Source organism: Equus przewalskii, chromosome 1, assembly GCF_037783145.1.
Source record: "Equus przewalskii isolate Varuska chromosome 1, EquPr2, whole genome shotgun sequence".
NCBI lineage: Eukaryota > Metazoa > Chordata > Mammalia > Perissodactyla > Equidae > Equus > Equus przewalskii.
Genome location: NC_091831.1, coordinates 78,816,032 through 79,104,389, shown reverse-complemented (window position 1 = coordinate 79,104,389; position 288,358 = coordinate 78,816,032). Strand labels below are relative to the sequence as shown.

The following is a 288,358-nucleotide window of genomic DNA, read 5'->3' as shown; positions in this document are numbered from 1 at the left end:
TCTTACACAGACTGTGAACACTGAAAGGACCAGCTTGAAGGAACACATATGTAAACACACACCCACACACACACTCAAAACCACAGCTACAACCCCTTTATAATCCTGACCTAGCAATGTGAGTTGTTCGGAGCTGCTCCAAGAGAGAAAGAGTGTAGAAGGTCCAAACAGGTCGATTGACTTAGCTGCTCTGGATTTCAAAGCAGCCTCTTAACCTCTGGCCTCATTCAGTGACCCAAGGACGCTGTGTGTGATTTCAGAACTACAACAGAGCTCTGTTCTTCTTCATTAGACTTAGGCCCTAGGGGCATTTCTGTCACCTCCCAGTCCCATAATCAATTTAATGGGTTGTCCAATTACCTTCACGTGCCTGGGGCCTCGGCAAGAGTCACTGTCTATCAACTGTGAAAAGATGAAATGCGGATGCTTTGGCCTTAACAAACTTCAGCTTCCTTTGTGATTGACACGGCAAAGCAATGAGGCACCAGATGAAGTAGTTGTTCTTGGAATTTTTTTCCCCTGAGAGCGCCATCTGATAGAAATCATCTTTGACCTCAAAAAGTTCAAGTTCCTCTCAAATTCCTCACCTAATCAACCCTTGGGTTTGGCAGCAGAATAAATGAGCAATAGCTGTGGCCCAGAACTGACCACCAATTCCCCTGCTGACAGCTCCTCCTTCTCTGCCACAATCGTCGCCCTCCATCTTTCCAGGTGGGATGCCAGTAGCTTTAGCTTCTGGATCTGGAAATTCACTTGGCAGCCCTCTCTGGGCCACGTCCCGGCTGCTGGCTGCCCTCCTTACCCACGTGCACACACATCCCTTCCCCAGAACCCAGCCCCCTCACCCCGACCTGCACCCCAACATCCTAAGCTGCTGGAGATTGCAGCTTTGGGACGTGAGTGGGGCTGGTTTCATGGAGCTGTTGGAGGGCCCCAAAGAGAAGGACTAGTGAAGCCTTTCTCAACCAATGGAGAGTTTTGAAGAAATCCGTATACTAAATGTTTTCGCAAGCCAATTTATCCTCCATTTGGGGATTCCTCAAGAAAAATAGTTTTTGTTATTCCTCTATTTAAAAAACCCTTGCTTGAGTGATAAGCTCATTGCATTCCAGGCACACTAAATCCTTTTATTGTTCAGAAAGCTTCGGAGATGGGGTCACATAGCTACTTTAATGATTCTCAAACTCTGAGGCATAGAGAATCACTGGGAATTTCTCTTACACAGATTTCTGCACCACGGCCTTAAAATTCTGATTCTGAAGGTCTAAGATTGGGAGCTGAAATCAGCTTTTTCACGAACACTCCAGGAGATTCCGACGCAGGTGGTCTAAGGAACGCTGCTTCAGTGAATAGTTGGCCATTGGCAGATAATCCATTTTCACAGAATTCTAATGTTTTAAAAGTAGACTCATGGCAGAAAACCTAACAGAAGCATAGTTTAAACAGACTTTGAGTGCAACCATCTGAGCATTCTGTTTTATTATCCTTCTTCCGGAAAAAAAATTTAACCATGAAAAGCCAATAGCTTTTCAATTTCACAGTATGCAATGCCGAGTGAGGTTTCCTGCAAAGCCTCAGGTGCCGTGGCCCCACCACACACGTGGCGTTCATGTGGAAGGCCCATGGGAGGCAGGCGGCAGGCCCCAGGGACGGGCCTGACACGACCCTGGCCCCTGTGTCAGCAGCAGGGCTCACACCTCAGCCTGCAACGCCATTCAGCCACATCTGTCCCAGAGCCTTTCTCCCTTCACCTGCCCATGCCTTGCAGACAGTCCTTGGCTCTCAGAGAAACTACTGGAGGGACCAGGCAGGTAAATTACAGAATGATCCTTTGCATAGTCTTTGTTGACTTAGAGAAGGCGGGAGATGGGTGATACAATGAGCAGAACCAGGCAGGCCATGCAAAGAACCGAGAAAGCCCATGGTTGTTTGGTCTAGTTGGTTCACTGCTTGCTGATAGTCTGTAAATAAGAGGGAGGTTGTATTAAATCACTGCTTAGTAGCGTCCCTTTTTGGCAAACACTGTGTTAAGGGTCTGTGCTCAACTGACAACGAACATGAAATCATCTTATAACTTTTCAGTGAAAATCTGGCCACAGCCAGTCAAAGAGAAAGCATACACAAGTTCCAATTTCTGTATGGATTATCTGATGCAGTAGGCCTGTTTTAGGATCTGTATGCATTGAAGGAATACGAACAATACAAATGGAAGGCAGATTTTCATGTCTTGCCCACACAACAGATCCCAAGAGTGACTAATGACTGTGAGTAGGCCGCCAAGGCCAGCAGACGGAACCTCAATGCTGAGGACATGGAGGGTTGTGCTGTGTCATTAACAACTCCAGTTAAAACCCCTTTGGCAGGTGACAGGGACTACAGGGTAGAGACTGGGTCCCTCCCCGCATTGAAGTAGGGACCTCAGAAGAGAGCCTTTCAAAGCTTTTCTGAGTTTTGCCCTCAGAAACTCAAAGCATGGGGTCTGAGTAGATACACAGAGAATAAGAGCTATAAGGAAGCTAAGAAATGATTTAGTTTAATTTTTCTATTTTGCAGGGGAGTGAACTGGCCCACAAAAATGAAGTGACTTATACAAAATGAGCTATATAATTAGTTATAAAACTGGTTGAATTGCATCTCCCCCAAAAGGATCCACATAAGCGAACTTATCTTTCAGAAATACTAAAATGCTTCCTTAGATCTTTGCTGAATGAAGATAGGCAAAGGGCGAAGAACAGAGATAAAGAGACCCCTGGAAAAATGTCATGGGTTAATTCATCTTCCTGGAGATGGTGAGCACTTGACAGTGTGGTATTTAAAGGGAAATTAATTCCAGACACTGAATCTTCATAACCTCAATTACTCTTGGGACCCTGATGTCTCCTTTCTTCTGTCCCTGTCTCTGGATGGCCGTTGGAATAGTCTTCTTTTTAACCGGAACAGTTGGGAACTCTCTTCATTACTGGAGCACAGCTTTTGGCTACTTATGCCAACTCTCTAACCACGAACTCCCAAGGAATTTGGTGACAAAGTCTCTGCAAAGGGCTCTAACCCGAGTAAACCAAGTCTTTGCTTGCATCCCAGGGGCAGTAAAAGCAGCCAGGTCCAGAGCATCCTCAAGTCAGTGGTCAGCAAGACCTGGCAAAACTGATGTTCATGCCTCACACCCACCCTAAAATCTCTATCTCATCTGGAAAATCCTGACACAAGGCCTTGGAGTTGGAAGAGATGCCCCAGTGGGCTCCTGGTGTAACTGTTAGGTAGCGTATTGTCGATTTTAAAACTTCGTATTTTTCTGCTGCCTCAACATCCCCACGTACAGGCTGTGAGCATCCCGCCCAGGTGACCAGATGCACCAGTGTCATAAGGCTGGTCCCTGCCACAAGTTCCCCTTCTTGCCCTCCCCAACAGTGACCTAGTGACATTCACATTCGCCAGTGAAATCCCCTCTTGCCTTTTGCTTGTGTCTGCCACCCTGACCCCCAAATAAGGCTCTTGTCCATGAGACCCCACTCTCTCTCTCACCTCCCCACCTGCTTGGTTGAGCCCACTCCCTGTGTGGCCCCCTCTTGGCATGCAGCGACTCTGTCTCTCTAGGACCTGGAGTATAATAAATGTCGTTCCCCGCACCTCTCCTGTGTCCCCTCTCGGCTGCCCCTGACTGACTATCTCATGAAAGAATACAAAACAGCGAGAGTGGGTGAGAGGCTCAGTAAGAGCCAGTAGAGTACAACGCTTCCCAAAGGCACACCGGTGACACTTCAGTCTGCACTGATGCCCGCACAGGGTCTACGCTGGGCTGGTCTGTCCACATCAGGAGCACAGTGCTCAACTCTGGGTTTAGTGTCATAAGAAAGACATTGGAAAATGTCCCTCCTAAGTGCCCAGTGTAGAAAATAATGCTCAGGATGGTGAAAAACACTCCAGATCCTGACAAAGGAGAAATGACTGAAAAGAGCCCAGTGCCTTGCCCAGAGCAGAGAAGACGGGACGGGACCCAAAGGCAGTGTTCCAACAGCAGAAGAGCCATCAGAACGAGCTGGGATTTTTCTTATTCTTTTGGATCCAAAGGGCAAAATTGGGTGCAGATTTCTTTTCCATATAAATACAAACTTTCTAACCAAGAAAAAATAAGCCTAAATATTTAATAAAACTCTTAAAACTGTAAGTCCCCATATGCAGGAGCCTTAGGGAGAGAGGAGGAAATTACACGCAAGGGAAGGTGCAGATGATCTTCATTCTTCTGCTTAGAGTGGAAGAGAGGATCGTTCAGGTGCCTAGCAGCCCAAAGACTCAGTAACTCCAGGCCTGAAGGTAAGAGGGAGACCGTCTCTGAGCCTCTGCAAGCTGTAGCTCTTCCCCGTGTCCTGGGCATTCCCAGTTGCTTTGCCAAGTGGATTCTCTCATCCTTTCCTTTGAGGTACAGAGCTGACTAGACTTCACAGGGACACATTCAACTGGATTTTGTGGGAGATAAAGGGAAATTCAGAAAGGTAAGCAGACTCTCGGAGAGGGTATTCCTCATGCTCCCTTGGCACACCTCTTCTTGGAGGTGACTCACCTGTGGGGTAATTCTTTCTGTTACAACTTTCCTTCATCTTCCCTCCTCCTAGTTGTCCATGAAAGCCTGCTCCTAGGAGTGGGAGGGCCTCCAAGCGTCACTGGGGGGGATAAAGACAGGGGCAAATAGCTGTCAGCATTCCACTCAGTCCATAGGAGAAAAAATGTCTTCTTATTGTATGCACTTTATTTTACCCTCTGTTTACAGGACTTTGAAATGTAACCTCAAAATAATTATACTTTTACCAAGCAACGCCTCCAGAAGAAGTTTAGCAGACAACATTTGGAGAAAGATGAGTCCCTCATAAGTGGAAATCTACTGAGCCTGAGGTTAAATGAATTCCCTCTTCGTTGAAAAAATTCACCAGAGCCATCCTGGGAGCCAGAATTCAAGGCCAGCTCCCTTAGGAAGATGGGCATTTGCAGTGGGACAAAGCAGGGTTTTGCTGCCCTGTCAGAGATAATGGTGTCCACGTCCACACTGAAGACTGGCTTGGAGATTAACCAAGGAAAATGGATTAAGAGGCTAAACTCCATCCCACGGTTTAGTAACCACCCAGCACGCAGATCCAGAGAAACCAAGCCTAAGTGTTGTTGGGAATTCCGGGGACCTAATACTCACAACGAGTTCCCCCAAAATGCAAAAAAACCCGTCTGCACTGTGGTCCCCAGACCAGCAGAATTAACATCTTCTGGGGACCTGTTAGAAGCTCAAATTCTTTGGCCATGGTCAGCACCTCCTGAATCAGAAACTCTGAGGATGGATCCAGCTTTCTGAGGTTTTAGCACGCCCTTCAGGGGATTGTGCTGCATGCTGAAATTTAAGATCCACGGGTGTAAGATGACTTCAAGATCAAGCGACTAAACGTAGGACAAATTAGGTAATGATTTATCCCATCCAAGGATTTGGGGACTGGGAATGAGTCAAGAGGGCCCAGGTGACAACAATGTAGGGAACCTGAGTATAGCACCACCCGGGGTGAGAGGGGAGAGCCTGGTACCTGTAACAGAAAAGACGATGGGGAGTATGGGAAGGAACTGAGAATTCAGAACGCTCAGCAGTCTGGCAGGTGGCAAGCTGCCTCGAGTTAGGGGCTGAGTCACTTGTCAGGACATCTACTCCAACACTTCACAGGAAGGAAACATCAAAGTCCTGAGCAGTCAAGCCAAACTCTCACCTTCAGTTATGGTAAGATGATGAGAAAACCACTTTACATTTACTTAGTACTTGATCATTTATGAAACATTTAAGTTTTCTAAGTCGAGGTTTTGGAATATTTTAGCTCTATTTTACGAAATTAAAAAAGTCAGAATTTGGAAACTCCAAATGACTTTCTCAAAGTCCCCTCCGAGGCAAGTGGCAGAACTGAGACTCGAACCTGTGCCTTCCCACTCTACAGCTGGCCATCTTCCTACTCCAGAGAGCCTGTTCTCTGTAACAATCGTTTATTTCTGTGCTCTAGCCTGTTCTTTCTTTCTTTGCTTATTTGCCTTTTTAATAATGTTCCTCCTGAAAATTATCAACTAGATTTCAACAATGCCTGGTTTTCACTGGAGAAACACGTCCTCTGCAAGCCATGGGGTGAGTAAGGCTTAGAAGTTGTGTTTTCTTGCTAGGACTGCTGTAACAAACTATCACAGGCTGGGAAGCTTAAACAATAGAAATTTATTTTCTCACGGTTCTGGAGGCCAGAAGCCCAAAATCATGGTATTGGCAGGGTTGGTTTCTTCCAAGGCCCGTGAGGGAGTCATCTGTCAAGAACCATTGGACCAAAGGATCTGTCAAGGCCTAGCTCCTTGGCTTGAAAATGGCAATCTTCATGTTCACATGGCATTTTCACTATGTGTGTATCTCTGTGTCCAACTTTCTCCTTTTATAAGAACACCAGTCCTATTAGCCTAGGGGCCCACCCTAATCCAGTCTGACTTCATCCTCACTAATTACATCTGCAACAACCCTATTTCCAAATCAGATGACATTCTGAGGTACTGGGGCTTAGAACATTAACATATCTTTTTCAGGAGACACAATTCAACCCATAGCAGAAGTTATCCTGGAAATCACTATAAAATGAACATCAATGAGTCTGCGCAGGTGCTGCTACCCTTTTTATTTTTAACCTGATACATTGGGTCACAAAACAAGAATGCACTTTAATGGCTTTTTTAGTGCATATGTTGTGAGTGAGTGTGTGCACTGGTACATGAAGATGGCACAGAGAAAAAAGGGAAGTGAGCTAGGGCAGCAACATAGAGTGACCTACCAAACTCATAGATTTGGTGGTGAGGTTAAAGAAGACCAGTGGCAATCCTCATTTTTCTAGTTTTGTTCCCCAGATGCCCTCTAAGAAAGAAGGATCTGAAGATAGTAATTCAGACAGAACTGTTCACTCTAAATGTGTAAATGTACTATGCCTCCCAGAAGCACTTGCGTATTAGAAAGGATCCCCCTCACACAGATGATGGTTAGCACAGACGAATGCATTATTAATGACGGAATTGTGGCTCCATTAAATAAATAGTTCAGGAAATGTTTGAGGGGTGGTGTTCCCAGCTCTCTGGCATGATGTAGTCTGCCAGGCCACAAAAGGCCCCCACCCCATCCATCATTCAAAGAAGACTTCTGCTTCTGGAGAGAGGTGCTCTCCTTACCCCGTTATGCTTCCAGTTACTGCCAGGCAAACATCGTCCAGGGGCGAGGGACGTCTGCCCTCCCAAATTTGTATGGGAAGAACACTTAACCGTCAGAAAGAGGACAGAACTCCTTAAAGTACATGAGCTCCACTCTGTAAATTGTGAACAATAAATCATAGTTCTCTTCGGTCTTGTTTTTTTTTTCTTTTTGACAATATAAAAAGCACAAATTTATCATCAAGAAGGAAAATACAAGACAGATAATGTGTGCTTTCCCCACCACCTACTCCGTCTGTATTGTTCCCCAAAATCTGCTCCGCGCAAAGCTGTAATGATGGCCAACCCATCCAAAGTGCCCAGATTCACTGCTTCTGGGTGAAGTATCTAGGAAGCTCAGTAATATATGACACAAAAAAATGAAAATAAGAATGCCTGTGACTGGCTGCTCCCATCACACCTGCCCTCTGGATTTCTGCACATTGTTACGGGAGTCGCCCTCAATCCTTGAAGAACAGTCTAGCTAAGGATCCTTACCACGTGGGGTCCATCTCTGGGGCTCAGTGGAGTGCAATGACCTACAGAAGTGTGCACTGGGGGCCTCCAACCAGATCCCCTCCTGCCTCAGAGCTGATCGTCCCATAGCCTAGAAACACGATGTAAATACCTGTTACAGGACACATTGGTGAGACACTCTCTCGGGAAGTGAGTGACAAGAGCTGCCTGCTCTGCCCACAGCTTTATCAGGCAAGGCCAGGGCCAGGGTCTAACAGTTTCTCTGGGCAAGTCCTGCATCTCCCATGAAGCATGAACATCTCACTGGTAAGCCGTGTCTCTCGGGCCACTTGCAGAAGATGGCTCAGTTAATAATTTCCAAACCCGCCTTGCCTAAGCATCACCATGAAGAAGATCTCCCATGGATAACATGAGGAGGAGATCCCTGAACTTGAATCTCAATAGGTGGCATGAACGTGAGGGCATTTTCTCCCCTTTTTTCTCTTCATTATACGCACTTCTGCAAATACACAGCCAGACCTTACTGGTGGGTCTTTCAAAAATCCTAAGCTATCAAATGAGATAAGGTTTAAGGCTCAGTTTTTAGCTTATGAATGTCAGCCAAATCAATCCAAAGCAGAAAATATCTCCAGTGTGTGTGAGAGCAGGCTGGAGCCCGGATTAGCAGGCCTCTCACAGCCTCCACGCCACAGGCATGGGAAATGCTCTGCTCCCTGGTCCTGGGGGACGTGACCTGCTCTTCATCCTGTGGTCACAAATAGACATAAGGCTATTAACCTTATTAGGTCTAGGACTGTGGCTAGCCCAGATGGAGGCTCTAAGCAACCCCACAGTGCTAGGATTTGCACAGTATCAGCTGGCCTGCAAATCCTAGGTTGGCGATTTTAAAGGGGTCTGTCCGTAGCCATTTGTGCAAAAGTCTAGGTCATTCCAAATAGCACTATAAGAGGATACTAAAATGCTTAATAGATACTAGAAGAAGAAGCGATTGTGAGCTCGAAGCTGAGCTCAGGTTGAAGGATAGTCCGAGTGAAGTCTCTATGTTGCATTAAGTGCCTCGGCCTGGTGCTGAGGAATTTGGTGAATGTCAACCACCTGCCATTTTCCTGGGAGCTCAGGGCCACCGTGGGTCTGCTTGGGAGTGGGCAGGCCCCCTGGATTAGGGCAGAGGGCCTAGTAGCCTCTCTCAGCCTTTCTCCACCTAGCAGGGTTCCAGCAGGGAACCCAGCTCCTACAGAAAATTATTTGAGTGACTATTTTCCCAAGAATAAAACATAGTTGGTACTACTCTAGATACCCAAGAGAAAAGTTAACACACTGGACACCTTAGGGCACCAGGGTTGCATGCTCTCAGGGAATGAACGCCAAGCGAGAAGAGCAGATAGAGTGACTCTGTTTGCCAGGTTATCCGGTGGCCCTGCTGACTCGGCTCCTTCAATGACAAGAAGCTGCACAGACAGTCCTCTGTCTTCCGTGTGCTCTCTGGAATACTAATACCCAGGTGGGGAGGGAAGCAGGTGCATGTGAAAAGATCTTTGGGCTGTATCTCGCTGTGAGCTCCTGTTTCCAGATAAACAACCCACTCCCATGAAGCCGGTGAGTGGTGTGCAGAAGGGGCAGGCCTGCACTTGACCCAGCTGTGTGTGGGCACCCTCTCACTGCAGGGTGTGCCCAGGTATTGACAGCTAATGCCAGGTGTGGTGTCTCCTCCTTCAGTCACATCTCTCGTCCCTGGAGACTTGTTCCAGTCGATGGCAGACTCTCACTGGCAAATCTGTGTCCAGGGAAGCTTGACCAGAAAATAACAATCCAGTCTGTTCCCAGGGCAAAGCTCCATGTGCTGGATGAAACTCTGACGCGAAATTTTGACCCAGTGAACTCGGATCTGTCGATCTCACTTCTTTCTGACAGTGAAGATCCGTTCTTGCTGAAGTTCACGTTTCATCTTTGAATACCTCTGGGTGGGGAAGAGTCAGCTTCCACACTGGTTCTATTCCCACTGGGCTTGGTTCTATTGCTAAACCAGGGAGACGTGGGTGGGAGGATGGGCCAAAACATACGTTCAGGGGTAAAACTGTCAAAGGGAAAATGTAGCACATCAGCATAAAGACTATATGGCTTTTCTTTCTTCAGTTTTAAAGGTCAATATCATTGCCCTACATTTCACTGGTTTCATAATGTGCAGAAGTAAAACCCAATGCAAGGCAGTGGTTTTATTAAGAGGAGATAGAATAAGACTTGACCTTGGCAGAAGGGTTGTCAGATGAAATACTACAGGATGCCCAATTAAATCCAAATTTCCGATAAACAACAAATAACCGTTTTAGTGTTAGTATAAGTCTATCCCACACAAAATTTGGGACAGACTTACACTAAAATTATTTGGTTTTTATCTGAAATTCAAATTTAACTGGATGTCCTGTTGTTTTTCTTTTTGCAAAGTCTGGCAGCTCTGCTTGGAAGACGGTCTATAGTGAGTGTCTGGGACACTTGTCCTGCCTTGGGTGTCTGTCACCAGTTTGCTCTCGTTGGCCTTTGCATGCGTTATTTAACATGGCCGTGCTTCCATTCACTCACGTGAGCAATGAAAGAGAGTGTTGCAGATGGCCATGTGCACAGATATGTCCAGAATTTGTTTTCAAAGCAGTTCAGAACAAATCACCCATTAAATATGAGACGTAAGGCCAGAAAGACCCATTTTTGGAGGAAGGGTAGTCAAAATGGGTCCACCGTGATTCTAACGTACTGATGATGGTGCATGATGAGGTCATGGGTGACTCTCGGCTAAGGAGCCCTCCTTGCCTCTAAATGCAGCAGACTATCTCGACAGCTGGGGGCAGGGCAAGGCTTTCAAAGAAGTTCTCACCATCAGAGAAACCTTGAAATCACTGAATTGGTGAACAGTGGGACAGGCCTGTCAGTTGTCTGTCTGTAAGGGAAAAAAATCTCATTTTAAGGGGAAAAGAAGCCAGACATGATGAGGTTGGCCCAGCAGAGAGCCCTTCTAGGAGGGGAGAGAGGGGCGTTTCTGAGAATAACATGGCATTGCCACTTGGATTTCCTTGCTAGATCAAGATCTGAGAGCTGGCAAGTTAATCACAGTAATAGGTGTGAATAAACACAGAAGTGCTGGGGCCGGCCCCGTGGCTGAGCAGTTAAGTTTACACGCTCTGCTTCGGCAGCCCAGGGTTCACCAGTTCAAATCCTGGGCATGGACCTACACAGCATTCATCAAGCCATGCTGTGGCGGCATGCCACCTGGAGGAACTAGAATGACTTGCAAGTAGGATACACAAAAATGTGCTGGGGTTTGGGGAGGGAAAGAAAAAAGAGGAAAGATTGGCAACAGATGTTAGCTCAGGGCCAATCTTCTGCCCCAAGAAAAACCCACAGAAGTGCTATTTCTCCTCCCCAATCCCATCCCCAGAAAAAACCTGACTGAGGCACAAGTATCAGCCTCAGGACCCTTCTTACAGAGAACAACTCAAAGCGGGCAAGGTGTTCTCCTTAATTTCACCACGGACTGATCAGCATCCAGTGTGGGCATCATGAGGGCTCCAGTCATTCATGGTGCAGGCATGGGTCAGCTGGGGCTGGCAGGAGCCAAGGTGCCTGACAGGGGAGCCCACAAAGTTGTCAGCTTCTGCGGAGGAGCTGGGTTTCCAGGGTGGGGTGGTGACACCGTCAGACATGGCAGTGCCGGCAGCCGGGAAAACCAATGGGGACCGGTGGGTGCTCCTGAGAGCAGTGTTGACACCAGGCAGGCCTGGCTTTGGCGCACATGGCCTCAGACACAGTGGACGCTCAGAGAGGGGATGAGTGAACGCGATACTTCAGTGATGTTCACACAACAAGCATAAAAATCTGACTGAAACCTGAGCGGAAGCACAGGTTTGTGTATGAGACAGGGTTTTTTTTCTCCCTGTAATTTCTAAACTGTGGCTAAAGATAATGTCAGTATTCGGTTCAGTTCCCATCTGGCACCTTTCTCAGTGGTAAATTGACTTCAGTATTTTTTCTTAAAGCCTCATCACGAAGCTTCTATAGTTAGGTATAATTCATCAAGGTTTAGAATTAGCCCAAATTTCTCTAAATCCTTCTTTAGTTTTTCACACAAGGCTTCGTGATTGTTGGTTTGGAACATTAAGATGCAAATGATAGAGGAAGCGTTGCACATTTAAATGTGCAGGGTTGGGGTGGCACCAAGCTGCTCTGGAAAAGAACCACCATCCGCCTCGGGTTTGTGAAGATGGAAGAGGGAGAGAAAAGGAGATGATGTCAGGTCTATTCAGACTCATGCTTTGTTGGTCAGGGTGATCCAGACTCAGCAGGGCCCAGCCAAAATGGCCAGGATGCTCTGTTTCCACCCAGAAGCTAAACTGAGGTTTGACTGGCTGATCCTGCGCTTCCCATTGGAGAGTCTGGGTGATCCTGGCTCTTCCTAAGAGAGTTTGTGTGTTTCCTCTGAGCAGAATTAAGTGACAAAGAGCATAAGGAGTGATGATATCAGGACACAGGTGAGACAGTCTCACATGTGAATTCTCCGGGAGTGTCCCGCCACCCCACCCCACTCCATCCCTCCACGCCCAATGCCCAGGAGTTCTCTCACGTCCCTGCTTCCTCCTCCCTTCTCCCTCCCCCAATTCTAACCCCCTTTCTCCTCCCCCTCCTCTATATCTTCCTTCTCTTCTCTCCTCCTCCTTCTCCTCCTCCTCCTCCCTCTCTTCCTCCTCCCCCTTCCCATCTCCCTCCTTTTCTCCCTCTCTCTCTTCCTCTTCCTGGATCCCAACCATCCGTTCATCCATCTGTCCACAGTGGCTGACCCCTCTCGCATGCCGCCCCGCCCTCCCAGCCTCATTCTCCCTGCTAGAGCCACACACGCATTTGCCCCCTGGGCTCCGTGCTGGCTTCTCCAAAATCCACCCACCCTGGGAAGGATGAGCAATGTGTCTCGGGCACCTGGCCCTTGAGGATGAGCTGTAAAGAAGGATGAGTGTTTCCGCTTGACTTTGAGCCAACCTTAATGGTGAGAAGCACTTCACCTCTAACGTGCTCGACTTGCCTGACAAAGGGGCAGCCCAAACCCTGCCCTGCTCTGCCCACCTGCTCGCGGGGAAAAGGGAAGGCAGGTCTGATCTTGTCTGGTCGCCTGGCGACGCTGCTTGTAGTCTTGTCAGCCGTAGGAGCTAAAAACAGATCCCGGTCCTGCTCTGTCTCATGGGCAGAGAGGAAGAGCCTAAGGCTGGTGCCTTGACTGCAGGAAGCCTTGGTAGAGGCAGAGGGCCAGGGTGAGTCAGGAAAAACCCAGGCCGGGCTCCAGTCCTAGGATCACTGCTGTGTGGCCGTGGACAAGACGCTTGATCTCTGACTACCAGCTCCTCCTTGTTGGGTGGGGTCATAAAGATCCCATGTCAGGGCAGTGCTGGGGTGAGTGAATCAGAGAGCTCTAAAGCACTGGCAGGCACTGCCTGTCCTCAACCACACTTGGTTCTCGCTCCTCCCTTCTGGGGACTTCTCAGAGAACTGATGTCTGTTCACCTGTTGACAAAGGGGATGGCCCCTAAGGACAGGCATGGCTGGGGACTTGGAGAGGGATAGATGTCCACACAACCATCCCTGGGGGCCGTTCCTCTTCTCATTTTCCTCCGTGAGCTTCCCTGAGTCAGGCCTCCTGCTGTCCTCTGTCGGCCCCGCTCCTCCTCTGTCCCCTGACAGGTACTTTCTGCTCCTGCACTATTGCAGAGCCCCATAAATGCCCGGCACACTGCTCCTCCTGGGCTCTCTGCTCCTCTCTCCATTTCAAAATGCCCAGCTTTTGCTCCCACAGCTGACAGGTCCCTCTCTTCCTTTGCTCTATGTTCCTTATTCATATTTCCAAGAGATTGCCTCTGCATGTCACCATGCCACATTGTAGGCCACCAGCCAGGGGCAGAGCCCTGGCCAAGGAAGCAGGGAGAGAAGGGAGGAGTCAGGAAGCAGGCTGTTGAGGCCCACTGTTCAGCAGATGCTGTGGGAGGATGCATCTCCCCAGCGGGCCTGGGGGTGGTCCGAGATTGACATCTTTACCTACAAGGGGCCCCTGCTTTACAGGGACTGGACCAGAACCACAGCAAAGGGAAGCAACTTGCTTAGAGACCACTTCTGTTGCCTCCTAAGATGCATCAGGACACATGGCTTCTCCAAGCCTCTCCTCCCTCTGAACCAGCAGAGGCTGAGTTCACCTCATGCTGCCCCTACATGAACAGGCTGTGGCAATTTGTGCTTCCTTATGTGGCAATAATATTCAACAAGGCAGTTAGAACATTCTAGAACTAATTAGAAGGGCTACGTTAGATTATAAATGCCTTAAAGGGTAGGCATGGTGCTGGAGTTTCTTTTGTGCATAAGGCTTCAAAGAAGGGAATCCTTTGTCCAACCAGGGAGCATACTGCGTACCCACCGCGAGCACAGCAAAATCATCAGGAGCCTAGGTGGTAGGAAGCATGAACGTAAAACACACTCTCGTCCTTCAGGGCCTTCTGATTCAAGAGAGGAGACGGGATAACAGGAGAATTCCTCGGAGGAAAACTCTGCATAATATAGCAAGAAGAAGGTGATGCTCCACGGATAACATGGGAGGAGGGGTGAGGAGTAGAGGTGGGAGAGAGAAATGGGCACGGTGTGTGCCAACAGGACGGCAGAGAGCTGAACACTGCGGGATGTGACCCGTCCCCAGCACCCCTAAGCCTTTGCACAGTCTGCCAGTCTAATGATCTTTTGTGTGATGGCTTTTGGTGGTTGTTGTGTGGTGGTTGGTGGTGGTGGTCATTGAAAATAAATGGTGTTCATCTGATGTGACATAGGAACAGCAAGAGGAAGTGGCTTCAAGAGGCAGAGGGAGTCAATTTCATCCCCACTTCCCTTCCCGCCCTACCCTGATCTCAGCAATTAGGGGAAATTGCTGAAAGAGTTTTGAGATTCAGCGAATGAGAAATTCGGGGCACTCCACAAGGATTGCAGAAGCTAGAAAAGACTACGGAGTCATGGACACAGATAACACAGTGCTGGCACCCTTCCTTTCTCTGGAACCTTGGGACTCACCAAGAGACCTCACTACGTAGCACATCAGCTGGCCCAAACAGTTGTGGAGGGCTTAGCACACATTCGGAAGCCGTTTCCATGATTCATCTCACTGAATCCTCACAGGAACAGCCAAGTAGTGTGTCCTGTTACTCACCCCCTTTTTCAGGTGTCGGGAGTAAAGTGAAGGGATGTTGGACGACTTGCCATAGGCTGTGTGGTTGGTCTCTGGTGGAGGCGAGTGTCAGCCTGGATGGGGTGGATCTAGAATGTCCGACGGCTCTTCACCCGCACAGCACGCTGCCTCCCCATAATGGCCCTCTCATCACATGGTATGGACCAAGCTGTGCTGCAGCACCCATCTCTGTCTTTCCCTCCAACTGTTGGCAGGGCTCCTGCCCAGTCATCACTGTGTCCCCAAGCCCAGAGCAGTGCCCTGTGCCCAAAGGAGCGCAGGAACTTGCTCAGGTGGGATGAGGTGAGCAGGCAGGTGTTAATTGCCCAAGGAAGAGTTTGCCACCAAGGGGCTTTATATCCCAGAGCATCCAGCCTTGGGACTAAGTCACGGAGCTCGCCTCTGTGTCTGAGCTCCTCCAGAGAAGGCGTCGGTCTCCTGGGTAATGCGTCAGGCTGTGGAAGGAAGATTTCTATTTTATCCTGATGTATTTTAAGATACTAAGTCTAGGAATGCACGTCTCGAGCCCTCTTTGGAAAGAGGCAAGACATAAATACATTTCAATAGAAAATAAAAGCCAGGAATAGTTATGGAGAAGCCTTGTATATGTTATGTCATATCTTTCGACTACTGCCCATGGTATTCATTTTGGAATTTAAAGCAGAAATTGATCCCAAGGATTTCTTCTTTTTAAGGGAACAAACTTTTACAGCCAGCATCTCACAGAGAGAAGCCTGGGGTTCTGGCAGCCTGCATGTGGGTCCTTGTCTTTGAGCCACGCCACGCCACGGCCCCCAGGGTTCACGCTTCCCGTGCAGCTGAAGGAGTTCATGCTGGCGTGGCAGTGAGTGTGAGGGGCAGCATCACCCACAGGATCTTGCCTTGTTTGTGATGAGGAAAGGGGAAACTGATAAAACTGGGCCCACAGCCCCAAATCCACAGCCAGTTAACTGATGTTCATTTGAGAACCAGCTCACCACCAGGAATAATTCACGCTGAACATCAGCATTCTGGTGCCCAAGCTCCTTATTGCCTTTCCCCAATGCTGAGAGGTGCTTCAGGGAGAGGAGAATGAGATGCTGGGAAGAGCCGGGATAGGGGCAAGGAGAGCCCTCCTAGTGTCAGCTCAGTTGACAGCGTGACCTCACTTTCAGATTATTCCAACATCCAGAAATAAGAGCTTCTCTGACTGGTAACTGAGGGGTAATACATATTTCAAGAAAATCATCTGTAAGCAGACAAATCTACTAGTCAATTGAAAATATGGTGCTATTTACAAAAGCTGGGCTTACACACAACCTTTAAGAAGATAGTTACACTTGAAATAAGGGCTTCCTACACACTACTTGTTCTCACCCACCGTCTGCATCATGAAATGATACACTTCTAACAAAAGGTGCAACTCTCAGGAAGAGCCACAAAATATATGCGTATGCAATCATCTGTGTTTGTATATATATGTATGTTCGTACTTATATATGAAAGAGAATGTTAAGGGATTGAAAACATGTAAAATAAAAATACTTGCCTAGACAATTGCAGTATACAGAGTGACAGAAAGTAGGAGCTTCTCCCCTTGATTTCTCACAAATTTGCTCTTAAATTCTTTAAGCCCCAGCATCTCTAACTAGGAAATTTGACTCAAAATACCAGCTTGGTGCAGATTTCTCTGACGCAAGTTGTGAATCATCCTATGAGACAATGTCTGTGAAGGCCTGCAAATTCCCCCAGAAGCAAATATACATATTTATTGATAATATTCCCAGGAAACTAAATTCTCCATGAAACCGAAAGTGATTGGTTTCCTGCGTACCCAGCTTTTGTACATCCAGTCTTCAGAGTGGTTTCGTGGGGCTTATAAAAAGAAACTGTCTCCAAACCCATCAGCTGTCTCCTAAATAACTATGCCTCCTGAGTTCCAGGATTTGAGGCAGGATACCATTTTGGTCATTTGCAAATGTAGCCAGTGTGCGCTGACTCCCTCTGCTCCTAGCCTCCGGCTGAAGCCAAAGGATGACCCTCTTTCTCCAGTGGAATGGCACACAGCCATCCCACTTGGCTTTCTGCCCCTCCACCTGCCATCCCTGCCCCCAGCCTCCTGACTGTCCAGGGCACACGAGATTTCCAGCAGTCCTGCCCTCCTGGAATGTGACCATAAGAGGTGCTGCTCTCATCTGGGAGGTGTCTTGAGCATCCAGCAGCTTCCATCAGCACATGTTGGTGGTAGGCACAGCAGTGAAGGGTCAGAGAAATGACCTGTGTGATTCAGACCGTTCATGCATATGGCTACTCCCTGTGCGGGTCCTCCTTCTTGAGTTCCAGATCAAGGTCTGCTTGATGCCAGGAAGCCTATAGCAGATCCAACGCGGGAAGGATGAATTAGATACTAAGCCATCAGTGAGACAGCCGGTGTGGGCAGGAGAAGGAATCATCAAAACCCGACATAACTAGGGAGCCTGCAATTTTATTTAAGAGTAGTTCAATGTTGAGAATTATTACGTGTGTGTTGATTGTTTGGGTTGCTTTGTTGCTTTGTTTTTCCAGACTCTTCCAATCATACCTTTCAGCCAAGTCTCCTTCCAAAAACCAAAAGACTTGGGACCAGTCTCTTTCAGGGATCAGATCTTTCTTGCTAAGATGGAGGGAGCTGGTATTGGTCTCCTCTGGCATGTATCACAGCCACAGCCTTGAAGGAAAGGTTCCAAGGACACAACATCAAGAGGCAGAGCCTGCCTGAGTGACTGCTCGCTGTTGACCAGCTGCCTCTCTTCTACAGGTTTGTTTCTAGAGGAATTTGGAAGCTGGGCTGCTGGGAAATGATGGAGTCAGTCCCTCCTCAGCCCCAGCTTCCCTGATTAACCCTGTCCCCAGCTCATCCCCCATCCTCTGCGTACTCCAGTCAGTTTCATTCCCACCTCCCAGCATCTCTGCATGATATTCCCACCTCCTTCTGCTGGCACTTCTGTTCTTCAGTTCCTGTCCATTTTTTCAGGGCCCAGTGCGAGCCCAACCTTCTCCTTCTTACCTTTCTAGGCTTCTCTGGTCTAGTCACACTGCTCTCAACTCCATGAATACTGAGGCGCCATATCGCTCATTTTAGCACTTAATTATGAGCTGCTATGAAGGCTTTGACTTATTTCGTGTCCCTTTTAACATCTATCACTGAGAAGGGGCACTGAGCAGGCCCTGAATAAATATCTATGTGAATTCTTTTCAAGTTAATGAAAATCATCACCAGAACTTGTCTATAAGAATTGCCTGCATATGAAGTTAGTCCCCAGAGTTGTACATTCCTGAGGGAAGAACTCCAGTCTATTCTGTCTTTGAAACTCCCAGGATATCTAGTCTTGACTCAAGATTAACTTGACTCTGCACATATTTTAATACCCACCATCATTGGTTCTCATACTGAACTGATGCTCAATTTTGGGAATTTCCTTTTCTATAGAATAAATCTCTTTTCAGAGACCTCAGCTAGTTCCTCATCTGAAATATGTGGATGATAAGGGTGCTTACCTCACAGAGTTACAGAGTGGATTACCTAAAGTCTACATGTAAGATACTTAGCACAATACAAGGCATGGCGCAAAGTAAGTACTCAATAAATTTCATTAGTATTATTCCTACTGCTTCTGACTCCTGCTAGCCTTCTTGTAACAAAAAACTTGCCTAATCTCCTTATTTCACATTTCCATGCAACTGAGGTTTGACAGAGCATCATCTAAGTCAAGGGCACCCCTATATTAGAAATGTGGGGTAGGATCACTCTTCCAGGAATGTTTACAAATGGAAGTTTTGAGGGGGGTGTCATATCGCTGAAGACTGGGAGCTCCGAGAGCTATAACAAAAGAGCTCAGAGGGCCCTTCGATGGTGCTCAGAACAGCAACTGTCCTTTGTTTACTTGGTTTATGAATGTGGGCCTTTGGTTCTTGGACTTCCCGTGGATCCTTTAGATTATGAATGACCTCTTTTCATCAAAAGTCATCGTGAGATAGCATGTGCTGTCTTCTGGACATCCTGTCTTGAGGCAGCATGGCTTTGTCACTTTAAGCCATATTTTGGCACCAGTTGGCCATTCTGTCCCTTTTGGGTAGAGCTAGAGAGGAAGACCCTAGCTCTCTGATGGACAATTATAATTTGTCCAGGCACATTAACGACACAACTATGAGAGAAAATTCGAGGTTGTGTTCAAAATGAGGACAATTATCTTGTTGCTGAACTGGACACATGGCCTGGACATAATCAACCCTGTGGGAGTCTCAGGTCCGAGTCATTCACCAGAGTGTTTTATATTTGAAGGCCATCAGACATCCATAGATGTGTCTAGGAATGGACGAAAGTCCTTGACTGAGGGACATGGTTTCTACTATTGCCTTTGCTGCTCACTTGCTCTGGATCTCTCTATGTCCTGAGGGACACACCTGTAAAACTGAGGTCAGACTGCTTGGGTGCTCCTCTTCACCAGTGTCCAGGTGTGGAGGGTCACTGGAGGACCAGGAGCTCCGTGGAGAAAGGAGAACTGAGAAGGTATGACTACACTGGAATTTTTGTTTTATTTTATTTCATTTATTTTATTTTTGCAAAATCATCTTTTTTGCTTGAATGTTCATGGTTAATCCTTGTTTTCCCCAACTGCAAGTTTAACAAAAAATAGAGAGGATGCATAAAAAATCCTGATTTCCATTTTCCTGGGCTGAGCCATACCAGTCCTAATTGCTGGCTATGAAGGTCAGAAATTGTGAGGCTGGCCAGGCCCTGCCTGGGTCTCAAGCCAGATTCCCAACTGGAAAGAAAGAGGAAAGAGGGAGGGGAGTGAAGGACAGGCCATTTCTAATGGGCTTGTTGCCTGCAGGTTTAGACCTTGCCCCTCAAAACCGCCTGTCCCAAGGTGTTTCTATTCAGTTACTGCGGAGCTGTGATGAGAGCAAAGCTGTGCTGCTCTGGGGCTGCTGACGCCACCACTGCTCCCTGGAGAGTGAGGAAGAGCAGAGAACAGGTGGGAGGGGCCGCAGGGCCAGCCTTTGAAAAGCCCTGCAGCATCTTTGGAATCGAAGACCACACTAACTTCTGGCTGAGTTGGAAACACCGGGTCAAGGTATGTGGACACAGGGAAGGCCTGTGTCTTCGGGGTCTCGGAAGGGATCTGGCCCAGGGAGGTGGTTCAGGGTCGACAGTGTATAATTCATTCAAAGTCTAAGTCAGCTGGAGCTCACTCCCGGGTGAGAATGCTGGGATAGTTAATAACCAGCGAACTCCCGGCGGATGACACCATCTGCAGCTGAGCTGATGAATTAAAGTCTAAGCGGCAGTGGCAGGAGCTGGGGAGAACATTCTGCAAATGAGGCTGATGGGGCAGCGTGCTAAGGGAATAGACTTGCCTTGTTATAATTGCGCCCCTCTCAAAGCCATTCCACTCCAAACCCGCACGGCTGTCACAGGCAAGAGAACCAAGGACAGTGCAATGCAAGCTGTCGTCACTGGGTCTTCTCAGGACACAGCTGGAAGTATGGAAAGAAACCCTGGTCAGAAACGTCAAGACCAGGGTCAAGTCCTGATTTCACCTTGTAAAGGCTACGCGACTTTTACATACCTGAGTAACCTCTCTGGACCTCATTTTTATTAGTTCCAAAATTAGGATAATAATACTTGCCTGGCAGGATTGTTGGGAGATTAAAAGGAGATAACGTGTGTGAAATAATCAGAGCTATTTTGGTTTAAAAAAGACTAGACTCCCACTTTAGGTAAAATGGGAAATTCTGCATAAGGATGCTTGAGGATCTCATATAAGCTAACTGGAGGAAGGGAGTACACCGTGCCCAGGAGCTCCTGGAAGCAGGGGCTTAAATGCTGCCAGAACATTCTCTTTATTTCTTACCCCTCTTTTTGGAGGTTTTATCTCTTTTCCCGGAGACTAATTTTCTGGACATATCAAAAGCAAAGCCAATGATAACTTCCACCTTTCACATCTATTGTTTTACCAGCAGAGGGAAGTGACTTTGTTCCTGCAAATTGCAGGAAAGGCCTCTGATTGACATATCCCTCACCCAATCGACTGTGGCCAGGGGGACAGGGTCTGTGAAATATGTGCTCTCTTACAGAAGCCACATGGTGGAGTTAGGGAGGAAAATATCCCAGAAGATGGAGTAGTGGTACCAGACAGTGATGTGTAGACAGACAGCAGATGTCCACCTAGGGTCTTGTAAATTACAAAGGGCACTTCAAATGGGAAGTCTTGGCAGTGGTTACTGACACACACACTCAGTGTGGCAGATAAGCATCAGTCTCCTTTCATTGGTCCTGAGAAAGCTATCTATTCCTTGCACTTTGGGCCTCCTGCCTTGAAGCAGTAGTTTCATACTTTCTGAGCTGTGGTTTGGCCCCAGTTTAGTGTCAATACCCCCAGGAAAGAACTAGGAAAATCTATACTCTGAAGGTCAATTAGCATTTGGACTGACTTACTGAACTGAGCAACAATCGGAAGAGATTAGAGATTTGTGCTTAAATGAGAGGAAAATTAACTTGTTGATAGAATGTACCCGTCTGCGGCCAGGGCAGATTATGAGAATCCTGAGTCTGAGTCATTGAGCACTGCGTGGTCTTTACTGTGTGGTCTATAATCCGGTCCCGCTGCTCCCCTTCCGGGAGCTTTGTCCACCATGACGTAAATGGTCTGCTTTGTACGTGGAGCAACACGGGGGTCAGGAGCACCCCCTGCAGTGGTGGGATTGTTGGGGAAAGACATCTTCCAACTTTACGACAGGCTTCAGGGAGCTGGAGCCACTCCTTCCACAGTACAAGAGAGGTTTCACGCTTCTCCCCTTTTAACTCTTCTCAGGGCAGAGATTGAGTTTCTCTGAGTTTTCAGCTTGTAAATTGCCTTCCAGGTCGGCAGCCCCTGGAGGCCAGCATGGGTGACACTGACCTGACCGCATAAATGTCTACATTTGTTTCCTCTAGTTTGTGCCTGGCATTCCCTAGCAATAAACCCTTCATAATTGAATAATGGGGGCGAGGAGGCGGTGTTTATAATGCTTATCCTGTGTTCATCGGCATCTGATAGTCTTGGACACTAGAACGGAGTAATTGCTTGCGAAGGCCAAAAGCAGCTGAATTAAAATCCATCATCGTGCCGATCCAGTCCCCATTTATACGTAGAAAAACACCACATGCAGCGTGCATTTTGAAGACCCTGGCTGAGAGGATAAATGACTGGGTTTCAACACCTCAATTCTGATGATTCAGACTATAGAGGAATTTGATGGAATTTGATAGAGTTTGGCTTCATAAAACGTCTGCCGTTGCTTTGCAAAGAGCAGCTCTGTCAGTATGCCCACCTAATTCCTGCTTTTCACCTTTGACAGACAACAGGAAGTGGGATCAGTGCCAAGGAGGGGCGAGGTGCAGTGAACAGACACCTGTGCCATAGGAAGTGGACTGAGGCGGGAATTGACAATTTCGGGCACTTGTGCTCACCACCCCGCCCACCTGGGCAAAAAGCTGTCCATAGGCGATTGTCTGGACTTCATGTGGTCCCTGGAAAATATGAGTGGCACGTGGGCACATGAGTCAAGGGGAAGTCTGGAGTGAGGCAGCCAGCAACATGTTGGAGGAAGGAGCAGGCCCTGCTTGGCTAAAATAAGAGATGGCTTGGGGCACGCAGCAAGGCACCAAGGCCTAAGAGCAAGACGTGCAGCTACCACAGCGCCAGGAGGGAAAAGGCCCCGTGGCCCCAGAAGGGCTCTTTCTTAGCTTGACAGTCCACGGGTGGGGCTGGGGGCTCCAACTCTGACGCTACCACAGATCTGACTCTCTTGCCACCCACATCCTTCCCAAATAGTCACTTTTGTGTTCTATGGCTAGGTTCTGCAACTTGCTCTGTTGACTACTCTGGACCTTGGTCTGAGGTTCCAAAGTTCTCCAGATGGAAGGCATCCCAGACGACACTACAGTTGTGACTTATCTGCATGTTTCCCTCCATGCATGCCTGTCTCAGTCTGTTCGGGCCACTATAGCAGAATCCCATAAACTAGGTGGCTTATAAACAATGGAAATTTATTTCTCAGGGTTCTAGAGGCTAGGAAGTCCGAGATCAAGGCTCCGGAAGATTCAGTGTTTGGTGAGGCCCTGCTTCCTGGGTCATAAATGGCTAACTTCTTGCTGCATGCTCGCACAGTGGAAGAGGTGGCGGAGCTCTCTGAGATCTCTTTTAGAAGCGCACAGTCCCATTCATGAGGGCTCCACCTTCATGACCTAGTCACCTCCCAAAGTCCCACCTCCCAACCGTCACCTTGGGGGTTAAGATTTTAACATATAAATTCTGGGGGGACACAAACATTCAAACCATAACAATGCCTAAAAGAATATATGTATCTAAAATAGAATCATTGAGTTAACCTCAAAATCAGGGCGATCCATGTTAAAATATAAATTGTGGGTGGGATTTAAGTACATTTTGTTCTTAAAATTCAAATAAATATTGTGAATTTAGAAGACATGATCATGGTTAGGGGAAGAAGGAGCTCTGGGCTCAGTGAGGAATTTCCTATCCAGGGAGCTCAAAGGCACACTGAATGAGAACTAGAGAGCCAGAAAGCAAAGTTAATGAGTCCATCACTTCACAACTTCATGGTCCTTTCTCTTCTTGGCATCACAATCCACTGACAATCTCTCAGGGCTTGGAACAAATAGGGGGCCATATACCACATGCTTTTAATTAAACTGAAAAACTAATTAAACTAACAAACTGATAAATAAAATAAGTTCTCTCCTTCTATCTTGACCATTATTCTTTCAAAATGACTTGGAGTTAGAAGAAAATATAGACATGACCTTAGATTAGGCAATGGTTTCTTTGATGTGGCACCAAAAGTACAAGCAACAAAAGAAAAAATAGATAAATTGGGCATCATCAAAATGAAAAACTTTTGTGCTTTGATGGACATCATTAAAAAGTTAAAAGACAACTCACAGAATGGGAGAATATATTTGCAAATCACTTATTTGGTAAGGGCCTAGTATTCAGACTTTATAAAAGACTTTTACAACTCAACAGTAGAAAGATAAATAACCCAATTTTTCAAATGGACAGAAGACTGGAATAGATATTTCTACAAAGAACATGTACAAACGGCCAAAAAGCACATTAAAAAAGCCTCAACATCATTAGTCATTAAGGAAATGCAAACAAAATGACAATGAGATACCATTTCACATCCGCTAGGATGGTTCTAATCAAAGTGACAGACAGTAACAAATGTTGGTGAGGATGCAGAGAAATTGGAACCCTCATACATTGCTGGTGGGAATGTAAAATGGTTCAGCTGCTTTGGAAAAAACAGTGGAAATTCTTCAAAAGTTAAACTTAGAATTATCATATGACTCAGCAATTCCACTCCAAGTTATATACCCAAGAGAATTAAAAACATATGTATAAATAAAAACTAATAAATATTTCTAGTAGAATTATTCATACTAGCCAAAAAAGTGGAAATAATCCAAATATCCATCAGTTGATGAGTGAATAAACAAAATGTGATACAATTTTATTCAGCCGCTATTAAAGTCTTGATACATGTTACAACATGGATAAACCTAGAAAACATTATGATAACAGAAAGAAGCCAGTCACAAAAGACAACCTATTATATGATTCCATTTATATGAAATGTCCAGAACAGGCAAATCCATTGAGACAGAAAGATTGAGTGACCACTAATAGGTATCAGGTTTCTTTTTGGGGTGATGAAATGTTCTAGAATTAGACAGTGATTGTGGTGGTACAACCTTGTGAATGTAGTAACAACTATTGAATGGTACACTTCGAAAGAATGAATTTTACAGTATGCGAATAAAGTCTCAATTTTAAAAATGGCCTAGCAGCCAGCCCCCTGGCATAGTGATTAAGTTCTGCATGCTCTGCTTTGGCAGCCCAGGTTCATGGGTTTGGATCCCAGGCACAGACCTACACTACTCGTCAGCCATGCTGTGGTGGTAACCCACATACAAAGTAGAGGAAGATTGGCACAGACATTAGCTCAAGGCGAATCTTTCTCAGGAAAAAAAATGACGTAGAAGGTTGGGTGCTAATTTTGAATTTGCACCACCACCCTCCCACATCACTGCTTCTCTTGGCTCTTCCTGCATCACAAGCATCCTCACATGCACCCATGCAAATACTGCTGCCTGTCTGTCCTGGCTCTGTCCACACCCCCAAAAGCAGCTACCTCTTGGCCACCCCTCAGACCTGGAGGTGAGCACACTGGCAGCAGAGCCTGACCCATGAGGATGGCCCTGGGCGTGAGGTCCAAGCAGGCCCTAAAAGTGGGCTCAGGGACATTTGAGGAAGGAATTCTGGTATTCGGGTACCTGGAGTGCAGTAGGTGATCATGGGGTCCAGGTAGGCAGTTTTCTCTGCCCTGCAGACGCTTTCCCTGTGCAAAGGGCACCTTTGGAGAAGGGTCCGCGAGAGTCTTTCTGGAATGTGTTAGGTGATCTCCCCTGTCCAACCAGTGGTACAGAAGTGAAGGGCAATTTTGAGACATTAGTTAATAACATGGCAGCAAGGGAAATGAGTGACAGATAGCTCTCAAAATACATGGAGCAAGGAGGGCAGCCATTCTCCAAGAGTCTTTGGTCTTGATGCCCAGGGGACAGAGCCAAACACACCCTGAGGAACTGCAAGAAAGAAGCAAGATCCCTCGCGAATAAAACACTGGGGAGGGCCGAAGAGCCCGGAAGGGCAGGTCCGGGGCAACAGCGGGAAGGTGGGAGATGGGAGGCCTAGAACTCAAAGGCCTGGGTTAGAACTTTGCAGAAAAATAGAGTGATGCGAAACTGAGCCTCCAGATTCAAAAATGTGGCGTTCGCCTCTGGCTCATACTGCTCCCTGGGGACGGCTCCTCTTGCTCCCATGTGATGCCCTCCTCGTGCTTTCACAGAGGTCTTACCTACCACCTGATAACAAGCCCAGACAAGCAATCAATTTCCCCAGGTGAGATAGGAACTTCTAGAAAGAATGAGACTGGGATCAGAGGCGAGCCACCTCACATCAGCACCACCCACGAGTCTGGAGCAGGCGCCATCACAGTCACCTTTGAGAGCCATCACAGACCTTTTATTTGAGCCATCACAGACTCTTCGGGAGGGATGAGATAAGAGCACTGTCCCGTCCGAGGTATCATTTTCTCCCCACTCGTGTAGAGTGTGAGGGTCACAAAGGTGATGCCATTGTAAACTTGAGCAGTACATCCCTCCAGAGTCATAGGAGATGCATTTGCTGTGCCTGGGAGGGGCAGATCCCGGGAACAGCCCTTCCTCTCAAAGGAGAAGTCCAGCCTTGCCCCAATGGAGAGGACAATTCAGTGCTTTCACTGTGGTTCTCTTCACTTTTGCAGCTGCACACTGGCCGAAGGGGGGACATCCGGGCTGTCATGGGATGTCATCAGTTCCACAGCCAAGAGGAGCAGCTGGAAATGCTCGAGACCATTGGGCTGTGTGGGCTGTTCCTCGGTTTGCTTGATGCCCCGATTGTCTTCCACTGAAGTTCACGGTACTGATGTGATGAACTAACCTGAGTTTGAATTCCCACCCAGTCACTTAGCCTCAATTTCTTCATTCTTAAAAAGACGAAAAGTAAGAGCTAACACGGATTTGCTGTGAGCTTTGAGTGGGATTCTGTTGGTAAATCTCTTAGCCCAATCTCTGGGACATGTTAAATACTGGAAAACTAATGATGAGTATGACTGCATTGGATGGGGGCATGGGCAGGGCTGGGGTCCATTGGCTGAGCCCTTGCTGGGCAGCCACAAGCAGAGGTGCAGGGGAGTGACAATGGGTTTCCCAAGTCTCATCCACTAGGGATGTGCTGGCCATCATTATTTATTGATGGGGAAGTTTACTTTTCAAAGGAAAAACCAATCCTTTCTTTAATTTATTGCAAATTAATCGTATAAATAGGATTCTGAGGGCAGGGGGTAGATTTTAAAGTATCTACTTTGGAGAATGGTTTCCAAGAATTCATTTCCAAATAAAAAGCTAGGCCTCTAATCACTCAATGAGTTCCTGAAAAGACTTGGGTATGAGGGAGGGCGGTGCTATATATATTCATTGCTTGCAAAAGCTTTCTTCTTGAAGTATTTTCTTTTCAATGCCTTGTCTACACCCACCCCCACAGTTATTACTTTTGGATGTGTCATAGCTCAGCTGTGGGCTGCCTACTGACACCATGTACTCTCTACCCACTGACTGCCTCCCCAACACACACACATACACACAGTACAACAAAGCGGGAAGCTGGTCTTGGCTATGGTGCCTTGCACAGGGAAGAAATTGAGGAATGTGAGACAGACACTAACTCACATTCAGCTTTCCCACCAAAGGTGCCCCTCTCCTCCAGCTCTGGGCAATACGCTTGAGGTGGGAGGCGGGAACACTACAGAAAATTCCGGAATGCAGATGGTTCGACATTTTGCTATTCTTTCTAAACTATCTCCTTTTCAAATTTTGGGCCAACTGCTATTTTTGTAGCACTTCACATGAAATGAGAATGATGAATTGTTTGGTGCCAGGGACATAAAATAAAGAAGGACAATGTAGGTAAAAATAATGCTGCTGTGATTTATGGAGCTTCTTCAGGCTTTTTCTCACTTCTTTCAAATAATTTTTCTCACTCCTGGTACTTAGTCTTACTTTTACTTTCCCAAAGTTTGTTTTATAATAAATAACTTTCCTTCCAAGAGCATGCTCTTAATGAGCTGATGACAACCCATTCAATAAAATTTCTCTAGCACCCACCATGTGTTAGGTAGTATGGAGGAACCGAGGGTGAGCCACCAACTGGTGGGAGTGACAATGTGCCATAGATCTGTCTTGGATCCGTGGCAGGTTGGAGGCCTTGAAACCCCAAACAGGAGACAAGCACAGCCCAAGTTTGGGTGGGCGTTGGGCAAGGCTTCTAGAGAACCAATGCCTCTGGGCAGCTGGGGTGAGTCATCCTTTCCTGGTAGGAGACCCTCAGCCCGGCACCTGATAAAGGGCATTCGAGAAGTAGGGAAGTGGCTTTTGAGGCAGGCTGCCTGGGTTTGAATCTGACCTCAGCCACATGTCATGTGGGTGACGTGGGACAATTTACTTAACCTTTCTAAACCCCAGATTTCTCCCCAATAAAATGCGAATGATAACAGAGCCTATCTCACAAGGTAATTGTGAAAATTGATTTGAAATACTATATGTAAAGTGCTTAACAAAAACAGCTGCAGTGATATTAATAATAATAAAATGCTGTTATGACAACAAGAGTAACCCCTCAGGCCTAGTTCAGGATGAGGTCAAGTACGATCCGTGGTCAAGGACGAGACTTTCCAGGAGGGCTTCCACTTAGCATAGACCTCAGCATCTGAAATAATGGAGCAAGTGTCAGCCCAGGGAGAAAAGGAGGCGACTGCGTCTGGACCAGGAAAGATGACCATTTGGCAGAGCAGCTGGCATGCACATATAGGCATTCTATCCCCGGAATGATTATGAGAGGGGCCCAGGCACTGAGGACGTGGGTAGAAGTTGAACACTCAAACCAGTGATCTGGCAGAAGGGCCAGACGCGTACACAAGCTGCTCACAGTGGCCTGGAGCAGCGTGGCCCCACTGGCAGGCTGCTCAGCGCTCCGAGGCCTTGGGGAGGAGCCCCTGGTGCTGCGGGTCAGGTCTGATGCTCTGCAGGGCCCTGGGCCAGGCTCTTGTCAGCCCAGGTCAGAGAGAAGCTGTATCTGCAGGCAACAAACAGCATCATGGTGGCTAGGGAGGGAGGAGCTGAGGCATTTAGTTGTATAGTCAACAAACATTCAGCGAGGTCCCTGCTCTTATGAAGTGTCATTCCATGGAGAAGATAGAAACTACACAAATGAGGTCACCATTGACAAGAATTCGCCAGGTTCTCTCCTCTGTGAGAATCCATGGCATGTAAAATCCAAAACCCAGTAACACTGGGAAAGCCTTATAGCATTGTGGATATGAACTTTGCCCCTGGAGTCAGCTTCCCTGGGATCAAAATCAGCCCTGCGAGGTGCTGGTCTGGTGGCACAGTGGTTAAGTTCACACGTTCCGTTTAGGTGGCCCAGGGTCCGCTGGTTTGGACCCCGGGTGCGGACATGGCACTGCTTATCAAGCCATGCTGTGGCAGGTGTCCCACATAAAATAGAGGAAGATGGGCATAGACGTTAGCTCAGGGCCAGTCTTCCTCAGCAAAAAGAGGAGGACTGGCAGCAGATGTTAGCTCAGGGCTAATCTTCCTCAAGAAAAAAATATATATAATAAAAAAAAAATAAAACAGCCCTACGATTTACCAGTCATGTGACCTTGGCAAGCTCCTCAGCCTCTGTGTATCCTCATTCCCTTGTCTGCAAAATGGAGATATCAGTGACCACCTTGTTTTTAGAAAGATTGAATATGAGGGTAAAGTGCTTGGTACACGATATTATCATCATCATTATTAAAACTACCTAAACAAATTCCAACCATGCGAGATTTGCTTCATGCCTTCAACCAGTCATTCATTTCTTCGGTGACTTATTATTGGGAAATATTTATTTTAGTAACCCTACATTATGCTTGTCTCTGTTCTAGGGTCTAATCAGCCAGAGGTGAACAAAACAGACAGAGCCTACATGGAGCAGGCAGGCAAACAGGAAAGACACAGATATAACGATAGGTAATAAGAACAAGTTGTCTGAGCAGAAGTACAGCCGTGTAAGGCAGTGGAGAGAGAAATAGTGACGGCCTCCACTAAATAAAACGCAAGCAGAGACCCAAGTGAAGTAAGCGAGTGAGCCTTACTGAGATGGGAGGGAAAAGCCTGCTGGCAGAGGGAACAGCAACAGCACAGACTCTGAGGTAGGGCTGTGGCCCAGGAGCAGCTAAGAGGTGCGGGGACTGGAGTGGGTGAGTGAGAATGTTAAGTGAAGGCTGGAGGAGGCCAGGTAGCGATTGTTTTTGTTCTCAAGGCAACGGAAGGCCGGAGAAGGTTTTGAACAGAGGGAGGCCACGAGCTGACTTTAAAAGATCCCTTCAGCTGCCGTGTGGGAAATAGACCACGGGGAGCAAGAGTGAGGCCGGGGGACCAGTTGGTCACGCGTGGCAGTAGCCAAACTTCAGATGACAGTGGCGCAATGCAGAAGTGGTCAAATTCAGAATATACTTAGTGTGTAGAGTCAGCAAGAAATGCTGATAGATTTAAGTGCAAAAGAAGAATCAAGGGAAGACTGACTCTCTAATTTATGGTGCAAACCAGGACCTTTGAGCCTGAAGGGGAAGCTTAAAGACTGTCGGGTAAGTGGGGAAACACAGTCACTCTAACCAGGGTTTTTTTCCCCAACTAGAAAGACACTACAGCGGTTTACTATGATGAAGAACATGAGAGGAAGGATAGGTTTGTTGGGGACCTGGGGGCTGAGAATCAAAGAACTTGGTGTAGGGCAGGTAAAGTGTAAGACCCTTGCGAGCCATGGCTTAAATATGTGTCCCAAGTTCACGAAGAGGTGATGTGATACGTTTGGGAATCATGGTTCTGATGAAAGTTTACACATGAATGGAGAAGAGGAGAGCCCCAAGACAGAACCTCGGGCCCTCCAACACCCAGGTCAGGAAAAGAAGAGGAATCCAGGAAAATGATACTGAGAAGGAACAGTCAGTGATGTGGGAGAAAAACCAAGGAGGCGGAATGTGCCAGAAACCAAGTAAAGAAAGTATTTCAGAAAGGAGAGGTGAATAAATTTGTCAGATGTGATTGGTTGATTAAGATGAAGACTGAGAAATGACCACAGGAAGAATGTTGGTGACATTGACCATGATTTCAGTACACTGGAGAAGACAAAAACCCCATAAGAGTGGGTTCCAAAGAGAATGGGAGGAGAGAAAATAGGGACAACCTTCCCAAGGAGTTTCAATGGGGGCAGTAGCAGGAAGGGAGTGGGTTTTAAAAATGGTAGAAATTGTAGCCTTTGTATGCTGATGAAAACGAAACGGGGGATCCTATTGGTGTGGGAGAGAGTAGAGTTGATTGCATAAACCAGCAATAGGTGAAAAGACCTGGAGTCCAGTGCACGGGTCCAGGATCTGGCTTTCAAGAGAGGCAGGCACAGTTCATACCCCAAAACAGCAGTACACAAGGCAGAGGGCATGGTGAGATGCAGGTAACCTACTGGATGTAACTGTACTGTGTAGGCGTTTTCTTCCAATCGCTTCCACTTTCTCAGCAATACAGGAAGCAAGGTCACTGGCTGAGAATAAAGATGGAGGAAAAGATGCTGGAGGTTTGAGGAGGGAGGAGAAGCGTGAAATAGCTGCCTCGCGGAGTGAAACAGTGAATCGACAGGGGCGATAGTAGGACTGCTGAGCAGTCCTGAGAACCCATTTAGATTTCTGATCATAAACTGAAGTTGATGCTAGCTAACCAAGTTGTTCCATGACTCTGGCCGTGGTCAGCTGCTCAGGTGTGGACACAATACACCTGAATTTAACTAGCGTTTGTTAAGGATTCTACGACAGAGAGACAGACAAGATCATAGAGGACGTATGTACAGGATTGATGCACACAATGGACTTTAAGCTGAGAAGAAAGGGAAGTGAAAAAACGAAGGGCATTCAATGTGGTAGAGGCTGTAGACTGACAGTCCTTTGGGGACATAGAATTGTTGGATTCAGGTTATGAGAGGGAGTGAGCTAGATAGCAGGTGGTGGTCAGAAATTGGGATGCCTGAAATTGGCATTTTGGTGGTGTTGTGGTTAATGGCAGTGGAGTGGGTGGCTGAGGTGGGCTGGAGTGTCCACAAGGTCATTGGCAGAGACAAGGATATAAGATGAAGTGTGTGTTTGGCATTGAAATAACCAGGAATGATGGCAGAAGTGCTGGTGGGGGAAAGACAGTGAGACACACTAGAGCCTTGGGTCCTCTGGCAAGGGCCAGGTCTGCTTTGAAATTAGAAGTTGGAGGCGATGTCCACTAGGAAGCTGAGGCTGGAGGAAGGGAGTGCTGATGACCGACCATGATTTCCAGGGTGCAGGGTTTAGGTGGCAGAAGCCCTGGGAGCTTGAGTCAGATTGGGGGACAGACTGAACCACAGTGGGACAGTGGTCCTGATGAGGAATGGCCAGAGGAGCTCAGACTCCTAGCAGCAACTGTGGCAAAGAGAGCTATAAGGCCAGTTGGCATTATCATCATGGTCCTTAGGAACAGACAGAAAATCAGCTCTAACTTTATCCTTCTCCTTGGCTCTGGTCTTTCTGCAGAGGTGAGGAAACGAAATTGGAGATGGGAGAGCTGCAGACAGGAGGGGGGCGGGTGCAGAGGCCTTAGCCGGGGCAGGAGAAGCAGAGTACACCTCCCTCAGTGCAGGGGTGTGGCCATCTTATCAGGACAACCTGAGCTCCAGGTTTAGCAGAAACTTGCCCAGGGGCAGGGAGGTCAAAGGCCCAGAGTGGGGACAAGCTGGGCTAGTGCAAGAAACAGCCAGAAGGATGCCCATGCCTAGGGAACACCCAGACCACCAGACATCTCAACAGGAAGCCATGAGACTGGCTTTTTTAGAACTTCAGGAGCTGGGGTGTCACCTGCTACCCACAGATGCTCCCATCCGTGCTAAAGGAGCAGCACTGGCAGCCTGCTTCCCTGTCTCATCAGCACGGCCGCTCGCCGTCTGTCTGCACTTTGGAAACAGCAATGAATTAAGAACAAAAGATTCCTGCCGTCGGCCTGGTGTATTTGTATAGTACTCAGCTTCCGTGGAAACCCAGCAGGTAGTAAATCAGCCAAAAACCATATTTAATAACTCCTAGTAAAACCCAATTTACTCACCTGCCAACCATGGAAAAGTTGATTGCTTTGACACAGAAACCCCATTCATTGCAGACCATTGTAACTGCCCTAGACGTAAGAAATGCCTTTCCCTTTTTTGGGTGAGGATGATGCATTGAAAATGAGCCATGAAATAGCCTAGGAGCAACATGCCTGCTGTTAATAATAGTGCTAGATTACTTTATTTGTTATATACTCCGGATCTGTCTACCTTGGTAGCTGGCATCATTCCTGAATTTTTAACAGGAGTCCTTATAAGGTAGAGAGAGGACGCAATAACCACGAACGTGTAAAGAAGACATGAAAAGCCACGCGCTTCCTTCTGGGCTGCTAAAAACAAGACATTTGGCCTTAGCCTGGGGGGAAGATATTAGCTTTCTGGATCACATCTTATTGTACAGTAATTGTACTATTAGGTTTCCTGGGGCCCTTTCTACTTATGACCTTCTAGTTCAGTGATGGGATTGATCAGATTGAAATGATGAGGAAGCTTTCATTTCTACCTCATTGATTTCAGCTCTCTATTGTCTGCCTAGCATTTTCTCCAACCTCGCCCTCTTTCATCAACAAGCTACTTGTTCTCACGAAAATTCCCGATGCCCTCCAGCTGCTTTCTAGATGTAAATGCACTTTGATACAAGAAGGATGAACCAGGAGGCTGAGCACAGGAGGGGAGGCAAATGACGCTGGATGCTGGATTATTTAGTGCCTACTTCCCTGCCTCTTGCATCTTTTGCTTTGATTTATAAACACCAATTGTTTCAAGGGGGTGAAATGCTGTCTGCTTCTGATCTGAGCAACACAGCTGGTATAACTTAAAATCTCCCCTCTCTCTTTGGTGACAAAGAACTTGAAAACTTGCATAGGGAGGAATACACAATGCAAGGAGAGGCAAGAAACTTGGGCTCTGCATCCAACTCCAGAACTGGTGAAGTGGCTCAGGATCCAGACCTTTCCCTCAGTCTGTGAATTATGTCAGCGCAGGTTTAAGCTCATGTCTGCAAATAGGCAACAACTCCCAATCGATTCACTAATTAGTGTTCTACACTTTTGTTTATGGACTAGACTCGTTTCTCTGACCTATGGCTCTTCATAATTCTTCACAGTCACAAACAAGAGGACGTGAATTGTACTGGCCTCACTTTCAAAAGTAGGAACCACGACTTACTCAGTATTTTAACAAATAACCGTTCTTTGTAGTATTTCTCAAAGTAGTCTGGGAGGATATATTGTCACAGATCAGAATGTTTGAATATGTGTGTTTTTTAAATTTCATATTTCCATTTTGCTAATACTATAAAAAAATCAACACCTGTACATTCTGAGATGCTCAGCTCGTTACTGCAGCCTAGCTTCTGTGTTTCCTTTGGTCACAGTTATATACAAGCACCACAGGCATTTGTTTCCCTAGCTGTACCCTAGGCACCATTCTTCATATTCTTTAATGTGTGTACTCATTGTATCTTCACAGCAACCCTATGAGATGGATTCTGTCATCATATGCATTTTACAGATGAGGAAACAGGCACAGAGATTTTCAGTGATCTGCCCCATTTTATGCAGCTGGAAAGTGCTGGAGCTGGGAGCCAGCTGGCAGGGTGGCCTCAGGGCTCCTAGCTCTGAACTGCTTTGCTATTTTGCCCCTCTAACTGGTAACAAATCACTTCTAATGTGGTGTTTCTCAAAATGGGCTCCAAAGAAACCAGGAGCCTTGTGGGTGTACATTCAAGAACTATGGAAAGTTATTTTTCTCAAAATAAATCTGTAAATTCCTTAAATTTGCAAAAGGATGAGCTTTGGAATAACCTCATTTGGGGTTTAAATCTAGACAAGGTTCTTAGTCATTATGTGATCTTAGGGGTGTTTCTTTATATCTCTGGCCTGTTCCCTTCTTTATTATAATGAGATATTGGTCTTCCTTGTGGGGTTATTCTGAGTTTAGATCAGAGTTTGATGAGACAACACATGTAAAGTACTAGGCATACCATGTTCAGCAAGCTTGTTCCCTCTTCTTCTCTGATCCCTATCCCCCATCTTTCTCTTGTCAGGCTGGGTGCAAAGTCTATGCCAACAAAGGTGTATCCTGAGCTGGTAGGACTGCAAAAGGAGCTCAGTTATTAGCTTCGCTAGTTACTGCTTTCAGTATGGTGGATGGACCGTTGACATGGAGGTGAGAGCATTCAGTGCACGGGTCAGATCATCCAAAAGAGACAGCTATTTTTAGACAGTTATAGAGATGCAGTGAGGCTAAAGACAAGAGGAAAGAGAAAATGTCATATTCTTGCAGGAGACAAGAGACAATAATTCTAATTTTGATTCTGCCATAAACTTGTGGTATGTTCTTGGATCAGTCTGAGCCTCCATTTCTATCTCCAAAATGAGAGAATTGCATTAGATTGGTGGTTTTAAATTTTTTTGGACACAGAGCCTTTTCATCAATAAAACTTATGACCCCCAAAGCACATTAGTTTCATGAAGCATGACAACTTCGACCAATTCACAGTGGCTGTCCAGGGCCTAATGGAGAAAAAGATTCTATGGCAAGAGAGAAATCTGTGATGAATTAGCAACGTCTACCGGGGGCACAAAGGGCAGGTGGGCCTCCCAGTGAATATCATCCTGTCTGAAAGACAAATATGATAAACAGATAAAGGGGAACACTTCAGGCTCAACCAGGCAGAGAGGCCTGACACCAGGTTACTTTCTTTGGCAAACCATCCTGCTATATGATCTTAGAATTCCTCCTAGCCTCTTTTAGTCTCTATGATTCTAAATCTCGGAGGTAAAATACTAGAAAACTGCATAGTAGTTAAGATTTTGAGAAGAATTTGACAGCTAATTACTAAGATTGTCCCAACCAAACTCAGCAGAAAAAATTGAGACTAATATCCTTTGCATTGGAACATTAAGCCCAGCCACTACAACATCGTTTTTGCTTAAACCCTCACTTTAATTGAGAGATGAGAAATAAATTAGGCTTTCAGGAAACAGAGGTTAGTACCAGATCATCATATTTGGCTGTGGAATGTTTAGTCTTCTCTTGCAGGCACCTGCTTCATGTAATTTACTGTCTTGTGGGATGTTTTAATAGCCTTTTTCTAAGAAATGAATAATGTCCCACTGTATTGCTCCAGGAGCAAAAAAAGGCCACATCTGGGCAAGATGCTTAGCAACTTTTACCGTGTTGAAGACATTTGCCAAACTCAGCAATTTGAAGCAGTAGAAATCCATCACTGGGTTCATGAGGTGCCTCAGCACCAACTAGGATGGGGACTGTCCTCCAGTAGGGAGGGAAATACCCTGCATTAAAGTCCAGGAAGACATCCGCCTAAATGCTTGCCAAGCCTCCAGCGCCTGGCACTCTCAGGATTTGGTACAAGCTCCTTGCCTTGGCTATAAAGTGTTGGTTTAAGAGAACCTGCAAAAGATGAAGGGTAAGTAACATTCAGTAGCCATCCTCTCAGACGGCTGCAAATTGTATTTTAACAGAAAAGAAGAAAAACAAAAGCTAGCAGATGAAGAACAGTCAACAAGGTAAATGCATAGTTTCTAAGTATAGCAGAAACTTAATTGTAGAGAATGCCACCTCTTTTATTAAGTTATTTCCAGTGTTTATCTGGAAAGGGTAGCTCCAAACCTATTAAACTACTCATCTGTGTTTCCTTTCCAAACCTCATCTGAGGTTTGCTGGACTGGACAAATGTAACGATCTTATGAGTTTGTTAGGACATTAAAGTGTAAAAAAAAAGGATTACTATATAAACTAAGGTACATTCTTACCATGGAATATTATGTAATTGTTAAAGCAATATATACTGACATGGAAACACCTCCAAAATGTGTTCTTAAGGAATGAAAAGCAAGTCTCAGAATAAGCGTGGAAAGATCCCATTTATATACAATGTATATGTAAATCTAGAAAATGATTGTAATGCTAACATGATCACTATGGAGCACGTGATACAAGGGGAAGGTTCCTCTGACTCTATACTTGTTTGTTTTCAACGAATAGATATTTGTGTATTATTTCATAAATTTCAATCGATGCTTAAAATAATGGAGGAGGTTTAGATTAATTCTGTTTCTTTCCAGCTTTCCACATCTATAAACCCGTGTAAGCATCAGTGGCTGCTGCTTCCATCTGCTTTCGTCTCTGCAGAGACAGACAACAGGACTCTGGTAGCATTAGACTTTCTGACTTGAGGCTACATCTGATCTGATAAAAATACACAGATGCTTAGCTCTCTTGCTTTAACCAATGGCTTCTAGAGTAAACCAGTTGTAGGTCAGATTGTAAGACAGTAAACTTACCCTGGCATAGATCAGGAGATAGCCCACAATGGGGTGCCTGCAGGCTGAAGAGAGTGTTGACTTTGGCTTTCCAGCTAGATTGGCTGTGCAAAACGTGGATCTGCCAAGAGGAAAACACGGGCAGGGGAGTGTAGAGTGCTTGGTGGCTCTCTCCACCTGTCCTTCAGCCCTTTAGTGCTTAGAGGACAGGTGAATTAGCAAGAGAATGCAGAGCAGCTATGTCTGTGTCTAAGGGAGGGTCTTAGATGGTGTCACTAGAAATCCAGGCGACACAGAAACACTGGACCCAAAATGTACACAGATCGTCTTGGTTAGGAAAGTTCAGTTGCAACAAACAGAAAACTTCTCAAGGAATCATTTCACACTCCCCAGTATAAAATGTGAGATTACATCTGGGCCACAGAGAGAACAAAACTGGAACATGAAAGTTAGGAATTGGGACTAGCTTCTGTCTCTTTCTCCTTCCTTTCCCCTCATTATCACACACACACACACACACACACACACACACACACACACACACACACTCTTCTCTCTTACTGCCTCTCAGGGGCCAAGTGTTCTTTCTCTCTCTCATCCTTACTCTTCCTCCCTTCTGTCTGTCCATCCTTCTGTCTGACTCTCTCTCTCTCTCACTCAGCTAACTTCCTCTGCTTTCAGAGTCCAAAATGACCTTTCATATCAGATATGCACCATTATCTAACCAACTCTGCCTTTGACATCCCAATTCTCCACCAGAAAGAGAAAGGTCTGGTTGTCTCAGACCAACCTAGGAATTGCGCCCCATGCCCAGACCCCAGGTTCGGATGATCACTCCTCACTTAAGTAGCAAGAAAATAAGAAGAAAAGCAAGACAGCAAGAGCTTCTGGCGGGTTGGGCACAGACTGTCTGGGAAGGAGACAAGAACAGGAGGATGGCCATCATTAGAAAAGGGCTGGATCTGGTGGCATGACTGAATCTCAAGTTGAAGGAGCCTTCTCCATGGGCATCCCCTACATGAACCTCCTTACGGTTGTAATTCAGCCTCTGCCAGAGCATTTCAGAGAGGGAAGGCTCCTTGCTGCAGCTAATCCCAGTTTTGAACAACTCAAACCAGGCCATGCTCTTGGTCCGGATTCTGAGCCCTGCCTCTCTACATCCGCTACCCTTCATTCCGGGCTCCCAGTTGGAGTGACAAGTCTTGGAAGACTCAGCAGGGGCATATTCCTGAAAGTTCTCTTTCTGCAAATCAGTGTGAAATCAGCAAAGAGCAATGCCCTCTCTGTCCAGGCAGGTCTTCTACCTCCATATTCTGACTTCATGTGTCACTTGGCGGGATGTTGGTTTAGTTGCTGAACTAGAATTCACTAACTCATACATTCATTCACAAGTATTTATTATGTCTACTATGTGACAAGTACCACATCAGGTACCGGGCATACAGTGCAACCAAGAGACATGTCTCTGCCTCAAGAACTTGTGGTTTAGCGTGGAGATGGGGGTTAGGAAAAGAAGTGCATGCATTCTCATCACTGTGATGAAAGTGTTGTGACAGAAAACCCAGGGAGCTATGAGGTTGTAGAAGAGGGAGACCAGCCCAGGCTGGGTGATCAGGGACATCTTATCTTAGGAAGTGACACTGAAGCTGAAGGACGGTAGCGTGAGGGAGACGTCAAAGTGGAAAGGGAGGCTATCGCAAGACAGGGAGGAGCATGCGCAGGGCCCAGAGACAGCAGAGGGGTTGACCAATTTGAAGAATGAAGAGGCCAGTCTGGCTGCAGGTAGGTGAGTGACAGGGAGAGGAGAAGGCAAGGAAGCCACAACCAAAGCATGCCGGGCATGGGGGGAAGAACAAGCGAGAAACAGTTACCTCAGGTGGCAAATGAAACGGCCGTAATTTTTATTTTAAAAGCTCAGTCTCTCTGCTCTGCGGAGAGTAAATCAGAGGGAAGGAAGAGCGGGTGGCGGAGAGCAGGTCAGAGGCACTGTGGAGCTCCGAAAGAGAGATGGTGGCAATGTGGACCGGGAGGGTGGGGCAGGAAGGGCAGGAGAGTTGGAAAGACGTCAAAGGAGTCGATAGATTTGAAGTCCATTTTGAAGGCACCATTAGAAGACTTGGCGATTATTTGAAAGGGTCGGGAGAGAGGTGATTCTCTGCAAGTCATATTTGTCAAGATGAAGGGCAATAACATGTTAGAAGTGTCATAAACTCAGTGTGGGACCCAATATGTAAGAGATGCTCAGGAGACAGCCAAACAGAGATGTCAGGACTGCAAACCACCGAAGCCAAAGTCTGGAGTAATTCTAACTAGAGTTCTGTGGGCAACCTTGATCAGATTGCTCACAAACAAACTCTATTCTAGTAAGACTCTCATAGATAGTACAATTCCTCACCCTTTTGTAACCATGGAACCATGACAATCAAAATGCAAGCAATTGTTTTGTGAATAAAGCATCTTGAATCAATATGTTTATCTTTGGCATTTGGGGAAATTAAAAGTGTCACAATTCAGCCATCATGTTATCATGGTGCTACAACTGAGTTCCGCTTTCCTCCTTGCTCACGTCTTTGCTTGTTGTACTCTGTCCACGTGAATGAGTTTGTGGTGGGCTCTCGGGCCTACTGGGGGAGTATGCGGTTGTTCTGTGGCAGCTTCAGCAGGACGGGTTTATAATTAGGACCCCGTCTAGGAATTATGATGTATGTCAGCCTTGCTCTGATCATGAATAGTGATACCTTCAAAAATAGTAGATCAAAACCCTTTTGCTTCCAGCAGCAGTGTAGGGCAAGGGGTGGTCCTCAAAGTCATGTGCCTGTAGGTCAAGCCCGAAGCCCTCAGAGGCAGAGCAGAGGGGACATACACGGTAAGGGACAGAGGTGGGCAGAGTTCAGGCCTTCTGCATTTCAGACCATTTATCTCACACCACACTGCACCTCCTTTCACGGCAGCCAAGTCCACAAAGAAGGGGAGTTCAACTACAGCCAGTGGTGAGAGTCTTAGAGCCTCCAAGAGCTACCCGCAGATTCCCACCTGGGGTGGGTCCAAGAATTTACATTTACAGTGACGAAAGGTGATTCCAATGCAGGGAATTCTCAGTCTTGTGATCTTGACTTGAGCATCTCTCCATTTTCCCTGGTGATGCTAGTTTTGACTGGCTGCCAAGGTTTAGGTGACCTGTCAAACTCTCACGTGTCTCACTGCCCCCTGTCCCCACTCACCTCGTTAAGTGATTTGGTCTCAAGGTCCTTGGCCCAAAGAAGCCTCTGACTCCTCCTTATCCAAGCTCTGACTGGCCTCACTGTGGGACAAGCAGCTTCTCCAGGGGTCTTATCTTTATTCATGCACACACACACTGCGGTTAACAGACTTGGAGTCCTGGGCCTCAGGGCTTTGCCACAACCCAGTTTCACAGAGGCCTATGTGACTAGATGGTGGATCCCAAGGCCACCTGCCAGCAAAGGGAAGAGTGAGGGTAGAAGGGTGGCTGCAGGTGGGTGCGATGGGAGGGCAGGAGGCAGGTTGGGGGGCCATTTGTATAGACGGCTCCCTCCCCCAAGACTTCCCTCAAGGGGCCGCCCTGTGCTTTGAGGCTCCATGATTCTACTCAGTGGCTCCACTACCACACCCCAGTGACAACCCCAGCAACAATGGCATCCACTCATCACAGACAGCAGCTTCTGTTCTGAGGCTCCAGTTTGGATGAATGTGCTAAACAGCCTCCGGGGAGGAGATTTCCAGTCAATGGAGGAAAGCACACTGCTTCTGGCGCTTGGATTGGCCTTGCCGCTGTTTTTAGACAAAAGGGCCTTCAGCTGGGGAGGGGAACAATGAAGAGGAGTGGTCAGCTTCTGTCCTGGCCCGGATTTCTAAGACCTCTCACTGTCCTTCTCTGGAATCATCACTCAGATGACGTCCACATGGCTGAGGTTTTCCCCACTAGTCAGACTCTCTTTCATTTGGAAATGTCATCCAAAGAACTTACAGATCCAAGAGGCGGGTTCACAGTCTGGCCTCTTATCAGGCACACACATTTCTGGATGTGTGCTAGGCTGATAGGAATGGTGCTGGCTTTTGTACATCAATCAGCTCAGAACTCTGGGTGTAGAGGAAAGGCCACATCCAGGCAGAGGGGACATTGTCTGGGAAGGCAGTCGCTATGCTGATTTGTTGCCGCAAAGAGGCACTGGGGTTGGTGAATTGACCACCATGCTCAGTCTATCCCCATCCCCCTCCAAGAACCATTTGGATGAGGGATGTTGACTCACCGTAACAAAACTCACTAGAAAATTAGGTATACAACCAGAGTGCCAGTTTTCAATTTTAGAATGAGAAATTTAAGTGTCTGGTGGACCAGATGTTCACATCGACCCAACTACTAACACTTTCTCTCCCTGTGGGCAAGTTATATGGGAAGTAAATATGAAGATGTTGTTTGGTGAGAAAGAGCTAAATCAGGATGGAGATATAGATATAGATATAGATATAGGTATAGATACAGATACAGATATAGATGTAGATATAGATACAGATACAGATACAGATACAGATACAGATATAGATATAGATATAGATATAGATGTAGACATAATTTAAGGATATTCAGGATTTGCTTTAGTCAGTATGGTAAGACACAGACCCAGAAATGACTGTGAAGGAAGGAAACTTCTTTTTATACTCACAGTTCCCTAGAAACAGGAGGCACAGCATGCCATGCAAGGCCACATGGGGAAGCAGCAGTGTTGGTCAGCAGGCAGAGGGAGGAGGGGAAATGTGGGGATGAGCCTTAACTGTGGCTTCCAGGGGAAGGAATGGACAAGGCAGGGTCAACAGGCTCAGGATTGGCTCGTTTGTGATTTCAGGGTCTGGGGCAGAGGGGCTGTCCCTGGTTGTCTGGTTCCTGCCCTGGGTGATTGGGGCAGGTGGATAGTGGCCCCAAGTGAGAGCCCCGTGTAGGAGGTGGTTGGAGTGTGGCCTCTGAACTTGCCGGTTTGTATTTTAAAGGTACACTTGCAAATGAATTGTTTGTTATCCTTAGGAACTGTCCAACCCAGGGAGGGGCATTCCCTCTAGGGTTCCCAAGGTGCCAAGATGTCAAAGCATAAGAAGACAACAGAAAAAGACGTGATTGCTACAATATATAATTTACATATGTGTGTATATGAGAGATTTGAATGCCTGTCCTACCCATGTTCTGAAGGACATGGTCCTTGTTTATAGAGCTGATACATCTAATTAGGACATAGACCACTCTCTTTGATCCGGTAGATTTTCAGTTTCTTGCAAGTGACTTTATGCAGCTCAGTTCCAATTGGTTCCGTGCTGATTTCATGATTTGAAGGACATTTTTCCCAGAAGCATCTTTTGGCTGCTTTCACACAGCCAAAAAAGAAAAACTGGGGAACTGATTGCAATACGTGATTTCTTAGGCAAAGATGTCCCAGACTTAAACCAGTTCCCTCTCTTCCAGGAAATATCCCTTATTACTCTCCCCAAGTGTCGTTCTCAGAGGGGAGTGGAGAGAAGGGTCGAAATGAAACCTCCTCCTTCAGCGCCTGTGGATTCTGAGAACATCCTAGGGAGGCCGTGTGTCTTCAAGGACCTCTGGCAGACACGTCTGTGGTGTACACAGTTCTAAAACCCTCAAGAGAAAGTCAGTGTGAATCACAGGGCAACGTGTGTATGATTCTAGCAATTTCCATCTCACAATTAGGTCCAGTTCTACAACACAGTTTTCAGGTCAGCATTTTGCAACTCAAAACACAATTTTTAATAGGAACAATGTTAGAAAAGTCATAGTCCATGTCTTTTCCCAAAACCTACTTCCCTTCCCCAAGAAGACCCAGCTCTGGAGATGAGCAGCTTATGCGGAAATTGTGCAATTATCTGATAGATGAAAATACAGGTGCAGAGCGAAGCAGCCATGGCAGTGAGACGATCAGCGCAGAAATATCCAGGGCGAGCCGGAAAAAGCTCTACTCACAAAGCAAGAAGAGGTTGCACTTGGCCACTTTGCACAAAATAGGCATGTGAAGATGTGAAAATGGGGGTACCTTTTGTGGGGCTTGCCCTCGCACAAGTAGGTAAGTCTTACGTTTATCATGCCACCTTCCACGTAACCTGTCAGCATCCACGTCCTGTCTTTCTAGGCTCGCCACTGCCCACTTCAGCACCAGTTATACATCAATTAGCATGAGTTTTGGCTCTACGTGACAAAAAAACATAAATAAGCTCAAACATACTTATTTCTCTCTCATATAAAAAGGAAATTCTGTGCTGGGCAGTGCAGACAGGGGTGGTTCCACCGAGTCCCCAGCACCCGGCCTCCTTCCAGCTCTTTGCTCTTCCAGCCCGAGCGCTGGCTCCTTGTTCCTTTTCCAAGCTGGTCTCTGTGACTCGGTCACAGCTGGGTGAGCTCAGCAGCAAGAGAGTGGGAAGAAAGGCATCTTATTCTCCCAGATTGTCGCCTCTTCCCTCTCCCATCTCATTGGCCAGAACTTAGTCACGTGGCCACAACCAACGACAGGAGAAATTAGGGAAGAGTCTTTGTCTGGGCACGTTGCTGCCAGGTGAAATCGGGGCTCTGCTCTAAGGAGGACGGGGGATGGTTGACGTGGGCACAGAGCAATCACTGCCACAGTGGGCAGGTGGCTATGAGTACTCAGGTGACCATCCCTGGCCACAGCCCTGGCAATAGTAATAAGTGCTTTGGTCAGATTGACTGTGTTTTTGCAAAGTACCAGGCTAAGTATTGAAAGTACATTCTCTTCATCCTCATGGGGACGCTTTGAATTAGGTGATTATCATCCCAGGTTAGTGAGGTGGAAACTGAGGCGGAGGGAATGCACCAGTAGACAGCAGAGCTGGGGTCTGAATCCCACGGATCTAACATCTTTGCCCCAAGACCAGCAAATGTCTGAGACTGTAGTGGGGATGGCCTGTGAGGGCTTGTGGCCGCCCAGCCCCTGGCCATAGATGAGTAAGCCTCCCATGCTGAGCTTGGACTTGTTAGCACTCACGACAGGGCCTGCCTCCTGTGGGGCGGCTGGGTGGAGGCCCCCACTTTCAAGTCTGCTTGCTGCAGCTTTGCTCCCATTAACTCACAGGGGCCCCTCTGTCAACCCCACTTCCTTTGAGTGTCAGCCATTGGTGGTTTCAATTACGCTGTTCTCATCGCGGGCACAGACAAGTCCACCAGGAGCAGCAGCACCTGCCAAGTTAGGAATGTGCTGCTTTGCCAGCAAGTGTCAGAGATCAGAGCTGGGCATGGAGAACAGGACACGGAGCTGGAGTGGAGACCAGGAAGGCAGGTGGGGGAAGGCTGACCCGGGCCCTCGGGCCCCCTGCCTTTTAGACAAGCTGATCGATAGGCTGGTGTCTGGGAGGTGGACAGACCCGCCGCCACATGCAGTGGTGCAGCTGGAACTGGAGTGCGTGGGCCCTGAAATCCAGTCTGGGTGCTGCTCGCTTCACTGTGGGAGTGGGCCAAAGAAGGGGGCTGTTCTAAACGGTCCAGGTGGAGGGGCATCTTTCCTTATTCATCCAACGATACCTCAGAGGCCAGCAGCAGCCTTGGAAACAGGTGTGGGTCAACCAGAGGCAGCTGCTTTCTCCCAGGCGTTGCCTCTGCTCCCTGACCCACCCCAACACACACACACAGATGTCTCCTGGGGGACGAGTCAGAAGCCCACATAGAGAAGGGGCCTCATGGGACCTGTGGGGGGCAGGGAGCCCCTTCCCAAATGCCATCTCCCGAACAGGGCCCTCTCTCAGGACTCATATCCCAAATTCCGCTCCCTCTGCTGGACCCCCAGCTCTTCACCTGCCCTCCGCGTGCTAACGGGTTCTAGTTACTCACGCATCAGCCTTAACTTCCAAGCAGGTTCGTGACCCCGTTTGCCTTTGCATCCTCCAGAATATCCAGCCCAGTCCTAGGCACTTAGTTGGAATACGACGAGTACTGAGGGGTCCCACTACCCTTTCTCTGGGACCTTGGCTTTTTTGGGCCTTCACGGATCTTCACTGCCAAATGGAAAAGGACTGTGCTGACTTTCCTTGTACCCCACAAGGATAACATGATGATAACACTCCTGAGCTTGCTGGGAAATTTTACTCAAAGACCTCTTATGACTAGTCACACATTTTTAAAGGCATTGTCTCATTTAATCTTCACCACAGTATCATGATTTTTATATTGTTATCGTCACTATACCAGTGAGGAACCAATAGATCAGAGAGATTAGGTGATTTGTCCAAAGACACACAGCAGAATTGGAACTCAAGTAGTTTTTACCCCAAAATTCACATATTTCCCTTTTTTTCTCTTTCCCACATAGTGTTATTATTTCAATTCACAGCAAAACTTTTATTGAATATCTAGCATATGTTAGACACTGTGGCAACACTGATAAAGTTTAAGAAAAAGAAAACTTTACTTTTCTTACAGTAATTTTGCTTCTGAATTTGAGCAAAGATCATCTGAATGAAATGATATAGTTCTATGAGGGCTGGCAAACACGTGATCAAGCACAATGGCCTCTAGAGGTTCTCTCACCAACAGTCCACAACCTATGATTAAAAACAAGCAGACTTCCAGCAGCCCTGCCAACGTCAGGGAGGCAGGTCCCCGTCCCTCCTGAAGGGCACAGAGCCGGTGTGCACAGGCTGGAGTTTGCAGGCAGGAGCTTGGTCTGAGATGAATGTGGCTTGCTGGGTGTTTGCACAGTTGCCTTGGAAAACTGCCCGGGGCGGCTGGCTCTACCCAGAGCTGACTGGTGGAGGGAAGATGGTGCCCAGGCTCCACCTTCCCTCCCACCGCCAGCTCCTGTCCCGCCAGAGCACACAGGCAGCGTGAAGGGAGGGGGAGGGGCCCCATCCAGGAAGTCGGAGTCTTCACCAAGGGCCTGCTGCTTCCTTGAACCTGAGTCAAGTACAGCCTCTGGGACCTGGGAGCTGTGACATCCAAGTAGCTCAAGTCAGGAAGATTTCTTCTTGCTTCTCAAAGGAACAGCCAGGCCACCTCTGGCTCCTCTGCTGGGCTCCAGGCCCAAGGATGGGGGCCAGCTCCTTCAGTGGCTCCCCAGGGGCCCCCATGGGTTTCCCAGGGCGGGCAGCACACTGGGAAAAGATGCACGGGCTCCCAGGGGCTGTCATGTACTCCAGGCTGGGCCTGGTCAGAGGTGACAGTATTTGTGTGGTTGTTGCTCCTTTGACATTTCCCATCATTCTAAACTTTACCCAGGGAGCTGTTTTCCAGAACAAATAGCAACCGGACTCCTGCGTTAGGTGGGGCAGGCAATGGAGATGGAAATCTGAGCCAGAACTGTAACTCACAAAATTGCACTGGAAGGAGCTGTCAGCCTGTTGTCAAGCTGTTTTATGGAGCCCGAGACTCTGTTGCTAAGTGGTCGGCCACACAGAGCTTTGCCCTCCTCCTCCCACCTCCCGTTCTCATGACCCCTGGCAGCTCTGTGGAGACCTTGACAGCCAGGAGTGAGCCCATCAGCCTGGGAATGAGCTCTGGGAGGGGCGTTGTGGCAGAGAGTGTCAGTCCAGGAGGGCGTGAACCAGTCTGAACCCAGGAGTTCCCTCTCCGGGAGGCCCAGGCTGGCTCTCCACCTGGGGAAGCTTGTGGGAGACAGCTGGCTTCTGCGGGGCCAGGAAGTGTAGAAGCTTGGCTAAGCTTTCCCTGCAAGCCCCGCTTTTGAAAGCTTGTTCTCTTACTCAGACGTGGCCACATCCGTCTGCCCCAGGGGTAGCCACGTGTTTTTCTGCCTTCAAGATCTTGAAGGGGAATTAGTTTGGAGGGAAGGAGAAATGCTTGAATGCAGTCTTGGGTCAAGCTGGCGCGAGCTTGCCATTGACCAGTAGCCAGGTGTCCAGGCTGTGAAACTGAGCACCGTGTCAAATGTCCTTGAACAGCAAAGATGCAGGATGAAATGGCGGCGAGATTTGTGGGAAGGGTTTGGCAGAGAAAGCGGGTGTGGAGAGCTGCAGAGGGAAGGGCTGAAGACCCACAGCAGACTCTGGGGGCCTTACCTGTGCAGGTGCCACCAGCTCCACAGGGTGGGGGGGAGCTCACTAAGTTGGCAGCTGACGATCAGTTTTCCTGGACATTTGAGGGCCCAAGAGTCCTCATTCAGGAGTGTGCGTGGGAGCTCCCTTCCGGGCTGCTGCTTTCCCACTCCCTGCGCTCGTGCGGGTGCACACACACACACACACAAGCACATATGGGTCACATTGGGATCTAGGTATCTGTAAGCTATAGACCAGGGCTCTGCAAGTCACCTATGTAATTTTAAATTTCCTAGTAGGCATATTAAAAAAGTGAAAGGAATAGGTAAAATTCATTTTAATAATATATGCTGTTAACCAAATATATCCACAATATTGTTTCAACATGTAATCAAAACAAAAATGATTAATGAGCTATTTTACGTGTCTTTACTTACAGTCAATCTTGGGAATCAGGTGCGTATTTTCCACTTATAGCACATGGCAATTTGAACTAGTCCCTTCTCTAGTGTCCCATAGCCAGGGTGGCTTGTGACCATTCCAGGGGACAGTGCGGCTGTAGAATGCAGCACAGTTTGCCCGCTTTCCACAAAAGCAGGCTCTGTGCGAGAAAAGACACAGTTAAGGAGGCAGGAAAGCTGGGTCCCCTCTGCCACTCAGTAGCTGTGTGACCGTGGGCAAGTCACTGTGGGGTGAATAAGCCAGACAGCCCCTATGTCCTAAAACATCTCCCACTGTCACCACAGGGTCACGGGTGGTCTTCCTGCCAGAATACGAGCCTCTCAGGCGGGGATCCTATTAACTGTGTGTGCGTGTGTATGTGTGTTTATGCACGCATGTTTCAGGGACAGTGTGGGAGGAGCCGCCTGGACCCTAGAAACGTGGTAGTGAGAAGATCAGAGTTGGTGGATCCAGGAAAGGATGGAAACATCATCCTCCCAAGAGGAAGAGACTTCATTTATAACATCTAAGAAAATTCAAGGTCAGTTAATGGAAACGACAAAGGAAAGGTCATTCCTGGTTGCAGTTTTGGCGTCAGCGGAAACTGCAGGTGCTGTGGGCTGGGGAGAAAGCCAGCCTCTGCCAACAGTTAGAAGGGGACTTCACTGACGCCTCCTGCAGTTGCTCCTTTTAAGTGCTCATTTTGAGCGCATGGAATAGGGCAAAAAGGAGAGAGGAAAATATATGCTATGATTCACCAAGAAATGGCACTAAGCTGTGACTCTGACACCTGCTGGGAGGACAAACGAGGGGCAGCCTGGCACGAGTAAACTACCTGGAGAAGAAGCCAGGAGAGCCGAGTCCTGATGCTCGCAGGAGGTCTCACCCAGACAGGTCACTCATTCATCGGCACCAGATTCCCGCCTGTAACGTGAAGGGATCAGACCCAGGAGACACCCTGGGCTGGACAAACTCGCACTAGAACCCAAGTGGCCAAGGCTTCAGGACTTCCCACCATTGGTGGTGGCCCCAGAACATCTCTTCTCTTGGGCTCAAAGAGGGAGACAGGGGCCGTATCTCAAGTTGTGGTCCCTCCAAGCCCATCGCTCTGTGTTTACTTGGGATGGTTGTGTGGAGGGAAGAAAATTATAGGGAACACTCAGGGGTGTGCTGGAAAACCAGCTTTCCTGAAAAACCAAAGCCCTGATTGGCAGCATGACGTAGACACTCCCACCATGGCCCATTTCAAGCTACCAATGGCACAAGAAACAACTCGCAAAATTCCCAAATGTTTGTCAGTTGGCTTGTAGCGGGAAAGGCAGGCACCCAGGGCAGTGTGGTGAGATTCAATTCCATCCTGGAGGTGGAAGCTGATCTGTCATGGTCAACATCAGGGTCAACTTCACAGGTGTGCAACCTGTGCAATGGCATAGGGGTTTAGTACTCTGTGGTCAGCGTCTTGAAATTCTTTAAGTTTTAAATTTATGTTTTGTAAGTGAAGTCTGATGGGACAATGGGGCATGTGCCGTGGCTGGCTTGGCTCTGCGTGGTCCTTCCATGCCAGCTCCCCTACCCACCGCACCCCTGATCCCACCTCGCCTTTCCCTCCACATTCCCACAGCAACCACTGCCATCTTCCCACCCAGTGGGGACCAGAGCATGGGCGCAGGAAGGCCCGGGAGTCGAAGCTGGCCTTCAAACAGTGACCATAGGAGACCCAGTGTGGGCCAGCCTGCTGCTCACCCCTGATCCAGGTACTGAGGGTGTCTTGGCCCAGAGGTTGCAATCTCTGGGGGTTGCCATGGGCTGGGCATGGTACCTCACTGTGGTTTCTGGAAGAAGGGGGTCCCTGATGAGTCCCAGAGTGGGCTCCCCAGGAGCCTATGAGGGTCTGCACTCACCCAGCGGACATCCTTGTGCCCACGAGGGCAATGTTAAATAGAAATAAAAAATACTATGGCAGGTAGTAAGAGAGAGAGAGAACGTGAAAGAAAGGAAAAGTTCTGAATTTTAATATCTTTAGCAGCACCTTCTCCCTGCTGTTTGAACAAGGAGACCTGCGTTTTCACTTTGCTCGGGGCCTGCAGATCCTGTGGCTGGCCTGGCGAGCACCCGCGGTGGGGCCCTGACCAATGAGGAAAGAACAGAATTCATTAGGCTGAGCTGCTTTCCTTCCCTTTTATAAGACCTCAGGTGCACAGAATTGAGTTGACCGCTCTCCCAAGTTCAAGGCAAACTTAGATCCATGTAAGGCCCCTCTTTTGCCTTTTTATTTAAAGTTACGTTTTTTTCCTTTAGCCCCCATCCTCAACCCCTCCCCATCCTCACTTAGCATCCACTTTCATGAAGTTCATAGAATCCATGCAATCCGTCCTCCATACGTTAATTCACGCATATTTATATTTACAGAGAATATACTTTGCTGGTTTGTGGTGTATTGTTTCAAATCACATCTAAATGTTACTGTGATAGAATTCTCCTCCTTTTTCCTGCGTTTGCACTCACCACTCCCCGGCTCTCTGCAGACCTAGTTCATACCTTCTGATTGCCACAGGCAGTCTCCGGCGTGGACCGCGCAGCATCTGACTTTCCTTCTTCCGGTGACAGACACCCAGTTGCCCAACACTGTATGATCATAAGCAGCACCACGATGAACAGCCTCGGACACGTTCTCTTGTCCACAAATGTGCACATTTCCTTTGATATATACGTATCATACACATATATGAGAAAAAATGTGCAGTGTGGTACTTCCCTCCCAAATTTCACTAAACACTGCCTGGCTGCTTTCTAAATGGCTGTACTTGTCCCTCTTCCAAGTAGCAATGCATGAGGGCTCCCATTTCTCCCACATCCTCGTCACCAATTGCTATTATCCAACTTTTGAGTTCTGGCCAATTGGTGCGGGTAATTTGTATTTCTCTGTGATTCTCATTTGCGTTGTTCTCATTGCTAGCGAGGCTGAGAATCTTTTCAGACACTGTTAGACGTGGAGTTTCTGCTTCTGTGACACACCCACTCATATATGACGCCTATTTTTCTATTTGATGTATCTTCTTTTCCAGGCTAGTTTGAAGAATTTTTTTTTACACATTCTAAATACTAATGTTTATCAGCTCTAGAAAGTGGATATAATTTATCCCAGAAAATATTTTCTCTCATCTCTTAACTTTGCCTCCGATGCCAGTTGTCGAGCAGAAATCTTGACTTTTGAATTAGTGAAGTCACTCCAGTGCATCCCTTTTGTATTCTGTTTAACAAGTCTTTCCCAGTCAAGGTTACAAGGATATTCTTCTACGTTTCTTTCTAGCTTTATAGTTTTCTATAGTTTTCGAGCTTTCTTCTAGTTTTGTAGCCCTACCTTTTATATTCAGGTTTGTAATGAATCTGGAGGGTTTTTAAAAATTTGTGCGAAGTAATGGATTGGCTTTCTACAATTCTACACATAAACAGAAAAAGTAGGAATGAGCATCAAGGAACCAGCAGAGGGTCTGGGATTAGGATAATACACCAGAGGGAATGACAGAGTGCTGAATGACTGTAACAGCCTGGAATTTGGCAATTGGACAATCCCACAACCATTGCTATCCAAGCTAAGAATTCCTAGAGAGGGATTACCTCTTATCCTAAGCTTGATTCGTACCCAGTTCTTTGTCCCGTTGGCCTATATTCTATTGTCCTTTGATGTATTTAGCTCTTGATGTGAAGCCAAGGAGGGGTGCCAGGCCTGCCAATCCCCTCTCCATGCACACATACACACACACGCACATGCACACACACACACACGCTGTGATCCCTGGAGGGCTGCCGTGTCCCTAGCACAGGCTGGATTGTCATTCTCCATTCTTCATCCTTTTGACTTTTGAGGACACAGTCATTGGGATCGGCTCGTCTGCAGCGGCACCGGACCATGCACTCAGTCATGTTCACATTGCCACTGCGAAAGGAGGCCTAGCAAGGAGCTGCTGCATTATTGACAGTCACACTGACAACAAAGATCTCCTTCTCCCGCTGTTCCACTTGTCCCCTTGAGTAGGCAATCATGAAAGCTGTCAGCAAAGAGAGCTGAACTCAGGTGGCCTCAGCTGTGTCCTGGTTGGGAAGCCGTGTACTTGCTGTGGCCTTTCTGAGCTGGACACTGAGTTCCTTCCTCCTCCTTCCAGACATCCACCAGCACCTATTACCTGGTGAGAGTGTGGTAAAGAGAAGCCAACCATTTGAATAAGGACGTGGTAAAGAAACTCCCATGCCAGTCGGAGTGATGGGGTTGTGAAAATGCAGTCTGATAAGCATGATCAGATATGCGGAACAATACATTGACCACGGACATTTATTGAGCCCTGGCATGTGCTGGGCAGCGTTTTAGGCTCTGGGCCACAGCCATGAACAGGATGGGGGCGGGCTCCCAATCTAGAAGGGGTGTATAATGATATCAACAGCAGTTACTTTTGTGCCAGCTACTTTTCCAAGCGTCTCACTTGTCTGTACTCTTTTAATCCTCACAAGAGCACTATGAACAGGCGCTACTACCATCCTTCTTTTATAAACGGGGAAACTGAGGCACCGTGAGGCTAAAGCACTAGTCCACAGTCACACAGCTCACAAGAGTCAGAGTCCTGGACTTGAACCCAGGCAATCTGGTGCCCGAAGCCCTAGGAGAGACCTCTCAGAAAAGACTTGTGCAGAAAGGAGGCCAGAGGGGAACATAGACTATTTTCTAGAATTCAAGTGTCCTTGTGGCATCAGTGCCAAGATAAAGGGCACCAGGACAAATTTTAGCAATTTGTTCCACATCAATGGGCACACCGTGATCTCAATTTTCAGTGCAAGAAACGTGACCTAGGCATTTCCTCTGTTTCAGACGATGTACTAGCTGTAAGGGATAGAAAATGTGCTGCCAAGTAAACAGGTGGCACTTAATAAGTATTTGTTGGATGAATGAATGATTAAGGGAGTAACTGATTAAATGAAGAAGAATACCTCTTTTTCAGGGAGGACGGGCAGGTGAATGATAACCTTGCCGTCTGGTTGACCCATAAAAGGCACTGAAGTCCTGCAGAAGGGCTGTGACTGTGATGTCTGGACAGGGACGAGTCAGGAGAGTTCATGTACCAAGTTGTTCCTGAGCATGGTTTGGAAGGAAGAAGGTGAGCGCGTCAGGTAGAGAAGGTGGGAGGCAACGTGCGAAGGCACCAGGGCTCAGACGGAGGGTGGGGTTTAGGAAGCCAGTGGGCGTTTGAGGAAGGAGGTGGCACAGAGGAGATGGAGCTGGTGAGAGATGTCAGGAGAAGGCTGCGCCTTATTCTAAGGCACAGGGTAGCCCCTGAAGCATTTCAATCAGAGGCTTGGCAAGGGAAGAAGGATGTTTCGCAGCACCCTGCTGCCTGCAGGGTGGTGCCTGGGGGGTACATGGGGGGCACAGGGTGCAGGGCAGAGCCCAGCAGACCACTCAGGAGTTGGGCACTAGATTCCAGGTAGGCACTGGTGAGGGCTGAGGAGAAAGGATGGAAATTGGAGGTATTTAGACCGTTAGAACAACCAGTACCACCAGAGAGTATCTTGGTGATGGATTAGCTGTAGCCAGCAAGGAGGAGCTGTGGCCTACACTGACTTCAGAATGCTGGCATAGGTACCAGGTGGATGGGCATCACTCACTGAGATGGAGACAAGGATGCAGGGCGTGAGCTGTCTGGAATGGCAGTAGAGGATGGTGTTGGGTTCCCTACCCGGCATTGATTCTCTCCTCCCCTTCAACACAGTCCTCTGAATTTGGCCTGGGCAGACCCCCTTCCCTATGCTCCATGTGCTTTGGGGGAAGCTGACCCCAGTCTCAAGTTTCAGGGGGAGCTCTGAAAGGCTTAACTCAATCCCTTGCCTGCTGTGATTGGCTCAGAGATGAGGATGCGGCCCAAGTCACCCAATCAGAGAAAACCTTAGGGCTTTGACTCTTGGGGCAGAGACACGCTCTCTTCCTCTCTCTCTCTCTCTGTCTCATTCTGGAGGTGAAGAAGAAGAAGGCAGGCCATCATGGGAAGCTGGGGCAGCCACGCTGGGCGAGGAGAAGAGTCAGCCTTACGATGAAGCTGAGCTGGCGAGACGGAGCAGAGAAATGGAAAGGAGCCAGGGCCCTGGGAGAGTCACTGTGCCACCAGTCGAAACCCATTCTGAAGCCTGCCCGACCTCGATTCCCTGTTCCATGAGCCAAAAATTCCCCTAGCATTCAAGTCTGTTTGAACTGGGTTTCTGTTAATTACAATTGAAAGCATAGTAATTGACACAGGAGAGCAGACTTCTGGTTTGGGAATCTCAAGCTTGAGGTGGGAATTGAAATAGAGATGGGGGTGCCATAAGCAAAGGTTCAGCCACAGGTAGAGAAGCCGTGCCAGCTCCTGTAACCCGGAGGCAGTTTCTATCAGCAGTTGCAAAACCACCAGAGGCTGCAGGAGCAGGCTCGAAGTGGGTGGCTCCAGAAGATCCGGCCAAAGGAGAAGTGAAGAGAACTTGGTGGGGAGCAGAGGTCAGAGAAGCAGCATGGCCAAGCATCCTGGGAAAAGCCTGGAAACCCAGTCAAGTTCATGAACTGTTCTGTGCCCGTGGGTGACACATAGGAAATTTATAATGAAAGGTGACTATTGTTATTAAAATTGAACTTTTTTTTGGCAGCTGGTAGGCCACTGGTGGCCTTCATGAGAGCCATCGGGTCAGGAGGAGTGGTGGAAATGGAAGCTGATTACTGGGCATCTCAGGTGGGCATGCAGAGTGCCAGTGGAGACAGTGGAGACAGCCAGTGGAGACAGCCAGTGGAGATAACTTTATCATAAAACATAGATCAGAAAGGGGAAGAAAAAGGCCAGTTGTTAGCAAAGGAGTTTGTCAAGACAAGAGAAGGTAAGCAACATTTACTAGCTGAATTGAAGGAGATAGAGAAAAAGAGGGTGAGGATACCAAAGGGAGGTGGGGATGGAGCTCTTAAAAGGGATGGTACAGCATGAGATCGAGAGCCTGGGAAAGGCATCGGCCTTGATTGAGAGGAGGAACCGCTCATCTTCTGAGATGGGAGAAAGGAGAAAGGTGGATGGAAGAGCTGGTTTAGCTAGCATAGGCTGATGGAGGGACGGGGGGAGGCAAAGGCTGGAAGTCGTGGTCAGAGTGGGACATCAGAGCACACAACTTCAAAGGTGGAGGATGTCAGGGGAAGACAAGACCAAAGGAGTGGCCTTGGCTGTGGGGAGCTGTGGTGGGGTGGAGGCGAACTTGACAGGAGACAGAGGTAAGGCCAGTCCGCCCTGCACCCTCCCCAATACCCAAATGCACACACACCTTCCTTCCACCCTCCCAGAACGCAGCCTCCCTCTCTCTCATCCTACCCCTTCCCACTCCTCACACAAATAGAAAAACGCATCCAATTAGCCTTTTAGTTTGAAAATGCATGGATTGGGGCTGGCCCCGTGGCTGAGTGGTTAAGTTCGCGCACTCTGCTGCAGGCGGCCCAGTGTTTCGTTGGTTCGAATCCTGGGCGAGGACATGGCACCGCTCATCAAACCATGCTGAGGCAGCGTCCCACATGCCACAACTAGGAGGACGCACAACTAAGAATATACTACTATGTACTGGGGGGCTTTGGGGAGAAAATGGAAAAAAATAAAAAATCTAAAAAAAAAAGAAAGAAAGAAAATGCATGGATGGAAAGGGAAGCACTGAGGACAATTGAGTGTGACGGCTTAGAGGACCTCCTGTGAGGGACAGCCGCATTGCTGAGATCAGGGACCCAGAAGTTTGACGTCCCGTGTATTCTGAGTCCCCAGTGTATAGACCAAGGCACAGTGTGCAGGGGTGGGGGGCCCCGGGAGTGAGCAGAGGGAAGTGGTCAAGGCCCGACCTTCCCATTCTGACTCAACTGGACTCCCTCTGGTCTCTTGAACCACAGGTGGCTTTCCACCTAGCCACACAGCACAGTCTCTGGGAAGGGGGAACGGTTAGCTATCTAATCAGCTGGGCCTGGTCAAGGCTCCACCCCCGCCAGACCACTGCTCTGTTCTCTTCTTCCAAAGTCTGGAGAACCAACCTCCAAGCCAAATGCACTTAGCACCCAGCCCAGCAGATGTGAGGACCCCACCTGCAGAGGGAAAAGAGCCAGGCGCTATCCCCCCGGAAGGGAACTGTCTCAGGTCCTCCCAAAGTCCACGTACCCCCTTGTACTGCTCCCCTGAGCATGGACTCTCATCGCGGGCTGGAAATTTCAGCCCCATCTAGCAGAAGCGATGCCATAGAAGCAGCTTGGAACCTTCGCTGCAGAAGAGCCGGCTGAGCTGCAGTGTGGGTATCAGGCTGACCCAGCTGGCCCAAGCCCCACGCACTGCAGATGTGATTGAGCTGCCTGGCGTGGAGCAGCACAAACAGAAAATCACCTGCCGCTTGTTTCTGCATCCCTGGAGGGGTGCGGGCACCAGGGAAACAGGTTCTAGACGCCTGCAGGAGCCAGGCGCAGGCCCCTAGATTGCTTTTGTTTTGCCATGTTTAAGAATTTAATACTTGCAGGGGAGGGAAATGCTTTCACTTGCAGGCTTTTACTTTGGCAAGGGAGATGGGCTGGGATCTTAAAGTGAGTTGGTCCTGGCTAGGAAAATGCATTGTTGGGTTTCCTCCTCCATTCGCGGCTCTGAGGATGCTCCAGCCCACTCTGCCCTGGCTTGGTCATCAGGGAGCCTGTAGCTGGGACTTCACTGATGCGCTGGATTTTCTAGCAGGAGAGGAGGACCTGCCATCCGGAGTCTCCCCTCTGCCTCCTTCCGCGCCCAGCCTCCCCGCCTTCCCCGCTGGCCCTGAGTGATCCAGGCAGGTCAGGGGCTTCGGGGCGCTCAGTGGCTGTTGAGGGGGTGGCCCAGGTTCGTCCCACCTGCCTGGGAGCAGTGACGTGGCTCCCTGCCGCTGCACACCTCAGCTGCCCTGGAGTTCCCAGTTAACCGTGTGTCCCGCCCGCCTGCCACAGTCAAATGAGTTTCTGCTGCTGCTGCTGCCCATCATGTCCCAGGAGACACATGCACAGGCTCATTTATGAGCATCTGCCCGAGGGTATGGTTCCCACCAGCACTGGGCAATTTGAAAGCAGCCATCTACGTAGGCATTTGTGGGTTTGAATAGTGAAGTATCAGTCCATCGTCTTGGTGCACTCTGGTAGGAAAATAAAAGTCTTTACAAAGATACTAATATTTTGTTTGATTCCCGGCACCCACAATGTGAGATGGTGTTAACTTCTCTTCTCTTTTTTTCCAGTCATGCCTGGAAAGAGGGCTTGCTCATTGTGCTGCTCTCAGCCACAAGGTGGGAGATGAAATGAAGACCAGCTGAATCGTGGAGTGAGGTTTGGCAAGTGGGTGTTCCTAGGATTCGTCTTTCCCAAAGCCTTCCTCTCGGCGGCCTCCTCTCCTTTCCCTCTCACAGCACTTGGGCTGCTACTTGTGTTATACACTCCATGGTGAATCGTGAGTCCTCTGTTGATAGAGTGTCTCTCCGACTGGCCACCGCCTCCTTAGAGACTCACTCAAGCTGTATTCCCAATACCAACGCAGTGTCTGCCCCAGGGCAGGTGTTCAGTACAGTCTCTGGGTGAGAAGGAGTTGAGGGCGATAGGGACAGGAAGGAGACGTTATCATCGGGGGCACCTGGGAGTGATGTTACAGTGGGGTATGACCAGTTCATGTCACTTATGGGACAAACCTCCTACAAGGACTAAAATCGTACTTGAGAATATTGTCCATGAATTATCTAGATCCAAGACTCTGCTGAGAAAAAAGTCTGGATAGGAGATTTTTCCTTCTAGAGTTTTCTGATATTTGACAATACATTCTAGGCCCAGCTGTCACCCTTAAAAGGCATAGGCTGTGGCCACCTGGCTCCTCACAGCTACCACCCAGGTGGAAAATGGGCAGAGAGCAACTTTAACAAGCACCCACCAAGAGTCCTTCTCAATCTTCTTGCTTCTCAGGCCCCTTCTGTCTGCCCTTTCTCCTAACCTCAACATGAGAACACTTGTGGTGAAGGACAGCAAGGATAAGCAATCTGTGGGGGTTAGATATCCTGTCCAGGCAACTATTTAAGATAATTTACCTCTTAACTTCAGACTGATTCATGCCCTAAGCAGCGAGGTCAGCCAAGATCATGCGAACACTCAGTCTACTTTCTCTTCCTGCCAAGTTTGGCGAGCTGAAAGGAAGCAGCATCTTAGGGAGTGCATGTGAAAACTCTGCCCTCTGTTCGCGTAGCACTCAAGGGTACAGAGGGACATCTCTCAGTTCCCTAATAGCGAGCAAGGCCTCACATGAGCCCACAGAAGTTCTGGGAAAACACAGAAAGATTACTTGATTGATAACTGCTAATGGCACCAGTTAACTATGACCTTTCCAGGTAAGGATGCTCATGAGTGAGTCAACATGACGTCCCCAGAGGCCCTGCGTGGAAGTGGGTGGGCCATGACCCAGCGTCCTCCATGAGCGTAAGTTCTGTCTGCCTCTCTCACTGGTCTCTGTCAGATTGTCTGCAGGGCTGGGCTGGACCTTTCTCCTTTTTGAAGAACATGAACTGGGCAACGCTCCTAGTACCTCCAAAATGGTGATGCAGGGTGATGGAGAGTCCTGAATCCGACCTGTTCTACACCTGCGCCTTGATTACGCTCAAGTGTTCCATGGTCAGGGTGGAAATTACCGTGGGAGCCAGGCTGTAAGCAGGTCCACTAGGGTTGAGTTTATCATGGAAGGCAGTATTGAAAAAATAGTTTCCCCAATAATTCATCTCAAAAGTGTCCAATGATGCTTGCATATTTTTACTTCTGTGTCGATTGTCCTAACTGGACCAAGATAATCAAATCTTGAGTACAGATGTCCTAACCCAAAATGCAGACAGTGCCATAATTCACAAGCTCACCACTTCCCTTGATATGGTTGACAAATAGCCTCATCGCAGGTTTATGTTAGAAGCTTGGTCTCGCCTGAGTCCCAGGCCTCAGCCCATCTATCTGGGCTTTAGTCTTCTTTTCTACCAAGTGAAAGGGTCGGTCCCTTCCAGCTCTGTGGTTCCTCTTCCTTCCAGTCAGTAGCAGCACCTTCTCACGACGGCCTTTGTTTTTCCCTCTTCTGAAGCGTTTTCTTGCTCAGGGTTTCCAGGCTTCCAAATCCTCAAGCACCGGAAGCTATTCATCTTTAATCCCGTCCCTGCCGCCCTGGGGTCTGATCTCACTCCTTAGCTCATCCAACCTCACGCTCCTGCCAGATGCTCCAATTGCAGAGCGAACTGTTAAAACTGAGGGCCTGGAGCAAATATTTCAGAGTCTTTCTTCCTCTTCTATGCATTAATTACCAAATTAATCACTCTTCAGAGAGCACTCTTCTTTTCCCCCGTTGCATCTCCTGCAGGCCTTCAGAGCAAAGCCTCTCGGAATGACATCTCTTCTCTCTGAATATATGGCAATGGATCAAAGTCTGGCTGCTCTGGAACATCCAAGGAGTACTTCAGTGATGTTTTATATTTTCCTGCACTTGTTCCAACAAGTCTTTATTTTTTGCGAGGTTAAGCTTCCTGGTTTCTCTGTGCTTATCTATCTCAAATCCCCACAAACGAACTCGTTCAGGTCCCCATCCCTATCCTTTTAAAAGAACTTAGTTTTTCATTGTGGTGAAATACACATAAAATTGACCATCTTAACCCTTAGTAAGTGTAAAGTGCAATGGGACTAAAAGCACATTCAGGCGTGTGCAGCCATTGCCATCAGCCATCTACAGAACTGTTCCATCCTCCCAAATTGAAACTCCACACCCATTAAACAACAGCTCCTCATCCCCCTCCCCCCAGGCCCCGGCAACCACCATTCTCCTTTGTCTCTGTGAATCTGACTACTTCAGGGACTTCATACAAACGGTATCATACAGTATTCGTTCTTTTGTGACGGGCTTACTTCACTCAGCATGACGTCTTCCAGGTTCATCCACGTGGTAGCATGTGCCGGGATTTCATTCCTTTCTCAGGTTGCATAAAATTCTACCATATGGATATAACACATTTTGTTTCTCTTTTCATCCATCAGTGGACACTTGGGCTGCTTCCCCCTTTTGACTACTGTGAATAGTGCTGCTGTGATCATGAGTGTGTAAATACCTGAGTCCCTGCTTTCAATTTTTTGGGTAATGACCAGAGGTGTAAGTGCTGAATCATACGGTAATTTTACATTTAATTTTTTGAGGAACCACCATTTTACATTCCCATCAACAACGCGCAAGGGTCCCGATTTCCACACATCGTCACCACACTTACCCCATCCCTATCCTTTTCACTTCTAATACAGTTCACCACAAGGCATAATTCAGGAGGGAACAAGGCCATGCACGATGAAGCCTCAGAGAAGAATAAAGGCAACAGGTTTCTATCAGAGCCAAGAGTTGTTGTAAGAGGGCCGGGTAAGTCAAATTTTCCACACAAGAATATTGAAAATGGTCATAGGGGCTGGCCCCGTGGCTGAGTGGTTAAGTTCGCACGCTCCGCTGCAGGTGGCCCAGTGTTTCGTTGGTTCAAATCGTGGGCGCGGACATGGCACTGCTCATCAAACCACGCTGAGGCAGCATCCCACATGCTACAACTAGAAGGACCCACAACCAAGAATATACAACTATGTACCGGGGGGGCTTTGGGGAGAAAAAGGAAAAAAATAAAAAAATCTTAAAAAAAAAAGAAAATGGTCATATATATTGGCAAATACTTTTATAAATAAAATGTGCACCTACAAGTTCCACATTCATATCCATTAATATAACATTATTATTATTTTTTTAAAGATTTTATTTTTTTCCTTTTTCTCCCCAAAGCACCCCCGGTACATAGTTGTATATTCCTAGTTGTGGGTCCCTCCAGCTGTGGCATGTGGGACGCCACCCCAGTGCGGCTCGACGAGCGGTGCCCTGTCCGTGCTCAGGATACGAACCACCGAAACACCGGTCCGCCTGCAGTGGAGTGCGCGAACTTAACCACTTGGCCACAGGGCCGGCCCCTATAATGTTATTTTTATGGTAGAACTAAGTTTACGCGCCCAAACTGGTTCTTTGGACAAGTGAACGCAGGCTTCTTGCAGACATCTTTCCATATATGGCTACATTGTTGGAAAAGAGTTAAATGATACAATTTCCCATTTGGAAATGAGTGTCACTGGCAGGAATAATCCTCAGACAAATAATGAGACAGCAGACAGTTAGGGTAGCCAAGTTTAGTGCAATTTTACATTTCAGGGCAAATCACTTCAGAGGCCCTTGCTCTGAAAGAACAGATCGGAGAACCTGTTAATTAGGGAGAAACACTGGATTTCAGAGCTCATTTCAACAATGGGATTAGTATAAGCCCTGGGGCCCGCCTCTGCCAGTCTCCATAACCAGGTCACTAGCAGGCCTCCCTGGACTCCCTCCTCTCCCCAGGGGCATTCAGAAAGGAAATGGGCTGAGGACGATGATGTTGGCTGAACAACAGCCTTCAGATAATTTAAGAGAAACAACAAAAAAGAATCGAGTAGGAGGTGAGGGATTAACCCTTGACCTCTGTGCCCTGTGGAGGAAAGGGCCCCTTCCTCCGAGAATAGCGTTGCGTCCTCAAGTGCTTAATTGAAAGCGCTGCAGAATGCCCGGTCTTGGAATTCCATATTCGTGCAAGTGGGGACTGTGGGTTTTAGCCTGCTGTTTGGCAAGCCCTCGGCCCAGATGGGGTTCCGTAATGACTTCTAGGAGGTGTTTAATCAGATCCTTGAAGAGCACATGACTGCCATGCTTAATTACTCCAATTTAATGGAGCATTCAGCTAGATCCCGCTTGGTTTGCTGTCAAGGATCATGGTCGTGGGGAGGAGGGGCAGGGCACCATTTATGCTGCGCACAGTGGTGGAGACTGCCAGGGTCTGCGCCCTCCATCTGCAGATGGGTATTATGGCTGTTCTCGCTGAGCCAGCCCCAATTTAGTTGAGGCAGACAGTTTACTGAAATGCTACGAGTCTGAATCCCTGTCTGCACACACCGCCTCCCTCACAATTTCACTGGGTGGAGAAAGGCTAGGAGAACAGCTGACAGAAAAACAACACTTCAGACCCCAGGGCCTAACAGCCTGATTGACGGGTACTGATGGTCAGGACATCAGTGGTCTAATCCTTACCTGTGTTCTTTAATAACTCAGCTATAGTTCAGGGCCAAGGGATATTGGCACGTCAAGGAGGCTGATTGTTTCTCATCCGTTCTTCTGAAAAACCAGGCTGCTCTGCAAATTTTAGGCAGATCTCTGATATTAGGGATGGAAAGCAGAGGTCAGTATTTTTCAGAGTCTGCAGATGTTAATAGTTATATCAAAACTTTGATTCTAAGGATTGAAGGAGACAATACATTTGCTGATATCAAGATGAAACTCAGGGGTGCTTGAAGATTTTTTTTTTGGTGAGTCAGATTGGCCCTGAGCCAACATTTGTGCCAGTCTTCCTCTATTTTCTATATGTGGGACACCACCACAGCACGGCTTGATGAGTGATGTGTAGGTCTGCATCCAGGATCCGAACCTATAAACCCCGGGCTGCCAAAGCAGAGCATGCAAACTTAACCACTACGCCACTGGGCTGGCCCCAGTTTTTAAAATTTAAACATTTTTTTTTAAGTAACTTAAAAGTCTCCAAATCTTCTATGTTAAAATTAAAGAATGTCACCTTTGGGGGTGATGCTCATTAAAACCTTTTATAAAATTCATGAGGAGACTTTTCTTGTGCCTAAATTTCTACCTAATTCCTATTATTCAAAGTCAGGAAGCTTGGTCTTTGGGTTAATTGGGAGGTCACAGGTCAGGAACCTAATGCATTCCTCTTATTTGGCAGGTTTCTTACCACTTTCCCTCCGTGGAGCATCCCAAACACACTCGCCTCCCACCGGCCTCTAACTACGTGTTGAATGGAGCCCCTTCAATGCTGTCCACGATCTTGTCTGCTTGCGAGTGGCACACCTGAACTGCATGCACTAGAACCATTAAATGGTTTTAAACGTGTAAGCACAAAACCCACAGACACTCCAGGGAACTGGAACTTCCTGTTTCTTACTAACCACTCACGCAAAGGAGCGAAGCGTCTGCATCTCCTCCTGCCCCCTGATCCTCCAACTTGGAAACTCTGAAGAATCAACACTGGCGTGATTTCAAAGGATCCCGGATTACTTAATAATCTCCAAAAGTTGGGACTAAAAGTGGTGGGCCTTCGTCTCTTAGAAATGTTCACACGAATGTGTTTCACGGTGACTGTCGTGGCAAAGGGTGGCTTTGTCACAGACGGCGGCTTGTTTCTAGTGACATACCTTCCTCGTTGGAAACAAAAGTAGGGCCAACTCTTCAAGAGCTTATATTCACAGATTCCCCACAACTAGAGAGTTCATGGGTTGGTCAGTCTAAATTCTAGTTTGTTCTCTGTCAGCTGCAGCTCCAGGTTTCTCGGTCCAATATTTTGCACAAGGAACAAGTGATCGCAATATTCAAGTTCTCCACTATTGACCAGAGTTACAGTTCTTTGTGAAGAAATCTATCAAGAGCATCATTCTCACTGTTTTTTATAGCTCTCTCTCTGGTCTTCGGCTCTGCGGACAAGAAGCTATGGTTTACACCCTCATGAGTTTGATGAAGACTCCAGGTCAATGACATACAGTCAAGTTCTGCCATTTAATGGACTTGCAAGACCGCAGCATCTTGGTGTTCCAAAGAGACTTGTGACATCAGCAAAGGCAGGGCTCTACGGTTATGCCTCCTCCCCCAAGGTAATGTTTTTTTTTTTTGAGGAAGATTAGCCCTGAGCTAACATCTGCTACCAATCCTCCTCTTTTTGCTGAGGAAGACTGGCCCTGAGCTAACATCCGTGCCCATCTTCCTCTACTTTATATGTGGGACATGTGCCACAACATGGCTTGCCAAACAGTGTGTAGGTCTGCACTCGGGATCTGAACTGCTGAACTCCAGGCCACCAAAGCAGAGCACACGAACTTAACCACTGAGCGACCAGGCCAGCCCTGTAATTTACATTTTTAATGATAAACCTGCTCCCTGATACTGAGAAGCGCAGGAATAAAAGCCTCTAACATACAAACTAACTTTGTCACATACTAGATTGGCCTAAATAGGAATAGATCACTCCATATAGTTAGGAAAAGACTGCCTGATGTTAATTATTCTTAATAAAACTAGTGATTTTTAGTGGATATACTCCAATATTTAATTAGTTTGCACCCAGTAAGTTCTTACAGAAAGTCAACGCGTTTAGTTGTTAAGGGCTACATTTTGTAATTAACAGTCTTCACCAGGATGCCAAGTGGCTCAAAACCACATGTGCTATGGCTTGGTTGTTGATGGAAACATCTGTTTGAAAAAGAGTTAAATGGGCCAAAATCATTTTGGCCACATTCTTTGGCTTGGCCCTTTGGAGGCAGACTGAGAGATTATTCATTCTTTTGCTAGTATAGACTGAGAAGTCTTTCTTGCAAAAAACACCTTCTGGTTTCCTCCACAGGGATGCCTTAGGAAGGTGGGATGGCTCTCCGGTCAGGTAGATTTCGGTCTGATTCCTTTATTTTCCCTACGCAGCATTACCCTTGCCACCCCCTTACTTGTCCTCTAAAGCAAATCCCTCCATCTCTGACCAACAGCGCAGAAGAGTTACATCCAGGCCCCCACCAGGGGACATGACGATCTGTCGTTAAGCTTTCATTAAAGGCAAGGAATATTTAGGGAAAACTGTCTGAAGAACATGCAGTTCACCCACTCCTCTGAAGTTTAGGGCTTCTTCCTGAATCAAACCTTGCCCTCACGTCTCCAACCTGAGGGCAGTTCAGTGGGTTCTATCTACAAATACGCTTTCAAGTGTGACCCACCTTCTTCTCCCATCTTCTCCGCCTCACTGTAGTCCGTGCCAGCACTGCCTCCCACATACACTGATCTTTCTTTTCTACTCTTTCTCTTATACCAGGGGTTGGTCAACGATGGTGGTGGGTGGCCTGCAAGCTATGAACGTCTCTTCCAGCTTTAAAGGGTAGTAAATTAGAATTTAAAAATAAGCAACAGAGACACTGTATGACTCCCAAAGCCTAAAATATTTACCATATGCCTGAGAAGAAGTTTGCAGATGCCTGTCTTCTGTGATTCCTTCTCTTTTAGAAGTCAGACTAATCCTTTTAAGATATAGGTCATATCACGCTGCTTTCCTGCTTCAACAGCTTCCTTTTGACTTAGAAGAAAAGCCAGACTCTCCCACAGGCTTCAGTTCTATAATGATCAGGCTTTTACTCATCTCTTCTAACGTGTCTCCTACCACTTTCCCCCTCACTATCTATCTTCTGTACATCCTGGCTTTCTACAGCCTCAGGGCCTTTGAACTCAGAGTTTCCCCACCTGGAATTTTCCTCCCCTGGGTTCTCATGACCAGCTTTTTCTCCACCTTCAAGTCTCCTAGCCACGAGGCCTCCCCTGAGCACACTGTCCACGTCTCAATTCTTCATCTTTAAAGAGGTAAGGATTATAGTAGCTGTCCTGTAGGTTTGCTCTATCGATAACGAGGCTCAGAACCGTGCCTGGCACATAGTAACTATTCAAACAACGTGAGTTATTATAATAATTATTTAAGGGAGCCCATCGCAGGCACTCTTCATTTCTGTCCTTCACATTTTGAAATAATCTTATGCCTATCTCTCCTTCTTAGACCGTACGGCCCATGAAGACAGGGCCCAGTTAGACTTGACGGCTGTTGGCTCTCCGGCTCCTGGTACAGCGCCTGGCACACAGTGATTGGAAAGACAGGGAGGGAGGGAGAAGGATGCACAACGGGCCCATGATGTCCCGACTCCTCGAGAAACTGCATTCACTGGGTGCCTTTCAGAGGTGGCGGCTTCAAGAAACAGCCTTACGAAGCCTAACGTTACATCTGACGTTAAGGATATTTGCCAACGTATCTCTCAGGTGAAGCCCATGTGGGAAATCCCTTTAAGGGTAAATTCTGGCAATTGCTTTGCTTCCTCTGAATTCTTGATACAGTTTCTGTTCTCAGATGGTTGAGAACCTTCTACCTTGCTCTGTTTCCCTTCCCACTTAGGCCCATGTTCTATGTCTTCCTTCTGTCTTACATTTAATTCAAATTTACAGTTTACTCGTTCCTGATTATTTTTCAAATTCCTACAATTTTATTGTATGTATTTCCTTGCAAGCCACATCAAATTCTTTGTTGAATAAAATGCTAATTAAGAACAAAAGGCAACCTCGGGTAAATCACTTAACTCGAGCCTCAGTTTACTGAGTTGTAAAATGGGAATCCCACCATCTATCTATTAAGGCTCCTGTTAGGATTGACGAGAAGGATGAAAAGTGCAGAGAACAGTGTCTGGAGGGATGTAGTAGCTATTAATAAACATCAGTCACTCTTTGCTTGAAATCAGTCTAGGATTCTATAGGAAGAAGGCTAAGCAGTGTTTAATACAGATCAAGATCCTAAATGACCCAAAGTAAATTCACATACACTTAGCTTGTTGACATATTAGATCATAAAAATCTATATTCGCCTGACAACACCGTTACTTATGTGGACTCTTTTAAACATTTATTAAAAAAGCAAAATGTACGTTCATCTCAAATAGAACAGTTAAAAATGGTAAAGCAATACAAACAAATTGTTACTAGCAGCATCCAGTTGTTAGAATTCCCCGCCCTGCTCCTGCGACTTTCCTGGGCAAGCCCAGCCTTTCCTGAGCCTGCTGCCCGCTACACCTCTCTCATCATAGTGCAGGTAAAACCAAGTTTATAAAATTAACAATTTCAGGTTAAATAAGCTTAAATAAGGGTGTTAAATACAAGACACTTCATCAAAGCTTCTGTACAAAGATAAACAAATTTGGCATTGTACACGTGATTCTGCTGGCTCACACACACGGCAGAGGCCTGGGAAGGAAGCGGATTTATTCTCTCTCGGCAGAGCGGTAACTATACAAAAGTGAACGAAGACTTGAAGTGACTACTTAGTGAGCCATTTACAAGGCATATGTATCTTTTTTTAAATCAGAACACTGTTAATATTCAGGCACCGTTTGCTCCTGCAAATAAATAAGTCTCTAAAGTAGTAACTGCATTCAAACTAGTGTTAAACGCATCAGTGCTTTTCCCGACACAGCTTTTCCCACTATTTACTATGCCTCTTTCTTATTGCTATGATAATGTGGCTGTGGAAATAAAACTACTGTACATCCAAAAAAATAGAGCACCTTTAACATTAAAGTATATGTCTGATTATTTGTTTTCATGTTTATTTTACAATACTAAAGCCCAAACTATGGTAAATTGCTTTAACATCTCTACCAGGTCACCTGATATATAGGGAATTAACCCAACTCTCTTCCCTCTTGAGGTAAGCCCACACCAGAGCACCATTGGAGTAGAGTCTGAAAGGAAAAGGTCTACACGACACCGGGGTTTACATTCATCTCAACACCGGGAGTTACATTCATCTTCATCTTCACGTCAGCCTTGCTCTCCGCTATCACAAGATGGTACCAAGAAAGAGTCGCGGCGGCCTATCCTGCCGGGGTGAGTGGTGCTGGACAGAGTGGAATAGCAAGGACAGCTACGATTGGCTGAAAGCATAACTAAAAACCACACGTTTGCAACTTTGCAGGGACTCTAGGTATTTCCCAATGGTCCCTTGGTGGGGCGGACTGGTTACGATTTTTTGTCGATGGTGTTGAAAAACCATTCCGTGAATTTCCGCAGCTGAGCGGTCGCCGTCTGGGACTCCTCCTGCAGCCGCATGTTGTCCTGTCGCAGATGCTGCACTTCAGCCTGGAGAACGGCCTTGTCCTGCTTCTCCTGCGAGAGGAGAAACAAACTGAGTCGTGGCGAGGACTGACGTGTTCTCTCCTCCTAAGCTGCAGCACAAGAACGCTTTATCCTTAGTTTTCCCTTTATTTTTCGAGGGGAGGGGGCCTGATTTCCTCGGAGGAGGTCTGCCTGATCCTGGTTTGTGCCAAAAACAAAGGGATACGGTGCACAGCTCAACATACTCTTTCCTTTCGTCCCAGTTTGCTCTCGACAGGAATCAAGACAGCTGCTATACAGGAAGGTGATTAATCACGGCTTAAATTATCCTCTCTCCAAAAAAAGGAGACTGCAGTGAGGGGTTAAAAGTAATAGCCACGGACAAATGCCCAGACTCTCTGAGGGCACTTCCTTACCCTACAAAATTGGGACCAACATAGCTGTAGACCCAACGTTTGTTTATAATGAAAAACGTCTTTAGGCTTTCCACTCCATCCTAATGCTTTCCCGCTACGGTCTATCTCCACAACGACCGTAAAAGTTTGTCATTAAAAATTATGTAAAAACAATCAAGATTCTTCAGAAGAATCACATCTGGAGTTTGCAAAATACAGCAATGAAAAACGGACAACACAAGTTTCAGCTCCCAAATGCTGAAAGGGATGTCTTGCCCCCTGGAGAGAGGAGGTCACTGTCAGATGATGACAAATGGTATTTGGTAACGGGATCTGACCTGACCGCTAAGTCCAGCAGATGCCACCAGCAGCACCGGGCCAGATGGCTGTGCGGGGTAAGCCGGTGGCTGCGGCCACTACAGGAGACTCTTTCCACCCTCGCATGCCTGGCACACCCTGGAGGTTTGCTTCTATTTCCTGGTCCCTTTTCAGGCCCTCCCCTATACTACCTGCCTCACCACTCGACTGAAGGACGCCGGTCCCAAGAGGGGCTTGAGTGAGAACTGATTATTGACGTCCCTGTAAGGACCGATCTCAGTCCCCACACATCCCGACTTTCCTCAGTCACTACAAGAGGTCCAAGCTGCTCTGTCACTCCCCATAACCTGGACTCTCATTCTCTAGTGGCTCAGAACTCCCCACATCCCTGCTGTGACTCAGTGGTCCACCTCTCTACGACCCCTCGACCCCTTTTACTGTGACCCATGGAACTCATACTCTGTCATTAAAATCTTCTACACTCTCAGCCTCTGCTCTGAAAACCCCCTTCGTCTTCACGCTCTCAATGAACCCTAGGTCGCTCCTGAAGACACTGCTTCCCCACGCTGCTCTCCCACAGCCTGAAGGACACAGGGCCTGGAGGTCAGGCAGCGAAACAACTGGTCTCTGGTTGTTCTGTGCAGATCACTGCTCCTCCCTAATCCTCGCTCCTTTGAGAAGCTTGACATTAGGTTGTAAGCCCTGCCACTCCTGCTCATTGCAATGAGCTACTATATCTCCAGTCTCTCCCATCACTGATGGAAGATTCTAGAATGTAGTTCACTTTACTTCTCTTCCCCCACCACCCGTCATATTTGTTGATGATTTCAAATCCACATAGATGTTCCACCCAATCCAGTCTCTCCATCACGTCTTCCCTATGATCTTGAAAGCCACCCCTCCTCAATCCCCACTCCTGTGGCCATATCCTGCATCTTGCTATTACCGATAACTGCATACCTTCCTAAATGTTTCGAGCCCCCACTTCCTGAGCACCACCACCTCTTGTCTTCTTAAAATTTTTCCAGTATCCACTTCTCCAATAACTATCCAACCCACCGGAAATTTATTTTCACTGTCTATCAACAGCCCCCTGCAATGACATTATTTCTTCTCACCCAGCTGAGACTCCGGGTCCCTCAGTTTAATAACATCCTAGATACACCCTAGGGTCCTTGTGTCTCTTCTCCTTGTCTTGATTTCCTGTCTACACTCTAATGTTTGTTAAATGCAACGCTCGAACTATTCTACACCAGCTGCTGGAGACAGGGTGACCAGCCACCCCAGCTTGCTGGGACTTTCCTGGTTTTCTCTCTGGAAGTTCTGTGTCCTGGGAAACCTCTCCCCCCAGGCAAACTGAGACAGCTGGCCATCCAAGTGGATAAGAACAGGTAACTCTGCTGAAAGACGTCACTAACTTATGCTGCAAATTCAACTGGACCTTTAGCCTTGCTTGGCAAACCTACCAAACACACCTGGTCAGTTTACCCTCTACTCTACACCTTATCCTCTGTCCTTGAACCTCTCAGACCCCTCCCCATCACTCATTGTCTGCAAAAAAGAAACAATCAGAGGAGAACTTTGTCAACCTATCTTTTGTGTGTGTGGAACACACACACCCATACACACACACACACACACACACACACGCTCTGCTTTGGTAACTATGTATGCACGGTCCCCACTCTGATCCGCAGCCGGCCCCCTCCTTGTGCACTAGATCAGGGAATTACCCTCTCACTTTTCACCCTCTGCATTATTTCCTTCCTGACTGGATCATTTCCATCAGTATTCACATCAGCTGTAATTTCTCCCTTCTTCAACCAGTAAAACGATGACAATAGGAAAACCTTTCCCATGACACCTCCCACCCCTGCCATCACCCTCCAGCAACTGCACTCCATGCCATCTCCTTGGATGGCAAAGTGGCTATCCAGCACAGTGCTGATGATACAACAAGAGCTCAACAAGTGTGTGTGGAATGAATTACTTAACTTCTTTTGAGGACCGACCACACACAGGTTGATGTGTAGAAGTTCTGAGGGTCGCGAAGCTGACTCACTGGGGGTACAGTGCTTGGGGAGGCCAGGCTGCAACTTGTAACTCACTGAACTGAAAAATGCTAGCTGGCTGTGTTTCCAACTCACTCTGAAGCCTGGTCATCCAGAGGGCTCACCCTCATTCACTCATGCTTACTGTGATCCTTGTGTTCCCCTAAAATGGAACAAACCAGTTGTAGGCCAGAAAACAATTAGCCCTCAAGATTCCCCGTTCCCATTTAGTGTTGGGTTTTCATAGGGCAGTTATGGCTCCTGAGTCTTTTCATTTCTGTTTCTTGTAGTTCAAAGGGGTTGATTGTGTAAGAGAAAGAGTTCTGATTAGGGACGTCCGACAGATTGCTTTACCTTCCTAAGGTCGGTCTGCAGCTGCCGAAGAATCAATTCCAGCTGATTGACTTTACCGGTCAGTGTTGATGGAGACCGCTCCCTAGCAAATGAGGACAGAATTAGAAAGACTCAAGAGCACTGAAGTCAAGACATTTCATTCAGCATTTTTGTTGGTAAAGATTCCACTCAAAGGAATTCTTCCTGGGTTCTCTATTGATTGAAAAAGGGATTCCGAATCTCTACAGGTTATAATCATTGGTCAAAAAACAAAAGATAGATTATCTAAATGAGTTTAGCCAAGTGAGACTAGCAGGACCAGAATGAAGTCGGGGAACCACATATAATTCAATTTCCCCAATTTGCCTGTCTCTGTCAAGAAAATATCATAAAGTTCATTCCCAAGGTGAATGTACATGTTAAATGAAACTCAAGTTTATGTAAAAGTTGGAATTAGGAAAGGATGACACAGGTAAAGAAGATATATTCCATGGGTGATAAACATGTCAAAAAGTAGGGGAAAGAGATGGCTTGTTCTCGACACACTTCACGGGGAGGTGGGAGGCAGGGTCAAGACCAGGGTTTGGGGAGGAAATGTGCCCTTGGCAGGTCAGCAAGCGTGGCCTGGAAGGCGGAAAGGTGATCAGAGAGGTGTCCCTGTCCGGTGCTGTCACAGTAATTAGGCGGCAGACGCTGACCCCAGGGCCCACACCCTCCCTCCCTGTCAGCGAGCCACATCACCGTGGGCATGGGGTGAGACGTCTTGGCAGGCAGGACCCGCCCACGGAGCAAAGCAGTTATGCTGCCAAGTGCCGTCCACTCCAGCAGGGCAGGGCGCTGAGTCAGTCCCACTCAGCCCCTTCTCTGGACTCTGAAGGACCAGGGGAAGGACCGGGTGGAAACGATCTCCTGGCTGGCCCAGGGTTAGCGGAATCACTGATAATCACGGGAGCCTGGGACAGCGGGACAGAGGGGTCCACAGGGGTGCACATACCCAGTTGCGTCCATGAAATCTTTGCCGCTGCCTGGATCTACACACAGAGGCAGCTCCTGGGCTGCCTCCAGGCCCTGCCCGTGCTGCATGTCTGTCAGAGTGCAGAAGGATGCCACTCTCTGGTCTGGGGAGGGGAGACACACACGCAGAAAGAAGGTTCAGCGATAGCTGCTAGGCAACATTTCTTTGAGAAAATGAACTTAGTAACTAAATAAAATCTCCCTCCCTCAAATCATTTATTGCCCAGTTCTAACCAAAACAAAGAAAAACAACTCAGGCAAGCTGCTGAGAATCAGAAAGCATTAAGATTGGCTGTCCTTCTGGGCTGTATGGCATACACACATCACAGCCACGGGGACAAGTAGCAGATACTGGATTTGCTAGAGCCAATTTGCTTTCTTCTTTCCACATCCCAAGAAATGCCACAGCCACTGGGTGTGCATGAAATAACAGTGTTGGATGCTGTTTTTGGCTGATGAACAGAACCATGGAGACGGACCTCTCCTCAAGCTCTCCCCAAACCCAGAGAGAACCCCTGAGCCACACCAACCAGGACACATCTCCCCTGTGCTTCCCCAACCCTCTGAGCTTGAATAACCATGCAGACGTGCAGACATAGGAAAAATAAAGAAAAGGTTACAGAGTATCAGGAGGCCATGGTCAGCCCCAGACAATCACCTAGATAGGACGTGTGGTGACAGAGCAGCCCAAGTTCTTCATCTGAGTCAAGACCTGAAATAAGATTTAGAATTCTCCTATGAACAGTAATATCTCTCTGTGCTAGAGAGCCTCTGGGGCCCACACAAGGCTCAAATAATGCGGTCCTGTAGAGCGTGTATGTGTGTGTACGCGTGTGTGTATGTGTCTGCAGGATTGTGTGCACGTGTTGCACTCAAACGGGAGCAGCCCTGGAGAGCCAATGTGATGCAATGCCAATGTGGCCACATCACACATTGTATGTGTAACAGTCCCGGCTGGATGCACGGCTGTCGTGTACAACAAAGATAAGCAGTACGCCACACAGGCAAAACCAGCTGAAGAATATGTGACCATTTTGGGTTTGCTTAAATGACGCACTCCGTGAACGTAAAGATGGTGGTGGTGAGAGATGAGCTACATAATCTTACTAGAAACCCTTAGAAGAAGATCTGAGGGGGCACAGTGTTTGCAGCAGTAGTAACCTTATCTTAGCACAGGGCCATTTTTATTCTTGGCACCGGTAACTTCACATTCAATGTTTGCAGAGCTAGGCGGGAAAGGGAATTTAATATTCTTCAGAATGGGCACCAGATTGGCCCAGCCCTGAGGCTGGACACTGACACAACAGCACTGGTCCAGAAAAGCTGAATGGCATGCAGAAAAAAGCCTTGCTTTAGGACAAGGTGGAAGTGAGAACCAGGAATCTATCTAATTATCCACGTGCCCCATTCGCTGGTGTCTCTTTCCTTTGTGCCTGAGCACACATACGCATCTACTGTTGGGATCTGACGGATACAGCAGGTGTATTAGAGCTGTGCTGTCTTTTTCAGACACTTTGATTAATGGCTGAGAAACTGTGCTCCGGTCTGAATCAGGGGTGCTCTGTTCTTAATTTATCCCACCGTCTCCCTCTGGCTGCTGGATGAGTCTCCTAATGAGGCTCCGCCTTGTCTGGTTTATCGACGGTCATGCACCGCCCGTTAATTAGAAAGCATGGCGAGGACTAAGGCTGCCAGGAGCACACGGAGGAAATGCACACTGAAACACTGTGAGCACTGTGCTGGAAGCACCCAGCAGAGGCCCGGGCCCTCCTGGAAGCTGTGCTGGGAGCACACCGAGTGGTCAATCGCACAGAAAGTTCTCTAGCCATGTAAGCCACTTTCCTACGTCATCATATCTCCACGCTCGTGACAGGACACAGATGTCCTTCAACTGACATTTCTGTAAAGCTTTAAAGATGTCCTTCTCCATGCTTCAAATCTTCTACAAGACAATAAGCATTCTGTAACTACACACTCCTAAGAGACAATCATGTCCCCAACTTGGTACTGACGAGTAGGGGTTTTGCATATGATGAAATAATTTGTAATTTAATTAAGATAAACAGCACCATTTCGGCATCGTCTTCTACAAGCTAGGATGCAACCAGCAGAGGTGGGGGCAGGAACAATGGGGCATGTGGGCCAGGGGTGAGCAGCTCTAGGGGTGGGGTGGGGAGGGTTTGGGCTGCCATGGTGTCTAAGATAACCCTCTGTTCTATGACGGCCCCAAATAAGGGAACACTTCACACTTAAAAAAAAATCAACAGCAGATGTATTTTTATTGCACAGTGAATTTAACTACTGACAAAGAGGAATGTCAAAAGAAAATAGACAGGGTTTATTTTTCTCACTTTTTAAAAGAATTCCATTGACTCATCCATATTTTATGCAACCCAGTGATAAACTTCGGTTAGTTTTTATCTTTCTTAACATATTTGGGTCTGATGGTCAAGTCTAGATATCTGATGAAAACATCTTAGCTTGCTTCATCTATTTTTACCTTAATTGATAAAATATCCACATATATGTCAGAAACAGAACTTGCTACTGGCAGCCATTCAAACATCCCTTGGGAAGAAACAAGGTCCTACTGGTCAGGAGGCAAGAAGCCAAAAACAGAGTTTCGCCAGCAATGTAATTTCACACAGAGAATTTCACTTGGAGCGGAAAGGCCTGGGAGGCTGAAACGCAAACAGAACGCTACTTGATTAAGTTCAGACATTAAACCGCTCTGCAAAATAGCTAATCTCAGTGACAGCTTCCAGCGGAAGACTTCTTCCTCCACAGCTTACTTCTGTGACGATAAATCTGCAGGAACCGAGTAATTACGGACACTGGACCAATTGGCACAGACAAAACCGTAAGAAGAGAGAGGGTGGCAGCAGGAACCTCGAGTAAACAGCCCAGCAGTGACACAATCACCCACGCTCCACACAGGCAGCCTGCTTCTTTCTTCCCTCCGATTCTTTCCTCAGCAAGTAAATCTGCTATGGTGGGACATTAGGCATGGCTTACACGTGAAACAACCAATCTCTTTAAATGATTTCTTCAAAAAACTTATTTCAATGTCAGTTTCTTATTTTACCGCATTTAGCACTAAAGAGGACGAACAGCCAACAGGCTGTTCCATATCAATCTGGAGCTGAGAAGGCAAAACAGCTGCCTGCAAGTAAACTCCCATGACCCCAGACAGACTGGGGGAGGACTGTAAGGCCAAGCCTGCATCCGTGAGGGATGACTGCTCTGATCAATTAGTCATGTCTGGCGAGGGCAGGGAATAGGAGAACGGTACACGTGCCGGATATGTGCCTACAGGATATGCAAGTATGAGGCTAGGTTATACTAAATGCATTTCCACAAAGCTGTTCAAATATGTCTTTGCTACAAGTACAAATTGCAGAAAAGCTGGGGCTTTGTAGCTACATGAAGGAAATTAAAAATTCTGATTCTGACAACTGTGCTTATCAGATTGCAGAAAGCTGACTTAAGTGACTACCAGGAAAGAAAGAAAATGGTTACATTGCAGTTTAAATATGAAACACTTTGGTTTGGGCCTTGTGCAGCCCACTGATGAACACAGACAATGATGTAGCATCTGCCTCTGAGTAAGGAACAAAGAAAGCTCTGGAATTATTCTTTAAGATAGAACTATTGTTGGCCTGAAACAATGTGCTTACTTTTGAGATGATAAGTCAATTTCCCCTACTAAATTAACTTTGCATTTTTTATTTAGGTAGCTGTCATTTTTCTTTTCTTTTTTTTTTTTAACTAATTATGTTACCTTAGGAGTTACACAGTGTCACATTTGTTGATGTTTACGTTTACACACACACACACACACAGACACACACACATGCATACACACACTCACATGGTGATCAAATATCGGTAACTTTAACAACTGAAAGCTGAAGCTTCAGAACTGGAAAAGTTCTCATCATAAAAATTGATGCTTATTATGCTTTGTTTAAGCAACCAAGGAAGGGCATATAGAAGATAATAAAAGTATAAACTTCTATTTTTTGGCAAATGCACCTATGTGGAATATTTCATTCCCACAGTGGCGCCTGATGAGGCAGTTGTTAACTCTGCACGTCTTGCATACAGATGTTCACTCATGAGCACACACACCATCACATGACAATGGGGAGATGACAGCTGTTACCACCAACGGAAGAGACAGCCAGGATCCAGAGTAGAGGAAAGGCCTTCCAAGGTGTGGGGGCCTGTTGACGCCGTGGGAGACACTAAAATCCACAGTCTCTCATTGCCAGTTTGTAATTTTACCTTTTAAGCCTGTTTTCATTTCAAAAACATTGTCCATTCAACAAATGCTCAAGAACACAGCAATTGCCTACTTCTGATATTTTGATAAACGAGAACTCCTTTAAATCCTAGAACTTTTAAAGAGACTCCACTTCCCTTCCCCAGCTTCACTGTGGACCCACAGCCGGCTTTTCCAGTTGGGGTCATTCACCTACCCATACTTGAGGGGGATGGAATCTATTATGTACATTATGCAGTACACCTAAACTTATATTATTCTACATAATAAAGGAAATTATGAGGACTGCAAGGGTGACAAATGATATTATTGTGTTACATAGATCACAAATTTTATTTAGCAGTTCTGATGCGCAAAGGGCCACATCTCACTCCTAAAACACAAAAGAACCGCACATGTGAAAACAAAGTCTGAGCTGTGACTGGGCCAGTTTCCCAAACTTGATGGTTACAGAGAGGGCAGCCGGGAGCTTGGGCTCTGTGGGGAGGGCACACTGCACCTGACTTGCCTTCTCCCTCAAAGACTTATCAAAAGGTTCTCAATTTTCTGACACAAATTTTTTGGGTAGAGTTTGGTTATCTATCATTCACTTATTAATTTTTAAAAATGCTGTACAGTATTTCTCTATTGGAAGCTTCTTTATTCTTTTGGATAACTTTCAGTAAGCAAGTTCTCAGGAATTAGATTTCTGGTCAAAGGGTGGGTACATTTTTTGGCTCTAGCTACATATTGTCATATTGCGTCAACAAAAAGACGGATCATTCCCTAATCTTGAAAATGATACCAGCTGTGCGTCTTCACAGCTTCTCAGAGCTGCCGCAACATTTTTCATATTCAAAGGTGGGGGCTCGTAGCTCACTGTCGTTTAGATTTACATGTGTGGTTGAACATTTTTCTAGTCCTTATTCACTGTGTGATGCTCCTCTTGTGGATCATGCATCTGTACGCCTTGATATGTCTATCAGGGGTTTGGTGTTTTTTGCTGGTTAAGCCCCTTCATGTGCTGGAGAATTCCTGGTTTTACCCATGAGATTTATTACAAATCTTTTCCCATATTCCTGTATTCCTCTTTTTCTTTTAATGTTCCCTTTAAGTTCATGAAAGATCTAGATATTTAAATACTTTTATCTGGTCATATTACATCTTGTATGGTCTCTCATTCCTCCATAATTAAAGCATTACCATACTTCCAAAACAGTAATCTTTCTGTCTTCACTTTTGTTAGAATTGACTTTTCTAATTCCTAAATCCAAATGGACTACATAAATTCCATCCCCATTTAACTCTTAAAATATATTCAGATTTTATTCTGGGCTCTTTGTTTTTCTTCAGAAGGACTCACTTCTATTTTTGAGTTATCATTATGCTGTTTTAATTATCTTTATTGATTTATAATAGCCTTTTTGGTGAACATTGTTTATCCATTTTCCAAATGAATGCAATTCAGTTCTTTAATATATCCTTTCGATATTTAAATTGAAGTTGTACTAAATCTATGAATTAATTCAGGAAGGCCTGTCATCTCTACTGTAAGCTTTCTATCCATTCCTATCCTCACATATATTAGGACTTTTCAGTTATTGAAGTGTCCAGTGCTTTCTCTCACTATAGTTCTAACGATGGCTTAATTCCCAAAGAATTTATAATTTGATCTTGCTGATATACCTAAGGTGTCCTTGATTACTGTCACAGTGGAAGACTGTCTGTAAAGATGGCTGTGTGCACATGCCACCTCTGCTGCTAAGAGACGACGTCTATCTCCCACTCCTGGAATCTGGGCTGGCCTGTGACTTTCTTTGTCCAATAGAATGTGGTGGATAAAATGTTCTGGGTCTTGAGAAATCATCTAGCTTGTGCTTCTGTTCTCCTGATTCCTTAAGCCACATGTGAAGAAGTACAATTACCCTGGGGGAGAAAGGGGTCCACCCAGACCCAGCTGTTCTAGACAAAGACATATGAGTGAAATCACCTTAATGCTCCAGTTCCATCTGAGCTCCAGCTGAATACAGCTGCATGAGTGACCTTGGCCGATACCACAGGGAACAAAAGAACCACCCAGCTCAGCCCAGTCAACCCACAGAATCATGAATCATAATAAATGATTCTTGTTTTCAGCCATAAATATTGGGTTTGTCATACAGAAATAGATAACTGAAGAAATTAACAATTGCTTTGAAATGATGCTTATAAAAATATATACTTTAAAATAGCTTACTTAGTTACTTTATTTTATAATCTCTAATAATATCTTTTCGGTCTTTCACATTTTCCAGATATAGAAGAATATCTACATTTTTACCTCCAAAATTTATTCCTTTTTAATTTACATTGCTTGTTTAAATATCAAGGATTTCAGTACAAAATTAAAGGACACAGTCTGAAAGAATACCCTTGTTTAGTTTCTGGAGTTACAGGATCTGCCTAAACATTTTTCCATTCAGTACTATGTAATTATTTAGGATTGAGTGGATATTCTTTACAGGCTTTGAAGGCATCTCTCAAATCTTAATTTTCATTAGAAATAGGTCTTAGGTCTACTGGATATACCCTTTTTTTGGGGAAATTGACATAACTTTTAATTACTTCATCAACTCTAACTTACTATAATTAAGTTTTCCTTTTATTAAACTAGCTAAATTCTTGCCAATAACAATGAATAGGCTTTTTAATTTACTACTGAATTTCCTTTAAGCTTTCTCACATCATCACTGAGACGGTCTTGTGATTTTCTTTTTCATGTGTGTTATCACAAAAGAATCCTATTATGCAATAAGGCTTCTTCTGAATTCCAAGAAAACCATACAAGGGCATCATGACCCTTTGAAACTTTCAAACACTTAGCTGTAAACGTATGAGTTTCAGGTGATAATTGGGATTGTGGGATACTCTTGGACAACTCTTTCAATGCCCTCTGTCCTCTGGCCTTCTACTCTTCTTTACGCCCGTCCCCCCGAATTCCTTACAAGAAGTATCTAATTATCTTAGTCATCAGATCTATTCCTAAATAAATAAAAATAATGTGGAATAAAAAAATTACTTTATTTCTTTCTTTTTTGTTTTCTTTCATAGCTTTTGCAGAATTTTTTGAAGTACAGCTAATTTTCATGGTTTTTTTCCAATAAACATTTCTGAAACAATGCATTCTTGTTCAATGTCTACTCTCTGAGTGCAGTCCAAACATTCTAATAGGTAGCATCTTTTTCATCATTGCTTACTAAAAAAGACAAAAAATGCTCTTATTATATTCCTTAATTCTTCCTAGCACAATTATTATTAGAGTAACATTTAGAATTTTCCAAATGGTTAGAGTGTTTTGTTTGTGTTTTGCTTCTATTTTTGTTACTTAATTCTATTTTCATTGCCTTGTGGTTAGAAATGCGGTATGGAAATGCTCCTCCACTTTGAAGGAGCATCCTGAATGCTTGTGCACAGGACGCCTGGAGGATTCTGATCCCCAGCAACACCATATACCTTAGGTTCTGTGTACCTACAGTTTAAATATATTTAAGCAACCATGATTGAAATAGATAAATTTGGTGCCTCTGCTCTCTTCTTGAATGGTATTGTAAAATCTAAATTTTTAAACTCATGTGTCCAGTGTCAATTTTAGCTCCTAAGCCAAGGGGAAGGCATCATAGACCAAAGCACGGAACATAAATGAGGTAGATCGACAGGGGAGCGGCACTTCTGCTTGGGAGGAATTACACTATCGGATGCTGTGAGGGTCACGGTATCTCAACCCAAGAGGCAGATACAGTCTCTGTTTTTCTAAAGCCTGTTTTCAGATGTGCTGGCTGCTTATGTCAAAACATGGGCACAGCATTAATCCAGAGGGGTCTGAGCTCATAAGGCATCTCGAACTGCCTTATTAGTGTGTAACAATTAAACAGGCACTTGGAGATTCTTTGGACCATCTTTTCTTTATGATGTCACTCTAGCTCAGAAACAAGTTTGAGAACTGCTACAAAAAGATCAAGTCACAAGCAGGGGCAACTGGGTTAGCTAGGTGAAGACAGTTCTCTTCGAAGTGCTAAGGTGATTGATGGCACCCAGTCACTCATGCCAACTCTGTCGGAGTGGAGCTGACACTGATACAGGAGCCTGATTAGCAAAAGTCTGGAGTTGCAAATTCTTGCATTTTCCTGAGCTGACTATGGCCCCAAGGTGTTATGCTACCCTACAGAGCAGCACTGAAAATTACTGAAATTTTTAACACGACCATCCACTCTTTTCATATTTCCTATAAATGTTGCTTGGAAACTTCAGAAAGGTGAGATAACCACAGTCTCCCCTGGCAGAAAGAGTCCCACGTTCTTTCTGCCGAACTTAGGTACCCAGGCACCTGACGCACTGGCTAGCTGGAATTTCCCCATCATGCTTTTTGCTCCTTTGCCTGAGGGTGCCACCTCCCACCTAGACTCCAACTTCAGCTCAGAAATACTCTCTAATGAACAGAACTGTAGAACTGGAGCTTTAGGATGAGAAGAAGCCTTACAGACTCGCTGGCAAAGGTCTTCATTTCATAGACGAAGACTGAAGCCCAAGACAATTAAGCACGTACCTCAGAGGATTACTGTCGAACATTCAGTGTTGGCACAAAGGGCGTAGGTCATGTGATTTATGTGAGTGGTCCAGGGGCCCACAGCCCAGCAGCAGAGCTGTGCTTATGACCAGAACTCCTGGACTGATTATTCAGCCACTCTGCCTATGCCAGTGTGCCTTCTACTTCAGAGGTCAAAAACTCCACTGTGAGTTGGGACTGCTCAGGGCTGCAGAGCATCATGTCTGTTTAATACCTACTCACTCCTCTGTACTCTCTTCTCATCTGGTTATCTTGCTATGTGCTCGATAAATACAGATAAATAAAACAAGCAGCTTTCTCTTGAGAAACTCACCACCCAATAAGAAGAGACAGACATGTAAATAAAGCAGAATTCAGCCTGGTAAGGACTATGCAAATATTTATGCAGCAGGAGAACATTGCAGAGGACAGAATAGATGTTCTTAGCTTCTCCTGGGGCAGTAAGAGAAGACAGTGTGCAAAGAACACGCCAGAGAAAATGCGGTTACCTCCTGCCTGGGCTGCTCTGGACAGAAGCAAAAACAGCATTCCTGCCCTTTGGTGCTGCTGGCTCCCATGAAGGCCAGTGTCGGGAGTATAGGCAAGAACTGGGCTGTGGGCCTGGGGTTTTTACATATATAACCCACTTCTGGTAACGTCAGAGAAGGACGGCTGCACTGCAGAGCAGACAGGGCATCCTGACGTTTCCACAAGGAACAAGTACTTTGTGATGAGCAGCAAATCCAAGAGCAGTGTCGCTCCCTCTATTAAGGCAGCAGGAAGAGCCGTTCACTTTGCAGAAATTTTCTCTCAACAGAGGTTCCCTCTCCTACCTATGGGAGCTAACCGTCCCCAGGGGCTGAACTAGCTTGAGAGTAGCGTTCACCCCCCACCTCCCAGGCTCAGGAGCAGAGGCTCCCACCCCAAAGACTGGAGCAGATCCCCCAAGGCCTCGCTCACTCGCAGGGGAGCTTGTTCGACTGAGCGGCTGTGAAGGCAGCAGACCTCCACCTTCTGCAGCAGCCCGACTTCAAAGTGCACCTGCCACGCCTGGGACAAGACTCTAACTTCCTTTCCTGAGGCCAGGATGTCACAGGTGACAGGGCTGAGCCACTAGACTCAGAAGGTGAGTAAAAGGGGGAGTGAGAGAGAAGAGAAGGCTGCTCAGGTGTCTGTGGCCCCTCCCTGTGGGGAGTGCAGTGACCATGGAACTCCCCGGGGATGCTGTGGCCCAGACGCACAGGAGATTCTCAAACAGGATCGCCACTCAAACGACCCCACCTCCTCTGTCAGCTCTGCCCGTCACCCCAGGAGCAGAAGACGCAATCGTGGAAAATATGCAGCAGCAAGTGGCAGAAAGTCATACTCCTGGGTCACAGGGTGCCCCTACACCCACACGTAAGGTCCTGAGGATGCACGGGAAGCAAGTGTCTCCCCTGTTTGTGTCCACCTTTACCCGCAAGTGGAAAAAACGTGTTTCCTACGGAGCAGCTTCACTCTCCCACAGCCACAAGGCCACAAACGGGAGAAGAGGCATGGGAGAAGACGGCATGGAGCAGGAAGGGCCTTTGAGGTCAGGCAGCCCAGCCATCCCCACCGACCCACATGGTTAGGGGAGGAAGCTGAGGCCCGGACAGGGAGCGACTAGCTCGCGTCAAGCAGATCATGCCAGAGTCTGCATTTACACCAAGCCACCAGACTCCCGGCTCCGTGCTCGTCCCGTCAAACCAGGCAGCTTCGACCTCTGAAGGGTCTTCCTCTCCTATCTTGCCTCATCATGTTGGGAGAAACATACAGTTTGTGTCCTACATGTTCACCTCTACATTTCAGCCTAAGAAAACAGAGGTCACAAAGGAAAAGTCACTTGCCCCAGGTCATAGCTGGGGCCTGAACCGGAATTCAGGTTTGGGATCCTTTCCCCATTGCTCATTTCAATAAATGATACAATCTCCCCAAGGAAATGTCCTTAGTCACAGCTCAAGCCTTCTCCTGCTCGTTTTCATCCTCAAAGTGATGCAAAGCATCCAAAACTTTAACCCAGATGATCAGACAGGCAAACACATTCCCTACGTTGTCGCCCCAGGCCCTGGAGGCTGCGCGTCTTTACCTTCAAATGCCCGAGCAGCGTCCACGAGGTGGGACCAATCTAACCCCGTGGCCGTGTCCGGGAGGGGCATCAGGCCAGGATCTGCGCACTTGGACTTATCCGATAAGGACCCATCGGAGAACCAGAACTCATCTAAACAGAAACAAAACCAGAGCGTCAGTCAGATCACAGCGCGGGGCACAGGCTGGCCCCTCACAGGGGCCCAGGGAACTGATTGTGAAAGATCTCCTGTTCCCAGCAAAAACAGGAGACATTATGCCGCAGTTACCCAAAGCACACACAGCTGGAAGAACGGAGGTTTGTGAAAAAGCCACGACCTACAGATTCACTCAGAGGTCAGCCAGCAACAAAGTCCCCATGGAAGGAGCCTAGGACTGAGTCTTGGCACATATGGGAATCTCACAGAAGTTCTCCTCCGGGGCAGGCTTCTCTTGAGTACACTTGAGTCAGACTAACTGTGGGATCAACCCCTGGTTTCCTCAGGGGCGATCTCTCCTGTTCAGGGAGTGGCGCAAACTTCAACTGTAAAGACAGTCTTGCACGATCTTTCTATCCTGATGGTGTGAAAAGCTTCTTGGAAAACACAGTTACCCAGGCTGAGCACCACAAATTCATGATGCCCTGAGAGGCAGGTTCTTGTAAAAAGGCAGGAAGACTTCCTGTTAGTTATTCACAGCCAAGAAAGAGAGGCGACAACGTTTTACATGCTATGCACAAAAATGGTGGCTGGACTGCTTTTTTGACTTTGAAATGGCTCGATCACTGGCTGACCCAGAATCCTCTCACCATCCTGCACCGAATGTCTGCCCGTGTCTGTCTGTCTGTCCAAATGGACTGCTCACCTTTCTTTTTCTCGTTAAACTCTCATCACAGGACTGACTTGAAGTGTCTATGTCATTAATAACACTAGTTGTTAGGAAATCATTACGCACCTGAGGACAAATTTTCAAAAGGCTTCAGCTGGACTTCCTCTGACCGTGTCTTTTCTCAGCCTGCCCCAGCGCTGCATGCAGCGGCGTGCGAACACATCTGACTAATTAGACCAATCAAAATAATGACCACCTGGCTGTCTGAGCCTGCAATTAAGTTAAGTAAGGGACATAATTAAGCAAATGCACCTGTAATTTTTGTTCCCACATCCCTCGCGGTAGCCAAGAAATGCTGGCATCTGGACTAAGATGGAGCGTTTGTGATTTGGGCCTTGAAGGACACGAACAGTCTTTCACTCTCCTGACACCTTCGCACGCAGCTCTCAGCTGACCTCTAACAGCTGCAGCTAAACCAATCAAACTTTCTATTTTTAATACTTGCATGTTTACATGTAGCCATATTCCATCAACTATTCCCAACCCCCATTCTGAAGGGAACCCAGTAATGGATGTTTTGTCACCACCATTCCCACCGCCCTCCTTCTCCACGTGCTCATGTTCTTTGAAGTAACAGCCATTCCAGCTTGCTCTAAGTGTGACGTACTCTGTCCTTGCCAAGGGATAAGCTGAACAAGGAGCAGACGGAAGCAGTCAGGCTGGAGCGGGCTGGGAGGAGGGAACAGTGAGCACCCCGGGTCTCCCTCCTCTCCTGAACCTCCTCTGGAGCCCAGTTACTCAGGTCACTGATTCCCACGTGAGCGGTTCTTCAGGAAAAGGGAGAAAGTGTCTCAGCTCTGTGAAGGTGGCCCAGGCTGGCCAGAACCCTGTGTACACGGCACTCCTCTAGCCCGCTGCCTCTCCTGCCCCAGTGGGAGGGGAAAACATCAGGGAGTAGAAAATTCTTCAGGTGCATGAACATTTCTACAGAGAGTACACTCTGTTAGTCATGTTTTGCTAAGAGATGCCATCTTGAGGACTTCTTTGGCCTTTATAAAGAAATAATCCTTCACCCGAGCCTCTGGCATCGTAAAGCCTAGAGTCAAAGCTAACACATTCTGTGTGCTGTCTACTCCTCCCTGACACCAGCAGACCACATCCTCCTCACTGGCTCTCAAAGGAGCCAAGTAGAGAGAAAAAGCAATAGAGGGGACAGGGGGACAAATGCGAGAGAATGGAGGGGACAGGGTCAACCTACGTGGTGGACAGTGCTGATTCAGAGGATGAGGTGCTAGGCTAATGTCCCTGCTACCCCCAACCCCCCTTGTCCTTCCTGCAGCTGTGTGCTCAAAGGGCCGTCTTCCCCAAACACCCAATGGAGTATTGACAATGGAGACTTGACAGTTTCTGGTTAAAATTAACGTTTTGACTATTCCTGAGCACCCTGAAGTTCCATGATATGTGGCCATTTATAACTGAGCTAAGGCACAAACCTGAATCTTGGTGGCCGGGAAGCTGATGCCTAGAGTGAGCAAGTGAGTAGGCCCAGCGATCTACACAGGAGGGCAGGTCAGCCTGCTCCCCAGGTCACCCTGCTGGCTGCCCTCTAAACAACTCACGCGGAGACCACAGCAAAGTGGCGCAGAGGCTTTGGGATATGGGAAGATCTCAGGGTGTAAGTTTTCCCACTAAAGGGAAGCCCAGGGCATCCTCCGTACCTCCTCCAACTGTTATGGAGAACCACGGGGCAAAAGGAAGAAATAGAGTTTGTGACGTTTCTCCTTTATTACAACTCTTACCCTCTCTTCCCCAGTTGTGAAGGGGCCTTTTGTCTGTTCACCTGATACTACAGAACTGGCAAAGATGATCAGAAGATTAGAAGAAGATTCCTTTGCTCTAGAGTTCGTTTGGAGTGCCATCCACTGAACCGTCTATCGATGATCTATTCATTAAGTGACTACTGTCTGCATAGTGATGGGGTACGGCAGTGGATAAGACAGACACGACCATGCTCTCACGAAGCTTACATGACAAGTGACAAGGAAAGAGACAATAAACAAATAAACAAGAACATACAAGTAGTGACATGCCTTTCAAAGAAAATAAAACAGGGTGATGTGGCTGAGGAGCCTGACAGCATGTTTGGGGGAGGCCTGTCTGAGGAGGCAACACTTGCCGGGACAAAGGACGAGAAGGAGCTGCTGGATGAAGAGCAGAGTTCTGGTGGAAAAGCTCTGAGAAAGCACATATTAAAATCTAAACCCATCCCCCTTCAGAAACAGGAAGACCCTAGCGCCACTGACAGTCACCATAAACGAAGTAAAAGCTGCCTAAATTCCTCTCTGAATTATCAAAATGAAAAGCACCTACATATTTTTCCATTGCTTGGACAAATCACGTAGCTGGAAAAAAAAATTACCATCATTTTTTTTTCCCTGAGACTCCAAATCACGCAAACTCCTTTATCATTCTTTTAACTGACATTAGGTATCACTACTGCCATCAGCCAGGTGACATTTACTGAGCATCCACTATAGTCCAGGGACCACCAGGACTGTATTAGCATCTAGGGATGGAAGGACCAGTAAGACACAGGCTCTGCCCCTGAGGACGCCAGTCCACAAGCAGATGCATCCTGCTGGTGCTGGTCTTGTGGGGTCTGGAGAAGGTACACGCAGTGGGCAGTCGGCTGCCCTTGGCCAAACCACAGCAGCTGTAATTGGATTGTTCCCTGAGTTTCACAGATGGGGAAGAAAAGGCATCACTTGTCTTAGGGATCAAAGCCTGTTATTTCAGATCCAGCTCCTCCAAGCCTGTGTTACCTCGGGAGCACACACTGCTCTTCTGGCCAACTCAGAAAAGAAAGTGACTCATGGATGCTGAAAGATGGCTCACATCCAGGCAGTGAGGCCCGTGCCCCTGCTCTCTGGCCTGGACATTGATCTTGTGGCTTCCTGTTCGTTTATCCAAAACCTGAAATCACAGGGACCCTCTTTACTGAGTCTGACTTTATCGTTGTTATAAATGCCAAGTACTTCCTGGTGGTCAGTTACCTGAGGTTTCACAATTACTCTCCAGAAACCAATGGATGTTTGTTTATTATAGCGGAGACTGAAAACATTTGAAAAAATAGAAAGAAGTGCCACACGGAATCAGTCAAAACCCTGCCTCTGACGGCCCACAGACACCTTCTCCAAATGCCAACTGAAGCAAGGACTGCTCTTCTGCTGGCTGCCAGCTCCTATCACCCATGCCACACACCACTGAGTCTACACCTAGAGTCTGTAGCATCTCCTGTGAGTACTAAATTATAAGGAAAATACTAATTTCTTTTCTTAGTACTCTAAAACTCAACCCCCTCACCCCCCCTTTTTTTTTTAACTTCAAGGGGCAACCTTTGTGAGGTGTCTAGGTCAAAGTTATACGACTTAGGAGAACACACATAAGCTAATACTCTGCTTTTATTTTTCAAAACTTAAGCACTTTTGCTTGTCTATCCTCATAGGAAGATTTCCACAATTCCTTGGAAAGTTTTGATTCCCTTCCATAAAAAATCAGGAATTCTCTTTAAACATGTGGACCTGCCAATGCTTGAGACTGCAATGAATGGAACCAGGTGCCCAACTGGTCAAGGAGGAAAAGGATGCTATGAACGCTACACAGTATCATTGGTTATTTGGCCTGTGGACTGTGTGTTCAAATGGCCACTCCCATTTTTTTTTTCTGCCTGGGATGCTAAAGAAAGTTTATTCTGAAATCCATCAATTCTGAGAAAAAAAAAAAAAACAGGCCCTAAATGCCATGCAGAAACATTTCATAAATATTTTCAATTGCTTGATCAGGTCATATTTTTACACGTCCAAGTTGAAGACATAATGATACCGCACATTCCAGTGACTTCACAGGAAATAGATACGCATCATGACATGAATCACACCCAAAATGTGTTTGCTAAGTATCTGTCTCACAAGAGTGGATTAAGATCTTGTTCTCAAGAGAAGAAAGACTGTGAGACAGGTTCACATTTGGGACACATAAGGCTAAAAATATCTGAGCAAGAAGCCTGTGCCTGTAATAATTACATGTAGAAAAGGAGCAGTGATGAAGTCTTCCAATTGTCTGTGAAGGGATGGGCTGGCTGATCCTTTCTCTGTGCTACCTTTACTCCAAATCAGGAACAAGACCTGAAGGAGTCTCTCCGAGTGAGAGATTCTCTCTCTAAAAATCAGATACTTCTAGCAATACTCAAGTTCTGAAGTTTAAACGAAGAATACATGTGTCTTCTGAGGGTTTTGCCAAGCTCTGTCTCCGTAGCTATTTAACCATCCAGGGCCACAAGATTCGGCAGAACTAAGCAACCTCCACTCCCAGTTTTAACGTGAAGCTATGTCTCTGAGAAACTACGAGAAACAACTGGGCAACCTCCAATAGGCCTCAGTTCTCACTCACAAGACAGCTGCTAGGCATTAGCACTCACACTTCAAATTTCTGGGTTGTTCCAGTTTCAGAATGTCGAAATACCCTCAAAGAGTGGTATCTTCTCATAGAGGCTCTGCTGAATGAGCAGAAATCACAGACAGTGAAGGATGGCCAAAACCTGTCTTGAGTAGACACAAAAGTAAGAACCACTCAGGTGAGTGTGGGAGTCAGGGGTCCCAGGAACTAGTGTCCCCCAAGGGGGACTAGATCCTTGAGGCAGAACCTCCCCATGGGTAGGCTGGAAGGAATCGGAATTCTTCGGGGAAAGACACATCAATGCAAATTACTTCCAGCTCCCTTATTTACATTCTGTCATTTCACCCATCAAACCTAGAGAACTTTTTCGGAGTAGTTTCTAAAGTATAGAAATTGGAGAAGACACATTGCCAACAAGGTTGCACTGGAGAATAGCAAATAGCAAGGACCACTCATTGCTTCTCCTACAGAAGTGAACAATGAAGACAAGTAAGGCAAGTTTAAGCTGGAGAGTGAATAGTGTACCCTGCCTGTTTCTAACTGTGCCTTTATACTTTGAACATGCTAATAACGGACGCAGTCCTTCAGTAGGTGAATGGATACACTGTGGTCCATCCAGACAACGGAATATTATTCAGTGCTAAAAAGAAATAAGATATCAAGCCATAAAAAGACATGGAGGAAGCTTAAATGCGTTTTATTAAGTGAAAAAAGTCAATCTGAAAGGCTACATACTATATGATTCCAACTATATGACATTCTGGAAAAGGCAAAACTATGGAGACAGCGAAAATGTCAGAGGTTACCAGGAGTTAGGGGGAGAGACGGTTGAACAGGCAGAGCAAAGAGGATTTTAGGGCAGTGAAACTATTCTGGATGATACTATAATGATGGATACAGGTCATCACATATGTGTCCAGACCCACAGAACGTACAACACTAGACTAAGCTCTGATGTAAACCCGAGACTGTGAGTGACAATGATGTCTCAGTGGCGGCTGGTGGATTCTATCTAACAAATGCACCACTTCGGCGAGGGATGTTGACAATGGCTGAGGTTGTCCATGTGTGGCGACAGGGGGTTTATGGGAACTCTCTGTGCCTTCTGTTAAATTTTTCTCTAAAAAAAATATATATACTAAAAAAAAAGAGGATAAAAAATGTGTATCTTTCATATGAAAGCAAATGAAGGGTGGAATGTAAGAATTACATTAATACACAGATTTCACAGTCACACTTCAAGCATTTTAAATGAAAGAAATAACATTTGTAAAAAAATAGAGTTTTACTGGTTTTACAAAAGCTTTTAAGAGGACATCAAAGTTACATATTTTCAAGAAGGGAAAAACATTTGGAGAAATATTAGGGTGTTAGAATATGTCTGTCTGACCTTTCATACAATTATCAAGGCGTTTAAAGGTTTCTTCAATTTAGACAAATGGATCCTTTAAAACAGGCAGGATATTATGTTACATAAAGAAATAGATTAAGAATTTTACGAGACAAGGTTCATTTCCAATTATGTTAAACATTAGAAACATTATTAGAACTTTTATTTCATTTAGCCTGGAACTTCTGTGTGCATTACGAAGTTCAAATTGGTTTTAAAGATAATGCTTTCCGTGATAAAAAAAAAAAAAAAACCCTGACGATGAATATATTTCTGATTAAATCCCCATTCTTCCTGTACAATAGAAATTAACTACAGAAAAAGGAAATAAAGCTAATGTAAAAAAAATAACCACTCTTAAACACTGACACGTTAATGAGGAACTGACACTATATAAAAATCAGATTTTAGGATTTGAAGGAAAATAATCTAGAAATTATCTATTCAGCCTACGACCAGTAAACTGGACTAAACTGGATACAGAGAATATAAGTGACGAGCACAAGGACATGCCACCACCCATGAGGAAAGCCAGTCTCAGACCCAGGTCTTCTCATGCCACTGCCACCTTGCGAGTCACCAGGTCTCGGATGTCAAGCAGAAACAGAAATGGAAGGCGAGAAAACCACATTCCTCCTTGCGTACTGCCCACTGGAACATCCACCCCTGCACCACAGTTTTTTCTTTACAAAATTAGGTTTTAGACATTTTTCTTTATGGATGTAATAGCTGAGATATAGTAAGAGGTCACCATTTTACTTGATAAAAATGTTTAATATAGATGTTTCATTTTCTTCAAAATTGGTAATATGGCTTAACTTGTAAAAAATGTCCACTCTGGGGTTTTCATCATATTTAAAAATTACTAAAAAACATCCCACACCACCCAATGATAATATTTTTAAAAATAAACACCTCCCCCCCGCCGGCCCCTTCGTAGGAAACAGTCTAAAAAGCCCACCGAGGCAGGAGCTAGTCAATCAGCCGCCAGCTCCCGAAGCTCCCAGGAGAGTGCCCACCCCCCGTACTTACTTCTCAGGCTCCCCATGCTGGGCGCAGGGTGAGTCCGGGGAGGCAGGGTGCTGTGGTAGGGCGGCGTGGTGCTGAACAGAATGTCATTGGGCAGGGCCTGGTCAAGTATGGAACTCCGGGAACTGCCAAAGGAAGAGCCCCTCCTATTGCTGCAGATGCTCTCATCAGAGAGGGTGCGGTACAGTGACCGTCGCGGAGACAGGTTCCCATAGAACGAAAACTAGAGGTTTAAACAGGGGGGATGGAGAAAACAGACATGAGAGAGCTGAAAGCGTGGACTTTACCTGACTAAATCCGGGGGCTCACATGCCACCGTGAGAGCTTTTCTGAGCATCCCCTAGGCAGGCACAGAGGGTTAGCTCAGGAGCGCGAAGCCTGGCACGTGGGCAGCCAGGCAAATGCACCAGGGCTTTGCAGTTACCGGATTTGAGTGTTTTCCTCCTCTGACATTCTGTGAAACATGATCGTGAATTAGACGTGTACAGCTTTATTAATTCTGAAATGTTAAATGGAACCTCCATAACCTCACAGCAGTGACAGCTCCTGGAAATCTATAAGGTTCTCATTTCGAGCAAGGGTTATTCAAAACCACACATAGTGCTGGCTTGATTTTAATTTGAAATGACTACATTTTAATATTAGGCAATTTTTGTAGCTATCAACTGCATGTGAAGTTCAATTTAATCTAAATAATAATAAAACTAATTGAGAATACTGTAGCTTTCTAGGCCATACAAACACGTTCAAGAAAAATGGTATCAGTACAGGAAAATCTTACTGTCCACTTAAAAGTATCAGTCACAAAAGCCTATTACAATTGTTGAAAATTGAGTTAGAGTAATCAATCATAACCAGATTTAAAGGAACCATTAAAATTATAGTGTGTTAAATTGAAGATAGGGTAAGGGAAACTCTTACTAAAGAAACAAGGAGTCAAATATTCAAGAAAAATTAAGTCCAATATGAATCTCTAACTACTACTTCTGCATACTGAACCACACTCCTTTTACACAAACAAGAGTAAAAGCCAGAATGTTCACATCAAACAAATATAGAAATGGCTATTTACATTTGTGAATGCAGCAAGAAGGCTAAAAATATTTCTATTGTACGTGTTCCTTCCATTCTGTCGAGTCTGTCCAACTGATGAATGGTGAGTGGAATGTGTGCGGACTACAGAGTTAAATTTACACTATCAAAAGAAGGTGATTTGTCTTAGAAGAAAAAAAGAAACATGTCAAGGAGAAGTTCATTCCTATTAAAAGAAAAGCTATTTGCACTTTTTGTTCAATAGTCTGCGCCCAGCTTATACAGTTACCATATCATGATTTGATACAAGTTAACAAGAAAAGACTCATTATGATTGAGTTCTTCTGGGATTCCGTCTTCACACACGACCGGCAGGTTCTTCAGAACATGATTACAGGCACATTAGATTAAAGCGGCTTTGAGGTAGTATCTAATTAGAGTGTTATTCTAAGAACACAATTAGGTTAATTGCAGTATTGTTTTATTAGAGGGAAGACAGAAGCAAAAAGCCTTCCTGTTTACCCCGATCACAGTCAATATGGCACTGCCCGATTTTTTTCTTTTCATTTGGACAAGAGGGCGTGCTGGATTGGAAAGCAGAAGATCTAGATTTCATTTCTGACTCTGCCACCAAATATTTATACGAACTTCACATTTCACCATTTGGGGCCTCTAAAGTTACTTGTAAAGAGAGGAGATGGGGCTAAATTACCTGTAAGTCCCTTTTCATACTTTCCATTATTTAACAAAGCGGTTTAAGAGACTGTAATAATAATGAAATTAAAACTACTAAGAATGACAAGTAATCTAACCTTATACCACGCACATCAAAGCCCAGTGTGAATGAAGGTATGCCCCTCGGCCTGAAGTTGGCTCATAAGATTGATGCGTGGCCTTCCCTTGTGATCACTGCAGAGGTTTATACGGCAAGATGCAAGTACCACTCATTTTATAATGCCTGGCAGGCAGTATACTATCTAACTCCAGCCCATTTCTGGAACAGGATTACATCTAAGGACAGCTTGGAGCAGAGAGTAGAGTTCTGGAGCAAAAGGCAGGTAGTGTGAATTTTAACAGCTACTGTTTCTGATCACCCTTTATGTCCAGGTGCTGTGTGAGGCTCCACCCATGTTATTTCTTATCTTTGCTATAACTCTGTGGTACACTTAATATTATCTCCTTGTTTCAGAGGAGGACACTAGGCCAAGAGGTCAAGTCACTTGCACAAAGTCATGCAGCTGATCATTGCTGGAGCTGGGACCTGAGGCCAGGCCTGCCTGATTCTAGCTCTCTCTATCCATGCTGGAAAGTTGCCCTTCCTCACCCCTCCTGGGCTCGTTCTGCTTACTGACAGAATAAACACTGCAAACGGCCAGCCACATACAGAGCGGTCGGCAGGGTCACAAGAGAGAATGCATGCAGGAGAGCTCTGGAAACCTTTAGTCTCTTTAGACTTCTCTCGAGTGTTTCTGGGAACTTCAAAGCCCCACGAAAGTCACTAACCTTTCTTCTCCCCTCCTCTACCAAGGGGCTGTCAGGGAGCATCAATTTCAGAAAGTCTTCTTTTGACAGAACGTGTTGAGCTTCTGAAACAGCATCTCCCACCACAGTCTGATGCTGAGTGGCCGTGGCCATGAGATCCATTTCACCGTACAGCCTGTTGAAACGAATCAGAAGGAAAATTAAGAGGAGCAGTCAGCCTGTTTGTAAAGTGTCTGCAGCCTTAAGAGCGAAAATCCAGTGACCTCGCCCACGTACACACGATTCTTATTATTCAGTTAGTTCGCTGCTGCTGCATTTGCTCCAGATTCCCACGTCGTTTTACATCTGTGAAATGAGCTCAATCGCAAAGTTGGATTTCTGAATAATTCAGAAACAAAATCAGATCCCCAAAGTCCTGGATGAGAAAAATATAGCCAACTTTTAATATATGGCTGTGCTTTTCTTTTCCCAATCTATGTGTAAGAAAACACAGTTTCAGTGATTTGTCAGAGATTATGAAATGTCCTTTGAAGGAACTCTTGTGTTTCTCTGAAACCTGAGAGCCTTTTTCTCGCGGCTGGACATCCACACCCCTCATCTCACCCAGGCAATGCAGAGGCACCCAGGGGAGCCTGAAGTTTAAGAGTAATCAATTCAGGCGTGGGCCAAGCACGTTTTATTATCAGCAATTTCACAAAGCTGTTTGGATAAAGAAAGCAGCTGTCTTCCTTAATTGTCAGTAAATGAAAATGTCTTTATGGACAACAAAAGACTGTCTAGCTGAATTACTGTGTTCAGCTCTTCGCCAGGGAGAAAACTGGGGAGCCATTTGTAAAAGGTGTGCTCTGGAAATGCCATCTGAGCAAAGGAACATTCCGGAAGACAGTGAACAATCGGCGGCCGTGTGGTCAATGGAAGAGAAAGGCTTATGCCACGTGACCTGAAGTGTAACATCCTAGGAACCCACGGCCCAGGGCAGCAGGCAACGGAGGGCAACCTGTATGTCACTGTCACGCGCCACTGGGATGACTCTATTTCAAAAGCAAGGCTATCTTGTCACAGTGTGACAGCTCACTGGGAAATTATCAGAATAAACTCACAGAGACATGCTCAAAATTAACTATGATAGATTTGGAATCTCTAGGGCTCCTGCTTTGCTTCTGACACAGGTCAGGTTTCCCTGCACTTCTCACTTCTTGAAGCACCAGCAAGACTGAGAACGTGAGCCAACAGTGGCTGGGAAGAGGAGCTTTCCAAAACGTTTAAAACACAACTGAAGATTTGCTTGGCTTGTGGGATGGCATGACGTGAAAACGGGGGAAGAATCTAAGACCCTGGGGGGCTTTTGCACAAATGCCACATGGAGAAAACAACAATGGACATTTTACAAGAAAGCACCCAAGAAGCGCCAACTTGTGACCCTGAGGCTTGGAGCTGGGGGTGCTCCAGAGCTCCAGGCTCCCTTTGCTTTGGGAGAGATGTAGGGGAAAAAAGTCCAGGTCTCATGAATAACTGCTTGGATAAAAATCTAATGCCTATTATTACTACTAAAACGTGCTATTCCAGTTTCCCTAGGTTTTTGAATAAAAACCACTAGCCTTTCTGCTAAATTAGTTTTATTAAAACTGCCATATGATGTATCAATAAATATGCTGTGGGGGTCTACTTGTGCCAGTCACTAGGAGAGCAGGACCTGGTGCTCCTGGAGGACCCTGCTCTGGGGTGTGGGTGTGCGTGTGTGTAGGGGCAGGGATGAACAAGTGAGTGGGAAGTCACATTGCTGGGAGAGAGGTGCAGCGAAGGGCCCAGCTTGGGAGGGGGCTGGCCTCAGAAACTTGGCTCAGAAACTCAGGAAGGGCATTTAGGCAGAGGGAACCACATGAACGGAAGCACAGAGGCCAGAGACAGAACTGCTCAACTGAGAAAGTGAAAGTAGAGCTACCAGGAAGTGCAGGGTTAGGGGGATGGAGATGGGCATGCAAGTAAGTGCAGGACAAATGAGGAAGGATTGCACATGCTGTGCTGAGCTGTTACCCTGAAGATACTAGAGTTTAGAAAGATCACAGATAGAGAAGAAAACAAGCTTTGAATATAAGAAAAAAAAATTCTGGGTACGATGTGGACCACGGCTGGATGAGGTGGGGTGGGGACGGAGAGCAGGCGGAGTGGCATACAGCAGCCGGGCTGAGAGGCTGAGGACCCAGGACGGCAGCTGAGGCCGCAGACACAGAGGGAGGTGATCACAGTAAAGGGAGGACCAGTGAGACCTGGGGACGGCAATGTGACAGGTCAGGTAGGAGACAGGAACAGAGCCTGTTTCTGACTTGGTGACAGGAACACAGGTAAATAGAGAATACGGAAGGAAGATCAGACCTCAGGAGGACAAATCAAGAAAGACACAGCTAAAGACGGGCATTGTTCTCTTACAATATAATTGATACCAATGTAATATATGAAATAACATATCTGGGAACTGCTATGGAGTACTGCAATTAGTAATTTCTATGCTGTTTCTCCTCCCTCAGACTGGGTATTCCTGAAAACGGGCCTAGGACTGACTTGGCTCTGTATCTCTAATGCCCAGGATAGTTTCTCCCATGGGTAAACAGCACAGTGCTGACCACTACTGAGGGATGTATCTAGACTCCCCACTATTTCTGGAACAGTGAGCCGAAGGGCTTCCCGGAGGGTGTGAACCACTGAGGAGAGAAACAGACCAAAGCTGCAGGACACCCAAGGCACACAGTCCACTCACTACATAAAACGAACGAGCAACTAGTTAGCTGCATTTTAGAACATAAGATGGTATTATTAACAAAAATAATCAATGACGGTTCTGCAAAGTGATTTTAAAGAATAACCAGCAGTTTCAGAGTTATGTGAAACTTCTAGAGGGCACAAGTGATTTCAAATTTTGTGTACAATGAGACACTAGTATTCTCTAATTCTCAGTGGTACAAACACTGTACTTGGCTGATCTTTTTCTATGTGTAACTTTCAGTGATTTGGTAAAAACACTGTTGTGACAAAATTTCAAATATGGTTGGTGCAGCCTGTATGACTGCCATTGGTATGTATTCATCATTTCCACATTAAATAGAGTGCTTTCTTGTTTTAGATGCACTTGACTTAGCTAGGCAAGGCCTGGGGTGCCCGTCACACCTGACAGGATGGGCACGGCTCACCATGGAGAGACCTGGCCAAGGCCTGGGTTTCGAATCCCAGCCCTGACCTCATGTGATGAGGGAATAATTGCTCTCCCACCCAGAGAGGCAAACCCCTTTCTCACAATATTCCTCATGTTGCCTCTCTTTTACTGAGAGTCGGTGTCATCAAGCCAATGTGTCCAAATGCGCAAACTCTGGGGGCTCCTGAGTGAAAAATGTCTACATGGGCTCCTTTCCCTCTTCCCGACTCTTCGAGAGAGTCCTTCACCGAAACAGAGTGCTGACACCGAGGTGCAAACGCTTCTACAAAGATTTCACAGAACCTAAATGATGAGGCACACAGAAGACTATGAGAATTACCGACATCATCATTACAACATTTGCATTCATGATAAAAAAAAAGTGTAGTTACCATAAAATTCCCTTCTAAATAACTTGTATGTAATCATTGACATGATGGGGTTTTTTTTAACAAAAAAGATTCCACGTTCAATTGTAGCAGCAAAATGATTTTTAATTTAGAAGGAATATCAATGCTAGCCGTACTTAAGAAGTGGGATTATTTTCTAAGGGAAAAAAGTGATGCTAGTTCATTGATCAAACTTAAGGTCTAGGAGAGCTCCCTGAAAGTCACTGCAGCCGCGAGCTCTCCCACGGGACGATGCTACCAACGCATGCAGACGCAGCACATCACCAGGACATCATCACTTACTGCACGAGACTTTTTTTAAGGCTGTCCTTTAAAAAATAAGCAAACCAACAGCTAAAGAGCTCTGACCAGACTTGCTCTGCATTCCTGAAATGTGATTTCTTTACTTGTCTCTTCAAAGAGCTAGCACTATAGCTTTCACACGTGTTAAAAATTGGGTTATCAGTACTTTTTCTCTTTTCCTTTTTCTAACAGATACAAAACATCCCTCCCTTGCTGCCCCCATAAAACCTAACAACTGAAAGAGAATCAAAATCATGGTAAAATTAGGTCAAATGTTTTTTCTTTTATGATGTCACTTACACAGCAACTTTAAGAAACACACATGGAACTGTGGGAACTCAAATTGTCCTTGAACTTGTTTCTTTACAGACCCTCTACTCACACCATCACTAGCACATTATTATGATTTTTCTATTGCAGGCAGCTTTTGGAACATAAGAACAAAGAGCAGAGTTTTTTAAAATTTTATATGCAAAAATCAAGGAAAGAGAAGCCTTTTAAAGAGAAATTTAAATGCCAAGATGTAAAGAGTTTTACAAAGATGTTTCCAGATTATTCTTTTTTAGAAAATACATTTCTGCTGGAGGAAAAAGACATTTGCTTAGTCAATGCCCAAAACGCGTAAGTCGCCCAGAGGAGAAGCGCCAGCCTCCTTACCCCTGACATTCAGTTCCTTCGGACTCCTCAGGTGGTGGGCTGCCTTCTGATTTCTTCCAGCCGATGATGTATTTGTTCACTGCCCCTTGTCTGTGGTAGGGCTTGGACATGGACCCTGGGACCTGCTGACCACTGCTGTGAGACACGATATAGACTTTGGACGTATCCAGAGAGCCGGAATTTTTGGAACAGTGAGCCGAAGGGCTTCCTGAGTGGTGTGAACCACTGAAGAGAGAAATAGACGAAAGCTGTCATACAATCGGATTTCCGCAGTGCTGGCATATTGCCAAACCCCGAGCCACCCAGCTTTACTCCTGTCCTTCTCTGTGGGCAAAATTGGGCAAAGTGAGCCCGTTAGAATGCACCTTGTCAGAAGGTCTCACTTTCCATAGGCTAAGGATGCTTACATGCAAGCTGTAGGCCTGGGGCCGGAAGGATGTTAAAAATACGGTAGGGGAAATCTAAGAGAAGAATGGGCAACATACTGAAACTGATGCTTCAAAGGAGAGAATGCTCAAAGAGTGAATAAACATAAGAGAAGGTGCTCAACTTCAGCGCTCACCAGGGAAACGGCAATGCAAACATAACAGAGTTATCACAACCCACTCACCAGACCGGCAAAAATGGGAATGCCTGATACTAAGTGCCCACCGTTGGCCAGAACTGGAGCAATGGGCAACCTCCTACTGCTGGTGGGAGTGAAAAGTGTGTAAAACAGTTTGGAAAGTGGTCCAGGCACTATCTGCAGAGATGTGCACCTGCCGAGCGTATGACCCAGCAATTCTGCTCCTCAGCTGACATACCCTGGATAAACCACTGCACATGGGATAACAGTGTTGACAGGAGCACTGATCTGAACAGCTCCCCAACGGTGGCAACCTGAATCATCATTAGTGGAATGGATGGTCAATTAATAAACACGAAACAATACACAGAATACACCATGAATGAAGGAACCGAGGCTGCAGGCAAAAGCTTGGGTCAATCTCACAAACATAATGGAGAAAAAGAGGCAAGTCACAAAGAATATGTTGAGCATGATTCTCTTTTTTAAGAAAGTTCATCAACAGGCAAAACTGAACAATACATTGTTCAGGAACATAAATGTCAGTAGCAAAGCTATAAAGAAAAGTGACGGGATAGCTATCACGAGGGCCAGCCAGGTTAGTGGTTACCACAGGAGAGAAGAGAAGGGAGGTGATTGGGTAGGACGCGGGGATCCTCAGACACAGCACGGCTAATTCGTTAACCTGGTGTAGTTACACGGATGTTCTGATTGTCATGTGATACGACAGCAACAAAATAATATTTAAAGAACAGAATCCCTAACAACAACAAAATTTTTTTTAAGTCAGTGGTTAATTTAAGGCCAGAAGGACTCCCGTACCGACTGTATGACCACAGCCAGAAAGACAAAAGCCTAAAGATCTTTTTTAATTCGGGAAGATCAACAATATAATGTTTTATGAAAAATGAATAAAATAGAGATCAGGGATTACTGTACTAATATGAAAAAGCAGCAGTCCTGGCTATTGAGAAAGTTTACAACAGGGTTCCTTGGCAAGCTCCCTGGTACGATGAAATAACATCTTACTCTGAAACCTGTGATTAGCACCTACCTTTACTGAGAAACCTACGTATAAAGTGAGCATAAAATGAAGGAAGTAAACAAAAAAGTCTAAAGTTAAGAATGATATTAAAGTGGATATTAAAATGATAGAGGTTCAACAGAAAATAAGGAAACAAAATAAATGAACCCATTTTGGGATCTTCACATGTTGGAGACTGTGGTATCTGAGAAATTAAAAAACAAAACTAAACAAATACATCGAACACCTCACTAGGAAGTGACTTGGTTGCTGGTGGTAAGTCTGTGCTCCTCCGTGTGACCGGAGGCTCCCTCAGTGTGGACTCTAAGTTGTGAGCTCTAGTGGATGAGGTTTTACTGCCTTCCCACGTCCAAAGCTACCCAAGGAATAAGCCAGGAATAACCAGGCACAGAGAAAGGGAGCTAATGAACTCTTTCCGTGCACTGGGGTGCACGCCAGTTAGAAAACTCTTAACACAAAAACTCCACGTCTAGGCAATGGGTTCTGGAGGCCGGTGTATTTTCCCCTAAGCTACTTATTTTGGAAAACTTCAGAGCTACAGAAAAGGTATAAAAATAGTAGAATAATATGCATAGCCTCTTTAGGTTCATTAATTGTTACTATCTTGCTACTTCGGCATTATTCCTCTCTGAACCATTTGAGAATCAGTTGCAAACTTTATGACATCATACTATATTTCAGTATACATTTCCTAAGAATAAGGATATTCTCCCTCATAGTGACAATGTAATTACCACAATCAGGAAATCAGGCGATTAATGCAATACTATTATCTAACATACAGTCCATATTCTAATTTCTCAATGGTCCCAATAATGCTTATGACTTTAGTTTCCCCATTCAGAGCCCAATCAAGGATTGTGCATTGCTTTTAGCTACCATGGGCATTGTGCATTTTAAAGTCTTTGATTATCCTTAAGATTTTCTTTTTTTGCTGGTAAAGATCCACCCTGAGCTAACATTTGTTACCAATCCTCCTCTCTTTCGTCTTTCTTCCCAAGGCCCCAGGACATAGTTGCATATTCTAGTTGTTAACTCCTTTTAGTTCTCCTATGTGAGCTGCTGCCACAGCATGGCTATTGACAGACGAGTGGTATGGCTCTGCACCGAACTTTAACCACTAGGCCATCAGGGCTGGCTCCCCGAGATATTTTATAATGCCTAGGGCACCCAAAGTCTGCTGTAATTAATATGCTGCATATTAATTACACATAAGCTACTCACATTGCTCCCCTGGAACTACCAAACTGAACACTTTTTGAGAATGTGTCATGAATAATGATAGCACAGTCACAAACCCCATGTGGTTTTCCATTTGTTTTATAAAAGATATTTTTCTAATTTTAGACTTGCTTAAAAATGTTTTTTACCCCAATAGCAAAATATTTTAAAGTTAAACTCTAAGAACAAATTCACTGAATCCATTTGATAAGCAATATGGTAAAACTCTGTGTTTAGCATCAGTAACGTCACTATAAAAGTTTTCTCGGAAGCTGGTAAACATCCTAGAATGCTGGCGATAAGCTTTTCAAGAATCCTTTCCTTCTAGACCACAGTTCTTATTTTAGAGTTTCACTACAAAGCTCCAATCATTTGTACTAGGAGAAGGGTAGGATGACATGAATAATGGCCAACAACAGATAATCTCAGGAGCCATTTACAGAAGAATCCAGAACACAGATTGTATTTTTTTCAGTTGATTTATTTCACTTTGCAAAATCTTGGTTAGGCTAATATGAATACTGCTTTGCATTCTGAGCTCTTATCGAAGTGCCCTGACCTTGCAGGAAGGAAAAATGAGTGTGCTGAATTAAGAACTGAGCAGCAGGAGAAAGAAGGCTAGATATATGCTTGTCCTGCTTAAAGGATCATCCCTGCTCACGCCCCTCCAGCCACCTCCAGTCTTCTCCTTGCACCGTCTTAGCTTGTCTTAAAGAGGTTTAAGTCTTCCTTTCCCCCTCCTCAATACAATCCTGGAATTGCACCATATACACAGTCCTGTACTTGCTTTATTCCTGGATGGCTGTTGGGAAAGAAGTGTGTGTGTGTTGGGGCTGGTAGCGGTTTTGCTTGTGGGAAACCAGTAACAGAGTCTGAAGAGTATGCCATCTATCAATCTGGGCTCCTGAAGCTAGGAACTGGGAATGGTTGACCCCATGTGCCTTCTACTTCTCTAAGCTGTCCAGTTACTAGTTTATTAACTCAATCAATAAGCATTTATCAAGCACTCTTCTTATAGTTCCTTCCTTCATTCAACAAACATTTGAATGCCTACCATGTGCAAGGAACTGTACCTAAGCACTATGGATAGAAAGTGGACAAGACAGGCCAGGTCCCTTTCAGCCTGGAAATGCACACATTCCATGAAGGGAAGCCAGCAATAAGCCACATTCTTGTGGGGGGAGATACACAAACACAAATGATTTTAGATGGGGGTGAGTTCTAAGAAGAAATTAAAACACGGGATGAGGACACAGAGTGTGTGGGGGTGGGTGTGACTTTAGCCAAGGTGGTCAGCACTGACGTCAGCTCCTAAAAGAGTTTATTTTGCTCTTCTGCTACTTGGGCTACAATCAGTTACACCTAGACCTTTGGGTGGTGGGCCTCAGCTACGAGGTGACCGCATGCCAGCTTGAACTGAATCACAAGAGGCCGGTCTGAGGCTGAGGAGCCATCATCACAGATACGCTGGCTGGTCTGGGCCCTGGCATCTCAGTGTCTGCACAATCTACCTGATAGGTTGGTCCCTCATCTCATAAGCACAGTTCCTTTTACCTCAACACACAGACACTTTAAATATAAAATAGGAATATATTTAATACTTAAAAATATTTAAATATCTAAAAACTTAAGTTCAAAAATTTTTAAATCTTGTTTTCTTTAGCCCTCCTGCACAGGTCAAGGGACAGACAGGAAGAAGCATTCAAAAGATTTAATTTAATGAATTTCATACTGAGCAACATAAGGTGAAATGCAGCTTCAAAGTCACCACCAACAAAAAATAGCAAGAAAAAGACAGCCATGTGGTAAAGGACTCCACTCACTCAACACACACCATTTCCACAACAGCTGTGCACACACTCAATTTGAAGTGGTAAAAAAAAGTAAAATCAATCAGAAATTCAACCTAGCACTTCTATATACTTTCTAACAGTCTAAATTAAATTAATGAATGGTTAAGGTATTCAAGAAAATCTACTTCAAATCCCTGTAAATATCTCACCTCTGTTTATAAATGACTGCACTGTGAAAGCAGTTCCCACAGAAACGTTCCTTCTTAGTAACATAAAACTCTATTTGTGACGCCAACTACATTTGTCCAACAGGGATCATGAAATCAGCTTTTTTACAAATCTTTTAAACTGTGGACGTTAGAAGGTTATAAAATAGCAGGATGGTTTTTATAGTATGGCCAATTTTCAACTATCCCTGAAATTAAGGTAGGAATAATTCAGGTAACCAAAGTCACTGATAATACTTAAAGATTACAGGCATACCCTGGAGATACTGTGGGTTTGGTTCCAGACCACTGCAATAAAGCGAATATTGCAATAAAGCGAGTCACGCAAATTTTTTGGTTTCCCAGTGCATATAAAAGTTATGTTTATACTATACTGTAGTCTATTATTAAGTGTGCAATAGCATTATGTCTAAAACAACCAATGTACATACCTTAATTAAAAAACACTTTGTTACTAAAAACTACTAACCATCATCTGAGCCTTTAGGGAGTTGTAATCTTTTTGCTGGTGGAGGGTCTTGTGAAAAAACGCAATATCTGCAAAGTGCAATAAAGCGAGGTGCAATAAAACGAGGTATGCCTGTATTTTAGGTGTTAATCACTAAACATATTTTAAGTCAAATTATTAAAGAGAATTGGTAAAAAATAGTAGGAACATCTATTTTGAAAATAATCTCCATATCCAAGGCTCCTTTGGCCCCAGTGGAAGAAAAGTATGTGTGGACACTTAGGATTTCCCAGTCTGGCATCTGCTCCCTCTTCTCCTGGTAAAACAATACCTTGATTTTCTTCTGGGGAAACTGCCTGGTGGCACTGACCCCAGGCCCCAGTGGAGGGCCCTGCCTGCCTTAGGCAATGGTACCCCCCTAATCACAATGATTAAAGCCAAGGAGACATGAGGACATATTTTGGGGCTGGGGGAGGAACATCTGCAGAAACTAGGGGAGAGCCACACTTCCTTCCTGTGGCTAGAGGGGCATGAGCACCGGGGGCCTGAAGGTGACACTGCCATTTTCAACAAAGAGGGGACACGGTCTTGGGTGATATCATTTGAGCTGCTGGGTCAAGAAGAACCTTAATAGTTCTGGACTTTTGATTACATGAGCCAAAATACTGTCTTTGCTGTGTGAATATCAAATCACATCAATAATGAGAGTAATGATGCCACTGATAACGTTTTTGCCTTGATCAAGAGGAGAGAGCCGAAATGACCTGCACGGCTGCTTTGAGTAGGTGAGCATAGCTGCTCTTGTTTCCGCCCACTGGCTTAATATTGGTTGTCAATCACGGCTACAAGCCGAGATTCTGTGAAGTCCCTATGTCTTAGTGGGGGGCTGTGTGAGGAAGGGGGGCAGGTCCGAGGGGAGGGGGCCCTTGGCTTGTGTGAAAGGGGAGAGGTGAGGAGCACAGAAGGCCTGTCACTGTGAACTCTACAGACCTGCCTTACGCTCCATCATCTGGAGAAATGCTCCCACCACGGCCCGAGGTATCTGGGAGGATGTTCCCATTATGAGTTCATCTGACTCTGTCCTCAGCATTTGGAAGAGTTCTGGGGAAAAGTCAGACAGTAACTAAGAGCTGAATTAGGAAGGCCCTGGAGATGAAGGAAAATGACAGTGGTAGTTGGTGTGCAGTAGTTAAATTCTGTGCACAGCCAAACCTGAATAAACCTATTTCTTTGCCTAGTCTCTGAAGGCAGGAATCACAAATGATGAGTTTTAAAACCATTGTACAGACAAGTGTCAAACAGGAGTTGAAAACTACTTGTAACTATATATTAAACATCTATACTTAGAATATAATTCCTTTAAATTTAGCTCGTCTTTATTAAAAAAAAATTGAACCGCCAATCTGAACACACCTTCACTGTTATACAGACGACCCAAGGTCTCCCCCCTCTTGTAAGGAGACCTTGGGAACAGAGAAGAAGCGAGCATGAGCCTTGATCTCAGGGAACTCTGCCCAGACAATGCAGAAGCTGTCCCTAATTACCGCTCACTATGACCTGAGGACTGTCTAGCTTGCCACTGCTTCCCCTAAAGATTTGAGAACAGACTGAATTGGGAGAGATAGATAGGTGGTCTGACTAGAGCAATTAATATCTGTGTAGTTTTCTCTCAAATTTAAAGAGAAAGGAAAATAAAATCACAAACATGTGACTTATGAACGTGCAAATTTCACAACTAGACTGGAAACAAGCATTTCATCTAAGTCAGACAGTCTGGCAAACAGGTGACCACCTATCTCACGTGCATACCATTTCTATTTCAGGCCCCTGCCCCCAACCCAGCAGGCGACAGCGCCCAGGGTGCCCAGGTGGCATAAGCAGGTGCTGGTCAGCAGTGCAGGGAGGCACTTACCTGGAATGAGAAGAGATTTCGCTGAGGTCACCCATGCTGCCGTCAGCAGCACTGCCGGCAGAGATGGCGGGCGCATAGCTGTGGACCGCGTACATCTTCGCCTGCTCGTCATCAGGCCCTGAGATGTCGGCAGAGTCAGCCCACTGTTCCGCCCGACTGTGGAGCATGGACCTACTGCCCGCCAGGTGCACGGGGCCGAGGACTGTGGTAGGCATGCACGGGGTCGTGTCAATGCCGCTGTCAGTGGAGGCCCCTTTGATGTAGGTCAACCCCAGCAATTCTGGGTCCATCAGGTCCCCGGACCCAAAGTGTTTGTCGTCACTGTTGCTGGAGGTGTTGCTGGAGAGTGTGTTGCTGCTGGAGTGACTGGAGCAACTTTTATCTCCAATCTTGGGAAGAAAGAGAAACAGAAAGGCTTCAAAGGAATCCTATACTTGGCTTCTCTATGAAGACGTTTCTTCTCACCCAGCCTCACAAAGTTACACAGCAGATGCTCACACCTGAACCCTTTCTCCTCACTGTTCAATGTGAGGCAGAGATAGAATTTACTTTCAAAAAATATCCTGGTTTTAGGCAAAAGTTCCTGATTCATAATTCCTGCCATAAGTCATCTTAAATGGGTATCTTTTCAAGTCTTTGTTCAATTATTTGTGCTCGAAACACAAAAGTATTGCCACAGTGTCGCTAACCAGAAAATAATCAACAAAGGCTACATAAACTGGGAAAGCACATGGAAAATTAATAAAAGGAGGAAAGCAGCCTTTTATCAAGAAACTTCTTCTATGACAAATTACAGTGCCAGCCCTGGGTTTGGGGCAGAAGACCCAGGTTTGAATCACAGTGGTAGGACTTTGGCCAGTCACTTAGCCCCTCTCTGTGTTTATAATACTGAGCTCAGATGATTAATGTGTGGACCCAATGAGATAACAGATGCAGAAGCGCTCTGCAGCCGCAAAGCACAAGGGAAGACTAAGCCATCCCTCCGAGAGAGCCCAAGTCAGAGTGTGCCCAGGTGCTAACAAGACGGGGCTCTCCTAGAGTCCACAGGAGTGCTTTGGGGTCCCCGCAAGACAAAGAGCAAAGAGAACAGAATAATGTCCCCGTCTGACTGATGTGCTCATACAGACACGGCCCCTCTTCCTAGCCCAGGAAAACTAACAGGACCCACAGCAGCAGCAAAGGGCTGTGGCACCATGAGAACAAGTCACGCCTTCATCTATTTTAAAGTGCTTTGGGCTTTTCCTCTTTCATTCCATCCTATCAGATCCTTAGGCTAATCCCTTTGACCTTTTTATCACACGTTGAGTTGATATTCTCAAATCTACTCCCACCACTGCCCCCCCCCCCACCCCGCCCCCCGCATCCCTTCGCTGAAACCGCTGTTAGCAGTTTGGAAAGGTGGAATCAGGTGGATACTCTAAGGCCAACTCAAGACAAGGTCCAGACACAGCTAAGAGAAGGAATGTACATGTAACTCGCCAACGACACTTGAAGGAAGAGGAGAGAAACAACTCAAGTCAGGAACTTGCAAAATTTCTTTACCTGCAAATTTTCAAAGTTACGCTACTTTAAAATGTTGGTTTTATTCGGCAGCAACCAACAATTGATGTTTTCACGTTTAACTGAATGTCTTGTTTCACGGAGCCAGTCGCCCATAAGGCTCACTTCTAGGGTTTTTGCAGAGAGTGAACAAAACGACATGTGCAAATAACCAAAGAACATGGTGCCGGGCGGGCGGACATTGGAACAGCACATGCATGTTCGCTGCTGCTGCTCTGACGATGAGTCATTGGTAACTGTACATACGAGTGGCCGGCGATGGGCAGAGTGACCATCGCTGACCACACAGACCACTTCCCAGCTTCCGCTTCTGTGTTACGCCCACAAGTGGATAAATGGTTAACAGATTAAAAATAGGAACATGACTCAGTAACTATCAAGCTGGATATGGAGGATCAGAAGGCTAAGGATACAATCTTGGTTTTGCCAGTAATTTGCTGTGTGACCTTTCTTTGAGGTTCTTTATAAATCAAACAGGAAAAAAAACCCTTAACTTTTTATTTACTTATTTTTTTTTACCTCACCTCTAACAGACCTGTGAGGTAAATGAGGTACCACTGAAAATCCCTGGCAACAATACTAATAAGTGATGTGTGCTGAGATGCATCAGAATGGCTGAATGAGCGGCTGGTTTACGAACAAGGACTTACATGAGAAAGCTTATTGGGGGAATCTTTGCAGCTTCCATCTTTCTGCAAGGCTCGCTCTTTATAGGAACTCAGGACTTTGGAAGGTGGGCCATGCCATTTGGTTTCTGTCATATAAAGAGAGAAGAGTTGAATATCTAATTTCTAGTGTTGACAAAAGAGCACAGAAATACAGGAGCCCAACAAATGGTTTGGTAAAAATGAACAGGATTGTGGTTCTAGAACTTTCTAGTCTTACCAATGGAATGCGGTAAGAGTAGACAGAACAACCACTATGAAGTTAATGCTCCATTTCCACAGGTATCACAACCACAACCAACCACGGTCCCTATGTCATCGGGAGACTTGGCCCACCACCTCAGCATATTGTAGATGGTGCTCACCAAACACGCATGTTGAAGAAACAAATAAATACAGAAGTGATGGGAGAAGAGGGGGAGCAGGAGGGAAGGAGCAAGGAGGAAGGTCAAGTCTACCGGCAGAGTTGCTTATTACCTGGGTGTCTGCTCCCTTCCATGGTGTCCTCCCGCTCCCGGGCTCCTTCACATTCCAAAGGGCCTGAGCCCTGGTGCTCGAGCAGTAGGGGAGACTGGCACCTGCAAAGAACACAGAGCTGAGCCCTGGCCTGTTTGCCAGGGCATGCCACCAGCATGTCCCAGCGTGTCCTCTCTGTGTGCTGGCTCCTAAATGGGCAATCGAAGGGACACCCCTAATCAGAAGTTGCTTCTGGCAAATGGAAATGCAGTATCTCTTGGCCCAATGCTGCCAGAGAAGCTTCAAGCCTCTGGAACTGGAGCTCTAGTTTCACCACTGGGTCAATAAAGGCATTTGGATGACGGCCACTTACAGACAGAGGAGGGCCGCTGACGCCAGGAGGGTAAAGACCGTCCAGGGTGAGATAAGTGGTCCGTGACAAGCTAAGGAGACCTCACCGCTTCCGTTTTGTTTTATGTGTCTAGAATCCATGGCACTGACACGTCTTTATATCAAACTTTTTAAGGAAAAGAAAAGAAGACTGACTGGCTCTAGACGACATCTAGGTGGACTTTATTTTACGAGAACCAAAAGTATGACAATATAATCTCACAAAAGAAATAAATCACAGGATACTTATTCATATTACAAAGTGATCCTTTCTTACAGAACCCCAGTTACAGATCCTGGTTTGCAGAAAAAGCCAGGAATGGTTTTTCCGTTGATACAAAAAACTCCCCTTTACTTTTAAAATGCCACTCAATTAAGAAAAGTTTCATTATATACAACTTTTAAGAACTCCATCCATTATCTAAGGTAAGGACCACAGGTATCCCAAACTCCAAACCGCAAATATCTACTTCTACGCCCAAACTGGAAGGAAACAGGATTCCAGGAAGAGCATTTCCCTCCGTCCACGTGACAGCAGTAACAGAAAGCTGCTCTTTTCCGGCTGAAATGCTGAAAAACAGCAGAGGCAGGACGTGGTTGCAACGCAGGGGAACACTGCTGGCGGGAGCAGCCCCACCTGCCGCCTCCTGGGGAGAACATGACTGCATCAGCTTTGGTCTCTTCCTCCCCAAAGGATGTGAACGTTTTCCCTGAGTTATTTTATCAGTCGATTCACCGTCTCGGTGCTCCCAGTTGTCCCCGGGCTCCACCTGACCCCCGGCTCCTGGACACCCCGCACACACTCACTACACGGGACGGTCCTCGGCCCAGACTGTGAGGCCACCTTCTGCTGTTCTCCAACAGGAGGCAGAAAAAGCAGTGCCAAACGCTAACCCTGCCTTCAATGATTCTGCGCTGTGTTTTGGAGAAAAAGCACTTTCAAGAGAGGCTGTGAATTGATTCCTCATCGGCTATTTAAGTGAGGGAGAAACTCCCAAGGCTCATCGCCCATAGAGTCCCCAAATCCTTAATTTTCACATATTCTGAAAGACTTTCCTTACAAAAAAGAAAAAATAGACAAGCTCAGAATTTAGACAAATAAGCACTACCTCCAGAGAAATGATGAGCTTTCTGGCCAGGGCAAGAGACTTATTAAAAGCCTGTCCAGCCTTTATATATCCCCCAAAAGGCCGTGTGTACGGCAGGCGCACACTCAATGCTTCTGAATGAGTCACGGCAACAAGTCCCTCCCAGGGGCCAGCAGTAAGGCAAAAATGAGCGATACCCATCGTATCCCACTGGCGGTCTCCAGGGTCCGCTGCCTCCGGGTCCGGGGTCACTGGAGGATGACTGGTTGCTGGGTGAACTTCTGAAATGTTGACTAGAGTCATTAACAGGGCACTGAGGTATCTGCGGAGTGTCAACATCTTGACCTGGCCTGTTTCGTTTTACAAGTGAATTCATTTTTACAATGACAAAGAAAATGAAGAAATACACATTGCAATGTGAAACAGCATAAATCGTGGACAAATAAACTAAGAATTGGTGATGCTATGAGACATAGGTGGTTATGGTTGGTAATTTATCGTAGAAACAGATGTGGCAGGAACAAGACTACCACCTAAAGATTTAAAGCACAAATAATGATTCCAGTGTAATACGGAAGAAGAGGAACAGAACCCCCAAGAATACAGAATTATAAAAACGTTACCAATACTTGTTCTATGAAACTTAATGCAAGTCCCATTTTGGTTCTATATTTAAAACCTATGCAGAGAGAAACTCTAAATTTGGCAAAACCATTTATTTTCACACATCTATTGAATGCAATCCGATTTATTTCAGACACACAAAAATGAGTAAATTCTCATGAGAACTCACTTGATGAAGACGTGCTTGCTACGTTTCCATTTTGCCACCAGAACCCTGTTTTTCCCCCTACAATTTACTAAATTTTACTTTATTAAGGGAGGCTCTGCAGACGCTTCCTGAGGTCACCCCATTCACCTGGGCTTCCTACATGCATTTCTTTGAATATGAGGAGTTCATAAACTCAGCAGACTATTGAGTAAGGAAACCCAGAGTCAAGATGATTTAACGTCAACTTAAAGTTAACACCATTCCTGCATTCACTCTGGAAAGAAAAACTGGAGAAAGCAGAGGAAGACCACATGTTTTGATCTTATTAACTAATTATTAATACTTATATAGGCTTACTACGTGCCAGGAATGGTTCTAAGATGTTTACATATACTGATTGATTCAATCCTCATAAGGCCCCAAAGAGGTCTCTATTATTACTAAGTTTATTTCTTAGATGAGGGAATTGGAGGCTGGGAGAGGACGAGTGACAGGCTCCAGGAAATACTACATCAGTGAGCAGCGGGTGCAGCATCCATGCCGACAACTCGCTATGAGGCCAGCGGAGCCTGACAAGCTGTTCTGGGGAAACTCATGGTGCCTCCACGGCCCATAAGTTACGTGAAAGCTAAAACAAAAGGGTGGAATGAATAACACCACTAACAAAAATTTACTGTTGTGTTCACTTAGAACTACCTAGGTGAATTATGCATCCCCAAATTCTCACCAGCTTCTGATGCCATTGAATTTAACTTTTAAACAAGTGCATTCTCTCACTGAAAAATTAATTTTAAACTCAACTCACTTTGCTTAAAATGAGAGAGAAAAGCAAAGAAATGCTAATGACCTCAGGACCTCTTAAAATACCATGTGCATCAGGGTGACGGGATTTAATCACTGATTTTGCAGTTCTGTTTTATTTATACTCAAAACTGTTCACTTATCCAGAGGCTCAAGCAATACAGTCTCTCGGGTACCCTTCCCAAGATGGTTTAAAGAGCCAGTTGACCATGAGGATCACGGATGGAGAGGGAAAGCCATGGCCCTGGCAGGCGGGACCCATGGGCAGGACCTGCGTATCATCAGCCCCGGGGCTGGGCTGGAAGCAGGCCACATCCAAGCTCCACTGCGTCTGGGGCCTGCCCTGCGTGCCAACCTGTTCAGAACAAGCTAACTCAGAAAAGCTCAAGCCCAATAAGTAGTCCCTCCCCTACAATCTGGAGCTGTAACCCCAGGGCTTTACAAGGGCCGTCCTTGAGGAAGCGGCGCCAGCATTACCTCGTGCCATCGGGCAGCTTGCGGTCGAAGGAGGTGCTGCGGGGAATGGCAGCCTGGGCCTGCTGGAGCAGCTGCTGGCACTGCAGCCGGTCGGGCGTGCCGGGGACGGGGGAGGCCCTGGACAGTGGCTGCAGGGCAGGCGTGGGCACCCGGTGCCACGTGGTGTTCCTCCGGAAGGGGGTTTTGTACTCGCAGGGGGTGCCTTCGCTGTCGAGTTTATATTCCACCATGGGGATCCGGCAGAGCTCTGAACACCCTCTGTGGGGCCAAGAAGAGATGGTGAGAAGGGAGGCTCGGCGCTGGGCCATCAGCGAGGCTTACTTGAGGCCTGCCTGTGCTCCTCAGGTCTCACGGACAAGGACAGAGCCATCGACCCTAAGGAGTGTCCCTGGCTTATGGCAACCTTGTCTATTTACTACCTAGCCTGGAGCATTAGGATCCAGCACCATGCTGTGGCTCTGCTTAATTGACAGATACACTGTTAGGTATTTCATGCATATATCTTCCCTCTCCAGGGAGTTTGCAAACTTCTTAGACAGACCTGAATATATCTGTAACGAATTTGTACACATGGAATCATGCACATTGAACATGGGTGATAAATACACTTTAATAGATTAAAAATGCCTCATATAGGGGCTGGCCCCGTGGCTGAGTGGTTAAGTTCCCGTGCTCTGCTGCAGGCGGCCCAGTGTTTTGTTGGTTTGAATCCTGGGCGCAGATATGGCACTGCTCATCAAACCACGCTGAGGGAGCGTCCCACATGCCACAAATAGAAGGACCCACAACGAAGAATATATTATATAACTATGTACTGGGGGGCTTTGGGGAGAAAAAGGAAAAAATAAAATCTTTAAAAAAAAAATGCCTCATATATAACCTGAACAGGTATTTTCAAGTACAGTTATAAAATTAGGAATGAAAGTCACATGTTGCTTTTTCTATCAAGTCTGAGAAACGTCAAAAACAAAATTAGTTAACAGCTGTCACAGTGAAGGGAAAACCTGAGTGTCCATCTTGTCAAAGTCAAGTAGGGTTTTTAGTTATTATAGTTCTCTCTTAAACTAGCATTACAGCTCCCCAAAAGGTCATCGAGTGTGCTCTCCCATGTGCTCTAATGATCAGTCAGGGATGTAAGACCCTTCGGCCTGAAAAAGGTGACTTGAGTCAGACATCCCTCCAGTTTCCCACTAATTCACAGGGCAAATAGTGCTATTAGCTTGACCAAAGTTGGCGTGCGAGGCCACCTGGTGCAGTTGGGCGAGGACACAGGAAGGCTGGGTAAGTTTCAAATTTGAGTGTCAGGACAAATCACCCCCATCTACCACGTTGATAAAGCCAGCGCGCCTCTCCCCAGACGTTCCAGAGTCAACACAAACACTTTCCAATGCTCACCCCATGAGAAACCTACGACTGGAGGGTATCACTCTTTAAAAAGCAGACTTGCATTCTCGAGACAGTAAAGTAAAACTTTTCAGCCTCTTTTCAATATCATAACAAAAGAACACAGAGAACAAGAAACAGAAAATCAACCATCAACGAAACTTGGAGGCACCTGAAACTCTAACACACAGCATATTAAGCTAGAAGAATGCCAGAGGTTTAGCCCAGCAGAGGAAGGCAGGAGCCAAGGATGTCCCGAGGGGAAGACAAAGAGGAGTAAGATGAGTCCCCTTGAACCCCGGGTGCGGGAATAGGAAGCACCAGGCCCTGCAGAAGCCAAAAGGGAGGGAGAAGGCATGAGAGAGGGGGGTTATCAGAAAGGAGGGAACAAAGAAAAGTGCCACCCTCGGCACTGGGCCCAGTCAGGCTATAACCCCTCCTTACCTCTAGGGGTTGGGAGCAATGGTCCAGGGAAGTCAATGGGAATGAGTCTAGACTCAAGGCCAAGAGGCAGAGGAGAGCTGGCTGAAAACCAAAGGCTCAGGCAAAGTCTCACTGGAAATGAGACTCAGAGTCACTCCTCCTTCCTGCAAACCCAGCTTCAGAACGCTGTACCCCCTTCTCTAGAGAAAAGACGAGCAGACGGAAGCCATCCACTCACTCTTTAGTGAGCCTCACCAACCAACCGTATCCTCAGAGAAGGAGGAACTTTGAAATTTAAAAACAGGATAGCTAAAGTTGAAAATAAAAAATCCAGCGAGACAGGTGGCAGCTAAACTCAGGAACTCTCCCAAAATGTTATATGAGAGCAGACATAAGAAAATGAGAGTCCAATCAAAGGTCTAACATCCACCCAACAGAGGTACCAGAAAGAAAAGACAGAGAACAAGGTGGGGAGGAAATGATTACAAAATAATACAAGAAAACTTCCAGCACTAAAGGATATGTAAAACCAGATGAAAAGGTCCACAGCGTGCCCGGTACAATGCTTGAAAACAGGTCCACATCAAGATAGTCACTGTGCAACTCAGACTCCTGGGTTAAGGAAGTGATCTTAAATTTCTGATGGGGAGGAGGAGTCGGGGCAAAGGACACACAAAGGACTGGGACACAGAGAGCTCCAATCTTCTCAACAGCAATACTGGCGGAAAGTTATTTCTCATCCGTCAAATCAAGAGTATTTAGAGCTTGGGGCCAGCCTGGTGGCTCAGCGTTACGTGTGCACGTTCTGCTTCGGTAGCCTGGGGTTCGCCCGTTTGGATCCTGGGTGCAGACATGGCACTGCTTGGCAAGCCATGCTGTGGCTGGCGTCCCACATAGAAAGTAGAGGAAGATGGGCACAGATGTTAGCTCAGGGCCAGTCTTCCTCAGCAAAAACAGGAGGATTGGCAGCAGATGTTAGCTCAGGGCTAATCTTCCTCAAAAAAAAAAAAAAAAAAAGAGTACTTGGAGCTTGGGATGGAGACAGAGGCAGAAACCAAAACCACGTCCCCTTTTAGGCTTGGGAAACCAAGTGGATGGAGGCGCTGCCATTTTGAGAACAGAGGAGGAATGACTGAATAAACCATCCTAAAGAGATACTCCTGTTTACAGAGAATGAAGTAGTGATGATCTGTTTGTTAGTAAACTTTACTTCCTACCTTTTGTTTTAACTCTCCTTCCCCCAAAGCAAAATTCATCTCTCTTATCTAGGCAAATTTAGATTACTCTGGATTTATTGAATGCGCTAGTCAATTATTGGCCAAATTTACTAAGTCCAGATTTACACTGGACTGCACTGTTTTTTTTGTGTAAAATGCCAAGGCTCTTGATACTTACTCATGGACTTAAATTGTTTCCAAGTGTTTTCCTATTTAACTAGATACCACCTCCCCTAGAACAACTGATTCAACCATATGGCCAACGTCCTAATTAGAAATCATAATGGTGGGATATTACCTTAGCAGATACCAAAACATCAAGAAAATCTACTCTGTCTTCTACCCTAACTGAGGCTCTCAGCAGGTTACTGGAGGTTGAGATGAAACCCAGGCTTGCTGTCTCAAAGGCTGCAGCTGCCTAACAGTGCAAGCCAGGGGACCTTTCATGGAGACCCGCCAAAGTCAAAGGTCCCGGAGTTAGATTTTGAATGAAAGGAACATGAACATTGAATCTTGTGCACCAAAGGGCAATGTGCATTTCCAGCGCTTGTGTGGGTTTCAAGTTTACTGGGTTTGATTGAAAAGGAAGAATAAGGTAAGAGAAGACAGACGCCGGAGCAGTGTGGTGTATTCAGCTCACGCTCATAGACTATAGCCTTTAAAGGATGTGTAATTTAGCTTGAATCTTCCAAAAAATTACATAAATGGGTAATCACGCCTAATATTTGAGAGAGTGTTGACAAAATCTTGTGCAATGCATTAGGTTGAGGAGAGAACCAGGGTGGAATTATTTCATTTCCAACCTCCTACACAGTCACATGTAAACGATCTTTTAATACTAAAAATTGGCATTCTTTTGCCCTAATAAAAATCAGCTATTCTCAAAAGAATGGTTTTATTTTAAAACCAAAACTAATTTTGTTATTATGGGACACTTTTACAGCAACTACTCTTATAAACTAGATTTTTGCTTTTTGACTTCTACGACTGAGACCTCAAATAAATACCACTAATTATAACACATCATCAAACCGCCTCAATCTTAGTTCTGCTCCATCTGTATGAGGAATTCCTTGAAGGATACATATAGAAAATTCAGCCAATTTTCAGGGGAATGGGAAGAGGTATAAACTAAAAATTAAAAACTGGCCTACGGAGGTCCTCCTCCTGCTGCAGTACCAGAAACGGACCTGCACCTGCCCTTGAACATCCCTTCCCCTCCTTGGGTGGTTCTAGCACAGATGCTGGGCAAGAGATCCCAGCTCTTCTGGAGCGTCAAAAGTGGTGCTGCTGTGAAGGGGCGCACAGCAAACACTGCTGACCACCAAGTAAAGGCCAACTGAAACCCACACCGAGCGAATGCAGAAAGACAAAGCACAAAAGGACATTTCCGAAAAAGGGAGCTGCTAATGTTGCGTGAACTGAAACATTTTTGAAGAAAAGACTCAAGTCTTTTGCTTTCCAGCATTACAGACTCAGACCTCACTGATAAACTTGCTTGGCTTCCTTCCGACACACCGAATCCAGTGAATGGATGTGAACTGCACTTCTAGCTCCTGGCACACTTTTCACAGCTTGCTTGCCAAAAGGAGATCCTCAAAGACATTAGATAAGGCTGCGGGATCACCTACATGTACGCGTTATCGATTTCCTCTTTGCTCAATAACGAATGTACATGTCATTTACTTATGCTACTAATTAACATGCTAGGTAGAGATCAATAAAAACTCAGCTTCAGGGTTACAAATAAATACAATTTTTTAACACTGCTTGTCTAGCCAGTAACTTTCCTGAATGCAATCTCTCACAGTAGTATATGCTTGAAGGCAAAACATTTTGTACAACAAGAAGGTCATAAAAAATGTGCTAGTTAAAATGTGACACTACGAAACTCTAAGAATGACAAGCAGTTTTATTAGTTGGGTGCCTCAGAGAATCTTCCATTTTATTGCTTTATTCTAAAACAATGCTACTTGTCCTTCTGAACTTAGCATCGTGAACTCCCTGGGATGGCTTATTCATGGACAAGGGACCCTCATTAACTTACTCATATCCACATTCATCAGCACTCTCCCTGCTTCCTGCTGTCTAAAGCAGGCTTTCCCACAGGAGATTTCTAGGTCAACAGCTCCTATCACTTCCAGGCTTCTGGGCAGGGCCAGCAGAGAGGTGGCATCCACTCTGGTTCACAGGTGACAGGCACCCACACTCACTGCCAAGCACTGTACCTATGCACCCCTAACTTCAGAGACGCCCAGGAAGGACCCCAAAGTGACATCTACCCACACAGGCCCATTCCTTTCAAATGATACCTCTAATTTCCCAGAAGAACCCTCCATTTACCATCAATAATTTAGGTCCTTGAAAGTGGAATCTCTGCTGGCCAGGCTCGAGACTCGGTTCTAAAGGCTCGCTTCAGCCTTCGCAGCCTGACCATCAGGACCACCACTGGTGGAGCTCAGCCAAGTGACACAGTTTTCTCTATTCATTCCCAGCAGGAACCCTCTACCTCAATCAAACTATTCTCCATTAAAGGGAGAGTTTGGGCTCTGGTCTCAAAACCCACACCTGCCAATGCGTAGCTTAGAAACGGGACAATCTCTTTGGACCAATGTTTCTCCTCTTATAAATGGAATAGGAAGAGCAAGGGTATGTCAAGATAGAATTATATGAAATACGTAAGCTTCCTGAAGTGATAGCTTCACAAGAAAGAAGTTAGTTACAAACAGATAATATTACCGTTTGCTTCTATGAAATAGAGGAAACCAATATTAGACAGCAAAAGGCACTACAGTTTCATGAAAGTTCTTTCTAGATAATATTTATAAAGCTATGGAATTATAAAGCTTAACTTTATGTAACAATCAGAATTGCAGAAAACTTTAAAACTATAAAATTCCCCTCGTGTACATCTACCTATGGAACAATACATCATTATTCTGTTACTTTATTCTTTTCACTGTACATAAAAGTAGGACACACGAATTTATGCTACTTCAAAAACAAAGGGGAAGAGTCCTAGGGGATGATAAAGAGGGATGGTATTTTTGAGGAGCAGCAAAACAAAACCAAAAACCCAGAGAATGGAGAAAGTTTAAAGGAATAAGGTATATTCTTACCAAAAAAACAAAAGGCAGTTGAACAAATTAGCTGGACCTGGATGGCGGAAACCATGGACCGTGCAGCCACAGCTTAATCATGTAATTACAACTTGCATTTACTGTAGCCTGAAATTGCCTATTGGTTTTACTGTACTGGACTGCATCATAGAAAACCTTTAACTGAACCCAATAACCTAACGAAAAGCCTCACAACGTACTGCAATGCTATCCTTTACGTCCAATCCTCCAGTTACCTTGTATGGCGCTTTACAGTTTTCCACACACACTACACTACTTCAGTTCACACAAATGTTTGAGGTAGCACCAAGGAAATCTCCAGTTCTCAGAAGGAGGCTCAGAGAGGTTGGAAAGGTGACACAGCTACTCAGGGACAGGTTCGCGCTGGAAACCGGAGCCCCTGACTCCCAGCTCAGCGCTCTTTCCAAGACACTTGGGCTATCTCCTTCAAAAGCTATCAAAGCAGAGTTAATGTGGCCCACATCATATCATATTTTCCATTAGCAGCAAAAAGAATCTTTGGAAACAAAGGCAGAGAGATTTCGTCAAAGGAACGCCCTGTTTCTTTTATATTATGTGCTTTGAAAAGAAGCCTTTTGTAGGCCCAGGAATTGAAGTAATCACTGATATTTTAATCATTTTAATGTCTGTTATGCTAATAGCCTGCTAATAGCTCAAAGACTCTTTCCAAATCACCCAACAAGGTGACAGGGGTAATTGATGCTCATTCAGTTGAATCACAAACTCTTTCTTTCTGTTGCTTGAAAAATCAAAAGCTTCCAACAGGAATAACCACATAGTATAAGTTACTGTACAGGTCAGGGCACCGTCACACAGGAAATAGCGACGAAATGAAATATTCATTCACTTTTCTACATATTTCCTTCATTTACAGATAGAAATAGAGACACACCTAGACTACAAATAGAAAAAGAGACATCTAGACCATAACCCCACTTGACCAAGCCCTTTGAATCAAAGTCTGGAATTGAAAAGGTGTGTGTCATACCGAATACCAATACGAAGGGAGGCCATCTGGGACTGAATGATTCATCAGCCGCCGTCCTTTCCTTCCTCACCAGACACAGGGGTGGACCCTGTTTCCACCCACTGTACCCCCAGGACCTAGCACCACATTTGACTTAAAACAGAGGCTCAGAAAGCTCTTCATGAAGCCAGTCGCTTCCCTCTTTTTCTCAGAAAGCTTGAGACCAAGAATAACGTTTTACTGCATTACAGACTTTAAAGTTAAACATAGAAGATTTTCAATAGCTATCTGAGGCCTGAGTTTTGATCAACGTATTTCCATGAGGGAGAAAATCCACTGGCTGTCCGTCACCATCGCCTGGTGTAACCTGTCAAGTACGAGACAGTTATTTGCCTAACGAACACAACACTCGTGCTTTACTGTCACTCTTTGCATTCCTGTCACGGTGTCAATGCCCCTACAAAGTTCCAAACTACAAAAAGGTGTGGACACTAAAATACAGATTATTACCTGGAGAGGGTGAAAGCATTTTCTGCCTGGAGATACTTATTAGCAAGTGATAAGTTGTTGCTATAGTTTGAGAAAACTATTTTTAAATAACAAAAATACGAATGGGAAGTACTGTATTTTAGAATGCCAGGTGGACAAAAAGGAGCCCATCAAAGTAAAGATCATGTCTGTCCTAAGCTTTTAATAGTCCTAGTGCCTGGCACAGTTTCTGGCACAAGCTGGCTAAGAGTGAATGAATGAATGAGTAAACGTAAGGCAACCCATTTTACATTTGTTCTGTAATCCAATGTTCTTACTTGAAGGAGTGAGGCAATAATCCAAGCATTATTTTGGAGGAACTGGGCAGTTTTCATAGTTCACATTAAAATTCACTACTGGAGGACCCATAGGACAATACCAGATATAATTAATTTTTCTTATCCATACAAATAAATTGGAACTCTAAAACCTCACTTTAGTCCAGATTTCAGTTCACCAACTATCTATACATATAAATTTATATATAAACTGCTAATCTGACATAATTGAGTTTTCCTTCCTATTTCTATTTCCACGTCCTCCTCCGTGTACTTCAGGGAGTTGAATGGTCAGGCAACAGGAAGCAAACAGAAGACAAGAACATAAAGCTTCAATTTTATAGAATGATGAGAGGACAACAATTTAGATTCATGACAAATGAGATAATTTCCACTGTTTTGCATTACATAGAAAAATTTGTCTTGGATAGTATGTCAACAAAGTATGAAAAATCACACAAAACAGATGCACCACAGCAAGGGATTTCATTTCCATTTTTATTGGACATATTTACTAAATCACTCACATTGTATAACAACTCATGCATAATTCTGATGAGTTGTTATTTCCTTTCTATCACCCTTTTAAGTTGATGTGTTTTCCTTCAAATGACATTGATAGAATGTCAGTCACCTTTGAAGGCTAGGGGCCGGGGCCGGATTCCCCCCTTGCAGAACAAGGGAGAGCTTAATTAAGTGTCTTCCACAACTCTTCTTCATCTTTGCCACTGAGACTGTCTGCTTGGGAAACACCCTTGCTCCCTTTAAAACCTTATTTCCATTTGAAGAGGGCTATTCCCAAACCAATGCTCGCCACTCATTCCCCAATCTATATGCATTCACTCCTGGATCCGATCTCAGCGCCAGATCAGTTAATAAGCATTCCCAGAGGAAACCCTCCCAGCCTGGTGTTCTCTGGAACTCTACAAGGAAAAGGAAAAAGGGCTCTGCCTTCCTTTCAAGCTGAGGGACAGCTGAATTATCATCACCCTTAGGCTTGAGAATGGGCCTTCAAAACGGCAGTGGTGCTTTTGATTCAACATAAATACTCTCCCAGTTAAAGACTTCATTTAATCCAGTGGCTTCTGAGTCATAAGCAAACACCTTCTGACCTGCGGAAAACCAGGAGTGAGTCCATCAAATGACAGGCCTCTCCCACTGCTGACGGGAGCAGATGGGCTCCGAGGAGAATTATTGCTAACTGATATCCTGTAGGACAAAAATCACGCTGATAAATGGCAAAAATGAACTGAACTATCTTTCACTCATCATTCACAATGTTTATGAAGACTGAAATGTCTTGCAATTCGTTCATTGTGCCATTTTTGTAGTCCTTATGGCTTTTACATAAAGACAACTTAAAAGAAAAAAATTACACATGCACACACTCACACACACATCCATTTAAATGAATGTTTTCTTTTTGCTCCCTCCCTGACAAGCACTAGGAGCCACTTTGTGAAAGAAGACAGGGGTCATTTTCCACGCCACAAATCAAATGCGTGGTTTCAGCTTGAGGCACATCTCTGTGTATTTTGCTATAGCCGTATGGGTACCAAGCGATGTTTTGTTTAAAAGGTTTGTACTTTAATTTTCAAAATGAGTCAGGTGCTACCCATTTCCCCTTCAGGCCCTCCTCTACAGTTTCTTAAAAAATCTAATAATGCAGAAGGCTACACTTGTTTAGAGCATGGATGAAATTTAAAATAATGTTTCACGCTTGCATTGCAGTTGAAAGCGAAGAACCCTTATTCTAAGGATAACTTCTCGTGAGGCAGCAGGTAGTTTTACCAGGGCACCCAGACAGTCACAGACAGAACACGAATCCCAAACTCATAAAAATACGGATTCAAAAATCTATAAATTCAAATTCACAGAATATTAGAAGACTGAATTGAAAGAATTTTGAATGATACCTTCTAGGTTTAAAACCTTCATGACTTACAGAAATGTGGGTGATAGGCATGCCAATTTTGGAGTGTAGTTACCAGGCAAAAAGCTAATTCTAACCCTGGTTAAGGTTAAAATATAAAAGACAGTTATTCCAGATTAATCAGGAGAAAAATCTGTATCTTCAGGGAGTGGTGTTAATGAGAATTGAGGAAACAAAAGCAAAATCTCTAAATATCTTGAATAGCTTCAATAAGAGAATTTGCATTTAAAACAAGGAAAGAATTAATTATGTGCAGACCACAGCAGATTATGTGTCCTTGGACAAAAAAATAAATAACAGCCAGAACTTTTAAAGGGCAGTTTTTGTTTGTTTATTTCTTTTAGCTGGAAAACAATTCAATATTTCTTAGGAAATCCTACTCTTCTAAATCATATGTTCTAAATACCAAACATAATGATAACTTTAACATTTTTATTAAACAGATCTCTTGAAAGCTTAAAAATGCTTTACTGAGCAACAGTAGGCCAAAACTAAAAATAGGCGGAGAAATATTTTTTAACCCAGAGAGAGAACGTGGTAACATTTTCCTCTAATTCTATAGTAGTAATCAACCTCTAAGACAGATAAACAGACCTCATTGTCTCCATAAGATCTGCAAATCTATATTTCTACCAAAGCAAGAAAGAAATTTTACTATATGGAAAAACTTCTAGTAACTGGCTTAAAATTTACTTTAAAAGACTTTCACTTACACGATATTTTAGCTTCAAAGGTCTAAAGGATTTCCCTTCTATTATTTCCAAGTCTCATTTTTAATAAAATAGTCTTTGTTTTTGATTTCTTTGTACTCATACCATGATGTGTGATTCATGGGATTCTTGGGGAGCAAACGGATGGAAGGGGACAGAGTCTGGCAAAGCAACAAGAAACATCTTGGATATTTCCCATGACATGTGGCTGGTGCTCTCAAGAGGAATTTCAGCTCGTTAAACCTTTATTTTGTAAACCTGTTGTGCAGATATAGGAAACAAGGCTACGGAAAGTCAGGTAGGGAGCAAATGTTAAGATAACTTCTAGAGAAAGACCTTTACAAAATGTGCACATTAACCAGGGAGGAAGGTGGTATAGCACTGGTTTTTTTTCTAAAAAAAGATCACCGGTGGTGGTGTCGGGGGGTCGGCCGGTGATGCAACAGTTAAGTTCGCATGTTCTGCTTCGGCGGCCCAGCGTTCGCTGGTTTGGATCCTGGGTGCGGACATGGCACTGCTTGGCAAGCCATGCTGTGGCAGGCGTCCCACATACAAAGTAGAAGAAGATGGGCACGGATGTTAGCTCCAGGTCAGTCTTCCTCAGCTAAAAGAGGAGGATTGGCAGTGGATGTTAGCTCAGGGCTAATCTTGCTCAAAAAAGAAAAAAAAAAAGTCATGGTTTTGAGCTTATCTATCCAATATGGCAGCCACATGTGCTAATTACATCTTAATTAAAATGAAAATTCACTTCCTCACTCGCACTAACCACATTTCAAGTGTGTGAGAGTCATGCGTGGCTTGTGGCTACCATGCTGGATGGTACAGATATAGAACATACTGCAGAAAGTGCTACTGGACAGCGCCGGTTTTAGAGGTCAAGGAAAGGAGATGGAGAAAGTAGAAAAGAATGTCCTAAGTTATCACAGAAATAAGTCTAGAGAGTAGGCGCAGGAATCGTGCTATCCCTGAATGATAAGAATTTCTTTTAGAGCATGAAAATATTCAAATGAATATCCTAAAGTTTTGTTTGTTTTTTTTAAATTAAAAGTGTGGGGCGTTGATTATGGCTGAAGGTGCTGAGCGCTTTAAGTATATCATCATACTTAATCTTCAGAGAAACAGTAGGAGGGAGGCGACGGTTTAATCCCCATCTTACAGACAGTTAGTGAGGCTTAGAGAGCATGTGAATCACCCAAGATCACACAGCTAATGCCTGGATTCCAAGCACACTGGGTCTCTCCAAAGCCCGAGCTCCTGAGGCAGCCTGAGGGACTCCTTCTGAGATGGAGATGTGCTCTAGATAGGAGCACCGGACACCACAGCACAAGCAGGGCCACAGCCAGATGGACGGCTGGTTCTCAGCATTCTTTTCTCCCTTTGGCCTAATATTTTCTTGAGGTTGGACATGATTATTTTCTATTAACAACGGAACAGTATCTTTTTCTAATTCCATTCCTGTTCCTTCCCTCCGCCCATCTATTCTGAGCTTTCCAAGTCTAGCCACCTCTTTTCATACCTAAACCGTGACAGCTTATGAGGATGCCCTGAACCAGTTCAGCTCGAATGGAGTAGTCACCACACAGAGTATGTCTGATGTCCCAACGTTCCTTCAGACACACAAGTATTGATCTCTTAAACATCCTGTTAATAACCAATAACTTCACATTAGGATAAGGGATTCTAGTAGTGCAGAGAAAGTATTTAACTTGCTAAAGGCTGAGCTGGGATAAAGAACATTTCCTCTTAGATGTTAAGTCTCACTGGTCCAGTGAACCGAGCAGGTGCTCTGCTCCTTAGTTTCTAATATCTCAGCTTTTACATGGTCAATGTCCCATTAAATTGCTTGGAAATTACAATTTATCGAAGATGCACCTGACTACATTTTCTGAGGACCCTGAGGGACCAGTTAGGACAGTACCTGCTACAGAGGCCAAGGAGGAGCCAGCATTGCTGAGGAGCCCCCCACGCCTTACCTCCGGGGCGAGCCGTCGTCGTGTGGCTGGATGATGACCACCTTCACGGTCACGGAAGTCCGGAGCAGGTCGATCATCTGTTCGTGGGTCAGAGTGGCCACGGCCACTTTGCAGATCTCCACAAGGCGGCTCCCTTGGCGAAGGCCGGCCTTCCAGGCAAAGCCGAAAGGTTCCACATCTGCAACGATTCCTTCAAAATTCACGTGGAAGCCAAGCTGGCCCAGCCCGTTCCTCCTCAGGGTCATTTCCACAGTCTCGCAGCCTCTCGTCACTATCTAAGGGGATAGGAGGCGGTTAGTGGCAATGCTGTGGAGCCCCCACGTCCGAGGGGTGCACACAGGCTCTGGGCTCGCTCCTCTGCCCTCAGCCCTCACAGCCCTTCCTTCAAACAGTCCCAGTGACAAGGACACATTTCAATCAGAGTTCACCTAATTAACTGTGGCATCCAGTACAAAGAATATAACAGTAAAACAACAGTTTCATTTTTCAAAAGCAAACCTATTCCTGATACAGGTGTCCTGCTTTTTCTTAGAAGCCACTGGCCTAGAGCTTGTGAGCTTAAGATGGGCTCTCATAATTCCCTCCTCTCCTTTCTCATGTCAACTGACTTGGCTCTTAAACATATAAATTCCATTGTTCCAGATGGACTATAGTGAGGGAAAAAATGTCAAGACTTTCGAAACTAGTACAGGTTTCGCCCATCAAGCCTTAAAACCTATGAGACAATTTCATTCAACTTAAAAATGGCCGCAAACCCTTCCAAGCTAACACTTAGGGACCTGCCCCCAGGATGGGCAGCAGCAGAAGTCAGAGCGTTAGGAAAACTCTAAGTGCTCTCTGTGTACCCGCCCTGTGGACATCCTGTTCTGTCCTTTAGGACCCCTCTCCTGGGGAGTGACTGCCCTTGCTTGCCTGGGTGTTGAGGACTGTTTAAATTAAATGTGAGCCAGCCAGCCAGGCTCCTTGGCATCTGCTGACAAGGGCAGTATGCAGGATGGTGCTCTCTCTTGCAGGCGGCAGAAACCTGGAGGCACTGGGCCACCCCTTAGGGCCAAGGACAACCTCAGGCTGTAGCAGCTCCAGTGCATTTACCTTCCCCAAGAGCAGGAGTCTACACAGTATCCCAAAAAGGAATATGAAGGAAGAAAGCGGTTTGCATCCCACTCAGTGCACCGAAGCACCAATAATTAGTTAACACCACCCTCAGAAGTGCTTACTGAGACAGCTTCCATGCATTGAAAGAAAAACACGGGCTCATTAACTATCCTTTGATGACCACGGCATCACTTATTTGTGGGAAATTTAAAGTCAGGAAGTATCATACCCATATCCGCCAAACCACAGAGCTCATGCATGAAGTTTCAGTTTAATAAATGCTCCGTTTCCATGCAACACGCTCTGAATACACAGATCCTATTTAATAAGACCTATGACTGTAAGCGCAGCTGTAGGGACTGGGGCTGGTTCCGTGTATCACCACTGTGTCTCAGGTTTCCATGGTTACCGCCACGGGTGCTCGCGCTGCCAATCAGTGTCTCACAGGCACACATGACAGTTTGGGGCTTAGGAAAATGGGGAATGGATTGCTGGTCTTAGTGGCGAAGTTTTGAAAGACTGAAGTTTCTAAAGTTATGAAGTGAACTAATTTAAAATTGTTTAAAAATAGTACTTTTGTGATATGTACAACCGGAATAAATTTTTCCTTCACTTCTTTTTCAAGGAAGCTCTGCTACCAAAGATGACCTATGACATGCCTTCTTTCAAACCTTGATGCGATTTTCAGTTGAAACTGAACATCCATACAGCAGACTAAACAGTGAACGGCCAGGCTTTTCCAGACCCCTACGTGTTCTGTCTCTTGTGCTTATTTCCTCCAACCACACGCTACTTCCTCTACTTTTGCTTTTCGTATTTCTTTATCCCTTCTGTTCCTTGCTTCTTAACACTCACAAAGGATGAAGACCATGTTCTCCATTTATTTGGAGCTCCTCACATACTTACATGGATTCAATTCTCACATGACATGGTGGCCTCCTATCCACGTACACAGGACTGGCTACCTAATTCATGGGGCCCAGTGAAAAATAAAAATGTAGGGCCCTGGTCAAAAATTATTCAGAATTTCAAGATGGCAATAAGAGATCTTTCAACCAAGCCTGGGCTCTTCTGAGAGTGGGTCCCTGTGCAACGCACAGGTTGCACACCCATAAAGCTGGCCCTGCCTGTCCCTCTGGGTGTAAGTTCATTCCTGTCTTGTATCTTTACCTGCATGACAGACACGTTTAATTTCACTTTCCACCATCATAGGATGCACACTGAGTGTACCATCTGCTAAACAGCACTCATTCCTAGTATTTCTATGATGACTGCATCATCCTCTTTTTTTCCATTTCTGTTGATACTGCTCTGTACTAACCTTATGCTCTATTCCTTCAATAGTCTTTGGGTTGGTTCATTTCCAGCATCTTCTGTTACAAGTCATCCTAGACAGAACACACCTCCTCAAATATATTCCAGACATTAGGCACCTCAGTCACATTAGCAATACAGTCACTGTTCTAGGAAAACGGTAGGAGGGGTCCATGGAACAGCGAATGTGCAAGAACCTACGTGTAAATACCTACGTAGTGTGCATTCTGGACACTGGTGAAGTGGCACTTATTTGTGTTGTATTTTCAGGAGCACAGATTATGATGACTCAGTGGATCTCCCCAAAAGAAGTATTTGCAATATTATGGAAAGCACAATGTGTCCTGAGACTCCCAAGGATCACTCAAATCTCCAGCTACATAAACCACTCACATACTTAATCATCCCAACATCACATCTACACTTTCGCACATATACCCAACGATACTGCTGAACACACGAGACTCCTTTCCGTAAACAGTGTCCGCAAAGAAGGAAATTATTTCTCCAGGGCTAGCAGGACTGACTTGATTGTATTGTCTCTCAGACATGGTCTCAAATAACAAAAAGGGAGATTGATATTTGGTGGGAGGAAAGGGTGCAAGAAGTGGGTATAACTTGTCCTTTTTCCATGATCCATAATTGACCAAGTCTTTTCTAATTAATAAAATATGCATCCCCCTGGAGGAAGATTTACACATGAGAAATTCTTTTGTCAAGGCATGCTTTGTTCTTGTATTATATTTGATTTATTCTTATAACTCTATTGTATATACTCAAACTAAAAAGTCTAATGCCCTTTGTTAAAAGTAGGAGCAGAAATACAACTGATAATCCCATCATGGACATCACTTAGGGGTTTGTCCTAAAGATAACCTTTAAAAAAATCTCTTTTATGAGTGATTTTTTTTTTAGTCTAACTGAACGGGTAATTCTATAAAACCTCCTCAAGAAACTCTGGCTAGAAGATTAATAACATATTTAACCCAGCAGAGTAAACAAAAATACCTGCCATATACACATGCAAAGAACTGAAGCTGCAAAGAGGACTTACTCATATGGTCAAGAGCAATTTTGTGCCTATTAATTTCCTCTGGGACGGTACCGTCATGTCAGTCTCTACAAACAGCCATAATATCTAGATAGTTCTTCCGTTTTTCCTTCAAATACTATAAAAATATATACTGATGTTAGAAAGTTGGCTTAATTTTCCCTTTCTAATTAATTTCTAACAGGCGCTTCTCCACCCTTCTTGTATTCAGCGAGTACTCAAAGGGACACAGCATTTAAAATTAAGCTCTGTAGCCATAAGAGATAGTAATTCGTTCCCTAGGTGCCATAATCATGGTGGAATTTCCCAGTGGAAGCTACTGTGAATCTGGGATTGAAGACCTAAGGATGGTGGGAAATACAAACCCTGTACTTACTCCTAATCGCTGAACAATTTCCCTTACGTCTTCGGCACAGTTATCCACGGAGGACAGAAGGATACATTCTCCTCTTTCGTAAAACACTTTGATGCTCATTAATCCAGAGGTCCACCCAATGACATCCCGGCAGGAACAGTTAAATACAACGTTCTTGGAATCCTTTTCAATCAACATTATGAACTCATTGGAGATCCCAAGAAGACATTCAATGTCAGCAGACTGGCCAAAGTCCCGAGCTATCACATGCCACATGATTGCGCCGACGCTAAACAGATGGGCGTCCTTCCTTGGCTTTACTTTCTCCTTTTTCTTTGCACCCAGTGTAATGAAGCTGAATTTCACAGAGGTATCCACGGTGGCGGTTGTGACAAAGTTCTCTGCCAGATCTTTCAAGTACTCTTGCCTTGTTCGAGTGGCCATCGCTCGAAACTTTTCTGACTTATGGGCTGCGTTTTCTGCATTGATTACTTTGGCTAAAAGGAAGTCCCGAAATACTGCTGACTTTGGAAAAGTTACGCCTTTGGGAATTGGTGGACCAAACGGTGGCACATCTTTTGATCTAGAAACTCCAACACTGAGGAAGAATAAAGAGAAATGAGATGAGCTGTGATAGCACAATATTTATCTTCAGAAATCTGACATATACCCACATTTTCAACTTAAGCCATATTTTGCAGCTTCTTGTTATCCTAATTTCTGGGTACCAAGTTATTGTTTGTTTAAGTAAAACTTTTCAAACTTAGCAGATGGGAGGGTGTTCTGGGCTGAGTTACGTACCTTAAAAAAATTGTATGTTGAGTCCTAAACCCCAGTAGCTGAGAATGTGACTCCATTTGGAGATGGGATCTTTAAAGAGACAATTAAGTCAAAATGAAGCCATTAGGGTGGGTCTTAATCCAATATGACTGGACCCCTTATAAAAGCAGATCAGGACACACAGAGAGACACCAGGGACCCAAGTGTGGAGAGGAAAGACCATGCGAGGACACAGCGAGAAGGCACGACCTACATGCCAAGGAGAGAGTCCTCAGAAGAAACCAAAGCTGACAATACCTTGATCTTGGACCTCTAGGCTCCAGAACTGTGAGACATAAATGCCTGCTGTTTAAACCACTCCATCTGTGGTACTTTGTCATGGCTCGCTGAGCTAAGATAGAGGGCAATGGATCCATCATGGGACGGGATACACACAGTTTCAGACAGCGCCAGGCTGGTACTCAGTAACTGCCGCTGGTCATCACTGAGAAAGACAGTGACTCTTCCAACAGAAGTGAGGTTAGCCCCACTTGGCTGCTTGGGATCTCACTGGTACTGGGCACAATGATCATGCTCACAGGGCCAAAATTTTTAAGTGTCACTTTTAAGGAAATGCTCACTTGTTCACATTCTGAAAATCTAAATGAAGGTTTTATGACAGTTAAGTTTTAAGAGATTCCAGGGACTGAAAAGATCAAATGTATATGGTAGTAACAACCATCTTAATGTATCACCGCCAATAATGCTGCCCTATAACAGACAGAAATTTTAGTTGTCTCAAATTCTTTTTGGATTAAGACCCAATATAAAGAGTGAATTAATGAATTAATGAGTGAAGAATTGGAGTGAGTGAATGAATGAATCCCACAGCATCTACAGCATCTACTCCTTAATTGCTGTGTAGCTACTGCAGACCAAGAATTCGTACTAACCCCACATCTACCCAGGTTGATAATTTTTTCTGTGTTGGGATAAACAAAGGAGGCAATCTATGCTTCATTTTCATCATTGTAGAAAATCCTGAAAGAGGTGAATTGAGGAACGGAAACATTCTGTCCAAATTTGTTCTGTCAGGTATGAATTCCTCTTCTGGAATGTGGTTGGTTAGACTCTAAAAAGATCACAGTCCCCAGGTATCTCTCACCTTTGCTTTAATCTGCACCCTTTACAGGAGAATTAATCACTTCCGGGGACCTGAGCAGCAAGATGGCAGACTGTCTGGATGGGGCCTTAGCGGGTACGAAAGGGGAAGGAAGAAGGACTGTTTCCCTGTGGGACAGATACACCCCACTCATTCACGTATGGTGGCCTATGACTAAACCAGAGGGTGATGCGGGGCACCTGACTCATGTTCTCAAAGGAAGGTCCTAAAACACAGCGGAGACTGAAGTGGCTTATGGGCCAACATCACACCTGACCCATCTCCCCTGGCTACCATCCTTAGAGGACATTCTAGACTGAGTAGGAATTAACTTGTCCTCACATGTTAACTCCCGGAGAGCTGTCCCAAAGTTACCTGTCCAGACTTGTGATGAGTCTAACCACACCTTGTTGCTTCTCCGCTATACTGATCAATGAGCTCAAACAGCCTCTCTTGCACTGGCACCTGCCCTCCCGATACCTGGCATAACAAACTCAAGTAATCACCTCTCCTGAATTTGGGTTTCTCCTCCAGGAATGAGCACGGATTCCTGGAAGGATTTTATCCACAGAATGCTGAGGAGGCCAAGTCCCATTTGACACCCTGCGGGATTACTTTTTGTACTTAGCTCCGTGGATCTCAAGCTACCTCTGACTGCAGCTTGTATGCACTTGAGTCGAAGTGGCAAGGAAAACTTTTCATGTCTAAAGATGTTCCAAGGTGGCTCCTACTGTGGCGCTCCATTGTGGGTAGAGGGAGGGGCCTCTTACAAGGGCAATTCTTTTTGTCCCAAATTACCGACCCTAATAACTAATTGGACAACCCCTCTACAATGCACAGTATGTTCCTCCTCTATAAACTGCAATCCTGTGCATCTCAGTCAAAGTTGCACTAAAATGGCACAATTTAGGCACAGCTATTCCATGATTACTATGATATTCTGGAGATGGGGATCAATTAGATATCGCTGGTTACAAAAGTTTATAGAATCCTTAATTCTTTCAAGCAGAGTTGAGTCAGAAGGAATATTCTTTTGCCAGATTTAGATAACTTCCCAATGGGTTGAAAAAAGAATGTGTTTCAAAACTTCTCCTTATTTTACCCAAATAACTTGATAGCATTTATTGATGATTTCGATATAAGACCCCTCCACCAAAAGCAACAATACAAAGATGAGCTTCCTTAATATGCAAATTAAAGGGTTTTCGGAAAGCAAAGTGGTGAAGAGTAGAGTCCAGAGTCGGGCCCCTCATTGGGATTCCAGCTCCACCACTTTCTGAGACACTCTGAGCTGGTTACTTCATCCCTCAGTGCCTCAGTTTCCTCATCGGTAAAATGGAGGTCAAAATAGGGCCATCCTCAAAAGCCCACTGTGAGGATTAAACAAAAGAATGCATGTAGAGCTATTCTTATCCAAACTGTTAATATTTTTGTCAGAATCCATCATCATTTTAATCATCAATTTAACATAATTTTTGTCAAGAGAGGCTATATATTAAATTTCCTAAAATGGAAGTCATCACTTTCTATAGCTCTCTCTTCACTTTTAATGGGCAGTTAGCAAGTAAGCCTATAGGGCAAGCAGTTTATTTATTCAGTTACTAAGAGATACATCTCGGGAAGTATACCAACTCATAAATCCTTCAAAGTCAACTCTGCAATGGCTCCAACTATTAACATTAAGAATCTTGTATGAAGAAACAGGCAATTAGTTAAGTTTGCTTTTTGAAAGTTTCAGGCTAAAGTTACATTACGTGGAGCTTTGGGGATGTTGCCCCATCCTTCCCCTCCAGATTCAAGTGGACCCAGCACTACTTCTTGAGAATCCTGCCGCACGCCTGGGGGATGCCTCAGACTACCTCTGTAAGGTGGGAGCATGCTCTTCTACTCTTCTAGACTTGTTGGGCAGCACAGTGTTCATTAGAGGAGGCATCTCGACCCAACGGGCTGCCTGGACCATGATCTGTACTAAGTGGGACTATGGGTCCTCATCGGCCAGAACTAACTGCCACTTAACACCTGTACAAAGCGCAGGAGAGAAATGGTACTCATGGGGCTTCACCTGAGCTGTGTGAGATCCATACAGTCTTCTTTAAAATGCATCTGTAGATTAAGACACAGCAACTTAGAAAACAACAGACCTAGACTATATCTCACCATTTGCTTGGAAATTATTTTAATGAATTTATTTTGTCACTGGTATGTTTTGAGGAATATCATATGAAACACACCTATGTTTTGGGGAAACTTAGGCATTGCAGCCTTATTCCATGTCACTGAGTACATATAGTTTCATAAAATGTTATGGAATTGATTTGACTACAGTATTCCAGAAGATTATTATTGATTCTTTGAAGAATACTCATGAAGTTGTAAGCATGATCAATATGAATGTTTACGAGGCACTTCCAAAAATCTGAGGCACTCTATTGACTTTCCATTTGAATCTCATTAGTAAATGATAATTTAGTGATAACAATGTGGTTTCTTAAAAACCAATGACTCCATCTCCAAATGATTTGCACATACTATCTTCCATCATAGAAAACATAACACAATCTACTTTGTCTACAGATAAGATCTATAGCAACACTGGTTTCAAAAACATCCCTCCCCAGTCATTTAATTCAAACCAGAAAACTTGAAAGAAACCAAAATAAATAGATACTATTTACCTTTAAATTTTTCTGTGTACAAGTGAACCACCTTATGATTTAAGCATAAACTAAAGATAGAAAGCATTTAAAAATACTTGATTGACTTAAAAATAGCAGTCGATAAAATAACACCAAATACAATGAAGCCCCAGGCTTAAGTTTCCAACCCATTAGGAAGGTTCTTGTAAGATTATTTTTCATAATGATCATTCATCAGGGGAGGTTTCAGAAGAATAAACCAATTTACCATGCCTGCACCAATATTATCTATATTAAGCATATCATTTATACAGAATAGATATACTTTTTTCAAATACCTTTTTTTTTTACGTAGTTCTGAGCATTTAGGCCACTGGTCTTTAGCCCAGATGTACGTAAAAATCACTAGGAGGAAAACACGCAGATGCTCTGGTCAATTCCAGGTCTACCACATTAGAATACTATACAGTGGGGCGCTATGTTTAACAAGCTGACTATGAAAATAAAACTCGGACTAAGAATTACCAATTTATAGACAGTGCGTTCTTTTAAGATGGGTCGGGCGTGGGGTGGGGATGTAAACCGGCAACATTTAACAGACAAACTAGTTTCTCTGCCTTTAGGAGGCCAAGCTCTACAGTGGTCATGGTTCCACCACTCTCCCACAACTCACACTCATGTACCCCGCCTAGGCCCAGTAGGCAGCTCAACTGGAAACCACGGTTTTAAGATGACAAAGGGAAATAAACTTTGATGAATGCCAGGAACTCGAATAGGTGTTTTGCATAATTTATGCTATTTATTCTTCCTAACTACACATTGAAGTAGGTATTAATGTCAGACGCCACATAATGACATTTCAGTCAACAGTGGACTGCATATACGATGGCAGTCCCATAAGATTCGTACCACATAGCCTACGTGTGTAGTAGGGTATACCATCTAGGTCTGTGTAAGTATACTCTATGATGTTTGCACAATGACAAAATCACTTAATGACAAATTTCTGATAATGGATCCCCATCATTAAATGACGTATGACTGTATCATTCTCAATTTTAAGAGAGGGAATTGAAGGCTCAGAAAAATTAAATACCTCGTACAAAGCACCACGATGAGCAGCAGAGCTGGATTCTAACCCAGGTCAAAAACCCACTCTTTTACCAATTCCTCCCATGGCATAGTCTTTGGCAGTTATTTCCTAAGAAAGAATCCGAGGGCAGGGATGACGAAGAAAAGCAGGCCCGGTCAGAAACGTCTCAGGACTCTGAGCCCTGTGGATGGCCTTTTGAAATCACCAAAGCAAGGGTCAACTTTTTGTCTCAGCAGCCCTGTGGTAGCGAATGTTTCTGAGATCTTAGATGGGAGGAAACGTTTTACCACCACAATAATTCCTTCTGCTGGAGAAGAACTGAGACAGCCATATCGCCCACCTCCAAGGCTGGTACCAATTAAGCCATGGTTCCAGCAGGGGCTGGATGCAATTTTTAAGGGGAAAATGGAAGAAATGTGTAATCTATGATTTTTGCACTGCTAGACATTTCACTTTTTCAAAACGGGAAGAAGGCAATTATTTCTTACAGAAAGTACCTTAGTGAAGACAGTGGGAAATAAAATTAGGAAAAAAAGGACAATTATGAAGTTAGAAATAAGAACTAGAAAACAAAGATATTTTGGGAAAAATTGTTCTGTTGACATAAACCTGTGAGAATGAAAAACCAGGAATTGCTGACTCACCTATAACACACATTTTCAGTACATGGATTATGCACTTGGACTATGACAAAGACGTGTTGAAAGTGGGACCGGATGCTTTTTGGAGTGAAAGGAAGTGCTCCAGGCTCTTGGAAGACAATGGTCACGATGTCATTTCCTATATGCCTTTTCCTCAGAAGCTGTGGTCAGGAAAGTGAACACACATAAAGTTACAAACAAGGTTTTCTGCGAACACAAAATATGTAATTATACACAATTCACTCATCTTTCAATTCAAAGGTCTTAGTTAGAAGAGCAGAGTCATTCTTTGGAAGCTAGTCTTCCTAAATATAGCATAGGAAAAGCAAAATGGGCTACATCCAAAAGACCTGTGGAAAGTCTAAATATTTAAGTTCATCTCTTTTACTTTAAAATTCAACTTATGCTGTCTCTCCTTTTCATCTTTATCTTTTTTACCCTAAAATAATAGCCCACTAGAGCTCAAAACACTTTAAGGAATTTTATGGTTTAAGCTCTTCAACTTAAAGGGAGGAGACAGAGTCCAAGTTAGGATATAGGTTTACTAAAGTCCTACACCAGTGCACCAGGGGGCCCGAACTTGTGTCTTGCACTCCCCTAGTAACATGCATTTCCGTAACAAAAATAGAGAAGACTGCTATTTTGGTGGCTAATATATTCAAACTAATTAACTGAAATATGGTCTTTTAAATGTAATTCAGAAATACAGAACTCTACCAGATTAACAACTGGAAACCCAATTGTATGTAATCTCATAATTTACAAATGTGGCAGGAGAGAAGGAACTTCAGAATAGTAACATTTCACTATTAACACCTTCACCTCTGATGTTCCTCCTGCCAAGAATGCCCCCTTTGCCCCAAGTTTCTCCTAGACAACTCAGGTGTCTGCTTAGACCTCACCTCACCTGGAAGGAAATTCTTGGTCCTCCACTCACACACCTAGGCCTATTTCTATGCATCAGTTATTGTATTCTACACTATTTGTTGGTTTACTTCTCCTGCATCAGGTCATAATCTTCATGAGGGCTGGGGATGTGTCTTACGGACTTCTGATATCCTAGTTTCTCACGGCCTGCCCAAGACAGAGCAGACACCCAATATATGCTTGCTAAATGAATAAACAAATGATGCAAATATATAATCACAGTCCCAGAACACTGCACATTAAAACTGTGGCCACCTCTGAATACCTGTCGATAAACCCACATACAAGGCACTCTGTAAGTTTATGCAGTAAAGCCATAGTATCTGTGCTCCCAAAGTTTGTGATCTTCAGTTTTAACAGATACAATAATCCTTAGAGGAGTTGGTGATGTCATCGCAGGAAGGGGATAATCTCAGGTAGTAAATCTTTCTTTACTAGCAGTAACAAAGGCAACAAACTTGCTCTTAAATTTATTTGGCAAGTACAGAACATGCTTCACTGTACAGAGCATTAAGTTCAACTCTTAAAACCTTTTACACCCAGATACAAAAAGGACTTCATTGTCAGGCCCCTGACTTGTGATTTAGCATGATAAAAGGCCTGGAAAAGTGGGAATGAAATGTTCATTCTTTCAGAGTTCTCTACATGCCAGTTAAATTGCTGATTCATACGCTGGAAAATTCCTATTTAAATCTGCATGGTCAAAGTTCTAAAGACACAAAAATCATCTTAGGGCCTGAGTGAAGTTTTGAAAATATATTAATATACATTAATACAGATGCAGTGAATTATCTGTACTTTTGAAGACGTTTGCTAGACATTTAAGCAATGTGTGCCATTTCAGATGCAGGTAAAAAAAGTTCAGCAGCAAACTAGGTCATAGTCACTGTGTTATTATTTGCCCACACTATAGTGGACACAGATTTCAACCACAATAAATATTTTATACAAAGAAAAGAAAACAGAAGCAAGGATAAGTATCCAAAACAAACATTAACAGACAAGTTGGAAATCCTACTAGGCTAAGATAGTCTTCCCTTGTTTCTCCAAAAACTGAAATACATGACTCAAAGGTACCGTAACAGGACAAGGGAAATTCAGGAACAAATGAAGAGTTAAAAAAAATACCGAAAATATCTAATATTGTGTTTAACATATTTGTTGAATGTGGAACACAACAGCTCGCACTGTACTTTATTCAATATCCTCGAAACACAGGAATTCTCAGATTGATGATCAGAAGATGGAGCTCACGATGGCCAAGGCCATAGAGTGAAGGCTGCAGCTCCTCCTCCCTGAGTGATCCTGTGTGACATGGCACAGTGGCCAGCCCTCTTGATTACAGCGCAGGATGGACTCATTAGTCAGTGCTTCGCTGCTGCTGCCACTGCAACAGCAAATGGGACAGCTCATCTCATCCATTCTCTCTTCTTCCTGAAGGAAGACGTTGGGTCCAATTCTATACTCCACCACAGGAATATTTAAGGCGCAAGTTAGAGGAAACTTTAAAGCCAGTTTCCTTGACAACATGCCAAACTGCTTCTGTCCCTTTCTAAGCATACATTCTTGCTTTGTAAAACAGGCCAAAAATGTTTTTAAAAGTCTGGTCAATTTAACCACAGTGACAAAACGCACTTGGTAGAGGAAAAAAAGTGTGTGTGCAGGGAGAGAGGTATAGAGGGGAGCAAGGGGATTTATTAAGAGTAAGATCTAAAGCTCTTTGTAGGAGAATAAAACAAGAAAATTTAACACCTGTCCATTAACAGGATGCTTGAATTGCGTAGAGACTAAACATCTGGAAAGTTAACAGAAACATTATTCACAGTTTCTCAGGATTCTATCAAACATTAAGCAACCTAAGTCATTTCTTGGGCTTCTTAAACAGAGACAAATGCTTTCTTTAGTAGTTAGTTACATCTTTTTCTAACTGGTCAGTGAAGTTCTGTATAACCGGAGTCTGGAACAAGTACATCAGGAAAACATGGAGGCAGGCCTGGGATCCCGGGAGCCGCTGGTGCCGCTGTTTCAGGCAGCAAAGGAGCACATCTCCTGGGCCTGCCCCGCCTCTCCTTTCTGGACACGCGACGCTCCTAATACTTCCCCAGCGCCAAGAGCGCCAGTTCGGTGTCTTCAACCACAGGAGTGAGTTAATAAAGACTGTATTCGACAGATTTAGATTCTAAGTTTCCCAAACTTCATTCAAGCTGTGAAACAGGAATACGTTCTTGTTGTGACAAGGAAGGTGAAAACGTGCTTCTTCACCCAATTCCAAGCCAAAAGCCTGCAGATACGGCAGAAATAGCAACCTTTGGGTTCACTCTGCATTCCTTAAACAAACTCCCGAGTTTCACAGGACCAGGCTGAACTCAGCGCAATAATCAAAAGTGAGCAAAAACAACGGTCAGGCAGCCACATGGGATCAAAAGTGGCATTAAGGTGAACAGGTTAGATCCACTCGCCTCTATGCAAATAGGTTCATTTATTAACTTCTTTCTTTTTTAACCTAGCAAGGGAGAAACACAGCATTTTGCACCCAGCTCTGGAGGGGAGAGGGGAAGTGGGCTGCACAGGATGAAAGACAAGCAGCTGGGATGCGGTTCAGAAGTTTCTAAGAGTCAAGAGTCAGTGGAAAGCAAGCTTAATTTGAAACTGGAGAAGGCAGATCTCCAGAGAGAGTCTCTTGTCTTAAAAAGCAAATATGTGAAAATTAGCAAGATTTCAAAGAGAAAACTGCATCATTTAATGATTATCTTACAAGTTCTGAAATTCAAAGGGATGAGCTCAGCACTGAGCAAAAAATTAAATGTATCCCCATCAAAAAAAACAATCACAAGTTCTGGATCTCGGTCCTTAGGATGGAATCTACAAGTCCTGTCAGCAGGAGCAGGGCAGACAAAGACTCCTTCGACCTGATCCTTCCCACCTCTGTGACCTTCTCACTCCTCTTTCCTTCTAGACTTCCAGATAGCCCCCCTGTTTCTGCTGCAGGCAGGCACCTGGCACCTGCTAACCCCTTGCTTGGGAAGCTTCTCCTCTTTCCAGAGGGCGAGCTTCTCTTTCAGAGACCTTCCTAATTTTGCATGTGCACACACACATAAATACACACAACACTTCCCCTCAGACACTCCATATTCAAGAGTGTGCACCAGTGATCAGAATTTTGCTTTGATTTTTAAGAGATATCTAGAGTTTCCTGTGGAGAGACATGGAAAAAATGAACATGGAAGAGCAGTCTGAATAATAAGAAAGGGAGGGAAACCTATACATGTTACCACATAAATACAAAACCTCTATACTGAAAAAAGGAAAGCCTTGCTCACCCACCCTCCACCAAAGCAGCAAAGGCTAGTTGACCATTCTTAGATCAGCAAGAAGATCACATCAAGTTTAATTACTGCTTCAAGGATTCAAGGCTGATTTATCACTGTATATAATCAATATGAAAATATTACATATTTAATATTTTACAGAAAATACTTAATATAAAATAGTACATAAAATCTTTGACCAATAACAAGAGTAAAGGTAGAAACAAGTTAAGCAACACTGGGAATATTTTGCAAATGGAGAAACCAAAATAAACCAAGAAAATGGATTTTTAATGATTTAATAAAAAGGGAGGATAAGAATGGGATTATGAAGATATAAGTATTTCTCTTCTGACACTGGGCTATACCAATCCTGATTCTAAGCAATGATTCTTATTATCTGGTATAGGTATATACTCCTATTTAGGGTCTGGGAATAAAGCTCATCATGGAAAGCTGAGTAAACAGTTTATTCTTCCAAAATATTCCATATTATTACTTATGGGTGAACCCATGCGCAGTCAGGACCTGCTCGAACAGCACTTACTGTGGCAGATTCTTCCAGTATTTGAATGGTTCCTCAGCAGCACCAGTTAGGGACTCAGGGGAGGAGCCTAACCCTTTAAGGCAGAGTCAACCATCTACCTAAATTACAGGGAGAAGGGGTTGCAGCCTGCCTCATATCTAATACGGTGTGTCTCCGTTACCTCTGCAGATGTCAAGCCCGTCAGCAGGCCGAGACCAGCATTCTTTAAACGGAATCTCAGAACCCTAGGGTCTCGGTCTTATTCCTTAGGGCACTAACTCCAGGGGGCTTGGATACCCCTTCCAAGCAGAGCAGCTCTAACTTTACGCATGCATTAAAAAAAAAAAAAAAAAAGCTTACTAAGTACCAGGCAACATGCTCCCTTTATCTGTTTTATTCTTAGTTTGAAGAAAAGGTTTCTCTGCCAAAGTGAAGTCTGAAGCTAATTTGTGGAGTTCTGTCCACTGATAACATCCCCTGATAGCTTAGCTATGATTCGCTCCCAGGACAATCAGAAGGGAAGCTCGTGGGGAGACAGCCCTGGGAAAAGTGCACTGATTGCCAAACAGGCCCCAAGAGACCGCCGGGACTTCGCTGAAGACGGAAAACCCTCCAGGAACAAGGTTTCTTATCATTCCCTGGGTCTGGCTACGTTTTCTTTGTAAGAGTCAGACATTCCAAAGATTGAACTCTTTTGCAACTGTGGTGAACTCTCTAAAGACTTTTAAAACATCTTGGAATCAGCTTTCAGCTTGATTTATTACAAGAACAAACACAAGAAATTAGATCTGATGTGGACAAGTCTGGACCAGTTAAATAGTCACAAATACCATGGTGCTAATGAGACCAAGGTTATAGGCACAATTTATGTATAGGCCACCTAACTTTGCTAAGTTCTGTGGCCTCAACCTGCAGTCATGAACTCAGCTGGTCATCCCAGACATTTATGCCCTTGGTATCAACATAATTTGTGGGCATGCGTGGGGTACGTGAGAGAGATGGCAAGAGTCAGTACGACCCATAAAAAATTTGGAAAATACATGCTCCAAGATTGCAGTGGCATCATTTATCTATGAACAAAATACTCTGATGACTACTCATGATTAGCAAAATATTAAATGTCAAAGTAAAAATAGTTTTAAAAAATTATTGATAAATTAGTCCCTTACTTTCTTAACTATTCAGGTCTTAGCTTTTCATAATAGATCTATAACAGATCTTTAGGATTGGGAACAGGAACATAAAATGCAAGTTAAGTCATCTAAAATACTCCTGTTCTATGGGTAATAAATTAGAAAATAAAGTAACAACTAAAATTTACTGAGCACACACTGTGCCAGGCACTATTTTAAGTGCTTTCTTTCTACATATTAACTCATTTAATTCTAACTATTATCTAAGAAACATTCATTAAGTCATTCAAAAAATGTTTATTGACCGCTTACTATATTCTGGGTATGGTTCTAAGCGCACAAGGACACCTCGGTGAGGAAAAGAGATATAAGTCCCTGCCTTCAGGGATAAAGAAAACCAAAGCTAGAAAATTTTGCCCAAGGGCACAAAGCTAGTAGCTGGGACTTAATGCCATGGGTTGTCACTCAAGTTAAAAAAAACCCAAAAGGTAACCAAATTGATTCTTTAGGCTACAGAATTTGTAATGTTTAGTTTCAATTTACAGGGATTTTTTTTTTAATCTCCAGTTTGGGAAGTTTGAAACACCCTATCTATCCCACTCCCCATCCCCCACCCCTCCATCCACATTTTTGTGTGTAGGACTTTTCAACAATAGTTTCAGTGAAAAAAAAATCAGGCACAGAGAACTCATAAACCCACAAGTTTTAATTACCATACAGCTAAAAGGGAACGAGGGAAGCCAGTTTTGAGTTCTGGTAGCAGTCAAGTCAAGCAGACTTCCAAATTCCAGAGGATGCCATATGAGAAAGGAGAGGGCCAATTCAGTTGGAGTCCAACGAGTCAAGTAATTAGGCAGCTGGAGGGCCTTGTGGGGTGAACATTGATGACTGGGGTCAAAAGGCCCTGGCTCTACCTCTGCCAACGTCCTGACAGATTTTCTTGGCCTGACTAAGAAGCCCGATCAGTTCTCTGAGCAACAACTCAACGGAGTTTAATTACTGCCTGATTTACAAGTATCTGCCAGACAACTGCACAGGTCTAAATCAAGCTTCTTAATACCTACTGAATCTAGATGGCGTTATTTCAGATAAATTTTTTAAGAGCTAGAAATCCTTTAGCTTAAAAGATACATCAATACATACATGAGATTAGTGATTGTAACTCCATCTCATGAAAAACATACAGATACGTGACCTGTGGGCACATATGAGAGATCTGCTGAAGAACTGTGGTTACTAGAAACACTGTCGAAAATTCAGGAAGGACAAAGGATTAAGGTTAAGTATTAAATAGAAAATGGCAAGAATATCCAGCTGGCAACTTATTATGAGAAGAAAAACAAAAAGAGAGCTGCTGCCCTGAATGTGAAGAGCCAGGCTGGGCATCAGGAGCCTGCTTCCTCATTCTGGCTGTAGGATCTAAGGTGGTTCTTGTAACTGGTGACATGGAGAGGGCAAGTGGCTTCTTTTTTGGAAAAATGCGTATTTTGACTACCTTCACTGAACTTCATGAGCAGGAAAAAAAATTCTTTTCAACATGTAAGTTTCATTCATTCGACAAATACTTATTGAGCAAAGGAGGGCAGTTAAGTTACATCAGGAGAACTAAGCTTCCTAAGCATGGAAACAAACTTTGTTTTAACTCCTTATTTAACCCAAATATAATCAAACCCCTAAAATTAAAGTATGTGATGAATGAGGTATAATATCCTTTCTTATAGCATTTTCTATAAATAAGTTATCAACTCACATGTAGACACCTGAGTTCAGGTACACAGTTGGCTTATTTATAATTAACACATTTGATACCATCTTCCCTTAAGATTTTGCCTAGCAAGCAATAAAGGTGACCATAGAAGAGTTTCTGAGTTTTATAAGGAAAAAGGACAAAAACCCTTGTGCAATACTCCCATTTAAAGCCCAAATACTTCCAAACGAGAAAAGAGTCAAAGGTTATTAATGCCATTCAAGAATAAAACTCAATGATTCTTTGCAAATTCTCACTGCACCAACAGCATCAGTGGGCTGACGTCAGACGTGGCACTGGCTGCAAAGGAGAGAGGCGGAGGACGTACCTGCTGTCTATTGTTGGGCATGTGGGGAAGCATGGTGGACACATGGAACATGAGTTCGTAATCTTTGTACGTGGTGTAGAGGGAGTGAGTTCCCGTAGAATCAGCTAAACACAAAGATGGACAACAAAAACAAGTTAGGCAACGGCAAAATTAGCAATTTAACACTTAGAAGGTCCTTATTACAAAAAGCAATTCAATTGAAAATAACAAACCAGCCCACTATAAATGACCAGCGTCTTGGAGGTCACCCTGCTCTCTCTGTACAGTTTCCGCACTTCCCGACCCACATCTGCCGTCAGAGTGTTCTGTTTTCTCCGTATCTGCTCTCACCCACGTGCTTTCTACTGAACTCGTGGCTTCCCTCTTTTCTTCTACGTTCTTGCCTTCGCAATACTGCTTTAGAGGACCCACCGTGGGCAAGGTGCTCCTGCCATGAGGAGTACAGGCCAGCAGAGGAGGAAGGAAGATGAATGGACGGCCTGGTGCAGGTCTAGGTGCAATGGCTGGAGGGGTATGAGCTAATCAGCAGTTATCCTTGCCCCGTCCTTGTGCCTGGGTGTGTGTTTATAGTTAATTCTTAGTTATTCTTGGGCACTTAATCATCCAGAACTCAGCAAAATGAAACAGGATTGACTTAACATGGAATGGGAACAAAAAATGTTAAAGATTTCTTCCCCTGAATGATGTAATTAATTTTCTTCTCTTTTCAATAGGCAATGTGACCATACGGTCATATGATTCAGACTACGGAGAACGAACATGATCTCACTGTATATTATGCAGTGACACGTGTTAAGAACCACGACATCTGAACCCTGTTAATCATACAGTATTCATCTTTTGAAAAGCAGAGTGATTCTTCGCAAATCCAAAATCCATCTGTATTACCAACAGATAACCTCAGAGTGAGAGTTTCAGACACCCAAACCAACACGGTGACCATACGACATTTACAGAACAATTTGGAGGTAGAGTTTTGAACCACTCTGCATATGAATAAACAAAAAAAAAGATAAATAGAAAGTAGGATATACACAGAATTCAGGACTGCCTTTATCAATCCTGGACTTACATATAGGTTTATTTTTCTACCTTTTAAGCAACAAGAAAAAAGACCATCCAATATCATTTAAAACAAAGTTTATTTCATTTTGCTTGTTGGGGAAACTCTAAGTAGCTCTCCTGGGTTAACCTTTTTTAATCTAAAGATTTTAATTTTTACTTTAAAAACATTAAAACATTTAACCTTGAAGGACCTTTATTATTTCCTTTCTGAATCCTGCAGTATGTTTTTCTTTCCAATATTCACATCTGATTCAAAAATAGTTCTGAATATTCTCTAGAAAAGGTATCATATCCAGTCTTGCAGACTCTAAAAAGGTCCGCATAGAAGGGAATTTCATGAATAAGGGGAGTATGTAAAATGTTTATATGTAGATATGGACAACCAACCTGCAGATGGTCAGAGAGGACATTCACCTAACCAGCTATATATTAACTGGTCCCAAAATAAAGGCATTTTCTCTTTTAACTATTCATTAAATGCATATTTGCTATTTTGCATAGGACTTCTGAGAAAGTAATGTTCCATTTCAATTGCCTTGGCTCAGGACCTCAACAGTGAATGTGGCTTCGGAATTGAGCAAGCTCAGTCATAAGGAAATGATGAACATTGTTCTCTTCAATGAAGAACTACCCCACTGATAACAATACTGAAGGTCAGAGGATGAAATAACCCAGCACGTTCAATGACTCCCATCAGGACACTCTGTCATTAGGCCAGTTAAGATTCAGTAAGAGAAATGCTGACAGATATTCAATAGTCTAGTCAACAGGTTTCAGATTCAGGAACTTGCAATGTAAAAACAAAAATGCACATTGGGGAGAAAAAACACTTTTAAAACTGTGATCATAGTTTGTCTGTTCCACGCAGTACTAAAAGGTGAACTTCTGAAATTAAATATTCTGAAAGATTTCATCTCAAACATCAGTATGGTAATGGAGAAGGTGAACTGACAAGCTTGTCCCAGGGTTTGCTGCAAATAGTTTTGTTGGACAAGAGATGTAGGGCAGTTTTATCACTCCCTGTACCCAGACCCAAGACAGGCAGTCCATGGCCTGGGGTCTATGCTCTACTCTGATTCACAGAGCATCTCAGCAGGACATCCGCTCTGCTCCATTTCGTTTTGTATTAAGAGAGAAAAGACCCATTTTAAAGCTGGAAGGGACACCCCAGATATTCTAGCCCAACAATCTGAATTTTTCAGTGAAGAAAATGAGGCCCAGATGTGACCAAGGTCCTATGGGCAGACAGAGTTAAAACCAGATAGAATACAATCCTCCTGAATTTAAGAAGGAGGATTTGTTTTTGTCTGTTCCATGAAAGACATAATTTTTACTTGACAATTCCACGAAACATAATTCTTAGAAACCTCCACTCTATTAAAGGAATGTCTTAGATTTCTTTGCATCTCACAGAATGCCTTGCTCATAAAAATAAAGATTTGTTGATTATTAGAATCAACATGTCAAAATCTCGTTCTTATGTTATCATTTCCTTAAGCTAAGGTGCTTAGTACTACGTCTGTAATGTATCAAGGACATCTCCAAGGTCATAAAAATTCAAAGCCGATGTCAATTCTATACATAGAAAAACATCTGCATTATCTGTGTTGTAGCTTTATGGAATGTACAGATCAGAAGTTCTTAAAATGTTTCCTCAATCCACCCCACTGAAAAGAGATGACAGGCATGCACAGTAAGGAGTCCAGGTCAGGGGCGGTTTTCCAGGAAGGGCATCCTGAGGGCAGCAGGCCAGCAGCTCTGGGGGGTCGGGGTGGTTTGCAGGTAAGAGGAGTTTTCAAAGAAAATCTAAAAACTCTCACTGACTTTTCTTAAAATACGTGGATATTCACAGTGGATGTCATGAATGATTTCCTAATCTTTACATATCTGAGGCATGAGCAATATGCATTCAATATAGTAATCAAATGCTAACACTGGCATGTATGGAGGACACACAGGGGCCCACATGTGAGCTAACACCATCTCCGGGTCTTGTGATCTATCCTTTAAGTGTAACTTTCAAAAACAGATCAAAAGCCAGAACTGATGACAGGCTCAGAAAGACCTGGTCCCACCCTGATCTAAGGGAGTATCAGTGATGGTCCAAGGTACTGGATGTTGGGGGCAGGGAGTCTCAGGAACTCAGGCTGCATCAGTTCCAATCCCAGCTCGGCCAGATGGTGATGCTCCCACAGGGAAAAAGCTCCCACTTCATCACTCCTACTAGGAGTGGGCTACATGGTCTCCCAGATCCTCCCACTTTAGAATTGACCTGCTCATCTCTTTTCATTAAAAGAGCAGGCAATTAACTGCTTAATAATAAGCAGAATTTTCCAAAATACAAAAATTACTCTGCCTGGTATTTTAGGTGCTGATAGCAACGAAATACCAGTGCAAAAACGAAAGATAAAATATTTAGAATATATGAGGACCGTAAGGAATACGGTTATCTAAACGAAGACACGAGACAAATTCGCACATCATACGATGGCGTAAAGTCTGTGTTTTAAATCGGCCAGTCAATCTGCACCTTAGAGCTAATACGTGCCCCACTCAAAGGGACCTGGCTAAGGTCCTTCAAGAATAGGATGCATCAGGGGCCAGCCTGGTGGTGCAGTGGTTAAGTTCGCACATTCCGCTTCTTGGCAGCCTGGGGTTTGCTGGTCCAGATCCCGGGTGCGGACATGGCACCACTTGGCAAACGTCATGCTGGGGTAGGCATCCCACGTATAAAGTAGAGGAAGATGGGCATGGATGTTAGCTCAGGGCCAGTCTTCCTCAGCAAAAAGGGGAGGATTGGCAGTAGTTAGCTCAGGGCTAATCTTCCTCAAAAAAAAAAAAAAAGGATGCATTAACTTCTAATCAGTGCTTCACCTGCCTTAACATCATAAAACCGGAAATGAACGAAATAAGCCCAGGAGCTTGGCAGGAGGGAATGTGTTAATATATTTTGTCTTTTAGAAACAGAGGCAGAGCTCGTCCTTGGTACAATGGAACAAGGGTGTAACAGAAGAGGTTAGGCTAAAAGAAAGAACAAAATATTCAAAGATTCTTCAGGAAACAGTGGGGAATCTCTCTGCTGGTGTTACAAAGGAAAAAGAATTGACCTTTGGAGCTTATGTGAAACACACACCTCTTGAGAAATGTGCTTCCTTTGCCTATCTGAGGAAATCTAAACTCTATCCCAAATAAGCTTGCTAGGCCGCTTCCGGGGTCAAAAACAGGAGGGCACGTGATCGCTTGCTTAGATTTATGCAGTATGCCTACCTTTGGAGAATTAAATTTGTGCACACACACAAATACGAAGCTTACTTTTATTGTCTAGCTGAGCTCGATATTTACTGAATCCTTTCAGCCGTACTCTCTGGCCCAGAAGATCAAGGAATTCCTCAAAAGCTGGTCCCGCCGTCTCATTGTTATACATCTCCTCCTCCGTGCTCTGGCCCGCTTTGCAATAAAGGATCCCAATCTTGTGCTGAAAGCTCAGCTGAAATGGGGGAGAAATGCAATTACTTGGCAAAGAGTATCAGCCAAGCTAACTTCCAGTAAAATAAAAACTACAGAAGCTTTGAATTCTGTTCTCAGGCAAGCATGCCAGGACAATTCCCATCAGCAAATAAGCAAAAGAGTGAGCAACTGTCATTGCAGAAAAATCTACAAATACATCAACCCAGAAACCCCAAAATACAGCTGGAAAAAATGTCAGAAAGCCTAATATAATGTACGGCCATGGCCATGCGGGATTTGTCAGGTTCTCAAAATGGACAGACAGGTTCAAGCATCTACTGACAAAACACAACTGTGGAAATAGTCTTATACCCTCCACATAGTAATGAGTCAGAAAGAAAAAAAGGCCACAAACTTTTAAAAGTTTTCCCTCTCTGGCTCTTAATGCCTTTTTTGTTGTTGTTATTTGAGCATTCGTGAAAATATGAAAGACTGTAATGAAAAGACAAATCAAATTAAGGTCTGGTAAGGAGAGAATCCCAATGGAAATTGTGATATATTATAAATAATGTTTTGTTTTCATAAAAGTAACTTTGGCTGCACAGTTACAGTCATTCCTCCATTTTTGACTATCTTGAAAAGGAAATATCTGCTAAATATACAATAGACCATAAAGCATTTTAAGAGCTGTTGAGGAGTTCCTGCCGTAACTCCATCTCACAGCTAGTCCCCCATCACGCTGGAGGCCTCAGGGCTGCTCTCTCCCTGGGCCAGGAGAAACGGGATCCATTTTTATAGCTCTCTTATTTTCCCCAAAGAGGAGCTGCTTCTCACTCACGAATCAGAGCACTTAATCTTACTACCAGCAATCTGAGCCTCACAGACTGACAGATTATCAGACATCACCAATTCCCGAAAGGCATCAATCCATAACGCTGTTCACATTTATGATCAAGCTGTAAAATAGAGCCTTTAATCAAAATTCACAGCTGACTATCGCGGTAAAATAAGGCAAAATGGTACTCATTTCCCTCGAGCGGCAGTGATAAAAGCAGTCTCAGCCAAAATTACCTGATGACAACATGCAATCCCAGAGAGGTGGGGAGCCACCTGCTCGGGGAAGCTGAGCAGGCAGCAGGAAACCCCTCACTGCAGCTCGGATCTACTGAGAGCAGACACTCAATCCCAATGCTCTCTGAGTGCATCTGACCTTGACTCAGTGCTACGGGGGATGTAAAAGGAAACATCCTCTGCTCAGAGTCTGACTGAAGGAGCTACCAACACTGATGGATCCCACGGAGGGGGGACAGTGCACAGGCTGGGGCTCCTGTCACAGCCACATGCTCCTTGACGGCACAGTGAAGACGATGATCGATGCCCTGACTGCGGGGACATCAGATGCCGTGTGTAAACTCTTTTATACTGTGGCATTTTGAATTGTATTAAACTGCTTCTTAGGTGGAGTCAAGAAAAAATATATTTTCCTTTCATCCACGGATTGAGGAGTAAATGTTTCTGATCAACTCAACTATCCAAATAAAGGAGACACCACATTGACTGCAAATGGACCATCATCTTCAAAAACAATTCAGTATAATAAAAACACCTAATATTGTTTCATTATAAACACTAACGGCTCCTGAGTGACTCAGAAGACATTTCAGGATCTTAAAGTACATTTGGCAAACAGGTATTTGGCCCCGACCAGAAGGAGAGTCGACCGGAAATCCTGTGGAATGATTGGTCCTGGCCCACGTCCCACGGGCCTGAATGCCCATGCAGCCCAGCATCCACTGCTTCCTCTGCACCCAGTGGAGACTGTCATCCTGTCATCCTATCCTGGGAGCTCACACAGGGCTGCCGTCCCTGTTTACCCGTCATCTGCTCCTCTGCCCGCTGCTCGCACCTCAGAGCACCACCAGGTACCTACCATCTGGCCACTTCCTCTTGTGCCATCCTGCCTCCAATGCCCCCGGCCACATCTGCAGCTTGTCCCAGACTGCCCTGGCCTCTCCAGCAGGAATCTCCTTCCTCTTTTCACGCCCACCTCTTTGGGGGACGAGCCCAGAGTGGAGCTGTCTGGGGCCCCAGAGTTTGGCCTGGTGTGGCCTCATGCTGGCTAAGCAGGGCCCTCCTTGGACTGGACAGTTTCTCTCTGTGACTCCTGAGTCTTGTGGACTTGATATTCCTTGTGGACTCTTGTTCAGGGAAAGAGAACTGAAATTCCCTGGGACTTCTTTGCTCAGTGCGGTGCTGTCCACTTCACACCACTTTCCTCTCAGGCAGCAGACAAACCAGCCTGGGTCTAGATCCTAACCATGAACAAGGTTTGTGTTTCTATCCAAGAAGCCCCCGGGACCAGGGGAATTAGGGAATGCGGCTAAAATAGATTTCAAAGCCCCCAGCTGTCTCATGACGGCCACCAGAGCTCTGGCTCCAGTACGAACACTTTATTAGGGACACACACACACACACACGGTATGGCACAGCCCTATACAAGTTCACCACTCCCAGGCATTCACCAGCTCTGTCTCTTTGATGAGTCTGCTAGTGGAGAGGAGGTGGCTTTTTACTACAAAGGCTGTAATGGTAACAGAATGAAACATTCAGTGAAGAGATCTCTCTCACTTGAGTCTCTTACACACCTCGTGAAAACAATGGAAACGTACCACCAGCCACGCCTCCTGTGGAATATCAGAAAGCTACAACACACTCTTCAGCCTGAGCCTGACACAGGGCAGAGGAGAGACTCCAGCTCCCCCTGGGCTCAAATTTCCAATTCTCTCAGAACAAGGGATTTGTTCCTAAGTCCTCTAAACACCAGGCTGAGCCTAACCACTCACCCATTCCACTGACCTTTATTTAACTGTTCTGCTGTGAATGACAGCCAGTGCCACGGTCCTGGGGTGGAACCAGCATCAGTGCTGTTGCAAACTAAAAAAAGTCACTTGTCAGAACTCCCTAGCGCATCAGCGCTGAGAACTGGACGTACAAACAGGCGTCATAGACAGGCAGACCATCCAGCACACATCTCCTGTGCTTCCTGAGACAGCATAAAAACTGACTGCTCTACTCCCCAGGCCAGAAGGCTTGTCATTATTGACAAGAAAATTTAAATTTAAATGAAGGTGACAAAACACAAACCCTCAGAATTGCCTTGAAAATAAATTCCAGCATGCAGGAAAACCCTTCCACCGCCTTCTGCCAACTCAAACGACCTGTTCTAAGCAAGCAGTCTCCTTTCTGCAGACCTGCCTGACTTCGTTTGAAGCAAACCTGGTGTGTAAGTAAACACAGACAATAGTGAGGGGACAAGAGTAGGGGGCCGTCGGCCTTAAGAACAAATTAATCATTCTGCCAAAGATGCCATATATTCTAAGACAGTGAACTGTCATAATTTATCTCAGTTGTTTTTTTGAAAATGTCAATCTATATCATTTTATACATTTGCCTTTTATATAAATTAGGATAGGTTTTGCAAAAAGGAAAATTGGAATTTTATAGGTTAAGAAGTGAATTTATATAGATAAATTAAGAAAACTTTCAAAGTGTGGCTAAATAATTACTTTCCTTATAACTCTCCATAGGATGGAGTCTTCCTCCTCAAAACATCTCACCAGACTCAAAGACTGCCACCTCCTGAGTCTCCCACTAAAACGTGTCTTGTACTGAGCAGATATACTCAGGGACTGTGTCAAGCCAGGATGGACTACAAACTCCGAGAAAGCAGAAACTGACAATAAATCCTCTAAATATTTTTTCAAGATTAAGAACAGTAACACAAAATTGGCCCATCCCCTCTCTGGGCAGAGAGTAAAAACAGCATGACCTGGAATAAACTTTCAAACCCCTACAGGTTAGGGAGGATGTTTAAGCATCCTTTAGAAACTGGGATGTTAAAAAAGCTGTCCAATATCTTTTAGAGATGAAAAGAAATAGTATCTCTTCTTCATGTAATATGGGAATTAGATACCACTAAGAATTACGGGAAGGGGGCGAGCCTGGTGGGGCAGCAGTTAACTTCACACATTCTGCTTTGGCGGCACGGGGTTCGCCGGTTCAGATCCTGGGTGCAGCCCTACGCACTGCTTATCAAGCCACACTGTGCCAGGCGTCCCCCATATAAAGTAGAGGAAGATGGGCACAGATGTTAGCTCAGGGCCAGTCTTCCTGAGCAAAAAGGAAGAGGATTGGTGGTAGATGTTAGCTTAGGGCTAACCTTCCTCAAAAAAGGAGTTATGGGAAGTTAAAAATGCCATATTGTACACCATTAGAAAGTATACTAAAGTCAAGCAAATATAATCTCAAAGTAAAAATGCATGAAATATATCTGGGGCTATACAATGCATTGGTTTTCTTAAAAGCAGAACCCAATATTCAAAATTAATTCCTTGACATCAGATAGTAAATGGGTGTTCAATAAAAGTACCTACAATGCTTAATTTTAAAAGTTCTATGGTCTAGCTTCTGGACTTATTCTGCTACACAGACATTCCAAGTATCTGCTTCAGTTTGTGAGGAGAAGTCAACAGTAGTTGCCGCAATGTCTCTCAGGGCCTCGAGGACTTTAGAATTCAGGCATGGGGAAAATGGGCTATCTATGGAATTTTCTACAGCAGCAGAGAGGACCAAATACCTCGTCCACTAGGCACCTGCTATGCAGCAAGTACAGTGATGTACTTTAAAAGGAGAGCCAACATATACTAGAAACATAAAGGGACAAAGAACTACCACACAGGTGGCAAGTTCTCTTCACAGACTCTCCCGCGACATGAAAACAAATGCTGCTCCTCTCATCAAGCTTGCTTGAACTCAGAGGAACTGAACCAGCACAGACACCTCCTCTCTAACCCTCCATGATAACATGGTTTCCTCAACTGTTTCATGGACATTTTGTGCATTCCACATACTTCACCAGTTAAAGGTCATGGTAAAACCATTCTGCATTATCACACAATTTTAGAAGTCAATTGCTCAAGTCTAGAGTTTTGGTTTGATTTAGTTGTTGTTTTTAATATGTCAGCCTTCATTCCTGAGACAGAGAGATCTCAGGATTATTCATTCTGAATGTTACAGTGTCTGCTTCCCTTAACTAATAATGCAGTGTTGACTTGTTAGACAGACCAATTCCAATTGCACCACTTTGTGAGAATTCCAGCCATGTCAGTATCAAATAGTCCACTCATATCCCACAGTGAGAATTACTGGGTCAACCAAAAAATAACTTATATTCCCTCAAAAATATGCAAAACAATTTTCCTTGGGAAATTCTGGAAATATACATCACTACTGTCTTTTACTTTTTTAAGCATTCATTTAAATAGAAATTTAATCATTTAAAATAAGTTGCAGACATTTGGGCACCTACCTCTCAGTTCCCCCTCCAAGTTATCTTGCATATGAAACTTAAAAGACTTCTTCCCATCTTATGGGCCACTATCCCAGTCCTGTCCATCATTAATTCTCTCCCGGATGATGTCAGCAACCACATAATTGAGCTCCAGGCGACCATCAGTCTCCATCTTCAACAACCTGTCCAATTCCCTTCTACCAGAATAACCTTCCTAAAATAGAGCTCTGATAATGTCACATCCTACCGGAAAAGCTTCCATGGCTCCCTACTGCCTTCTGAACCAAGCTCATGCTCCTCAGCTAGCATTCAAGGTCTTATATGCTCTAAGACTCAATACGCTTTGTTTCCTTTTAAGCTCCCAACCTCCCTATGTGTACCTTTTTATTGCAAAGGAAGAAGTGATAGTTTCTAAAACAGCAACTGCTTACATCACCCTCTTGGAATTCTACCCAAGTCTAAAGGCCCAGTTACAACACGACCTCTTTCGGGGGATTTGTCCCATCTTCCCTGAGCACTCACTGCACTGATGCCTCTCCAAGGCCCATGATCAGATTCTGCCTTGCAGAGGCCTCTGTGCTCCCGGTCTCACTGTCCTCACGGGCTAGGGACTAGGTCTTAGTCAGCTTCAACCGTCCCAACGCTGTTCACTCCCATCTGTTAGCATGATGCCTTAACACATAGTAGACAAGAATAAACGTCAGCTCAGGGAAAGGGTCAACAGGAGTTTTTAAATCCTGGAAAAAAATATCAACGGCCTCCAACAATCATGACTCAGATGTGCTCTTGCCTGCTGGGATGTACTGAAACCTCGGTAAAAACAATACGAGGTACAGCTCAGCAGCAGGTGAATTACGCTATAAAGGCATCACGTTTCTTAAGTAGTACAGAAGCAGATTTGGGAAAAACCAGAGGGAAAATGCTTCAAGGCATTAAAAATAAATGATTTTAAAAGAAAGGCGGATGGGGAAAAAAACAGCCTATTTAGAAATACAGGCAGAAAGTCACCCACGAACTTCAAGTCTCACGCATCATACACACCCCTTGTTCATCCAGCTTGAGCAGTTGCTCCGAGACCTTGGGTGAGTTCAAAGCCTGTCTCAGGCACGGAATGCTCAGCTCTGGAATGACATATTCCAGAACTTCTTTGAGAGGTAGTCCTCGTGCGGTACCATGCCTGGCTGTAGAGGGTATTGCATCTTCCAAAATTGCTCCTCTCAGGGTGGTAAGCTGCAGGGGCAAAACAGAAGACTTCAGTTATTAGTTATAAAAAGAGGAAGAAAGTTAAGACTCTTTTCTGAGTGGGGAAAGAGAGACTAAAGTTCTCAACCTGAAGAAGCAAAACCAATCCTCAAATTGTCTTTAAACAACAAAAGTATACAGGGATCAGGAACAAGCCAGGAGCGGGTGAAAGAATCAGATGCCTGCCTAAAGAAGGAGGAGTAGCAAGGCAGAACAATGTCGCAGGAAATAAAGACATTCCTACAACTCTGGAAAGCAACCTGAGAAGGACATTATGGAGAAATTTGGGATCATGAGGCTGGACCTGGCCATAATCACTTTCCTCCTGTCCTTTCCTTTTCTTTTTCCTATTTCCCTATTTCTCTGCATCTCTTCTTTTCTCCCACTTCCTTCTATTTTTCTACTTAACTTTCCATTGCTGACAATTCCTGAGGCTGAATAGGGATATCCAGTGACACCCACGGGCAGGGTGATTCAGGGCTGAGAAGACTACCACCTGATTTTGCCTTAGGATTTGTGATATGTCCTCAAATATGTGATGAAAGCATGGCATCACTATTCTGACACATGGCTCAGATCTAACATGATGACAGAGGAAACCCCTAGCACCGGAAATCGAGAGACCTGGTTCTAATTCTGCCCCTCTGACTCTGGGAAGGGAGTTGTTAGCGTAATAACAAAGCAGCTGCGGTGAAGGTGGTAACAACCAGGCCTGATGTCTGCATGATGCTCTGTAACACCACTGCCCAATAGAACTTTCTGCAATGATGAGATTGTCCTCCATGTGCAGTAACAGGACCTACTAGCCACATGTGGCTACTGAGCACCTGACATGTGACTCACGTGACTGAGGAACTACATTTTTAATTTTACTTAATTAATTTAAATTTAAATGGCCACATGTGGCTGATGGCTACTGAATTGGACAGTGTGGGTCTATAACTTAAAACACGTCACTTCAAGAGAGGGACTTAATCTCATATTTACCCAGCACCACATTTAGCAGAGCACCGGGGTACCTGAGTACCAGGTAAGATGCACAGCGGTGCACATGCTCACACAGACTGCACGTGATGACTACTGAAGGGCTCTCCTTCCTCTGTCTGATCTGGAAGTAGTCAACCAAACTACACATTCTGGAACAGTTGACAAATATATTCCCCCCAAATTAAAATGGGTCAAGAGAAGAAAACCTAAAGTGCGGGCCAGATCTAATTCTTTATATAAGTCAACATCTCTGTGTATTGGGCTATACACATCATGTCATTTGTATAACAATCTCACTTTTCACTTGAAGCAAGACATGCAAGGAACTAACCTAGGTCCTTGATGTAATGAAGTGTGGGAAGGCAGAGTTATTACCCTGGCAAAAACATTAAGAACCAGTCACCTAACTGCAGGCTGCCTGATTTTCTGCATTAGATTTTAGAGTTATTTTTAAGTTTTGACATAAATTGTATAGTCTAGCCCCAAAACCTTGCATTCTTATCATTTTATCCTATCACGTGAGGTAGCAGTAAAATCACTACCACTTAACATCCATGCTAGGTTTTCACATTTTTTATTTGGAATAAAATACTGTCGGCCCTTTCAATGATCTTAAATATTGCAATCATTAACATTACAAAATACACACGCTACCTTATCTGAAGCAACCTAGAGTAGTACTATGTCAAAGGCTTCAGCCCAGGGACAATGATGACACATTACCTCACTCGTCCTGAAAGCCACTCGGTAGTTGAACTGAGACCCTTCTTTCTCCTTGGCATCTTCCACCTTCTCTCTCCGGATGCTGACAGCCACAGGGCCAAGGTTTTCATCTATCCCAAAGTAGTTCTGGTGCTCTGTAATGGAAGAGAGTGGCAGCATCACAGAAAGAACAAAGCACAGAGTGGCCATCTTTTAGCTGCATATCACGTCTCTGAAGACACACCACACGGCTCTGCACACATGAGTCTCCCAACTGTGTTTGATCAAAATCTCTTGTTTCCACATCAGATGTACTTTTACATCTCATTTTCTATTACTTCCTCCTCCCTTTCTTCTTTCTACTAGTTCATGAGCAGCCAAGAGCCCTCCTTCCCCCCGCCTGCCCCAAAGCCATGATTTTGGTATTACACGAATAGCATCGTTGGGAAGAGCATGTTGTCATTCTTAGCAACTGTCAAAAAAGGAACCTAGCTACTTGAAGAACCATTACTGAACAGTTTTCCTCCATCTGGGAAGGTCACCTTCTTTGACTGAATGCAGGCACTAGAGGTGACCTAACCAGCCACTCAGACAAGCCAGATTAATCTTGGCAACCAGTGGAGTGGCAAAGATCACCCCTTTCATTACAACATCACTTAAGCACCTGACAGTCTAAAGCAAAATTTGGCACAACAGAAAATACATAAAAGGCCATTAAGTTGTTGAAGTTAAATTATATCTACTAATACTATAACAATTTGCTATGTTATCAGCTAATCATTTCTTTCACATAAAATTACTAGTTCCGAGGGATCTAAATTCACACAAGCTCATGGGAGGAATGAACCTCCGAGGCCCTCCTGTCCATCTAGCACATGAGTCCCCAAGGACACGCTTCCTGAGAGTCACTTCCTCATACATTCAATAGTTACGTGCCAGGCACTGTCACAGTGGGGTCAAGTTTAGAAACAATCCCCATGTATGAAAAATATTCTAGTCTGAACTCTGCCAATGATGGAAAGCTCGCTACTTCGTGAGCAATCCCTCTTGTCTGTGGGATGAGGTTTCCTGGGAGTGAGCTCTGCTAAAAGAAGTCAACATGCCTCATTGAAATCAAAGTGTTGTCTTCTGAAAGAACTCAAACTTACAACACTCAGATGTGGTCCCACCCGCACAAAACAGAGGGAGCAATTACCCCAATGTCTGTTGGTGCAGCTTGTCTATTTTTGGCAGCCCCATAACACCAAGTGTCCAGGCAGAGCAGGTGGTACATGCAATCGCCCAGGTGTTAGTCATTTATTTCTTAATGAATTGCCAGGTCAGTTCTCCAGGGTGACTGATTTTTTTATAAAATTGATTTTTTTCACCCTATATGCAAAACCACATTTATCCCTTTTGAATGTCACCTTATCGGTTCTGGCCAATCTTTCCTGACTCGTAGTTTTTAGTTAAAAGGAAACATAATATATCGAATATTTCTAAGTTTGAAGAAAACCACAGGTATTCCAAAGGCTTTGGGTTATGTGGACATTTTCTGCTACAATAATTTTTGAAGGGATAAGAAATGTTATTCAGAAAGTAGGAAACAAGCTGAGTTCAACAAAGGAAAGCAGCACCTGCACCACTCAGAGCCACTCTAAGCCACTAACGAACACTGGCTGGTCCTGAAGCGGAAGATCATTGACTTCTTTCCTTCCTGCAACCAAAGGAGATTAACACTGGCATTATTTCCCTTTGGAGCGGGAAGCAGCAAGTCAACTATTTTAGAGGCTGAAAGATGAATTATTGACTTAGTCCTGGACTTAGACACAACAGGAAACAAGCCTTTGTTTTTCATGGGTAACTCGTTTCTTGGGTAAATTATGTGGTAACAGCCAGGTAAACTGTTACACACATGAACAACATTAGTGAAATTAAACATACTTTGAAAAAAAGGTATGGGATCGAGGAGAGCTGACCCAGAAGCTGTTGTTTGTGGCTTGAATCAACAGTTCAAAAATATTCAATGAAAACAGACTCAAAGTTAATTGTCTACTTCAGACCACTAGGTACATTATTATTTTATTATTTCTTTAAGTTGGCATTAGTGACTATTTGACCCATGGCATTATACTAGATTTTGTGGAAAATGCATCTTTGAACTTAAAACTAAATCAGGTTAGAATTTTCTTATTTGCAGTTAGTAAGTGTCCTGACAAGAACTTTCAGTTTTATCTCAGTTAGTTCCTCATCATAAGCCAGATGCATTAAGAAAAATATGCAGAAAGTGCATCAGGGGCTGGCCCCATGGCCAAGTAGTTAAGTTTACGTGCTCGGCTTCAGCGGCCCAGGGTTTCTCCGGTTCAGATCCTGGGCGCCGACATGGCACTGCTCATCAGGCCATGCTGAGGCAGCATCCCACATGCCACAACTGGAAGGACCCACAACTAAAAAATATATATATACACACAACTGGGGGATGTGGGGAGACAAAGCAGGAAAAAAAGAAAGGAGATTGGCAACAGTTGTTAGCGCAGGTGCCAATGTTTAAAAAAAAAAGTTACTTGCAAAAAAGCTCAAATCAATTCTCTGTTAGGCGTTTGATGAACCCTGAGACATGAATCAAAAGAACTTCAAATTAGTTTAGGGAGAAAAAGAATGAACAAGGAAACAAAACCCCTTTTTACGGTAAAATTGAGAGCCCAGATTAAGTGAACCCAATCATTAATTCTAACACCTGACAACTAAAAATCTTAACCTGTGTGCTGCTCTCACACTTGGCAGGTGCTCCAGGGACAAACAACGGATCTGTGGCGGCCAGGGAGTGGTGGCAGGGGCAGGCACCGACTACAGGGGACTTTCCTCGGGTGATGGAGCTATCCCGCATCTTGATCGTGGTGGTGGTGACACGCCACATCCATTTGTCAAAACTCAGAACTCGACACTAAAAGGGGTGAATTCTGCTTTATGCAAAGTATACCTTCACTTTTAAAAAACGGAGAGGAAAAAGAAGGCCAGTGGGAGTAGAGCTAGTGGTTCGCACGAATGGATGGGTCTTTGGTACAGATACAAGGCACGACCATTTCACTCACCCCAGCAGAGGTAAAACTCTATTCCTCAAGTAATCACTATCTTCCTGTTTTCTCAGCTAGTAGCTAGTCTTCCACCCACCTCACACATTCTTCCACACCACTGCTCTGCTCAACATCTCCATGGCATCTTGGCGCCAAATCCAACAACCACCTTTCACCTTTTCTCTTAGCAGACCTGTCTGCCATATTTGGCACTGCTAGCCACTCACTTTGAGTTGGGACCCTCCACTTCCTAGACATCTGTGACATGTCCTTTCAGGGGGAGCTACCCAACTCCTAGGTCTTTCCTTCTGGGTCTCCTGTGTGGCTCCTCCTCTGGCCTCTCCTTATAACATGAGTGTTTCCCAAAGCTCCACCATCAGCACATGGCTGTCCTTGCTGACTGCCTCCGTCTCTACACTTATCTGTCTGAAAGTCTATCCATCTGTCTATTCTTCCATCCTTCCATCCATCCATCCATCTTCTCCTTTAAATTCCTCAATGATACCCACCCAAACTCTCTCCAGGCTCTTCTCTCATACATCTCCTAACTCACAAGCATCCACCCCCTCTGCTTGCCACATCTTTCACTTTTCTTCACTTGACATTCTTACTTATCATTCGAGCCTCAATCTAAACATCTTTTCCCCTGGAAATATTCGCCGCACCTCCAGATGGGGCTAACTACTTCAACATTTATATCCCCATGGCCTAGTACTATAGTGCCTAATACATGGTAGGTGCTTAATAAATTGTTCTTGAATTATGAACTGTAATTGGTATTGCTCAAAAGTCACGATCTCATCTAACCTCAACCGGAAACATCAAAATAAAAACAAGAGGTGGCTCATCTCCTGATGGGAAATGGACAAGACAGTGTCAAAGGTCTTGGGTCCCAGAAAGGTAGCAGGCATTGCCCTCAGTGAGAGGGACAATGTGGTTTCTTGAAATATTTACACAACTGAGAACATACAGGCTCATTAGAACTCGCATACTATATCAGTTTCCTATTGCTGGTGTAACAAATTACCACAAGCTTAGGAGCTTATAACAATACCCATTTATTGTCTCACAGCTCTGGAGGTTGGAAGTCCAAAGTCAGTTTCACTGGGCCAAAATCAAGGTTCCTGGCAGGGCTGTGCCCCCTTGGGAGGCTCAGCGGGAGAATGTTTCCTTGCCTTTTCCACCTTCTAGAGCTGCATGCCTTGAATTCCTTGCCTCATGGGGCCCCTTCCTATATCTGTAAAGCCAGCTTACTTCAGTGGTCACATTACATTCTTCATGTCAAATCTCCCTGTCTGCCTCTGACACGGACACTTATGATTGCATTTAGGTCCATCCAGACAATCCAGCATAATCTCCCCACCTCAAGATCCTCAACTTAACCACATCTGCAAAGTCGCTTTTGCCATATAAGGTAACATACACAGGTTCCAGCAATTAGGAAGGATCTCGGTATCTTTGGGGGGCAGCATTCAGCCTACCGCACATACTTTACTCATTTCAATTCATTCATTCACACACTGAGAATGGGACACGTTTCAGCCACGTGCTAGAAAGTGATAAATATGGGAGATACAATATCGAGCAAGATACAGCGCTTGCTTCAAAAGGTCTTAGCCCTGTGGGGGTAATAACACAGGAACAGGCAAGAATTACACATGCTAAGTTCTGTGATAGGAATAAGCAGGAGGTACCATGGAAGCACCACAAATATCCAGTATAGAATCAAGAATCTGGAAGAAAAATGCCACAAACACAGTCACAAAGGTCACAGAGCCCACCTATCCTATTTTAACAGAGGAATGTATGTACACCGTTTTAAAAAGCCAAATTCTTCTTATTGGTTTAAAAAAAAAGCATTCCCCTGCTCTACCTTTCCTCATTCTATTCAGTTTCTACAAAATAATTCCATGAATTCTTCTACGTATAAGGACTCTAGCCCATGACCACGTTGCCCTTTCCATTTACTTAGGGTTTTAATTGCTCTTCATGCTGTTTCGTAGTTTTCTCTCATGGTCATTTGTATCTTCCTTTAGATTTAGTCCTAGGTACTAGATGTTTTATGATAACATAAGTGGTATCTTTTTGAAAATTTCCATTTCTATTTGTAAGTTTCTAGTATATACATAACTAAGATTGCAGATTTGATTATTTCTCTATTTAGTTTACTCAGTTTGTGCTTTACATATTTTGAAGCTGTTTTTTGGTGCCATACATTTAGGGAATTGATCCTTTCATCATTAGGAAATGTTTCTCTTTATCTATAATGATCCATCTTGCTTTAACGTTACTTCATATTGGAGTGACCAGGCAGACACTCCAGGGTTTTATGGGGGTGGTAGAGCTTATCAGTACAGGTAGGTCTTTTTCGCTTGGGCTCGTCAGCATCCCTGGGGAAGGTTCCTTCATTCTCTTGTCTGGAGGTATTTAGCCAAAATAAGGAAACAAGGCTGGGGGTCTCACTGTGTTGACTTTCACTTAATCCCCCAGTCTTTAGTGAAGTGCCCTAGTCCTGCCGTCAGCTGTGCTGTTGTTCAACTTCTCCAGCATAAATCTTCAGTTTCCACCTGGGTGAAGGGCAAGTAGTAAGCAGGCTATAAGGGACAAGAGAGACAATCTGGCTTTCTAAACTCCTTTAACTAGTCCCCTGTTCTCACCCCTCAGCCCTTATTCAGAGGTACCTGGGTCTGTGGCATGGACTGCCTAGCTTCTTTTTTTTTAAAATTAATTTATTTTTTTAAAGATTGGCACCTGAGCTAACATCTGTTGCCAATCTTCTTTGTTTCTTCTTCTTCTCCCCAAAGTTCCCCAGTACACAGGTGCATATTCTAGTTGTAGGTCCTTCTAGTCCTGGCATGTGGGACGCCGCCTCAGCGTGGCCTGATGAGTGGTGCCAGGTCTGCACCCAGGATCCAAACTGGCGAAACCTCAGGCTGTCAAAGCGGAGCGCGCGAACTTAACCACTCGGCCACGGGGCCAGCCTCCTGCCTAGCTTCTTGATGGCCTGACCCCACTATACAACACTGGCCAACACTGGGTAGGTGGTGGTGGTCTCCATTCTGCAAAACTGGTCCTTGCTCTTCCATCTACTTTGGCATTCCTTGCCTTCCATGCTTCTCCCTAGTTCTCTTCCCGTTGATGGTTTTTTGCTCTTTTTTTATTCTTTTACTGTCATTTTTAGTGGTGTTTTGGAAGCAGGAGAGAGAACATGTGTCTTCAATTTGCCACATTCAACTAGCAGCCCCAAACTTATTTACTCTTAAATACCTATCATTCTAATAAGCCTGATTATTGGTTTCTGAATCTAGGCTTTGCTACTTATCATCTGCTTAACTTTGGGTTAGTCACATAACCTAGGCACCCCCTCCCAACTGCCCCCAAAAATATAATATACATATTCATGATCATTAACCTGAGAGAGACACTATAGTTGAAGGCAGGCATGTTACCGACAAAACACTAAATCAAAAACATAAAAGGAGTGAACACAAAATAAACAGCATTACGGGGCATTTCAACGTGGAGCCCAACAGCACCGCACAGTTCAAGAGTGAGCCTGAAGGAGAGCCATACTTGTAATCTCAAAACGCTGACCTATAATCACCTAGAGACGTTACATCACATTCATGGTGTCACAGACTAGTTACCCCAACTACTTCTGGTGGAGAGTCTGATTTAACTCACCAGGAGGGAACCCACTTCAGTTTCGGTAACAATGGTAGTCTTTTTAAGAACGCAATGGCATGCATATTTTACTGAATAATTTCTATCAGGAACTATAATTTAAAAAAAAAAAACTGGGGGAACCCAAAATTTGTATCTTACCCTTATCACCAAAGATGGCAGGCAAATTGGTGAAAAAATTTTTTCGTTTATGCCTCCCTCTCTAACCCATGCCCCACGCTCATTTTCAATTCATCTCTCTCTGTCTCACACAGACACACACTTTCTGAACCCAAGTAGACAGATAACGTTTCTGCTACTTATAAGCACCACACCTTTGGATCTGCCAGCTCTGAGGCCTCGTAACTGTGTTCTAAGGGATCTTTCCAAGCCTTCAGTTTCACCAAGGAATACAGTAGGCTAACTGGATGTGTTTCTAAAGCAATCACAGTCTTCTGCTGCATAACAAAATACGCTGTCTGGCTTTTATAAAGGGCACTCAGCCCACCACAAAGATAAGAACAAGGATGGTGCCCCTTCCAAAGCCCTCAGGAGGGAGCCGAGCGCACTCCTTCAAATGACATACCCCATCCCTCCAGAACAGCTCCGCTTGTTCATCTGCATCTTGAGAGCCCTCCCATCTGTGGACAAAGGACAATGAGCACCCTGCATCACCCACCGGACCCTGTCCTTATCCCAAACACGAGATTTCCACAAAACCGCTTCAAGGGTGAATCAAATAACATCCTTCCCTGGCAGAATGGAAGCTGTGAAAAGACTCTAGTCTAGCTGAATGAAAATCCACATAGCATGCAAACATAACAGGGCAAGATTTAAAACAACTGGTTAACAAGATTGCAGTGGAAGAAATGAGATTCAGTGCATCTTGGTGGCACATTCTGGCTGTTCAGTAAAAGAAACAATTCGAACTCCGAAGAAGGAAAAAAAGGGTTACATGGTACCTTAACCCAAAGGCTGTTTCTAGGCCCAATGTCTTGGAAGGGAAATTTATTAAGCTCATCACAAATGAACGGAACAGGCGAGGGTCACAGCTCGCCAGGGCCTCCCGAGGTCAGGAACGTAAGAGAGGCACTCCAGCTCTGCCTTACGTGATTTCTCAAAGGTTAGCGCCATGCAGGCCACAGTGCCATTTACAAGCCGCCCACCAGCGCCACAAGGCACCGTGCCCAGAGTCCCTCACTTGGTTAATATGCACAGCAGAAACTCTCTTGCTCTTTTTCCATAAACTGCAGTTTAAAGACTCTTTGTTCTTTCAACAAGGAGTTGATCATTTCCTCATCGGCTCACCGCCTATCTGGGTTACATCCATGGCTGCAGATGGCTGCTGTCTAAAGTCCTACCGATGATGTATCTTCTTTCACTTTTCCCTCCAGACAATTGTGTGTCTGCACTTTATATCACCTCCCCTGTTCATAGTTCTCTAGGAGTTATAAAGAAAAAGCAAATAAGGGACAACCAATAAATGAATGAATCAATGAATAAAACAGGATCTACTTTTTCAGAAAATAAGGTTAAGAGTCATGAGACAACAACTTCAAGAAACCAAAACTCCCTGCTAATCCTTCATGGATTAATTACTGAATTTACCATGGGAGAGGGGAGATGGGAAAAGTGGTGCATTTTTGCTATGTGAAGGCTCCTTTGACCAAACTTTAACCAAAGTATTAGCTAAGCCTGAAAACCTGAGGCATTACAATGAGACAACAATATTAAACATACCTCACATAAATTAACTCAGTTTGTCCTCCCTACTCATGAGGAGGGGCTACTGCTTCTGTCCCCATTTTACAGACAAGAATACCGAAGCCCAGAGGTTAAACGACCTGCTCAAGCTCACAGTCTGGCGTGATGGGCAGGACGCACACCTGGGCCGCCTGGCTCCAGGCTCTGATTACAGCAACTCAACGGGGATGAGGTTCACGTAGAGGTAAATTATAAAAATCAGCTAATGCACAGTAAAATGAACGTCAAGTGAAAGATGAGACAGTGAGTCTGTCCTGAACATACGGATAGTATCTTGAAACATAATTTTAAGAGAACTTTGAACAAAAAGTGACAGACTGGAGAGGGGAGGCAGCTACCGAAGGCTTCCTTTAATAACCCATGATTTTTAATATTATTTGCTCAAGAATGGGAAGGAGGAAGAAAAGATTAAGAGAGCAAGCGCTCACTGAATAAACGTCGAGAGGAGGGGTCCTTACTATGGGTGGTAGTTGTCCAGCTTTCATTTTCTCTCTTAAGCGGGACAAATAGTGAAATAAACTTAGTATCTAACAAATACAAGGCAGGTAGGTTTCATTAAAGCTTTGAGGTATCTGAGACCTTGACTTCTATCCTACTGTGCCAGCAGCAAAATGCAAAGAAGTTTTCTCATTTAACTGCCACTCAAGCTGCTCTCAAATATTACAGTGTTAATTTCTCTTCCTAGGGTAATAATAGAGCATTAGTTCCTCTTCCTCAACAACCGGCTGAAAAGACTTCTGGGGCCACAGGGTCAATAGGATGCAATAGCATGCAGTCCTCTGCAAGTTCCTTAATGCTGCGACAATGGGAACTGTGGCCTCCCCAGGCGGCACGCATGCAAGAGAGAAAGACACCCGTTTCCCACTGTCAGCCACATGGAACCGATCCGACGATGCCCCATGAGGCTGGATCTCGTGTGCAGCTGGGCAATTCCTCCCCAGTGGGAGAGCCTGGGCCTCAAAGGGAGCTCTGTCTGTGGAGGCGATACTGGCCAGGCGGAGAGGTTAAGAACTGAGTCGATTATGTCCGCTGGGCGAGGAATCTGTCTCTGAGAATAGCACTATTGTTAGGTGGTACTCAGTTCACCCGTATGAATTTAATAGTGTCCAGCTCCCTATTAATTTTCTTCAGCGACTGTATAAAACCAGAAGAAAAATAAAGAAGCCACCAGGCATGAAATTCGAAGCAAAAGCAGTCATGCATCACTCAGCTGTGGGGTTCATTTGATATGTAAAGGTATACACCCGCCACAACTGTCACATTAGTGAAACTTAAGTGGATGTGTTTGCAATGGGGTGGTAGACTTCCCCAGACACCTTTCCCCAGGGTTTACCCTGCCATATGGTTCTCTCTCCTTCTTTCTCTCTTCATCTTTTAACCATTAAAATAAATTACTACCCTTTAAATGCTGTACCAGTTGTGTGGACAAGAGTTTCTTTCTAGAGAGAAAAGTCATAAATTTATTTAAGAACCACTTGGTTGGCAGGAGGATGCATGCCATGTGACAGGCCCTGTTCTAAGCCCTTTACAGGAGATAGTTTTTATTATGAGCCCATTTTATAGATGATTAAGTGAGGCACAAAGAAGTTCAAGGACGTGCCCCAAACTGAGATGAACTGTAAACCCAGAAGCCTGACTTCAGAACAGTCTGTGCTCCTCTCCTCAAGTTATGCCACCTCACCCGTAAGTCACAGCCCCCAACTACAACTAGAAAGGATGGACACGTCTGTCTACCGGCCAAAAGATAATTCCCCAGCTGCAAAACAGTAAGTTGGTATCAAGAGGGGTGAGAGGACTATTACACAAATACTAGAAGAATTCTTTCTTTTTCTTTGTTCATTTAGCAGATCTACGTGCAAATATTACCCTTCAGTTAAAATACTAATGACAAAGATAGCCATTGGAGAAAATGAGAGTTTAAACAGAACTAAGAGAGTGGTTAATAAAAATAGTGAAGTTGAAGATTTTTACAGAAAGAGAGGCTCTAGAAAGGAGTCCTGGAGGTGCTGTGGATCCCACAGAGGAATTCATTCTCAGGGGGTACAGATGGTGCAGCCAGGCCGGGGCACAGACACAGGGAGGGACCTTCAAAGCTTAAGGGCTGGCATCTTGGGGCAGAAACGGACCTTAGAAAGGCCAGTCTCGCACCCTACGCTGTGGTGTGGATGTGGCTTTTGTTGCAGACCCAGTCCACTCAGAAGCAGCTAAAAACTTTTTTCTTGGAAAGTTCCCATCTTTAAAAAAAAGAATTCCAACCTGCCCGCACCCCAGAAGTCTTTTGAAACTAAGAAGGGAAGGAGAAATCAAAGTTCTCTGGCGTATTCTTTTTATAAGAAACAGAGAACAAAGAAAATCCCAGGAGCGTGACAGGACCGTGACACCGGGACCCCACAGCACCAGGCCAGAGGGGGGAGAACTGGTCAGACTGTCTTTCCATACACACGACAAAACCCGCTCTGTAAAACCAGTTCAGCTCCTCTACGGTGGATTTCTAAAAGACACATATTTCTTCTCTTGGACTTGTTCTAGAAATTCCCAGAAAAAATGAGTTTGGCATAAACATCTTCTTCAGGGAGTCTGGTGGAAATTTGGGAGCCAGAGAACCAAGGACATCCCACAGCATCTCACAGCCACCTCACCTTAAAGAGCAGATTTCAGGGGAAATTCACAGGGACCGTCTTTGAGCATTTCAACAGAGACAGAAGAAAGAGTGAATTCTAAAGCTTAACAATCCCCTGGCTCCTCAAGGTAAGTGGGAGAAAAATATTCATGGCATACCAGCTGTGTACAGGAAGGGCTGCGCGAAACTGACATTTTGTCAATTTTACTCCATTTGAAACACACAGCGCAGTCAGCTGCTCAAAGGAATCCCAGGACAGTTTAACGAGGTAACCTCAACCTGCAAATCTGCTTTTAAGAAGTGCGTATGAAGTTCTTCCTATTTTAAAGATTCTCATTTTAAATACATCATGAGACTTTACGACTTAAATTTTTTAAAAAATGAATGAACTATTTGAAAATTGTTTTTGATTTATAGAAAAGCTGCAAAGATAGTAGAGTTCTCTTATACCCCTCACCCAGTTTCCTAAATGTTAACATCTTATGTTACACTTTGGTACGTCGGTTCAATTAGTGAACCAATACTGATATGTTATTATTAACTAAAGTCCATACTTTATTCTGATTTCCTTAAGTGTTTACCTAATGTCCCTTTTCTCTTCCAGGATCCCGTCCAGGATACCACAATACATTCAGTCCTCAGGTCTCCTTAGGCCCCTCTAGACCGTGACAGTTTCTCGGACTTTCCCTGTTTTTGATGACCTTGGTGGTTTTGAGGAGTACTGCTCAGGGATTTTGCAGAATGTCCCTCACTTGGGACTTTTCTAACACTTTCCCTCATCAGACTGAGGTTATGGGTTTGGAGAGGAAGAACACAGAAATGTCATTCCCATCATATCAAGGCACAAACTATCCACCTCACTTATCACTGTTGTTGTTGACCTTGGTCACCTGGCTGGGGTGGTGTTTATGCCAGACTTCCCCACCGCAGTCTCATGCTCCTTCTGTCCATACTCCATCCTTTGGAAGTGAGTTACCAGCATGGCACACATTCAAGTGGAGAAGGGGGAGGCTATGACTTAAATTTTTATAATTTTTCAAATGTTATGAAATTTTAAAAACTTTTATAATACTTTACTTTTCAAGGAAAGCTCTACTTCTTGAAATGAACATTCAAGGATGTATCTGGTATGAGTCATTTTATAGGTGCACTGCTTCTAAGAGAGTAAGAAATACATGTCCCTTTTGTCTGACATAAAGCAAACACAGTTCTTAACTCTTCTGCCCAGATGATGGTTGGCAAATACCTGGCATCTCCCCATGCACCCATGGCAGATAAGGATAAGTGACAATGGCTCTTAAAATGCTGATGCGGCTCAATACATAATGACAGGGAAGGATGATCAGCCAAAGCAAATTCCCCAGCAATAGCAATAGAAGGCTCCATTTACATAAATTTTGCATCAGAAAAAGCCCATGAGGCTAAAGGGAAAACTCTTCATGGTGATTGTCTCTTACAGATTGGGGTGATTTTATTTATTTTCCTTTTGCTTCTCTATCTTTTCTTATTTTCCTATAAATGATCATATAACACTTATACGCTGTTTAAAAATTCTAAACAAAAAAAAGGTATATACTGTCAATCAGTATTTTTCCCCCACCTTCAGAGGAACACACGTCCCTGCATCAGCAGAGCGGCTCTCGTAAAAGAAAACTCTCAAAGGCTCAGACAGCAATTCAGCCACTTTTCACTTCGCTTGTGAGTTGCCAGAGGCCCAGCTCTAACCTGCTCTCTGGTTTGACCTCTCTTTCCCCAAATGACTTATTCTAGAGCCATTCTCATCTGTGTGACCTGAAGTGAGGCACAGCACAGTTTAGGAACTCCCGAGTTCTCTGTAGGGACACAACTTCCTAAAAAGCACAAGACCTGTCACCAAGCAGGAGCCCACATCATACCTTTGCCATCCCGTGTAGCTCCGGGTCTCGTCATACTGGGGACAGCCCTTTGCGGGCCAGCAGCTCTAAGTGTCTCTAAGTGCCAACGAGGTCCAGAAGAAGGCAAACCCTGCCGCTGTGCTACCGTGGAAACCAGAGCATTCAAAGAAACAGGCAGAGCTGGAATCCCTGTCTCTGGGGCCTTCTTCACAGCCTGTACCACAAATGGAAAACTCAGGAGAGGGAAACTGGGCTTTCACTAGCAGTTCCATCAGCGAAACAGCAGTGACATAAATAATAATAAACAGCATCAGCTTTTCTTCATGGACATCGCCAGCAAAAGTAAGGAGCATTAGGGACATCACTGTGCTTGCTCCAGTCCTCACTCTCTTTTAGAAAGCTGTGTCACTGAAGGCTACAGATGGATTTGCCTGGACAAGAGACAGTGCTCCACAGTCTATGGGGACAAGCCACTACCCTGCATAATTCCTTGTTTAAAGTTGTTAAAACGCCTTTCCGTGACTTTGTGTCACAAGAATATACCTCAGCATAAAGAGCGCCATTTCTCATTCACCACCTAATAAAGAGCAAACCACGTTATTAAAGCTCTCTACTTTACACTTCTCCCAGTGACTGGGAGCTATTTAATTCTTTTGAAAACGAAGTTTCACACAAAACAATGAAGAATCGTGAAAAATAAAAGGCATTCTGGAAAGTATCAAAAGATTCCTGAAAGCCTGCTCCCAAAGAGAAAAACTGAGTGAAGGGAAGAGAGAAAAAGGGAAAGAAAAAAGCTGCCTGTAAACCGCCCCCCCCAGTCTGTGCCAGTCTGCCCAAGGCCTCTGTGTTTAAACACAACAACGTTCCTGCAACTTGTGATGTTTGCAAAGAAAAGGTCCAGTGGTGGAGGCCAGGGTGTGAGTCGGCTGCCCATCTCCCTTCCCACACCACAAGGGGCCACGGTCCACCTGCCCAGGGGGACTCCACTGCCTCTGCCTTTCATCCTTAATGGCTCTACAGAGACACCAGCAGAGCCGCAGTGATGCTATTGTAGCCAACTGCATTCTGAAGTCACACAGGCCCACAGGGGAAGAGCTAAATATAGGAGAAAGGAGGCACAGTTCATGGCTGCACGGCGAAAGAGCAGAAGGGCTGGGCTCGGTCATTTTCTCTCTCTTCGCAGCTGCTCTGTCCTTGTCCAGACCCCATTAGCTGGCACAACAGCACCTTCCACATCACAGAATCACAGAACACTGATGACAAAGCGACCTCAGGGATCGCTGTCCCATGCCCTCATTTTGCAGGCTTTGCAAAGGAGTCTGGGATTCAATTGTCTGGCTCATTCACAGATCCACAGCAAAGCCTAGAACCAGAGTGAGCCCAGTGAGCCCAGCGCCCCTGAACTGCCAAACTACATGTCTATATCCAGGCACAACTCACCCGCAGGGCCTCTACTCTCAGATTCTTCTTTGGAGTTTATTTATGTTTTATCTCACATTCAAATCTAACAAGTTTGGTGATGTTAGCTCCAGTGCTCTGGAAAATTCTAAGTAGCAAATCAGAAAAAGAGGAGGAAATAAACCACTCACAGACAACTCTTTAAAACTATCAGGAAGCGACAGTTGAGAGTTCAACAGAAAACTCCAAAAAGCAGTCAAGAGAACAGAACCTAGTAACCCAAAATCATCTCACGCAACAGACCCTAAGGACATTAATGGATCAAATGGTAATGACTCTGGGTGCAGAAAACATCAGCTTTTTGTTCCATATACACTGAAGTGTATACTTAATACATTAAGATATGCAATCAAGTATGAATGAGATGCTGGTGCTAAGTATCTGCATATACAAGCACATATACAAATGTATGTAATTCTTATGTTCTGATATTTTAAAGGGTGAATCACAAACTGTTTATAAAACTCAGCTAGACAGAATGACTCACTGCCTGAGGATTTCAGGGCATTATAATTCTAAGAGACTATTTTACTGCTAGCATTGACAGCCATGACTTCATCAATAAAAAAGAAAATCTTAATTAGGAAGTCTATTTCTCCATGGTCTCCCTTTCCAAAAATAACTGACTTCCACCTAGAGAACATTCTTGAGCAGTGTCTTATAACGTGCTGCCCCTGGCTGAACACGGGCATGAGGGCTATGAGTTTTTTCAGAGCACAGACTAAAAAGAAGGCCCAAGAATCTTTGAGTTCACTGGCTGGAAGGCTGTTTCTCACAACGGTAATGCTGATGCACACCAGAAGCCAGGACTGAGATGGGGATGGGGGACACAACTGGGAAACCAAGACCTGTGGACAGAATTATTTCAGTCTGTTATGTCATCAGTGCAAGAGCAGAGAGACAACTCGAACTGTGTGACCAGTCCCAATGCAAGTGTCCACTTATTTAGCTATATGCAACATCAAAATCATTCCACTAGTTTATATTATTTCATAATATAACTATGGCTGACCTGTTAAATCTGGATTGATACAAACATGGGGGGAAAAAACCAAATTATTAATTTAATAATTGCAATTTATCTGGCAAACAAGTTCTTTTAAACCTGTAGTCCATGGGGAAAAGCATTAAAAAAGACTCAGGGACTGAAGTGGATGCAGTGACCTCTGGAGGTCTGAGTCACACCCCAGCTCCCCCTAAAAAGGAAACGACTGGAGTGAAAGATTACACAGAAGCATTCTGAAGATAGACACCAACACTAAATAAATTCAAAGTACAGTCAGCTCACAATTATCCACACCAGTGGCAGAATAGCCTATTCATGAAGAGACAAGAGAAGAAGCGCCCCGAGACTGGCTGGGTGCACCCCCGCCTCCCAAGGTGCTCCTAGGGAATGTAGGAGGGGTAGGAGGTGGAACTGAAAATAGAAAATAGACTGAAAAGTATGCTGTCCTATAAAGAAGGGGCAGAGGAAGCGAGCCACACCCAGTAAGAAGGCAATGAGAGATACCCTGAGTGTTGTCACGTGGCGTGTTACTGACACAAGCACGGAACCTGTTTCTCTGGAGGTCTCTCAAACATAGCTGACTCTCATGTCCCTGGAATAACTGGGGACACTTATTTAAAGGCTGAGGATTCAACTACATGACTTCCAAGGAACGTATCTTTTGAGCCTGAAGATATAAATAAAAGTAAACAATTTGTTTTACATGTGATTAAAGAATTTCTAAAATCACAACACCAAAGAATTATTGATAACTTGACTGTTACGCCCATTTGTAGAAGTGTAAGAAAACTAAATTTGTCTATCATGCTAATTCATACATCTCTTCAACAAAGATTTTATTTATTACCTTCAATACATACAGCAATGCAGTAGGAGATGTGAAGACGTAAAATTGAAAAGGTGCACCAAAGATGTAGGAGAAAAGTACAGAAAAGACTAGAGGGGAAAAACCCCCACAGAATTAGCCATTGCAAAGAGTATAAGAGACGATTCAGAGGAATAAGAGAGGGATAGAGTTAATTGGGGAAGGCGTATTAAAAGGGGTAAATCTAAATGAAGCCTGATATTGGTGATGTTCACAAATTGGCAGAGAAAAGAAAGAAGGCAGGCATTTCCACATTGGGGATTACAAATCAGCAAAGGCAGGAACTTGGGGATTTCTAAAGAAGGGATCAGTCTGGCAGTGATGGAGGATCCATGACAGAGAAGAAGTCCAAGCCCAGTGACCCGTGTGGCCTTGGACACTCCAGCGAGGGCGCTCCAACACAGAGCAACACCTTATAACTGGCCCTAAAGAACTTCCCCCTGAGACACGCGCACACATTCAGGGCTCTTCCTTACCTTTTCCGTAGAAGAATTTGCGGTAATAGTAGGCCCCAAGGTCAATGTGCTCTATGATGTAGCGTTTCACTTTCTCCCTGTGAATCGGCTGGTTCTCTCTGGGCACTTCCAAGACGGAGACGCCTGCATTTGTGCAGTGAGAGCTGAGAGAGGATTCAAAGGAACAACTTTCTGCAGAGCTGAAGGATGATGAGTTGGCCCTGGAGAGCGCGATCCTCCTGTCACCTTCACCCCCTGTCTCATTTCTAAAGTAAGGACAACTCAGGACGAGGTCATTACTTTTCCCGTCCCCCTCATCAGCATCCAGGTTCTCTTTTGAGTTGAGATCCTCCTTGCTGCCCAAAGGGGATTCACAGTTGCCCGGTTGGCCGGCTGGCATCTGAGTCTGGGAGGCTGCAGACGCTCCGGTGGTTATGTTTTTCCTTTTCCCCACATTAGCCCTCGTAGCCATGGCTTCGTTGATATTAAACAAAATGCTCTGGACATCATAATGTGCAAAACACCGCTGGCAATTCCAAGGGCGGACGCCCCTCTCAAGACGACTGTCTTCCAGATCAGACGTGAACTTGAAAGTTTCATGTTCACTTTTAACAGCTCGCAGCTTTCGGAAGAGGGACGTTTCCACGGACTCCGGCTTTAACCTCCGTTTGAAAGGCTTGTCCCTGTCTCTCCCCATGAGGAGGGCACTGTCCACGTAGTCTAATCCTGAGATGCGGACAAATTCTCCTCTAGAAATCTGTGCCGCTGCATGAAGGCTGGGAGAGACGGCAGGGTCACAGGGGCAAAACTCAGGGAACCCAAAAGGGGCCATCGCTTTGTGGTCATAATTCTCTACTCGGTAGCCTCTGAGCATAGCAAAAAAGTTCTCGCCAGATAAGCCTTGCCGGTCTATGGAAGACGTGCTTCCGTACTCCCGGTGGAGGGCGGCCCCCGTATTGGGGTTCACTGCGTTTTGGTCTAAGACGTCTTCGGCGTCGATGTCGCTGATGGTGACATCACTATTGCTTCTCTGTCTTATGGGGTGAAGTCCTCTTTGAGGAGAGTGCACAAAGATGTCTCCGATTGTGTACTTTGCCTCCACAAAGTCTAGGTCAAGCTGCTCCTCTTGCTGACCATCGCTCTGGTCGTTTTGCCCATTGTGCATGATGGATACGACACTTTCGTAACTGGTCTGAGACCTGCTTTCCCACAGTGCCTTGCAGGCTAGGTCCTTGGAGCAGTCCTTTTTGGGAGGCCACTCAGACACTCTTGCTCTCACACCCATCTTGGGCACAGCTGGGGTACCATTGGCCGGACCACCACTCTCGCTGGAATTTGAGGCATTTAAAGAAGTGGCATGTCCCATGTTGCCATTAATGGCTTTAAATTTTCGAACAAAATAGTCATCGGACTGCATGATTCTGGGAGGATCTTTGAACTTTGAAGAGGCTCTGCCAAGCTTGTGCTTCTCTTCTTGTGACTGCCTTGGGTCACTCATGTCTACCCAGGCAAAAAGCTCCGATCCCACCAGAAGACTGATGGAAATCTAATTACATTGTTATTGACAATGCAATATCAAATGCAGACATAAGGCTTCTTCTACAGTGTATTTTCTGTTTTTAACCAAAAGCAAACAACATCCTCAGAGTATGGTTTCTCCGAAACCAACTTGCTTCTCAGTTGTTGTAATAATTTTGTATACCTCCGTCCTTTTCAAGAGCATTCCTTAAGTCATCTGGCCGTGAGCGTTTCCTTCACCTGAAGTAGAAGAGAGAAAATAGCCATTAACAATTATTAGAGCTCAAGTTCAATACATTCTACATACGGTTTCTTATCTGTCCTTCCTTTCTAGTTCTGCCCATCTCTGATTCCCCCAAATCGTCATGAAGGTTCAGATCTCTATTGTTCATACTGCTCCTTCTTTCCGGAACATTCTACCGTCCTGCTCTACCTGGCTGGCGAGAATTTACACCACACGATCAAGCAGTACCCTCTCCAAGAAACCTGCCCAGCACATCACCCACCCTCACCCACATCTGAGCAAGAATGGCTTCCTCTGTGTCCCCACAGCATCTGCATCTACACCTGTCATTGCAGTTTTCCTCTTTCTCTTAATTGCTGACTTACTGATCAGTTTCCTCCACTAACTTCAAGCTCCACTAAGCCAGGAACTACGCCTATTATGTGTGTATCAACATTATCTATTAGTGCAGCCTGGCTTAAATTAGGTAATTAAGCAACACTTCAATTAGTTACAAGAGCAACTCAATGGTCCTCTCATTGTTGCAGTATTACTATACTTTCTTTCAAAATAATTAAACTCAAAATGTCCAGCAGCAAAAGGGTCAATACCAGGCAGCAGGAAATGAGTTTTCAGAACGGTCTCTTGCAATCAAATAGGAAGTCACAAAAATCCCCCTTAAAGTGGCAAGGAGTCTTCAAGCATTTGGTGTCTGAAGGAGGACAACTTTCTAGTTCATTATGCCACTTGCAACTTGATAAATGTGCAGGGTAAAATAAAAGCGCAGAGATACAAACATCACAATTTACCTTTGGGGTTGGTAGAAAATGGACCTAATCAACTCTTCTCCTTAATTACAAGTATTTCTTTCAATTTACTCTATCATGAGTTAGACAAAAATATTTTCCAGGTATTATATACCTTCCAACTCATGGCAGGCTGGGAATCTTACTTGTTGGCATAAGAATAAAAGAAAAACTCCACTTCTTCTGAAAATAACGATGGTCGTCATAAAGGTATAATATAGCTGATTTCCCTCAGCCTTCACCAAAGCGTAAAAAATAACTGCAAGAAAATGTTAAAATTCCAGCTAGCCAAACAGTATAAGAATGGGCTCTTTCCAATGGGCTCTTAAGGGCTTTGAGATGAACATGTGTGGTATCTTGGAATAGCAGGTATTTTCTTATGATGGCAGCTTGCTTTTCCCCCTTTGGAAAAAAATCAGTCTGGGCATGACAACAAGCTGTCTGCTCCCAGGGCAGCTTCATAATTGAGGAAATATAATGATATTTTAGGATGTGGCAAACCAAGAGGGAACAAGTAATCAGATGCTTCTGTGCACAGAACAGACCAGTATCTGCCCGTGGTTGTCAGAAAGAGAAGAGAGACGACTGCATCTTATCCATTTCACTTAGAATCACTGTGTGTAAAAGGATCACAGATGATTCTGAATTACCGTTATTTCCTTTACAATTTGGGCTATTATCAAATCTTTTCCTGGAAACTAAAAAAATGACAACTGAGATAGGAAAGAAAACAACTCCTTGCCTAATACCTCTCTGCTGAAATGGTATTTGACTTACTGTACTAGCTTCTACATAATCTACAAATTCCATTGACAATTCTGCTGTTTACAGAACGCTCAACAAAATTTGAAAGCTTAAGAATCACTTCTAATGGTTGATACAGAGCTACGTGAATTCTCAACAGGCATTAATATGACATTCTTTTTCAGTTATAGACTATTAATTTGTAAGAATCCTGTTACAGAAGGAAGAACCATGTTCTACCCAGTACCCAGTTCCAAACCACTGAACTGTGTAGTTTCTGGAAATGTAATCGAGAACTAAGTACTCACCACTTTAAGAAATTAGAAAAAGAACAACCAAATGTACCAAAAGAAACCAGGAAAAAAGGAATGAATAAAGAGAAAAGCTGAAATTAATGGAATGGGGGAAAAAAGTAGAAAGGACAGACAAATCCAAAGGGTAGTTTTTTTAAAAGGAGTAAGAAAACAGATATACTCCTTTCCAAATCTGAAAAAGGAAAAGAAAGAAGAATAACATTATACAAGTTTGAAAATGAGAAAGGAGACATGACCGCTTATACAGGAGAGATTAATATAAGTATGAAACAATTACACCACAAGCAACTCTATGGCAACAAATTTGAAAACAGAGAGGAAACTAGGGATTTCCTAGCAAAACACAAATGCCCACACTGATCCAAGAAGGATTATCGTTGAAGAGAACAGAAATATAACCAATCCCTGACGAAAAATATGACCAATGTACACATGAAATGCAAAGGGCCACCTTAACCACGACTGTGTAACTCCTTTATCCTATTTACGAGGCCAAATTCCATCTAAAAAGTTTAGGATGTACCCTATCTTGCTTCCTTTTGATTGCCGTGACACACACTGAAAGCAACAATATTCACACAGCCCATGGCAGTCAGAGCAGGAACGTGCTCAAGGCTTGGGGCACACCCAACCCCACCACTCACAGAGCTGAGCAAACTGTCACACCAGTAACCCATTCGCTACACCACAGAGAGGAGCTCTGGGGTCAAGCCACCTGCCAGCAGATGTGTAAAACAGAAACCTTAACAGTAGGATTAGTAAGAACAACACATACACTGAATTATTAGTTCTCGAAAAACTAACCATAAAAGTATCAGAGGTCACTGGGCTCAGACTTATATTTGAAAATCAATCTTCTGAGCTTTCACATCCCTCAACATTTCTAACTTTATTATTGTTTGTAACAGACAATATTAAAAATACAAAATCTTGATTCCATAGATCTCTTATAGAAAAGGAAGACACCAATATATTGTCAAAAAGAATTATTTTAAAACATAAATAATAGAAGCAATTAAAAATAGATGAGTTTGTGCTGAATTTTATTATTAGGCATGCCAAAAAGGGACAAAAACTATAGCAAACTCAGACCACACAAAACTGTTTCCCACAGAAATCTGAGAATATTCTTTCAGTTATGATTTTTAAATTTTTTGTTTGTGATAAGAACACGAGCTGTAGTCAACAGCTACTGATTCTTCCTGTCTAGAATCTATTCCCCTTTATTCTGGTAACGGTATCCTGAATTCCCCTCAGGACCATGACTCGAAAACCATTTAATTTGTGTGGGGCTAACTCCACCCCCTAACATGTGACCCAGGTTTGACCAATCAAAGAGCTGTATCTTCTGGTCCAGTGATGGGTCCAGAGATTAGCCCAGGAGCGAAGCAAATGACAGCCCTGCCAGCAAGGGTTACCCAACCCTGGTGCTCCGATCTGTGCCTGTGCTCAAGTGGTGGAACATAAACATGGAGCTGCTGTGGCTCACCGTGCAGGTGTGACTGAGAAGGGGGACAGCAACATGGAAGCAGAGCCAGGTGAGGGAAAGAAGGACTGTGAAGGACAGAGCTCTTGACTCCAGCTGGGCCTGGAACTAGTTCTACCCATGGAATTTTTCAGTTTCATGAGTCTGCTGATTACCTTTATTGGTTAATTCACTTTGAGTTAGATTTCTGTGTAGTCAAGACCAATTGCGAATGTTCTAAGAGACCATACTTACATTTCATTAAAGACCAAAGATAGTGAATTCAATGTTCACAACTACTTTGTACTGTGTGGCACAGACTGCCTGGTCCATGAATGAATAAATGAAAAATTATAGTTCTGGCACTTGAATCCAGTGTCAAAACCAGCGCCTCCTGGGCAAGATGCCTGCTCTAATACCATAATTATACCTCCTTTAACACATTTGACGTGTGCCACTAACAATTCAAAGTGTTCAAAGCCAAAAAAGCTTGACAGAGTAGCTGATTAAAAAACTTAAAGTTGTGGCAGATCCTTTCCTGCCACGTTATACTCTCAGCCACATCTTCCAGCTTGCCATAGCTCCCCAAGGTGAATCTCTCTAATGACAGAATTATAGATAGCATCTTCCTTTTAAAAGTACTACTAAGTATTAGTAAATACAAAGTATTGTGGACAGCACCTTCCTTTTAAAAATATTACTAAAATACATATTTTTAGTAATGTGATAAAAATAAAACACCTCAAAACAATTACAGCCTCTGTTTTTAAGTAAGAAAAATTAGAAATATTAACATCATGCAATTTCTAAAGTACTGTAGTAAATGGGGAAGAATTAAAATCAATGCTTTGAAATGCAGATATGAAGAAGGAATGGTACAGGCTATAAATAGGGTGAAATGCAGGAAGAAAAACAATGGAGGGAATGAAAATCTAAAGCCTGAGCTAGAATGACCTCTGAATAATCAGGTCTTGGAGGTGACAATGGATGAGAGGGAGAGAGAGACAGACACGCATGCACACACGACACCCCTACACCAGTGAATCACGCCTGTCCTGTGAGGCTTCTGGTGAAAAGCTGGGATCTGGGGCAACAAGCTGGACTACAGGCACCTGGAAGGTAAGACTCCCCTGTATCTCTCACCATCTTTCGTTCGTCCACAAGGTCTAACCTTCCTACTTTGCCTGTTTGCACGCAGCATTCAGCTGAGAAGTTTCCGAAAGACAGGGATTTTCAGTCTTAGTAGCATGAACATGAATGTAAAGAAGGTAGAATCTAGGAGGCGTCCTGCAAACACCTGCCCCTTATTTATTCTTTGTACTAATCAGGTATTTACACGTCCTCTGTGCTCAAATCCACTATGAATCTCAAGTGCAGGGTAGCGTGCCATGCTGCCTGACGGGTGTTGATGAAGACCAAACTGATGGAAGAGACAGAAAGAGGAGGACATCTCAGAGAAGAGCCTTGAAACAGCAGCCTGCAGAAATTAGGGGACTGTGATTGGCCCCCAAACAAAGCACAACGCACACAATAATTACAGGTGAGCATCATTACAAAACAGGGAAAAATGGAATCCCCAAAGCACACAGATACCTTTAAACAAAGTTTCTTAGGGTTTTAGGTGAGTCTGTGAGGCTAAGATGAAAAAGCCTCGGCCCATTATCCAGATTAGTCGTGTTCTCTCACCTCCTCTTCCATTCTCCACAGCAGCCACTTGAAAGACCTTCCTGCCCTAGCATCTCAGCAAATATTGCAGCTTCTAACTTTTCAGAGGAAAAATAAGTCAACAAAATTTCACTCAAATTTTGCCATCACTTAACAAACTTACCCATTTCTGAACCTGTCCTGCTATGGTACCCCTTGGTTGACAATCATTGAAGACTAGTCATCTTTCTTAAGATAAAAATCCAAACTATGGCTTACAAGACTCTTCCCACTCCTGCTCCATCTTAAGCCTCATCTCCCAGAGTCCTCCTCCTTGTTCTCTATCCTATGCCCCAGACATACTGAGTATCTTTCAGGTCTTCAGACAGCCCACTCCCCAAGCCCTGCTCTGAGCTGCTTCCTCTGAAGGAGCATCAACTGCCTTGGCTGAGCTGACAACCACTCGTCCCCATCACGCTCATCAATTGCCTTGGTTGAGCAGACAACCACTTGTCCCCATCATGCTCATGCGCAACTGGGTGTCCCTGCGACATCCTCCTGTGCTGGCCTCTACTTCCCAAACACCCTTTCTCTATGTCTCACAATGACTTCCTGTTTCTCTCTGTGTGACTCTCTCTGAAGCTCCAGGGCCGTGTCTGCTTGCTTCCCCACTTTATCTGCCAGGCCTGCCATAGTTTGTGGTAGATGTTCAACAAATATTACTAAATAAATTAATAAATTACTAAACAAATATGTTAGGCAGTAACCTTTTATAATATAAAACATTTAATATTTAAATGGCAACATATATCATGAAAGAATATGTTATAATCACAAAAGTTCAACAATTCTGCAGAAACGTGTATTATAGAAAGTCAGATAAATATGGATAGTTGTTAACTCTTTGCATGACAGTATTTGCCCCATGGCATACTCAAATCCTTATAAGAGGTCAACTTAAACATAAAATTCAACAATTACTCTGCTCTGAAAAGAGAGCTTCTCACTCTCATTTCTGTACCAGCCAAATGAGCTGATTATAGACATGTCTCCTAACCTTACCAAAAGAAAAGAAGGCCATGCTTCATCTTCTAATCCTCTCAGTAGTGACACCTATTAGGCGAAAGGCCCATTCCCAAACATGATGAGAAATAAGGAGGCCTACATGGCCAATCCTGCCATCAGTCTCTGCCCCCTTCTGAGCCAGGCAAAGCAGCCGACTCCCACAGGGCTCCATTTTTCTTTAGGTGGCATGGCGCCAGCTTCCTGGGGATCTGGATATATGCCCACAAATAGTACCGCTCGAAAACAGGATGGCAAGTGGAAACTGTATAATAAGAGGACCTGGTCAAAAGGGCACCCGGGCCTCATGTCCAAGTTAGAGATGAAGCGACAGGAACCTAAGAGCTCCCACACATCATGCTAATGAACAGCTGTGAGTCTGCTCCTGTCCTTCCTCCCTGTGATTTGACATCTTTTTGTCATTTCTAACAGATTGTGAAAAACTGGTTACAATGGTTTTAAACAGACAAATGCAGAGTTCTAAAACAAAAAGGCCATGGTATTTTCCCACAAAAAGCAGAAGTGCTATTTCATGAAATATTAAGAAGGCATAAAATAAAACGGACCCCCATATGTGCACATCATGGGTACCCCCCCTAACCACTGGCTCCCTCCTGCCTTAATTCTAATTAAGAGCATCTTAAATGTACTATTTTCCTAACTTCATGGCTAAACGAACTCACACCGCTAACCTGGTGTGGTTAAAAAAATTAAACATTAAAGAATATAGAAGAGTCATTTAATTCTTTCCCAAGGACTTTCTAAGGAGACAGACTAAATCTGCATGAACATCCTCCTGTCTAGGTAATTCCCATATCCGAGATATTGACTACTTGCCAGGATGGGAGAAGATAAAGAGTTCATCTTAGAATGATCGTTAATTAAAATGGATCTCTAACATGTTTCTAGACAGTGTTTTCCTCCTTTCTCTGAGTTCATTTTTAATGTCAAGGACATTGACCCCCCTCCCCAGTTTCTAATTATTCTTACATTTCATCAAATTGCTCTTGCTCCCCAGTAAAAATTGAAAACTGTCCCCAGTACTCTGTGAGCACTTTGAAAATCTACATGCGCACCTGTGTGACCTCACAGGTAGTGGGGTGGCCATGAGTGAGGAAGGGCAACGGAAGGCAGCAGCTAGTGAGGCAAAGAGAAATTCAAGAATTTTCGAGCTTGAAGGAATAGTCTGTTCTCATGCTAATGGTCTTCATATAATTTTTAAAGGATAGAACAGAAATGGAGAAAATGTGATATTTAAGCATAATTGTCTTTAAATAGAATGTTTTTCAAAGTTTTCCATGAGACATCAGCGAGTCTTTAAGACCCATATTATAGTTGTAATTGAGCCACTTATCAGGATTGCAGCTGTAGCAAATGGATTGAAAACCACAAAATGCAGAAATTATGAGCCTCATTCAAGGAAAAAAATGGTTAAAATTATATGGCAGATTTATAATAAAAGTTATAACTACTGTAAAAATGCTTATTTTTCATACTCATATTCCATCAGATCTAATGCTAACACATATAATTGCCCAAGGGATAAAAAGGAGGGACAAACTGTCCCCAGTGTTACCCCCTCTGTGGCCAGGAAGACAATAAAGGAGCTGAAGTGTGTCACGCTCAAGGTCCAACCACCTGAAATGCATTCACCATAAAATTACTAAGTTCAGGTGCATTCAGGCTGGCATTAAGTGAAGTTATGACTAGACAGCTATAAAACAATCCATTAACTCAAATTCTTATCGTGTAGATCACTAAAATCAAGGATATGAGATAACGATAAATGGGCTATTATTAAATAATAAGGGTCATAAATGGATATAGAAGTTCAATAATGATCATAGCTTTGACGGCTAGAAAATTAGTTCTTAGACACTTATCTTGAATTATCTTGAATTTATCATGAATTAAATGTTGTCAGGTGCAGCTCTCACGTGACTTTCTGTGGCGCAGCTGTGAGCTTCCATCAGAGTGGGTCCTGGTCTGTCCTATTCACTGCCTATACCCTCAGCCCCTAGAGTAGTGTCTGGCACGTAGCTGGCACTCAGGATGAACTCAGACCCATCCATCTAAATTGAAATGGTTGCAAACCAAAGTACCCGAAAGTACTGAGTTGACATGTTATCAGGACACATGCATGGAACACAGTGTTTCTTGACTCCTCTTTAAATGCTGATGCTCCTCAGGGCTTACTTTAGGCTACCTTCTCTTTTAATTCCATACATTTCCTTGTGCAATTCTAGTAGTTTCGTATACTATCTCTATGCAGATGACTCTGAAATATACCCACAAGCCCAAAGGATGTCTCCTACACAATGCTGCCAGGTTGATCTATGATAGCTTAGGTCCTCCTGTCCACTCTCTTTGCACCTGCTCCTCCTCTGCCCAGGTCAGGAGCAGCATCACCATCCACCTGCCACCCAAACCCAGCACCTAGTGCTCATCCTGCCTTCCTCTCATCATCCACATCCAATCGGAGGCCTATCAACTTCACCTTCTGAATGTTCTCAGATCCATGCAGACCTTGCTACCTCAACTCCCCCCACCATAGTTAGAACCATTGTCTTATTTTTCCTAGATTATCATAAAACCCTGCAATAGTTGTCCATGTCTCTCAGAATACAGCCTGATTGCTTGAAGGTTGCACAGGTCACTCATGATTTGGTCCACAGATAGCTGCTCAGCCCTTTAGGTCACTTTGGGAACTCTGCCCACCATGTCTGCACATGCTGCCCTTCATTTTCTCATGCGAGGGGCCTCTGCTCAGCAGTCCTCCTGCCTGAATACTCTCCAAGACTCCCTTCCCCGTCCTTGCCAGCCAACAGGTGCTACAGATAGACCTCAGCTTCTAAGTGGATTCTCAGGAAGTCTTCTCAGATTTTAATGTTGGTTCTAAGTTATCTTAATTTGGGCTCCCATAGGATCCTGCACCTTTTTTCCCCACCAGATGTTACACCCACTATTTTACAGCAGTCTAATTGCTTGTGGCTCCCATCCTGTAACCTCTCAGTGCTTAGAAGGCATAGACATGTCTCTGCACACGGGCGCTCAGCAAATATCCGGCTCCACCACAGGCTAGCTGAGACTATGGCAAGTTCGTCCTCCTTGCTGGGCCTCCAATTCCTATTTCTAACACAGGAATAACTATACCTCTCTCATAGGATTATTCTAAAGACTTAATGAGATCTAGATGTCAAGTGCTTACCTCCATGCTTCCTATATCAAAGTTCTAAGGATATTAGCTGAAAAAATTGATTTATATAGGAATAAATATTTATTGATAAACTAACTGATTTAAAATTGAGTAATTAAAATGAGTAAACTACATAACTATCCCCAAGGAGCATAGTCATGTTGACAAGATATAATGTGATACCTGCTCACTGATTTATGTACACAGAATAATAGGAACCTACATCAGTGGCTGACTTGCAACAGTTAAGCTGATTCTCCAAGAGGCAAACAAGTTTTCAGAAGGTGAGGAAAATGCCCCAATCTCCTGCCAGGTGCTACTCTCTTCTACGTAAAAGCAGAATAAACAAAGAGCTATTTTGTTAAATGGAATATTTTGATCACAGAATTTTTTCAAGGAGACAAAAGAACAGCTGTGGATATTGACTGTTTCCCACTAAATCTTTTAAATCAGAAAGAGATAAAAAGAGATAGCCCTGCACCCCTTCCCTCAGGAGGTTATTAGTTAATCCAGTTTTTCAGCAATGGGGCCCCTGAATGACAAATGCCACAGTAGGAAATCAGAAGTTCCAATTAATAATTTAAGCTGAGGCACTTGTGTCTTAGGAAAACACAGGGAAAGAAGAAAAGAATTTCAATTTAGTGCCAACCGCTTTAGGCTGTACTTGTTATTTTCATTCAAAAATCATAAAAAATAATCTGTTCTATTCTTTAAATAAAGGGTTAGCGACATTGGGTGGCAAAGAAGAGAACTTGAGCATTTTATAATAAAAAGCTGGTAGGCTGGACACAAAAAAATATGATTAGGGATCCTTCCTGTGGTTGATCTCCAAGAGAAGCGCATCTCTCACTCACGTTATTTTCCGTTGAATCCACAGTGAAGACTCCTGCACAGCAAAGACCCTGTCTCACCTTGCTCAACAGAACTAAAATCAATCAATGCTACTGAAAACTGAACTAGACATATAAGGCAGCCCCCTTCAACGTGCTCTTTGTCAAAATGCAACCAGTGAACCAGGAAGCCATTAAACTTGAAGACACTTCCTTTCAACCGAGATAAAGGGCAGGAAAAGAAAACCCCGCCAATCCATACGATAGTTTTACATTTGACTTTTTTTAAATAGTAATTTTAGCAGCAAATATACAACAAACTCCATTCACTCATCACACACACTCAAAGCCATCTTCGCATTGTTCTCATGTTTACTTGAATTACAGGATACTGGGTTTTGTGGAACAGCTTTATGAGGTTTATTATGTGATACAAAAAACCTTTTGTTACTCCAGTAAATAACCGTTTTCAGTTCTATTAGGCACTGCACTGGATGCTGGGGGCCTGGGGGAGCATTAAAGACAAAAGACAAGCTTGCTAATCCTCAAGAAGCTTAGCTGGGAAAGATATGCACATGCAGAACAAGTAATAGGAAAAATGAAGTTAAAAGAATAGGATACCACTTCTGACTAGCACTTTATAAAAGTTATCCACATGTGTGTGCACACACGTACACACTATGATGGTGAGGGTCTGGGGAATACACACCCTCGTGTGTGGCAGACGGCACTTCCCTCTGAACACCAACAAAGACAACTGTGGAAGGTCATTTGACTCAACACTTCTGCATCAGAAAAACCTATCTAAAAAATAAGAATGTGGGGGAAAATTTATATAGAAAGATATTCATTCGAGAACTAACAAGAATGAAAAATCTGAAATGGTCTTCACAGTCAGCGGCCAAGGGTAAATACAGTACACTGGAAGATTACACAGTCCAAAAAGCTCTTTGAAGAATATGCATGACGTCGGGGCTTTACAATATAATATCATGTGAAAGGAGCTAAATACAAAACTTTAAGTTAAAAGCCTATACACATAGAAATACAGCAAAGAAACACCCCCATATTATGACAGCAGTTCCCTATTACAGCTAGGCTTCTGCATGCTTTTGGCTTTCTTCTTTATATTTTTCCAAAGTGTCCAAATTAGATAACTATATATGAACATATAAAACCACATATAGCGGCCGGCCCCGTGGCCGAGTGGTTAAGTTCGTGCGCGCTGTACTGCAGCGGCCCGGGGTTTCGCCAGTTCAAATCCTGGGCACAGACATGGCACCACTCGTCAGGCCACGCTGACGTGACATCCCACATGCCACAACTAGAAGGACCGGCAACTAAGAATACACAACTGTGTACTGGGGGACTTTGCGGAGAGAAAGGAAAAGTAAAAAGAATAAAAATAAATAAATAAAAAATCTTAAAACCACATATACATAAACTTTAAATTCAATAAATAGAAAAAATATTTTTAAAATAATCCTCTATAAAACCAAGGAATGTTTAAATTATACAGAGCATATTATTCTTATTTACATAAAATGAGATGACTATTAGCTTCTTCTCCTTCCTTTTAAGTCCCACAGTAAGATATTTAAAAATGGAAGTAGATGTTAATGTTAGATGAGCAATGCCTATTGTTGATTAAAACAGTATATGGATTTTTTTATAGCAGATATTCACAAAACTATTGCCCTCCATTCCCACACACTGGAAATAACCTTGGTTGGAATAATAACGTCTTACATTTGCATGTATTTTCACCCTCCTTACACCTCATGTGACCCTGGGTACACCGTGAGGAAGCAGTGTGGTAGGCAGCATAAAGGATTCAGAATTAAGAGATCTGTGTCCACCTCTGAGGACATGGTTAACTGTGGGCCTTCAGCAATCCACGTACTCCCCGAGACTCCGTTCCATCCGTACCATGGGGACCATGTCTGCGAGCACACCTCCAACAGGTGCTGTGGGACCATATGGGAAAGCGTTCGTAAGTGCTCCCAAGATATTAAACACCACACCAATGCAAAACAGGAGTATTATTCCCATTTGGTAAGAAAGCCCGAGAAAGCCAAATGGGTTAGGTGGTTTGTTCCCATCTATCTCTCGAGCCCTTTGCTAACATTCTTTCTACCTCACCAAGGAGCGACACTTGTTCCCATGTCAAAACAGGAATGAGAAGCCCAGAGAGAGCAAGGGGAATCAGGAAGTAAAAGAGACCAAACACCAACTGGGAACGTGAATGTAACCAGATAATATCTACGTAAAATGTAGCTATTGAATTCTAGACTGACCTTCCACTTCTAAGCACTTTGAGAAGTGTTCACAGCTCCCCTACTCCCTGTAGGACCAATACTGAAAGCCAGTTAGCGTGGACTGTGCTACAGGAAAAAAAGAGACCTGGTTCCCCAGGCTTGTCCCTGCACTCGCCGTCCTCACCTGGGACCCGAGACCCAGCAGGAGTCTACAACCCTAGACAGCAGGACATATGTAAGTGCACTGCCTTTGGGATTCCGTGACCCACTTTTTGGGAGTTCTTCCAATTCCAGAATCTACATATAGGCACCTGAAACATGCCCTACCCTGAAGTGACACTCCTAAAGTTAGATTGATTCTTAAAAGATGGACCTGGACAGCAAGTCACCCGCCTGAGACTGCAGGCCCCTCACAGTGCCATCTGATGGAGAGAAGCCACGAGTGGACATTAACATCCTCCGGCTAAGACTGCAGCTGTGACCCCAACAGCAGGAGTGGGCCGCAGACCCATGCCCGGCTGGGAGGCCAGGGTCCCCTCCGAGGAGCCCCCAGTGGCTGCTTGCTCTATTCTACCGCGGGGCTGACAGAGGGAGGACCAGGGAGGCAGCCCAACGACTGGGGACTGTCAGTGACAGACCACCTAGCTGCCCAGAGGGCCGGGCCCCCAATAAACCAGGGATGTAATGGGTGAGGAAAACATGATAAATACTTGATTTAATAGCTGCCACTGTGTCCAATCTGAATTCTCCATCCCTATCTGAAAATAAACCTGTCCTAAGAGAAAATGAGAAACTACACACAAATGCTGAGGTCAGCAAATCAGAGAAGGGGAAAGACACAGAGCGGCTCTTTTCATGCTCTTCCCTGTCTGACTGTGCCCATTTTGTCCTAGTTTTGTTGGCTAGCTGGAAGACAAGCTCATTCAGCAGTCCAGAATACAAAGGTTCCTGGAAAGTCCAACCGAGGAGTAATGCTAGAATGAATCCTTGACCCTTTTCCCCATAACGTACCTCTTTAATAAGGCATTTGCTTCCAGGGGGATACACTTTCATTTCACTAGTTTCGAGAATGAATTCCAGCGCACTGAGGTGGAAACTCTCGCTCAACATAATTCACTTGGAATTTTAGAAATATGAACTGAATGCTAACTACGAAAGGAAAGTTGAACCACTTTCACTTACAGGTGCATGCTAGTTAATTTGGCTTGATTACTTTGTAAAAAGTTCCTAACACCACGAAGATCTTTACCTAAAGAAAAAAAGTGAAAGAATAACCACCTAATACGACATATAATATTTTATTAAAAAGAACACTAAGAACCCTATTTCCTTGTAAAAATTATGGTCACGGGAAAGCATTACTTTCTTTGAATTTCCGGGTTAATGAATAAGAGAGATGGCGAAACTGCAGTTATGGCGACTTCTGTCCTGAGACACAAACAGAACATCAACCGAGGAAAACTGACCCCACGTCAGCAACTAAATAAATCATCTGTATCACGATGAACGTCCTAAAAATCATAGGCAGAGCCCAAAGAACTTGTCTGACTAATAATGTGTCCTTTATCATAAAATATCATAAAATATCACTGTATTCCATTTATTTAGCGATTTACCATTTCCAAAACCCTTTTATGTTAATCTGATCCTAGGAAAAACTCTGTCTGCTCTCCCACATATCAGATGAATAAAAGGAGTCTCAGGGCAGTGAAGTCAGTCATATGCCTACAGTCAAATGACTGAATCAAGAGAATCAGACCCAGACCCCAGCTTGCTTCCTTCTTTCCAGTATAACTGGTAGCTTCTCCAATTTACATATGGCCTTTAAAAATTAGGAAATGAAGACAAAACAAAATTGCTGACTTCATCTGTCCAAAAGAAGCCAACCTAATCCAAATTTGCTAACTTCAAGCGAAAAGAAAAATACGTATCTCCATTTCTTTGAGGGCTCAGGAGAGAACAGTTTTGGAGGAACGCAGAAGGTAAGCCCACACATGAGAGAGGGAAGAGGGACTGCAGAAGAGAGGATGCTCCAAGGCCTGCCCTGCCCTCCAGAGGGAGGCTAGTCTGACAGGTCACTGTTGGCAGTGACCAGGGTCACTGAGTGTGAAAGAGCTGGAATCCACGTGTGGCACATCTTTCTGGGCCCTCTCCACCGCTACTCCTTTATATCACGGATGGCTCATCTCTTTGCCCATCTTAGAACCATTCTGAGGGTAAATCTGAACGTGGGCCTTGAGGAAGCCAGCAGCTCCTCCAGCCTAGCATCACCAGAGAGATCTATGCATGGGCCCAGCTCATACTCAAGTGGTACTTTGATGCCAGTTGGCTCTTGCTAGTTACCCAAATACCCTAAGGGAATCTCAAGCATTTGATTGGCAGAGCAGATTGGACATAATGCCACCAAATAATAACGTCAAAACTTCCACACCACCACTAACAACAGCATTTTTACTGATCCCTTTGGTTTTGTGTTGAAGAAACATTCTTTCCCTTGTGCCAGAGAGCCTTGTCTAGTGCTTTGAGTATTAATCACCCACTCAGACTCACAATCATAACATCAGATCTTAAGGGACATAGATAATCTATTCTGACACCCTCACTTTATAAACTCGCAAGTTAAGTGATTTGCCTAAGGTCACATGACTAGTTAGGAGCAAAATGGATTGCCTACTAGGGTCCCAAAATGCGCACTGTTAGTCAGCGTCCTTTTTCCTTTTTAATTGAATGTAGTATTATTGAAAATGACCGATTCTGGTTCATACATGTCTCACTACAGCTGGAAAGATCTGCATAACCACCCCATGCAGCCTCCCACACCTAAGCTTTTGCTTGAAATGTCCTTCCTCTTCCCTTAGAAGTGACAAAATTGAATGCACTCAAAGCTATTATTTATGACTCTTTCCCCCTCCAGCTCACTCTTGTTTACTCCGAAACTTTACCCTGAAAGTCCTTTCTGTTTCATTACATCATAGTCAACATCATATTCATCCATGCAACAAACACTTCTTTACCTATTTACCTACTAAGTGCCCAACTGGGCACAGAAGGATGGACAAGACGTGGCTCTTAGCTTGGAGTAGACAATGAAAGCTTCCTGGTAAGGCAAACCTGTTGAGCAAGGCCTCAGGGTGCCAAATGCAGCTCAGCCCAAAGAAGGTCCCATTAAGGATTTCCTGCTGTTGCTCTTGACTCATATCAGCGAAAATAATGTTCAGAGTTGTGCACCTTCACTTCCATATTCTAATTGCTAAGATTAAAAACCTAGACATCTATAAAACTGGAGAGTGGTGAGGGCCATTACTACAGAATGGTGAATAAGACATCACAAGTCCCTTCTCTGTTTCTTCAGCTACAAGGAGTAGAGAGTTGCAAATTTTACTTTTTGTCTCATGGGGAGAAAAACAGGTGCTGCCAATTTCGGCCAACAGAAGGCAAGAGCAAGCCATGAGAGGTCCGTTTTATACTCCCGAGGGCTGCCTTGCCTGTTGCAGGGCAGTGTGTCATAAGCAACATAAAGCCTCATTGCGCCACCAACCTAGGCCATTTGGGAGCGAAGTGCTGGTTCCCAGACTTCAGTATGAGTCTCACTGGTGATTAAGCGGAACTCCTTCTGACCCTTTGGTCACTGAAGGTGAACCAGCCTGTTTTTCCTGCATCCTCTCCTGTTTAACCGGAAGTCTCATCATGTCTGGGGGAAGGAAAACTCACCATCTGTTCTCCTTGCATTTACAGTTCCCTTCATATTGTAGTCACAGATCTTTTCTTTAAGCACAGCCCTAATTCCCTCCAAAAAGGGGCAGTACAACTAGAAAGGTTTCTTAAAAGCTAAGACCCTGTTTCTGAGCAAAAAGGTTAATATTCCTTCTCTCTGAGAAAAGTTAACAAGTCGCGGTAGTTTTGACCAGTAGTTTCCAATTTTCAAAATTACATAGGAGACATTTATACCTTGATTCCTGGCCTCTAGCACCAAGAGTCTGATTCAGAGGCCTGGAATGAGTCTGGAATCTATACCTCTAGAAAATGATTCTCATGTACACCCAGGATTAGACGCTACTAGTTCAAACACAATTCTAAAAGCTGAAAAATAAAGTGAAATGCAAGATTCTAAGATCTTCCTATTTTCCCCTTTCTCAAGTACTGAAATATCTTCAACCCAGATTTAACAGCCACATGCCAGACAATTTATTTACCCCCAATGTTTCTTACTTAGTTTTAAAGAAAATGAAATCTGAAATTGGGAATGCTCTAGAAACCATTTACATGAGTCCAAAACACTGCCCGGGACAGTAGCCCAGGTTTGCTCTGCTGTCAAGACAGATATACTCTAAACTGTAAAGTTTATTAAGCACTTTCTAAGTATCAGGCACCTTCTAAGTACTTTCCAAGTATAAACTCCAGTAACCTTATGTTGTAGGAATTACTGTCATCCCCAATTTAAAGTAAAGCTTTTCAAGCTCCCTGTAGCCATTTAAGGCCCTGTACAAACTTAGTTCCATTCTGCCAAGACCACCCTAAAAATCTCCTCATTGTCTCCCAAAGATACCAGACCTGTTCCCACCCCCTGGATTCGCTCCCTGGAACGCCATTTCTGTTCCATAATCACACAACCAAATCCTGGCACAGTCATTTACTCACAGTGCTTCCCCTGGGCAAACTTCTTAAACCCTAGAATCTGCATTTCATCACCTGTAAAGAGGTCGCAATGTATGCATCTGACAGAGCCTCACTCACAGTGTGCCTATTAGGTGTCATGCACTGTTCCCGGATTGAGGACACAGTAATGAATAAACAAGAAAAGTCCTGCTTTCACAGAACTTATGTTCTGACAGAAGAAGTCATATAAGAAAGAGGAACAAATAAACACATAACCTGTCAAGTGTGAGTGCCATACAGGCACAGGATAAAAAAGGCGGGGATGTTTAGGCATGGGTGTGGATGCTAACAGAAGGGTAAGGCGGCTAACGGGAAGACCTGGAGGAAGGGATGAGCGCATGAGCCATGCAGAGAGACAGGAAGAGGGAGGGGAGAGGAGCTTCTGCAAGGGAAAAGAAGACTGGATTTGGGAGCAAGCCTGACATAACCAAAGAACAGCATGGATACCGGGAAACAGGGTGGTAAGATGGCAGGGGCCAGATGATGGAGGGCTTTTATTCTGGAAGGTTCTGAGCAGAGGAGTGCCAAGATCTGACTCAGGTTTTAATAGTCACATTATCTGCTGCAGTGAGAATAGGCTCTAGCGGGCAAAGGTGGAGAGAGGGATAAAGGGAAGGCGATGCACACATCCAGGCAGGGGAGGGTGAGGAGGGCGTGACCTCGGGGGCAGCAGCTAAGAGGGTGAGAACGGACAGACTCTGGACGGGAGAATCTGGGTTCAGATGAGAAGGCAGAACTGGCAGCATCAGCTGATAAATGGCCTGCACAGAATGAGAGAGCAAGAAAAGGCAAGGAAGGCGCTAGGATTTGGGGGCTAATTAACAACAAGGATGCAGCTGACCCTTATTAAGATGGAGAAGACTAGGAGGAGTTGGGGTTTCACAGTCTAATACAATCATGTATGCAAAATGCTTAGCACGTGCCTGAAACACAGTAAGAACTTGATAAATACTAATAGCTTTCTTTGTCATTGTCATCATTCCAGGTTGAACCTCAAATCCTTCAGCTCACGCTAATCACTCCTTACTGTGAACTCAGTTATGTGTTCAGTTCATTCGGGCACATGACAAATACAGTCACTCGCCGCATAACAACATGTCAGTCAATGACAGACCACATATATGACGGTGGTCCCATAAGATTAGTACCATATGGCCTAGGGGTGCAGTGGGCTATACCATCTAGGCTTGTGTTAGTACACTCTACGATGTTTGCATGATGACGAAATCACCTACAGATGCATTTCTCAGAAGGTACCCCAAGCATTAACCAACGCATGAGTGTACTGACCTGCCTTGCATTTCTGTGCAGTTTTTATAGGGGTGGAAGATGAAAAGCAAATTCAGCTTCCAAAATTGTTTACACGCTTCTTGAGGGCAATAAAGCACACCCCATAATAACTTGTTAAAGTGAGCTGCAATATTTAGGGAACTGAAATTTACGTTTCGGAAAAAGATGCTGAGGCTTAGCTGCTACATAAACCAATCTGAACAAAGACCCAGACTCATACAGGAAACACAAAGCAAAAGCGAGCCCGGACTCCACACCCACGTTAAGCGCTCTGAGGCAGAGCAGGGCAAGGGGACTGCTATTTTCACTGTAGGAGAAACGCTGAGGAGGACTGGGAAGCAAGGTCCCCAGAAGAGAGACAGGACGTGCGATGGGACAAACCCTGCCTATTGGGATGAGGTGCTCTCATCTCCCATTAGCTGTGTCCAGGGATGGCCTGGCGGATTGTGAATACGACATTCCAGAACTGGCAGGGGGGATGGGTCAGGGGTTTCTGTGGACCAGTGCCAGGCCAGTTGCTGGAAAATCGGCTGAGGGAGTTTGTGAAAAACATCAATTCCTTCTGCACTCGCCTGGGAACTCTGACTCACGAGACTGGGCGTGGGGTCCCCAGACTGTTTTCAACAAGTTCCTCAGGTGTTTCTGCTGTTGATTCATCTTCAAGATCCATGAGGTAGGAAAGTACTTTGGAAAACATCAAACATTACACAAGCGTATGGTGTAATTAAACCACTAAATCAAAAGCAGTGCTGGGTTGGCCCTGTGGCCAAGTGGTTAAGTTCGTGTGCTCCACTTCAGCGGCCCAGGGTTTTGCCAGTTTGGATCCTGGGCGTGGACATGGCACCACTCATCAGGCCATGCTGAGGCAATGTCCCATACAGCACAGCCAGAGGCACTCACAACTAGAATATACAACTATGTACTGGGGGGCTTTGGGGAAAAGAAGAAGAAAAAAAGGGAAAAAAAAAGAGATTGGCAATAGTTGTTAGCTGAGGTGCCAATCTTTAAAAAAAAAAGCAGTGCTATGGGCTGCCCTCTAGAGACCCCGCCTTCTTCCTTCCCTACTACATCCATCTAAGTACACACTGGACCAAGTGCTGGATCCCTGGTGGCCCAGGCACACAGACTGAAGAGCTCGGCAGGGCAGTGATCCCTACAGAGAAGGCTGGCATGCGGTTAGCACTGGCCTCAAGCTACAGTCAGAGTCTGACACAGGTAACCTGACTGGGAAAGAGGAGAGAAGACTTTAGGTCAGAGTAGCTCTCCCGGGGTCAGTGCTCAGTCTAAACACATGAGAGGTACCAGGCAGAGCATTGGGTAGATCACAGAAGACAAAGTTGGTGCACATACAGACATCCAAGGTAGGCAGAAAGGCACAAAGGGAAGAAAAAGATGCCACGCACACTCTGCTAGACCCTTAATATACAATATATCACATTCACACAACTTGCATTTAAAGAAGAGGAAATCACAGCTCGGAGACACCCAAGAGATTCATCTAAAGTTGAACAACGTGTTAAGTGGCAGAGCAAGAATCCAACAGCACGTCTGCCTGGCGGCTACACTCCAGTGTGTACTCTTGCCATCAAGGAATAGATATTAAAATGTATTAGACTCAAAGAAATATAAAGACGTCTCAAGCTCATGGATTGGAAGACAATATTGTTAAGATGTCAATTCTACCCCAGGTGATCTAAAGATACAACGCAATCCCAACCAAAATCCCAAAGATGTGTTTTTCGGAAATAGAAAAATCCACCCTAAAATTTATGGAATCTCAAGGGACTTCAAATATCCAAAACAATCTTGAAATAGAACAACAAAGGTGAAGGGCTCTCATGTTTCGAGTTCAAAACTCACTACAAAGCTACAGTAATCAAAACAGTGTGGTATTGGCATAAAGACAGACATATAGACCAATAGACTAGAAAAGAGCACCCAGAAATGAACCCTGGTGTAAGTAGGCAAATGATCTTCAACAAGAATGCCAAGACTAGTCAAGAGGAAAAGGGGAGTCTTCTCAACAACTGGTGCTGGGACAACTGGAAATCCACACGCAAAAGAATGAAGATGGACCCTTACCTTACAACATATACAAAAATCCACTCAAATGGATCAAAGACCTAAACGTAAGAGCTAAAACTGTAAAATTCATAGAGGAAAACATAGGGCAAAGATTCTCGACCCTGGATTGGCAATGATTTCTTGGATATGACACCAAAAGCACAGGCAATAAAAGCAAAAATAAGTAAGTTAGACTGCATCAAAATCAAAACCTTTTGTATATCAAAGGACACTATCAACAGAGCAAAGTGAAAAGGCAACCCACAGAATGGGAGAAAGTATTTGCAAATCAAATATCTGATAAGGGGCAGCTCCCACAGCAACAGCATTGTCACTGACCCTAGATGCCTCCATTAGGCTCAGACATCACCACCATGGAAAGGTCCTGCTAGTCCCCACCAGGCAGGGGCCTATGGTGCTGGATGTTTGAGCAGACACATCATTCCAGCATTTGCATCCAGCCACTCAATGAATCCTCCCATTAGCATGCTCCCTCAACTCATCCGTTCCAGTTTTTCACAACTTCAAGCACTCTCCCCTCCTTCTATCTGAACAGTATATGAAAATAAATTAGGTGTACAGAGTGTCTGTTAAGCTTTGACAAATGGAATAAATCAGTTGTAACTGGTAGCTTTATACTCACAATCTAAAATGGCAATTTATGCTCATAAATATAATATGGTATGACAGGACAGAATTACTTCCACCGACATCAGGTTTTGATCCTATAGTAATGTACAAGATACAGTTTCCAACGACCAGACTCCAAGCTATACATTCTGCGTCCACTAGTCCAAAGAAGGATAAAAGAGAATTTAATAAATGGCTGAAACATCAAGGAGCAACATCCCAAGTCTGCCAGACACAGCACGCTCAAAGCCTGGGGAACAGCCACGACATATGTTTTTTTTAAAGCTGTCATAATTTAAAGTCCCTCTAAACATCTACTGTTTAATCTAATTTTCCCTCATGAATGTTTGGCTTCAACTCAAATTGAATCAACATTTCCATTATAAATCTCTATTTTCACATTTTCCTGGTTTGATTGTAAAATGTCTTTCATCTGAAATATGACACGAGCCCAAGCCTGAATTTTAATGCTCTTCGCTGACAAAACGGTTCTACTACAAAACCAAAATCACAGTATTCTGCAAGCCAAATGCCTAGAAATTAGTTTAAGCAAAATGAAAAATAAAATTCTGTAGAAAATTCTCCCGCTACAAATTTTTTCCCAGGTTTAAAAAAAACAAAACTTCTGCTGGATTTTTATTAATATTAATTGCTGCCCATCTGAAGATATGACATTTAACTTTGCCTCTTGAATATGGATATGCACCATGAAATTGTGTCCAAGTGCTGCTGAATGCCAATCATTATGTTCGCATCAAACACAGACCTGGTAGTAAGGAACTCTGTACCCTGTCATCATGGCGTTTCTTTGTGTGTGCATTATCAATGTTGAAATGCAACAACAAAAATTCGATTAGTCATTTTTATCAGGGCTACTGACTTTACACATATTAAAACAGAAAAATAAGTGAGACATTTTCCCCATGAAAGATTTAATGTTCAGTTAAAATTACAAATGTTGGAGTCTCAAGTGACTTTCTCCTTAGGGACACACTCTATAGCTAAAGCAGAAGATAATTCTCGGACACTCACAGCCCAGGATCTGACAGCAGCCAGGGCCCAAGGGCACACACTTACTGCCTGGACAGAGCAGTGAGGACCTGCGGAGGAACCTGGTGAAAAGAGCTCGGTCAGAGTCAAAGGACATGCCTGAGATCTGAGCGACAGGAGCTGGAAGAGGGAGAAAACAACGCAGTGTTACCTAAGAATCATGTGACACCATTCCAGCTTCTGCCTGCGATGCTTCCCTCCATTCGTCTAGATCCTTCCTTCCACTGGCAACCTAGCTTGGCTGGTGAAGTAGACTATCCTCGCCAACGTCTTATGGGACGGGATGGTTTTCACGTACAAAAGACTCTTTAAGGAGAACTAATTTAACATCCAGGCATTCAGAGACGCTCAAGTCCACGTTCTGGTTCTATAAGACCAAAGCAAATGCTCTCTTTGCCTCTTCCACCACCACTTGTGAAGAACCACTTTCCTCCCACTCTGCTTCAAACAGTATTTGACACCAGTCATGAAATCCCAGGGACTGAAAGAAAAAAAACAAACCTGAGAGGAACCAGGCTACAAAATAAATAAGCCATTTAACTGAATTGATGACAGTCTACAACACTAATCAAAATCTGTAAGCAGACTGGTGAAAAAGAGTTCTCAAAAAATACCCAAAGAAATAACTAGAAGTTCTAGGTCTGTGAGTTCCAGAACTTCTCTCATAACTACAATGTTTCTGTGAATGATTTTACTTCAAAATAAATAAATAGCCCTTCTGCCTAAAAAACTTGAGATGACTGACCGGGGAATAGGTGGGGTGACGCAGATTGAAATATTAACCCCCACTTCTAACCATTCTTTCCTTGGGGTGGTGTGCTGTCCAGCGAGCACACGGGGAGGGTAGTACTGCGAACATCACACACCACACTCACATCAACCAGCTCTGCTTCACCTTGGTGCAATTTTTAGGAAAAAAAGAAAAAACACCCCAATTTCTCTCGTGTCCAAATATTTGGGAAGTCAAATGGCTTAAGATATTTATATTTCAAAGAATGTGCTTTAATCTAATTAACTGTGTGTTAATCGGGTGGTACCAAGCAATCTGTAATTTTACCACGTCCTATTTCATTAAAAAGAACAAAAGCAACTCCTCTCTCTTTTCAGTTCTCACGTTAAATATACACTAAAATTCAGATCCAAAACATGAAGCAACCAGGGATCCTTCACGAAGTAGAATTTTAAATTTTCCTAACTCAAAAATTCCTAAAAGTTGAATCTTGTGTCCCCCAACTTTGGGTGGCAGAAGATACGGACAAATGGTGGCAAACAGCACAGGGCAGCTGTGGAGCCAGACACGGAGGTGAGCACTGAGGCTGCACACTCACTCACCGTGTGACTCGGGCAAGGAGCCTGAGTTGCTGGACTCAGTTTCCTCATCTGTAAAAAGGACATACTGACAGGACCCACCTCACAGGATTGCTGTGAGGAGGGACTGTGGTCACACAGGGAAAGCCTAAGACAGTGCTTCCCCTATGCAATGAGTTCAACAGCTCTTACTATTATTTCTTGATCCTTACACCTGCCTACCATGTAACATTTCTACCTCTAATTAAAATATTTAAAGTTTATCTACAACTTATTCTTTAAAGTCATTCTGAATGACAAAAATATTCCCGGTGTAACCCTTTTTGTAATAAGCGCCATTAAACTTATCTGTATTGTCTCCCAGAAGAGTTCCATGGCCCTGTCAGTGACTTAATGTGGGTTCCAACCCTCATTACCATTTGTTAAATATAAACAACAAACAAGTCCTGGCGGTTTCAAGGGCAGCAGTGCAAAGCTCACTTATCCTCATGGAAGCGTTGGCCAACCACTGGTCAGGAGGACGGGGGGCTTCTGTAGACACTGCTCTGCCGAGGGTGTGAACGTGTCAGGCAGGAGAGGAGGGGCCTGGAGGAAGCACTGGGGTGTTTCCCACACAGCCAGGCTAGGCCGGCCCAGGGAGCTCCCTTAACCCTACAGAGACCCACTTCCCTCCTCAAACATGGCAGAGGGCAGTGACTGACCCCCAGTCAGGGGTCATACCTCGAGAACGACTCAGTAAAAGAATGCTGGTGTCACAGCCGTATCTGAGTCTTTCAGAGCATCTTTCTACTCGAGAGCATTCCTCTGCAATGCACCGACTCCCATTCCAGAACCAACAGCCACTTTCCACTAAAACCTTCTCACCATCGGTACTCAGTGAGCACAACCTAAATTTGAGTATCCAGTCTCGCTGGTCTCAAGCTGTCCAGACAAAGAGAATCACTAGGGAGTACAGTGCCATTTTTAAGAGCTTTTATTTTGCTAATTTCTACTTTGTATAATCTTGCTGTCTCCTATGTTTACTGTTTTGTTACTACACATACTCAAAAAAGTATACATACACACACATACTCTCTCTCTCTCTCTCTCACACACACACACACACACACACACACACACAACTGAGAAGATAAGAAAAAACTATTTCCAGACTTTGTGGCCATAGGAAGGGGCACAGGGGCTGCCTCAATAGTGAGCAGAGAGCTCAGACGACCCCCCGACTTACAGGCCCAGCAGTAGCAGGTGGGCTGACTCACCAGCCATGAGAGAAACAGAATTTGACCCTGGCATCTAAATCTGCAAGTTTATATAATATCATGTTCTTTTTCCTATTTTTGTTCCCTACTCAGACCAGCTGACAGATAGTCCAGAGATACAAGTTTTATCTACCTTACTTTCAATGCATCCTGAGACTGTTTTGATGGCTGACGCAGGTACTGGTTACATGGTTCTGTCTATGGCACGCAGAATGAGACTGCCTCTCCTTCAGGTCACCCCTGTCAAGCGATCAGGAAATCCATTTATTTGCATCTTCAATTTGCAATCTCCAGCCCTCTACCACGTTAACCAAAAATGTCACTGTAAGTAAAGCAGCTGAACTCCTCAGGTCAAGCTGACAAATGAAGCCCGTGCACTAGGGTCCTATCTGTGAGCCTTATCTACGGTTCTTGGGGACTAGCTGACTCCTTAGACAAGGCCCTGAGGGGCTCAAAGGAATCAAAGGTCAGACCAGAACATTCAAAGTCACTTAGTTTAACTTCCTCCTTTTATATATGAGGTAAAAGACCAACAGAAATTAAGTAGTTTTCCGAGAGTGAAACTGAGCCTGGAAAGGCATTTTTACAATGATGGGTGAAGATTTCAGAAGAGATTTCTTTCCCCTTCTGCATCTTTTAGGAAGGAACTTTTCAGTTGACTCTGTAGTCAATGGTCCTGCCCTTAAACCCTAACCTCAGAAATTCTGTGCACAGTATCACCACGCTCATTCTGCATGGGCAGCAAGCAGAACATCAGGGTGACCGTGCTTCATTTGCACAAGCTGAGCTGTAAGAACTGGGGTGGGGGAGCTCTCCTCTTGCTCTGCACCCCCCTCCGCTGGCCTTCCAGAGCAGAGCCTGGTGGGTTCAGGAGCCTGAGGCTGGTGCTCTTGCATCAGAAGGCCCCAACAACCTGGCAACCCAAACTGGCTTGATTCTACCGGTTTCTGTTAGGAATTCTCCCTTTTGTGCAGACTGGAAGGCCCAAACAGAAATGGGAGGCCCATGTCTAACGTGGATTTGCACATCTGCTGGGTGCATGCTGTCGGAGGAAGCCACCCAGCGCCCCAACGCTGAGGCCCGCACTGCACCTTGCATAGTGTCAGGTTCTTTGCTCTCCGTAAGTTACAAGGTCAAATCAAAAGCACCAATGATGGCAGCCAGGCAGCAATAAAACGGCACCTTCAGACTGGAGTCTAATCCAGAGCCTCTTCCCACCCCTCCCTTTGTGCAGCTTCAACACTGTGCTGCCTGCTTCCTACACCACCTACTCCCCACCAAGACAGAAACCCACAGCAAAAAGGTGCTAAAGTGAGTTAGGAAAGAAGGATGAGGACAAAAGCCAGCCAGGGTGTCTCTGGTAATTTACACAAGTGTTCCAAGAAAACAGCTCTAGAGACCACTAGATATACTTAACAAAAATGCATTTGAAAACAAAAAAGAGAACTGCTGCGCCACCGGGCCAGCCTCAAGCGCGCACGTTCTGCTTTGGCGGCCCAGGGTTCGCTGGTTCGGATCCCGGGTGCAGACATGGCACCGTTTGGCAAGCCATGATGTGGCAGGCGTCCCACATATAAAGTACAGGAAGATGGGCACGGATGCTAGCTCAGGGCCAGGCTTCCTCAGCAAAAAGAAGAGGATTGGTGGCAGATGTCAGCTCAGAGCTAATCTTCCTCAAAAAAAATAAAAATTTTAAAAAATAAAAATAAAATAAAAAGATGTAAAACCCTTAACAGCAAGTTCTATGGGTTTCCTGCATTCTAAGGTCCAAGTGTCAGTAAGATTTTCTTTAACAAATGAGATCAAATATTGATTTTTTTTCTCCTAAAACTTCAGGTTTAATGACACTGGACAAGTCCTAAATTATTTTCTTGCCAATATCTGCATCTACGTGTTAAGATAAGTCAACACAATCTAATAACTCAACACAATAAAAGCGTTCAGCCAAATCTGGACATTACCCCATCAACTGTACCTGCTCATCTGATGCTTTTATTGATATTTTAATAAAAAAAAAGAAAATGTGGAAGAAAATCATATTAACACCTTTAGAAACTCAGTTTTCAGTACACCCTCACAAACAAGCTGTCTCCAGGAGCATTTCTATAAAAGTGGAGCCGTCAGCATGGCCTCAAGGCCAGGAAAACCCTGATCCTAGAGAGAGATAAAAAGCAAATTGAATAGAGAAAGAATGTTAAGTTGTCAGCTGACCCTCAAAGCTCTCACTCTTTCTCTGTACATTATCTACAAATACCAACCCAGGGGCCAGCCCGGTAGCACACTGGTTAAGTTCCTGTCCTCCACTTTGGCAGCCTGGAGTTCATGGGTTCAGATCCTGGGCATGGACCTACACATCACCCATCAAGCCATGCTGTGGTGGCGTCCCACATACAAAATAGAGGGAGATTGGCACAGATGTTAGCTCAGTGACAATCTTCCTCAAGCAAGCAAAAAGAAGAAGGTTGGCAACAGATGTTAGCTTGGGGCCAATCTTCCTCACCAAAAAAAGAAAAAAAAAAATCCAACCCAAACCTGTAACAGAAGATACAAGATTTTTTCATTCCTTTTTTTTAAAAATTACACTGCATCTGATATATAAAAATGTCCGCTGAATATTTAGCATTTGTACTTAAAGATGTAATAAAGTCATCATTATGGTAAATATAAATAGCACTGAACTGCTATCACCTACTTATGTAACCTAGGGAAAATCTCTCTGGCCTATATAGTAATTTCTCCACTGCCTGAAAAAGGCAAATTTCACTTTATACTTAGTAATCCACAATAAAATCATTTCACAGATATTCAACACAAAAAGAGACACCACAATTATCTAATTCGACCTCCTGCCACAGGCAGAGGTACATCTAGGCTGTGCTTGAAAATGTGCACATTTCACGGATCAGGAATTACTCACTTCCAGGAGGTCCAATCATGTGATGGTTCATCACATGCAAAGTGCACCTTTAAAGAAGTTCTCTTATATACGGGGCATAATTATTTTGTCAGAAGTTCTAAAACGCACCCACTCTCATCTGAAACACACTGCACAACGGCCGTCAAGAAGCACACATCTGATCTTATCCAGTCCCTCAATACCTTCAGAACCTTCCATCATTTCCTTCCACCACAGAATAAAATCCAAATGTCTCGGCCTAGCAGCCAGGGCCCCCCCACAACCTGACCCCAGCCCACCCCATCTCTCACTGTCCAAGAAGCCAGAGACCAAGTTAAAGGCACTTGGGCCAGACCCCACAAAGGGATGGAAAAAGAAAAGAGCCACCTCAGGTCCACTGTGGGCTAGGCACTGGCAAAGCGCCTGCATTTACATGATCTATTTAATTTTCACAATAATCTAGTACGATAAGAATTAACATCGTTTGTACAGATGAAGAAACAGACTTTAACCGGCTGAAAAAAATGCAGCTAAGATCATGTGACTAGTAAATGATCAAGCAAGTGTCAGGCAGTCTGGGCAGGCCCACCTCACCTCGAGGAAGCCAATGGGCCTGGGCCGCAGGAGGAACTCCCTTTCCTTGTGCTCATCCACATTCCTCCCTAAGTGTATGCAAACAGCCTGGGGCCGTGAGTGGAACATGCCTTGTTTGCACACACTGGCATTTGCACATGACAAAAATCAGGCTTTGCCACCTACTAATTCCCTCAGCTACAGCAAAATAGCTACGTTTTCCAAGAATCTTCAAGAAGCTATTTTAGGGCAAGTTTATAAATCTGTGCTCCTCCAGGAGGCTTACTCTGTACTAGCAGCGTCTCCCGGCGCAGAATCTCTGTCCAGCACAGGCTGACGGCCGCTGTCTCCCAGAGCAAGGCTGTGTCAGGCCGCCGTGACACTGGACAGAGCAGAGCCTTCCTCTGTGTTCCCCTGACGTCTGGAGCAACAGACAAACACATCCTACACAAACAGGATTTCAATGATTTCCTGAAAGATTCTTTTTGTCACAATGTTAAAGAATCAATACTTCAGAAGACCGGAATTTCTAACATTGCTGTTAATGCTTTCATAACAAATGTTTTGAATAGGGGAACATACTTATGGGCATATGGAAAAGCACAGGTATGCATTTATGTAACCTCTTCAACACAAACCCTCCTTGTCTCTGATAGAAAAATTAAATTTTTATCCTCCTGTACATGGAATAGGCAGAGAATCACTTCCACGTCTGGGACCTCTCGGGGCATAGGGGACGTTTTACACTATTTAATGGTTGTGAAGACTTTCTAATATGAAAGTGCTTAAATGGCAATAATGGCCTTAACTTCTCAAAAAGCTTATCTACCCTCAGTGACAAGTTTGTTATGACACAAGTTTGGTTAAAGCAGTTAAGGAATGTGACGTGGAAAGGAAGAAAATAACAAGTCTGTGGGGAAATCTCCGCCTCCTCCGTCACCTACTTCACCATCAAATAAAAGGAACCTAGTGCCCAGAGTAACAGCACCAAGTCTCCTCACAGGAAAAGAGAAATAAGCACCAGAGAGCCTGAAATAGTCTCATTATGCTCGTATCTTAACCAGAAAGCTCTTAAAGCAGAGCCCCCTTCTCTGAGGCAGGAACCCTGTATGTAGGTGTGAAGACCCACACTCTGAACACAGCACATGAATCCTTTTTAAAGCAGCTATCAGGATTTACCCATTCCTAGCAGGACAGGCCCAGCAACAAGACTGTTTGCTCCTTTTCATACCTTTCCTTCCCGAGAAAAACTTAGCCAAGGTAAGTAGATGGTTACAGAAGCACCAAAGCAGCCGACCGCACAGTAAAACAAGTATTTCCATTTGCAAGAATACATTAAAATTACAAGAAGCCAGACAGCAACTTTGAAGCCCAATGATTTTGACCAGAAGACTCCCAGCTCATGAAGCATGGTCTGTTACAAAGTTCCCTTCAGTGAAACACTGAAAAGATAAAACGCAACTTTCAGGTGGACTTAAATTTGGTCCGCAAACAGTGTACGTTTGATGACTATCTTATTTCTAACTCCTTACCATACACATTTCTTATCTGTCTTTGGTATGTGATTTAACATTTTAAATTAAAGCATTTGACTCAAATATCTGATAGGCTCTGTGAGGGACCTACGTGCCCTCGAAGAACCATGGCTGCCTTGGTTTTTAATTATACAAATAATCTACTTACCTTAAAAAATATAGGAAAAGAGAGAAAAATAAGTAATCATACATAATATTACCACCCTTACAGAAGATATGATTTGGGTCTATTTCTCTTAACCTCTTGTCCTTGGATTGTTTTCCCTGGTAAAAAAAACTGAAAAGTCATTAATGACTTTTTACTCTGATAAAGCACGGTAACTGTCTAAAAAAAAATTTAAACTCTCCAGAAAAAGGAAAAACTTTTCTTAACCATTATTAAGAGTCTGAAATATATATATATATTTATATATCCATCCTTCCAGTTTCCTAATTCACATATAATTATTTAAATGTTTACAAGTTAACACTAATGAAATTATACCACACTATAGATAAAGTGTTCTACAAGCTATTTTTTTCAATTAACATGTCAATGACTTCTTTCTACATCAATAAATAAAGATCTATAATACTCATCTAATAAGTCACTCTTGGCTTCCTTCAAGAGCTGAAGTTATAATGCAAAATGCCAGACAGCATCACAGAATGTAAATTATTTGCAGATCGAGCAGAAGTTTCATTCTTCCCTTCTTCTTCTGGTGTCACTGTTATATATAAGCACCATCAGCAACCATGCTGTCATTATACTGAAAACTGTAACTCTGCTAGGAATACTCAGATCATAAAATTACAAATGCCATTTTCATCTTCCAGCAGACACAGAGCCCTGGCTAAATCTTCAAGTTACTGTAAGCTAGACTGATTTAGATACATAAAACACAGGAGACTGATCCGGAGGCTAGAAAAGTGCATTTTGCATTTCCCAGGCTATCAGCAGCCAGCTGGATACCCAACATGACCTTCCTTTTGCATATAAAGATGTCCCTTTGGCCTCAAAAAAAATCTCAGCTCTTGATAAAAGGCCTTTCTACTGCCCTGAGGAAAGAAGGGAAAGAAAACTCTAAAAGACCACTATTATTCTGAGATTTCCACTCTCACTGACTTATCATTTTTCATCTACTTTTACAACAGGGTTTTATGGCCCACTCCTCCTTTGTAAGAGTCAATACACTTTATGAACCTCCCATTTCGTCTAGTAAAAGATTTAACAGAAAACTCTGCCCAGCCAGCAATCAACGACACTGACAGATAACACACAGCACCCAACACAGCGCTCAGCTCTCAGAGGAGGTGCCAGGTGTGGTCACAGACGTGCTCCAACTACTCTGTGTGGGAAAACGGAACACAGCCCCACCAATTACACAAAGTGGTGCACTAATGAACACAGTTGACTCCACTCGGTTATGATGTCAACTCTGTGTTAGGAACTGTGCGAGCCCGTGGGCATTCTGCATTCAGTTCCCTCAAACAGTATGTGGTCTAGGAAACGAAAGAGACATGCAAATAACTAAAAATGTTGATGTAGATATTACGACAGGGAGAACTGCCTAGTGCAATGGAAGCATCAAGAAGAAGAAAACCAACTGTTGGAAGTGGGGCTGCTCAGGAAGGTTTCTCAGAAGGAATGGAACCTAATCGGATCCTAAAGGACAGGCAGGAGATTTGCCAGGTGGAGAGGCAGAGGAAGGCATTCCGGGGAGCAGCAGCAGGTGATAAGATGAAGGCATGTAAAGCACAGGGAGATGGGGTGGGTGGGGGGCTATAGCACAGAGAACCAGGCTTCTCAAGAGAGAAGCAAATGAGATGGAGAGGGAGGTTAAAGCCAGATGGCTCAGGAGTCTCTTTCAGGTTAGTGCTGTGAGCTTTCACAGGCAGGGGAAGTCAACAGAGCCTGTCAACCAGGGAAAAAGCAAGATTGGATATTTCCTAAAACCCTGTCTCTAGCGACCAGAGGAACAGAAGCAGCAGTATGTCTGGGGGTTTGGGGGGGAGGGGGGGAGGAGAAGGGGGAGGGAGAGGGAAGGAACTGGCTTACACAACTGTGGGGCTGGCAAGTCTGAAATCCAGAGGACAGGCCAGAAACTCGCAGACAGAAACTGAGGCTGCAGTCTACAGACAGAATTTCTTCTTCCTCAGGCAAACCTCCTTTCGCTCTTAAAGGCTTTCAACTGACTGGATGAGGCCCATCCAGATTATCTTCTCTACTTAAAGTCAACCGATTGCAGAAATTAGTCGCATCTACAAAATACCTACTCAGCAAGACCTAGATTAGTGTGCTTGACTGGATAACTGGGCATTACAGCCTAGCCAAGTCGACACACAAAACTGGCCATCACAAGGGGCCTGCACTATTACTGATCAAATGTATGAATGTGCAGCTGAGGGAAGGGCAGAAGGAGACAAGAGACCACAGACAAGGAAACAGGAAGAATAAGCGACCTGGCACCTCAGGAGAAACACATGCCACTGGTTAGCGGGATGATGGAAGGAGGGGCTTGGATGTGTTAAACACGGTGCCTGAGGACTATCCAGGAAGAGTCATCTCTGGGGAGTCAGAAATAGGAGGTGAGAATTCAAATACCTGTCATTCAATAAAGGTTTAGTGATGAACCACTATGTACCCTAAAATTTCCGACCTTAAAATGTGGGAAATACAAAAGCGTAAGATGGGGTGTCTGCCCTCAAGCTCACAGCCTAGTTGTGAAGAGTTAGATAACAATAAAAGACTATATGAAATTAAATGGTAAGTTTTGCCAACAGGCTGTTGAAGGCTGGCATGGTCAGAGGATGAGTGAGCACCAGCACGGAGACAAGGACACGTTAGGTGGCAGGCGCTCTTCAATGCCCCAAGAAGCAGGGGAAAGAGAAAAAATGGTCTGACACTGTGTCAGTTTGCCAGAGAACCATACAATTTCTGAGGATAAGAACTGGGATTAGTCAGGTTTTCCGGATTTGACGGGGTTTTTTTGGTTTTTTGTTGCAGTATCAGGTACAAGATGATCTCACCCTTCTGAAGGGTTCAGGGTACTCTGCCAAGCCAGAAGCCACCCTGCTCTCCTCTGACCTCCCCCAACTATGTAAGTACAAAGTCGACAAATGCCATTTTCCAAATCAAGTTACTTTCCACGCAAAGCCAACGAATGTAAGAAACATGCACAGCACACTTAGAGATACAAAGTATCGTATATGCGACCATTTTAGGACCAGGCTAAAGAATGTCAGTATCTGCTTGAACACGCATAGCACATCCCTAGAAGGACACACAAGAAGCTGCCGACACCAGACACAGCATGGAGAGGAGTGGATGGCGGGGCGGAGAGTAGGGGGAACGCCTTTCCCCGAATATGCTTTTGGACCATGTGAATAAAATTTCTCCAAATAAATAAAATTTTAAATAAATAATAAGTAAAACAAACTCTTGCCACCCCCCCCACCCCCCCCCCCCCCCGCCGCAAGAACACAGATTGTTAGACGCAGGACACACAGCTGGGATAAGTAACAGACAGGAGATTAGTATCCAAGGTGAGCGAGAGGCCAGCTTCCCCAAGTCTACGTGGCCACGGATACGGGAACACAGCCCTGACTAGATGAAAAGCCCTTTCGGGAGAGGCGGTCACTGAGTGACAATCAGGTAATCCTTAGGGACAGAGTCATGAGTCGCATTCCAGTCACGAGTGTTTCCATCATTTTCATGGCTCCCATAATGTGTTCTGAGATCACTTTAGCTGGGAGGGGGCAAAGCAAAGTGATAACAAATAAAAACTGTGAAAATGCCCAATCTAGGAAAGAGCACCAGCGTCGCCATCCTCCAAATCCCACATTATTCACAGAGACTTTCTCTCAGGCCTTCCACGGCATTCCTATTGATACATAATGAACCAAAGGTAGCTGGCCCAGTATATTTTGTTTCCAAATTCCTCGGTCTTCATGCAGTTTTCTCCAAAATGCTGAAGATCTGGAGGAGACCCCCTCACCTCCAGAGCCAAGGCTGATTCTCAGCGCCGTGACAAAGGCACAATTCTGCTCACAGTGGCTGATGGAACGTCTGTGATGTGCAAAGCCCACACAGAACAGCCCAGACAGAGCCTGGCGCACTCCTGGTGGGTCCCACAATGCAATTCCCGTTCTTCTCAAACACTAATCTGAAGAGGAAGTTGAAAGCCAATTTTCTAGAGAAGTAATTACATAATCCACTTTTTACAGACAAGCTTTTCTACAGAGTAATTACTTGAGCAAAAGAAAAATAAATATTCGTATGAATATTACTACAGTCATCATGCATACGCTGAAGGCTGAGCCCAAATCACAAGGGTTCTAATAGATTCTGTAAACCACAGATTGGAAAACTGGATGGTTTCCTCCCGCAGCTCTGAGGCTGCCTTAATAGCAGGCTCACAAGATTAAGGTTTGTTATGATAAGCAAACACAGCTGAAGAGCCACCCTTCTCCAGAGGGAATATTCTCAGAGACTGCAAACAACCTCATTCACCACCCCAAGCTGCTTCCTACCCCACGTGCCCTTGCCTCAGTTCATCATTAGTGTGAAACCCAGGATATCTGAATTGTTCGGGGTTTACCTTCCCACAATATTAAGACTCACAGAAGACAAAACATTTGTTTTATAATCCCAAACAATGATCAGCTCATAAACATACTTCATTCATTTATTATTTCAACACACATTTACTATGCGCCTACTGTAAGGCAAGTACATTCTTGGCCGCAGGAGTGCCCCAGGAGAGGGACACAGACAGGCCTCCCACGGTCTGGTGACAATGTAAATGCACACAATCCCACAGGGTCCCAGCTCCCCGGAACAGAGGCAGTGCAAACTCACTCTCTGTATGAAACGCATCACAAAGGATGGCATTCCAGCCAAGTCCTGGGGGGGGGGGGGTGTCAGGTCACATCACCAGGCCAGGTGAGAAGAAAGGGCACTGACTACAGGCAGAAGCAGCAGTGTGTGCAAAGGCACAGAGGAGAGAAGGCCTGGTCCATGGGGGGTCTGGGCTGGGAAGGAACCGTGCGGCAGATGAGGCAGAGGAGGGGAAAGATGGTCCATATCAAGCAGCACAGACCTCTGGAGACACCAAGGGGCCAGTATATGGCAAGGGAGACAAATGACAGAATTTGAAGATGCTTGAATAAAACTGACCAAAGGGGGTTCTTCAAGAAAGAATACGAGAAAGAAAAGTTTTCTCTCACTAGCCAGGATTTGCACGCCACATGGAAACACCTGGATGTCTCTAAGCCTATGCTGCCAGCACCTTTCCCTCCACACAGCTCATGGCCCCTGCCCCAGAGAATGCTGCAGCCACACCGCCTGGCCTCCAAGCAGAGGTAACAAGAGCAGCCAGTAAAATCCCCAGCTGCTGCCCCCATTCCCAGCTCACATCACACATGTCCTGTCTCCCTCCCTTCTACCTCACCAACAGACCCCCCTCGATTCCCCTTCTTTCTCTTAAGGGTCCACTGCAAATATTACTGGTCTTACACTGCCATCCTCTTTAACCTACTTTTCATTCCTCCAAACGTCTTTTCCTAATTAGTCCCAAATGGAGAGATTTGAAAGCAAAGTCCTCACGGTTGTGGAAAAGTAAACAGAATTAAAGCCGACCACATCGGAGCATAAGCAGTTAGGGGGTTACAGGTTGGCAGGAGAGAAGGCTTAGAAATAATTAAAAATCTATGCTAAATGATCAAGACAGGCATGGTATTCAATGAGAGCTTCCATTATCTAGGAAATTCACTTAAGTGGCACACTTTTTTCCTACTGATTACAAATCACTGAGGTACTCTACTTACCTAAAATTCAGCAGGGGTAGGACACGGGCATGAGCCACAAATATGGGAGGAAAAACTAAGTCTTTTTTTTAAACTGAAAATCTGCTAAGGCAACTTACATCTTAAGGTTAAATATACAAAAATAAAGGTCAACATTATTTCTCCTCGATCACTTCTGTTTTGTCGCCTTAGATTATAATAACCAGCAGGGAGGAGGCAGGACTCTCAGGCAAAGGGACGCTTAGTAAATACAGTTTGATTACAGTACCTGTGACAATGATTCTCTTTTTCATTCCTGTGCAGAAATAGAGAATAGCTGTTGAAATGCTGAAATGCCTGAAAACTCCCTAAGACGGAGTTGAGGATTTTCTAATCTGCAGCTGCCCACTCTCGCTCTGGATGTTTCTGTTGCATAAAATATTTATCAATAACGCTACTTCATCAGTTTACCAAACGGCATCTTTCTGTATTCAAAGGAGTGTTCATTACTCAAAAGACCATCTGTCTAAGAGCTCGATAGAAGGTTTAAATAATCAGGATCCAGTGAAGAATGCATGGCCACATTATATCAAGTCAAATATTTACATTTCTCAGAATTTTAAATATGAATGTTCTCATCCAACCAGCCACCAGAAGTCAGACTTAATTACTCCGCCATCTTTTTCAGTATTCTTATCTATTTTCAAACCAATATAGAAACTACAATACAAGGATAGCTTTAATTTAAGCAAACAGCGCTGCCAATCACAAGAGTTTATGCAGCACCTTCATTTAGACAAGAAATAATCCTAACAGCAGCAGTATTTTCAACCAGAGAAGCAGTTAAACAGTATTACACAAATCGGAAAAATATTTGGAAAAACAGCTGATTCTGCCTTTCTGAGTATTAATAATCATGGCAGTTCTCGCGGCTGCTACGATCAGCAGCAGCAGGAGCAGCAGCTATGCCAGTCCCACTTCAAGGCCATCTCCATCATGCAGACACCGAACCCAGGATGGGCAAACTCTTCTCCACGGGGGAAGTGATGGAGCAAGGAAACTCGAGAGAGACACTAACAAAAAAAACTGTTTTCAAAATGTTATTTAAAAGATTGGAAGGAACACTGGGTGTGGCTGCCAGCCTTGTTGACTGCTCCATGCTGCACTGGGGGCGGATAACAAACTAACGGAGGATGAGCTGCGATCGGAAAAGTAAATAAAAATGAAAGGCAGTATGCCAAAACTGATCAACAAGGGGTCCTCACAGCAAGAGCTTTAGGATTTAGAGGGAGGAGAAAAAGGCCCCCGTGGCAGAGAGTGAGCTGTGCGCAGCGCCCCAAAGAATGGTTCCACTCCATCCTCACAGAGAGAAAAAGGGCAGAGCACTCCAGGCTATGAAAACCCTGAGGGAGGGTGATGGATAAATGGGTTTGGCTGGAGCCAAGGATCCCTACTGAAGTTAACAGTAAAAGCGAAGGCTGGAAAGACTACTTATTTTGCTGAAGTGTTACGCATTAAAAGCCAGACCAAGAAAGTTTAACTTTATCTTGAAAATAACAGGTTTTTATGTCAGAGAGAGGTTTAGTTTATATAAAGTATTTAGCCCAGTGGGCAGGCAGCCAGGGAGAAAGGAGCCAACGCTGGATTCAGACAGGGCTTGCTTGCTCCCCCATCTGCTATATTTATACTCTTCCCCCTGTGGGCAGCTATTTAATGTTTTCCTCCCTTTATAAAACATCTATGTCTAAATCCTCTTCTATGATAAAACTCATTTTAAAAATTGACCTTTTCTGTTATTTGTATTTCCAATCTCTGTTATCAGACTATAAATTCCTAGAGTTCCACTGCACGTTTATATTCGCTATGGAGCTGGAGCCACCAAGGAGCGACCAATACAAATTTTCTAATTAAGAACAGATAAGGCATCGACAAAATCAAACTTCTGCTAACCCGTGTTCATTCTTTCATTCAAGCCTTCATTAAGCGTGTACTACTTGGCAAGGCCCCAGGGTACGTGATGAAAGATACATAATGCATAAACTCTGACTTCAGGAAGTTTATAAGCTACCCAAGGAGGCAAGATGAACAAACAAATCTTCCCACAACATTGCTTTCAGTTTCAGCTCAAAGAAAATATTTATTTTTTCAAAAGAATGACTAGGAAGGACCAAAATGGATACATTTTATTTTAAATTTCTACCTTGATCTCCTGTCTGCGCCTCTGAGAGACAGATGTTAACAAGTGCTAAAATTATTTAAATGCAGTCACCAAAGGAAACCAGAAAAGAAGGAAAAAGGAGGAAAGATCTGTAAGTTAGATATAAGATACAGCACATCAGTGGCAAGGCAGTCTGGAACGTCAATAACAGGACCAAGATGTCCACAATACAAAGGAGAGTGGCCCACACAGGAAAAGATATGGGCAAGTGGCTGTGCCAAGAGAAGGGGTTATGAAATAAAATATTTACATTTAAAGTTCTATTTTTAACAAACTTTAAGTCAACCTCTCCAATACCAAAAGCTTCAAGAGGAAAACTCATTCCACAATGCTTCCCTAAAAATAGTGCCCTTTATTCCTTCTCAGGATACCGCTTAGATTTCCCTGCAGTTCGCTTTTGCAAGAACACTGGTCTGATGAAGAATGAAACAGTTACTTATTTTAACTAGAGTGCACTATTTGCACTATTTATGTGATGCATGCGTATCTTGACACTGTGGCCCACATGAGGATGTTTTCCTTCTAGAAATGTGATCTGCATCTAGGCCATGTTTGGTGCGCCGTGGCCTTGCAGCTGCTGCTGGAGAGCTGGATGTTGTTCCCAGGCATTCCACAGAGTTTGTCAGTTTAATTTTATCTAACAGGCTAAAAAAGGTACAATTATTTTTATTAAAATAACAATAAGGAAATAATTTCCAATGAGGAATGTCTAAGCGAGAGGTTCTGCACACCAGGCATTTGTGTCTGTAATTAGCAAAATCAGATGCCCCTCTTTTCTCTCTCTAGTAAGTATTTGGCTTGCTTCCTTGTAATAACTTCCTATGGAATAAAAGCAAATAAGCTAAACCAGAAATTGAGTTTACAAATTTATGTACATTAATTAGTCAACTCTGGCAGAGGCTTTTACTTTAAAATCAGATACAACACAAGCATCTGAAAAATGTCTAGGCTCCAAATCACACCCTAATCTCAGCAGGACTGAGAAAACAAGACACACTTACATCAAACGAGTGAAATCACCCAGCGGAACAGATTTATCTTGTACTTTTGTTACCCCCACCCCGGACCTAAAATCAAATAGAAAGTGTTTCAGACTCAACAATTCGCCTCCAGGATAATTTAGGCCAGAGTGGGAAGGCAGGTATTTCTGGAGGAAAGTCTGAAGGTAAGTGGACCCACAAGGACATGCTTCGTCTAGCTACAGCTAACCTGGAGCAACAGATGAACCTCCGGGTGGGTGAGCAAGGACAGGCCGACCGCTCATCACAACTGCTGAAGACAGACTCTAACCAAAGGCCACAGACCGCAGAACCTCAAATTGCTCTGCCACATACGAGCTGTCACCGAAATATTACTAAGTGCAAGACAAAGCAGACGGCTGATACACAATCCACCTTTTTCAACTCCCTCTGACAAAACCCCATTTCTGCCAAATGTAATCTAATAATTTGCATATGTAAGGGCAAAGGTCTAGACCATGACATCAGCTTTACAGAAAATCCGCAGACTCAAAAAAGAACCAACTAGCCCACTCAGTCTTCGGAAATTCCAAATAAATGAAAAGATGAAAAGCACATAACAGCAGGAGATATCGGACTCTACATTCCCAGTCCTAGAAAGCACAAAAAATATTTCTAAACAAAACCATTCTGTGAATTCCCCACTATAGAGATGTATGGGGAGGAGGGGTGGGGTGGCGGAGGGGATCCATCCATCACAAGGGTATTAACTAAAAAGTTGCTTCCTTGGCAACCTGGATACTGCGACAATGCCCTTGAACAGCATTATCAAGTCAAGACAAGCCAAAGTTAACCCAGAAGACTGTCAACAGTTCAGGGATCACCTACCTTGGTGATAGCCCCCAAGAGCTAACACAGGATTCCTTAGACATGACATTACAGCCAGAGATAGCAGGAGTGTTCACAGTCTGAAATATCTGCCTCAAGAATTCAGGATCCACTGAGCTGTCCAAAGTTCAATGTGCAGACTGTTATTAAAGCTGATAACTCTGCCTGTTCTGGACACTAATAGGAGTATACTGAACTAATCTAAGTCTCTATCATCAAGGGTTTTGCTGGTGGCCCCAGGCCCTCCAATTTCCCCAACATCTATTTCACTGGTTGGAGCCCCAGGCTTTTGGTGGTGGTGGTGCCAGTGCTGTTGCTTAAGCAAAGATGCCCAAATAAGTGATCTCATTTACATTTTTAAAAGGAAGATCCAACTCCAAAACTTCTCTTCTTCCCTCCCTTGAGTGACAGGGCAGGGCCAGAGTGCCGTTTAACACATCAGGTGAAAATGAACTCTATAAATGTGCTCTAATGCTGCAGACACCGAGCAGAATGGACTCCTCGCAACCCAGGAGGCTGCTGTTAATGGCATGTAAACTACGTTCAGATAGGGAGAAACCAGACAGGGAAGTCTGTGGTCCAGGAAAAACTAACAACGGAGACAGCAACAAGGTAAAGTCAAAAGAAATGATGTTGTCATTGGGAGTTGTTTTCAATTGCATTTGAGAATCTTTGAACTTTCGCTTTGTACAACTGGGCATCTTAGCCTTTCTTCTACAAACAGTTAAAAAACACCCAAAACTGAAGGCTCCAAGTTAATGAACACTGGGGTGAGACCCAAGTCTGCAAAAAAAAGCTAAGACGATTTACCCATAAAAAGTTAAAAGTACACTTTTTAAAAAAGTTCATTTCACTCAATTATTCAGACCCAGATACCAAAATCTCAGCAAATATAGGATACAGGAAATCAAAATGGCCAAGACAGATGCAAGCCAGCACTTGTAACAGCTCTGGGACAGCAGTCAAGAATGGAGAGAAACTCCTATATCCCACAAAGGCGAACTTTCGCCTGTGCTCCATGAGAAAAGATGAACAAATACTAGAGAGAGCAGCTCAATAAAATAATGGGCTAGAGGGAGGTAAGAGCCTGGCACAGAGCCTGATGAATCCATGGAGGTGGTGGGGGAAATGTCTGCTGAACCGGTCTCGTCTCTATCACAGAGAACCAGGAGGCATACAGGATGAATGGGAGGATGTAACATCCTTAATGGATCTCAGTGGATCCTTAACAGGCGCAGGCATTCTACTTTCCATAAGACACCCTATAATGTACTTCTCCGTATCACTAATAAAGGTGAGATAAGGGACTCCAGTTGTTTAGCTAGCTTATCAGTGGCGGAAGCCACATACAGCAGCGGTGGGTGTTTAATTTTAGCCAAGATCTCCCCAAATTTCCTTGTGTGTTTCCTCATAGGCATGTCGGTTATTCTCCTAACCCCACAGCACACTAGGCCCTACCAAATGATGAACCCAAACGGTCTTTCCATTCCCTATAGCTGAGCCCCTGTTAACTCCCAGGCACGATGGACTTCCCAATATTCCCCAAGAATATTTTCCTTCCAGCTGCTGTCTTCCATGTGCTCTTCTGCCTCGGGGAAGCCATAGCTCTGGCCTCTTCTGTATTCTTGCAGACATGATCCAACATTACCAATGTTTATTGACATGCTTGTCTCGCCCACGAGACTGAGAATCAAGAAATCAGAGAAATCTATTCAATTTTGTATTCTCTCACCTTGCCTAACAAGCTACCTGGCACAGGGAAGATATAAAAAATATACATATATATATCAGCTAAATGAAATATTGCCAGCCAGCCCATAACTGAAGAGCGTCAGCTGGGCAAAGACCCCGTGCCAGCATGACATCAACTGTTATGCAACCAGTCGAGAGATAAATCATACCTTTAAAACAAAAAGGTGAAATATTTTTATATCTACATCAACAAAGCAATGCTGGTGTGGAGAGTAAGCCAAAACAAACAGCCTTACTGGAAAAGGCTATAAGTCCTAAAGGCATTGTTCTAACAGAACCCTACCTGGAAAGCCAGCTGCCACGGGCTTTAGTCTTGCACAGTGAAACTTCCCCAGAGAGCTCAGAAATAAGGCGGAAATATCACTCTCTGAGATTTAAACTTTAAAGAGCATGAAGCCTCAAGGCCTGCAAGTTTTGACTGTATCCTAATTAATGGCAAAATATAATTAAAGAAAGAGTTTAGGTCAGGGATTGGGGACATGGTAAAAGGAGAATTTCGGAGCAAATTCTGGAGAGAATTCTCTGGGGAGAAGGAACCTCAGCCATAGACAGGAAGTTTTCCCTTATGTGGTCCTCGCCTGAATCCAGTGATTGCCCAGTTCGCCCATCTCCCTTGTTCCAAAGGCAAATGAGCCAAGCAACCTGCAGCCCTCTGCTACCTTCAGGCAGAGAACGTGGGGAAGAGAACAGGTCGGTTTTCAGCTTCCCATGATGGCTATATTTAATTCTGTAAATTACTAAGCAGGCATGCTTTTACATACTCAGGTTAGTGAGCTTAGTTAACATGATTATGGTCTGAGAGATGGATCCACTCTCAGTGAGCTGAAAACACAAATCATTTTTTTTCTGAGTGCCAAATAATGAATATCGCCCATAAAATTCTTTTGGAAGAGTTGGCTGGCGTTTCTGCTGGCTTATGCGTCATCCTTTGTATTCACGCATGTTTTCTTCAGACTTCTACACTGTGTGAATCAAGTTTTTACTGAGGGTAATCACTTTTGGTCATTACTAGTTTTTACCCAACAGACAACAATTTACTTAGCACAACTCACCGTCGTGGAAATGTCACAGAAACAGTTTTGCTTCGCCAAAACTAAATTAATACTGCTTTGGCAAGACTGAGGCTAATTTCAACAAAATTTAATTTGCAAAAACCAGCCCAAGGCTACCAGGATATAAATTCACTTGATGTGTTAATTTCACACTCTAGAGTCCTCATCCCACGGGTGGATGGGTGATCTCAAGTATGTAAAGTAGGGGAGTGTCTGAACTTACCCAAGCAACCCCAGATGGCAGGGCTCCAAGCCCCGCAGGGAGCCACAGCCCCCAGCTTCCCTCCTGCCAGTCATTGGGAAAGCAAGGATTCTGCTAGAAATCAGCCAGGCTGAGTAAATTATTTTCATTATGCAGAGCTCTATCACTGGGCACCAGGGTCTCATTTAATAAACTCTTTCTTCCACATCTTCATACAGAAGGGACACTTTCAATACGGGCAAATAATAATATAAACTCGATCAGCTCCAGCTAGATCTAAATGTGTACAGAGTGCTTTGGGCTCCACAACCAAAGCCACCGAAACTGGGAACCGCATGGGCAAGCCAGCCCCTCTCTGCCCAGGTCTGTGTTCTTGAGAAGATTACTGTGCCAGCTTCTGTACAGTAAATGCATTAAATGTTCTAGCACAAAAATCTTGTCTGTAAAGACCATGAGATAATGAGATGTGCAATGTCAGAATGCTTTAATAAAAATATACCAAAATATACACAATGTTCACAACTATATAACTACACATGGACGCACCTATTCATAGAAAAAAGATGGAGAAAATTCTCCAGAAATGTCATCAATTTTTTATCTTTGGGCTTTGGCACTTGTGGTGATTTTATTTCCTTCTTTCTATCCAAATATCATATATGGGGTACATATCACTGTTAATGGGCAAACCCCAATAAATCAAAAAAGCTTTTGGATACAAATATAAATATCCTTTAATTTATCAGTAAATGAAGATCTGTGTATATTACTTTAAAACAGGAAACTGCTGTATTGTGAGAGTGAGCCATGATGCTTCTACTAAAGGCGACTTTGATCCATCTGTTCACCAGGGGCATGAAACTTCTGTGATTCAGGGAGGGTAATACCTACATGTCAGCAACTCAAGTCCTGAAACACATTTTCCTCCTGTTGGTTCCCCTCAATTTGTTCCTGACTTTTTCTCCCTGCCTACTCTGTTATCTCTGTTACACACAGAATCGTTGGATCTTCAGGGCCCCAAAAGAATTAGCTCAGAACAGACTTATTCCTTGGCCAGTCCTACATTGCCAGCAAAGAAATTTAGTCTGAGTTAGTTCTCCCTGTCACAATGGTGGCAGCACTGTGGCCAGCAATTCCGTTTTCCTGTCCATCAGACAATTAGGATAGAATTGCTTAACCGCCTCCGACCAGAAAGCACATCCCCAAACCAAGCAGCTAACAGGAAATCAGTGATCTGGTCATTAGTAATATATAACCAAATAGCAACATTCCAAAGAAGCTGCTATTCCCTGTCAATCATGTTCCCCACTGGTCTTTAGTAAAACCTCTGGGAATACAAAATTTAATTCAGAGTCTTCTTTTTCAGATCATCCACCTATCAAGTTAATGAGTACTCACAGATCCCTTTAAAAGGGCATAATTTCCTCAGACACAGGAAAGTTTTCCAGTGATGGCTTGGTCCTCAAGGACAGGAGCTCGCTGCTTAGTGCTCAGTTTGCTCAGTAGGAAAACCTCTAGCTCTCAGCTGCCTGTGCACCTGACAGACGTGGGCAGGAGGGGTAGCAGCGAGGAGGAAGAAGGCCCAGGCCTGGGGCAGGGCAAGGCCTCCAGCCTTCAGGAGGCTCACTGATGCGTCCAGGAGCCTTGATGCAAAGCCTCTCCCACAGCAGCCCCCGGGCCCAGGCTGCATTGGTGATGAGTTCTAAAATCAGCCAGAATATAAGCTTTCAACCGGATAGAACTTCTCAAAGGGAACAGAATCATGAGAGGTACCATTACTGGAAAAATACCAAAATATAAAGTTTGAATAATAAGAAATGTAAATTATCCCACTAAAAATACTAGATTTTAGAGCCCAGATATTCATGAGGAGGAAAAAGTAAACAAAAACACTCTAGAATTCTGTATCCTGAGCTAGAATTCTAATAGATATAAAAGGAGCCTTTCTTAAAGCATTTAACTTTCATTCATCAAATATTTATTAAGCACCTACCATGTGCCAGACAAACATATTGTGACTCTAACACACTTGTTCACACATATAAAAAGAGTCATTTGGTACAGACGTTCCCTACATGTGCCAGTTCCCTGGGAGGTATACCACAATCTCTCCACGTCAATAAAAGTCAGTCAAATAATATGAAACCCTGGACCTTCCTGATAATGACATAAATGACCACCCCAGCCTAGATTCTCTTCCCAATTCTATAGCATTTTTTATCAGGGTAAAAGAGAGTGGGGTTTCAGATAAATTTCAGGAAGCCAGCTTTGCTTATTTTAAATGAACTTGCAAATATGTGTCAGTCACTAAGTGATCATAATAAAGACATTTTAGGCATTTACTTGCCAGACTCTGAACGGCCCCTGATCCGTACCTGCTTTGTCAAATGAAACTTGCTAATTAATCCATCAGCATGGGAAACTAACCAGAGCACTCACGCAACACAAACATGAGGCCGAGACAATGGCAAAATAATACACTTAACAATACTTCTTTCACTATACAAGAATTCAAACTGGATCTCAGACTCAGTATCTTGAGCTTGGTCCTGCACAGGGTGAGTACATAGATGACAGGTTCATCCTATGTCTCTCTCTGTCACAGGGACACACACACAGAGTCTCTAGCAACAGGAAATGGAAAACTAACGAGCAAAGCAGCAATTTGCCTGTGTCCAGGATAAAGAGCCCAATTAACTTTCTGGTCATTTCTGCAACATCTACATACACAATACAAAAGTGAAGGAAATACAGTCTTTTACCTTTGACTGGCAAGTCTTAGGTGTGACCCTGGGCAAGATACTTACCATTGCTGGGCTTTGAATGTCTCATCTAGACAATGAAGTTTTGAATTACATGGCTGCTTCCCATTCAATGGTCCACACAGACAACTGCATCAGAAAGATCTGGATGAAAATTCCATTTACTACCTCCACCTTCACCTACTGAATCAAAATTCCAGGGGCAGGAGAGGAGGGGACAGAGGGCAGTGTGTGGAGTGCTCCTGGGAACAGACAGTTCAAGCAGATCTAAGGTAACTCTTGACATGAAGGTTAGGAAATTACTAAGCCCCTTTGGGGCTAGAGGTGAAGGGAAGGCCAAAAAGCCAACCCCTTGAAGGGTCCCCACCGCTCCAGCTGCTCTAAGAGGCCCTGAGAGAAGGACCATGGCATTAACGTGGATTAGCTCCTTAGATCAGCAACAAATCCCCAAAGAGGTCTGGAGGGTATGGGGCCCCAGAGAAATACTGATGAGCAGAAATGGGGGGCATGGTCCAAAAGTAGTTGGGAAACCAAAACACTCCTTGACAAGAGCGGTTAGGCCTGTCCTTACAGAGAGACACAGATCCCAACAGCACATCTCAAATGCTAAGGAAAATCACAAACCTGTAACACCAACAGAAACAAGGAGTTAAAAATCGTCAGTATTAATCAGGAAAGTCATCAAAGCTAACTTAAGATTCTATCCTCTCACTAAGCATTGCCGCAGAAAGTCTTTACTTGGCTAATTGCCTGGTGGAAAATTATTTTGGGAATGATCTTTATGAAGATATGTACTCTAAAAAGTCAAAGCTACATAGCCATAATTCTAATACACTGCCTATTATAGCGTTTTAATGGAGGGAGATACAATAAAGGAAGAAAAAAATCAGAAATAACACCCAGTCTGTTATGTAGACACAGAAAGGGCATCACGTGATTTTACAATGAGAGATTGTTTTTCCATCGAAACTACTAGTAACCTCATGTTTCTGCCTGCTAGTGGACGGACGCATATTTCTGAGAATGGATCAGAACACAGCAGGGTCTGATTGCCATTTTAGAAACGAATTTAAAATAACATTTAGTATTGGGTTTATCTGTTTCATCCATTTAATGAGCAGACTCAGGCGAGGGCACCCCCTCAGTGGAGGAAACACATCTTCTTAGACAGAGGGCAGAGATTCAAGAACAAGAAAATGCCTCACATGCTCACTTTTCTCCCCCAGCACTTACTAACTCTGCATATTTTAGCACATTTTAAAAGGAAACGGAGAATAAAAATTAGCAACATAACAAACACCTGCGAAGCTGTGTCTGGTGAGCCAGGCCATCGGAGGAGAGCTGTGTAGACACCTGGCGTCACCTGTCAGACTGCCAAACCACTGTATTTTTAAGCTATTCACACTCTTTCTAAAGAAGAAACAAAAAAATCCTACATGCCTGAACTGTGAGGCGGGAGAGCCTACTCGTAACTCAGCCCTTGTCAGACAAAATCCAGCAGCCTCAAAAGGTTCAATAGCCTTTTTATAAACCTATTGTGTGGGTTAGTGCCTAAAAATAGTATGGTTCGGCAGGCAGATCACACCAAAGAATAATTCCTACATGCTAAACTGCCAAACAATAGACAAAGGAATGGAAAAGAATGCCAAAATGTGTTCGCGGGCTGCACCCAAGCCCCCGAGGTCGCCTCCCCCTGGATTCCTCTGGGTTCCTCACCTTGTTTGACACACAGGGAGCCAGCTTACCCCTCACAGCCTATACTGGAAAATGGGGGGGGGGGGTCAGGAGGGAACTGGGCCACACGTTTCGATAGTATCCAATGCCACTTTTAAGAGACCATTTTTCCCCACTGAAAGAGACATGAAGGTGATGATTACATTATAATAATTATTGGATACGGCCCCTGCAAGTTTCCCTTACACTAAAGCACAGTTCTCAGCCTATACCGTACGTCAGAATCACCTGGGGAAGTTTTAAAAAAAAGACAGATGTCAAATTCAGTTTCCAGTTCAGTCTTTAAATACCAGTTTTAATACCAGTTTTAAATATTAGGCATTGGTATTTTTAAAAGCTTCTTGGGTGATTCAGATGAGCAGCTAGGTCTGAGAACCACTGCTTAAAACAACAAAGGCTAATTTTAGGCCAAGTAAGGTCCACTGCCCAGGCTGAGAGGCAGGCAGCAAAAACCAGCAGGAGAGGGTAAGCGGCAGGGACTAAGGCTGCAAAGGATGGGCCACCAAGAGGCCACCAGGGCTACTCATCTGGAAACTACCACTAGACAGAATAAAAACCAAGATACAATAGCCAGCCACCACAATAGTCAGATAAGATCACAAGGAAGTAAAAAATTAAAATCTAAATTTTAATACACCTTAATCCCCAATATTAACTTGAGATTCACTTTTTCTTTTCTTAATATATTTATAAAAAAGAGATTCTAGTATGGATTTTTATTCTGGGGACAGGACAAATCTTAAGATAGGAGAAGTAATAAATAATAGCATCTTACAAACAGACTTCAGTTGATTTTTCAGGTAAAATCAAAAGGAAATAAACTAGCTGGATCAGTTATAACAAGTATTGCCTCGCTGATTCCTGATAAAAATCTTATGATAGATTATTATCTTCATTTTGCCAATATCAAAACTGTGACATATAAGCTATTAAGTAAATTGCCTAAGGTTACATTAAATTAATAATCTGACAAGCTGGATGGCAAACCCCAATGTTGTTCCAACTTTAAAATGAAGGTTCTTTCGTGTTCTTATCACTAAATTGTACTATTTCCACCAAGCCCATTTGCCAGAAATTCTTTTCTGCAAACACACAGGAGCCAGCGCAGGCTCAGGGCTAAGAGTCGGGCACTAGAATCTCCTTCCTCAGGCCAGAGTGGTAGCCCTGGCACTTACAAGTCCCTTGAGCATCTCTGTCCTCAGAGTGCCTGCATCCGCAGGGCCAGAAAGATGGCCATAGGAGCAGTCTATGCTAAAGGAAAGAGCACCTGCCAAGGGCTTACAACAAGACTTACAACACAGACTGCTAGCTTTTATTATCATTATACTGAACAGCAGAGAGAATCAAAGAATCTGATCTCGGAAATTTGTTCACAGTTGTCAGGAGGTAATTAAATATAAACACTTAGCACATTTCACTGCACATGCAGACTCTCTAGTCCTTTCTCTCTAAATAAACCACCTTATAGAAGCAGTGACTTTATTCCTACTGCACCTCACGGTGCCAAGGGGACCAAGAGACCTAAGATCCTACAACCTCCCAGGTCACAGAAATTCGAGGCAGAAGGACTGCTTGCATTTGGAATGGCTCTCAAAAGGGGACGATTCCATCTCAGCCTCTATCAGACACACGGCTAATTACTCAGGAAAGTTGCTTTTAGCAAGGAAAAACAGCTCTTTTACTCCAGAATCAAAATCTTAATGCTATTCATTGTTCCTCCTTGAATGCCTCCTTTATGAAACCTTCCAAAGATATTTCCTCTAGAGAAATGTTTAATAAAAACAAACAAAAAAAGGAAATAAAACAAACAGCGCTGAGATTTAACTCACAAAATTACAATGCGTTTTGTGAGAAAGCCCCGCTGGCTTTCGGGTTTATGAACTAAGTATTAAGTATTAGCAGCTTTTCACTAAGGAAACAGAATGACAATACAGTACTGCATTTTATAATACAGTACTTTATAATACAGTACTGTAAATGTTTTCCAAATACTAACACTGTAGAAGACTTATACAAAGTTCCAGATTGCATTTCAGACCTTTCGTGATGAGAATTCCTAATATACTGACTTTCATATTGGTCCCATCGACCTTTCAGAGGTTATGCAGAATTGTCAGTTAAACAAAGAAGCCACTTAAGTTGAAGATTCAACTAACTAGGAAAAGATCCAGCATTCATAACACTCAGGGGTAAATGCGTCTTCGGGCCATGCATGGGTCATCCACGCAACATTCACTTGACTATTAGAACATACGATTGTTTCATATTATTCTAGTACACATTCTTAAAGCTTTGTTAGGATTCCATTTGGTGTTACACAATATCAGTATGTTTATCTTTACACATTATCAGTATATGGATATGGGCATTATCAGTTGTACAAACCCTTCCTTCTGGTTCTTCTCATATCTGCCTGCAGAAAATAAGATCCATCCAGAAATCTCTCTAAGATAAGACCAAATGGGACTCCTGAAGTCACCTACCCTTAGGGCACTCCCACAGAGTGAGGTCTGACAGCCCAGCTCCTTCTGGCTCCAAACATAAAGAGCTTTGTGACCTTGAGCACATCATTTAACCTCTCTGGGCCTCAGTTTCCTTATTTTTAAATGTGGATAATAAAACCTACTTCAAAGATCTGCTGGGAGAGGAAATGAGATAGGTGAAATACTAAAATATTATCTACCACATAGTGAAAAGTAAGCAAATAAAGCTGCAATAATGAACAATAATGATTATTAGGAAGAAGAGGAAATGACCTGTAAATATATTGCAAATGAGATACGTGTATGTCACACACATTCAATCACAAAGTCCCTCTCATGTGATCAGGTTGATGAGGGTTACATTTTGGGAAAAACTATTTGTAATATAAGAGACATAAAGCACACTGTCATTTATTCAACTAGATGGAACCTAATGGTAAGAACAGAAACTGGAAAAAGAGAAGGAAGAGAAAGAAATTCCTAGTTATCAAGAAAAGCGTATCTTACCTTGTCAATTCAGAAAAATAATTCCAAGTACAAAGCAGATTTTTTTTAGTCTGACTAGCACGAATCAGTCCTGAGAAGCCAGGGTGCTGGACCTATCAAACTAAGGACTAAATCCTACTTTGTTCAAGCGATGGGTTCGGGTGCTCCAGAAAACGGAGGGCTCTCCCCGGCTTGGGAGGAGGCGGCCGAGGAGCCAGCAGGACTGCCGAGGGAAAGGGCGACTCTCAAGACAGACTTTGCTCAGCCTGCCCTAAGGTCCTGGTGATGTCACCAATTTCTTATACCCTATGGGGCCATACATAAATCCAAGAAATTATCTCTTTCTACAGTAATCTTCCTTTTTGCTATGAATAAAGTACACCAACATGTACACGTCCAAATGTACTCATCCATCCATTCAAACATGTGTATTCAGTGCCTACGACATGCCAGACATCCTGGAGGGTGCAGAGATCCACAGCCACCTCAGCTCACTAGTATTGCCCTCGTATTTGATGATCATAGCCACTGAACCTTTCATTAAAGCTATTTGTATATAATTTTTTCTTCTCCATTAGATTATAAACTCTTGAAGGGGAAGGGCCACATTTTAATCATTTTGTTTCCTTTGATGCCTAACAGGGTGCACCACTTACAGAAATTACCCAATAAATATTTACTGAACAAAATCACCCTCCAGGAGGCACGAACAGGAGAGCCCACAGGCTCCTTCCCCTGAGGTCCTCAAGATTTTAAGATCATTGGCCTGAGGTGGCTAAACCTTTCTAAATCTGGCTGACAGTGGGATATGAAATGAAATATTTTTCCACATAAGCTGGAAAATGTTTGTGTTAACTCATGTTTAAATTCCATGAGTGTAAACAGCAAAAAACGAACTTAAGGAAGAGACAAGAGATGACCTAAAAGTTTTCTATATAGGCTAATGCATTTCCCAATATCCAAGCACCTGAGTTAAGGATCAAGCACCACCACAGTTCAGACCCATTCGTGACATCCTGATCCTGGAAACAGATGGCGCGCTGCTGCTGTAAGGAAGCAAATGACGTCTATCCCAGCACGGTGCCCCTAGCAGGGAGATCTAGTAATATGATATTTCTTCAGAAACCTGGGCAGGATAATGAGAAACTTATCCGTCTGAGAACATTTTAAGTGAATGAAGATAAATTATGGCCCCTGCAGAGGGCCATCAGAGTCCTAGAATTCTACTGGTCTTACAAAAGTGGCCAAAAAGAAAAAAGGATAGGATATAGGATGGAAAGGAAGCCTGGCACCCCCTCCCTGCCAATACTTATTTTGATTCTTTTCAAAAGGCAGAAAGTTGAAGGTTAAAGCTGAGAGCAGAGAGAGGAGGAACAAGATATTCCAGTCATCACAACAGTAACTTTCTGATAAGAAAATACCTAAAGATAGTCAACAACACTGGAATAAGTTTGTATGGTAACACATGTTTACTAAACCTGTTGCGATGAACATTTCATAACGTATATAAATGTTGAATCACTACGTCATACACTTGAAACCTGAAACTAATACAGTATTGTATGTCAACTATGCTTCGATACAAATAAATAAGAAAAGGGAACAGTTGTGCACTGTTGGTAGGAATGTAAATTGGTACAGCTATTACGGAAGACTGTATGGCGGTTCCCCAAAATATAAAAAGGAAAACTATCATGTGATCCAGCAATCCCATTTCCGAGTTATTTACCCAAAAGAACTGGAATCAGGATCTCAAAGCGACATCTGCACTCCCATATTTGTTGCAGCATTATTCACAACAGTCAAGATACGGAGACAACCTAAATGACCACAGACAGAGGAAGAGATAAAGATGATGTGATATATACATACAATGGAATATCACTCAGCCTTAAAAAAGGAAATCCTGCCATTTGCAACAACATGGATGAACCTCGAGGACATTATGCTAAGGATACCAGACACAGAAAGACAAATACTGCATGATCTCATTTATAGGCAGAATCTAAAACAGTCAAACTCAGAAGCATAGAGTAGTGGAGGAATGGAGTGATTTTGGTCAAAGGGTACAAAGTCTCAGTTTCACAAGACGAATAAGGTCTGGAGATCTAATGCACAGCACAGTGACTACAGTTAACAATACTGTGCTGTATACTTGAAATTTGCTACGACGGTAGATCTTAAGTGTTCCCACACACACCCCCCAAAAAAGACAACTAGATGGGATGATGGATATGTTAATTAGCTTGATGGTTGTGATCATTTCACAATGTATATCAAAACATCAAATTGTACACCCTAAATACATACAATTTTTACTTGTCAACCATACCTCAATAGAGCTGTTTACAAAAATGGCGCCTACTTGGGATTGCCTCACCCTAAAATGCAACTGGTAAATATACTAGTGGATTGAGGCTCATTTTTAACATAATATTTTTAAATGGACTATCATTCACAAAGTTTAAATAAAAGATGAACTTTCAGGATAAAAAAAAAAAGAAAAGAAAGAAAGAAAATGCCTAAGCAGTTAAAAATTGTTATCAGAAGTCTGAAGGCTGAAATACACACCACTAACCCTATGGTACCAACTACCTCGGAAAATTCGACTCATCTTTGTAAGGACAAGAATTTGAAGCTCAGCCCAAATTTTTCTTAGGAATCCCCTAATCATAGTAATTTCTTTCTCCACAGAACAAGTCCCCTAATCCCCTGATAAATAAGCTTCTAACCCTTTATGATGCTGAGTCAAAGAGGTCCTAACTTCACCAATGGGAAAATGAGGACATTGAACGGTAACACCATCTCTATAGGATTGTGCAACAAGTCAGCAATAAATCAGTATGTCACCTCCTAAATTCTGATGCTGTTACAAGATCTATAGTTTTCAAACAATGTACTTGTTCCATATAAGTTTATGTAAGAATAAAGGTCTTTGAAAAAGAGAAAATAAAGCAAAGCAAATGAACTTCATTCATACTTTTTAACAGGTATGTTGCAAAGATTTGTGATGTCCCTTCTAATTGGGGTGTAATTGTAACCCCTATGAAGATAGTGCCTAAAATGGATTTTCAACTCAGAAAAAAAAGACTAACTAGTACAGAGGGCTAAGCGAGGTAGCACAGCTTTATTCCACTCTGTCTTCTTAAAGAGTTCATCTGGATTCACACCATAAATGACCCAAACAGTAAAACAAAGAAGATAACTAAGAATTGGCAAAAATACTTGTTTGTATCACGTAACAGAGAACTAATATCCAGAATGAAAAAGTTTGGTGTTTTTTTAGTTTTTTTGAGGAAGATTAGCCCTGAGCTAACTACTGCCAATCCTCCTCTTTTTGCTGAGGAAGACTGGCCCTGAGCTAACATCCGTGCCCAACTTCCTCTACTTTATATGTGGGACGCCTGCCACAGCATGGCTTTTACCAAGTGGTGCCATGTCCGAACCCAGGATCCGAACTGGTGAACCCCGGGCTGCCGAGAAGTGAAAGTATGAACTTAACCACTATGCCACCAAGCCGGCCCCCAGAATAAAAAAGTTTTAAAAAAATCAGCACACATACTAATTCAAAAGATAAGTGGGCAAAAGAAATACAAGTGGCCAGTAAAAATGTAAAGGTGCCTAACTTCGGCATTAATTTAAAAAGAAAAGAACGTAAGTATTAAAGCAATAAACACTTCTTACATGAAAATCAAAAAAGAATAAAATATTGAGACTACTCACTGCGGGTGAAAGCTAGAGGCTCCCTCATGTCACTGAGGGAATCTTAAATGGCACAATCTGTCTGAAGGGCAATCTAGCAACAGCCACAAAACTTTAAGTGTGTGCGCTCTTTCACCCAGGCATTTCATGGCCAGGAATTTATCCTAAGGTAATAGTTGCGTAAGTCTATAAACAAACATTTTGTTAATAAGAACCAAACAATGACAAGTACCTAAATGTCCTTCCATAGGGATTAAATAAATTATAGTGTATCTACACACTGAAAAATAATTCACCATTAAAAAGAACCAGTAGGAACTACCTAAATGGTGACGATGAAAAGATGTCCACAATGTAATGGTAAGTGAAAAAAGGAACTGGCAAAATAGGTTGTATTGATTAATCCCATTTTTGTTTTTGTTTTTAAAAAGTGTGCACGTGGATTTAAAAGAAGGTCTATCAACAGCGATCGCCTTCGGGAGTAAGAGCACAGTGGGGATTTATGCTCTACTTTATATATTTCTGCGTTGTCTGAACTGAACATACCTCCAAATTTAAAAACTCAAGAATTTAATTATTGACAAAATGAAGTATGGAAGCTTAAAATCATGAGCATGTATCACAAATGTTTATACTGTTGCATTTCTATAATATCCCCATAACTTCACTCACCAAAATTAACCATAAAGAAATTAACTAAGACCATATCCACTAGGTTAGCGGCTACACGCAACTGACTTGAGAAAACCTAGAAAGTGTTCATTCCAGGCAGCAGCTATTTCCCCACGGTGCACAAAAGCACAGTAACAGACAGGATAGTCAGAGCTGTGCCCGGGCGCACGAGGTGCCCTGAGCAGTCTGGAGGCCAGTAGCACAATGAACTCAGCACCCGGCTTCAGTGGGGACCATGGACCAGGAGGGCTAAGTCCTGCTGCACAAACTGAGGGTCCTTCCTTCCAACAAACCTAGGTCAGAGTTCCAGTTTCCCATGCTGAAATGTAAATTACCTCCCTCTTGTTATTTCCACAGGGTAATTTACTCAGGCTCAAAAGCGTTCATGAGCATGTCAGCCAAGCCTTCTGAGCCACATCTCAGGGGGAACATAATCTTCTCTGGATGAGTCTCTTCTGCTGTTTCCTCGATTTCTCCTATTCTCTCTCTGCAGGTAGTTTCACAATTTCGCCATTCAACATACCTATATTTTATGTATAATTTGTAATAAGAAAACATGTGATGGATATCTACTGCTTCCTCCAATGACACCTGGCCACTGTTCAAGTGCTTATCCATTTAAAAACATTTTTAAATGCAGGCTCCCAGGCCACAGACTTCAAAATGCACCAACACACATAAACGACAAAGGCTGTGGAAGTAAAGGTGGTCAAGAGACACAACAACTAAATGCAGGACCAGACTGTGGACTGGACTCCTGTGGAGGGACAGCCACACTAGAAAGGACACGTTGGGTCAGATGATAATACTAAAATTCAAATAATAGATTAGGTATAAATAAAAACTCAATATTAAAGTATCTGAAGTTGATCACTGAACTACTGTTAACTAAGTGAGTATCTCTATTTTTAGGAAATACACACTGAAGTACTGGGAGGGTAAAGGGCCATGACGTATGCAACTTATCCTTAAGTAGTGCAGAAGAAAACTGTGTGCATGTGTGTGTGGAGACAGAGAGACTGAGAGAGAAGGATGGCAATCTACTTTTGATAATCCAAGTGGAGAGATCAAATGCGCCAGGCGATGGTTACTTCTGACAGCTCCTGCACAAACCCATCTTATTTCCTGCTGCTACAGAAAATGCCACATTTGTGAACACACACAGCAAGGGAGCAGCTAGCTCTGTCTTTATTCTCTGGCTGAGGAAAGTATTTAGGGTGGGACCCCTGGGCCCCAAGCAGAGCTGGCTAGAGCTCATCCAGGAAGCCTAGGCCGTCCTCCAGCTGCTCCTTCCATGGCCTTCCTGCAATGCCTCCTATCAGGTAGGGCACCCCTGCCATGCCAGACTCCTCCACCAGGACAGCTGCCTCTGCGCCACCACTTACCCACCACTACACTCACACTGTGCCCTTTAACCTAAGGGGCACTCCATGTAGATACCTACAAACCAACCTACAAACAACGTATCCTATTAAACACATTAAGAGATGCTCGGAGGAGCTTGCTTGTGACTCCTTTTGAAGCCCCCAATTCAGGCAATTCCAAAGTTCAAATGGGCTTCTTAAAGCCCATGTTTACTGTGGAAGAGCGAAAAATCAAAACATTCAATCTACAAGCCAAGGGGAAGAGAAATAATCTTTATGTATTTCTTTTAAAAAAAACAACCATTAATGGGACACGTAAGCCCAATTTAAAACTCAGAGCAGCTGTTCAGGGTCAGGAAGGCTCTGTGCTCTGGCATTCTGGACAGGCTTACCTGCAGGGAGAACAGCAGGCTTCAGGTCGCACAACCAGGAGCAAGATCCTACAAGAGAAGAAAGAGACCCAGTTCAGACTCACAGAAAAACGCTTGGTCAGTGGTTTTCAGAGTATGGTCTGAGGAACCCCGGGGGTTCCCAGGATCCTTCCAGGGGACCACCAGGTCAAAAGCATTTTCATGACGGTACCAGGACACTATTTATCTTTTCCACTCTCCTTCCCCCAGGGCACAGTGGAGACTTCCAGAGGTTGAGTGACATATCACCGTGTAAAAGACAGGAGAATCTAGCTGTATTCTCTGAAGCCAGATATTAACATGATTTGCAAAATGTAAGACAACGCCATTCTGCTCATTAAATGTTCTTGCTTTGGAAAATAGTGATTTTCATAAAACACATTTATAGTAAAATGTAAAGGGCTTGTTGCCATTTTCAATTAATTAATAAATGGTTTTAAACTTCTCAATTTTAATTCTAATATCCTAAGTATCAGAAGAGATAAGCCATATCATCAGAAGCTCTTTGGGATCCTCAATAATCCTCAAGGGGGCCTAAGACCAAAATTTTGAGAACTTCTGCTCCAGGTGTCTATTTCGGTACTGACTTCTGTCGCACTGCATCTGCTTTTAATAACAGCAACAGTGGTCCCTATTAGCTACGCAACACTCTGGACCAGGTCCTCTACTAAACACGTTATATAGATTATTTACAAACTCATAATCACCTTTAAAAAATCATCCTTTTCCGCCCCCCGGATGAGGAGATGTGCTCTATGGGACGGTTACTCGCCCAAAGTGAATCAGCTGGTCACACAGAGCAGGCTCTGAACTCAGGTCAGCCTGGCTCCTAAGATCATGATCTTTTCACTACATCATTTTTTAAAATAGTAATTATAAGAATTTCTACAAACTAAACTGGAGGTGCGCTGGGGCCACACTCCTACCTGACATTGCACAGACTCAAAATGCAACAATGTGTGGTGTGCAGCCCTATACTCAGCTTCCTACAAAAGACAGACCCCAATAAGTGGAGCGTCTGGAGATGGCCAGTTTACACCTGTTGTCCCAGCATAGCATTAACAGTGACCCTCTTTGAAAGGTGATAAATTATAGGGTCACCTACCAAGAACGCTACAACTGGCCTTCACTTTAGAAAGCCCATCGTTTTCAATCTGTCTCAATTTTTATGAAGCACTTACAGTTGATGAAGAGTTATTATTATTAGTCCCTCAATTTTAGCAGAATATAAGATTACGTGCAGGGGTAAGAGACAGGAAAGAAATTCTCACTGACGTAACTTCTACAGCCTAGCAAATTCTGAGCTTGAAAACCTACAGCATAGTATGGCGAGTTCCTCAAAAAACTTAAACATAGAATCACCATATGATCCAGCAATTCCACTTCTGGGTATATACCCAAAAGAATTAAAAGCAGAGTTTTAAACAGATTATTTGTATATCCATGTTCACAGCAGCATTATTCACAATAGCTAAAAAGTAGAAACAACCCAGTGTCTATCAACAGATGAATGGATAACCTGGGGTATATCCATCCAATGGAATATTACTCAGCTTCACAAAACGAAGGGAATTTAGACACACGCTACAACATGGATGAACCTTGAAGACATTATGCTGAGTGAAATAAGCCAGTCACAAAAGACAAATGCTCATATGAGGTACCTAGAATAATCAGCTTCATAGACACAGAAAGAACGGCGGTTGCCAGGGGCCAGGGATGGGGGAAATGGGAAGTTATTGTTAAATGAATACAAAGTTTCTACTTGGGATGATGAAAAAGCTCTCCAGACAGATGGAGGTGATCGTCGCACAATCACTTCAATGTACTTAGCACCACTGAACGATACACTTAAAAATGGTAAAATTTATGTTACGGATATTTTACCATAGTAAAAAAAAAAAAAAGCAAAACAACCAAAGCTTTTATTAAAAAGTTTTCCTAACATTAAGCAATTAGAAAAGAACATATTATTGAGCATCTGATGTCACGGTTTCAGTCTTCACTAGTTATTCAATCCAACCAAGCATTCATCTACTGAGCAAGTGCCCACCAAGCGCCTCCTTGTTCCCAGCTACGTGCTAGGATCCGAGGGAACAAGGATGGGGACGGTCTCCGCCGCGGAGCGGGTACGCCAGGGAACCCAGACACACCACTAGATACACAGAGAAGCAACCTGGGCAGGCCTACGTAGGAGCCATAACCGCACTATAAATGACAAATGGTTCTTGCAAACAAAGCACGAACTTGCACAATTTCAAAAAATTCAAGCCCTCTAAAGCGTCAATATTTTTCAAAGTTTTAGGAACCAATTTTTTTTTTCTCCAAAGAGGCTTTCTGTTTTCTACATTTTTAGGCTGATACATTATAAAACCTTCAACTATTAGAAAACAAGTCTTTAAAAGTCCTACTGATGCAACAGTCTGTTTCGTGACTAAACGTGTGGTGCATTTCTCTTCTCCAGCAGAGATCCCTAATCCAATGTCGTAACGTCCCCCACACAATGAACACAGCTCTGTCAAAGGCACTTCTCCGTCCTTTGAACAGCAAACATCCTGTAAACAATTAAGGTCCCACTCTTTTAACTGATGGCTTTTGTTTACTGACAGGAAAGGAAACCACAAATTCTCCATGAGGCATGAGGGACTCCAGGTTCTGCTTCATTTCCTACCAAGCAGGTGGTTTATCTGAGGCAAGGGGCTATTGTCTTTTGCCTTGTTTTACCTTTAGAAAAAAAATCAGCGAGCTTTCGGCAGAGCAAAGGCTTCTCAAGCAGAACTTGGGGCTGTGGGCTGCCTTGCAGGGGGTCAGGGAGACGGGAAGATGCTCCCCTCTTCCCTGGGCCATTGCTGAAAGGAGGCGCCTGACGCTTCCACAGGAAGCTCTGCCAGAAAACCAGATTTGCAGGCAGAGAGAGGTCTGGCCCTTTGCTCTTACCAGCAGGTTCTTCAGCTGTTTTTGCAGTGAAATGGGGCTCTGAGAAAGTGAAAGCCAATGTTTTCTTTCCATTGAGAAGAACAGAAATACTTGATCCAGCTCAAAATCACTGTTTCTCCGTTGTCTATTAAGACAGGCTTGCTAGTATTCAGGAAACGCCAGCACCAGGGGAAAGTTAATTTTTGTTTTTATTTTTTATTTTAAAATAAAAATTCCTTTCCAAATGAGATCTCTTCCCGGCATAGTGATAAGTGCTGACTTCTGCCCTTGCACTTGTGGACTCTGGCAATACGCACAAGCAATACGTGCCTCTCCCCGCAATTCTGGGCCAGCAGGCCAGCCACAGCTGCTGCACCAAATCTGTGAGCCACAGTCATATCCTATGGTTCTCTGGGTATCATCATTAGGCCTCGGGGCGCACAGCTGCAATCCTAACCCAGCCCTCACCCATTCCCAAAGTACAGTACACACCTCAGGAGACAGTGCCTCAAGAAGCATAAAACCGAATATGGAATCAGTGCCAGATTCAAGCAGCCAATCCTACCTGAAGAGATTTAGATCACAGAGGATTCTGGAAATGAACATCAGATTATGCCACTTGCTCCAGGAAATGTATTCTGGAAACCAGTGCATCTGTCAACACCCAACATTCAACACCACTGACCATCACTAGCGCTCATAATCAGGCTTTACTGTCTCAAACAGCTGCCCACAGACACACAAACACAGAGACCCAGTGGTCTCTGTTAACTGTTTCCAGGCTATTTAAAAGTCTCCTTTTACACAGGTGTCTACACCACCAACAAGATATCAGCTTAACTTTAAAACACGTTGCAAAGCTCCAGCAAATGACTGACCAGCCCGAGGAGTCTGTTCTCACTGTGAGTCAGGTGAGCACAATGTAAAACTCTCAGCTAGTCCTGCGATGTCACTGGAGACACTTTCCTTTGTCATTTCAGTCTGGCCTAACACAAGGCACTCCCATCACTCAGGTCGCGTTTCGTGGTTTTTGGGGCTTTTTTGGTGGCTGTTATATTTTTGTTTAATTGTCACAAGAATATTTAACATAAGATCTACTCTCTCAGCAATTATCAAGCGCACACCACAGGACTGTTAACTATAGGCACCATGTTGTGCAGCAGTTCTATTCATCTTGTGTAACTGAAACTTTATGCCCATTGAACAGCAACTCCCCATTTCCCCGCTGCCCAGCCCCTGGAAGCCACTGTCTACCCTCTGTTCCTATGAGTTTGATTCAATACCTCATGTAAGTGGAATCGTGCAATATTTGTCCTTCTATGACTGGCTTAGTTCATTTAGCATAACGTCCTCCAGATTCATCCCTGTCATTGCATGTGGCAGAATCTTCTTCTTTTTTAAAGCTGAATAATATTCCCTTGTATATATACTCTGGTGTTCTTTTTAAGTTAGATAGAGGTGAGAAGGGAGAAAGATACTGGAAATAGAGCCCCTCCAAAGTTACTAATGTTCAACAAATATTTACTTAGCACCTCTAGCATCCAAATACTTAACTAAATGCTGTCCACACTAAGGCATAGTTCTTGCCGCCAAAAGCTTACTGCCTAACAGAGGGAGCCAACTTTTAAAGAGAAGAGTGTAACCAAGTGTCAAGAGAACATAATGGAAGACATCTCTAATAGTGAGGGCACCAAGGAGGAGGAGGCCAAATTTTACCTGGGAGGAGGGAGGTGGGGAAGAAAAAGCTTCATAAGCAGGTAACACTGGAGTGAGTAACTCGACCATGGCAAAGGGGTGGGGGTGTGGGTGTGGGGGAGAGCTCCATGCCCTCACCCCTCAACCCTATCAGCAAGGTACAGACCTATTCAACTTTCAGGCAGGCCCTCCTCTCCCCCATCCCAGCCCCAGGGTGAATCAGGAAGAAGCTAGGACTTAGATGCCTCCCCCATACCTCGCAGAGAATCCTATGAGCCCTACAACACCGTGCCTCATAGAGTATTTAAGCCCTACAACACCACACCTCATAGAGAATTCCATCAGCCCTACAACACTGCTTTCGTGTCTAGACTCTAGACTCCAGGAGGGCAGGGACAAGGCCTGGTTCAAGGCTGCATATCCAGTACTGAGCGTTGTGCGCTGCACTTAAAAAGGACCTGATAAATATTTTCCAAAAAAAAAAAACGGAGGGAGGGATAGAGAGAGAGGAGGCGGAAAGGGAAAAGGAAGAAAAGGAAAAGAGAGGAAAGAGGAAAGGAAAAAGAGACTGGCTCTCTATGGAGACCCGGAAGCTGCTGAGGAAAAGGACAGGGGAGGCTAGCCCAGCACAGGCACAGAGTACACATCTGCTGAAAAAAAGAACAGAGGCATTTCTAAATGCGAATTCCCACAGACTGGGCTGACTCATCTGAAATCACCAATATTCATCCATTTTTGACCTAAAAAAGCAGAAATTTCATGATTCAACCTAATATATGATCCTCCTCAGTGAGCTTACCTATTCCATGCCCAACTCTATCATCAGTCACTTATTTTGGTACATTGCTCACCTTACTCCTCTGTCTTGTGCCCAAACAGCCAACTGCCACATGAATGACCGACCAACACCTCTAACTCAACTTGCAAAAAGGAGAGTTCATGTCCTCTCCCTCGACTCATCTCCGTACCTCAGCTAAGAGCTCCCATCTTCCTTCACTTCCCTCTTCTGCTGCCATGAGCCATGGCAGACGCAGGGGCTGTCTGCTCCGCATACCTTGTCCACACCCCCTTCTCCTGGCTCTGGTGAGGAACTCTCCCGCCCTTAATGCACTGCTGCCCACGGGCCACTCAGGCACACCACTGCCTCTCCTCAGCGACTAGTTCAGTGTGCAGAACCAAAGCAAAGCCATCTACATCTTCTCTGGGATACTAGACAGTTCCCAGGAGACAGAATTTGGTTTCTACTGAGGGTGCTAAGCTAAGAGGTGGTGAGCTGTGATTGCTGGCTGCCATCTTGCTGGTGACACAGAAAGGGCTAAGGTGAAGAAGTCGGCAAAGCTGAGAAGGCAGAGCCAAGAAACCGGAGAGGAAGAGTCCTCACGACAATGTTTGAGCCCCTGGGTCTGACAATGCTAAAGCATGCTCCTCCTAGACATCCCACTTGCTTGAGCAATACCTTTCCTTGTCTGCTTAAGATAAAGTGGGGCTTGTGTCACTCATAACCAACATTCTAGACAAATACGCCTATTCAAAACCGCACCGTGCATAACTTAAATCTCAAAACAGCCTTCAAATAATTCCATAAGATGGCGTCAAGTGCCTCTTGCTTGAGTTATAGTATGTGATAAATGACCTTTCCCAAATAAATACGACCTACAGTCCTCGTCCCTTTTATGGAGATGTTCTCATCACCCAAAATACATCCTCAGTCAAAGGCCTTCACTCCCATAAAACTTTCTCAGACATTTCCAGGGGAAAAAAGTCTTAAAAAAAACCTTCCTAGACAGACAGTGACTCTTGCTCTCTGCAACTCCCAGAGAACATTACTTGTATCTTTTCTTCTAACAGCTTTTCAGTCAGTCTCATATGTGATTTATTTATAGATGCCTGCTACCTTCAATTGTGAATTCTTAATGAGCAGAAGCCTTAGGCATAATAAGTAATCAATAAATAGCTGGTGATATGAATAATTATAAGCAGGCAAGCTTTGTGTATTCAAATCATTTGCTGCTGATTATGTCACAGTTAAAGCAAAGTATCCTTTTTTCATAAATTTATTACATTAATTTTTCTTTGAACTTTTAAGAGTGAATAACTAAATTCCCATGACTACTGGGATGGCCTTGATGCGGTGTAGGAAATACCCTAGGCTCTTTCACTATTTCTCACAAACAAGATAAATAAGGAAGACTCTTGCAAACAATACACCCCTGCCAAATTAAAGCTAAAAAGCTTTAACTATTCCACAGTAACCACAAGCGTAAACTTTCAGCCAAGGCAACCAAGCCACTGGCACTCTCTCTACCCTATCTTTCCAGCTCCTCGTCCTGCCACTCTTGCTCACACACCCCAAGAGTGGTTCTGCAGACTTGCTTAGGTAGAGGGTGGAGCAGTGAAACATCTTGATATTGTCTGCGAACATCCCTTTCCTCTACCCAAGGTGTAAAACATGATGAATAATGATATAATTTTAATATGGGAACCAGGAACAATTTTACTAGCAGAAAGAAGTATGTGATGAATTCATATGCATCACCACAAGCATACCTATCCAGGAAAAAAAAATAGGAGGTTGAACTTGACATGCATAGCTGATACATGTGCTCCCATCATCATCTACTGGTTTGCTTTAATCCCCTGCATGTAGACAAGCAAAACATTACAAATGAGAAAAATATCATCCCTTAATGTGGTAGTTTTATCCATTATCTATGAGCTAAATATTGATCCACCCTTAAGAGCAACCAAGACAGAAAGGAGTACACTTGGACCCCATGGTATCCCACACTCTCTATGTAGCTTGAACAAGGGTCTAATGTAATAATGCTATGATGCCATTTTAAGAATAGGGGATCCTCTATCATATACCTGAAACTGTACTCATTAAATCAATGGAGAAAGGAAGAAATAAAACATATTTGGCAAATTCAAGCACATTCTCTATTTTAAAAATAGGTATTTACAGCAACCATAATCAACTAAGGTAAAAATGCCCCAACTAATAACTTTGCTAGTAGTGCCGCCTGTTTTCTGACACTGAAAGGGATAGAACCATTATCAGATGAATCTTTTGAATCATATGTAAGCACTACTTGTACAAAATGCAGGACGAAAATCTTTGATGAGCTGGGCAAACTAGACAGAAGAAAAATCAGAAAGGGAAATAAACTGGCATAGATTTATCTAGCATAGGCTTGACCACATCTAGAACAGAAGAAATAAATCTGACAGTGCAAAGTTATATAACAACTATGTTGTCATGTTTGGAGGGAAAAGGAAAGCATTCCAGCAGGTATGTATCAAATATATACTAAATAGTAAGGGTGTAATTCATTTAAGCCCCATTACTTCACATTGTTGGAATTTTAAACAATTATATATCTGCTCAACTGAGATGTAGATCTTTATTTTACATACATGAAAGTAGAAAATGCAAACCTAACTTCTCTAACTGATACATAATTTGGGGAAAAAATACAGTGAAACCATTTGAAATGTAAAGAGAATAACCATCCATTTAGGTTATCTGCTTTATTCAAGAAAACAACTTCCCTCAGTTGTTTCAGTACCGATATATTAGAGCTTCAGATGACCGTTCTATAAATATAGTCAGTAAAGTACATTTTTCTAGAGGCTACTGCTCATTTTCTAGCTGAGTCCCTTTTTTCCCCCAGTAAAAGAAATTTTACAACCTCATCCATGGAAGTGGTCATCGTATCACCACAGAAAAATATGGGCCTTATTATACAAGCAGACATGAAGAGGTACGGTTTCTGTCTGAGTAAAGTGGAGGGAGAGAATAACTCAGGCCAAAGGTTAAGACTTCTGCGTAAAAAGAAACTGATGAAAGAAGAATAATCTTCTCTAACATCCTCTCTCCTCTCACTTTCTTCCTCTCTCTCTCACCTCCAAAACGTTTTCCACTCCAAAGGAGTCAACACTTACACATACAGCACAGAGTAGAGAAGTCCCACAATGAAACAATAAAAACAGAACAAAGGAGGAGGAAAGTCAATCCTGAAAGACTCATTCTCTGTAACAAGGCTCCCTTAATCTTAATAACCTAACAAGGGAGAAAAAAGAATGAAGAGGATGCTAAGAGTGGATATTGAACACACAAATCACTGGGCTTAGAGAAACGACAGAAAGCAAGGATGCAGGTTTGGTAACATACAGCTACTGACTTGCAAACACCCCATAAACGCTTGCTGGACTGAATGAAATTTTTCACAGGCTTCAAGTAAGAAAAATGTGATGAGCAAGACTGGAAAAGGTGGTGCTTCTAATCTGTAAAAATAATAACACTAATAAAAAGAAAAACTATGTAGAGAAGAGAGTTGGAATGATACTTCAAAACAGAAGGACAACACACAAAGAAGATAATATTTACTTAGCTTGGCTTCATCAGCTAATCCAGAAAAATCCCACATAAAAGCAACACGCAAGACTCACTTCCTCCTCAGATCTTGTTCGTTTGCTCAGTACAGTGACGGGGCTGGGAGAGCGGGTTTCACTCCAGTTCGGCCTACACTGTCCTTGGATATTTCTCGGTGATCAGGCGAGTCCTGTCTTTATCACAGTGAAGTCAAGTAAAAAGACAGTCATGAAATAGAATGTCTAGATTTCCCTCACCCACATCTTCAGGGGCAGACGTCCAATAAGGTATCTATTAATATTTTATCAGACATTTTCATTTTATCTAGACAAGTACATCATCTCTACGTGCCTCTGCAGCTGGCCACTCCTAACAGAGCAGCTGAAGGAAACCTGGCCTCATCTCCACAGGCTCTGAAGACTTCCTGCAACCTGAGCGTCCGAAGTTCACACAAACAGCCCCTCAGATTATCACACTACATCAGAAAACTGAAGGGAAAAGGAAAACGGGGCAAAGTATCAACTCACGAGTAACCAGCTACCCTGAATCACTTAAACTTATTAAAAAGAAAAAACTACAAGGCAGCAGTCTAAACCATAAAACTATAAATTAGTCCCCACTATCACCAAGATAAATTTCTTTTAAGGGAAAACAAAGAGAAAGCATCGATGGAAATGACAAGGTATTCTCGGCATGGAACCCTTTCCCTTCTGGAAACACCCAAGAAGAACACAGTTTTGATACTTCCTACACAGAAAACAAAATAAACTTCCTAACCACCTGGTCACAATGCAAAAACACTGGGAAGATGGGAGTGAACGGTACTATGACACCAACGGCAGAATCAATTTCATAATCAACTTGGCACGTCGTTGACACGGAGCACATCTCCTGATCGGGGGAAACACTGGTCACTTTTTCAAGCCAGAATTGACAAAGCGCGCAGTAATTCTTGCTGGAGCGGTTCTAGCCCGCTGGTGACAGAGACCTTAGTGGAACAGGAAACAGACTGACAAGTGCTGGGGTCACTAAGGAAGTTACGTGTCACAGGGGAGCGTGGGATGGGAGGGGCTGTGCCACTGCATTTTATACTTTTTATTACTTTTATAATACAAGAAAAAAACTTACTTTGACAAATTTGATTTTAAAAAAAACACTGAATTTATAAGTCCATTACTCTCAACCTCATTATTCAAACTACTACATATATTTCTTGAGTAATATACCAAGTACTGATTCAGATCTTCAGGACACATAAGCTGACATCCCCACAGAAGCACCACACCCCAGTAACTCTCCTACACATCCTACCTGCTCCCCAGCCCAGCACAATGCCTATAATCCACGTCTGTAATACTCAATTAGTACAGATCTAGTCTAGCCTCTGCTTCACTTAGCACCTTTCTCATAGATCTTAAAACAATGGTTTTCAAAATTGTGAACCATGGACCCCCTGAGTTCCAAGGCTCTTCAACCGGATCTGCGAGGTCAAAGTACTTTCATAAGGAACTAAGACCCTATTTGCCTGTTTTATTGCATCCATGATGTGAGAGTAACAATAGCTAAAACTGCTGGCACCTTAGCACAAAGCAAGGCAGTGGCAGCAAACTGTACTAGTTATCATACTGCACAACTCCAGTGAAAAAGAGACGAATAAAGATGGTCCCACTTAACATCCCTGATGAAGAGGTAAAAATAATTAATCACATCAAACCTCAGTCCTTGAGTAGGCACTTTTTAACATTCTATGGGATGGAACAGGGAACACAGAGAAAGAGCCTTGCTCCTGCATGTTGCTGGTGCTGCGAGAAAAAGCACCTGAGAGACGCAGCCATGAGTGAAGGAACCACTCTGTTCACGAAACACCGTCTTTGACTTGAAAGCGTGATAGACAAACTATGGTTATTCACACACGGCTCTTTGGTGGACATTTTCTAGAAAAGGAACAAAACGGGCCCATTTTCAAGGAAAACAACTGATACAATAGTAAGATTCACGCTTTTAAGCAAAAATTAAGACTTTTTGAAAACTTGCATATCCATACCCACTGTGAAGCTGACAACTTCCCTCCATTTAAAGATTCTCCTAATTGGCAAGATTTTTTTTTTGATATTATAAAATGAAATGTATCGACACGTGGGAGATTTTCCAAATGACCGATGCATGATAATCAAAATCATCCATGGAACAGTTTTAGAAGTTCATCGATACAGTTTCAGAATCTCCATCTCAACCAACCTTCAAGAAACTATCACTTGTTTAATATAGTATCAAAGAAGAAGATCCACAATTACCTAAAAAGAAATTAAAACGGCCCCCCCTCTCTTTCCAAGCTACATCTCTGTGTGAGGCTGGATTTTGCTCTTATGTGTTGACCAAGGCAACGCAGCCCATCGAACGAGCGCAGATGATCTATCAGAATGAAGATGGGAACCCAGCCGTCTTCTAGAAGCCAGATATTAACGATACTGCAAAAATCATAAGACACTCTTCTCAATAAGGTTTCTTTTGTTTTGGAAAATGGTTATTTTCCATGGAAATGCTACGTATGTTAACATGTAGTAGGTTTATTATTATTTTTAATTCAATGAAGTTTTTTTTCAATCTCTTGGGTTTCATTTTCCAATATGATAAATATTAATAGATATCACCCACATAAACAAAAGCTCTTCAGGGTCCGCAATAATTTTTAAGACTGTAAAAATTCCTGAGACTAAAACATTTGAGAATCACTACCTTAAAGGAACATTCAGATGGCAACTCCCACAAGGAAACAAATTTGAAAAATCAAGCAGGTGGACTAAAATTTCTTAATCATCAGATGATAACGCAAAAAGCAATTTCATTGTAATTCATGAAACCACATACACATTTATTGAGGCTTCTCTTTAGGGACAGACAAATGGTTAAAGTATTTAAACATTTGGGTCTCCATTAATCTCCTACAAATTTCCCAAATGACTAGTCTTGTGTGACATGACAGTAACACCGTATGTAAATTCATCCAATTAGCTTACTGATTCTTGTACATTCTCCCAAATTCACTAACATGCACTACATTGTCTTTCGCCACCACTGGCTAAGAGACTTCTCACTGAATTACTGATTTTCTGCCAATTAAGTACCATAGTAAGATCCAGTTGGGCTTAACTCTGGAGAAATTTCTTTTTTTTCCAGTCTCACTTCTCTTGTACCCTTTAGAGTCTGCTGGGGAATCAAAATAATTGGAATCCTAAGGATGAGATACAGAATTCTAAAAATATCCTTGGTGTAACTTACAAATAACCCAGTTGTCAGACACTTCAATGGTCAGAGACCTATTTTCCACTGGATTCCAAACTTTGATGCTTTGCACTTAGATCTGCCCACAATTCTTTGTCAACTTAATAACTTGACTATGTGCATCTTAGAATAAATCAGTTTACTGAACCCAGCTGAAGACTGATAAACACATTCATGTATATACTCTCATTCATAAAAGTGGCATGGTTGAGATAGGAGAATAAAAAAAAATCTCATTATCTATGGGAAAGCATATGAAGAAGGAAAAATAGTTTCGAATTTCTGAAACAACACTTGCACAGCTAAATGGACACTCCTGGAGCAGCTGAAAAGTCCCCTACTCTAGGATTAAGACTCCACCACAGGAAAACAGTTCATCTCTGCGGAGCAAAGGCTTCCTCTGAAGGGCCCCTACAGCCCACCAGAACGTACCCGCAATCCAGTGATGCAAGCCCGTCCTCTGGCTTGGAATCCCATCTCTCCCGTCCCCCTCCCCACCAGGAAAGCAGGATCCCTAGGCACCTTAGGGGACCACGCAATGGAATGGGACATCCACCCTCATCTCCCCACTCTCACTCTCTCACCTCCATCTCGGGGGTTCTACCAGGCAAGCTATGAAGAGCCTCAGGAATTTATCTCAACAACACCCATAATAACTCTTCTTGAATTCTCTGGAAATGTGGCTGTCACCATTTGAGAAGTGAGAGTGAATAAGGCTCAATTTATTTTTGTGCACAACCTGAGTCTGGACAAAGTAGAGAAATGAAACCAAAGTTTAAGAGCTGAAAGAGAAGAAAGAAATTTCACTCAGCGCTAGCATCAACATTAACAAGCTTGCTGGGAGAAGAAAGAAATTTTGAGCGCATACACATTCTTTTCTGCAAAGAGGAAGGTATAAAGAAAAAGCACAGTGGACGTGAGACCAGATGCTGAGCAGCCTTATCTACTTCCTGAAAAGGAGCCGGCTTAGAGGAGCACTGCATTGGGCCTCGCCCACAGAAACGGCCACATACAAGATCAGTTTCATCTCTGTCTTCCTCCTACATCTGCACCGCCACCAAAAAGAAAAAAAATGATCCTGCAGTGAAAGGGGGTGAGATCTTTCAACTCTCAGCAGGCCAAAGTCACAATATCAGAGAGAGAACTCATTAACATCACTAGACAATGGAAACTGGACAGAGAGAAGGAACCCTTTAAAGAGAGAACTGAAATCCATGGACTGAAAACACAGACAGCAAACAGGAAGGACTGTGCTTTGTAAGAGTCTCCCCGATTCAGCTTAGAACAAACCAAAGGTACTAAACCTTGATCAAGGTAAAGGTCTGCTTAGAGGAAAGGCTGCTAAGTCAGAACCCAGGGCATTCAGAGGTGCGGGTCTGTTTTCTGGGGAGAAAGGCAGAGTGCTCCCCAGCTATCGTGTGCTTTCCTGGACCCTCCAGCACCCTGTGTGAGGGTTATCAGCCCAAATGGGAACGATGAGAAAATAGCTAAGAGTATTTGAATGGAAAGAGTAAAACAAAAATGAGAAACTCTGCCTGCTGCAAAAATATTTCACATGTGATTCTCTACTTCCCTGACGAAACTGGAAAATAGTTCAACTGTTTACATTTCAGGGAGGGGGTTTAAAAAAAGAGAGAGAGAGACCTGAAATTTTCCACATTGGTCAGCAGGGGATTGGAACCCATCCCATAACATGTGCACTAACTAGTACTGTGCTGCCTGCCACTCTCTTCCTCTCCCCGAGGTGGGATCCTCTGGGTCTGCCCTGGGTGCAGAGGACAGCCAGTAGGGACCGGGTGGGGCCAGGTGGGGGTGGAGCTCAGAGCTCCAACCGGACCAGACAGGACAGTTGTCCAGAGGACAGCAGGGAACTTGGGGACCTGCCAGGAAGGCCCTCCCAGGCTCTTGCAGGCCAGCTGCCCCCCATCATGGTGCAAGGATGCAGCTGCCTCCAGCTGTGTCTTCAGGCAGAGACTGGCTTAACCTTTAACCTGGAACTGCCTGACTGTCCAGCACCTTTGCCTCTTGTCTTGTTTGAGTTTTTGGTTTTTTTACGTTAATTTAATTTTTTTTTACGGAAGATTAGCTCTGAGCCAACATCTGCTGCCAATCCCCCTCTTTTCTTTTTTTTCTTTGTGCTGAGGAAGATTGGCCCTAAGCTAACATCCATGCCCATCTTTCTCTATTTTATATGTGGGATGCCTGTCACTGCATGGCTTGATAAGCGGTGCATAGGTCCATGCCTGGGATCCGAATGGGCAAACCCCAGGCCGCCAAAGCAGAGCACAGAACTTAACAACTGCGCCACCAGGCCAGCTCCCTGCTTTTGTCTTTAAGCTCTCTCTTTCCACCTCCTGATGCAGTTAACAACTGACACAGCTTACTCTCACCTATCTACTCTCCCTAGTGAGGCCACAATAGGCCAGAGTCTATGAAAGTCAAAAAGATACTGCGGTACTTTACGGAAATGAAAGGGGGAAAACACTTCAGAGCCTCCTGCCAAAAACTGCTGAGCAAGCAGCCAGGCCAGTGACTAGAGGTTATTTCCATTTAAACAATTAGCAAGATACGGCTACAAATCCAACTTCTCCTCACTGAGAGGAACTAACATCATTTCTCACGTCTTGATTTTAAATTTACCGGAACATACTAAGAACACTTATTTAAGAAAATAAAAACAGTTGAAATGGCAACAGCCTAGGCCTCTAAGCACCGCCCGCCATCAGTGCCACCTGATGTCCTATGGGGGCTTCTAGTGGGACAGTCCTGATACGGTGACCTGCTGCAAAGAGGCTACCAGGATCAGGAAAAAAGATGACTGAATTATTTATTTCCGCTAATCTACTACTGAAAATAAACCACCAGAGAAAGGGAAGGAAAAGAAGAATGTAAAATTATCAATTCTTAGACACACACACACCCTTAGAGACTGTCTGATAGCAAGAGGAATATTTAGCACAGACATTTGCAGACACTTACTGTCTGAATTAAAATGGGAAGCTGCATAGACATAAGTCACCGAATAATGAGCAGTGCCACCGACAATTTTACTCTGCTCTCTGCCAGATACGATTACTCTCACTCCATCTCCAGAGGTAAATACATTGAAACTGATAGAGTTGAATGGGACCACCTGCCACTTGCTTTCAAAGGTTCTTCATTTTGGGGATACGACTGCAGCCACCTAAAATGTTCACATCAAAAAAAAAAAGTCATACTTTATTATAAATTAAGACTGCTGGTCTTGAATCAAAATAACTTCTGGTTTATATGAGAAAAATAAAACAAAAGCTGATTTATCATGCTGTCTATGTACTCCTGGCCCTACGGCATCAGAAGACTAAAAAAACTCTCTGAATCATCAAAGACAGGAGTGTTTATTGTTAATCAAAAACGTGGTCAACTGAAAAGTTTTCCAGAATTTTAAAAAACAAGCCTTCCTCAGAACCTTTCCAAACTTTCCTTAAAGGACCTTAGGAAAGTAGGAACAAGACTAATTTCTCAAAATGAAATAAAAATGAACACTAATATTTCAAACTGGAGTTTATCCTTTCCATATGTTCACAGAAAAAGAAACAAAAAATACTGAAGTGAAAAGCCTTTCTCTCTTTAAATCCTATATTTCAGATTTTTCTGTTGTACAACTAGAAATATGGAAGAAGAAACAAATTAATTGCAAATAAAGAGGGAAATCAGTTCCTCGTAATTCTCAACCTCGAAAAATTCTCAGTTTCAACAGTGGCCCAAACTTAGGGCCAGGCAGATGCAGGTAAATTCAAATTCCTCAGGAAACTCAGAGACTAGCTGCAAACTGACACTGAAGACATGTTTTTTTCAGAGGCTGAATAAATTACTACATCTCACATCACACACTTATAACAAACACAAAAACACTCTTAAGAAAAACAAGATGTTTTCTCTGAAAATTCTAAGTCAAATAATCTCCCACAAAATCTCTTTAAAATATTAAATTTTCTGATCAAACTCCTATCTAACAGCCAAGAAATGTTCATTTGCTTAGTGAGACTACTAATGATGGGCCACATTTACTGAGTCTTTTCTGTGGCCTGGGACAGGGACCAGAGGTGAGGAGCCAGCCCCAGCCAGGCCTCCACCCCACGAGCTGCATGCATTCAGCCTGTGGGCTAACATCAACCCACTTTTCTAGATATTCCTGAACAGGAGTGCCATGTTAACTAGAGGTGTTCCTCTTAAGGCTTGACCTAGAGACTACATTGCATTAAAAAATGTAGCCCTGTAGAATTAGGAATTCTGAAATAAGTCTGAGATTTCCCGCCTCTCGGATGTTCTTCATAAAATGATTTACTGCGGTTTCACTAAAATGATTAGAGAGAAACATTCCAAGCTATCTATAACAAGTTGCTAGGCATCTTGAAAGTTAGCAGAGTGGCAAGAGTTTTCCAACAAGTTGTCAAAATAAAATGAAAAGATAGAAACCGTCAGCAACACAGAGAGCAAAATAAAGATATCTCATTAAAAAAAAAAATCCTCACATGAAATAAGCAATATTTGCAGAGCTGGAATGATGGTCTTTAGAAAAGTCGACTTTTTGTAAACAAATAGTTGGACCACATGCCCTGGGGGGCAGTTATTCTCTGTGGACAGACACACGGAGGGCAGGGACACTGCCCGGGCAGGCACAGTCCGGCCTATCTGATGGTCAATGCTGACCCACGGGGCAAGCTCAGGCCCTCCGACAGCCCTGCTCAGCTGCACGAAGGGCAGCACTTCTGACCCTCTAGCTCTCCAGCCTCCTGTCTACAGCCAGACTGTTCGCAGCCCCCGTTAATTCTCAAAGTCCACTCCCTTCCAGCCTTCCAGTGGTCTCCCTCCAGCTCTCCATCCCCGGTAGAACAGGCCTGTAGAACAGAACGCTGACCAACTCCACCTAACGATAACATGAAAGGCGAACATAAACATGAACCAAAGGAGGAGGAAAAAGGAGCTGGAGCTGCAAAGTGGCCAAGGCCCATGAAGGGGGCTATGCGGAGAAAGTCAATGAATAAAAATGAGCAGCTGGTGCTGAGAAGAGAGTGAAAACACAAGGAAAAGATGAGGCAGAGGGGCTGGCGCGGAGGACGAAGCATCAAAGGGAGACGGCAGCTGATACCCAGAGAAGCCGGGACCGGGATGCTCACCAGCACTCGTTTCATGCTCCTAATAACACAATCCAGTAGCTCTGTGTGGAGTGACTGTGCCCGTGTAATTGAATAATTGTTGTTCCGGAACGTTCCATCATCATTCTCTTCCTGGAGAAACGTCTCGGACCAGCGCTAAAGGGAGCCGAGTTCAATTCCCCTTCCCCCAGCTTCGTTCTAACTGTTCCTCCTTCAAGGTTTTCGGGAAATCGAGAGACTCCAAAGTTCTCACTAAAGTTTCTCCAATCCAACAACTGTAAGTGGCCCGAGTCTCCCACATGTAACAGGCTCTTTCTTAGATCTGCTCGGCATCTCTCCTGCAATTATTTAATACCAGTTAACTTTCTCAAAACTTCAAGTCCCCGGAATCACGAAGTGTGCCAAGAAACCAGCATGCTCAGAGAGGCAGGGCGCGCTCCCGAGCACCCGTAGGTGGTCCTGATGCACGGTGAGGCGCTCAGATCTAAAACAGGTCAGGGAGCTCAGCCCAGGCTACTGTTAGAATCACCTAAAGAGCTCTGGGGAGTCCCGATGCCCAAGCCGGACCCATTCCCATTAAATCAGAATCTCGGGGCGGGGGGCGGTCATCCATGGTTTGTCAAATGGCCCCCATGATTCTAACACGTGGCCAAGTTTAACAAAACTAAAGAGACACTAGCAAAGGCAGGCATTCTGCAGAACACGAACAGCTAGCATGATAGTAGCTGGTTCCTACTGGGCACTGACACTGTCCTCTGCATGCATCACTTCCTTTACAACTTTTCAACTGCCCTTTCACTTAGTAAAAATGGGTCCTGTTGGTGCAAATCACTGGTCCCCTGGCTAGGGAGGGGTCAACCTGGGCCTCAGTGTCTTCCTGTCACTCTTCCCTTTCATTCATACAAAGAATACTGCCCCCATCTCATGTAATTTCTCATCCAATTTCCAGTCCAGAGAGAACAAAGCCATGGGGCAACAAAGAAGGCCTTACTGTAAGAAACTAGCTAAAAAACATTAAACCACAAAAGAGAAAAATGTAAAAGTCTGGGTTCCTAACTACAACTGAAGACATAGCAAAACGTTTCCACCTGAAACAACCTCCCTCCCCCGCTCCTCCTGGGAAGGGGACCAGAGACCAAGGTCGTCGAAGGTCAAAGCAGACCACTCTTTGTGCCCAACTGTCACTGCTGCCGCTGGGCGGACCCTGACTCTTTTCAGCTGTCACCTTCCTCACAAAAGAGAGAAGGCAGAGTCTGGACACTTTCTCCCGGCACACTTATCTCATTCCATCCAGCTCAAGCTGGGCCTGAGGTCTGCAGAGCCGTCCACCGTGCTCCCCTGACGGCGGGGGTTTCAGAAGCCTGACTTTCATAGAAACTGCCGAAGTTAACTTTTCAAGGCCGGGGAGGGACTATGTCTAGACTCATATACGTCCTTAAAATTAGAGTCTGTGCAGCAAATGACCATTTTCTTCCAATGAAGAAGCTCTTAAAAAAAAGGAAATCTGACTTTGAGAGACATTTGAAGTCTGAGTTCTACTCCTTTAAAAATTTCAAAGGAAAAATCCTAGTTTCACTATGAATAATGGAAAGTGTCACTCAAAGGCTAGTTCAGAGGACCAAACAGGACCACAAACACTAGCAAACGGAATGTTAACTAAGTCAAACATGAATACTGTTTTCCACCACGGCTGACAATTACCTAGAAGTTCCATTGTTGGGGAAGAAGTGAGTGACCTCCCTCGCCGTTTTCAAAACGGCTCCAATTTACTAACGATGCCTGCAGAACGCTACCTTTTACAAAGCAAAGTTAACAGCCGGTTTCAAGGTGGGGGTGGGAGTGAGGGTGGTGGCTAGACACAAAGGAAGGGAAGGAGAAAGACAAGAAAGGCCCTAATACCAACCCAGCTTCCAGAAAGTCAACGGGCTAGTCTTGCAGTGGCTCTGCAGATGCTCAGTTTGGACAACCCTGGAACACATGGTATACTCTGAGCTCACTGCCATCTCGCTCTCTCATCCATTTGCCCGCGTGAACCTGCATCAAACACAAAGAGCACTGCGCTATAAGTTTCCAGCATTCACGTGGCTAAAGGAACCCCATGTGTTTCCTATATGGGAAACAAATTCCAAACTGACATGGCCAATGGTTCATATTTTGCTGAAAGTAACTCAGAGTGAGAGCTCAATGAAAGCATCGCACAGTTGGACCCCAAGTCACGAACGAGCAAGGACCCTGACATAATTCTTTGGTTGCTGAATGTATTTATGCTAACATGAAACATTTAGAATTGGTTCCGGAAAAGCAAACTCTTAAAACATTTCTGGTTTAATCTTTTTGGGGTCAACTAATATAGTCTAACATAGCCATGTTCATAGGGAGGATGGGTGGGTGCTTCTCTATCTGAAATCAACAAATCAGCTATAAAACACAGTTTACGTATTTGGAGAGGCAACAGTTCATCATTTTTGATATTAAAACAATCAGCGAGGGAAGAAGAGTTTGTGAGAAGCCCTGTTAGTGAAAAGCGCTTCTCCCTATCTTCCTGGGAGGGGCTCAACTAGTTAACTCCAGGATTCTTCCACTCCTGGAGGCGGAGGGACTGCCCCGATGAGACAGCATCCTGCAGGCCCAGGGCCCCAAGTGGGGCCCCTGCAGCCCAGGCCTGGGTGGTACCCCGCCTGATCCTGAATCTCTCTTAGCAAGATCATTTGGTTTCATCACAAACTGAGCTCTCCATCTTAACCTCTATCAATAATAAATGAGTATTTCAGCCTCTACTTTTACTTTGTTTATAGTTTTCAACTCTGCCGAAGCCTGGGTAGGAAAAGAGGGTATTATTTATTGAGCATCTCAGAAACCCCAACATCTGTGAATGGGTGACAGCATCAATTTCACTTCCCAAAAAGACACTGCAACCTAACATTCTTCAGTTTGTGAATGCAGCTAAAATTAAAACGTGGCCTCTATACCACCCCCACTCCCCATTAGGATACGTGAATTTGCACCACAGTTGTTTTATCTGAAAGTTGGCTATCAAAATATATTAGAAATGCTTGCAATTTAAAAGAAATATATCCTCGTTCATTCCACAAAAATTTGCTGACTGCCTACCATGTCCAGGAACTGTGCTGGAAACCAAAGCTGGTATGGTAACACAGTCACTTGATCTACACACCCCCGCTCCCTCCTCCCCCAGGGCATGCGGCCAGACAGGGAAGAGAGGCAATTCCACAGGCAGGGACAGTGAGCTGGAAGAAGGACCTGGTGGAGAAGACGTGGATGCTCAGGGAGGACAGGGCTGAGTCCAGAACCAGGGAGGGCCTCAGGAGAGTGTTCTCCGCGCTGGCGTCTGAGCGGAGAAGTCAAGGGTGAGCAGAGCTGACCCAGCAGGCATGGGGTGGAAAGGGATGGGAGGAGAGCATGTGGACAGGAGTGGTGGCCCCCAGGAGGAAGTACTGCAGGGTGACAGGGTCTGGGCGGGAAGGCACAAGGTGCACATAGTGGATTCAGCAGAGGGCAGGCAACAACACCCGCTATGGTGGCACTTAGGGCCTGGACTTCGACCTCAAGTGACAAGATTTGATCTGGGAGTCAAGAGAATCACTCAGACCACTGTTCTTGTGGTGACGGTGGAGGGACTTTACAAACTTCAGAAGCAGAACCTGAACCCTGAACATGAATTCCTTTTGGACAGAACACTTTCGCAAGGCAAATAAACACCTTATTTAAAATATCTGTTCTCTGCATGAAGATCTTTATATCTCCATTTTCTTAAAGCAAAGTACACCGGCAGCGAGCTGCAGACTGCTCCTAAAGCTCACAAAGCTTGCTGGTAACCGCTCCTTCATCCTCAGCCTGGCTGTGAGCTCTTCATTTTCATTCTCTGGCTCCTAAAGAGAAACTTGCTCTGTTTGGTCAGTGTTCCTCTAAAAGGCAGCTTGTGCTCAACTCAGAGACACCTGCTGTCCTTTGGTTCATCCATAATGAGTTAGAAATATACAGACGTAAGGTGTAGAGACTGGGGACCCAGACTGAGAGATGAACCAAGACAAACACCATCAGATGCAGTTCAACTGCAAATCTTTCCCTGGCCTCATGGGCTGAAGGCTGTCACGGAGGTGCCTTCCATGAAAAGGTGCTTCTCTGACTACAAGCAGGTCCCGTGTTATGTGACACCCCCCTCCCAATAAGTCTTCCAAACCTTGGGATTTTTAGCCTGTTCATTTTAATTTAATTTAACAGTTGCTGACTGAGCAATTTCCTTGATGATCTGAAGTCTATTAGATCCAGTAACATTACTTCCCTTAGCAAATAACGAGTATCTGCTGGGTGAACGGCACCCGGTCACACACTTTAAAACCTGGAATATACCAGAATGGGGCTGAGGTCCTGGATTCGGATTACATACTCTTTTTTCAAACAAGCAACAGAGCTGCTGCTAGTCATCTGAAACACAGCAGTTGCTGCGAGCTGCGCCTTCTGCCGAGGCCAGGAAGGGCTCAATGAGCCCTACAGTGGACCTGATCCAATGGCTGCTTCCTGACTAACCGCACCGCTTGGCAGGAAGATTCTGGACAACACAACGCTGACAGCTTTTCAGCAAAGCTCTGCCAGTAAGAATTTTGGCCAAGAGCAAATTTTTACCTGTTGCGGGAAGTTGCCTTATCTTCTGCACCCTATCAGGTCAAAACGTGTTACCAATTCTGGGAAACTCACAAATCCAGGGTGGACGCCCCTGTGTACTCACCCAGAGTGGCTCACTGACAGAAACCAGCTGTGATGGCCTCCAAGAGGTCAGTAAGGGTGGCTGCAACCGGGAGCAGGAGTGCCCCCTCTGAGATCTGAGACAATGCCCCTCCTGGGTCCTAAGCTGCAGCCCTGAGCGGATCCCTGCAAACACCTGGGCTTTGCTAGCACATATGAGAGGCTCTTGCCAGAATCATGGGCAATACTCCATGCCAGAGTTTACCGCCTTCCTGAGCGGCACCCTTGGACCTGGCTCTGAAAGGAAGACCTGGGGCTTTGTTGGGTGCTTGCTAGGGATGCAGAGCCTTTAAGCTCAGCTCTAGAAGGAGCTATAAACATGACAGCCACTTTGAGTTTTCAAATGAAGGGGCAGTGTTGGCGACAGAGTTATTAAAAAAAAAATCATTTCTTTGCATATCTGGGCTGTGCGGTATCAAGCAGGATTAGAAAACGAAAATTATAAAATCAACTTTTTTTTTTCCAGTTACCCTTCCTAATAAGTGGCGGCCAAAATCAACACGCCCTTGTATGTTCAATCAAGTACTTCTAACTTACTCTGGTTACTGCAAGCTTGTAAGGGCAAGACTGCCTCATCTGGGCAACGGCCTCAGCCTCTGAAGCAGGAGCTGCGAGCGTGACCGGATGGGAGAGAAGTGGGCTGGTAGGATGACTGGGAATCAAATTGTTGCTATCCGAAACTGGCTTTTTTTTTTTTTTTTTTTTTTGCCTGAGGGTGTCTGTTTATATAATTTCCTAAAAGAGATGACAACCTAAATTAAAGAGAGTGCCTGCTGGATGACACAATGTGGTCTGTCTCTGAGCGAGCCGTGAAGCGAGCAGAAGGCCAATCCTGAGCTTCACAGACACAATGCTCCAGACTCCAGTTCCAGGGCAGGAGGCCCGAGGTCACTCCTGGAAGAAACAGAAGCCTCGGGACACATACGCGACAGCCGTGCACCCAGTGCAAGGAAACACAATCATCTTCACTGCCCTATAAAACCGGTTATATAATGCTGGATAAAATCGTGCAGGCCTCTATAAACACAGTTGCTATTTTTCATGACAAAAATACGTGCACGCCTCCCCAGGGCATAATGCAAGTAACCTGCTTCCTGTGGCCAGTGGTGCCCAAGACACACCTACAGGGGAAGAAAAGGATTCAGCAGCATCCCCGACTGCACCTCCAAGGAAGGGCCCGGGAACCACTGGGGAGGCTGTGGTGAATTAAAACCCAGAGACAGGTTTACTCAGTCAGCCTCGTCTGAACAGCCAGGCCCTGGGACAGACGTATGACGAAGCCCGCCCTGTCTTACAGCTGAGTCAGCCAACGGGGGCACGCAGCCCTGACGGCCCCCAAGGCCCTCCCAGGAGTCAGTGTGCATAGTTAAGGAGTAGGTAATAGGTGAAGGGTAGTTTAAGGAATCAGCTTCTAAATCTTCACCTTCCACGTGCACTCTTCCAGAAAATGGGTGGACACTCCTTTCTTGCCAACGGCTCCTCTCTCACTGAATTCGCACCATGGTGTGCTGTTCCACAGGTTACAAACCTCAGGGGCACCAAACAAAGGATAATTCACAAGGCTGATTATGAAGGAAGTCTTCTTTAATGATTAATCATGGCCCCTTGCACTCATACAGCTGCCTGTTTTTATGTGCCTTAAGCATATTTCTGCTAGGGGTGAAAATTGGCCCATTTGGGGATGTTCTGGATTCAAGAAAAACAAAGAAATATATGTTAAAGATGTGGATTCTCTTACATATCTTGGACTTTTTCCCAAAACGCCAAAATATTCAAGCCAACTTAGAGAAACCCCATGGACAAGAAATTAACTTGAATTCTTTACATTTGTCAACCAGGTAGTTAAAATCAATTCTCTCAAATTATACTGTCAAAGATTTATTCCAACTAAGTCAACCCTCATATTATTTTCCTCTTATAAGATGTTTAATATCTTCCACTTCCTATTAACAAAAATAAATCATTTGAACTAGTGATAAAAAAAACATTGGCTGTCACCTTAAAAACATGTGAGGGAGTACAGAGTTTTTAAAAAATTATTTCAGAGTACAAAGACAAACACAGTTGGAAACCAGGCCCTAGAGACCCCATCCAACGGACAGGCCAGCCTAGGAAACACACTTTGCAAGGCAATGAGGAAAGGTGACTAGCAGAGACGGACGAGGCACAGGTAAGCCTGAAGAAGACAAGTAGGAAGAGGACGTTCCAAGCAGAGAGAGGAGCTGTGCGAGGGGACAGCAGCAGCAGAGCCAAGCATGAACAAGAGGGCGAGGGGCAGGAGTTTCTGAGCTCAGAGGATAGGGACAGAGAGTGGAGGAGTGGGGTGGTGAAGGACCTATGTGCCATGCTAACGGGCGCAGATTTTATTCTGGCACCCAACAGAAGTTCTTAAGCAGGGGAGTGCCGTAAGTGGATCACGGCTTCTACGCAGAAAGTGCTGGTGTATATGAAGGATAAGACAGAGAGGGTGAGAAACTGGTAGCAGGGACATCAGCTAGACAGTGATGTCCAACAGCACGTTCTGCAGTGACAAGAATGATCCATCTGTGTTGTCCAATATGGCAGCCACCAGCCACATGTGGCTACTGAACAGGTGAAATGCAACTCATAAGACTGAGGAACTGAATTTTTTTCTTTAGTTTTAACTCATTTAAATCACAATAGGCACTTAGTGGTTGCCATATCAGACACAGACTAGATAGTTATTTCAAAGTTCAAAGAAGGACACTATGTCCCGAAGTAAGGCAGGAGCAGAAGAGACAAAAAGACAGATTCAAGAGGCATTTCTGAAGCAGAGCTGGCAGATGGTGACCAACTGGACAGACGTGGTGTAAGAACTGAGTTAGGGAGGACACTGAGCTTTGTCTAACTGGCAGACTAGGTTGGTGGTGACGGTGCAGAACTAAGAAGAACAGAGTGTAAAAGACATTTGTAGGGGAAGACGACAGATCTAAAATCGACTATTTACTCTGAAATGTATCAAGAATACCCAAGGCACATGGCTAGAAGGCAGTTGGAAAAAGTTCAGACAGGTAAAGATTTTTAGGTCACCATCACAGAGATAGCAAAAGAAGCCACTTAGGAGGTAGGACCACCCAGAGGGAGAAGAGCAGGGAACCCCAATACTTCAAAAGTATTCAGGGCAGGAGAGGCCAGAAACGGCAGAGGAGAAAGGACCAGAGGTAGTCAGAGGACCAAAGAGAGTGCGCCACAGAAGCCGAAGGAGAGACAGGTGTTCCAGTGGGGGTATTCATCAAGGTCAAAAGGAGTGGCAATCCCAATGGACACGGCCTGAGGCTTTGCAAGACCAGGAACTGCAGTGTTGAGGGAGGGACGCTGGGAGCACAGCAAGGTCCCGGGCAGTCACCTCATTCAGTGACAGGTAAGGTACAGTCACGGTGACATTCATATGCACATGGGGCCTGAGGCTCTGCTCTAAGACCAGCTACAAGGCTCCATGGCCAGTCTTACCTTTTCTAGGCCCCAACAGGAACTATCAGAAAGATTCCTGCTACCTATTTTTGACTAAGTAAATAAAAGGGTAGCCAGCAAAAAGATACTTTCTGAACTCCAGAAGTTAAGTGACGGGGAAGTTTAAGAGGAATGAACGTGATACACACACAATCCACAGTCCACTTTTAAAAGTCTCTCTTTTGTCACCCTACACCTACCTGTCACCTAAACACTCTCGCTTTTAACACCTGTCGAATGGCACTTTGCAAACAAATTGACCTTACTCCACCACAGGGATTCATTACAGCAAGCAGAAGGACACAACACATCCAGGACTCTCCCTTAGCAGAGTTTCAGAACCTTCAGAGGATTCTAGCCAGTCGCTAAGTATAAGGGAAACTCCTCTGCAAGAATCCAAGCCAACTTTCTTCGAATTAACTTTGTTTCTGACTCTCATTATCACTAATGAGAGGAATTTTAATCCTTGAATAAAAACTTGGTTTCCTGAATGTTTTGACTTTAAAAAACTGTTTATTCATTCCAAACTCATCTGGTGTTTTAGGGGCAGTGGTATGCGTTTCCTCTCGAGCGCCCGGCTCTCCCTGCGCTCTAGCATGGGCACACAAGTTCTTCAGCACACACTAGATGCTCAGTAATGCATCTGAGGAATGGCAGCTTGGAGTCACTGATCGCCTATGTGCCAGGTACCAGGCAGAGCACTTTTCTAAGAATCATCAGTAATCTCACAACCACCCTCCACAAGAGGCATCACATCCCCATTTAGAGACGTGGAAATCGAGGTGCAATTTGCCCACAAAGGTATAGAGCGCAGAGTCAAACCCTGTGCTACCACAGTCCATGAACTGTGGCAGGTGCTCAAGTGACATGCTGAATAAAAGTGTCTCCAAATCTCATGTTTAGTCCACTAAAACTACACCGACTTGCGAAATGCAATTTAAAAAATTATGATAAGGAATAAGAAAAAAAAATACGGGGTTTCTGATTCTCCAGCAATACCCTACACTTCTTGCACACCTCGTACATACTACACTGGCCGGCCCCACGGTTTTCTGATCCCTCAGGCCGTGCTGCATGGGACACAGCCCATTCAGACCACACAGCTGCCTCCGCCGTGTGACGCCAACAAGCGCAAAGTAAATTCAAGGACACTAACACTGAATATATTTTAGAGGCATCTTTTGTAACAGCATGAGAATGGACTTCATAATCTATCAATACTTTTCATCTACAATCACTACATTTTGATAGATACTAAAAGCTGACTTCAGAGTTGCTATTCAAACATAATTCTTAAATCACGCTCTCATAAGTCGTGTAGACGAATTCAGAGAAAGACAATTAGCCTTTGACACTGCACTTAATTTAATAAGCCATTTCAGAATTTTAACAGAAGCATTAACAGGCGTGAAAGAAGAATGAACTATTTTTTTCAGACCTTCTAACTTACAAATTAGCTAATTTTTATTTTTAATATAAATGTCAAAAAGCACAGTATCAAAGGGCTAGCAATTATACCACTAAAAAGACATGGATGTTATCTGAGCCAAGGTACCTCTGCTCTCAAAGATACGCAAAGAGCATTCATGGTATTTTTAAACTAAATGCCAAAGTCTCTAACTTAACTCTTAGCACCACCTGAAAAAGATGTCCCCATTATCAAGGAATGGGAGCTGTGAGGATTAAATAATGTTTATAAAAGCAAGTCATTCAGTGCCTTACTAATAAATTGTTTTAGTAATAGTAAGAAAATAAATTTCCTGAAATTAAATTAAATTAATGCCCTTGAATTATACATATATATTTTTCTATATAAAAATTTAAATGAAAGAAGGTAGTCAAAAGATTAAGCACATATAACACAAACTCTAACATACAAGATCAGCGAATAATTATCAAAGGAAATCTACCTACATGATACTAAACTTAGATTATAAATGCTTTTATGGTGAAGACCACGTACCAAAAACATATTTATTAGAATGGAAAAGGAACCTAATAAGGGGCCAGCCCCATGGCCGAGTGGTTAAGTCCGCGCTCTCCGCTGCAGGCAGCCCAGTGTTTCATCAGTTCGAATCAGTTCATCAGAATCGAATCGAATAGGCACGGACATGGCACCGCTCGTTGAGCCACACTGGGGCAGCATCCCACATGCCACAACTACAAGGACCCACAACTAAGAATATACAACTATGTACCGGGGGGCTTTGGGGAGGAAAAGGAAAAAAATAATAAAATCTTTAAAAAAAAAAAAAAGGAACCTGGGGCTGGCCCCGTGGCCGAGTGGTTAAGTTCGCGCGCTCCGCTGCAGGCGGCCCAGTGTTTCGTTGGTTCGAATCCTGGGCACGGACATGGCACTGCTCATCAAACCACGCTGAGGCAGCGTCCCACATGCCACAACTAGAAGGACCCACAACGAAGAATATACAACTATCTCCTGGAGGGCTTTGGGGAGAAAAAGGAAAAAAATTAAAAATCTTAAAAAAAAAAAAAAAAAGGAACCTAGTAACTGTTTGCTAATTACTTGCCTTGAAAATTGTTGTTAAATATACTCAAAAGAACAAATCAAGGAAGATTACATAATAAAATAAAATAAATCTAAACTATATTGAAACAGACTAACAGTTTTTAAAGGATACATATAACTGTCATATAATTCAAATATTTTAATATCATGTTTTTTCTATTATAAAATTAACATGCTCGTTTTAGAAAAACTGGAAAACCAATGCAAAAAGAAAATAATTACACGTAACACAGCCACAAGTAACAGCCACTGTAGATTTTTTTATGTATCCTGTTCTGTTAATGCATATGCACATTTAATTCTTCTGCAAAATTGGGATCTATTATATATACTGTTTAGCAAGAAAATTTTTTCACTTAATATTCTGTGAACATTTTCCCATGTCATTAAACGCCCTTATAAAACAAGATATCTAATTGATTAGATTAGTTGATCATATAGAGAATTATAATTTAATATCTTACTGCCAATACTTTCCCAGTTTCTCACATTATAATTAATAATGCATTGAGCATCCTTATACATAAATCTTTTGGACCAATTGTGATTACTGCATTGGGGTAAATCCCTCCCCCGCAAATCCTCACACAATTATTAACCTTCCACTTTACTAAATAGTGCATGGAGCTTAACCTAGCAGACACGGAGTGCGTGGTGTACAGAGCCTTAAGGAAACCTGTACCACCCGCTTCTCTCCTATCTAGTAACCTTTGACCCAGTGAAAAGCTGCTCTGTTTGAAGTCTCCAGGCATGGGTGCAGGGTTACCTGCCAACATTCCCATCTCCCACCCACCTGCCATCTTTCACCTCGAGGGGATAGACAGAGAATCTTTAGGCCTAGCTTCTCACAAGAGCATGAACATCCAGTGGGGAGTACTGCAGGGACTGACCACCTGCAATAGGTACAAATGACTCTGAAACCTCAGAAAACAAATAAATGGGTTGGAATCCACAGGCCTGTGCCCTGTTTTCAAAGTCATCACTTCCTCCAGCTTCTTAGCACAGCCTCAGACATTCATATGGTCTTCCTCTCATTTAAAAAATTATTTTCTCATTTTCGTGTTACCAGGTGACTCACGTTAATACAGGTTTTCCTGTATGTGCCGCACACTCGTATCTCCATGCAGATATTACAAACACGAACGGTCCGTATGCAGCAGGGGGCTGACCAACACTCCAACTAAGAGAGGCACCGGGGCTGGAAACACCTGCCAAGTGCCAGACAGGCCAACCTGGCCAGAGCGACTCTGACGCTCCATTGCTCCATCTCACATTCACAGCACAAAATAGAACCTCTCTTCTAATGGTTTATATTCCACAGTTTAATCTCGTTTCTCTGAAAGCTAACTCAGGATAAGCACCCGCATTAAACTACCCATAGACCAGTCGGGAAGTTGCTGAACTGGTATGGTGAGCCGTATGACTAATGATCATTAGCAGTATTACAACTGTGCTATTTTATAGTTAGTTGTCCACTGTAACACAAAAGTACACAAAATCCAGAATCAAAAGACAAATGAACTATTTACAAAATAAATTGCTAGAGCTGGCCACCAATGACAGAACAAAGATAAATTTTGAATTACATCTTTGGCCTACTTTTTGGATAAAAGTTTAAAATATAGTGGCTATAGTGAACTCACTGAAAATGCTTTAAAATCTCTTCATCTATTTCCATCTTCTTTCCACCTCCATCTCACGTCGTGAGAGGGATTCTCTACTGTGCATGTTATTAAAACAAAACACAAAAACTATTTAGATATATATTATCACCTACAAATAGCATGTCATTAATCTGATACTGATTAGATAAATTAATAAGCAAGAAGCTAGCAGGCTCACTCAACACGTTAAAATCCTTAAACACTGATATACATGGTATCTGTTCAAAATGTGCCATTAGCATTTAATATGGGGAAGTGTCCTTTTACTCGTAACTTTGATTATGATTTCAGAACAACAAAAAGTTATGTGTGTAATTGTGACCCATATTAATCTCCTATATGCACAATTTCAGTGAACAAACTGTACACTTCTTTAAATGCTTTTTTAAATGCTTTAAATGCTTTTTTCCTACATTTATTGTGATTACATTTATAGGAATGTAATTCTATGTGTTAAATCTAATCATCAAAGTTGGGGCTTGTTTATTTTGTGTATCTTTAGCACTAACAGCACCCATGTCTAGAAGAGAATGAACTCAGGGTTATCGAAGATGTCAGGAAGGAAACATTTTTGCTTATCTTGGTAGTTTTTTTAATGAAATATTTAAGAAATTCTACTGAGAGGTCTTGATAAACAATAAAAAATTTGCAAGCTCCCTAGTATATCTGTCTCTAAGTCTTACACACAAGAGCGCACCTACAATACTGAGGACGACAAACTCTGACACCTGGCCCCCTCCTCGCCTGGCCAGTAGCCCAGCTCCGTGTCCAGCCCCCTCAGCATGGAGAGGGCACGCCATTTCAACATCTGTCTCCACGAGTCTGAACTCATTAGAACACCAGGCAGGTGCCTGATAAAAGCAGAATAAAGTGAATACATAAAGTGAGGTGGAATAAAGGCAAGACAATGTGGGGAGCACCTCTATCCAGGCAGTAACTTCAACTCACGTTTCTAAATGAGTTAAAAAAAGACTCTATATGCGCTAACAATAGGCCCAAAACACAGAGGGCCAACCAAGCTCTCTGATCTTCTACTTAAACTTCAGCTTTTTACCCAGAATGAGTGGTACGGTATGGAGTACTTTTTAGATGAACTTAACAATGTCTCTACTCCAAAAGATATTACTGAAAATATTAATATTTTTATAAGACCCTTCACACTAGCTGTTTTTTAAAAAAAGGTATCCTGATGGTGAAGCTATAGAAGTCCCAGATAAAAAGCAAAGTTTTAGGTGGTCTCTAGCAATCATCCACTTTTATTGTGGAGTCAAGGGGAACAGCTCCAGGTGTTAACAATCTTCTATACCTTCTCCAAAGGTGTCAAGCACGCAACTGTCTCCCAACAATGCTGGGAATTATTTGGAATCTAAACATTCAGAAGAATGCAAGGATTAAAAACTGTGAACGAAAGAGAGATACTACTATAAAGACAAGATTAGAAGGGTCAGACTTTTGGAAACCTCCAATTAAGTTATAATTCAAGAACAAAAAAGAGATAATGGCAAAAAAATTCTTGATGTAGGTCAAATGAGTTCATCTGAATTTACGGAGCACAGAGTATGATCTTTTGGGTGCTGTGTGCTTTTTTAATCCACAGAACATAGCCAGCATCTGAGCAACAGGAAGCCAAGATGGTTTTGAAGACAACAATGCAAGAATCGCCCACAGGATTAGAGGCATGGTCCAGCAGGTCTTTATTCAGAGTCCAACGATAACAGAGAACACTTGGTGGGAGGATGCTGTATAAAAACCACTTCTAGGAGGATTATTAGAATATTCGCAATTTCTTTGGCATTTCCTCCCCCGCTTCCCATGAAGATATGACCCCTGAGAAACCCTCCCGCTCTCTAGAAGCATTGCCTTTTTCCTTCATACTATCTGACCAACGAATTAGACTAACTTAATATCACGCAAAATGCAGGCCACGCTCCCTGCAGGGCTGCCGAGATACTTCATGTTAACACGAATGCAGAAAACGATACAGGGTTTTGGCTGATAGCAGAGTGACTTATAAGGGCAAAGGCCAATGTAAATGTTGGCCCGTTAATGGAAAGTCAAAGCGCACACATTTTAGAGGCATGTTGACGTGCGGTTTAATCAGACACCGATAAATCACCAGGCCAGGTTTCCTCCCTTACACGTAAGTTTAATATTTCCGTTAAGATAGAGTAGAGATACCGTCCTCAGAATTTATATACACTTCATCTAGCTGATTAATCCACACTGCTCTTTTGTTCACTACAAACAAAAAGATGTAAAAAACTCCCAAACTGCCACAGTGTGAATTGAAAACACAGCATCTGCAGCTGCTTAGCTGCAGCCACTGCCCCAAATCAAGGCTCGAGAAATGCTCCTCTTCTCTCGAAGTTATCCTTAGCAGCTGTGTTCTTACTGCCTGGGAGGTTCCCTGAATCCTTCCATGCTTATTGGCAAAAATTAGCAAACTCAGCATAAGCCATCTGTAATGTATCCGGAGCAGATAGCAGCAATTCAGAGAGACGAATGCCACTTCCAGATTATCAAAACACCAGGATGCTCCCGTAAAAACAAAAACCATTCAGTCTTTCCTTCCTTCAAAAACTCTGAGTCATTTATTTCAACCGGGAGGTTGCCCTCTTCTAATTTGATAGTGGCAAGTGACAGACGCAACCCTATGGCCAACTTTCATTCCTTTGACAGATCTTCATTCAAGGTGGTCACCACTCCAACCGCCAGGAAAGAAGAAAATCTAAATCCAAAGCTGGAAAGAGTCCTTCAGCTTAGAGCACGTGAGCCGAAGTCTTTTCTCTCAAACATCTGGAGGGAAATAAGCTCATGTTCACAGCACAATATGGCTGTCACTTATGAGGTGACTCTCTGAAGGAATACTGATGTGCAGTATCACTAGGATTACTCTACACATCCTTGGAAACCCACAGTTTAACTGTGAGAACACAAACCTCAGCCCAGGAATGGTGGCCCTGCTCACCTCCACACCCTTGGCACCCATGGTGCGCTGACCTTGTCCCCCTGGAGCCTGGACAGATTCACAGTCTGCTGGATAGGGTCTCCCAAGCGGCCGCTTCCATCCATCAGACTGTCACTTCAAGAGTCTTTCACGGTGCTGACAAATAGTCTTTCAAAGGTCTTCTGGGCGAAAGCAGTGCACTGTTAGCTCATTAGCGAGGAGGGGAAATCCCACACCCAATTGCTTCCTTAGGATCTTACACGTGACCCTGGCACAGCTCCTCTGAGCGCGGGAGATGCCCCTGGACTCCAGTGGAACTTCCTTCTGAATGGCATGCAAGCCAAAGCACCCTGCAGTCATTTGAAAGGTTTCTGCTCCGAGAAACCTTCTGCTCCCGAATAAATGATTCCCATTATTCCATTCATCAAGTGTCTCTTAAGCCTTCTATTATGGGTCTGAATTTTAAACAGGGGACTAGGTCCTTTATCACATCCCCTAATGCATGCCCCAGTAACATTTCTTTCAAAGTTACAGAATCTGTCTGCCATCTCATTATTCTAAGACTTTACTCTCCCTTCCTCCACCCAGAACTAAACCACTTTAAGGAGAAGACAGCATTGCCTCCAATTAAAAAAAAAAATCTGGGGCCGGCTCCGTGGCCGAGTGGTTAAGTTCGTGAGCTCCGCTGCGGCGGCCCAGGTTCAGATCCTGGGCGCGGACATGGCACCGCTCGTCAGGCCACGTTGAGGTGGTGTCCCACATCCCACAACTAGAAGGACCTGCAACTAAGATATACAACTATGCACAGGGGGAGTTTGGGGAGATAAAGCAGAAAAAAAAAAAAATCTGCTGAGAGAAACATTATTAGAAGACCTCCTGTATTTCCAGAATGAAAGAGCCATAACAGCAACACCCCTACCTGCCTACTCACCTCCATAACCTGAGTCCGTCTCTAGAACTGTGCCTGGCAGAACAGAGCATGCTCCAAGTATCTGACAAATGGGTACACCTGAGCGCCCAGTATATAAGAGGCAATGCCAATTCCACAGCACCAGAACAGAGGCACAGCGATGGTCAGCTACACAATTCCCTGGCACCCTCTGAAGTTAGGTGTGGTCGGGTCATTAAGTTCTCCAGACGAATGAGAGCAGAAGTGATGTGGACCCATTCTGGGGTCTTTAGATGACCCCCTCCTGGGTGCTCCTTCCCTTCTCAGCAAGCCTGAGGGCAGACAGACATGCCCAGTAGGTTTCCACCACACAGTGAGGCCAGGGCCCTGTGGTGGAGAAACAAGATGGAAGGAACCTGGGTCCACGAGTGTCAGGTGGAGGAGAGCAGCCCACCCACCCAGACCTCAGGCTGTTGCACAAGAAAGCAGTCAGCTTCTCTCTTGCCTGGACAGTGCATTTCAGAGTCTCTTTAAGCAGGCACAGCTACCCTCACCAACAGAGCCCTAAAGTAAAGTCTTCAGGGGCCAGCCCCATGGCCGAGTGGTTAAGTTCATGCGTTCACCTTCGGCGGCCCAGGGTTTGACTGGCTCGGATCCTGGGCACGGACCTAGGACTGCTCATCAAGCCATGTTGAGGCCGTATGCCACATACTAGAACTAGAAGGACCTACAACTAGAATATACAACTACATATTGGGGGGCTTTGGGGAGAATAATAACAATAATAAAAAAAATCTTCACGTGCTAACAGCACACCATATATACAAAAAAACTATTAAACTACTGCTGCTGATGAAAACTTAGTTTTGTGCATGGCTGGAGAGGTTTAGCAAGTCAGAACTTCAACAATAGTGGGCACCGCAAAAGAGGCAGTCAAGTAAGTCTAGAATTTTATTTTTAAGTCAACTAGGATTTTATTTTGCTAGCCAATATCTCCTCAGCACAGGTGATTTGAAAATTCTCCTACTTTTTTAGGTTTACGTGGTTAAGTGTCACTCCACATAGTGTCAGAAAACTGAAGTCAGGAAATTTTAGCGTTAATAATTATTGTATTTGAACTAAAAGTTATTCCTCAGAGATGCCTTATAAAATCTTCTTTATTTCAAACTTCTTTTAGAAGTTAACCACAAAGGTAGGAATAGGCTTTGCAAAAATAAATAGATGCATTTTCCTTTACCTAAAGTTTTCCAAGTAGCACACACAAATAAACGGATAATGTGTCAGGATCCCTGTCTTCAGAAGCAAGAGAGCTCGGCTGAGTGCGTGGGACTGGCCTGCCCCTGCCCCAAGCAAGTGTTAGCAAACTAACAAAAGCAGTCCCTGGTCTTCAGAAAATACGGGTGGGATATAAGAAGAGACCGAGCAGAATATGTCCAAATCAGATATGAAAACCCCATCCCTGTTGGGAAAGGGAAAGATGAGACTTAAGAAAAATACACAAATATCTAACAGAAATTGCTCCTACAATTACTTGGCAATAATCTTTGAAAAGGGCACAAGACTAAGGTGAAAGCAAAGCCAGCGTGACAAGTACTGATGTGTGCTACTTATTTTGAAAGGCATCCAAAAAGAAGATGGACAGATGGATAGTCAGAGATGAATAGATACGTATAAAGCAAATATAGCAAAATGTCAACACTTTGCAGAATCCAGGTGGTGGGTATATGGGTGTCTACTATATTACAGAACTCTTTCAACTTATCTGCATGTTTGAGAGTGTGCACAATAAACAGATGAGGGAAAGTATTTGGTGATTATGTTGAGATCTCTTGTTCTGGAATTTAAAGGCAAATGTAAATCTTACGCAGCAGTTACTACTACTTCACGGGACACAAAAATGAGAGTGAAGAGACGCAACAGTGCATCACAGCAACTTCACACACACCCCGAGAGGCCTGTGTGGTGGACGGGGCGCTCAGCGAGGCCAGCTCTCACGGTCCACAGCCACGCTTCCCAATGCTGCCTCAGCCTAGAACTTCGATTACTGGGAATCATTTTAAGATAAATCACTTTGGCAAATCAATTACCAAAAGTTACAAATTCCTAATGTAAAGTCTTCAAACATGTGATCTTGCATTGTAAATATAATACTGTATGTGTAGTCTCCAGACCAACAACTAAAGCAGTGATTTTATCCCAAAGCATTGGGCCAAATGTACAAATGCCCATTTATAACACAAATAAGTCCTGGGGACGTAATGTACAGCATGGCGACTATAGTTAACAATATTATACTGTGTATTTGAAAGTTTCTCAGAGTAGATCTTAAAAGCTCTGATCATAAGAGAAAAATAAAAATTTGTAACCATGTGAGGTGATGGATGCTAACTAGACTTACTGTGGGGATCATTTCACAGTGTATACAAATATCGAATCACTATGTTGTACACCTGAAACTAATATAATGTTATATATCAATTTTTAAAAAATTGTTTACTGTCGGCCCTCCATATCCGCGAGTTCCGCATACGTATATTCAACCAACTGCGGATCAAAAGGCCTACAAAGGCTGTGTCTGTACTGAACACGTACAGACTTTTTTCTTGTCATTATTCCCTAAGCAATACAGTATAGCAACTATTTACACAGCATGTACACTGCATTAGGTATTATAAGTCATCTAGAGATGATTTAAAGTACACGGGAGGATGTGTGTAGGTTACATGCAAACACCACGCCATTTTATATAAGGGACTTGAGCATCCTGGAATCTTGGTACCTGTGAGGGGTCCTGGAACCAACCCCCCATGAGCAACCAAGGGACAACTGTACTTCCTATCTCTGATGAGTCCAAAATATTTTCTTCTTTAGGTTTATGGACACACTCTATAACCTTTAGCAAATTACTCTGAGGAAAATAATCGGATGGACTATCTCACATGATAGACAAGTTAATCACCACCTCAAAACTACCATCCATCAATTCTCCTTGATGTCGAGCTTTTGTTAATAAAATCCATTTTGGGGGTTACAAAACCTAAACCAGGCAAAAGAGATGAGTTTGGTCTTAGGCAGAGTGAGTTGATGGAGACAGTCATACAAGAGCCCCTCAACAAAACTCAAATTGTAACCATTTTCCAGGGGTCAGCCCAGTGGCACAGCGGTTAAATGCGCACTTCTGCTTCGGTTGCCCAGGGTTTGCTGGTTCGGATCCCAGCTGCGGACATGGCACCGCTTGACAAGCCATGCTGTGGTAGGCGTCCCACATGTAAAACAGAGGAAGACAGGCATGGATGTTAGCTCAGGGCCAGTCTTCCTCAGCAAAAAGAGGAGGACTGGCAGCAGTTAGCTCAGGGCTAATCTTCTTCTTAAAAAGAAAAATTGTAACCATTTTCCAAAGCCTGATGGGTCCTACATTTTCCCCAAATCTTTTCCTGACTATGCACTATTGATGTGGATCAAGGCTGTCCCAGGTAGAGAAGCCCAAGGTGTCCTGGCCTACATGCCGATCTATATGACCCAATGGATTTTATGGTGTGGATCAGGGCTGCCCCAGGGAGAGAAGCCCAGGACATCCTGGCCTATGTGCCGATCTATATGACCCAGTACATAGCTAAAGTTATATGACCACACAATAACCAGATCCCACCTGCACTGATACCAATTAACTTTTTACGTCATCTTTCCTTTGTCTAGTAAAAATAAGTCACGTACCCACACCTTATAAATTTAGCCCTAACCCTCAACACATTGCAGCTCTTCACTGCCCGCAGGTCCTGTCGCCATGCTATTCTCTGAATAAAGGAGCACTACTGCCAGACCTTGAGAGTCCAAGAAATCTTCTTTCGACTCCTTGACTCACCGAGCCCGCATCACTCTCAGCCACACTCTCCACAAACCACAGAGTCTTTCATCTCAGAGAAGCTGTAGGGCCCATCTACCCTAGGGTCTTCTTTACCCAGGAGTCTCATCCTAATACACCTGACACACAGCCATCAGCGAGCCCAGACACTTACAGGTGATGGGTAATTAGTTCATCGCCTACTAAGGCAGCCCATTCTACGCAACAATAGAGAGAAGATAGACAGCCTACTGGTTAAACCATTCTCTTATATTTACGAACCAACAACACAAGGACGTTTGATTCGAGGATAACCTGAGGTCCCTTTGAGGCCTGAAACGCTAGGAGTTGGTTAACGTGCTAACTGTGCCCGACACCTACCTGGGGCAGAGGACGCCACTGAAATGACAAGTCCCTGCCCTCAAGGGTCTCACACCCTAGGGCACCCCTGCTACCTTGGAAATCTTCTAATGCCAGACTTTAAAGAGACCTCAAGACTGTGTGGCCTCAACAACCACATTTTAAAATTGGATTATACTCACTGCCCAGGAAGTTGTTAGACATCGCCGCCAAACAACCCCTCATCCCACTGCCATCTTCTGCAACAGAAAGAAATTCTACCTTGCTCTTCCCTAGGATGCTCCAAATTATTTTGAAAAAAAAAAAACCTCTCATCTTTCTCCTTAGTTTTACCTTTTCCAGAAAAGTAAAAGGTAAAAGTTCCGTTTTAAACCAGCTAACGCTTGCACGGAGGGCAAGGAAAACAAGTGAATGTTGTCATTCTGCTGCTCCATGAAGGCGGGAGCCTCCATTTACACTTCTCTCCCTCCTCCTCAACACCTCCCACTGAGCTGCAGCAAGGGAAGTCTGTATGGGACAAGGATTTGTGGACAGAATGACAAAGAAAATAGTAGGATGAAAGGCAGTGTCTCCTGACACCCTCGATGGCCTTGCTCCTCACTCCTTCCACAGATCCTGTGCCAACTCCACATCCCAGCCGCTCTACAGCTCTTGTTTCAGAAAGAACTGTGAGTTACGATGCCAGGCTAAGAGGATGGATTTAGAAAGCTCCACAGAACCAGACGCACAGAGACAGCAGCCATCAGACATCACCCAGATTTAACCGCCCTAAAATTAGCAGTTGGAGCAAAGTAGTTACTGCAATGATTGCGTCAGAGCTCTTCCGACTGGCTAACTGCCAGTTTTAAACAAACTGTCCTGCTTTCTCTACCAGGGAAACAATATTTGGGAAAAGAGCCAGCTAAGCATTTCAATGAATGTTCCAATTCTAGCTTCACCATTAATGTTTTATAATTCAACGACAAGGTGAACAAAGTCTGTAAAGGCTACTTTGCAAGGGGGTTATTTTCTTCGTTGTAAGCACTTATTCTTTGGGTGAGTAAAGTACCGTGGCTGAATGCTTTTAAATATTTAAATGCCTGAAATTTATTTAGGGATTCACATTCAACTGGCTTAAACAAAGATTATGCAAATCTAGCAAAGCATAAATGCAAAACAAAAATTGTTTTCCTCTTAGACTTCTTTTAATCTTGGCAAAGACTCAGGAGCTAAAGAAATGATCTCTGCACGATCACAGAAGATCCCACTCACTTCCCAACAAAGAATAGATAACTTGACTCAATCAGCAGAACTCCTACCTCATCGCAATTTACCAAATTTCTAATTAATAACAGATGATCCACTGGCTGATACAACGGGGCAGTTTTCAGACTAGAACAATAACTCTTTAGCCCTAGCCTGGCCACCATTTCCCCCGCTCACGGACAGTCAGTTGGATGATCAGCCATGCTCATAAGCATATACCTTCTTTACTCCCTTCCTTTTTCCCTCCTCTCCTTTCATTCATTCCTTTGATGGTTTATCAAGACCACTCACACCTCACAGGCTGCTGTGGAACAGAGGAAAGAGCCCTAGAGTTGGAGCAAAGACATCGGCGTTTAAACTCTAAGAACTAAGATTCAGAAAACCATGTGTTTTCTCATGGAAACTTAGTTTTTGCAGCACTAAAAAGGAATAACGCCGTCAGCATTATGAGGGTCTTGTTAAGTATGTGAGAGAACATAAATGAAAGTTCAAGCACAATAGCTGTTTTTAAATTTACCTTCAGGAGTATCTCTCCCCAATTCTTTCTTTGGTGCCTAACTCAAAAACATTAGCCTCCCTCACTCTTATCATCATTTAAAACTCTTTAAATAGGAAGACAGATCCATTATTCCAAGCAAATGACTTACAAGGACCCTCAAATAAACAAAATCGGTTGGTAAATTAGGTAATTTTACTGTTATTTAATCTCTCAGCCTTGCCTACAGCTCTCATCATAGCATACTTTAACACACAAATTTACACAAATAAGAGTTAGAATGATAGCCCCCTAAATTCATGTAATACGGGAATTAGTGCTACGTCAAGATATGAAAAGACTTCTACCTGTAAAATTTAAACTGTGCTTACTGAGCACCTTCTATATTTAAGGCATAAATAATATTCAAATGTACGTTGTAATGCTCAAAAGTACTAAATCAACCAAAGGTACACTATGTACTACTGATGGGCTTTTAGGCTCATTATTTCCTGTAGAAATTATCACAGCTAATGGATTGAGAGACAAAAGACTACAGGTAAAGTTGCACAAGCCAGAAATCATTAATTTTCAGTTATCTTTATTAAGGAGCCCAGACCAGGGCTTAAAGTGAACTGCAGCCCGCTCTGACTCAAACAGGGCTATGCCCTTGTCAACTGGGGCCAGGCTCTGAAACCTGGGAAAGCTGTACGCCACACTCTCTCAGGAAGGAAGGACACCCCCAGGTGCCCAGACTCCCGAGAACCACACCCCTCTCCGGGGCCTATAAAGGTCCTGATGTCACAGCTGAAACTCTGCTATCACCGTCTTCAGAAACCACTTCTCCATTTTCACCAGTTCGCTTTCAGAGTTCTATCACAGGTCATGTCAAATGACCCAGCAAAGATATAAATGAGGTAGAAAAGGTTGTCTAGATAAATCATTTACAAGAGAAATAATCAGAACTTTAAGGCAACACTACTTAGTTAAACAAAAGCCAAGATACACAGTTCTTTCATGTTTAAACCCATGAGTCTCAATCATTCCTTTAGCAAATATTTGTTGGCTAAGTACCTATTATGTGGCAAAAACCATGGAAGTGCAGGGAATATGGGGGTAAACCGGAAAGGCCCCTGCCCATATGGCACTCATGTTCTACTGAGGTGAGACAGAGATAAACACACAAAAATTACAATACAATGCCAGGCAATGGTAAGTGCTGTAGATTAAAATCAAGCCAAATCCGGAGGAGAGAGTGTAAGCAGGGTGCGGAGGGTGGTGCTAGTTTAGCTGGTAGCTGCCATGGATACTTCGGCTGGCCGTTCCTTCTCATCCCTCATTCCCAGCCCACATGCTCTCTCCAGAGGCTGGGATGCTCAGCTCCCTCACACCAGGGGTGGTTGAGTGCTCCACTTCTGGCCAATAGCACACAGGCACAACTATACCATTAATCTGCTCTTTCAAAGCTGTTCTTCCTCTTTAGAGGTTTCTGGATGAGCAAGTGATTAGTTCCATCCTTCTGTCCTGATCCTGGGTCTGGCGTTGGCCCTATGTGATTGTAGGACACTTCCTGAACAGCTGAGTTCAACCAGAAACTTTCCAAGGAGAACAGTATCCCCCTTTACATTATTTCCCCTCCAGAAAAAGAAACTGAAATCTCAAACTAAGCAACTGACAAGCAATTCTAGAAAAAATTAGGCCAAAGTAAAAAAAAGTCCTCAGGAAAAAAAACAAACACAGTAAATAAGGGGCCATTAAGGATAGAGTCTGTCTTAAGCTTCTCTCACAAGACCCCACAGACTCCCCTACCCGAGAAATTCCTTCCAAACAGTCATGAACTCTAACTAGAGAGGGTGGTAGAGCAGGGGTTTCCAGACAGAGCCACCCATTTCTAAGGGTAACAAGAGAGCCCCTGGGGTGCAAAAGAAAATCCTCCCACTTCCATGTATTTTTAACATCGCCCTTATTAAAATTTATGTTTTTAAGTTTTATAATGTCCATCTTAGCACAGTAAAGTTATATACAGTGTATATATAATATATTGTAGATATATACATATGCACAACACATAAGTACAGGCATATGTATGTGCATAAGCATACACATACAGACGTTTGGATAGGTGATTTTGTATACAGGAGATGCACATTGGAAAAAGTTTAAACTCTACTAAATAAAGAATTATTCTTTGGATTAAGGCATTAAACACTCAAAACAACAGCATTTCTTCTTTATGAAGAATCAAAGTATAATTCCTCAAATTACTTACTAGAAATTTCAATACAAAGAGGACCATATTCCAGACCTATTGCTGAACTATATGAATATCCACTGTTCAACGGGAAACCAAATGCATTATCAAAACACCCCTAGAAGACAGTGAAAACAATCATCATGCTGACTACACAGGCTACTGTGCCCTAAGCATGAGTCAGATTTTTTTTTAAAGTCTACACAATAGTTCATCTCAATATACATAATTTTTTATTCACCCAAGAGTTCCTACTTTCCAGAGAAATGATTTTTAACATTGGCTCTGTGAAATGAGTAAGAAAAAACTAAACTAAATCGGAGTTGAGAAGGCCTGTAGGGGGTGCTCTCAGGCCCTATCATACATCATCAATTACTCCAACAGGAAGAAACGCAGCTTGCATCTCCGGCAGGAAGTGCAACTCCTGTACTACCGAAAGATGTCTCTCCAGGCTGGCATCAGCCCAGCCAATGAGAAACACCCCAGCTCAGCCAATGAGAAGCTGTGGCCACACTGAACTGTTACTTTCCTCCAAAGAACTTTGGTTTAGAACAGCTCCTCCTTACTCTCCCTTTTGCTCTATAAAAGCAAGCCCCTTCCTTTGTCTCTTGGAATTTGTCTATGGTTCACCATAGTACGCACATCCTGAATTACACCTCTTTTAGCTATTTCCTCATAAAGTCATTTTTAGCATAAAATAACTGGCAAATCTTTTTAAGTTGACACTCTTTACCTAGGGTTTGTTTTGTTTTGTTTTGTTTTGTTTTGTTACTTAAGCATAACTGAACACAATTAAATAGCCTACTCTGGACTACTCTGATTTCTTGAACAGCTCAACTAACTGAGCACTCCTTCCAGCAGATCTGGCAAATATGCAAAAGTGAAAATACGGAACAATCTAACTGGCAGAGCTCAAGAGGCCCCTTCTGGCTTAACGTTTCTTTGTAAAATTGTAAGAGTATCAACTAATTAAAACACTGGGAAAATGAGAAAAGATCATGGTTATCTTCCCCCACTATCTGAGAGTAACTCAAAAGAAAATAGTATCAAACTGCAAAATAAGTTTCAGAAAGTCCAAGCACATTCTAGTTTTTTCACAATCTTTTCAGTGCCTAAGACCTTCAGAGGTCACAGGTCACAGTGTGGCCCTACTTTCTCAATCATGCAGTCATTAAACAAATATTTCCTCCTCACCAACAATGCAGAGCAGGGTTCCAGTTAATAAGACACACTCAAAATGAACTCATTTCTTTCTTAGAATAACTCAGCCAGTTGAACCAGCAAAGGAGGTTTGACAAGCTCTTTCAGAATATATGTCTGGAAAAGGCAGAAAGATATGGGCTAGTTATAAAAAATTAAGCACATTAGTACTTAACTGTAACCAAGAGAGTGTGACTCCTTGAAAAGCTGGAAGGAAGCTTCTAGAGACAGGATTCGTGGTTCAGCCACATTAACAATTTCATCAGAGACTTAGGTAAAGATATAAAAGACAGTCTGACCCGGCGTGCAGGCAAGATTTCTTTGGGAAGTTAGGAAATGGTGCTAAATAACTGAATCAAATTCCAAAAAGTCCCAAGGGAAGAACCAGCCAAAAGAAAGCAAGACGAAGCCCGATCGATGTTAGGTCTTGAAATGACACTTGTATGGGGGGGAAGATGTGGCTTAACAGCAGCCTGTGATTAGCGACTTAGGGGTTTTAAGGAAGCTCACTGGGTCTGAGTAGCGGGGCCACCAGAAAGGTGAATGCAACCCTGGACTACAGCAGCGCAAGCGGGCCATGCCAGCCAAAGGCAGGGCCCCCGACTCTCAACACAGGCCAACCCACAGGAGAAGACTTCGGTTCTGCGCCCACCCCTGACAGGTACTGTTGAGTGAGTAACTGAAATACCTCTATAGAAGGATCTGGTCTGCAGGCTACAAAGAGAGTAGAACTCAAATAAATAGGTAGAATTAGATTTCAATTCTATAGGTAAAAAACAGCTTCTAGCAGTCAAAATCATCAAAAAAGGTGGAGCTTTCCACCTCTTCCTGGCAATGTTCCAGTATTGCTGGAAGACCATGCGCAATATATAAAGGGATCCAAGCATCAGAGAAGGGTTAATTGGGCTGCTCAGTGATTTCCAAACCTTGGTCCTTAGTGAAGTTGTCACTGGTCTGTGCAAAAGAAAGAAGTATCTGTGTATTGGTGGGTATATACGCATGCATGGAATAATTTTAACAAATGACTTCTCTGGATGGGAAGAACTTTGGTCTGTCTCACAGCGGGCATTTTATTCCCTTTTTTCAGCATATATCTTGATACCATTTTTCATCAGTGTATCTTCATGAAATGCATTGATCATAGATGGTAATTTCTTCTGTTAATTTTCACTATATTTATGTAGCAACATCAACTACTGACAAATCTGACAATTCCTACAATTTGCTTTAGCTTTTGTTTTTTAGTTTTACAGTTGGATGAAAACAAAAAGTTTAAAAGCTACATGAAGGGACAACCGTAAGGCCCTTTGTGGTACAGAGATGCTATGACTAGACTCAACTCACTGCATCTTTTCTTCTTTCCTATCTCCCAACTTGGCTATACAATGTTGTACAGGATGGAAAAAGGTATCAAGGAATTGGGTTATACTAAATATGAACTCTACTAAAACAGAACTTCTACTATGGCTCGGCTCTGGCTCTGTTCGACCACTCTTTGGAACCAAAGTTTACGAATCAAATTCAGAAAGGATCAAAATAATTTATCTTTGAAGTTATGAGGCCTTGAAATTCCTATCACACTGTTATCCTTCCTTTAAAAGAGGTCACAGCTAAATGTGATTGGAACAGAAAAGCAATTTCTGAGTCATTGATTTCCAGGTAAACCAAGAAAGCTATAACTCTCAGGAACATTCACATACACACTTACAATAAGCCGAAAAAAGAAAAGATACAATCGCGAAAAAATACAAATGATCCCAGCCAGTCAGTCACTTTTATCACTCTAATACATTTATTTTAAATGTTAAAGAAACCTAAAATTCTGGTGCTGAAAGAGATCATGGAAATACTTTATCCGAGTCCTTGCGACAGGCAGAAGTGGGAAACTAGAGGTTCCACACCTGGGGCCCAATGCTCCTTCTGGTCTATCACCCCACAGGGGAATTAGGTGCATTAATAAAAGTAGACAATCTGGAACATGGTCCCCCCTATTCTTTAGGACTGTACTTCATATTTCACTCAAGTTCAAAACAGGAAAAAAAAAAAACCAAAAACTTTGCTTTGCTTTTCAGCGAACAGTAACAGTCTAAATTTTCTTCAAATCTAGTACATCTTTGAAAGGATTTGTAATCCTAAACCACAAGGAGATCCTAAGTTCAAAGGCTCCTTGTCTTCCTCAAGCTCCAAAAAAACTTGCCTTTACCAATTATGGGTGGGGAGTCAGGGGGCGAGATCCACAGACACACACAGTTCTTTGCAAAGTATGCAGTAAACACAACCCCTTTTAAACTAGTTTTGATGACCAAACACATTTCAACCAGTTTCAATTACCAGACAAGGGCCCTTTCAAGGTAGCTCACTAGTATTTTTCACTTTCAAGAATTGATAGTCTTACAGAATGAATAACCCACTACTCCTTTTGTGTCGGGTAAAAAGATCCCCGAGGCAGACAGGTGTTTACTAAGCTCAGGTAGCAAGGAACCCTTGAAAATACCATTCCAGTCTCGAGAAAGAAAAAATAAAACTTACAAACCCATATTACACAGCTTTAACTACAATAAGCATCATAAAAGTGAAATCATGATGCTCTGATCATTCCCCTCGTAACTTCCATAAAATTAAAGCTCTTTGAGAAAGGTTAAGATTTAAAAACATAAAAAGCATTTGATAACAAATAGACACTTAAAGCAGCCAGGGAAAATCTATAGCCCATACTCCAGAGCCACAAGCTCCACCTCCATACCTGCAAATTCGTCCCTGGCTTTATTTTCCGGACCAAATGCTCACAGTGTTTCTTATCCAAGTTCATTTCACCCCATCTATAGGTAGCATGCGGGTACTGATAAAAGCTGTTTCTGATTTCACTTCATTTCCTTCTTCCCAGATGTTTGCTAGAGAGTTTTTTTCCCTTCAGCTATTTATGAATACACTCTAATTTAGAACAAACAAATTCAACATGTCATATTTTAAGCTCGGCAAGACACACAATAAATGACAGCTATAAAGATAATTTCAAGATATTTCTCCTGCTTATAAATAAGTCTGCCTACCTAGGCAAGATTTGGACAGGCGGCCATGGTCTTGCTTTAGAAAAAAACTACTTAAAACACATAACAGAACTTGCGGCTGCTGCAATGGCCAACTACAGCCTATTGGACTTCTCATAAAAGGAGTTGTACTTAGAAAGGAAAGACCAAATATCCACTGGGGGGAAAGAAAGAAAGATGCCCCTAACACAATCCTCAGTATGAATCACGCATATATACCTCAACTATATCTCTTCCCCAAATGCATCAATGGAATCTTCAGGAAGAATCAATGCTATCTATATTCAAAACTCAAGAAAGATTGCACTTTCCCATGACTAACATTCTTTTACATCTCTCTGAATCAAGCAGTGAACTAAGTCATCAGTAAACATCACAGGCGGAAATGTTGTCTAAGCAGAATTACACATCTCACCACAGAACAGTGAATTCCTCAAATAAGTCAAAACATGAAACAGACATCCTTAAATTTGTGACTAAAAACTGTAACCAAGCTGTTTCTTGAAATTCATCTTCAGAAATGCCAGAAATAGCAGGCCACCTTTGGATATCTGCATACATACTGGTTTTATAGGGAAGTAACGTATTTCAAAGAAGGCAACAGTTTTGGAGATTTCTTTCTCTCCCATTACTAATGGGACAACTGGAAAAATTACAACCTGGATTGCAGACAGGCACCTCAAAAGCGCAGTTCACTAAATGCCTGTCATAAGAAAGCCATCTAGTGTTAACATTTAGAAATGAAAACTGCAGACAAAAGAGGCAAAGAAAAGAAAAACCTGAGTGACTATTTTGAACTAACTGAGCAAACCTATGAGAATCATCAAGATTCTTTGTTGAAAAAAAAGAAAGGCCATCCTCATGAAAAGCAAGTCTAAACCTAAGCAAAATCAAAAAGGTCTACAATTTTACGTTGACCAAAATCACGTTGTGGTGACCAGGCTTCCGTGACCAGTGCACTTGATTTTTCCAGTACTCACGCTGGAGTCATCTTGGGCTGAATTAATTTAACTGAAGCAGGTTAATGATGACAAATATCTCCCAGAGGGGTAAAGCCAACTTGTTTTCTCTTCCCGAGAAGCATCGGCTCTCGCTCGTAGAGGATGAACTGAAATTGATTCTTTTGGTTTGCGGCACGGATGAAAATTAACCTGGAGGTGCTCGTGGGGCTGTTTCCAGGATATGGTCAAACTAGCATTAATAACATGGGAGGGACCCCGAACAGGACCTGGAGCAGAGGAGGGAGCGCCACACAGAGCCTGGGGAAGCGGGAGAGCCGTCGGGACTCCGAAGAAAGGTCCAGCCGAGTTGGCAGGGCGCTCGCAGGCTGCTCGGGATCCCACAAAGAGGGAGCCGGCGCCGGCGGGGGCGCGCTCGTGGCGCACACCTTCCAGGGGAACCAACCCCGCAGCAAGTTCAGCAAGTATCCCCGCCTGGCGCACGGGGGCACCGCGTCAGGCACCCTTTCATCTTTTCTCTTGGGTTAGTCACCGAGGAGTTGCAGAGCACCCAGGGGAGGTCCTCATTAGTGCTCGTGTCACCAGGAAGGGAATAACCTTTCAGCCGATCGATAACTTTGAGAGGACGAGCGGCGGCTGCTCCTCTTCCACTGGGGGCTCGGGAGCACCGGCGCAGCTGCGAGCCAGACCCCCGCCCCGCCGCCCCAGGCGCCGCGCTCCGGAGCGCCCGCCGACAGCCCCCCGAGGCGCCCCGAAGGGCAGCGCCTTGACCTCGGGACTGTCCCCTCGGAGGCCGTCCCCAGACACCACCCGAAGGCTCCAGGGCGGACTCCGCCTCGCTCCCCGTCCGCTCGCCCCGACACGCACCTCTGAAACGCAGTCCGCCGGGACCGGCTACAGCTCGCGAGCGCGTGCTGGCGCGTCCCGGGGCCGCCGCCTCGCCGCCCGCCGCTGCCCGGGGCTGCCCATCGGCCCGGACTCTGCCCGCGCCGGGCTCCGGCGGAGGCGGCCCGGACCCGCCGGCTGCGGCTGGAGCTGTCGGCCTGCGCTCAGGCGGGCGGCCGGGCGGCCGGGGCGGGGGCGCAGCGCTGCTCCTCCTCCTCCGTCCTCCTCCTCCCGCTCCGCCGGCTCCTCCCGGGCTCCGGGTCTGCCGCGCCGGCTAGCGACACAGCCGCCCGCCCGCCCGGCGGCGCCGCCCCCCGCCCGTCCGCGGCCTCCCATTGGCCGCCGCCTGCAGGCCCCCTCGGCCCCGCCCCGCGATTGGGCGCGGGCGCCGTCCGTCCCGCCGCCCCGCGGGGCTCCCGGCGCAGCCGGTGCGCGGTTCCCAGGCCCCGCGGCGCGCGGGAGCGGCGAGTCCTAGAGGGCTGCGCGGCGGGGCGCGCGGCGCCAGGTGACCTCGCGGGAGGTGCAGCCCACCTGCTTCCGCAGTCCGGGAAAGCCGTCGCTGTCCTCCCCGGGACCCGTTTTCGGCCGTCTGGCAGGAATAAGTTAAAACCCCTAATCTGGCTCAGAGCAACCCCCTGCGCAGTCGCGACCCCGCCCGGCCCTCCACGCTCCGGAGTTGGGAGAGACGCGCCTCCCCGGCGCTCCGGTCCCAGCTCCGCGAGAGCCTGAGTGTCGCCGGCCGGCGACACAGACAGCCGCGGGCGCTGTGCGGGCACCTGCTCCAGTACGCCGCAGGATGGCCGCGGCCGGCGATCGCCCCGACTACCGCCTCGCTGTTCCCGGGAAGACTGCAGGAGGGGCGAGCCCCTACTGTGTGCCGGCCCGGGAGGACCTATGGACCATCGAGGGGGTTCCTCTAGTTTGTGAGGACCCCTGGAGAGCATCCTTGGACTGCCGAGGCGGTGCCCTTGCACCTAGGGGCTGGGATGGGAGGTTGCATAGAGAAAGGCATTAAGATGAGGTCAGATGGGTGCCCGCGCGCAAGAGTGCTGCGGAGAAGAGACCCTGAGAGCCAGGAGGGAGGTTGAGGCGTGCAGTTCAGGCGCCCCGGCCCAGCCTGGGGCCCGTCCACCCCACCCTCCAGGCAGCCCTCATCCCCAGGGAGAGATGCCCTTGGATCTTTATGTCGACGAAGAGGAAATGAAATTTTTATACTCATCTTTTCTCCTTTCCTAGAAGATGATCATCCAGTAGAAAGCATTGCCTGAAACTATTCATGTAAATTGCTTGACACTGGAATTGGTTGCTGAAAGACGGAAGGATCTCAGAAAACTCTTTTAGGCTAGACTGGAGTTGACTCTGCTTAAACGGTACAGTGGGAGTCCCAGCCTGCAAGCAGGAATAGACTGGTTTACAGGCTGTCACTTACCTTCCAGCCCCACCATAGGATTTTCCCAGCGGCTTCAGGTGGGAGAGCTGCGCTGCCTGTGTTTCCTGACACAGGATTCAGAGCTCTCAGTTCCTCCCTTTCTAGAGGTGGAATTCATCCTGGGAAGATAATGTTGTCTGTACTTCCCTATCACAAACACTCCCTAGAACATAATCCTGTGAAAAGTTACAGGCCGTCCCTCCCATGCTATATTTCTCTCTGATCTAAAGCATGTGCGCGTTGTGCAATCTTTTATATCTCTTTGTAAAATGTGGGTATGGGTGTAATAAAACATGTCAGAGAGCAGTACTATGACATGACCAAGTTCCTGAGTTCTCCAGGTTTTGATAGGCTTCCCCACTGTCACCCCATTATCAGCATTTACAAGATTTGTCATTTATTCATTCAACCAACAATTATGGAGACCCTGTGGTGTTCCAGAAGGTACTAGGTGCAGAGGATGTAAAAATGCCTAGGACATAGGCCCTGCTCTTCAGAAGGTCACCTTCTCACACATGTAGATCCTCATATATCGTAGATGCTCTACCAGAGTTATGAACAAAATCCCACAGGAGTAGCCATGAGGGACGTTGCCTGGGGGTGCCTAGGGAGGACGTACTTCCCTCCACAGCACATTATCCGGGTACTTCTCACACATCATGTAATGACACGTTTCACTGTCTTTCCCACTGTTCTGTAAGAGCCATGAGGCAAAAACCTCGTCTCCCCCAGCGTTTTGACTCCTAAGACAATGACTGCCTGAGTCAATGAGTTGACACTGAGGTGCAGTTGTCCACTGTCTGATAGACAAGGAGGACCCTTTGATGTGTTCCTTAATGTCCAATACATAGCGATCTTGTAAGGAAGTCTGGGCAGACACTCCCAGTGACGAAATTAGCCACAGTTCTCTTCCCCTCCCACCTTACCATCCCTCTTGTTGTGTTTCGCAAACTAAAATTGAACTATCCTAAACCCTTTGGGCCACTACCAAAGTTTGCAGCGTTCTTTGAATGCTTGTAATTGATGGTGCAGAGTAAACAGTTGTGTGCACTTATGAAAGTCCGTGATTCTCCGACTTTCGCTGAAACCCAGGTTACAAGCAACCGTCCCTCATCAGAATGTTCCAGGCCTCAGCAAATATGTCCTGACCCCCTCTGCCGAGCCTGACCAATGCTGGACAGTGGCGATATGGCCCAGGACAAGACCCACAAGTTGTCCACCTCAGCGCAGACAGACAAAGCTCAGGAATGATTTTGGGTCTTCCTCACCAAATGAAATCTTCTAGAAATGCTCATAGATGTAATGCTCGTGTCTTCCTCACTAGTCTTCTTCCCAGCAGCCCTCTGATTTCTTGCCTTTTTAGGGAAGGGTAAACTGAGGGTGGAGACTGGAATTGCGGCACCTGTTAAGGTGTTGGTTATTTTGGCCTTAGGGTGTCTTACTGAAAAAAATTCTCTTCCTCTTCAACCAATAAATTTCACTGAAGTTTTAAAGAAAAATATTACCTATGACATGTGAAATTGTTTCTGCCTAAAAGCTAGAGTGAGCTATCCTGTGTTAACCTGCTCATTTTCGCCTTCCCTTGGGTCAAGACTCTCCCCTCGTTCTCTAAGCCTGACTTTCTATCTCTTGAAAGTCTTTTTTCTCCTCTGAATTTCGTGAGGCTCTAGGGTTTCCCAAAGAAACAAACTCAAGTGATTAATTCTCTTCACAGCTCTGAATCAGCACATCAACCCCTTCTGAAATCATTCCAACCTCAGTCTTGCCTATTTTTCTCTAAAAGGTGTAAAAAAAGGCACAGAGTTCAAAGACATACTTAAGCTGTCTAGCCCTTTCCAAGATTTTGAGTTTGTGGGCTGCCCTTGGCTGGTACTTTTATCTATTCACCTTTGAATTTAGCTAAACAAGGGTTTTATTTCCTTGACACACTACAGCAAGATTCTACTTACAGACAATACACATGCACTGAAATAAACCCGAGTGGCTAAGTTAAGTGAGGGTTTAGATTCCCACCCTCATTTCCTCCTTCCCTTTTCTAATATCAACACTCCTGGCATTGGCCCTGAGCTAACATCTGTACCAATCATCCTCTATTTTGTATGTGGGACGCCACCACAGCATGGCTCGATGTGCGCTGTGTAGGTCTGCACCTCTGATCTGAACGTGTGAACCCTGGGCCACTGTAGTGCAATGTGCAAACTTAACCACTATGCCACCAGGCCAGCCCCAACCAACCCTCTTTTTTAAAGTCTTAAGACAAGGGAATATTCATAATTTGCAAGAAATATGTATTGATTGCCTACCACATTCAGAGGATTATGTTATACTCAAAGGACCCAAAGGGCTACACACCAGAGTATGTGAATTTCATGATAATGAGCATGACTTGGGAGCAGGTGCTCAGGACCACCAATGAGTGGCACCCACAGGCGGAACAGGAGAGTCAACAGTCCACAGGCACAGCTTTGGCCAGTTGAGGACATCTTCGCCAAGGATATCAAACCAGCCGAGTAAGGAGGAGAAAAGATAACACTACCAGCAAGAGGAAGCACAGTGAGCAAAGACACAGGAACCAGCTATGCCAGGCCTGTTTGGGAAACTGCCCTGCCTTTTGGCCAAGCAGAGGCTTATTCACCTACATAAATACTTCAATGGTGTTTCGTCCATGAGAGGCCCTGTTTTCTTCTTAGAGGGGAAATCCTCCCATGAGGATAAGCATGTGGGCATTGCTGCCTCTTTCTTTCAAAATGGAAACCTCTTGTTAGGTTATGGTCTTGTGAAGTCAAATAAAAAGTGCCACGTTCTGCTGCAATTAAAAAACACGCTTAAGCTGCAGCTCAGAAATCTGAGTTACTGGCCTTGGTTGTGAGTCAACCAGTAGTCCTGATAAAAATAAAGCACCTATTCTCCTTCAAGTGGAACCCAAGAGAATAATGTAAGAGTCATTAAATAATGTGCTAAATATCACATACCATCCATAGGAGCCTAAGAAGAAACCCATCTAATAAAAAACCCTCAATTCTGCAAGAATATTTGGAGGCCTACTGTGTGCTCAGTTCTGTTCTGGGGGTACAGAGGAAGATTATTACATGTAAATAATGAGACACTCCTCAAGGAAGTACAATATGACTGAGAGGGGATTCTTACAAAGGAAACAGTTCTAAGGAGAGTGCCAAGGCAATACATGAAAAAGGTCATGATGTATGATGTGTGCCATGGGGCTCTGGGAAGGCAGTACTGGATGGAGTGATCAAAGATCAGTGACAAAGATCCTTCAGAAGAGAAAGGTTTCTTGTTTTCTAATCATGCATTTCACAATTAAGAGTCCTATATGTTGCTCTTTGCTGTAATATCCTAGTCCAATGTATCTCCAAGAATCCTCCAAGATAAATGGATTCCTTCCTTTCTGATGATTCAGACTCTTGGCCATAGCTACTCGCATTTTCTTCCCCTTACCGTCTCCAGTGCAGACCCAGAGCTAAATGACTTGTACAAACTTCATCACTCTTAAAGCTCTCAGCTCGCTTCAAAAAAGGGCCTAAGCCGTACGTAATTCAAAAGCATCTTCCACTTTGCCCTCACTTTAGTCAGCCCAAATAGTATGTTTTTTAGGAGGCCATATGCTTTGGTGTGAGAACACCCTGGCTTTGAATCTGGTTTGGAAGCTTCTTATCTACGTGACTATAGATAAGCTACATCTCACAGTTCCATTTTCCTCATCTGAAAAGTGGGGCAATCATACCTCAGAGGGCCGTGGTGATCATTCCTTATGATTTGGAGTGTGAAGTGCTTAGCACAGTGGCTGGCATACACTGAGTGCTGAAAACACAGTGGATCACCAATGTTCACCATCTCCTCTTACCTTTCAAGGTAGGGACTGGGGTTTTATTTCCAGCCCCTCACATAGAGCCTGGCACAGAGTAGTGGCTGATAAATACCTGATGAATGAGTAAAAGAGTGGGTACATGGATTACATTGAGAGATGAAGTCCTATATTTTTTTTCTATTTTCGGCCATAGGAGATTTAAAGTTTATATTTTAATCCTCCAAATCTTATTCTTACTTGAGACTTACCATGTTCTTTAACCAGTGTTTTTAGTTTTACTTTTAAGTAATAACAAAGCAGTAACAGTAATAACATGTAGGTTGAATTGCTCTATGAGAGCTGCTATCTTATACCACTAGATGGCGTCTACCAATAATAACGCTGAAAAGCACCACACATCCTGGGCTAGGTCATCACTCTCAAGAAATTAATACAGAAAAGGCATTTATATATGTGTACGTGTATATATATTAATGCGGAAAAGGCATATATATTTATATATATGAACATACACGTATACATACACACGTATATATTTACCTTTTACATATGATTTCTTTTTAATATTGGTTATGAATCTAGAGCTGCCCAGAGTTTGGCAAACACTTGCTTTCCTAATTTTAATATTCTCCTGTAGCAACGTTTTTAGTTGTTAATTAAACTCTAAGCAGCCTCAATGCGCAAGACGTTTCACGGTGTCTGGTGACTACTCTCCAAATCTTTCTGCAACTTTGCTAGAAAAACTCACCCCCTGGGAGAAAAGTTAGAAAAAGTTCAAAGTGATAGGGAGAAAGTAAAGAGGCAGACAGACTCTTCTGCCTGTCTTCATCATTCAGTCATTCAACGACCGAGGATTGGGCACCTTGGGACTGCCAGCCCTGCACAAGGCACTGAGGCTATGGTGGTGAACAAGATTTCCTTTTGAGGATGTGTGTGCTATCACACGAAGAAAACTATCAGCATATTAAGAGACAGATGTTTATAATATGGCACTGAACGCATATAAGGGGACAGATGTTTCTTAGAAATTGTTCAGAATTATAAGGGAGAAAGAGAGACAAATTGAAAATGTCAGATCAAGACTAGGTAGTTTTTGCTTTTCCATTCCCAGGTGCATTAACGAGGCCGCATGTCCTCATTCTGACGTTTGGTTACCCATGGCCTTTAGGCCGAGGATAGCTGCTCTTAAAGCATTCTTGGGGGGACCCAAGTGGAGAGGGACTAGAGGCAGGCAGACAGGCAAGTAAATCTTCACATTTGAAGCTCCTCGGGATTACCTTCTACTCTGATCCTCTCCATACGAACTCTCATCCTTTCCAGTGTTTGCAACTACTAGCCTTATGCTGCTCGCTCCGAACCAAATAGTCAGCCCTGCATATATATCTCAGGTATATATATAAAATACCTTTTATTATAACATAATATAATAAGTATAATATATAATAAATGATAATATAATATATATATTCAGTCAACATCTCTACTTAGAAGCTTCAAAAGTAGCTTGAACTCAATACACCTCAGATGCAATACATTCAAGACTTTGACTATCATATGACTCTTCAAACTCCTTTTCCTGTTATCCCTATTTCAGTAATGGCATTATCACCCATTTATTTGTCATGTCAGAAACCTACGGCTTCTCCTTAATTTCTCCTTCTCTCTCTTTCGCTCAGCCAATCAATTGTCAGGCCGTTAACTCTACCTCCTAAGCATCTCCAGTGTACATGTGCTTCTCCTCATCCTTCCTGCACCATCATATCTCACCAAGACAGTGGCAACAGCCTCCTAAATGGTCTGTCTTCCCGTCTCCTGTCCGGCTCTTCTCTAATCCGTCTGCCCCACTGCAGTCTTCCATCTGCACAAATCAGATGGCTTCCCTCCCCTGCTTCAGAACCTTCAGAGGCTTTCCATTGCCCCCAAGATAAAACCTTAACTCCTTGATCTGACCCCTTCTGCCCTCTCCAGCCTCCTGCCTTGCCCTCTTTCCTCCAGCAACCAAACACCTTCAGTTCATTCCCCCCCTCACCCTTCACCTCTGAGCTTCCACACAGTCTTTTCTCTCTGCCGACAATGTCACTCTCCTCCTGCTTTCATCTAGCTGACCCCTCTTCATCCTTCAGGTCTCAAAGAGCACTCCCTCAGGAAGACCCTTCTTGATCTCTGCACTGGGTTAGGTCACCCCTGCATCTTCTCATGGCATCCTGAACCACCCATCATAAACCTCCTGCTTTCTTGTGTGTGTGGTCTCTGTCTCTCCCATTAGAATAGAAATTCTGTGAAGGTAGGAAGTTTCTAGCAGCCTTGATCACCTCCTCCATGAAACACTCCTCCACAGCCTGATCTACGTCTGAATTCCTAACAGCTTTTGCCAAAGATTCCAACCTTAGCCCCAGACAGGCCTCTGCTGGTGCATCTGGTGAATGGGGAGATGGGCCCGGTGGCAGTTTATTGCCTCTGCAGGGGGTCAGATGTACCCACAGGGAACCAATTCATCCTAGGAAAAAGACGCATTTGGCCACTTATTGTACCTCAGAGTCAGAGGGGTGGCATGACTAGGACAAAATGACATCTGTCGTTCATATTGATTTATCTTGGAACCTGCCTTTAAATGCTCATAGCTGTATTATAAGGAGACATAGGGGCTATACTTCAAAATCATCAGTTGAAATCCAGTGTGGCACTAGGACACAAACAAGTTGCGTTTATTTTCTTCTGTTACAAAGTGACCCAACACAGTGAGGTTGTCCTCAGATTCAGCCCTGGCCTTCAAACAGCACTGGCCCAGGTATAGCAGTGTCCTGCAGGAAGTGGCAGAAGCAGCAGGGCCTGTCAGGGTACTGGACGGGGAGGAAGAGGACAAAAGAGGCTCAAGGAGGTGGTGGTATCTGGCAGGTGTGGCTTTACCCAAGCCAGTAAAGGAAGCTGCAGCTCTTACCAGCTGCAGTGGCCCAGGAGCCACAATGCACCCGGTGGAAGGCACAGAGCTACCAGTAAAATCAGTCACGTGCACTTGAGACTCATGCCCTCAATATGCCCAGAAATGTGTGAGCCAACCAACGATTTTGTAGAGAGGTGGTATTCTGGATAGCAGATGGGAATGAGAGCCAAGGAAAGAGCAATGATTACTCTGAATGTGGCCCCTTCTGGACCTGAAGCCAGTCCAGGGAATCTGTGGTCACGTCCAAATTGAGGGTAGGAGTCACTGAGTTTTATAGATATTATCTCGAACTCTTTGTTACCAGTGCAGTATGTACCATCTATGTCTTTTCTCTAACCACATTTGATAAATGATGGAGATAAATCTGTCTAAGCAACTTGGCCACTATTCAAGGAGCTTTGAGGAATGCTATGAGTGACGGTATTATTTTGAGAGTATAGCACAGAGGGAGGGCAGTTTTTGCCTCTTGAGTTTTTGTCCCTCTGTAGGTATAAAACCTAGAAAATGCAAATGGGCTTTTTGTCTCTTGAGTACATAGGGCCAGAATCCCAATTTCTCCATGATCCTTCTATGTTTTAAACGTGGTGATTTCTCCATTATATCTATTCTCTCCGTTATTTCTCCAGCTATTTCCCATAGGAAATTAGAGAAGAAGGCTGTGAAGAGGAAGTGTTAAAGGTATATGTGGACGAGTAATTATGATAAAGTGGTCTCCCCAACCACATTCTAGTAACAAAAAGCAATTGCTTTAAGGTCACCTATTATGTTCATTATGCCACCTCTTCTCCATGTAATTGCACAAGTCATCAATAATAGAGTACAAGTATTTCCTCCCAAAAGACAAGTTATATGAGTTAAAACACAAAGCAACATAGCCTCAGACAAGACTTTTTACGTTAGTGTGTAGTTCAAAACTGTTTCTGATTGCCTGGTAATTATCCACCAAGGACCAGCTCTAGCGGCCTGCGTTCTCCAGGAAGGGAACAGAAGTGACACCTGAAGCTCGGCAGTACCAGCCCAGGCATCACACAACAACTGACAGTCCAGATAATTAGTCAAGTGCCCAAAATATGTTATTACCGTGTCTTCCATTGACTACTAGTATACTCCCTGAGTAAAGCCTGCTCAAAAGGAAAAAAAATTGTAACTACGTCTATGCCTCTCTACTTACATATCCTTCAAACAGGAGGCTCACATTGGTTCAAAGAATATACCACATTATACTTCATTTGCTCTTGTTCTGATCCTTTCATGCTTTCAGTAGCTTACCAGCAGGAAACCACTAGAGGAGACCTATCCAGACAAGATTAGACAACATACAATTATCATCTTTAGTATTCCCACTTGGAAAATTGACTGGTATTCATGTGGAACAATAAAATCAAATTTGCTGGCACTTTACTCCAAACTCATGATTATAAAGAGAGGATCTTGTGGAGGGGTGTCACTGTGTACCAGGAGAAGACACCAAAGAGGAAAATGCATCTGTACCGATGGTAAACATATAGTTTCAGCGCTGAGCTCCTCCGTTCCAAGCATTCTCTTTTCACTCTTTTCTATCAGGTAATAACAGCAGTCTTGGTTTCTTACACACTATTTGGAGATCAAGGAATCTCCCCCTAGGATTGTCACTTAACAAGCATGTACATATTGAACTCCTGTAGTATGCTGGTCACCCTCCTTGGGGGCAGGGGTGCAATGCCATAGGTCCATCTTATAGGTGAAACTGGTTCATATCTAGTTTGGGGCTGTAAAACCCTCAAAGAGTACAGGGCATGTGACAGGGATGTAAAACAACCCTAGGATAAATGCTTATTCATTCATATTTTTCTATTCATCCACCCACCCATCCACCCATCTATCCATCAAACATTCTTTGTGTGCACTGTATGCCATGCATTATGCTAGGCACTGTGGTTGCAAAGGTAAATTAGAGCTCAGTTAAAGGTAGAAGAGGCAATAGGTAGATGAATAATTCTAAAAAAATAATAACAGGATAGTAGCCAGGATTTGAATCCCCTCTAGCAGTCAGGAAGGGATATCATGCTAAAGTCAGCCCCAAAGAATGCTAGATATTAACTAGGTGGGGAGGAAGCCTGTTCTGGATTAAGATGCCTTTCCCAGTTCCCTTTAGCTGTCACTTTTCTCTGATTTTCACCTATTCACCACCTCTTCACTCCCTAACTCTGATAAAGGCAATTCTTTCCCTGTATTTTAACTTTTCCACTGGCCTCAGCTCAAGGTATACCAAGGTTATTTTTGAACCAAATCCAGTGAAAAAATTTCCAGTTTAGAGATAATACAAAAAGGATTCTTTTACTCTTTAAGATGAAATCTCCTGACCCTAAATCGACATTCACTACCTAAAGATTTTAGGCTGCTCTTTCTATCTGAAATTGTTGGTTTTCCAAGTCTCCAACTTTTTTTTGTTTTATCATTTCATCCACTGTTACATTCAGACTGCAAAGGTAAGCAAGAAAAATCAAATTTAATTGACAGATATGAGGAAATGTAAAAGTTGAAGACTCTGAAGATTACACGAGCTCATCAACATGGCATGGGCATAATTTTCAGTCTTCCTTAAATTCTTGAACACTGTATGACTCATTCAGTGATTTCAATCTGGATTTTTTTTTATTTTAAAAAAACAACCTTAGCATAACTTCTTGTTCTTCAAATTTTCAGTCAGCATTTGTACTAACAGAGTTATTGAATTTTATAAGGAAATTCCACGTTGCTTGAGAGAATATAGATTTTTATTTCTATCGTCACATGCAGGTTCTACTATTGTGTACCTACAGAACTTTAACTTGCTTTTGCACCCTCTTTCAGAACATAAACCTTGGCTAACTAAGCCTTTTTGGCTCTTTCCAAAGGAAACAAGACATTATATCAAAACATGATGCTGAATTACTTTTTGTATCTGCTGTGAAAAAAGTTGATCCCATGTATAAGTAGGAAAATAGATAAGGCTAATTAAAAGCACAATAAATCACATGAAGGAAAGAGACTGTAATCTGGCTTCTGGCTCAGGACTAGTTTGGACATCACAGAGAATATGACAATATTATTCATCTTTGTTGCAACCCAGTGATTCATCTGTGATCATTTTCACTCCCATGATGATTGCTCTTTGTGACAGAACGTTAATCATTCAGGAAAGACAGGTCCTACTACCAAAAAGTAGACAATTGAGACTCTCCTACGTGGAGCCCCAAATTTGCCTCTAAGGGAAGATAAAGCCATTAAGTCAACCTTCCATGTAACCACAGTATCTGCCAGGCAATGCAATTTCTTCTCCCAGTGAACTGGGAGCCAGGTGGCCCGAGGTCTAGCCTGGCCCTGCCACAGACTGGCTGTGGGGTTTAGGGACTTCACTCAATCACCGAGCACCCCAGTTTGTTTGGCTGTCAACTATGAAGTGGGAATTAATAACCTCTAAGATTCCTCCTGGCTGTTATCTTGGAGGAGTCTGTAATGAAGGGATGGACTGATGTAATCCATCAAGGTTAGCAGAAGCCACTCTACTCTGTGATGGTTCTGCTCAGGTATAGAAGGGGAATATTTCTGATCCTTCAACATGATGTCACTTTCTACCTGCAATTCGTTGAGCTTCTGTGTTTGTTCTGCTAAAAGCACAATGAAGGCAGGATGGTTCTTCTAAAAACCAATGATCCAAAAAAGTTGAGTGTGCCTCCTTAAGACTTGCTGTAATTG

The 288,358-nt window shown here is 44.1% G+C and overlaps 1 protein-coding gene across 9 annotated transcripts; it reads right to left on the bottom strand.

Moving 5' to 3' along the window:
- Positions 1–65,992: 65,992 nt before the first annotated feature.
- On the bottom strand, positions 65,993–277,894 carry SIPA1L2 (signal induced proliferation associated 1 like 2). 9 transcript variants are annotated; one of them, XM_070614983.1, is made up of 23 exons: positions 277,875–277,894; positions 228,497–228,544; positions 170,768–172,504; positions 154,010–154,143; positions 152,099–152,287; positions 145,573–145,747; positions 141,196–141,299; positions 133,230–133,387; positions 126,957–127,533; positions 123,121–123,395; positions 110,569–110,826; positions 108,716–108,868; positions 107,062–107,162; positions 106,570–106,673; positions 104,360–104,748; positions 97,149–97,373; positions 92,634–92,787; positions 90,102–90,321; positions 82,419–82,550; positions 72,124–72,177; positions 71,446–71,569; positions 70,473–70,554; positions 65,993–67,405 (listed from the first exon to the last, which is right to left on the bottom strand). In XM_070614983.1, the coding sequence occupies exons 3-23, from the start codon at positions 172,242–172,244 to the stop codon at positions 67,259–67,261; spliced, it is 5,232 nt and encodes a 1,743-aa protein (XP_070471084.1). In that variant the 5' UTR covers positions 172,245–172,504; positions 228,497–228,544; positions 277,875–277,894; the 3' UTR covers positions 65,993–67,258. The 9 variants fall into 9 exon arrangements, with proteins under 9 accessions (XP_070471084.1, XP_070471074.1, XP_070471103.1 ...); XM_070614973.1 differs by lacking the exon at positions 277,875–277,894 and adding an exon at positions 276,428–276,566; XM_070615002.1 differs by lacking the exon at positions 277,875–277,894 and adding an exon at positions 276,428–276,566 and having other exon boundaries at positions 108,716–108,799.
- Positions 277,895–288,358: the final 10,464 nt, after the last annotated feature.

Excerpts from the sequence above, each read along its gene's own strand:
- SIPA1L2 (XM_070614983.1), bottom strand. The coding sequence starts at position 172,244 with ATGAGTGACCCAAGGCAGTCACAAGAAGAGAAGCACAAGCTTGGCAGA. Across the intron at positions 123,396-126,956 it reads AAATTGTTCAGCGATTAGGA|ATAGTGACGAGAGGCTGCGA; the intron begins GTAAGTACAGGG and ends CTATCCCCTTAG. Across the intron at positions 108,869-110,568 it reads AAGCTGCCCGATGGCACGAG|GCCAGGTCAAGATGTTGACA; the intron begins GTAATGCTGGCG and ends AAAACGAAACAG.